The 288,358-nt window shown below is 36.4% G+C and overlaps 1 protein-coding gene and 1 pseudogene across 1 annotated transcript; one reads left to right on the plus strand and one right to left on the minus strand.

Moving 5' to 3' along the window:
- Positions 1-93,820: 93,820 nt before the first annotated feature.
- Positions 93,821-219,703, minus strand: SEMA3D (semaphorin 3D). Its single transcript, XM_047097073.1, has 17 exons — positions 219,532-219,703; positions 199,422-199,582; positions 180,334-180,396; positions 170,642-170,761; positions 165,450-165,543; positions 162,549-162,677; positions 150,036-150,178; positions 137,089-137,203; positions 135,829-135,898; positions 132,783-132,927; positions 120,595-120,817; positions 117,718-117,806; positions 115,843-115,884; positions 112,539-112,696; positions 110,254-110,318; positions 103,247-103,386; positions 93,821-95,483 (listed from the first exon to the last, which is right to left on the minus strand). Exons 1-17 carry the CDS (start codon positions 219,680-219,682, stop codon positions 95,058-95,060), a joined length of 2,334 nt encoding a protein of 777 aa, XP_046953029.1. The 5' UTR covers positions 219,683-219,703; the 3' UTR covers positions 93,821-95,057.
- LOC124525221 (uncharacterized) lies at positions 187,102-187,200 on the plus strand (annotated as a pseudogene).
- Positions 219,704-288,358: the final 68,655 nt, after the last annotated feature.

Consider the following 288,358-nt stretch of genomic DNA (forward strand, 5'->3'; position numbering starts at 1 on the left):
TGCTGTGGGTAGGACTCCAATACTATGTTGAATAAAAATGGTGAGAGTGGACAACCTTGTCTTCTTCTTGACCTTAGGAGGTAAGTTCTCAATTTTTCATCATTAAGTATGATGCTAGCTGTGGGCTTTTCATATATGGCCTTTATTATGTTAAGGTATGTATGTTCCCTCTAAACCTACTTTGTTGAGGGTTTTTATCATGAATGGATGTTGTACTTTGTCAAATGCTTTTTCTGCATCTATTGAAATTATCATATGCTTTTATCCTTTTCCTTATTGATGTGATATATCGCAATAATTGATTTGCAAACACTGTACCATCCCTGCACCCAAGGAATAAATCCTAACTGATAATAGTGAATGACTTTTTAATGTACTGTTAGATTTGCTAGCTAATACTTTGCTGAGAATTTTTGCATTTATGTTCCTTAGAGATACTGGCCTATAGCTCCCTTTTTTATAGTGTCTTTGTCTGGTTTGGTATCAGAGTGATACTGGCCCCATAGAATGAATTTGGAAGTTTTCCTTCCTCTTCATTCTATTCTGACATAGTTTGAGAAGAATCAGTATCAACTCTTCTTTAAATATTTGGAAGAAATCACCTGTGAAGCCATCTGGTCCCAGATTTTTATTTGTTGAGAGTTGTTTTGATTACTGCTTCAATCTCATTGCTGGTAATCTGTTCAAATTTTCTATTTTTTTCTGATTCAGTTTTGGGAGATTATGTTTCTAGGAATTTGTCCATTTATTCTACGTTATCCAATTAGTTGACATATTATTTTTCATATTCTTTTATAATCCTTTCCATTTCTGTGATGTTAGTGGTTATTTCATTCCTGATTTAAAAAAATTTTTTTAATGTTTATTTCTGAGAGAGAGAGAGAGAGAGACAGAGCATGAGTGGGGGAGGTGTAGACAGAGAGTGAGACACAGAATCTGAAGCAGGCTCCAGGCTCTGAGCTATCAGCACTGACGGGGCTCGAACTCACAGACTGTAAGATCATGACCTGAACCGAAGTCAGACACTCAACCAACTGAGCCACCCAGGTGCCCCTAATTTCTGATTTTATTCGAGTCTCGCTCTTTCTCTCTCTTTTTGGTGAATCTAGCTAAAGGTTTATCGATTTTGATGATCTTTTCAAAGAACCAGCTCCTGGTTTCACTGACCTGTTCTATTGTTTTTTAAGGTTCTATTTTGTTTATTTCAGCTCTAATATTTATTATTTCTTTGCTTCTACTAGTTTGGGGCTTTGTTCTTTCTCTAGCTCCTTCAGGAGTAAGGTTAGGTCATTTGAGACTTTTCTTGCTTCCTGAAGTAGGCCTGTATTGTATAAATTTCCCTCTTAGAACAGCTTTTGCTGCATCTCAATGATTTTGGACACTTGTGTTTTCATTTTCATTTATCTCCATGTATTTTTTTTTTTAATTTTCTCTTTGGTTTCTTGGTTGACTCATTCATTGAACCATGTTATTACACAACCATGTTTTGTGTTTTTTCCACATTTGTTTCCAGGGGTTGATTTCTAGTCTCATAGTGTTTAGTCCATTGACATTCAAAGTAAATATCAATAGGTATGTATTTATTGCCATTTTATTACTTGTTTTATGTGTTTTTGTTTGTTTCTTTTTTTTTAGTTCTTCTCTATTCCTTTCTTGCTCTCTTCTGTCACAGTGATATACTTCTTTCTTTAGTGATATACTTGGATTCCTTTCTCTTTATTTTTTGCATATATGTTATGTATTTATTTTGTGGTTACCATTAAGTTTATATATAACAACTAATGTATATAGCAGTCTATATTAAGTTGATGGTTGCTTAAGTTTGAACCTATTTTATAAGCACTAAACTTTAGTCCTCTCCCCACCACATTTTAGAAATATGGTATCATACTTTACATCTTTTTATTTTGTGAATCCTTTGACTGTTTTTTTATAGATCTACTTAATTTCACTCCTTTTGTGCTTTTCTTTCTCCTCTTTATGGTCTTTCTTTTCCACTCAGAGTCCCCTTTAACAAACAAATACATTTTTAAAATGTTAAAATTGAGAACTAGATCCGTTGCCAGAGTACAGATTCTGATATAGCTTAAAGTACATATAATGATGTTTTGAAATTAAGGCAAAACTAAAGTAGTAAAAAATTCGTCATGGTTTGAGATATTAAGACATGATGTTCACATGTATATTTGGTGGTTTATATGATGCCAAAATGGATATTCACGTCTGGAGATTCTTCAAGTAATATATAAACTTTGGCTTACATTGTTGCTCTGTGAAAATTATAACTGTCCCAGATGGAAAAATGTGTTAAAGTATATATTTCCACATCTCTAAATCTGTATTTTTTTCTTCAAATGCCAAATATTTTAAGAACTTACATGTCTCACAAAGATAGAAGGTGACTTAGGGTGCTAAAGAAATAGCTAATTTATTCCATATATTCTGAATCTTCTAACAGATGAAATATTTTCAGCAGATAACACTGAAATTATTATCTCCCAGATGATCAACACCTGATAATAGGTGGCTAGACACATTTCTATTTAAAACATGTAGTTCTACATTTAGATAAGGTAATATTTTTAAACTTTCATGAAATTTCCTTTTCATAGTGTATATTTATAATAAGGAATTTATGTAAACATATTAAATATCCCTATGACTGGGACTATCTTCATTTGTATATTATAATGAAATTAATATCTAAACAAAATATTTTCCATTAGTCTTTTTAAATGCCTATTTTGCTTTACTTAAATAGTAAACATGATACAGATTAAGTTTATTTAAATTACTTAATAGTTAAACTGTTTAAGTTAAATTAAACTTATTGAATATTTATATTTAATCTCTAATTGATGGACACTGAACATTGTTGTATTTTGGATTTCTTCCCAAGTGTGTTATATAACAAGGTTTTTATTTTCTGACACAGTGATCTATATCTTAAACTTGTTATAATGTAAAATGAATATTTAAAATAAGTTATGTTCTACAAAAATGCATAATATAACCAAAGACTTATAGTATGTAGAATATCATGTTACCTAATATCAAAATTAAACCTGACATTGGAATTACAGAACTATCTAGTTCATCTCACTGCCAGTAAGAAGGATTAGGTCCAAATCAATATAAGCAATTAAGAAATTAATTTTAAAGCAAAGGTATTAGATAAGATACCTTGGCAATAGTAGCAATCTTTATATTTACTCTTTTTACTTCTTTCGCACTGAACTTGTTTGTGATATTTAAAGATGTACATTTTTGGAATGTGTGCATGTAGTTTTTTATTATAGCTAAAATTAGAGCTTTGCATTTGAAACTAAAAGAAACATTTTAGGTTATTTTTTTAAAAGGCAAATGAGATTAGATAACTAACATTAATTTGAAAAGTGATTATTATTTTCTGAAATGTGTTTATTAACCATAATGGATAAGTTCATTGTATGTCTCTGTACTGATAATCTACTTACGTAACTCCCTCAATTTCTCTGTAGCTACCAATCCATCAATCTATAGTAATTAAAGTGGTAGAGCTAGTTTACCATCCTCTGTCTCTCTTTTTTATTTTTTTCCACTTGTTTTTTTTAACGTTTTATTTATTTTTGAGAGAGAGAGACATGGGGTGTGAGCAGGGGAGGAGCAGAGAGAGAGACACATACAGAATCTGAAGCACACTCCAGGCTCTGAGCTGTCAGCTCCGAGCTGTCAGCACAGGGCCCTAAGAGGGGCTCGAACACACACTGCGAGATCATGATCTAGGCCAAAGTCTGACACTCAACCAACCGAGCTTCCCACCCGCCTCTGTACCTCTCTGATTTAAACCTTTGTCAAATGTGTATACTCAAGTAGAGCATAATGTCAGTAAATATCAAAACCAGTTATTTTCTAACATTAAAAGTTATGCAATATAAAACTCTGACCAAAGTCCTTGACATTTTTGTCTTTAATAAAGTACTATTCATGGTAGGTTAAATTAGAGTAATCCAATAGTCCTCTAATAACATATACTCAGTTTGGTTTTAGATTTTATTTCATTTTATTTCACTTTATTTTATTTATTTATTTTTTAGAGATGACAACCAACACCTCAGGAATACAAACAATAATAAGAGAATATTATGAGCAATTATATGCCAACAAATTGAGCAATGTGGAAGATATGGACAAATTCCTAGAGACATATAAACTACCAAAACTGCTTTAGATTTTAAAAGCAAGCATGTCTTAGCTTTGAGAGCCTATATATATACATATATATATGCATATATATACATATGTACATATACATATGTATATATATGCATATATATACATACATATATACATATATACATACATATATACATATACATATATATGTACATATATATACATACACACATATATACATATACACACACATATACATATACATATATATGTATACATATACATACATATATACATATACATATATATACATGTATACATGTATATATGTACGTGTATATATACATATATGTATATATACATGTGTATATGCATATATACACATGTGTATATGTATATATGTGTGTATATATGTATATATGTATGTATATATGTATATATATGTATATATACATGTATATGTATATGTATATATATATAAAGTTGATATTTGCTTATATTTTATGTTTGGAATATAAAGAGAGAAATTTTGCTTAAATTTGTTATCGATGACATTCTCAGTATTCCTTTGTTTTATATACAGGGAAACATTATACAAGCTTAACCTAACAGAAATAGTAGAGTTGATAGCTTAGTTGTAAGCCTATTTGTCACTGGCACTATATTTTTTGGATTATACATCCAATATTGAATACTTTGAGACAATGTTGAAAACTAATACTCAAAATTGATGAATGTCTCATTTAATATTTCTATTCATTTGTTTATTGTTTTGTTCATCTTTATAAACTTTAAAGCAGACTTTATAAATAGTTTGTGTTGGATTATTTCATCTACTCATTTATTTTTTCAAAAAATATAGTTCTTTGCAATATGAACTATTTAGACTGAAAGGATAGAGTGATGACCTAGTATTTTTATTCAAATAGAAGTCATCTCATGGAAGAAATTAATGTTTAACAACTTATAACACAGTGTGAAAAATGCTGTAACACAAATGACAAATACCTAAATTTAATAAAATGGGTCTTAAACTTATTGAAACCCATAAAAGTATGTACGACAAGAAATGTGGAGAAACTTCTGAAATACAGAACTTCTGAATACATTATATAAAATAATGTATGTAATTTATACAAAGCAATTATTTGTATAGTCGATACATTTTTAGTTAGTGTACACATTGTTACTTAGAAGACTCTCCAGAAATATTTCTTTGTCATCCATATTATTTCTAAAGGCAATTTCCAAATTTAAGATGAGTCTTGTTAGGTCGTTTTTTGCAATCCCCCACGCAAGGACCTTACAATCTTTCAGGCAGAATGTACATATATAATTTTTTAAATTTAAATTTCTGTTTTTTTAAGAACTTAAAAAGTTTTGCTTCGGGGCGCCTGAGTGGCTCAGTCGATTAAGCATCTGACTTCGGCTCAGGTCATGATCTCACAGTTTGTGAGTTCAAGCCCCACATCTGGCTCTGTGCTGACAGCTTGGAACCTGAAGCCTGCTTCAGATTCTGTGTCTCCCTCTCTCTCTGTCACTTCCCTGCTTATCCCCCCCCCAAGAATAAATAAATCTTAAAAAAATATTTTTTAAAGTTTTGCTCTGAAGAAGTCATCTGTTTCTGTTGTTTGTCATAGAATTCCAATCTTTGATATTGTAAGGATTGTTTGCATTTGTCATACTTAGGATCTACCAAATGCAGAGTTGGAAGATGGGAAAACCTGACAGTGTTCTGACTGCCACAAAATGCCTCAAGTTATTTCCAAATACTTTGCATACAGGTATATTTGAATACAACTTGCCAACAATTTTTCTCTAAACTGTGTCCACTATGATAGGTAGAGAGAAAGAGGTCTAGTAAATATGAACATGAAATAGGAAATATAAACCAAAAAATCTGGATTGGAAATATAGTGCCAGTAACAAGGTCTGCAATTCCATAGCTGTCTATGAACTCACTACATAGATTATCATGCAGGTTATGTTTGCATACCTGGTTATTCAACTCTCTGTGGCTACTAAGCACCTTTTTTTTTTTAACGATTATTTATTTTTGAGACAGAGAGAGACAGAGCATGAACAGGGGAGGGACAGAGAGAGAGGGAGACACAGAATCCGAACAGGCTCCAGGCTCTGAGCTGTCAGCACAGAGCCCGACGCGGGGCTCGAACTCACAGACCGTGAGATCATGACCTGAGCCAAAGTCAGACGTTTAACCGACTGACTAGGTGCCCCCTGAGCACCTTAATAAGAATTTCACAGGCTGAAAACACTTAGTTTAGGCAGCATTTTCTACTACCTATATTTTACCTACCCTTAATTAAACACAAGCTCAATTTTAGTTTCCCAAGTTCCAATCTACTGTCTACTTATATTCTACTTTTAAGATAAAGTATTTCAAAACATTAGTCTATAAAAGGTGGTTAAAGGTGAAAGAGGAGGTTACAAAGAAAGAAGAAACTTCCAAAATATGAGGCCTTCACCATATAAAAAAAAAAAGTGGTCATATTTTCCTCTTGTACAGCTTTTAAGAGACTGAGTTATATGTAGTTTATAAAAGGAAAATAAATGAAAAATAATTCATGAAAGTCAAAAAACTTAATCTGTATCGTGTTTTTTACTTACAAGTATCCAGAAATACTATGAAAGCTATCTCTTTGAAGTAGGAATCATATTTCTACAGCAATACATCAAAATTAAATGTAAGTATTAGGTTCACTTAAATACTTACACCTTACAGACCTAAGTTTCCATATTATAAATAAAATTTGAATTGCATAATATTAAGTAGAAACATTTAATTTCAAATGCTATATTTATGAACATAAATTAGGGAACGTAAAGCCCATAAACATTATTTAGGTGTCTCTTAACTAGCCAGCAGATATTAATAGGTAGTATAACATAGATAGGGCAAAAGTAAATATTCAAGTTAATTCTTTAAAAAAAAAATTAGCATTTCATGGAACAACTGTGTCACCCCAGAGTTTGGAATTGCCTGACATAAATACAGTAATAGCCAATCAGTTACTAAGTAATGCTGTAGGAGGAAAAGTATAATATAAAAGTATAAATTAATTCATCCAAATATTACTTATTATTAGTTCTTTCTCATTCTTTCAATGCCATTGACTTAATTCTCTTTGTATGAGTTTCTTTCTACCAACTTATCTGATCCAATTTCATAGTTAATGCAAAATTTTTAACACATCTTCCTCAGTCCAATTCAACCAGCATTTACAGAACATTATTTATGTCATTAAGATTTCTGAGGATTTGAAAGCATAAGAATGTCACCTCCTTTACTGAATCAATTGTAGTATAGCTGTGGAAAGAGGCAATCTAGAAGTTCAAATTTTTTGCAGTCATTACTATAATAAAGATGTACTGAAAATGATGAGAAAATAGTTCTGATGAAGTTAATGAGTTGAATATTGAAGCATAAGTAAAAACTATCAGGATAAGAGAGGACTGTAGATGAGTTTTTTGACCAGAGGGAACATTTGTGAAGGCACAGAGCTATGAAACACCTCTGATAAAACAAATACATGACATTTAAGGCAGAGTCTCAGAGGATAAGCTTAGGGAGATAGGCATTTCTTGTTGATTTGGGTTATATCTATATGAGGGGAGAACACAATGGCTATTTTAAGTAGGCCAGTGACAGGACATAGTTTGCATTTTAAACGAATCCTGCCCCAGTATATGTGATAGGTTTGATTTAAGTAAGACTTCAGGCAAGGTGACAAGTTAGGGAGTTACTGAAAGGGATAGAGAGGTATGAAACGATGAGAGCTTAAATTTGGTCCCTAGATAAACACATGGAGGCAAAGAGGCTTCCTGGAGATACATCAAGAATCTAGGATTGTTAGAGGTGCATGTTAGAAAACGAAATTCTGAAATAAGAGCTCAAGTTTTGAGATTATGTTAGTGAAAATGAGATCAACTGAGATAAGAAATATTGATAGGGAAGACTGTAAAGCAAGATGGGTATTTTGAGTTTCTGCAGCTTATGGGATATCCAATTAGAGGTACTCAATACAATACAATATACAACAATACAGTATATGATTCAGAAACTTTGTGGTCATGTTTATGTGGAATCATGCATATATATGAGATAGAGGACTGGAAGAATAACAGAAATATTACCTACATAAAAGAAGAGAGTGCAAAGAGCCATGGGTAGTTCCACCTTTGTATGTCTGAAAAAGAGAACAGGACAGAATTGTTCCCCTGGTTCTAGAGTAGCAAGTTTCAAAAAGGAGGAAGAGGGGCACCTGGGTGGCTCAGTCAGTTGAGCACCCGAATCTTGATTTCGGCTCAAGTCAAGATCCCAGGGTTATCAGGATCCTTCCTGAACGTGGAGTCTGCTTAAGATCCTCTTTCCCTCCCCCTCTCCCTCTCCCTCTTTCTCTCTGCCTCTCTCTCTCTCTCTCTCTTTCTCAAAATTTAAAAAAAAAAAAAAAGGAGGAAGATGTCAACAGTGTACAATGCAGCTGTGATATCTAGTAAGGTAAGAACTGAAAAATGTCAGTACGTTATGAGTGATGAACTCAGGTAGTTTCTGACTTTGAGAGCATTTCAGAGAAAAGGAGAAGCCAGGCAAAAGTGAGCTGAGGTATGGGTACAAGATAGTGAGGGAAAGATAGTAAGTATGTACTAAAATAGAGCTTGGCTGGAAAGGAAGAGTAACAAGAAGAAGTAGTTCAAAACTGAGAAAGAAATTCCCCTGTTGTGTTTTTGTTGTTTATTTTGTTTTGGTCTGCCTGTTTCTCCTTCTTCCTATCTTGTGACAAATGTTCTGAGACTCTGCTCTGTTGATCATAACCAATTAGTGTTGAACATGAAACATTTTTTTCTAATGTTTATTTTTGAGGGGGAGAGAGAGAGAGAGAGAGAGAGAGAGAGAGAGAGAGAGAGCAGGGGTAGGGCAGAGAGAGAGAAAAACACAGAATCCAAAGTAGGCTCCAGGCTCTGAGCTGTCAGCACAGAGCCGGACGCAGGACTTGAACCCACAAACTGCAAGATCATGACCTGAACTTAACCAAATGAGCCAGCCAGGTGCCCCTGAACATGAAACATTCTCAAAATTATTCTGTCTTGAAGTCTTCTAGGAAAAAGTTATCCATTTGGAATTTAAGGGAACTTTCAGCCAGTGAACAAACAAAAAGAAAGAACCACTTTTCCTAACACTGAAGTTTTGTTATCTAGAAGACTTCAAAATATTTAAGAAGTGGTTTCAAATATTCCACTTTCAAAAGCCTCCCTCATACTTCCATTATTTTCAAGTTAAAGCCTTTTTGAGAGTTATTGCACACACACACACACACACACACACACACACACACAAACACACAAACAATAACACCAGAGAATATGCAAATATAGAAAGAACAATACAAAATTGAATGCAAAATGGAAAGGGAATATTTGGGAAGCATTTTAATACATTCGAGACAATGGTATTTGGAATTCCATGGAAGTATAAATACAAGAAAATATTTATGGTATAATAACTTATCCAGTTGCATCATTTCCAGACATGTACTCTCTGCCACCTGTATACATATAATTTTGTAGTTTGAGCCCTTTTTTATTTAGACCAACTTTTCAAGAGGAATTCTACTTTGTTTGATTCATTCTACATCTATGATTTCAAATATGAGCACATTTAATCCTTAAAGGAATCATACGATGAGGACAATAGTTTAAGAAACTATATTGTACTTTCATATTTACTATATTTTATAAAAACCAGTAAAAGTATGCCAAAACAAAACCACTATGGAAAGAATTCGGTTACAAACAGGAAAAAAAATGTATATGTATCTGAGCTTTGATCTGAGCTTTTGACTTCCTATTTTCATATTTTCTGCTGGAATAATTATGGACTGATCCATGACAAGTTTATTCATTTCAGCATTAATTGTGAAAGTTTATTTAAAAACAAGAGAGAAAAAAGAAACCTGAAGGTAGCTGCTAATATAAACTATGAAACATTCATACTACAGAGTATATTAAGCTGTAAGCAGAATGAAAAAAATCTCTATATACTGCCAAGGAGTGATCTCCAGAATATATTGAGTGAAGATAACACTGTAGTGAAACGCGTTTGTTTTCACTGCTTATCAAAGAAAAGGGGTGGAGGGCTGATTTGAATATACATATATATGTAGATATACACACATATATATATATACATGCACAGGCACACACATACACACTAATGCACACACACATACTATGAATATATGTATAAATATATTTTCTTATATTTAAGCATGGAAGGAAAAACTACACATTTTAAAATATTTACCAATGGGTGTGGGAGGGAGAGGGAGGAAACCAGGTGTAGCATATTGGGATGACACCCAGATTTCGCTGCATATATTTTGTTTTGTAACTGACTTTAGAACCATATAAATACTTTTGCATAATTATAAAATAAGATAAAATTTTAGAAAAGGAAATTCTTTAAAAAAGGCAATTCTTGAAATTTTAACGTCCTCTCTCAACCAGATACCATAGATGGAAAAGACTTTGAAAGGAAGTCTCACCCTTTGCTGTTTTCCGCCAGTTTCCCAGGACCCTGTGCGCAGGCTCTGGAGTGCTGCGGTGTCCCAGCAGGCCTCTTCCGGGTCACCAGAAACTGTGGAAAAGGTAAAATAATTTTTCCTCTGTAATGGATGCTTGGCTGACACCCCTTTTAAGGCGTCTTGTAAATGGAAAATTGTATCTAGGTTCAAAGTTCACCACTGTGGCCACTATAATTCAAGATTGTCTTTCCTAAGTTTGACCTATTTTTTCAGACGAAAAACAAATTTTACTTACGTGAGGCCTCACACTGGACCCAGTCCAGATTAGTCAGACCCAGTCGCTTCCCCAACTCAGTCCAGGCTCCAACTTGGACCCATTCAATCCCCAGAGGCAGTCTGGGTTTTAAGCCAGACCCAGTCCCTTCTCTGAACCGGTTAAGTTCCAAGTTGGACCCAGTCCGTCCCCGGATCCACTCCGGGCTCTAAGGAGGACCCAGTCCGTTCCCGGACGCAGTCCGGAATCTAAGCGGGAACCACTTGGTCCTCGGACCCAGTCCGTCCCTGGAACCAGTCCGGGTTCTAATTGGGAACCAGTCCATTCCCGGACGTAGTCCGGGATCTAAGCAGAAAGCGCTCTGTCCTCAGAACCAGTCTGGCGTCCGAGTCAGACCCAGTCGGACCCCAGACCCAGTCCGACTTCGGACGCAGTCCTGGACCCAGACCAGGCTCCGAGTCGTAACCAGTCTGTTCCCTGAGCCAGTCTGGATTCTCATTTGGAACCACTACAACTCCAGCAGGTTTCCAGAACCGGTCTGGAAAAAGAAAGTCTGTAAGTTCATAGCAAAAGCTGTGGAGCCAGGATCTGAAAAGGACTTTTCCACCACGTTCAGAGGCCGCGAGAAAGTGGTGAGGCCCAGATCGACAGGTACCTACACCTGGTTGCTCATCGCTCCTGGGAGCTATCAGAGGTCTCCTTCCGTTCCCTTTTCTGACACCAGGACTGTGGAAAGGCAAATTGAGGCATAGTAAAGGGCTTATCAGTTTATCTGTGCAAAAATCTATTTGACTCAGGAGGCAGCCAATCCAGCAGATAGAAGAGAGTTCCAAGGAGCAGTACAAAATAAAAGAATTTAATAGGCGGGACGGAGCGGGAACAAGAAAGTTAAGCAAGGCAAAAAAAGCAGGTTGATTATTGCAAGGCTACTTTTGTTTAGAGGATGGCAGTCATCAGGCAGATCACCTATTTAATGCTGATCAGTTTATGACTGGATTAAGATTCCATTCTGGGTATTAAACTTTGGTCTTCGGCTCAGGTCATGACCTCAGGGTTGGTGAGCCCCTCATAGGACTCTGCTGTCAGCATCGAACCTGCTTCAGATCCTCTGTCCTCTTCTCTTTCTGCCCCTCCCCCGCTTGCTCTCTCGCTCTTGCTCGCTCACTCTCTCTCTCTCAAAAAAAAAAAAAAAAAGATTCCATTTCTGGGAGAAATCTTCCAAGTCTTCATTGGGTAATGTGGGACTTAACATGTGACTCCATTTAGGGCCTGTTGTCTTGTTTTTAAGAGGCGATATTAATTGTATTCTGACTCATGCAAACTATAAAAAGTAATTAGAAATTCAGGAAAAGTTGGTGGATATTTAGTGATATTTATGGAATACTGATACTCTTATTTTGGGTATGATAACAGTATTATGATTTTATTTTGGAAAAATAAGAGTATCTTTTCAGATACTTCTTGAAATGAAGTAAAATGATATAATGTCTGGAATTTATCAAAATCAAGAACAAGGAGGAGTAGGGAAGGATATATTTGAAATGACATTGGTCATGAGTTGCTATTGTGATAACGTGTGAATGAGGTAATTAAGGGTTCGTTACACTGTATTTTTTATTTTAACCTGCTTTTGAATTTTTTCAAAATAAAAAGGTTAAATTTTTTAAATTAAGAACAACTTTTGAATTCTCAAATGCAATTTCAACTTTGAATGAACTTCAATTAAATGGAACTTATCCAAATTAGAATCAATTAATCTATGAGTAAACTCTATAGAAATATGTTGGAAGAAGCACTTAACTTTTTTGACAGCATTTGAGAAAAAATACAAAGAAAATCTCACTGTTTTATAAATAGCCTGAATTAATTTATCTCTCAATTTTACTTCTAAATAAATTTAAGTGATTTAATTCAAATAATGGGTTATTGATTGCATTTTTCTGAACTTGCATCAACTTAGCAGAAGCAATTCCTATTTAGGTATAATTTGAATGGTGAATCTTAATTAACAACAGGGTAGAATGTGTTTTATTCTTTTAATTAATAAAGAAGTAATATCCTTCTGACTAGTTTCAATTATTTTAAAATTGTTTTAAATAGATATTAAATAGAAAATTTTTACAAATTCAGAAAAATAGTACATCTTCTCTGTACCAAAACTTATGATGTGTTTTGTGTATATGCATGTGCGTTATTTTGAAGATTATAACTTAACTATAAATACATTTATATTATTTGGAGATTTTATATCTCAGTCTCCAAAAGGTAAAAACGTTAATTTTTGCCAAATACAATATATGTAATTAAAAACATATTTAGGCATTTTATCATATAAGTTTTCAAATAGTTACAGAAGACAGATGATGCTTTAGGCTAACATGAAAGTATAATATTGTCATGATTACAAATAATGTGTTGTATATCTGTAGCTAAACATAGAATTTTTTGTTTTAGTTATTATTTTAAAAGTTCTGGTTTTCTTTCCTTGATAAGGGGTGAACTAGTTCACTGCTTTTGATTAATAGGTAAAAAGCTGGTAAGAAAAAAAAAATTACTGATATTTGCCTTTCTGCAAAATGACCTTATTTATATTGCAGTTGAAGGGTAGAAAGTAAACTGATGCCCAAAGAAAATGCAAAGTTGTCCTGGGGGGGTGGGAATTGTTATGTTCCTTGGAAAGTGCATTACTCAAGATGTGATTTCCAAGTACGGGGTCCCAATAATTTCTCTTGAATTGAGACATAGAACCCCCAGTTTTTTAAAGATGTGGAAGGCATCTGAATAAATAAAGATAAAACGTGGATACATTATTTAGTACTGCTTTGAAATAAATATGGTCCTGTAAAATATCAGTTTACTAATATGGCTCATTATAAACTTACCATCTACACATATTCTATATCTTTATACCTCTGTATGAAGATTTTCTAATCATTTCACATTAATTCACAGGTTTTTTTTTAAATAAACAAGCATTTCATATTAGGCACTAATTTTCTAAAGATTAATATCTAACTGGTTATTATGTAATTTAATGTTATCTATGAGGTTAAAAAAATCATCTTGAGAAATTTGTTTGCCTCTACCAGAAAAGTGAACTTTTACTGCCTTAATTACTGTATTTTAATTTAAATCACTGGTGTTTTTTATTTGCATTTTGAAGTCTACCAAATATTTCTCTAAATACAAACATCCATCACTCACTTGTATCCAACCTACTTTATATAAACTTATTAAAAACAGGAACTAAGAAATACAGTCCTCCCTCCTTGAGTTACCATTTCAAAAATAAAAGCTTAGATCTCATACATAAGAAGTATTTATTGACTGTTCATTATGTGCCAGACATAGTTAAGGCCTTGTTATAAAAAAACAAATGAACCAGAATGTGTTCTCAAGGAGCATACTCTCTGGTTAGCAAGTTAACAGACAAGGAACTACAACATTAAAATAGACTATAATCTGTGCTGAGAAAGCATGAATCAGAGAAAGTCATGGGAATGAAATTTAGGTGAAGTTTCCTGAAAGAAATAAATACCTTGCCTGAGACTTGGATTAGCGGGTAATGAATCCTTCAAAAGTGTTGTGCTGGGTGGAGGTCTAGGAAACTAGGCTTATTTGGAATATAGAAGTGGAGGGAAAGGGAAAGAAAAGGCCATGATAAGCGCATATGCAAGAGGGGTTCTGTTAAGGAAACACAAATTGTACATGAGGGCTGAAAAATGAAGTTCAAGAGGGAAAGCATAGCATGTAAACTTGGAGGGGAAGAAAGCTTCTACACCAAGCTCACGATTATACCAAGCTCACCAAGTTCTCTTAAAGACCATGAAGAATCACTGGGTTGTTTCAAGTAAGGGAATTATGTGTGAAGACTGCACTGTTTATTTGTTGAAACCACATCCAACTCAGTAAGGTTTTTTTAAAGAATGTATTTTGATCCATAGAGTGAAAACTTGGCCACAGTATAGAAGTTTAAGGATTTCAAGTCCTAGTGACCCACATTCGGTTGGTTTAAGAATCCTGCAACGTTTTTAGCACTTCAGCTCTGCACACGACAGTGGGACATGGGAAGCACAGGGCAAATCATCTATAGGCCAGGAACTCGTGAACAGGATACCTGGGAAAAGAATTACAAGAACAATCGTTTAACTTACAATCAGTGTAGGTTTCTGAAGGGATCCTTTCTCCTTTTCATTCCATGGCTCTGAACTAAAAGTTTTTAACCTCATTTCCCAGGATGAGCTTCCCACCCGTGGTCCCACAGTTGGTCTCATCTTCTTCCCTAATTTAACCTTTTTGCAATGTAGCATTTTCATGCCCTCTTCTTCTTTATTTAATTTTTTTAAAATTTTTTAAGATTATTTTCAGAGCGAGAGAGAGAGTGAGCAAATGCAGGGGAGGGGCAGACAGAGAGAATCCCAAGCAGACTCCGTGCTATCAGCACGGAAACTGTGAAATCACAGCCTGAGCTGAAAGCAAGAGTCAGACGCTTAATCAACTGAGCCACCCAGGCACCCCCATACCCTCTGATTCTTATACTATCCCATTAACAAATAAACCCCTTATGTCATGAATAACAAAATGATTGTGTCTGCATGTGCACGTGCACACACACGTATGCAAATAAATAAAATCCAAAAATATTTCTTTCCACTTAGTGCCAAATTTCCCATAGTCATGCTTTACAGTTTTAATCTCTTACAATCTGACTTTTACCACCATTATTCATTACAGAGGAAAGAGTGAAAACCTGTAGCTAAAAAAGGAGTAATCCTTCTTTACCTTTCTGTCATATATGACACTCATATTTGCACATGTGAAATCACCTGTGACTTTTTCATTTGCCTTTCTTGCATTTGATTACATAGGGAATATACCTTCCGAGCTAGTCTCTTATGATAGACTCTGATTGCTGTTGTAAGGAATTTATCAAAGTCACCCCTATAATTTCTCAGGGTGTCAGAGAGGGACCTTGGTGAGAATAGGATGTTCCAGAAGAAATGGGTTACCTAAGTGATTACCTAAGGAAAACTTGAGTGAGTACTCCGTCTCCTGTGCATTTTGGCTAAAGAAAAGGAATAGGAGCAGAATTTTCAGAGATAAAATTACTTGCTAGATAGATGATCATTGAAATTGATTTGTTAGAAATAATTGAATGTGATCATATGCCTTTCTCTGGAATACAGAAGGGGGTGTGTGTGTGTGTATGCGTGTATAGTCTCTATTCACATTAAACATCTTTTCTCCTTCTCTTCTGCTCCCACTCATTCATATATTATAGTTTCTGAATTTTCTGAAGGTCCTTTCTTTGTCCTTGAAGTCAATCAATTTCCTTAGTCCATTATGTTTTCTTATTGTTTCATTAAGATTTTCTTAGAGATTACAGGAAAGGTTTTGGAGCTATAATAATAAGATTTTATCCAGTTCCCCAAACTTCCTAAATCTTGCCCTTCAAATCATCTAAACTTCCCAAGGGAATTAAGGAATACAAATACAGAGAAAACTTGGAATCAAGGTACTTCTTTATTAAAATGAAAGCCAGCGGGGTGTCTGGGTGGCTCATCCGGTTAAGCTACAGACTCTTGATTTCAGCTTAGGTCATATCTCTGGGTTCGTGGGATCGAGCCCCATGTTGGGCTCTGCGCTGACAGTCCAGAGCCTGCTTGGGATTCTCTCTCCCTCTCTCTTTGCCTCTCCTCCATTCTGTCTCTCTTTCTTTCTCCCTCTCTCAAAATAAATAAACTTTAAAAATAAAAATCATAAAATAATAAAATAATAAAATGAAAGCTAGCATGTGATTATTTGCAACGCAATGTTCTTTGATAACACATGAATTGCTGGTTCATTTGTTTTGGCTTACAGCTTAAATAGAGTCCTAAACTGCCTCCCTTCCCTATCCAACCATCACAGTCCAAATTTCATATCAAAAGATTAAATTTGCCTTTGCTAATTTTTCCAAAAACTCAAGATGTTCTTACCCCCATGCTACTGCTAATGTTAACCTGTCCTATGTTTCTGTCTTAAAGATTCAATGAGAATACATGACCTCTGCCATATAAATTCCTTCCTAAATCTTGCTGGGTTTTGTTTTTACTTTTTGTTTTTTAATTCACTAAACCTTGGTTAACCACCAGTATGGTTGTTTTATCAGGAATTAAATTCAAGTATCTGGGTCAAAACCAGTAACAGACATGTGTGAAGAGAGAAGATTTTATCCTAAATTATCCTTCCCAGTAGATGGTTTAAAGAAATAGGCTAATATGGGCAGAGGCCTGGTTACCAGGTCCAACTAGCAGTGCACATCCTCTTGTGCTTGCTTACTGCAAAGAGCCAGCAGCACACAGCTGTTATTTTTGAGCTATGGCAAGATTGCTGGTTACAGAAGAGTCTAACCACTCTATGGTTACCACTATAATCAATCAGTTCACCAAGTCCTATTTGACTGAAGAAGGGTAGGGACGAGTATAGATGCATGGGGAGATGAGGAATGAAGCCTGCTCCCTCTAGATGCTTCAGGTGCTGTGTGTTATATAAGAAGGTATATATAATCAGGTTGATGAAATTGCCATTTTGGTAAATCAAGTAATATTGAATATTGGCATTTTCATGTGATGCAGTCTCAAGTGATCGCAAGTTGGTTCTGTTTGTAAGAACGATTAATGAAATGTAAAAACAGGAAGTGGGGAAACTCCCCAGAAAGACTCCATCTGGTTGAAAGATGTAACCTAGTGTGCTTAGAAGCTAGGGATTCGTCCTGTTTTCTTGATAGGGACTAGAGAGTGATCTACTGGCTATGTGTTTTATAACATTTAAAAATTGTTCTCATGGAAATACACAATGCAGTGACATTCAGATAGATGAAAGGCAGAAGTCTCTGTTACTTACAGCTCTGAAAGAAGGCTGCAGCATGGAGTCACGATGGGGGTTGCTCCTGGGGACTGGATAACAGCAAGCTGGAGCCACGGGGACCAGTATATGTATGGCAAGAAGGGTGGGGTTAACTGTGTTTCCTGGGCTTTCTGTGGAGTGGCTAATTTGAATTATCTTACATATTCAAGGAGGGGAGGGGGGAGAGACAGGGGATTGCCTCTAGTTTTCTGGTACTAGCCCTGAATCAATGAGGGCCTGTGCATAGTGGCCTGGAGTGTGAAAGCCACATTAGAGAAGGGTTCAGTGCTCATTTAGCTGCTCAAGAAGGCCCAAAACTGAATCAAAACAGCATTAAAACACACTATATGTTCCACATAATGGAAGTAGACAAACACTCCACTCTACCCTCCAGACTTCACTCCATGAAGGCCTAACTGGTTAAATCTCTGTAACTTTAGAAGACAGGAAGTCTGAGAGGGCTTGCTTTGGCATTTTTTAGTAGGCTACAGGTACTTATTGAGTTCACGTAGGCTATAACACAGGAGAAGATTCCATAAAGGTGGGAAATATCAGGAAAATATCTTTCTTGACAGATTTTTAAGACCTACAAACCATGTTTGGTTAAGGATTAGCAGTTGGTCAACCATCATTTTTTCACCCTATTGATAGTTCTATTTTCTCATGCATCTCAATTGTTCAAGCAAAAATAACAGTAAAAGAATTTACACCAAGCCCTAGGCTGGTTTATACTCATTTTAATGTTTTATAATACTATATAAGGATACTCTTGTGTCCTTATATAGCATTACCACCTTCCCACATCCAGGTTGGCATTCTCTTCAAATATACCACTTAGAATTGGCATAACTAATACTAGATATGTTACATGCATGTTCCTTAAGTGATAGGACAATGAGACTGGATTCTACGTTCTCTTGCATTTTAGCACTAAAAGGTTTCTCCCCCAAAATTTTCTGAGTCATTTATTTTTAGATTGCATCGCAATCTGAGATCTTCGATATGTAGAATAATGTAGTCATGGCCAAACTTAAAGGTCTTCATAAAAAGCTCAAGTGTAGGTGGTCTTAGAGTCTTACTCTTGTAATTACCTCTATCTGAGACACACTGCTGTCAGTTTTTCAGGAGGACAGAGGATACCTCTCTTACTTCATTTATGTTCTGCCTCAATGCCAGGCTGCCCTCATAATTATATCTAAAATAGCATCTTATCTCTCTCATCAACCACCTTTTACTTTTTACTGTTTTACCTTGCTTGATTTGTATTCAGAAATGTGCTTCAAAATTATTAAACTGCTTATCAATTCATTCAAATACAAGGTAATCCAATACAATTTATTTTTTAATTCACATAAAATCTTCACTTTAAAATTTTCTTTAATCTTTCATTAAAGATTAAAAAGTTATTTTTAATCAACCCCATAACTGCCACATACAGAATCAGCTTATAAATGTCACTGAGTACTTTTGTTATGTAGGCAGTAGCAGTTTGAATGTTATGCAACCCTCAGATAATATACAGATTTTCCACATCTCCATATAAATGTCGTTATTTAAAACAGATACTGGGGATATTTTTGAAATGCTATGTCATTAATCATCATTGTTCTATAAACGATGGTAGTAAAAATAGTTTACAATAGTGGGAATGTGCAAAATGACTTTAATAAGAAGAAAATATTATGTGTGTTTCTGTAAATCTAATTTTATGCTTTCAGTGGGTATTTTAGCCAGTGTGTGGAAGGGCAAGAAACGGCCCACCAAGAAATAGGAAATAAGAAAACAAGATTTCAACTCTAAATTCGACACACTATAGTAAGGCCAGAGATATTATTATATGAACATAGAATCACTTGCAAGCAAGAAGAATCTGATGGCAAAGAGATTAAAAAATTAACATGGCTGAAGAAAAAATGTGCCCCATGAAATGGATTTTGTCAGAAATGTAAAAAAAAAAAAAAAAAAAAAAAGATGAGTTTTGGCAGCAGCCATTCATCATTATACAAGGAAGAGATTGCCCTGAATCAAAAGTTTAGCCCCTCTTTGGAATGAGCACGTGAATCTATTGAGAAAATGGATACATCTGTCTATTTTAGCCTGTGGGCATAGAATATTCAAATCATATAACTACCCCTCTGTTCTATTCCCACCTCTCAGACACCAGTTCCGTTTCTATTGTCAACCAGCAATCTTCTGATAATGGTCTCCTCATGTAGTTTGCCTAAAGGAAATGTGCTATGACAGTTATATTTCTATCATAAGAAAATATATTGGCGTTGTAGCTTATATATGTCGCTTTTGATTTTAATCAACATGAAGTAGCCTTCTCAAGTTTGATCAACTTGGTATTATTGAACTGTGCCAAGAATTTGTCCTAATGATGCAGAAGACCAGGTCATCATATCCTACACCAGGACTGAATAAGCATTGTAAATTGCCCCTTTGCAAACAATGTCTGTCTTTGACAAATTAGGAACTTGTTTACAACATCTTCAAGATCACATCTATAAACCACATGGTACTATACTATAAATAATTGTAAACTTCCAAGAAAGTATGTTTTCTAATTTTGCAAAATCTTGATAAATTTCATAGGTCTCATTGCATTATAGACTGTTATAGACTCAAAATATTCTATAATATATCTTTTGCCTTTCTAGAGAGTCAACTTTTTATTTTATGACTAAAGGAGGATTTTTAAAGTACGTACAGATGTAAAGAAATTTACACATTTTCTAATTCCTTCTTAATAGAATTCTGTCTTTTATGATTCTGAGGTATCTTATGAGAATTGTATTTCTATTATTTCTTTCAAGATTTTGCTTCAAGCACCTGCATCCCAGGAGGACATACACATGAGAAATCTCCAGGTCTTACATAATTATCTCTGAATAACCCTTGAATTAGTTCTTAATCAAAAGCAGGAATTTTTCCATGTAAAGGGTCAACCCTATTAAATAAAGACTGAATTTTATAGTATCTTGACTCTAGTCCTAGTTCACATGGTAATGACTATTTCTGCTCTTCCCTGGTAATTTTAAATCCTTCAATCAAGAAATAGTAGGACAAATGTTTAAATAAGCCTTTAATGCATTTAGGCTTGTATCCCTGGATTCTTGTTTCCTACTCCACCTCCAGCTAATCTAATAATTAAACATGGAAAGAGAAAAAATAATTGAGTAATAAAATTAACACTCTATACAATGGAAGTGATGTGAGTCATTTGCTTTTATATTTATTCTATAGGGACTATGTCTAACTACTGGATACTGATAAATCAGATTACAAACTGGAAGAGGTAGAATATTTACATATCGAACAAGGCACATAGAAATAGGAGTTTGCCTTAAGAGAATCATTTGATTTAAATTCACTTGAAATGATATTTAATTGAATATTTCTTTCATGCTAAAACATGCTAGATTAAAAACTGTCTAGGGGCACCTGGGTGGCTCAGTTGGTTAAGCGTCCGACTTCAGCTCAGGTCACAATCTTGCGGTCCATGAGTTCGAGCCCCGCATCGGGGTCTGTGCTGACAGCTCAAAGCCGGAAGCCTGTTTCAGATTCTGTGTCTCCCTCTCTCTCTCTGCCCCTTCCCCACTCACTCTCTGTCTCTCTGTCTCTGAGAAATGAATAAACCTTAAAAAAAAAAAAAACTATGTAAAGTACTAGGATAAAAGATTGAAGATTACACACCTCAATAGAGAACTGATATATGCTATTATAAAAACATAAATGTGTCCTGATCACAATTCCAATGTTTTAGGGAACATTTTTCCCCCACACAACCAAGCAATGCTGTGACAGCAGTTGGGTGTCTTAGTATTCAACTCAATTCTGACACTATCCACCTGGCATCAGATTCCACAGGTTAAGGGTTCAGTCCTACAAGATGCCCCCACCCTAACTTCAGGTGCCAGTCGTAGTCAAGTTGTCACCTGTACTTCTAACCAGCTGGCTATAAATCATAGGCTTGCACAGTCTCCTCTTCAGGCCCCATTAATTTGCTAAAGACGCTCACAGAACTCAGGGAAACACTTTACTTACTAGTTATTGCCTCACTGGTTTATTATGAAAGGATTTAACTCAAGAACAGCCAGATAGAGATGCTTAGGGCAAGATATGGGGAAAGGGCATGGAGCTTCCCTGCTCTCTCCAAGTACACCATCATCCCTGCATCTTCACCTGTTCACCAACCCAGAAGCTCCCTGAACCCTGGCATTTGGAGCTTTTATGGAGGCTTTATTAAATGAGCATACTTGATTAACTCATTGGTCATTGGTAATTGTTTCCAACCTGTAGCCTCTCTCCCCTCCCTGGAAATCGGGTGAGACAAAATTTCTAACCATCTATTCGTGGTTGGTTTCCCTGGAAACCAGCCCCCACCTTCTGTGCTTTCAAAAAGTCACCTTATTAACATAAACCTAGTTGTGGTGGCTTGAGGCTTGTTAGGAATAACAGGACATCCATTTTACCTTAATGGCTCCAAAGCTGTTTTAGGAACTGAAGACAAGAGACCAAATATTATAACAAAAGATGCTCCCATTGCTCTCATCACTCAGGAAATTCCAAAAGTTTGGCAACCCATGGATGAAGGCTAAATATATATGAGAGATGTATTTTGGTATTTTGAATGGCCAAATATATATTTCTTATTTTTAAATCACAATATTGCAAAACATATCCCAACTTTAATGATGGAATGAATTGAAAAGAATCTTTTATTTCCCTAGCAAGGGGTGGTGGTGAAAGGAAATGGAGTTTTTGGGGGGACTCCCCAGAAATAATTTTGATTTTCTGAATCTGTTTAAATTTCTGGCATGGAAATGCAAGGTATCCATAGGTAACACCTTACATGCAAAGAAGACACAAAGTTGAAAAAAGTTGATTTTTTTTTTAATTCTTTTTGAAGTGTATTCGTTTGTCAGAGAGAGACAGAGTGTGAGTGGGGGAGGGTCAGAGAGCAAGGAAGACACAGAATCTGAAGCAGGCTCCAGGCTCTGAGGTGTCAGCAAAGAGCTCGATGCAAGGCTCAAACCCACGAACTGAGAGATCATGACCTGAGCTGCAGTCGAACGCTTAACTGAGCTGCCCAGCTGCCCCAAGAAAGGGCGGTTTTAAAAAGTGTTAGGATGAGTTAGAGCAAAAAAGGAGAGGCTGGAGTCCCATAAACCATGGAAGACCAGAGTTTCAAGAAGTTTGGCCACCCTTATCAAATACTCAAAAAGGTAGCAGAGTAAATGGACGTTAAAAGGTCAGCAAGGTTTTGGTTTTCAAAGATGAAAACTGTTTCTGAAGATAGGTTAGGGCTCTCTTTGTCTTATGGTCCCATCTTCTGTTAACTACATTATCAGGCAAGTAGAAAGGAAGCAAAGATAGTACTAGGAGTCCCAACGACATAACAACATCCAGAGAAAAGGCCGTTTTCTCTTTTTGAACTAAATAACACTTTGCCCAGAAGTACTCTTCCCAGGAAATTATTCCTACCAACTCTGGCCTATGGATAAACAAATCACTTGCAAAGAGAATCAGGCCACCACTAGGTTAGATAAATATAGCTTCTCCCCTGATGCTGAAGATGCTACTAGCTTTCTCTGAATCAAATGGCCATGAGGCAGAGAAGACTACCTGATTACAACTAGGGTTATTTTAGGAAGGAGGATGTAGAAAGAATGAACACTCAATAGACAAGTCTTCTGGATCACTGCATCTCACACTTTAGTGTGCACGTGCACCACAAAGAGATCTTGAGAAGCGTGCGTTTGGAATCAGTAGTCTGTAGGGGACCTCAAATCCTGCAGTTGTAACAAGTTCCCAGGTGATGCCAATAATGCTGGCCTTGACAACAATAGGAGTAAGAAGGTCTGAGAACAGTCATCGTGCACTCCCTCTGAATTTGGCCTTCATTGGTACTTGAAATACAAAATGATCATAGTCTCCTCAAGGGGATCTAGACTAATGAGGGATTTATAGTCGAATGATAGTCTAGATTTCTAGTATGAAAATAAAAACATGTCTTCACATTAAAACCCTGATTTAGAATTAGAAGTACATATAAAGCCTCATTAATAAAGTAAGCTAATATTTAACCCTTATGGATTACATGCAGATTCCAATCACTCTGCAAGAATATCTTTTAAAGCATTAATTCATTTATTGCTATTGTTAATTTATGTGATATGAAAGTAAGCCCTGTATTTTTTTTTTGCTATATCTTTAGATATGGAAGTGTAGAAAGCACTTCTTTTGGCTTATAATTTGTAGCTTGTCTACTCACCACATTATTTGAATTTGCTTGTGAAATTATTTCTGATTTCCTTGGATATTTTGTAGCAAGCTTGCACTCAATTATAATAGCAAATTAATAGATCTACATGTTCATGGAGAGAATTCTTTGAGACTTCACAGTGTAAGATTGGTTTTCGTGTTGACCCAGGTCCTCTGAAGAGCAGACACCAAATCAGGATGACATGAGAAAGAAATCTCCAACGGCAAAAGCCTGTGAGAGAAAATAGAGAAGGCAGTAGGGGAAACGTGCAGAGTCACTAGGCCATGATAAAAGTCGGGCTGCTGGAAAGAGTTTGGAAAATTTGGAAGGAAGGAAGGTTTGAGTAAGTGAGGGAGGGAGGGAGTTACTGTGGTGGCATCTCAGACTGCTGTGCAGTTCTCAGAAAAGTTAGGCAAGGCAGCCTGTGAATCCTTAAGCCAAAATTACTCATCAGAGGAGTCCTGCATCTCCCAGGAACATGCTCACTTCAGGACCCCTGCCTTGCTCAGTCATGGCCAGAGAGCAGCAGAAGGGAAGCCCATTGGCATAAGCAGCAATATGAATTTCAGAGTGCAACTTCCAGGCCCTTGGACACTTAAGCTCCCTTAAGTGTCTTAAGCAGCTGGAGATTGGAGAGGCACATTCTCATGGCCACCGTAGTTACATCAACCAGCCAGTGTCCTTTGCAAAGCTAGTAGAGCGAAGCCAAATTCCATACATTTAAATTTGTTCCATTCAACCATAAGCATGAAATGACAATTGATCTACAGATGCTGGTTGCATATGCTTCCTGACATCTTGAATACAGTCCCAATTCATCTTATTACAGGCATAAGCCAAAATATTAGAATTAAAATCCCAGTGTGCATGACCCTTCTGGAGGCTTTGCAGAATTCCCAGTGTTTTGAATTGTAACACTGGACATACTGAGGAACACATTTCAGTACATTCCAGGAAAGCCCTGCCATGCAAATTTATCACTACAGCTACTTACTACTGAACTTTGTTACTTACATAGCACATGAAGAAGAGCTAGAGAAAAGCCAACATGATGAACATCACATCTAGAAGACTCTCAAAGTGTTGCGTGGCACACAGCCCAGATCAAGTACTGGGGACTATAAAAATTATAGATGAACTCTTACAATTTAAACATAACCGAGACATATTGTATGGCTTCGATATCAGTTTCTTTACAACTTTCCTTTTTTAAGAATTTTTATATTAAAATGTGAATTCAGGATCACCAAAAGTTTTACAGCCTTTTGAACTTTCAGTCACTATCGCAATTTCACTGGCGTGCTCCTGCAAGAAAAGAGTGAGCTAGATGCTCAATTGTTTTAAAACAGCAGTGACTATACATGGGAGAAGGGGAAAACTAATTTAGCGAAGCATCAAGACTTGGCTTTAAACTACAGCAACTGTCAGGTTCTGAGAAAAAACAACAGCTGCCTGGTGCCCCACGTTCAGGAATGGGGTTGTTCTGCAATCAAGACTTCTGGCCAACCACAAGTCAGAAACAATTTCTCAAATAGTGACTAGTTTTGGAAATGCATTCTGCAGTAGCAAATCAAAGAATAAATTTTATTTGTGCATTAATGCGGAACAAACTTATGGTTTGTCATCATGCAAGTATTACAAAACTAATCAGTTCCACAAAAATGGGGTACACACTGGTATGGTCAATTTCTTTGCATGGTATTTCAGCTGCATAGTATTTCCAGAAATGTATGGTATGATGAATCTGAATAAGTAGACAAAATGTCATTATTCTTACTTGAAATAAAGACTTGTAATTCTATAAGAAAAGACCTTAAGATTATTTTTATCTGCTTGTAAAATGTCTACACAATGCTTTCTGATGATTAATAGATTTAATAAAGAACTTATCGTATCAAATCACAGTTGAATAAAGTCAACTAAAAAAGTGAATGGAAATGATACCAAATCTTGGAGAGATTTAAAGAAAACCTAGTTTAAAAATTGAGTTTAATTTGTTAAAATTTCACAAACAAGACATATAACCAAGCTTTGAGAAAAATAATATCTCAGGATTTAGTAGAATAAGTTTATGCTTCAGAAATTGCTAAATGCTATAGAAATATAAGCTAATAACTGGTGTATTTCCAAAATTATTAACACAAATATAATATACCAGAACATTGGGGTAAATTCAAATATTGCTCTTAGGAACTTGAAAATCCCTCACAATGAAAAGGAAAATTGATGTGCTATAGAATATAATATTTTAGAAAAATGCTTATAAATATTAAAGAAGCATGTGCAGTCGCTTTCTTTGTCATAAATTAAAAGAGGCAATCTCATATGCTTTTCAGTTTACCTTATTGTTCCTACTTAAATTCAGAGCAATTTTTAGAAAAAAAATTTAAAAGGGATGCTTAGTGATTGATAACTCTCTATGACAAAGGCAATTGAATTTTAAAACTTCTTCAGATAAAAGTGACATAAGAGATTACTCTTTTTAAAAACCTTTTGTTGAAGGTCTCTAAGACAAGGACCAATTTGAACTTTTGTGTACAAATTCTTGAAAAAGACGCTGAGCAGAGGCAGTGCTCAGGCAGAAGCCTGACTGAGAGCTCATCCTTTCCCCCCTCACTTCTAAGGAAAATAAGAAACAGGTTTGCAGAAGAAAATAGCAGACAGCTCCCTTGAAGGCCAATTTTCATTCCAATTTTACTAGATCTTAGCTACAGTCTGCAAAATCTACTTCTGATATTTTATGCTAAGCACATCTGTTGTTAGTAGCTGGAAGACAAGCATGCTCATTTTTTAGAAATCTGTATAAATGGAGAAGAGTGACATTATGCAAAGGCTTTTATAAGTATCACTTAGAATCAAATCAGTGCTGTTAGTCCACGTAAGCATATTCAAGAGGAGTTTTTCTCTGATCCTCAAAACAGATTTCTACAAATTATTTCACTTTAAGAGATGTGAATCCCTCTTGTGGATTAAAAACAGAACACTCCACAGAAGGTCACTTTCCAATAATCAGGTACTTATACACTGCAATAAATAGGTAAATAATTAGATCCACCAAAATAATTAAGGAAGCTGGTTTCAATTCTTAGATTTCATTATTTGTGACTGTGTTTAACAGAGATACTGAAATATACCTCAAAAAAAGGGACATTACATGCTATACATATTATATAGAACCAGCTCAGAAAAGTACCAACTTTAATAGTAAATTCAAATAAATTTGTGTGTGTGTGTGTGTGTGTGTGTGTGTGTGTGTGTGACAGAGGGGGAGGGGGAGAGAGAGACAGAGACAGAGATGGGGGCAGAGAAAGGTGGAGAGGTGGGGTAGTGGAGAAAGCTAGAGACAGAGTTACCATTCATATTAGTTTGCCCCAGATCATTAGAGGAAGGCCAGGCAGGCTCTCCATATCCAACAGATGCCACTGCTATAAGCCTCTTTATAAAGCGCCACCTAGGTTTAGAACCAAAGAATGACAAGAAGCCAGATACATAAAAGGAATAAGGTATTGTGAAGATAATTATACTAGGCACAGGAAGTAGCACTTGCAAAGGCCATGAGGCAGGAAAGTGGTTGCACTTTCAGGTTTGAGGAAATGAATGAATGGCAATGTGGCTAGGAAGTGGCTTTCAAAATACTTGACTCTGACCCATAGTGAAACTAATTTTATATGGCCATCTAGTACACAGCCAGACAGGGACAAACATGCATACATATGTAACTTAAGAGTTTTGTGCAACATTTTCACTTACTGATCTCTGTTTCAGTCACAGTAGTCTCCCCCCCCCCCGACACACACACACTTATCCTGGGGGGATATATTCCAAGGCCCGCAGTGGATGTCTGAAGAGCGAGACAGTACCGAACCTTAACGTATACTATGTTTTGTGTGTGTGTGTGTGTGTATATATATATGTGTATACATATATATATATATACATATATATACATATATAATTATATATATATACACATATAATTATGTGTGTATATATTAATCTTATTTATAAATTAGGCACAGTAGGAAACTAACAATAACTAATAATAAAATAGGACAATTATAACAATATACTGAAACAAAACTTATGTGAAAGTGGTCTTTCTCAAAATATCTTTCTTTCTCAAAATATTTTACTGGACTGTACTCACCCTTCTTGGGATGACATCAGATGATAGACACCTATGCAGTGAGATAACGTGAGGTAAATGACATAGTCATGGTGATGCAGACTTTGGCTATTGCTGACCTTCTGACCATATGACAGAGAGATTATCTGCTTCTGGATGGTGACCAACCACTGGTAACCGAAACCTCAGGTAACTAAAACTGCAAAAATCAAAACTGCCAATAACGGGAAGACTACTGTACTTTCTTTTTTTCTGTCTTTAATGCAGGTAGAGACCATAAGTTGGTATTTCACAATCTTCCAATGGGTCACCCTGCAGTTTGTGAAACAAGGGGTAGAGAAGAGTGTGGTAGTGACTGATAATAGGATGATGACGACAACCAAGGTAGGCAGGGCCCAGAGTGACCAAGGTTTGTAGTTCAGTCAAAAAGGATTTGCTTTATGAGTTAAACTAAGGTGACAGAGGTAGCAAATCTGTCAGATACAGATATATTACAAGTACATATGCAGATTGGAATTTCAGGTAAGCAACAAATAACTTTTATTGTAAAATATCTCACCAAGTACAAGTACTACGATAATAAAATACCTCTACTTACCATGTAGCACTTATCCTATATTTTATCTGGCAACCCCAAATTGAGGATGATGGGAAACCATTAAAAGGTTTTAAACCAGAATGATAAATGGACAGATAAATGACCTGACTTCCTTCAAATGTTGGGTTGACATGGGAAGAATTTGTTAGAGGCTAAAAGAACAGCTCAGGTGGGAGGCTCCTGTGGGAGAGGCTATTGTGAGCTGTATAGAGGGGAAGCAGGGAGAGGATATTGGTTTCATGTCATTTAGGACAGTGAATATCAGCAATATGACAGGTCTTAGAGCAAAAGATGATTAATTGAACTAAGCCCATCTATCATATACTAATATATTTATTATACATACATTATGTTGCAATTTTATTTCTCAAAATAACATCAGTCAAAATGTTATCCAGATAATAAACACAAATTGTTGCAACTCTTCTATGTGAAGAACATCTTTTTTTTCTTTATTTTTGTACTATTTTTAATTTCTCCTGGCCCCACTGAGTGGGGAGCCTCAGTGTATATCCAAGTCCCTGGGTCCAAGAGTTTGGAGGTTTGGATGTGGTTTCAATACCGGAGAGGAAAATGGATTCAGCTGCTCGTCACCACAGACCTTCATAGCATACACTGTGCTGTTGCTTCAGTGGATAACTCTCAAGGCTTAGGAGGAAATTTTAGAGTGGAATTTCTCATGTGGTTACGTGTTTTCACAGGGAAATCATGTAATGGTATCTTGATTTAAGTGCCTTTGTTTAAATATTTTTTAAAAATATTCACAAAAGCTTATTTGATGGCTTCTTAGAGGATAGTAAGTCTAATTATAGTTTTGTAATTACTCCAGTAAGTCCAATGGCCATATAAAATTTTATTTTACCTTTGCATTTTTTAATAACCATATTTAAAACTTTTCTCAGAATCATGTTCCTAGAGCAGTGACAGCCTTATATCTTTAATGACTAACCATATTAGTTTAAAAATGTAATGTTGTTTCAATATCCCTTCAACTAAATTTTGGAAAACTAACTCATTCTAATTTAGTAAGACTTAGTCACACGGCATAATTGTCCATGAAATTACTAGGATTCTCGGTATCCCTTAAAAGGATGTAGGTAAATCACTTAAGCCCTGTGAGATAAGTTAAAGAAAATCTATTGTTCTTTAAAAGTTGACTAACATCAGCTGAAATAGCATAAGATAATCCCTGTGGCCAACAAAAAGGTAGGTGGAGGATAGCTTATTTGGATATCAAAATTATTTCTAATATAAGCCACTCTGAATAAATTGTAATCCTAAATGATAATGCCTACATACATTGAGCATAACAAAAGAGTCCCCAAGTTATGTAGTAGATGACTGCTTTTGGTCTTGGCATTTTACAGGAACACCATAAATGTATTATATATAGAAGTTCAGTTGAATCACAAGCTATTTCCATATGTCTATTATGCATTAATAGACATAGTTATAATAGGATTTTTCCATATTAAATTGAAGCCACCTTTCATTTTACTAAGCATTTGGAAGAATTTAGATTTCTTTAGAATTAGAGCAATTACAATCTACGTACCTCCCAGCTCCTTGCAATTTTCTTTTTAAAGTGAATCCAATTATACCTTTTTCTTTCCCTAATGTTAACAAACCCTCATGCTAATCAATAACAAGAGCGTTCCTCATTATCCAAAGCTGTAGGAAGTTGTTGTAACTTGTGGTTAAGATTGTATTTCCAATTGTTTAAACCAATTCCTCATTATAAGTCAATTCAAAGAACTCCAAAATCATGTCAGATAAACTAATCTAAAAATGCAAATGTCTCATTCATCAAAGAACTGCCCACAGTGTGACAGAATTCAGTTTATTCCAGTATAAATGATCTTATTTTCATAATCTGAAGATACCAGAATTCTTTTTTTTGTTCAACTATTGTTGTATTATAAATTTGTTTTTAGATCTGAATCTTTTAAACCAATTCACAATCAGCATATGATTTTAGTTTCTGATGTATAGCTATAACAATAATGAGACTAATGAGAATGCTTTAGTACTTCACAAAAGTTAAAAAAATATACTAAAAGATTAAATTTCAGAGGATCATAGATTAACACAACAACTGCTTACCCATTCATTCACTGTGTTTTAATTCCTACAGCACATTTGGGAAGGAGCTTTATTGTTAACCTACTACTTTAAAAACCCAGCAACCTCGGTTAAGATTGTAGAAAACTGACCTGTTGCTTTGACTATTTCTTTTCCATTCACTTTTCTACAATATGAGAAAGAATATTTAAATATCAGTAAAAATTTTCCTTAATTTTTCTTCAGACATCTGCATGTGAAAAATATGGTAAGCCATCTTAGTTATTTGAGTAAAATGAACCTCATGTGTCACCTTCAGAATAGTTTTTTTTGTGTGAAATAGTGTATATGATGCTTCCCTGACATATATGCCATTATGCCTTATATGATATAATTCAATATATGATGCCTTTCATTAATATGTTATCCTTACTAAGTTAATATATTAATAGATTAATGGAGGAAAGCCTCCCAGTTAAGCATCCCAGGGATTCTCAAATACTGACACTTTAGACTCTAGCGTTTCACCTCTTGAAATCTACTAATAATAGCAATACTATAAAGCCTATAGAGATATATTAGCAACCTTGACAACTATAACTATAGCACAGTTGATAAAGATTTAGCTACAGGGTGTTCTTGTCAATATTTATTTATTTGTTATACTTATTTATTTGGGGAAGAACACAAGTTAGGGAGGGGCAGAGAGAGGGGGACAGAGGATTGGAAGCTGGCTTTGCGCTGACAGGCTGACAGCAGTGAGCCCGATGTGGGGCTCGAACTCATGAACTGTGAGATCACGACCTGAGCAGAAGTCCAGTGCTCAACCAGCTGAGCCACTCAGGTGCCCCTGTTCATGTCAATATTTATAATGTGAGACAATTGAAAGAATAATCTAAATGGTCTACAAATAGAAACTACAGCACAGATGAAATAATACATGAAAAGAAGTTTAAAACACAGCTACAAAGCAGTATTTATGAAATGAACCTATTTAGGGGACAAAAAGCATGTATGTCTTTGTCTAAAAAGATGAACACAATAATGTTAAAAACTGATGATCCCTGAGTAAATTATGAGCTTTTTTTAAATTTTATATTTCTTAGTTATATTCTATGATGGTTATATATTAGTAAAGTTTTTTTTTTTAAGTCAATATAAGGGATTTTTGCAAAAAGTGATTTTGTAGATATGAAATACTGCCTGGGCCAATAAAATATTGCCAAAGTATATTAAATACCATGCCTTCACAAACCTTGCACCTGAACATATATGCTCCTTTCTCTCCTCTAGGAAAATAGAAATTAATGTTTCTATACGTTAATCCCACCTTCTGCCTAGAATATCATACTCACTAATACGAGTTCTAAACATTCGGTGTTGTCATTTGCCTACCTTATTCACCACAATGTGATAAATGTATAAGGCAGCCTTTCCTCAAATCTCAATTTTACTGAAAAAGTGAAAACAATACTATATTAATCATGTTTGGCTAAAATAAAGAAATTAAGCTGATTTTAGAAAGACTAAATATAAATTTTCCCATCAAAAAACTATTATACAATTTGTTATTTGTGCATAAGTTTTCTCATGACACTATTAACTATTAGCACTATTAATAGGCAGTACATTCAAATCAGAAAGTATGTTTTAGGAAAAAATATTTTAAACTAATATTGAGATTTGAGTTACAATCCTACTCTGAAATAAGAAGATGGATTTTCTATATATACATACATATATATTATCAGTCGCTTTAGAATACCTTAGGTTCTCTAGGACTCAGAAATATTATATCATATACATTGTTACAGAGAACTAGGAAATGTAGATATTCATGAATTACTTTAACAATTAAGATTTAAGCACTGCCTCTGTCTACGATTTGCCTCCAGAACAATATTTGTTTTCTCAGAACTAAAAGGAATCAATACTGAAAACATACAAGTTAATTTCACGATTTGTACTATTTGTTTTCCAAAAAAAAAAAAAAAAACATGTAATAGAATTTAATTTTACTTATATCCCATATTTTTACTTTATAATACATTTGCTGATTTTTAGTAATAGAACCAAATTCTCTAATAAAAACAGACAAAATAGGTGAGCATAATTTATTTTCCACTGCACATTTCCTAACTTTTAAAAGTATTATTTGTAGGCTGAAAAATATGTAGACATTTTTGTTTGAGGACAAAATCAATTTATATGTTTTTTAAGATACTAAATTTTCGGGGCGCCTGGGTGGCGCAGTCGGTTAGGCGTCCGACTTCAGCCAGGTCACGATCTCGCGGTCCGTGAGTTCGAGCCCCGTGTCAGGCTCTGGGCTGATGGCTCAGAGCCTGGAGCCTGTTTCCGATTCTGTGTCTCCCTCTCTCTCTGCCCCTCCCCCGTTCATGCTCTGTCTCTCTCTGCCCCAAAAATAAATAAACATTGAAAAAAAAATTAAAAAAAAAAAAAAAAGATACTAAATTTTCAAGTTAACCTGTTGAGTATGTATCTTAAGAACACCAAAATGGAGTTTATATGACTTAAAACATGGCTTAGCCTCATTTTAAAATAAAGCTGTCTTTAAAAAAATTAATAAAAAATAAAGATGTCTTTCAAAAAAGAAGAAGAAACACAGAGGGGAGTTAACATAGGTAATGATGGAAGGTCTTGCTTCAAACATACAATAAATTAAAAGCAAATGGCAATGATATGTTAGGACAAAGCAAGCATGAAAAAGAAAGAAGACAGCAGGAAATGAAGAAATTAAGACATTTTATAAAGGTATGCTAGCCCATTGGAAAGAGGAGGAAGTATTAATGTCAGGTTATATATATGTACACGCTTTCCAAATTACAGGTTTGGGAGTAATAAAACATAAAAAAGACATTAGTCCTTTTGAAAGGAATGATTCTTACATGAAGAAAACTCTAACACACTCTTGAAGGGCACAAAAGTAGACTTGAATATAAAGATTTGTCATACTGTTTGATAGAAGAAAACAAAATCTTATCGATTATCTTTAATAACATGAATTCAAAATGAATTACAAAATACAAACAGGTATTTTATGGAAGTAGACAAATAGATTCTGATGTTCATTTAGAAAAAACACACATAAATAAGAGTAGCAGAAAGTCTGAAAAATAAGAGTTAGGACTAACCTTACCAGATAACATACTATTATCATAAAGTCTCAAAAATTAATAGTATTGACATATGAAAGGACAGGAAATGAAACAAAAAAGCCAGAAATATAACCACGCACATTTGAAACTTTAATATACATTAAAGGCAGCCTTTCAAATCACTAAGCTAAAAAGAGACTTTTTAGTAAATTGTTTTGGGCCAAATGGGTACAACTTAAAAAAAGATCAGGTTAGACTTCTGTCTGACCTGCATAAATACAAAAGGAACAAAGATCTAAATACTCTAAAAGTGTTTTAAACTATAAAGTTATTATTAATGTTGTAGTAGAGGTGGCCTCTGTAAACAATTGAAATCCAAAAACTGTAAGAAAGATGGGTAAGTTTGATTGTATCAAAACCAAAAAGGTCTAGATTGGAAAATAGTATCAGCAAGGTCAAAAGACCAAAGGCAATGCTAAAACCATTAGGTAGACAGTAGATGAGGAATTGAACATTTATGTAGTACCCAAGTATAATCGCATATGTTACTTTCAAGTTATACAAGAAAGCACCAAACAGTGCTAGGGGGCATCAATCACCACTATAATTTAGTGGTCAGACTCAGCATCCATTATGGTGTTTCAGGTATATATTCTGAGCCTCCTGGTGATGAAATATGAAGTCCACAATATCGTCTAGAATGGAGGAAAAAACCTTGAATCCATCTATCTAGCTTTCAGATTCACATTCGCATTTGCAGAATATATAGGGGATAGAGAAATAAGTCATAAGGTACTTCGAGGAAACAAACAGACAAATCATAAAGACAGATCATTCATCAGGAAAACCAGGCTTTGAACTGATAACCAACCCAAAACAACAACAACAACAATAAACTTCTAGGTAAGAGACATAACAAATAAATTCAACAAATGAGCCTGGATTTAATCCCCGCCTGGCCAAACCACTATTAAAGATAGTTTGGGTAATATTGGAGAAATCTAAATCTCCTCAGAAGGTGAATACCTATGAACATGCATAAGTAGTGACTGTTAACAAAAAGTAACAGTTGCAAAGTCTGATCTCATTTTATGCATATACATTTATGCCTATACATATGTAAATTAAATATAGATAAAATTCATTGAGTATATACATAAGGTTTTGCAAGTGAAAATATCTGTGTGGTCATCATACAGAGTTTACTTTTCTACTTTTGCTTATTTTCTATCTTTCTGCAATAAATATGCACAAATGTTATAGTAATAAAAGGCTCTTTTTAATCTTTGAAAAATGATTGGTTCTGAAGCATGAAAATCACCTCTTTTAAACATACTGCTATCTCTCTTGGTCAGCTACCTCAAGATATAGATGAGCATCTTTCACATGTGATTGTCCAAATTCTGTTTCACATACTGTACTTGAATGTGTTATTATAAGTTTTCGAAATCTTAAGCGGTGATAAAAGTAGATTCAAGGGGCACCTGGGTGGCTCAGTCGGTTGGGAGTCTGACTTTGGCTCAGGTCATGATCTCACAGCCTGTGGGTTCGAGCCCTGCATTGGGCTCCGTGCTGACAGCTCAGAGCCTGGAGCCTGTTTCGGATTCTGTGTCTCCCTCTCTGTCTCTACCCCTCCCCAACTCGTGCTCTGTCTCTCTCTCAAAAATAAATAAAAATTTTAAAAAAAAGTAGACTCAAAACATTATGCACATTTTATGGAATCTGCATAATGACATCAATTTCAACAGAGCTGCTCAACCTTTTTTTTTATTCTATTCTTCAGATTGATTATTCTCCTAGGTTTTCTCTTAGACTTTAATATTTTGCAGTAAGGAAATAAATTGTAACACCTTTGAGATACTTTTGTTCTGCCCAGGGCCTCCCGATTTTGTCAGCAGTTTTATCTTCCTCCAGGACTTGGGTCATATAGTTTGCTCTCATAAATATTTAAATAGGTATTATCAGTATTATTCACATATATTTAATAACAACCCTTCATAAAAGCGGAGCTGCTGCCACCTATAAAACCTAATTGACACCTTTTGATGGATATTGTTTTGAGAGGAGCTGTAAAGAACAAAGTAGCTGGCTGACAGCTGCAGTGGAGCGAACATAACTCCATCCCCGGGAAGGCCAGTGATTGCCACTGGAGCGACAGGCTCCAGGTGGTTTCATTTATCTCCCTGATACCTTTCAAATACCTTCCTAGCAAAAAGCCTTGAGCAAAACACGCAGATTTCCAGGTGTGGTCTTATGAGAAGAATACTGTAGAGGTGTGTAGAACTTTTGCAGGAAATAGTTCCAAAAATTCATATTTGTAGGAGCATAGTTTAATCATTTCCCTTCTAAAAGTTTACTTCCGACAACTCCAGCTAATCTTGTGTGGTCCTGACCAGTCACTATCTGTCAAACATCAAGGATCAAAAGGAAATTCTCTTTAATCATGCCTTCTGCTCTAAGAATAGAGAGATTACAGGATGTGATTTTAAGCTTCAATCCTAATGAAATAAAACTTACAGAACAGAATTATTAGGATTATTTTCATTTGTTAAATGTAACCTCGGTCTAAATAGAACTTTCCCTGAGAAAACATTTATGGGTGATTTCCCATACCTCCCAGAAATGTGCCCCGTTGGTAACCAAGAATAAAAAATTAACTGACCAATAAAAAGATGGAAGGAAGGGAGGGAGGGAGGGAGGGAAGGAAGGAAGGAAGGAAGGAAGGAAGGAAGGAAGGAAGGAAGAAAGGAAGGCAGGAAGGGTTTTGCCCATATTAAAATAAAAGGATTCACAGTCAAACACATGATAATTGTCCGCTTCTCTCTCTTTCTCCCTATGGATATGCCCTATTCAGTGTGTTTTGCAGCTGTAGCTGCAACAATCTGGAGAAACCTGGAAGAAGATATTAAAGAACCCAAAGAAGAAAAGGAGAAGGTGGATGGAGAAGGATTGTTTCTGTTTTGAATTACAGAAACACTAGCTGAGGACCATTTCCCCCACCTGTATCTATATCAGTGCCATTTATTCCAATATGGAAATAATTTGAACTGATGTACACAGAGGGAAAAAAGGAAAGGAAAACAAACCATGACCAGGCTATTAAAATACTCTATCCTAGTTTACTCACTTAAAAATGTGAAAAACAAACCCATGTAACTGGAGCATCACTGCCACCCTCTTTCCCCTTATCTCATACTTCATTTGCCATCTGTGCTTTGTGTTTTGCCTCCTTTTTTCCCCTCTTAATTCATTATCTTATCTTCTTTTTTCCGGTTCCCTGACCCTATGAACGGGTGGTCTGTTTCATGTTCCTAGACACAATATTCGTGCTCAGATTTGATGGGTGACATAAGGTTTGTGTATTCAAATACCATTTTATGCACTGTTCCACACTTCTTATCCTTGGGATCATTAGTCACAGTATGTGTTCCATGCTGTGCCCAGAATGTCTCAGCTGATAATGACATACTCAAAGAGCATTTTGAGTCTCTATTTTACTAACAGAGTATCAGTATCCCACACAATTTGTCCCTTGTGATTCCACTCTTTCCAAAGCGTAAGTCTTAGCATACAGAAAACATTTATCTCTTTAGAATTCCCATTGGTCAATGACAGTTTTTCAGAGTCAACAAAGAGAAAAGTCAATTTTTTTTAAAGCTTGAGGTTAACAATAAAAAAAAATTAAATAGGCTAGAATATTCAAATACATTTCAAACCAATTCAGTTTTAATCATATATGTCATCCATGGAATAACATGGTATAAAAAATTGTGGGAAGGAAGAAGTTATCATAATTAAGTCTTGGGATTGAATGAAAATTCTTTTCATGTTACAAATCATTATTTTTTTTGGAACAAAAATAAGAAAAAAATTGTAAGACAGCCTCGGTGGGAAAAAAATCTAACATTTCTTAACTTGATATCTACAAAATATATATAAAATTGCCATAGATCTTTACCAAACCTTCGCAAAAATCCAAATAGAATGAATATTGGTATGTTGTCATCTGGAGGAGAGAATATGAACGTTACACAATGGTGGAAATAAATTAAGATTTATAGATTCTACTCTAATTTGAAATTGCAACTTACAAGAAATGCTCTTATAATTTCTGTGGTCTGCTTGGCCTATGGCCACTTATTTTACTTGGGAAATAGGCATAGGATAATTAAGTTTCTACATAGCCCCCTAATGAACCATGCCTCCTCATATTTGCATCCTTGTATCGTGTCCTCCAACAATGAATCTGCTCTGACCCTATGGAACCAAAAGATTATGGCAACAATGACGCATGAATTCTAGGCTAGCTTTTAAGCCCCAAAACTTTTATACTAGACTCTTGAAATGCTCACTTATCACAATAGCCATGTAAAAAAATCTAACAAACTGAGACCACCATGCTATGAGAATACTCAGGCTGACCAGGTAAGGAGGCCATTTGGAAAATAGCCATCCCAGCCCAGCTGCCAGACATGTGAGTAGAGGAATCATCTTGGATAGTCCAACCCCAACAGATCTCAAAGCGGGGCGGGTGGGGGGAGCTGTAAACTTACCACCCTATTTATACTGTCCTAGCCATCTCCAGCCATTGACCTACTCTAGTTAAGGCCCCACAGATGAGCCATCCCTGCTGTGGCCTGCCTGAACTCCTAACCCACAGAATTTTTATCAAAATTTAATGGTTGTCATTGTATGCTATTAAATGTTGGAGCAATTTATGATACAGCAGTAAATACTGGAACAGAATTTGGTTTCTAGATGTGGAGTAGTTGCATGAAAAAAATAAAATATGTGACATTAGCTTTCATATCAGGCCATGGGCAAAATCTGGAAGGACATTGAAGGAATGGTTATTATAAACTGAAAGGGACTCAAGGAGATGGTTGATGAGGATTTGAGGGACCGTGAAGAAAAGACACCTATTATATCCTGACAGAAGTGTTGCAGAAACTTATCTGTGGGAATGTGAAAAACAGAAAGGGGTTTTAATGATCTTGTGGATAATTAAGGAGACTGCAGCACTTAGTATTGAAAGTTCTACCTTGTTTCTTCTAGGCATTCATAATACGAAAGAGAAAGATGCATTCAAGAAAAGGTAGTCCCATTTTAAACATCAATTAGAGCATACACACACACACACACACACACACACACACCAAGGGTTGCTAGGTTCAGAAAAAATCTTTCTTATCCCCGGTAAAATATTCTCAAAGCAAGAGATCAGCAAGGATAAAAAATCCTAAATGAGGCGCTTAAGTCCTTCGCTAAGATTAAAGGTGTGGGGGTTCCTCGGTGGCTCAGTTGGTTTAAGCGTCTGGCTCCAGCTCAGGTCATGACCTCACAGTCATGAGTTTGTGCCCCACATTGGGCTCTCTGCTGTCAGCACAGAGCCTGCTTCGGATCCTCTGTCCCCTTTTCTCTCTCTCCACCCCTTCCCCACTCATGTGCTTTCTCTCTTCCTCTCAAAAACAAGAATAATATTTTTTTTAGAAAAAGATCAAAGGTGTGGCCTCATAGAAATATTCTGCTGTTCATAAGACCTTGAAGGTCTTAAGGACATATCTTACTGAATTTTTTTGTTGTTGTTAAATAATAGGGATTCTAATGATTTTAAGGGAAATACTCCACCAGAGCCTAACATAAGGCCCAAGATAGAGTAACCTTTCTGAAGACACTGTTTGGTTGTGACTTTTGTTTCATGTAGTAAACTCCAATACTATTTATAGGAAGCTCAAAGATTTAATGGAATGATATTGGAAAAGACATTGCCTGTTTGATTAAAAGTCACAGAGCCAGGGGCGGCTGGGTGGCTCCGTCAGTTAAGCAGCCAACTTCAGCTCAGGTCATGATCTCACGATCTTTGAGTTCGTGTCCTGCATCAGGCTCTGTGCTGACAGCTCAGAGCCTGGAGCCTGCTTCAGATTCTGTGTCCCCCTCTCTCTCTACGCGCCTGCCCCCCAACTCACACTTGGTGTCTCTCAAAAATAAACATTAAAAATTAAAAAAAAAAAAAAGTCACAGAGCCAGCACAAAATACATGTTACTTCCTCTAGAGAGAGACCCCAGGAGTTGCAGCCATGCCAGCTCAGGTTCCACAGAGGTGAGATCACTAGCCTCAGTCTCCATCTAACTACTACTTAATGGTATGACAGATCCAAAGTGGGAATCACCCAGCCGAGCCTGTCATCCTCAGAAACCAAACTTCAATACATAGTGTCTGCCTGACGCCTATCTCTTGAAGGCATTAAATAGGCTTTTCCAGGTTGACTGATATGGTGCAGTAATGTTTAACTTGACTGTGTTTTCCCTGTTTTTGATTCTCTACAAAGTAACTTTTCATACCTTTAAGTAATTTACATAATTCCAAAAATCATAGCTACTCATATCAACCGAGCTAATCCAAAAGAGTATCAGCCATATGATCTCTAAAGTTGGAACATCAAAAAAAATTTTTTTGAAATGTTTTGAAATTTATTTTTCAGAGAGAAAGGGCGATCGGGGTTATGGGGTGGAAGAGAGAGAGAGGAGGACAGAGGATACAAAGTGGGCTCTGTGCTGACAGTAGCCAGCCCTATGCAGGGCTCGAACTCACGAATAGTGAGATCATGACCTGAGCCGAAGTTGGACGCTTAATTGACTGAGCCACGCAGGTGCCCCAGAACACCAAAATTTCTAATTTTGCCACATACATTTCAACTCCCTTTTCTCTATATACAATCTACTTTAATTTCATCTTAAGTTGAAAAGTCTTCGGAATTTGAGTTGAGAATTTTAGCCTGTTTATGTTCTTCATCTAGTTCTAAAATTCACCTTAAAACCCAGAGAAAAAAATAAAGGCAAAACTGCCAGTACATATATTAGAAAACTAAAAAAAGTCTGTATAGAACTTAAGTGTTAACAGAATAAAAGTCATGTTAGCTGGCTACATGTGAAATTTTAAGTGCAAAATATATAGAATGTTTTATAAATTTTTATACAGTAAATTTATTTCTCAAATGAAACCAATCTCAGAGCCCAATATATCCTAACACAGATTAAAAATTTCTCTGGAGTACATTATAAGATTTTATTTTCCTAGTCTTAAAGGTTCTTTCCAGACTCTTTCAAAGATACTTTCTTTTTTTTTTTTTCAGTCATGCTTATTTTGCAGATACTCATAAACAATTTGATAGATTGTAAATACCTAAAATACATTTGATAGTTCAGTTTGGAAGCCAAACTGCTAGTTTTATAACCAGAAGAACTTTATTATTTAGCATTAGCTAGTTCTCTTTAAATATTTATTGAGCATTTGGGGTTATGAACTTCATGATGAAAACCTCTGAACTGTTTCTTGAAGTGGAAAAAGACAGTAAATTATATAAAATGCAAAACAAAAATTAAGTTTATCTTTAATAATTATCTAAATCAAACTTAGTAACTTCTGATATCCCTTTCCTCTGACCCGAGATTGAATTAGGAAGAGTGGCAACATCTTGAATATAGTTATATTTGTTATAAAATGCTGTATTCAGTGCATATTTATTTTGAATCCAAGTAAATGTTTTCTGTTTATTTTTATTTGTTTTCTGCCCATTCCAAACCAAATAGCTCATTTAGAAATTCCCAAATTGTCACAAAATCTTAAGAGTTGGAAGAGGCTTTGAGGCACTGTTAGGTAAACTTGTACTCTGTGATGTCTTACCAATTGCATTGTACCTGAATCCCATCATTTGGGGGGCTCCTGCTAGGCTCTAGACCTTGTCCCCACCATACCTCCCCTGCTCTACTCAAAACAATTTGAGTTAAACAGCTTCATATATGAAAGTAATAACCTACTCTATATAAATTACCCTCACAAAGATCAGGGATCCCTGATTAAGAATATTTACCCTTCCTGGGGCACCTGGGTGGCTTAGTCAGTTAAGCATCCAACTCAGGTCGACTCAGGTGAAAATTGTGAACTCATGGTTCATGAGTTCAAGCCCCGTGTCGGGCTCTGTGCTAACTGCTTAGAGCCTGGAGCCTGCTTCGGAGTCTGTGTGTGTGTCTCTCTGTGCCCCTCCCCTGCTCACACTCTGTCTCTCTTTCTCTCAAAAGTGAGTAAACATGAAAAAATTAAAAAAAAAATATTTACCCTTCCCATTTTAAAACCAGGAAGTTTGGGAGCTTTGATAAAATTCATATTGTATTTTTGTAGTGCCTGAAGTTGAAAAGATGGATTAGAAGTTGCTTTAAAGGTATAAAAATGTTATAATGCTAAAATTATAGGCCACAAGATCAAGCTACCATATGAATAATATGGAGAGGGGCACCTGGGTTGCTCAGTTCATTAAGCATCCAACTTCAGCTCAGGTGATGAGTTCATGGTTTGTGAGTTTGAGCCCCGCATGGGGCTGTCTACTGTCATCACAGAGACTGCTTTGTCAGATCCTTTGTCCCCTTCTCTCTCTGCCCCTCCCCTGCTCATGTGTACACATGTGCTCTCTCTCTCTCTCTCTCTAAAAAATAAATACACTTTAAAAAATGGATGGGGAAAAAAATAGCTGCATTATACCTCTTCCCTTCACTTTTGCTCACTCTGTTTTACCTGTACTCGTATCTTTATTCATTTCTCATTTTTTACGTTATCTCCTCCAACTACTACCTAAGTCAATCTATTCTCATTCCACATCTCCCATGCATATCAGACACATGACTTTATATCATTCACATGAGAAAGCAACTCATCAAGTGCAAGTCAATAAACTGTCAGTAAAGTTCTTAATCACAAAAGTGTTGAAAAGTGTCTAGATTGTAATTGTATTTCGCACCCTCTCATTTACTTTGTGACAGAACTTAAAGAACAAAGGAAAGAAGAATGTTCAAATATCACTTTGTTTTCTTAAGTAACTCTTTTTAATGACTATAACATTGTAATGCCTTGAAGACAATTATTTTTTATTACTCTACAGTAATTATTTGTTATAAGATAGAGAAAAGCAAGGGTGTCCAAAATATAGTTTCACAAAATCAGGTACCACAAAGTGACAATGATTGTGAATATTAAGTTTACACATTACCTTGCCCTTAAGAAAACTCCCAGTTGAAATAAACATTAATTATAGGAAATTAAATTGTATGAATCCAGATTAGTATTCTAATAAGGTTATGTCCACAAGAAAAGGTATTATATTAAGAACAACATTTACATATTTGAGAGACTGAGTAAAATAACCCATGCACATGAACTATATTTTAAACCAACCAAATTGCTTCTTTCTAATTGATTATGGCTCATTTTTGAAGCTCCAGAAACATTAAGTGTCCAGAAATATTAGTGTGATTCTCAAAATCTTCGACTAAGGGTTTAGCATGACCAAATATTTGTCATTTCCAACTCTATCACATGTCAGTAGACATAGCAAATGTGTTAATTTCAGTTTAACACGTTATATAAAAGTGCTTCATTAGATCATGTTTAGTTTACCATTTCTAAGAATTTACTCTTGAGCTGGCCAAATAATTTCACTTCTTTACCAGTACCGTGTTCTTAATATTCATATCGGCAGTTAATGTTGTTTACTCAATCTCTCCATATTCTCTTGTGATATTGTCATGAATTGAATGGTCAGCCTCTCAGTCATTCCCATGGCTCTTGGACACATTCCTCACAATTTGTTGACACTAATAAGAATAGGCATCAGCATTTTACACATGGCCCTATCCAGCTTTCATCAGTAGATTTTCATCCACCTTCAATGATCTCATCAACCAAAGAGTAAACGTGACATCAAACAGGCCGAACTGCTTTTTCTCTTCATATATAAACTATTTGCTACCATTGTATTTTCAAAATCAGACTTTGATCATTACCACTCGTTTTAGCATACAGGAATCAAACTATGTGTATTTTAGAAGCTAATTATATTCTTTTTTCTGTTACTCCATATTAGCCAATTTGCTTCTCCTGATAATATAAAAAGAAAAACATTGCAGAAAAGTAGAAATTTAATATTAAATAAAATTGTGAAAGACTTCTAATAAAGGTCAAATATACTAGGAAAAAAAGCTAATTTTGAGCATTCAAGCTTCTCCAATATCTTTTTATAAAACAAAGAATGACACCAGGCTGTTCAATAATAGATAATATGTGAAATTAATTTTAAACCAAAACTATCTTAATTATCATACTAGAGTATTACTTTATTAAGTGACAAACTATCAAATTTTAGTTTTTAATCCATAAAGATAAATTATGGTATATATCACTCAAAAAATATAACAAAGTGTTGCCACAATTTCAAATTCATGCAGATAGCTGGCTCATTCTGCTGTATCTCATGGATTTTTCTTGTACTTTTTCTTCTTCTCAGAATGTTTTCCCCCATTTGCCACCCACCGCCATCTATCAAATACTATTGATTCTCCAAGGTCAGCTCAAATGTCACTTTCTCTGTGAAGTTCTCTGCAATCCTAATTAAAATAAATTACTCCTGACTCTATGGTTTGATAGAACTTTGTTATATTTACTCAGAACACAACCTTCTCCTCTATTAAAATGGAAATTCTGTCAATACCAAGATTCTATCCACTTGTTTTATAGTCCCATAACAGCCAGTACAAATATTTAGTCACCCCATTCTCTGTATATTGCTAGCACAACAGATTCTGGCAGAACACTATGAATTTAAATATCCAGTTTAAGAATAAAGAAGTACAAGTCCATTCAGAGCACTAGTGGGTTTGTTGACCAAGCGCCCTCAAATTTCTCCTATAGCAATAGCTACTCTAGAATAAGAATTTGAGATACTAATATGCAGTAATTTCTGGGGTTTATGTTTGTCCCTAACAACCATAGCCCCTTAAAACATGAGTTTTAACCGCATTTTCCCTTATAATAAGACTAATGGTTAAATAATTTGATGATGCTGGGAAAATGCCATTTTGTGGCCAAAATGGAGGAAAGACACTATTGACTTCCTGCCTCCAGAGTATTGCCCACAGGTACAACTTGATCTTTCAAAGACTATGTGTAGTTGTCCTTTTAGGCAGAAATAATATTCTCATGTAACAACACTGTATCTTTTAAATTTAACATACAGTGGGTTTTAAGCAAACTTTTTTTTTTTTTTAAATAAGAATCACTCGGGGTGCCTGGGTGGCTCTGTCAGTTAGGCATCCAACTCCAGCTCAGGTCATGATCTCACAGTTTGTGGGTTGGAGCCCCACATTGGGCTCTGTACTGACATCTCAGAGCCTGGAGCCTGCTTCGGATTCTGTCTCCCTCTCTCTCTGCCCCTCCCTGGCTCGCTCTCTCTCTCTCTCTCTCTCTCTCTCTCTCTCAAAACTAAACATTAAAAAAACATGTTTTAATAAAAAAATAAAGATAAGAATCACAGCGATAATTCGAGTGCTTCAGATAAATGAAAGCTTTATATTTCATCATTTAGTCTCACCATTCATTCGACAGAACGGCCACAAATGTCTTTTTGAGCTGTGATGTCTTTGACAAAGAGATTACTGAACTGAATATAGTTACAATAATTTCTAATAGTTATTTTTTATACTACCCCAAGAGTGAACAGATTATTACTAGAAGAAAAAATAGACACACTTCAATTACAGGGCATTGACCCCACAATTAGAGATATTACCTCAAAGACTTGCCCTTAGCCCATTTTATCAAGTCACTACATAGTCATCCAGTGACAGTCATACAGTCATATTTAAAAGGATACTCCCGAGTCTACCTCAATGATCTCTTCTCTTTCCTAGAAACAGAGCACACATATCCTCTTTAGTTTCTATGGGAAATATGTTTAAACTATCTATAATGACGGTCACCTGGGTGGCTCAGTTGGTTAAGCGTCCAACTTTGGCTCAGGTCATGATCTCACCGTTCGTGAGTTCGAGCCCCGTGTCGGGCTCTGTGCTGAGAGCTCAGAGCCTGGAGCCTGTTTCAGATTCTGTGTCTCCCTCTCTCTGACCCTCCCCCATTTATGCTCTGTCCCTCTCTGTCTCAAAAATAAATAAACGTTAAAAATAAAATAAACTATCTATAATGAATTTTTTAGCCATTATGAACTCAAAATATCCAATAAGATGTATAAATATGTAAATCACACTTTGACTTACATTATCTTTCTAATGGATCATCACAAATGTGTGAGGAAAAGAGAATGTAACATAAGTAATTTTTTGGCTTGCTGAATTGTAGTCAAATAACATTACCCCCCAAATTATTTTACTCTAATTGTTTCATTTTAAAGTGGTTACTGGTACTAGCAAAAAAAAAAAAAAAAAGATACCAATAATGTATTTTCTTAACTGTGACCCCTACTGTTTTGGTAAAAAATGGTTGATTAAAATGTTCACAATGTGCATAGACATTATTTTTTCAGTAATAGTCCAATGGTATGCTTTAATAATAAAGTCAAGGGCTGTGCAGCAGACCTCATATCTAAATCTTGGAGGCCAATAATATATGTACTGCTTTGTATATAAAATGTGTTTATTCTATTTTAATAAGATGTTCAATCAAATTAAGACGAAGTTCTACATCTGAATTTCAAACCTACCCATAATACTGTACTTTAGCTCTTAAATGTGTGGTAACCTGAGCATGTGACTTTTTTCATACATGGGAAATTATCAGAATATCAAAGGATTTATTACACAGATATTTTTCTTCTTACTTTTCATCTTTTCCTCTAAATATCAACAATATGAACATATTGGACCCAAGAAGAACTGCCATTATATTTCTCAAAAGCATGCAAATGATAGCTAGGGAGCAATAAGTGTGTTTAGAAATGTTTGGAGAGGGCATTCAGGGATGGACTGGAAGTGATTTAATGATTTATAAGATTAAAGTGATCTGAAGAGTTTAATAATATGAATTAAGGGTGGAATTCAATAATAATATGCCTGATCTTGCTCAGATGTTCTGTCTTGCAGTTCTTGACATTAAACAATCTGTAGCTTCTCCATTTAAAATCGTAAATGTTTGGTTACCAAAATGATTTTTCCAAATTCCCCAGGCTCTCCGCTCGCCAACTATATTATAACACAGGGTCTTGAATATCTTAATGGCATAACTGGCACAGAATCTTTTCTATATTAACACTAGATCTTCAAACACCTTCAACACTACGACAAGCCTAGTGAGACATCTAAAGTAAATATTTTTTAAAGATGTTTGAAGTAAAATAACTTTGCGTTATTCTTTATATAAACTGATCTATTTATGGCTTCCTAATGAATAGTAGGAATGTGCACTGAATAGAGCAAAGCGAGCTACTGTCAGGAACAAAAATGTGCTTATACAAGTGTCCTATTTTTAGCAAACCTTCAAATAAAAATGATGTATTCCTCCTTATTGAAACACATGAGCATCTCTACCCCCTATGCACAAGTGTGCGTACACACACACACACACACACACACACATCACTAATAAAAAGCAAACATTATCTGTCACTGTAGAACACTCCAATGGTGATTGCTCATTTTGACTACCCAACCCTGGTGTCTTGGGTTGTCACTCACATGGACGTTCCTCTATTTTCTTGGCTAGAAACCATATTTTTGACTTCCACAAAAGTTCTGGTTATCTTCCTCTTGTCAACCAGTGTATACTGGGAAGAATGCTCAGCACCTCTGATGAAGCTGGAGGCAGAGTCAGGCAAAGCTGTGATTCCTGTAACAGATTTCAGGTTCAAAACTGCTTTACTGTGGCAAATCATATTCAAGAACAGGCTTTCTATGTGTTCCACGAAAGTGAGTGACTAGACACCATACTCTCCTTATTCATAAAAACCTAGTCTTTTTACAATTGACAGTTAAAGATTAGTCTTATCCCTTTTTAAAATGCCTATGCTTCGAAACTGAGAAACATACTTCTGGCCTTAAGTTTCTATAGAAGACTGATGCTTCTGGTATAAAAACAACGAATCATTTACAAGTCCCTGTTTCCTTGTCCTAGTTTTTTTTCTTCTTCACTTCTATGGGTCACAAATTCAAAAGGCTATGTTTGTTTCTGTTTTTGTTTGTTTTATGTGTCTTCTATGGCATAAATGGTCATCTTCCTTAGAGACTCATAAAATGATGTATCTAAGATCTTACATTAACTTTTTTAGATGTACCCTTTATTCAAATTTTCAAAAATATATCTCTCTTACAGCTAAAATAGAATCCATATTTGATAAATTATAATTGACAAATTCAATTAAATATAAATCAAATACTTGATAATTCAACTAACCACATGTAAGTCAAAAACATACCTAAGCAAATGCACATGATAAACTAAGGAAAAATTTACTTGCGACACATCATAAAGAGGCAATTTCTTCCTTATATAAAGAATCTAAATACATACATTCATACATATATACCAAAAGAAAAAGTGGAAGGTGGCTGTGAATTTCTATAGTTACTATCACATGGCTGAGCACAAAGTAAGATCTCAAACATTTTATGAAGAAATGGGTGAATAAACAACTATTTAGGCAAGTGTTCAAGGATTTCAATTAAAATCTTTGCTTTATCTGAAAGTGACCAGTAAATGATTGCATAAAGATTATGCATATATAATATATATTTTATTTACATACTAAAATATATATTACATATTATATAAATTTATTTTATTTCTATATTACATATTATATATGAAATATATGTATATGTTTATATAAAATATATGTATGTGTATACATATTATCTTTTCCCTTTATATTGTCATGTAAATAGAAAGGTAGAGGTTACTTTCAGATATTACAAAAAAAATTTATTTATGTGGAACTCTATTTTTTTACTTATTTATTTACTTATTTATATATAAGTATATACATATATATATATATACTTATATACATATATATACTTATATACATATATACTTTATATACATATATATATATGTGTGTGTGTGTTTTTTTTTTGAGAGAGAGAAAGAGTGGGAGAAAGGGGCATAGGGAGAGGGAGAGTGGAAATCCCAAGCAGTCTCCATGCCCAGGGTGAGGCCCTCAGGTCCTGATCTTACTAGATCTGACTAGCGTAAGGTCATGACCTGAACTGAAATCAAGAGTCAGATGCTTAACCGACTGAGTCACTCAGGCAACCCTGGAACTCTCTATGTTTAACATCATCTCCCATATAACTATAACTTTCAGTCCAATCTAAGCATAAAAAGAAAAAAATGTTATTTACTAAGTGGATAAGTGGAAAGTCTAAGTAAACCCTTATTACTAAGGGAGATAAAAGAATTCAATATCTAATGATTTTCTGGTAACTAAAGATATTATATTGTAGAGAGATTCTGACACTGTCATAAATGCACAAGAATATTACATATACTACTTTAAGAATTAACTTGGGTTTGCTGGCAAGATGGACTGTCTCAAATATTTATATGTGACTTCAGAATAAAAAGTTAATAGATTTCATTTATAATTCTTTCTAAAAAGCTGTTGGTTAATTTATTAATTATTATAGAGACTTAAAATGTATTCAACAGAATGAATTGAATGTCCTTCTTTTGATGTTTTCTTACAAACTAATTTGTATCTCAATAGCTTTTTTCTTCTAGAATTTCTATAGTTGTTTTTGTTACACTAAATAGATTCAAATGATATTGTTTTTGCACCTACTTATCTCAAAAATAGTCTCACAATAGATATAAAAGTCAAAGAATTTTGCATAATAGACCATAAGAGAAAGGGTGTTTTTATTTTAGCCCGGAGAAAATTGATTTGAATGAAGTCCAGTCTTTCTCAAACTGTATTCAACTAAATTGATTCTCTATACCTTAAATTAAATCTTATCTCTCCTTTCTCAGTGACCAAGACATTTACATAGACTGTTTTATAATTTTGATTAAATTCAAAGCTTGCTAAATACTGTGGGAATTAAAGTCCATGAAATCTTGTTTTAACTCTCATTTGTTTTTACTTTTTTTTGGGGGGGGTGGTATCTAAATGTCCTATTCTCAGCTTCTGGGGTGGGTAGCCTGGGTTGACTGAGGAGGCCCAATGCTTGGCACCTCCAGAAAAGAAAGGGAGGATGGAAATTTTTAAAAATATAAACAAACAAACAAATATTCTATTCTGTGTCCTCCCCCTCCCCCCACCCCAGGCCAAGCACAACTCATATGAGTGGATGGTTGCTATTTTTTAAAAAAAAGAAAGGAAAAAAAAAGAAAAGGCACTTATTTGGATAACTTAAAGATTCTTTCCTCGAATGCTTTCATCAGGCAAAGTGGATGTGAATTTCTACACTGGTAATAGAGTGCTAAGTACAAGGTACTTTTTGCTCCAAAGAAGGACACTACATTTGGGTCTGATTTCACTAAGTAGAGCACACATGTCAGTAATGGAAAAAAAAAAAGAAGGAGAGAGAGAGAGAGAATATTTTCTATTACTGAGAAGCTATTTATATATTACTTTCTTGTTCTCCCCTGGGATATATTGAAATCTCAGGTAAGTAAGCTATCATAAAGGTCACTGAAATTTTGTGCTAAAAACCCATGTTACGGTAAGAAGACTTGGAAATCTGTAACTAGAGAAGAAATATATCAACAAAAGACAAAATGTTTATAGTATTATAGTTTCTTATTATTTAATGTATTTTTTATTTTCTGAAAAGTCATATGCTTTGAGATATTCTAAAATAGTTCACTGAAATATATTGAGAGATAAATCTGTTATCTGTAACATGTCATCAAATCCATATATTTTTTTTTTCTCATTGGAATATGTCTAGAGATGTATATCCCCTGTTAAACTGTTCTATTGGTCCTGGAATTTAAAACACACCATGTGCAAGATTTTCCTTAAAAATGATTGGAAGGATATTTTATTCTCAGTTTGCAAGTGTTCGTGCTTACCCAGCTATTGATGTCATTTTTATCCAGTGGTATTCAATACAGCCTTCACCAAATTGACACTGTGTACATGGCAATGAAACAACCAATGACGACTGTGATAACCCTTGAAACAAACTATCTTCTCTAGCTGTGTGGTCTCACATTTGTCAGTTGGATTTGCTAACAATGTTTATAGTCTATAATTACAAATCTTCCACTGGTTTGAGTTTTAAAATAGAAAATAGGTGGGAAAATACCCTCTCTCCTTTTAAGGAAGTTATTTTTATTTTCTTCCTGATTTGAATATAATTCCCATCCTCTCCCTGTATGTCTATGTAGAAAGAGAAATAATATATCATTAAGAATTTAAAATATCACTTAAACTTCTATACTGAATTTGTCTATAAATTTAGAATTAAGCACACTGAGTTATGAAATCTACTTTTCAAGTTGTTGAGGGTGTGAAAGCAGATTGAATGGCCCGAAATATTTTATTTCTGTATGGCAATAATACGTACTACTAATAGTTAATATGCTTACATTTAAAAATCTGTACTCAGGTAAAGTATTCTAATTTAGTTTATAGTTATTTCATTAGGCTATAAAATGGTGATTGTACTGCTAAAAGGCAAAAATATAGCTGCCCTTCTATAACACTAGAGAGAAGTGAGAATATTCCTTCAATGTTACATTTGGGATTGAGGAGGAATGCTAGCATCCAAGACAGGTACTGGAAAGTCATAAATCATCTTCCTATAGTATAAGGCTGACATATTTTGAAGATTAATAGGTAAATATTCCATTAGATATTTTTTATGCATGAAAATCTGCTCATAGAGGGAGGTTTGTGTTGGCTCAAGCTACCCTAACAAAGTAACATAGACTGGGTGGCTTAAACAACAGAAATTTATTTCTCACAATTTTGGAGGCTGGGAAGTCCAAGATCAAGGTGTTTGCCAATTCACATAGACTTATTCTCAATAGGCTCAAAATATGCTAGTTCTATTCCCGCTATTACAGGAACCAATCATTTTTTTTTAATGTTTATTTTTGAGAGAGAGAGAGAGTGCGCACATGCACCGGAGAGGGAGAGGGGCAGAGAGAGAGGGGAGAGAGGATCCGAAGCAGGCTTCATGCTGACAGCAGCCTCTGATGCGGGGCTAGAACTCACAACCATGAGATCATGACCTAAGCTGAAGTCTGACACATAACCGACTGAGCCACCCAGGTGCCCCGGGAAACAATCTTATAAAACTTTGCCTTTGCATATGATGAATCTCCAGCTTTCCAATCTAGGACACTTTTTAGTTTTGTGTGCCCTGTGTCACTGGACCACTAAGACTTTGCACCAGACATTAGATTTTTTTATGGTTACACCTTCTTCAAGGTACCAATTTCCATAACATTAGGGTAGGACTACATGCCTAAAAAGATTCCTGGAACTTGTGACAAATGAATTTTAACTTAAGAACCAGGAACTTTCATCTCGGTCCTCAGTTCAAAGGATAAATCTACTGCTTTTTCTACATAGCATATATTATTATGCACTAGCATAGAACTATTCTAAATTTAGATATGATAACATGAACTTAAAATATCAGAAAACTGAAAAGCATGTGAAAAAAATGCCTCACTAATCATTAGGAAAACACAAATCAAAACCACAATGGTATACCACTTCATACTATAACTATAATTAAAAATCAGAAAGTACCAAGTATTGATGAGGATGTGGAGAAACTAGAAGCCTTGTCCATAGCTGGCAGGAAGGTAACATGGTACAACCACTCTAGAAAACACTATGCTATTTCCTCAAAGAGTTAAATGTAACATTACAACCTGATCCAGCACCTTCATGTCTGGGTAGCTACCCAGAAGAATTGAAAGCAGGGACTTAAACAGATATTTGTATACCAGTGTTCAGAACAGCATTATTCACAAAGTAGCCAAGTGGTGGAAACAACCCAAATGTCCACTGACAGATGAATGGATCAACCAAATGTGGTTATACATACAAGGAAATATGATACAGCATTAAAGAGGGATGAAATTCTGATATATGTAACAATATGGATGAACTTCGAAGACATTATGCTTAGTGAAATAGCCAGATCCAACAAGATAAACATAGCATGAATCTATTTATATGAGGTATCTAAAATGGTCAAATTCATAGAGACAGAAAGTAGGAGGGTGCTTTTCAGGGGTTGAGGGGCAGAAGGAACATGGAGTTATTGTTTAATGGGGACAGAGTATCAGCTTGGAATGTTGAAAAGTTTCAGAAATGGATGGTGGTAATGTTTGTGCAACACTATGAATGTATTTAATGTCACTGAACTGCACACCTAAACATGGTTGAAATGGTAGATTTTATGATATATTTAACACAATTAAAAATTTCAAAATAGGGCACCTGGGTTGCTGAGTCGGTTAAGCGTCTGACTTGGGCTCAGGTCATGATCTCACGGTTTGTGGGTGCGAGCCCCACATTAGGCTCTGTGCTGACAGCTCAGAGCCTGGAACCTACTTCAGATTCTGTGTCTCCCTCTCTCTCTCTCTCTCTTTGCCCCTCCCCCACTCTCTCTCTTTCTCTCTCTCTCTCAAAAAAAAATTTAAAAAATTAAAAACAATTTTTTTCCCAATGTAGGAAACATGGGCTTGTATCTAGTTTCAGCAGGGGAGAAACACACTTAAAGTGCAACTATATCTCTTACGAAATCCCAAGGAGTTATTCTCAGGAGTATTCTGAAACCCCTTCCTAACAGGAAATGTTTAAAATAGCTGGGAGGGATCTGAAGGAACCTGTAATTCTCACAGTTCTACACTTGGAGTTGAACTTTTTTTTTTTTTTCATTATTATTGTGACACTATTGAATCCTCCGCTTAGTGTGGTCTGAGGAAATGCTAGTTACACAAGCTGTTCACATTCCAGCTTGTATAATAGTTGTCATCAGTAGCCCAGTAGCTTCAAATTTCAAATGTAGGGGTAAACAAGAATGGAAATGAACCTTCCTGAGAATGCTGATAACTGCAAAATTACCTGCTCCATTTGCTCCTGACACCAGTAATTTCAACCAGGAGCCCGTAAGTTGGTTCCTCTCTCCATCCATAAATTTGGCAGAAAGTTATAATTGTGATATTTTAACGACAACAACATGAAATGTTCCTCTCTGAACTACAAGTGCTCTTAAACCAATTGCTGGAGGCAAACGCACTCCTTGCCTCAACAAGTCAGTGAAAGTTGTTTGAAAGAGGAGAAAAGCTAGAGATTCTCTCAGTGATTGATAACCACAAACACCTGTATTAAACGACTGGCCACCAAGAATTATGGAAGTAATGAAGCAGTAACAAATCTCATGTTCACTGCTGATTCCTTGACAACATAATTGTCTTCCTTGCTGATATTTTAATCATAGTGCTAGAGAACACCCAGGTAAGCCGAAAAGAATCATGAAGAAATCTGTGTCCATATGTGTCCATATGTCTTTTACCTATAATGGAATATAGGTTAGATATATATTTATATATATATATTTATATATAATTATATATTCATATATTATATATATTTATATATAATTATATATTTATATATTATATATATTTATATATATTTATATATTTATATATTATATTTATATATAATTATATATTTCTATATTATATATATTTATATATATTTATATATTTATATATTATATTTATATATAATTATATATTTATATATTATATTTATATATTATAATATATATTATATAATATATATTAATGTATATATTATACATATCATGTTTTTTAGAGAAAGATGTAAGAGCCAAAAAGGATGTACAGCAGCTTATATATTTTTTGCTTCCATCTTATTTTAAAACCATTTACTAAGTTACTGCTCTCTTTAGTATCATCTTAAAAATAATGAAATAAAATTTAATCTGCCAAAGACATATGACATTCAATGTAAGAGAAATCGTATATTCTTTAGATACCTTTGGGCAATAAGTAGGTTATCTTTAGCTACAAATCTGATGTTAATTTTACTGTAAATATACACAATGTGATGAGTGTTAAATTGCTCATGGCCAGTTTTCATAAGTATCAAATAGGTCCTGTGAAACAACTTCTTGATTTCTCTTGAATCATGGAAAAAATAGAACACAAAAAAGCCCTGTAAATTAAAAATACGAAAAATGGTTTGTAGTGTGCTCATTGAACAAATAATTTCCTGGTTACTGCAGCCATACTCAAAATCTACCCAGATTCTTCAGACACTTGAAAACTAAGCATATATCAGATATCATTGAAAACTAATAACAAATCTACTTTAATAGAATTTCCATTGGCATTCTTTCTCCAAGTGAAAAAAAATTTAAAAAAGGAAGAAATGGAAAGAGGTATTTCTCTATCAATCACAAAGTGCATTTTCAAATTAAATTTCTATCACTGATTATTAACATAGCATAAAACTAGAGGCAATGGCATGTCATGAAATTTGTATTTTTTTCTGATTGCTAAACTTCATAGTCTACAAAGAATACTGCCTGAAGAATGATCTATTAAGACCTGAATAAAAGAACATTTATAGTAACAATGGGCAGTGCCACTTCTATTTCTATTTCCCTTGCCCCTATTCAAAATGATTCCCTAATGTCTTTTTTTTTGTCCCCCTTATAAGGTTGCCAAAAGATTAACAGAGGCTATTCAGACTACATCTTTCCCAACTACAATACAATCCCAAGCTTACCTTCTAGCTCTCGGTTCCTATTTTCTGTAAGTATAGCTCAATTCAGTTTCCTGGTGTGATTTAAATACTGTTTGTCTCCATTTTATAATAATGTGACTCATCAATTATATGATGAGTTTATATTCTTGCTTATAACTGTTTCTAAATCTAGTAGCTTGCCTTAGTGAAAAAAAAATGACTCTAAGCTATAGCTTTATTTCTTATTTCGATGAACTATTTGATAGACATTCCGATTCTTTCTAGTTAAGGGTGAATTTCTGTTACCTCTGTTGTCTTCAATTCATCCCAGATTATTGAGTGAATTGCTTATTGTTAACATAACTTAAATTGTTGAGGTACAGTCTTTAAGAAAAAAATAGAAAATTTTAATGAAAAAATACTTAAATGATAACATGTCCAGCTTCTACTAATAAACTCCTTTTACACAAGACTTTGAAATAAATGGAACAAATTAAAGGTATTTTTAAATACTTTAAGTTGCTTTTAGGGGCACCTTGGTGGCATACAACATCGACTCAGGTCACGATATCTAGGTTCATCAGTTCAAGCACCCCCCGACGGGCTCTGTGCTGACAGCTCGGAGCCTGGAGCCTACTTCAGATTCTGTGTGTTCTTCTCTCTCTGCCCCTGCCCCATTCATACTCTGTCTCCCTCTGTCTCTCAAAAATTAATAAAAAGGTAAAAAAATAATTAAAATAAATAAGTCGCTTTTAACAATTAAAAAACATTTTTTAATTGTTAGTTGTTTTTGAGACACAGAGTGTAAGTGTAGTGTAAGTGAGGAGGGCCAGAGAGAGAAGGAGACACGGAATCCGAAGAAGGCTCCAGGCTCTGAGCTGTCAACACGTAGCCGGACGTGGGGCTCGAACCAATGAACCATGAGATCATGCCCTGAGCTGAAGTCAGATGCCCAACCTACCGAGCCACGAAGGCACCCCTGCTTTTAACAATTTTGATATTCTTCTATTCTAATATCATCTTGATCCAGAAAAGTTAATCCAAATTAAATTTCCACGTGGGCACAAGTGTATTTTTACATGTTCGGTTATATTCCCAAGGTTAATTTGCACCCTCCTCCTATTAAAGAATGCAACATACTTTGAGCTCGAGATGTTATGCCTCACCCAAATCTAGAACCAACTAGCCACAGGTGTCTACCGGGTGAGTTGCTGAAAACAGGGTCATGAGAATTGTGGTGCATAGAAAATATGTTCATCTCAACGGGAAGCCAGTCACTGTTTATACACTCCCGGTATTTTTATTGGTAGCCTTTGAAATAGTTAGACAGGTGGCTAGGTATGATTTTGGTCTGTTCAACAGATGTTTATCTATGCCTAACAGATCATAAAAACCTAAAGGTTAATAAAGGGATAAGAGGTGCAACCATGAGTAGAGCTTGGTTTGAGTCCACAGTATAATTTAACTATGAGGTTGACACAGTATATAGAGAAGTACATTAAAGATAGCATTTCTTTCCTGCCAAAGAGACACTTAAATGTTTCCATTTTAAGGTGTGACCTTGTGCTGGATTATTTTCAGGTGGTGGGGTTTTAGTACATTGAGAAGCATCAGAGTGGAATTTGCAAGCTATTTGTTCTTTTGCTAGAAAAAATTAAAAACAAATCTAGTAAGAGAATTTGTTAAATATGTTATATCATCATTCCACAAAATATAGTGTTTCAAATGAAGTTCAGTGCCAAAGGCATTTGATATTACTCCTGAAAATTATAGTTTCCTTTTAAAATAAAAATATTTACAGGAAATTAAAACCCAGTATTAGAATGCTATAGTTGACATGTGAAATGCATAATCCTGAATTTGAATCGCTCTAGATTTATACTGATAAGTCACTAAAAACAATTTATGCAATTCAATTTATTGAGTTAAAAATGCAAAAGAAGGCACTTACAGCAGTACACAGCACTTATTTGGTGAGTCCTGGCTCTGAAATTCTTTAAAGTAGGATAAACACTGTTATTGAAGCAAATGAATGATCTGAATATGCAAAAAGAGTCATGTCAAGAAGTCTCATATTTTTACTAAAATAATTAGTAATTAGCCTAGAGTAAGGAGATCTATTCTGAAATTATAGGTTGAGGATCAGGAAATTAAAATGATAAAAATAACACTCTTATATGTGGGAGCTTCTTTTCAGGGCTGTGTGGAATAATTGAGGAAAATTTACTAAATATGAAGCACTCAGAGTCATAAATACATGACCTATGTGAAGATAGTATACATTTTGATATTTTAGAAGTTATTTACAACTTTTGAAGAGCAGTTATTTGTTGCTCTTCTTTCAAATACTCAACAAAATATAAAGCAGGATTCTAGAAATATAACAGTAGTTAGAGTCTGGTTTGATCTCACATAGTTTGTTGGTTTGCTTCTCTTACCAACATAAAATGTTAGAATTGTGTGTACAATTTATGGGCATCTCTGTGTGCAAAGTGTGATGGTGGACAATCTATTAATGACATAAAGATTTTTGAAAAGGTGAACTTAAGCTCACACTCAATCTGATAGGCAGTGAGGAAAATGCTTTCCACATGGCATTCAACAAACCACAATCCAATCCTCTGCTTTCAAGATTATTTGCAGTGGCAGACAGAAAAAACACCGTGGGTGGAGTGATTCTAGGTTTACAGCTGTGGGTAGCTTTATTAGCCAAAATTGAAGGCTAACAAAAAAATAGATATTGAAAATTCTTCATTCTTACTGTATTCCTAACCAATTGGTTCCCTGCCAAGAGATTATTCATGATCAATTCCTGTGTAGCCTTCCAGAAATATTTTGCATGTATGCAAACAAATTATTAAATATTATTCACTTTTATACATGGTGCCACATAGTATGCTTAACACATTTCTATACTTGGTTACTATTAGACTGTTGTTACTGGTTAAGTTCTCTCTAAATTTGATGTCCTTGGAACTGACCACTGGTTTACATAATAGTCAGTGCTTACTTGCTGTCTCTGAGTCAAATGAAGCATCTATCTTACCCTCCCTTTTGACATCCAACGATGGGAATTTTTTTTTGTAATTTAAATTTTAGTCAGCTAATATACAGCGCAATATTGGTTTCAGAAGTAGAATTCAGTGATTCATCACTTACGTCAACACCCAGTGATCATCACAAGTGCCCTTCTTACTACCCAGAACCCATCTAGCCCATATCCCACCTACCCCCTCCCTCCATCAAACCTAAGTTTTTCCCTATTGTTAAAGAGTCTCTTGTGTTTTGTTTCCCTTTCTTCTCTTCCCTCCCCTTCTCATATGTTCATCTGTTTTGCTTCTCAAATTCCACATATGAGTGAAATCATATATTTGTCTTTCTCTGACTGACTTATTTCACTTAGCATAATACATACTAGTTCTATCCACATCATTGCACATGTCAAGATTTTATTCTTTTGATGGCTGAGTAATATTCCATTATATTATCCACTTCTTTATCCATTCATCAGTCAATAGACATTTGGGCTTTCTCTACAGTTTGGCTGTTGTTGATAATGCTGCTGTAAACATTGGGGTGCATGTACCCCTTTGATTCTGTATTTTTGTATCCTTTGCATACATACCTAATAGTATGCTAGATTATAGGGTAGTTCTATTTTTCAGTTTTTGAGGAAACTTCATATGGTTCTCCAGAGGGGCTGCACCAGTTTGCACTTCCACCAGGAGTGCAAGAGTGTTCCCTTTTCTCTGCATCCTTGCTAACACCTATTGTTTCTTGTGTTGCTAATTTTAGCCATTCTGACAGGTGTGAGGTGGTATCTCATTGTGGTTCTGACTAGTATTTCCCTGATGATGAGCGAGGTTGAGCATCTTTTCATGTGTCTGTTAGCCATCTGGATATCTTCTTTGGAAAAATGTCTATTCATGTCTTCTGCCCACTTCTTAACTGGGTTGTTTGTTTTTTGGGTGTTGAGGTTGACAAGTACACTATAGATTCTGGATACTAACCCTTTACTGCATATGTCATTTGCAAATATCTTCTCCCATCCATAGGCTGTCTTTTAGTTTTGTTGATTTTTTTCCTTCACTGTTCAGAAGCTTTTTATCTTGATGAGGTCCCAAGAGATGATGCTTGCTTTCATTTCAACAATGGGAATTTTTATTCCTGTCTTAAAATTTCCCACGCTCTTCCCTTCTCTGGAATAAAAACCTAATCTAAGGACAAATTTAGAAATTAAACCATTCTATCATTTTTTATACTTAACAGTGAATATTCATTCACAACAAAATGAGCTTGTTCTAGTTTTATTTCTCTCTTCCCTGATACGTAATGATTTTGCAGGTTTTCAGAAAAAGAAAAGTAAATAAACATTTCAATCTGAGAATTAGGACTTCATAAAATATTTGGGAAACATGTTGATAGGGCCCTGGAACATAGTGACTGTGAATCTTGATTCTTCTAAATGTCTGCCACCTAAGCCAGTCATCTTCCTCCTCTATGTGTCCACAACATTATCTCTAAAGTAACGCAGATGAGTTAAATAGTTTCTATGTTCCTCAGCACTAATATGATGTACCTATTTTATGTCTACACCGGACTTTTCGCTATCATTCCACAATGCAAATGTCAACAGAAACATGGAGAAATGATGAGAATTTGCATAAGTCTAGGGAACTTTAAAACCAACAGCTATCCGTTCCTCCCACATTTTCTAAGGAGTGAGGCTTCTGTTTGCAGTTGAAAGGTTGGCGTCCCCAATTTTTACTAAAGGAATTGTTAGAAAGATGCTCTTAAACCATTACTGTGTTAACTTTTTAAGAGCAAAATCAAAGGAGAATTGTTTCTTTTATTTGAATTTCTTAAAATTATTGTAAAATAACAAATCACATGGAAATGTAACTCAAACATGGAAAGGGACAATATGAAAATTTAAAGGGAATCAAATGACAATGAAATTTAAGTAAAAATTTAAAATGTCAAAGTCCATTCCCCTCCCCAGCCTCACAGCGATATCGGCAGGAGTGGATGCTCTTGATATCTCTCCCAGGTCCCACTTACTGACCAGTACACCCATCCCTCATCCGTTGTGTTTTTTGTTTGCTGAAATATCACAACATCCACCTATCCCATGGATCAAGGTACCCATGTGAGGATCCTGCCAGTTGCTATGCTAAGAATTGCAGATCTGGATTTGAAAAAAATAGGGTGAATTTATGGACCCACTTGACCCACTCTGACATGGACTGGAGCCAAACCTCCATTGATCACCTAACTTCCATAAGCCCATACTCAATATACAGGCCAGAGTAGTGTTTGGTGTGTTTAGGAATTAGAGCTAGTACCCAGTAATCCATGAAAAGTTTCTTTATTCCCCTTCCCAAATTCATAGTCACTCTGAAAAATGGCCACAAGTTCTTTGAGGAAGGAAGATTTATAGTGTGTTTTTGGCAGAGTAGCAGAGTCCTTCCTCAAAGGGCCCTGGCCTCCCATACACTCCAGGAGTTCTGAGTCTGTGAACTGAATCAAGTATGGGAATTGGTGAAGGGATTATAATTCTCTATTTTGGTAATTCAAGTCAGACTTCTATTAACATTAACCAGATTTGGAACTCTTTTAAATACATAAATCAAATAAGATTTTTGTATACTGCCATCAATTTTAGATCAAGGGGGATCCTGATCAATTAGCCAATGGCAAAAATCTCTGTGGGTCAAACAATTTTAATTATGGCATTGACTGTGATGCCCAGTGCAGTAACCACACTCACTTTTCTCTGGTGATTAAGTGCAACTAGTTGGTTCCTGCCATCTCAGGTGCACATCATCTTCAATGCATTCAGAGTCCAATTCAATGGCACTCTGATTGTATTTTTAGCCTGTGGAGTATAGCCTCCAGATATCTTCAAGGACTCCAGGACTCTCCTCAACAAGGCATTTCTGAAAGGCTTTGTAATGATAGTATCCTCTAGAATCTATCTCCCAGGGACAGGTTATGGGGATGGTTGAATAGGTCTTAAACGAGAAATCTATTCTAGGATTCCAATCTTCATGAGCTTTTGCATACTTTCCTTTATAGTACACTAAGGAAGTTCTGCAATTTCAATTTAATCTGGTATAGACCAACCAAGCAAACTGTTAAAGCTATTCCCATGGTTGAATTAACACAGTGAATTCAGAATCTCTGCTTAATGCGCTGAAATCAATACACTTAGGTTCCTCCAACATTATATTCCTTCCACCCTAACCTATACATGTCCCTTTAGTTTCTGACCATATATATTGACAAAAGGTTACAATGTTTTAAAACGTTTATAGCACCTCCTACTGAGTCATATTTTTACCTTACTTCTGTAACCTACTGGACCTGGGGCTCTTCATACCTCCTATGTAGTTAGTAATGTGACTGTCCAAATCTCTGTCTTGAAAAGCAGCATTCTGCCAAATGCCAAGCCTAAACCCTCAGCCTCCTCAGCCACTAGACATTGTCTGAATTCAGAAAGTATCTCAAGAAGAAAAGTGATTACACACACACAATGTCAATACACCACTCCCTCGAAGGCTTTTCAGTTTTTACTTCTCTTATTTTGAGACCCTCTCCAGGAGGTTGCTTTCTGAATACAGTGAGACTAAAGGAGATTTCACTCTGCCTATCACACCGTGCCTTTTGGTCTCTTTGGCCACATTAGACTTTTGCAAATTCTTCACAAACTCAGCCTTCTGTTGCGGCCCTTCAAATAGCCAGTTTTGTTACTTTCTCTCTGTGCAGCTGATCAAATCTTTGCTGGGTTTCTCCTTCCCCTTGTAGAGGCCCTTTGCTTGGGTCAAACCTGGGTCTTAGGTCCATCCTCAGAATCACAAAACTCCCAAAGGAAGTGAGCTGCCTGTTGTTAGCTCATGTCTAAATGATGACCCTATTTGTGGAATTTTAGTCAGGTAGGACTTCTATCCCTCCATAGCTCTCTGATGCCATACAAATAAAAACTTTGTGATTTAACCACCTTTTGCTATTTGTGGTAATGGAAACTCTGGTCTTACCTAAAACTATTACATCTTACTAAGAAGCAGAATTCCCCATTTGGCTATAACAGTTAGAAACTGTGTTTAGATGGAGCTCCTTGACTGGTGACATTTTACAGTAGGAGGGCAGAGAGCTGGTTATGTGTTACTGAAAATCTGGAAACCCAAAATAAAGGCATCTCTAGGATCTCTATTTGGAGGGCATTAGATCCTATATTTCTTTTAGCAAAATTCATTTAATTTCTGTAGGGAAACAAAAGTATCTGATTCTAAAACTCCTCACTAAACCTCTTTGTGATTCTTCAGAGGAAATAGGCTTCTTTTGTGCTATATACCAGGCTGTGGCCTCTTCCACATTGAACATCAGGTGACTTGCCTGTCTTTTAGAAATATATTGAGATATCCTCTTCACTAATACTCAGTTGCCATTCTCTTCACTGATAGAGGTTTGTTTGAATGAGTGTCCTTGAAAATAGATAATGCATGCAATCAGTATACAACTACACTTAGATGTCTTTTCTTTTTTTTTTTTTTTTTTTTTTTTTTTTTTTTTTAAATTTTTTTTTAACGTTTATTTATTTTTGAGACAGAGAGAGACAGAGCATGAACAGGGGAGGGGCAGAGAGAGAGGGAGACACAGAATCTGAAACAGGCTCCAGGCTCTGAGCTGTCAGCACAGAGCCGGACGCGGGGCTCGAACTCACGGACCGTGAGATCATGACCTGAGCCGAAGTCGGACGCTTAACCGACCAAGCCACCCAGGCGCCCCTTAGATGTCTTTTCAAAGATCATGGAATATTTTACATATTTTAAAAATTAGAATGAACTGTTCTGCTATGAAGTTTTAAACTGAATACTTAATGTACCTTGCTATAGAAAAATATGTTGTGGAATAAGTCAAGACCACCAAATAAGACCACCAAATGAGAACAAACAGAGGCTATTTATTCAGAGCTTGCTATAACAAGGGAGTTGGCCGCCACCTCTTGGGTTTGGCAGACTCAAAGGCAGTCGTGAGAGCAGGAAGCTTTACTGTGGGAAAAGAAAAAAAGAGGGAAGGATTCATATAAACTTTAATTGAAGGTTGTTGGCATGGGGAAGCTAGAGGGAGGTTAACTAGAAGTGGAGCATCCTGTGTGATTGGTTTGAGGAGCACATTTGACATTCACTAGTTGGTGTCTGTTTAGTAACAATTTGGCCAAAATATTACTTTCCTCCATATCTTATAACAGGAGGCAAGTGAATTGTACAATACAAGATTGCATGAATTCCCACTTTCCACCTTTCCCTAATGCAATCTTATTAGAAAGTTGCTTTCTAAACTAAAGTAAGTGAAGCTAATAAAAATTCCAATATTGACAGTTAAGGCTAAGTTCCCAGTAAGTTACTTCATTAAATTAAAAATCTTTAGCATTTGGGATTGGTCATTGATAGACGGCTTGAGTTTGGAAATGTTTGATTGACAGAAAATCTCCCCAATTCCTTAAGCAGATAAAGAAGGTCAAATCATTGGCTTTCATATTTCACACACTTCTTTTCACTATTCCTTGTTAATCCACCTTGCCAAAACCTGCATGATGCCCCCTCATTTGCTATATATTACATCAATAATGTATTTATCATCCTGGCACAGACCCATTCAGGTTTGTTACATTGTCACTGAATATTTTTTAAAAATACTGATTTACTTAATAGAATAACTGTCAATTAACGTCAAATCTAGCAATATGCCAAAATACGTAAAAAATAAAAATAAAGTATTACCAATTTATGAGAATCATCTCCTAAGTATGCCAAATGTATTAAATATAAATTAGTTTAAAAGTTTGGCTTTGAGGCACCTGTGTGGCTCATTTGGTTAAGTGTTCAACTTCAGCTTCAGTCATGATCACGCGTTCATGAGTTCAAGCCCTGCCTCAGGCTCTGTGCTGACAGCTCAGAGCCTGGAGCCTGCCTCAGATTCTGTGTGTCTCTTTCTCTCTACCCTCCCCCACTCATGTCTGTCTCCCTGTTTCTCAAAAACAAATAGACATTTAAAAAAAATTTTAGCCTTAATCTAACTTGAAGAATCTTATATGTTCTTTCAATAATAAAATATACAGAAATAAATAAAAAATACTTTAAAAAGAATGGCTTTCTGATGGCTTATTGATTCTATTTTTGAAGTTGTTTTCTTTTGTGATTTGATATAAGCATTTAATGAATGCTAATGACATTTTGCATTTATCTTTTATTAAGTGAACAACTGCCTTTAGTTGGAGGAGGAACTATTAAATAAATCAAGTTAAAATACCAACAAAGTAGGTATATTAGAAGTAACAATTGTGCTCTGATCACATATGATTTGGACATGCCATATCCTTGATCACTGGATCTTTAACCACAGTTTTACTCAATGGGCAATTATCTATCTGCATGGACTTACTTAACCTGTCTCCTCCCCTGAGTTGTACTTAGCTGGACCCACATTCACACCTGACACTGGACCGATTGGATTATCCCCCATGAGAATTATGGGTCAGAAGCTAGAATTTATAGTCAGTATCTGATATAGAATAAAGAAAAATAATATGTTCATTCAATAGATGTAGGAAAAAAACTGGTCAAAATTCAATCTCTATTCCTGAAAAAAGCTTTCAGTAAACCAGGGCTGTAAGTAAACTTTCCCATTCTGCTTAAAGACATAGAAAAAGACATAGAAAAGACAACAAAAAACTTAGAATAAACGTATTTAATGGTGAAATACTGAAAACAATAAGATAAGAACAAGGCAGGGATAAATACTCTCTTATATTCTTCCTTGTTCTGGCGTCCTAGGAAGGAAATATGGGTGGAGTTTGGATGAAGGAGAAGAAGAAAATGCATTGAAAGGAAAGAGTAAAATTTATATCAAAGGTACAGAAGGGGCTTACATTATATCTGAGTGTTCTATTTCTTAAACTAGTTGGTGGGTACATGAGGTTGTTTTGATTATAGTTTAACATGTGAATGTAACATTACAAACTCTTTCAAAGTAATGTGTATTTTTGAGATAATGTATAATCCAAGGGGAATAATTTAACAGAGTACTTAATTTGGGAAAAGATAAGGGAATAACCTTAGGTCATTTAGGACAATGACTTTTTTAGTCAGGTGATAAGTGTGTCTCATTAAAATGACCACATGTTGGGGCGCCTGGGTGGCGCAGTCGGTTAAGCGTCCGACTTCAGCCAGGTCACGATCTCGCGGTCCGTGAGTTCGAGCCCCGCGTCGGGCTCTGGGCTGATGGCTCAGAGCCTGGAGCCTGTTTCCGATTCTGTGTCTCCCTCTCTCTCTGCCCCTCCCCTGTTCATGCTCTGTCTCTCTCTGTCCCAAAAATAAATAAACGTTGACAAAAAAAAATTTTTTTAAATAAAATGACCACATGTGGAATGGTAGCTCCATACGGAAGGTGAGGGTCCCTTTCTCCTATATCATTCTTAGACTTCAAAATAGTTGGAAGAGCCCCCAGCCTTTATGTTCAGTGAAATCCCATAAGATTTAATTTCAAATTTCTACATTTACATCTTTCTTCTACTCCATGATTTCAGAAGAGGCAGTTGGGAGAAGGCTTGAAGAGTTGGAAATATCAAGAGAGTATTATTAGTTAATGGACTAGCACCCCCATCGGTGTGTCATTAAATAGTATACCAATGAGATAACAGTAATACCTCCAGGCCTCAGACCTCACAATTTCCATTCTCACGTCTGAAAATAGATCATAGCTGTGCTAACAGTTCATGCTATTTTTCAAATTAGGCCAGCAGAGCCTTTAATAGCCAGCATTTTAGAGAGCATTACCACCAATGCTATTCTCACAAGCACTCAGGTAAAAGTGGGTGTGATTTAAGGGGCACAGAGGAAATCCCCCAAAACACAATATTCACTTATAAATAAACTTGGAGTGCCCCCTGGTCCTACGAAAGTGATTCAGCCTTCATCATCCTATCAAATTGCAAGGAAGATAAATCTAGAGTAATGCAATTTTAAAGAGAGACGGAGAGGAAGAAACAGAGACCGAGAGAAAACTAGAGAGAGAGAGAGAGAGAAAGAGAGAGAGAGATTGCTGAAGAACGAGTGAGTGTGAGGGGTAACAAGCTTGAGAGACAGAAAAAGAGAAAGGCGGAGAGGATGAGAAACAGATGGAGGGAGGGAGAGAACAAGAAAATACAGAAGAGCGCTGGGAAAAGAACTTGCTCTGTGGCAGGAAGAGAATGGAAACTTTGTGAGTATCTTGTAAAACCCACACACAAGATGAAAGTCAGGCCTCAGAAGAATAGAAAAGTAATTAAGAGCTCATTCTACTTCCTATATTCACAAAAGAAACTCATCTTTAACTTCTTCAACCAACTTGCTTTATTTTCTTTTGCTTTTTACAGACTGACTTCCCTTTATTCATTCACTCGCAAAAGGACATCAAGAAATGTTGCCTTTAATACATGATTCCACTTGGCTTTTTTTTGTTGTTTCTTCAGTGTTGCTTCACAAGCTAATTAATTCCCTCTTTGATTCTCAAGTTTTAATTCCCTAAAGAGTTAATTTGATCTGCCACAGGTTAGGTGTCCATCAAGCAAAGCAAAGGGAGGGGCGGGGGAAGGAGCTTATCATATGCAAAGTCACAGATGAAGCTGGTTTTCTTAGAGGTAGGGGTGAGGCAGACAGCCACCTTGTTACTCACCTATCACTACTTTTAGTTCAAATAATTAAAAGACAGTATTAAAATGTGAATGTAACCTAGAAAACCGCCCCCTCACACACAAAGATTCAAATGGTTGTTAAACTTTTTAGTCAACTTCCAACTCATTCAAATAATCACTGACACATGAGTGATGAGGCAGAGCTGACTTTTGTGCTACGATCCATGGCTGCTTTGGGTGGTTGGACAGGAGGCAGGATCCACCTGGTGGGACTTTGAGGGTTTAGGTAGGAAGGAGAATTGGTTGATTGGAGAAGGCAGCAGGAATGGAGGCCGCCGAAATGTGAAATTTATGTTGGAGTGCATAGGCGGAGTTTTCCTAATTTTTCCAGGAGTGAGTGTCAATTCAAACAAATGTTTATCGACTACAAGCCCCTTTGGTAGTACAGAGGGGCAAAAAAGGCAAGAGATTTCAAGCAGTCGGCTCACCGAATCTGTCTCTTAGCCTCCACCTTCTATAAAACTTCCTTTGAGCATCTGCTGACCCTTCCTGGACATCTCATTTACCACCACCTTCCTCCACGTTAAAATACATCCGGGACTCCAGCTCTGTTTATGATTCTGATATGAAATTGAGCCCCTGAATTAACATGATTAACATGCAGCACAGTAGAAATTACTGGAGCCACATTCTAAAGTCACGCCAAACACGCGCTCTGTAGACATGATAACCTTCAATAAAGATCCTAAATGAATGTTTTCATTTTCAAGGGAGAACATTAACTCCAGGATTACCGCCCAGAGAGCTACATTCATGATGCTGGGGCATGATTAATTTTGAGTTATGAAAATGGAACTCCTTTCACTCGTGTCTGAAATTCCATTCAACCTGGTATGAAAGCAACTATAACACACAAAAATACTAAGAAGGGTGCAATTTAAACCCACACAAAGAGGGATGCAGGCCAGATTTCTGGAAGGATATTCGAGCTTAGCTCATGTCACTGTTGTGCAAACATAAATTAAAGGAGGGAGAGTGCCAGTATCCTGACCGAGTAACAGCATGAATCCAGCCTGAGGCCTAAAGTCTAAATTATCCATTAATAATATTTTCAGTCTTATTCAAACCGGGCATGATCCTTAGAGCAATTCAGAAGAGTTTGATGCGTGGTGAGCATTACTAGCCCACATATGTGAAGTAATATCAATCTCTTGTGGTAGGAAGGAACAGAGGTAATTTACCAAATGTTACCCTACTGACCTGAAAGAACTGATTTACCTCATATGGAGGTTTCATTTTAGAGGGGATTTTATTTACTAGGCCTTATTGTAAGACTGACATATTGTATGCTGATTAAGAGTGCCTTGGCATATTTTTCTTCCCTATGGTCCTCTTCTGAAGTAAGAAGATTTGTGTATAGTTGCACATTACGAGGTACTGAGATAGTATTCCACAACTAGAAATCAAAGTATGCTAAAGCTGACTCAGAATGAGATCTATTATGGAACTGTTAAAATGCAGACTGTTTGCAAACGCTGATTCACAAAGGAAATTCTTTTCTCCTTGAAGCAGTCAGCATATGTGATTATTTCTCATTCAGAATTTCTCCGTATTGTATATCCTATAGAAAAATTATATTTAAATGTGATATATTGAGGACTTCCCAGTCTGTAGTTTAGGATTGGATTACTAAAAATGAGACTGTTTCTGTCACTAAAGGAAGAACAAAACTCTTTGATGAGATTCAAAGTTACAGTGAAGCATTCACATTCAGAATATGCAGGAAAAAAAAAAGGTTATCACTTTGTAGTGTATCGTGTCACTGTAATTTCTGTTTCGAGAAATCACTTTGGGGATAATGTTGAGACCACTCAAAAATTCTACCACCATAAAAAACAAATTGCTTGTCAAGCCCACAAAGTGGAAAACCCAGTTGACTTGGGGGAGCAAGAAGGAGAAATAATTATTGAAACACAATTCCAAATGCTTGAGAACTGCATATCATATTTTGTCCTGTGGGTCTCTGAAGGACTCAGCTGACAATAGCACTGTTGCTCGCCCCTGTGATACTCCCACAGCGTCGCTTAGTGTTCTCTCATCATTAAATAACAGACATTTTGTGGAATTGATAAATATAGTCTTCAACATTAACTAAATAATCCTCCCAATAGCCTGGTAAAACAGATGGAGAAAATAAAACAGAGAAGTTGTTAAGGGGCTTAACTCAGTCCACAGAGACAACCCTGTGACTTAGTTAGTATTAGACCTCCCTAGTTTCAGTTTATGACACCTTCTCTTCCATTTTCTACTTATAAATAGCAACCAAGTCTCCAAACCACAAACCACCCCACCCCCCACTCCCTCATGCTTGTGTTTAATTCTTTTCATGTGATCAAGAGCAGGACCCAGTGCTGCTGCAAAGGGAACTGTAGCTTTGTCACGTGTATATTTTTTAAATGTACATATTCATGAACATTAAAATGGCCTTTCACAAGACATTTGTAATGGATAATGTCTTCATTTTTAACTTTTTTTTTAAAAGATCAAATTGGTTTGAAACGCATTGTTTCTATCAGCCCTCTAAATTACTTCTACTTCTTGCTCTTTGATACAACCAACTTTTCCATAATTAAGCAGACTAAGCTCACATATTTAATGTTTTCTTGGTGCCAAACACTTTGCGAGCTACTAGAGGAACATGAATGGGTATGAGCTGCTGCCATATTGAAGGAAACCAGGATGGGGAAGGAACACAATGGCTAAGCAAGTAATAATGGTCATAGGAATGGTAGTAATTCCTGGGAGTTGATTATGTTCCAGACCCTGTGTTAAGCATGCCTTACTTCATTTGATCCTTTGATACAGGAGCTATTTCTAGTCTCATTTTTTATAGACCGTGGAACTGAAGCTTGCCAGGTTAATGCCTTTATATCTGAACCCATGTAAATAACGAATACTCTATCCTCCCATTCAAGGCTCATCAAGCAATCTTTTATCACTTAAATTTTTCATACAATTTTTTCCACATTCAACCTGTCTGATAGTTTTAGCTCCCATAATAATTAATACTTTTCATCCTGGTTTATATTTTTATGATTTTTCTTGGCTTGAGTTCCATCCCCAAGTCTAATCAATTCTGGGTCAGTGACAAACAGCATGTCAGAACCTGCAAAGTTGAGAACTATTTTGACAATTATTTTTAGGTCATGCTACCATGTCAGGTTTTGTGGTTTAGTGGGTTTTCTCTCAAATACCAGCTGATCTTTGGAAACTTTCCTGAGTTTTAGATGGATGTGAATGCTATTGCCTTTTAAAAATATCCTACATTGCTGTGTTTATTTTTATACCTTATTCATATGATATCCTTCATTTTCAAATGACAAATATCTTAAGACAGAAATTCAATCTTGCTAAATTTCAATCTCGCTAAATTTGGATTCTTCAGGGTACAAGTTCAGTGTCTGGTATATAATAAGTTTCAATGTTTGTTGCATTGAATTGAACTGTACTTTCTTGAGAAGGGGACTTTATCTATGAGGTCTTTAACTTTCCTTTGCATTACCTAGTCAATATTTCTATCTCCTTACCTCTCCTTTATTTATTTCTTCTTATTTCAGAAGAGTAAAGGTCTCTCCTAATTTCTGAATGTGGCCTTACCAATTTTGCACTGTGGTTGCTATTGTTCTGTTTTTGTCCTTGACCAGTAGTCACCAGTATCTATGCTCCCTCTCAGGAGTTTTCATGGCTATTTCTTCCCTCCAATTGATTATAAGTTGTTGTCATTTTTTTTTATAAATGTTTTATCTATTTTTGAGAGAGAGAATGCTAATGGGGGAGGAGCAGAGAGCGAGGAAAACAGAGGATCCAAAGTAGGCTCTGCACTGACATCAGGGAGCCCGATGCAGGGCTCAAACTCACAAACCGTAAGATCATGACCTGAGCCGAAACAGGACTCTCAACTGACTGAGACACCCAGGCACCCCAGTTGATTATCAGTTTTAAACAGCCTTGTCAAAATTCCTCCCAAAGGTTACAATATGGAGAAGGAGGTTGGGGGGAAAGAGTATCTTCATAGAGGAGAAACATTTTCTGACCTAGAGGTTCAAGGTCAAAACCAATAGTGATATCAACAAATCATGTTGACAGCATGTACATTTGATGCAATATGAGAAAATGGCACTTCATCTCTGCAATCTTCCTTCCAAGAATGCTAACTATGAGAAAAACACCAGATGAATTTTATAAGGGGCATGGGAGAAAATACCTGACCATTACTATCACAACTGTCAAAGTCATTGTTTTCCAAATGTTTTGGGAGGGCTGTGCTCCCTTCAGAGGTTCTGGGAGAAATTCTGTCCCTTGACTCTTCCAGCTTCTGGTAGTTGTTGGCATTCCTGTGCTTGTGGATGCATCACTCCCACCTCTGTGATCACATTGCTTCTTCCTCTTCTGTTTATCTCTACTTTATTCGTCTCTTGTAAGAACACTCATCATTGGATTGAGAGTCCACCCCCATAACCCAGGACAATCTCATCTGAAGGATCCTCAACTTACTTTTATATTAATTACATATAAAAACAAAAACAACCTATTTCCAAATAAAGTCATATTCTCAGGCATTAGGGATTGGGACATGGGAATATATCCCAAGGGCCATTAATCAATCCACCTGAGTCATCAAAAACAAAGAATGTTTGAGAAACTGTGACAGCCAAGAAGAGTCTAAGAAGACAAAATGACTAAATGTAATATCGTATCCTGGATAAGATCCTAGAATAGATGAAGGCCATTATATGACAACTAAGGAAATCTGAATAAAGAATGGAACTTAGTTAATGATAATATCAGTATTAATCTATTCATTGTAATAAATGAGCCAGACTAATATAAAATGTTCATAGTAGAAACTGGGTGCAGGGTATATGGGATCTAAAACTCTTCTCAAAAGCAAAGTCTATTCTAAAACCAATTCTAGGTTTAACTCTTTATAACTATTCTGTCAAATAGAAATACAATGCCAAACACTTGTGTAATTTTAATTTTTCTAGAAGACAAATTTCACACAGTACAAAGAAATAGGTGAGATTAATATTAATAATACATTTTATTTCATGTAGCCCAACATAAACAAAATATTATCGTTTCAATAAGTAATTGATATACAATTGATAACATATATTATAATTTTTTTGGGTAGTATGCTACCACACTGAACAGAACACCCACCTTTTCCTTATTGCCTCTTTCTGCTATCTATATATAAGAAACTTTCTTCTCCCAAATCAGTGCCTCAACATAACAACAGTTTACTTTATCTCATAATTCTTTGAGTTGCCCTTGTAGTCATTTCCTGGTCTTTCTTTATGTCTCTCATGCTGACAGTGTTAGAGAACCACTGAGGCTGGAACGTAAAACACGGCCCCATCACAGGTCTGGCTCCCAGGCTGGGAGAGCTGAAAGGCAGGGCGGAGCTGGGATGGCCAGCCAGGCCTCTCTCTCCTTTTGTATGGCCTCAGGGCTCTCCCTCCACATTTCCTCTCTATGTGGTCTCTCCAGATGGTCTCTCCAGCACAGTGGTCACATTTAGTGCATGATAGTTCAGGGCCCCCAAAGACTCAAAGGTAGAAACTTCCAGGCCTTTGCAAGGCTTAGATCTGAGACTTGTACAGTGTTATGTCTCCTGCATGCTGTTGTTTAAAGTGAGTCTCAGAGCCAGCACAGATTCAATGTGCAAGGGAAATACACAAGGGCATAAATACCAGGAGGCATGGAGACCAGTGTGCTTGAGTGTCGGTTAAGTTTTCAGCAAGTATTTATTTTACAAAGATTGCCACTTGTCAATTCTCATAATTGTGTATTGTTATTTCAAAGTAACAGAGATACAGGGACGCCTAGGTGGCTCAGTCGGTTAAGCGTCTGACTTAGGCTCAGTTCATGATCTCACGGTTCGTGGGTTCGAGCCCTGCATCAGGCTCTGTGCTGACAGCTCAGAGCCTGGAGCTTGTTTCGGACTCTGTGTCTCCCTCTCTCTGCCCCTCCCCGGTTTACGCTCTGTCTCTGTCTCTCTCAAAAATAAATAAACATCAAAAAAAATTTTTTTCAAAGTAACAGAGATACAAAGAGGTTAAGAAACATGCTTAAAAAGATTGGCGCATTAAGTGGGGAACATGGGATTCACATGCAGACAGTTGTTCTGATTCCTGAGCTTCTGACCTTTCTAATTGTTTAAGTATTAAATTTGTTAACTTAAATGACTTCTAAGAACAAAAAGAGAAGGAGAGAGAAGGATAAGGAAATGGGCCTAGTAAGCAATGTTTTAAACTCCTGATTTTAGGTTTGTTATGTTTAATGATGTCTTCACTAACTGAAACTTCTTAGAACAGTCAGCATTGTGTTGTAAAAAGATCCTTTCTCTCTTTCTCTCTCTTTCTCTCTCTTTCTCTCTCTTGCTCTCAATCTCCTTCTTGCTCTCATTCTCTTTCTTTCTATGAATAAACTGTGTGAAAAATTCTGCCAGTTGTACACAACCTTTGCACTTACATGTCTCAGTAAAACACGTTTTTATCTAATCACCCAGTCATTCTGGGCTCTTTCTGCTGACCTTAAATTCTTTCTTCTTTATAATCACTGAAGATGCATCAGTGACATTAGTAGTTTCATGTAATATAATAGTTTTGCGTTCCATACTTTGAGGCAAAGAGATCAACTCTGACAAAGTAATGACCCTAGGTAACTGTCATTCACAGAAAGGTTACAGTGTTCTCACCAGAATAACAGAGCTGGAATCACTCTACATCATGCTTTGTTCTGCACTCTTTAAACATAACAAATAATCATGCTTTATTAAGCACCTGCTCAATGAAGTTGGGAAATCAGACTATGGTGACATCAAATCCTGACCTTTGACCTTCCTCTGTCAGATGCCGGAATGATTATTTCTACTGGATCCTGGTTTGACATTAGGGAGCAATTGGCTAATCCTCATTTTTCAAACTTGCTCACTGGTCTCTTGCTAATGCTCATCTTGTTCTGTGTCTTAGATTTATTATGATTTATTCACCACGTGGGGTAACAGTATCTCCTTTTATCTTAAAGGGAACAGCATCTACATAATTTTGAGCCTTAGTTCTCAAGGGCACACAGGGGGAAGGTTTGAAAACTTGGAAAGAGGCCTTTACCTCTGCTCCCTGTCTCCCTTCCTAATATAGAATTTGGACAAGTGGTAAGTAAAGAGATGTGTGAGAGGAAAAGACCCAGGTCCAATTAATTGCGGCTTCTCACTTCAGGAGTAAATATTAGAACAGAACCACACTCAGAAAGAAGTATTATGGATTTGATAGTTTTTCCAAAAAAAATTGGCCTAATATATTTGTTTTGAGTGACAGTCACTAGGCCTTTAGTATATTGAAAGTACAATTGAAGTTGACATAGTCTTTAATTTGCAAATATGATGAAGCCTAGAATTGTGAAAAATGTCAGCTCAGTTTATATACAGAATGATGTGTGGAGAAAAAAAAATTTGGTAGACTATATAGGAGTGAGAAAACTTAAGAAAAGATGAACTCAAATAGAAACTGTGAGAAAAGTGAGAATTACATTAATTCAACATCCATGATGTGTCAAGCACTGTGCTGGGTATATTACGATAAACAGGAAAACTGAATAGCAGTCCACAAAAAGGAGCAGAACAAAGACAGCAGACTAGTAGGGAAAGAACAGTAATGAAATAATGAGTTTATATTCAGGATTTGCTAAAAACATCTGAACATAACTTCTATTTTAAAAAATCCCAAAGTAGGGCTAAGTGGAGCTCTACATTCACCTATGAAAATTTAAGTGGGGGGCGGTGCTTGGGTGGTTCAGTCGGTTAAGCGGCCAACTTCAGCTCAGGTCGTGATCTCATGGTTCAAGAGTTCGAGCCCCACGCCAGGCTCTGTGCTGACAGCTCAGAGCCTGGAGCCTGCTTCGGCCTCTGTGTCTCCCTCTGCCTCTGCTCCTCCTCTACTGGTTTCTGTCTGGAAACTTTCTAGAGATACTCAACACTCAAGTTGTACTGACCTGAGCTACACTTTTGAGATGCATTATTTTTTTTAGTATTAATCCTTATCTTACCCCAACACACATATTCATAATGTATATTCACTCACACACATGCACTCACACTGCACAGTTAACGAATTAATTATCATTCCTCAGGTTAATGATGATGACATCTGGAACTTTGTGATCCTATGGATTAAGATGCTAGGGGTTATGAAGAAGAGCTACATGTTAGTAGGATGGAGAATAACATTAGGAACATGTTGCAAAAGATATTGTCATGTAGGGGAATAAAGAATGCATGGAGGGCTCTTAGCTCTTTTGTCCAGCTATTCTCCAGAACAAAGCACACCATGGGAAAATGATAATTAGAAGTTGATTGAATATGTGAATTGTTCATGGCCAGTGCTTTCACACCTTTTTCATGGCACAGCAGGCTTAGGAAATGTATGGCAAGCAGGGATAAACAGATATGGTTTCTTGAGCTGGAAAGGATTGACCCCTAGGGTTCCAGCCTACCCTAGGTCTTAAGGGATGCTGAAAGGATATGCAGTTGAGTTTTTGAGCATCTGTGTGTGCTGTGGCCCACTGCATGGGAAGCACCATTATTGTCTATGAAAACTTCACTTGAAATATGCTTTTCTTGAGATCTGATATTAGCCTACCCTGACTTTTGTATCTTCTGGACAGATGACAGTTTTGTGAGGTAAAAATGTTACCCTTCCTCTAGGTAGATGCAGCACCCACTTGGTAAGACCTACATCTTGGCACTAAGTATGTGGGCTGGATTCACCTCCTGCTCCCTCATCTACCAGGCACCCTTATAAAATATAGTTGACACTTAAACAAAACAGGGGTTAGGGATACCAATCTCTTGTACAGTTGAAAATCCACGTATAACTTCTGACTCCTCCCAAACTTAACAACTAATGGCCTACCACTGACTAGAAGCCTTACAAATAATAGTCAATTAATTATATATTTTGTATTATATAATATATTCTTACAATAAAGTAGACAAAAGAAAATGTTATTAAGAAAATCATAAGGAAGACAAAATATATTTACAGTACTCTACTGTAAAAAAAAACACATATAAGGGGACCCACAGAATTCAAACCCATGTTGTTCATGGGGCAATTGTATATCTACTCTGTGTTTTATTGCCCTTTTATTCAACTAATTTTATTTACCCTCCAATCTAATGGTCACTGACTACTGTATACACCGTGCAGATTTGCTCCTATGAAGCTCTCCTGTAGCATAAATGCGTGTTGTAGGGATCTGCACTCTGCCTGGTTTGGCCACACAATTCACAGGATAGTCCCCAAGTATCTCCTTTTTGGACTGATGATCCCATGAACTTTAACTTCCTCTTCACGGTTTCCATTTTGTCTCAGTGATATTACTGCCCTTTTGTGCCATTTATCTCCAAATACAATAATATAAGGGATAATCCCAAGCGTTTTTTCCACGCTATCCTTTAAACTTATCCCATCCGTCTAGATATAACAAAGACTCGTTTTCTAGTGGTCTTCAGAGATAGATTTTATTAGTTTTCTGCACTGATGTAGCTTTTTCCTATCTGTATATCTTGTTCATAATTTCCATGGGAACAGCAGGGAGGGAAGGCCAGTTGGTTTAGAGAGTAGTCATTTCACTATCTTAGATGGAGAAACGTATGTGATTTCTAAAGACTCAAAGAGAAAAGGTACATTTTCCATAATGTGTATTTAATTTTTTTTACATGTAAATGGTTGTAATTTCTGCAAACTTTTATCAAGCCCAAACTCTCAGACATTTTCTTTCCAAATGAGAGGGAAACAGACTGTGTAGTAAATAGACTTAAAGATATTGTCGCTACCCTTTGGTAAGGGAAAGCCTCAGGTGTCCTCCTGAAACAGAGCCCAGCATTTCAAACAGGCATAGCTAAGATATGACCATTTAGCCAACTTACAAGCCTGCTGACCTGTTCCTAAGGAAAGATTTCATCAGTAGATATTAATCTAATGTTATACTTCAAATTGCCTTCCTCCTCTCACCCAGAAAATCCTTATCACTGACCTTTGATCTCAGTGAATGTGGAGTAAAGGAATGAAGGCATTGTAATGCTGTGCTCAGAAAAATACATTTTACCAGTGAAATAGAGAGTCCATACTTTCTGTATCCGTGAATTTCTGGTAAAGACAAAATGCATCAAAATCTTTATTTCTGCCATTGCTCACTAGCTTAGACGAGATTGATAAAGACTTATTTCTTTTTATCTGGCGTGTTACTTCAATGATTTCTGAGATATAATTATGGTTTTTAAAAAATGGAAAGACTTTAGAAGGTATCTAGCTTCTAAATGTGTATAAAGGTAACATAAAAATGTGATCCAAATTCAATTAACCTTGTTAAACAATTGTTCCCTCCAAAAAAGTAAATCACAGCCATAATTTATTTAGAGTCTTTCATTTTCAAATATGCACTGTGAATTTTCAAGACAGGATATAAAAAACACTATTTCCCAAACATATGTGATCAATCAACCCCTTTTCAATGACCTATCTGTTAAAATTTCTAGAGGAATATTTCAAAAAGCACTATTTGGGCAACACATCTATACCAACATTATCATGTTCATGAAAGAAATTTGGCAGAGATAATAGAAGTGATGTGTCCATGATCTGTTAGTGTCAATTCCCAGAATAGTATCAAGACTCTGCTTTCCATGGGTCTCCTGGGTGGCTCAGTCAGTTGGGCGTCCGACTTCAGCTCAGGTCATGATCTCACAGTCTGTGAGTTTGAGCCCCACGTCGGGCTCTGTGCTGACAGCTCAGAGCCTGGAGCCTGCTTCGGATTCTGTGTCTCCCTCTCTCTCTGCCCCTCCCCTGCTCATGCTCTGTCTCTCTCTGTCTCAAAAATAAATACAAACATTAAAAAAAAAACACAAAAAACCTCCTTTATGAATTAAAAAAAAAAAAAGAAAGAAAGAAAAAAGACTCTGCTTTCCAGGGTCATTTTCCTGCTACATAACATACTTCAAATATGTGTACATATCACCACTATATGATCATCATTAAACATACTTCTCTATATTAAATTGTATTATCTCCTTATTATTTTAGAATATATTAAAGAGCTATTTTGTCTAACGAATTTATAATCAAGTATATTATCCTAAACTATCAAAGCTGCTGTGTTTTATTCTTTGTTTATATTTATCTCGCCAAATACACATGTATACTTTCAGTATAAATCAAATGATACAAGACTGATAGGAATTGATATAAGTTGGATGATTTTGTTTAAATCTTTGATTATTGCCACCAAATATAATCAAGCAGCTCAAGTTGACCCATCATGTTTCCCTTCATTGCCATGACTGCAAATTCAATCTGAGTCTGGTGTTTTTGTATCTACTGCATACTCCGAACAAAGAATTGATAGAAGCCCCTTTTACAAATATGGAGTTTTGTTATTAATCAAGTTAAATATTTCAATAATTGACAAAATTATTGTTTTACTAGAGGAAGGTATCAGTGATAAAGCCTATTATGGGAGCACTTAGCTCAGTAAATAAAACTAGAGTGGAATTGTAACTTTTATGGATTGAGAGGGAGATAATAATGTTCTTATGTAAAGGACTTTTGGAACTTTCCTCTGGACGTCTTATAAACTATGTGGTAAACTGAATAGTAAGAATACTTTTACCAAACTGAAGATAACTGAGAAAGCAAAATCTGATTATTGCCATTAGTGAGAACTGTTATTTTTAAACCAAGATAAAATTTGGACTAATTTACCAATCTTGTACAATAATTATGTTGTTATCATACTTTCACAGGGAATGAATTTATGACTGTTTATTATAAAAAAGAAGTTTTGATGATAGTATCACAGACACTTATTCTAGAAAAAAAAATAGATCAAATTCCAGTGGAGCTTTAGCTGTACATGAAAGGAACCTATTTATTTTACTTTCTTGTGATTCAATAGTATGGGTTTCTGGGCCCTCAAAAAACCTAATAGTATGCAATATAAGGGAGCAGAAGCTTTTTTCTTCCATCTGTCTCCAGGGATGTTACTCCTCAGCGTGTTTTCCTCTCTACATTGTCAAGATCTGTCTTCAAATTCTTTTAACTGTCCCATATAACTTAAAAATAGTGCTAGCCTTTACATATTCCCTTTCTCTGGGATCATACTTTAGTTTTTCAGCCCCATAAAGAATCCAACAGTAGGATACTACTACATACCTATTAGAATGGTCAAAATCTGGAACACAGACACCACCAAATACTGATGAAGAAATGGAATAACAGGAACTCTCACTCATTCCTGCTGGGAATGCAAAATGGTACAGCCACACTGGAAAACAGTTTGATGGTTTCTTACAAAATTCAGTGTATTTTATCATATGATCCAGTAATTGTATCCTTTGGTTACAACTTACCCAAAAGAGTTGAAAATTCACATCCACCCCAAAATCTGCACACCGATGTTTATAGGAGCTTTGTACATGATTGCCAAAATGTGGGACAAGCAAGATGTCCTTCAGTAGGTGAAGAGACAAATAAACCATGGTACATCCAGACAACAGAATATCATTCAGCTACTAAAAAGACAATAGCTATCAAGCCATGACATACATGGAAAAAACTGAAGTGCATGTTATGAAGTGAAAAAAGCCAATCTGAGAAGATTACATATTGTATAATTGCAACTAGATGACATTCTGGAAAAGGCAAAATACGGAGATGGTAATAAAATCATTGGTTGTCAGGGGTAGGGGGTGATGGGGAGAGAAGAATATGTAGAACACAGAAGATTTTAAGGCAGTGAAAAAGCTCTGTATAATGTGCTGATGTATATGTCATTATATATTTGTCCAAAACCATAGAATGCACATCACCATGAGTGAACCCTAAAGTAAACTATGAACTTTGGGTAATTATGATGGAGGTTCATCCTTGGTGAAAAGTGCACCATTCTGACCAGTGATGCTGATAATGGGGGAGGCTATGCATACATATGGGAAGGGAGTACATGGGTGATCTTTATACCTTCCTCTCAATTTTATAATAAACCTGTAGCTGCTCTAAAAAAATAAGGTCTTTAGTAAAAAAGAATCTACACCGGGAAGGTATATTGATGATAACAGTTGATATCAGATGTGGGATCAAAATGGGGAGAGGGAAAATTTTGGATGTTGCCATCCACCAAAATAAAAAATATGAGGTCATGTGTTTAGATTTACTTATGTTACTTTGAGATGAATGGTAAATCCAGAAAGTGGTAGCTAACAGAAATTTTAGCATAACATTCTGGAACTGAGGAGAAGAGTCCTCATACAAGATGCCTATTTGCGAATCTTTGGCATAGAAATGGCAGGCAGAGCCGAAGGCATAAAATAAATTGCCTGTGAGGAATAATAATCATAGCTAATACTTATATTGAACATATTATAACACTGGTGTTACCCTCAATACACAGGTGGACCACATAAAGGATAAGTAACTTTCCTAAACTCAAATAGCTCTCCTATAGTAGAGCGTGGATTTGAACCAAAGGGATATGGCTTCAGATAATTGAGTCTTCCCTGGGGTATGTCAGAATTTAAGAACTAGACAAGCAGAAGCTGAAAAAAAACTAAAGACTTTACAGAGAATGGCATGATAGTAGGAAGACCCAAAAGACACTCATGTAATAGAATCAAAGATGAAAGTAATTTGATGTCAATATCACACTGTTCTTGTATATAAATGAGTATGATGCACAACTAAGCATGTACTTGATACCCATTCTTCACTGTGTGTGTTCACATCTACCCAGGAAGGGTATGTATTGAGTCAAATGAGTAGATGGTTGAACATTTGTGACTGTCTAAACTGTGGAGACATAGCCAGGAATCATATTGTACAAGTTTTCCTAGGATGTAAGAAATTATGGAAATCATATGGGAGATGATGCCAGGAAGAGTAAGAGATAAATCTCTGGCAAATTCCTAGCATACTTAGATCCTTGTAAAAACAACAACAACAACAATAACAACAACAACAACAACAACATACTTTTTCATGCACTTTTTGCATCTTTTTCTCTAGCCAGATTAATTTTTCATGTCACATATCTTCAAAGCAGAAAAAGAACAATGAGTAAATGTCTACACACACACGTGCGCGCACGCGCACACACACACACACACACACACACACACACACACAGAATTTAGATCCTGCTTCTAAGGAGATTATTGTTCTAATGGAATATGTCTGATCCTATTCTGTTAGGGATCTCTGCACTTCAACAATGACATGGAAACTTCTACAAAGAGGTCTGAGGGGGAAGAAAAGATACCGTTTAATAAACCTATGTTGCTTCACTCTTATAATATCGGATGGTTATATACTCTATATTCATCCACTATGTGTTCATATAATAAATATTACTTAAATCAAATAAAATGGAATAGGACACAATTTGAAATAAAGAATAGAATATTCACGGAAAATTGCCAGGCTTCTACTCACCAGAAACTTATAAATTAGACTATTACTGATCACTACTCCCTTTACTTCAAAAAATATATATATATATTTTTTATTTTTGCCCCTAGTCAACGTCTTAGGACAAGCTGTTCTCTCTAGCTCATTATTTTTGTAAATTCACATGATAGCAACTGCCTACAACTTTCTTTTGGAATCCACTCTTCTGTGTGTAATCAGTCCTGCACCTTGGTCAGCAAAGAATATATCAATGCTGTTCTGGAGTGAAGCATAGCCTCCTCCACTTGATAGTGTTACCTGACTTATGTCCTCATTACAGACTTGGCTCCCTGGAGAGAAAGCAGTCTGCGCCAAAAGAAAAAATGGAATTGAGTCCTCTCAGCCTCCAGCAGAGGCTTCTTGTCTAATATACCTTCCAAAATGGAGCCATCATTCACCTAAACTCTACAGACACTATCGCTCTTACTTCTAAGCAGAAGAGCAGTAACTTCCAACCACCAGACACTCTCAGACTTAGCAAAGAGCCTTAATTTGATATTTATATGATGCTCACTCTGAAAACCACAACTGTTTTAGTTGAAAGGCTCATGCTAAAACACAAAAGCAACTAAATATCTATGGAAGGGATGGCTTCAATTTTACAAATGTGAATGAATGACTAGAATGTTATTAACTGAAAATATGAACACAAATATACATTTTTTATTTTTTTATTTTTTTAATATATGAAATTTATTGTCAAATTGGTTTCCATACAACACCCAGTGCTCATCCCCAAAGATGCCCTCTTCAATACCCATCACCTCCCCTGCCCTTATATTTTTTAAATCTTAAGTTATTTTTGAGAGAGAGTGGGGGGGGGGAGGAGCAGAGAGAGGGGGAGACACAGAATCCGAAGCAGGCTCCAGGCTCTGAGCTGTCAGCACAGAGCCCCATGGGGGCCCCGAACTCATGAACTGCGAGTTCATGACCTGAACTGAAGTCGGACATTTAACCAAATGAGCCACCCAGGCGCGCCTGAACGTAAATATTTTAACGTGGTGCCACAGCTACCACCCAGTCCCAGGCCATTCCACACCATCTCTGTGCCTGCATTTTCTAAATCCATGGGAATATATTAATTCAGAAAACCTTAAGAATGAGACATCATCTTGAAAGAAAGAGAACAAGTCCAGTTAAAAATTTACTAATTATTTTTTTAAGTTTATTTATTTTTGAGAGAGAGAGAGGGGGGAGGAGGGGCAGAGAGAAAGGAAGAGAGAGAGGATCCTAAGCAGGCTGTGAGCAGAGAGCCTGATGTGAGGCTCAATATCACGAATCATGAGATCATGACCTGAGCCAAAATCAAGAGTCAGACACATAACCAACTGAGCCATGCAGGTGCTCCAATCCAGTTAATAATTCTTATGCAGCAACATAGAAACTTATACCATGACTGTTCTATTTTTGTCCTTTAATAGTCATCCTAAGTATAATTTCTTGACTGTAATAATGTTGTATAGCTGTTCCTACAGCAGAGTTTAAGGGTTGGCCTTGAAAGTCAATGCTTGCTTTCATCAGTTTGCAGCATGAGACAGCACAGACTGATTCAGAGCCAACTAACTTGGGTTCAAATACAGTCTCTGCCCCCATGTGGCCGAAGCAAGTTATTTACTCTTGTGGTGCCTCAGTTTCCTCATTTGTAAAATCTGGATGAAAACAGTACTGGTTTCGCAGGAGGCTGTGGAATTAAATGAGTTTATATTTCTAAAGCATTTAGAACTGGCACAAAGCATGTCTATGTTAGTATGGCTAAAATAAAATGCCATTGGTAAATTCATTTAATCTCTGGAATTCTGAGTTTCTTCATGGGGAAATGTAAATTAAAGTAGTATTTACTTTACTAGGCTTTTAAAGGATTTAATAAAGATTATATTCCATGAAGTTTAACTGCCATAATGATTGGTAATTAATAAATGAAAACAAACCTAAGTCTCAATACAGCAGTAATGAGAATACTTATTATAGACATGTCCAATTTGCAAATGGGCCAAGAGTCAGTATTGTTATTGTGCACAACTTGGAATTTTGAATCAAACAGCCAGGATGCGAATCTCGGTTCTGCCACTTACCAGCTCTACGGTATCTGTAATGACTTTAAGTCACACATTTATTCCCTGCCCAGTCTTAGCTTCTTCTGAAAAACGTGGATAATAATTCCTATGTCTAAGTGTTGATGTGAGCGTAAACTGAGATCATGCCTGCAAAGCAGCTAACACATTGTATGCGTGCAGTAATTGGTAGGTTTTAGTAACTTTCATGTTTATTTTGTTCCAGAATTTGAAACTCCAATCACATTTTCCCCCAAGAAGCTCTATTTCAGATTGTGGCCAATATCTTGGGCAAGTCCACATAAGGATATTTCACTCAAAAATTAACTAAAATAAAAGCAATATTACAGTGCAAATAAAGCAATCTAAAAGTACTCATTTAGGAAATCTGGGCTATGGCTACCTTCCAAGAAGGGAGCCCTTTTCCTGCAGTAACATCCATGGTGAGATGTTTGTCCACGAAGGGGCAGATTTTCCCACGGACGAGCAGTTCAGTAGCTACTGTGTCCTATTGGTGTGCTCAAACGCAATACTCTTTCTCTTTCCTCCTAATCTCAGCTACGGAGGCTTGAGCTGATTATAGTTCACTGTTCAAAACACATTGTTTTCATTGGTTCATGCAAGTCCACTCTCTTTGTGTATCTTATCCCCAAATCTAGGGTAGTCCATTATATTTGCAGAGCTGGAACAAGAGTGTAAATGGATGCGTCAGGCATCAGGCCCATGAGTCACTCTATTTGCTTCCTGACCTTCAAGGGGCCCCTAGCATAAACACGTGAAAACCCGAGGCTGCACATCTGTATTCCATCCTCTACCACTACCCCCCTTCTTGGGCCTTGGGATGTCAAACTGACAAAGAGTCTCTCCTTCACCCAACTTTAGTTAGGCCCCTCTAAACCCTCTTCTCAACTAGACTTTGATCTTGGGCTTCAGAGTCCATCCTGTAGGACCTGCATCGCCCAGTTTTAAAAGAATCTTGTCAAGTCAGTTTATCCAGGATCCCCCACCCTCAATGTCTGATTACCCTTGATATCCGATCATTTCCTCATCCTTCACCATCCCTAGATGTTATCTCATTACCCAGGGCTGACTTCCTCAAGAATCCTGTTAAGTTGGTTTAACCAGAATCCCCTCTTATCCATGATGTTTCCTCTTAGTAATTTTCTTTTGACTGGCCCTCACTCTATTTCTTAACTATAATCCCCTCTTGCCCATGTTAAATTTGGAATTGAGCCTAGTTTTTTTGTTTTGTTTTGTTTTAATTTCTATAGAGGTTTTCTTTAACTTAAGACATATAATCCTGCCAATTCACTGTTACTGATTCCTTACGCTTATCTTTATCTCCCCACCAGAAAGAGACGAGTAGAGCACACTCTTATTTCCCTTTGGTCCCCATCTCCCCTCACACCATTATATTGACATGAAGAAGGATAAACTGGAACCTTATCCAATTCACCATCTTGGCAAGAGGTACCACAAACCACTTACCCATGTTAGTAGCTCTCTCAGTAAGATACAGTGGAAAACAATGGACAGTTGTCTAAATGTGTGTGGTGTGGAGTTCGTGTTTAGATTCCTCAGATATACATCTATATCATATAAATCTCAGACAACAGAGTCTCTACATACTGAAAAATAATTACTTTTATATTTTTGTTACTTAGATCATTTGTACGCTTGATTCATAAAATAAATACATTTACAAATAGCTTTAATTTGTATTATGTCCAAAAGAGAGGGCTGTAGTTCGTTGTTTTTGTTTTTATATAATCACAGAGAAAGGAAATAGTTCTTGCTAAAGCTAGGAATCCTTTCTTTTTTTGGGGGGGGGTGGTTTCCAGGCATGGGAAATTTAAGAGCTGTTTTTTGCAAATTACATACATCTTCCTGGATTCAAATTAAAATCAAAACTCTCAGGGCATCTGGGTGGCTCAGTTGATTAAGCGTCTGAGTTCTGCTCCAGTCATGATCTCACAGTTCGTGAGTTCCAGCCTCACACTGGGCTCTGCACTGACAGCTCAGAGCCTGGAGCCTGCTTCAGATTCTGTGTCTTCCTCTCTCTCTGACCCTCCCTCCTGGTTCTCTCTCTCTCTCTCTCTCAAAAATAAATAAAACATTAAAAAATTAAATCAAAACTTTCATATGTCAGTATTTCACTTTTAAAAATTCATAATGCATCTTAAGTAATGCATCTTAACAGTTCTAAGTGACAGAAACTTACTTTGCTCTTTAAGAGCTAAAGTGTAGGGGCGCCTGGGTGGCGCAGTCGGTTAAGCGTCCGACTTCAGCCAGGTCACGATCTCGCGGTCTGTGAGTTCGAGCCCTGCGTCAGGCTCTGGGCTGATGGCTCAGAGCCTGGAGCCTGTTTCCGATTCTGTGTCTCCCTCTCTCTCTGCCCCTCCCCCGTTCATGCTCTGTCTCTCTCTGTCCCAAAAATAAATAAAAACGTTGAAAAAAAAATTTTAAAAAATAAAAAAAAAAAGAGCTAAAGTGTAAATGTAGCCAGTATGCCTAACTCAGTCACATTTTTAGACGATATAAACAAGGGCCAAAATGGATAAAGAAACAATGTTAAAAATTTGGTTTGCTTTCATTCAGCACTTGATATTAAAGGTCTAGTAGAATGTTTTCCCAAGATTTCATTTAATGCTTAGATGCCCTTTCATGTAAATCAAACAGGAAAATACTATGGCAAAAATAAAATGGCATTTACCAAAGAATTTCTGTCAGAGAAATCTATATTCTTGACTACGCTATGAATTTAAACCTTTCAAGTTTTCTTTAAAGACCTCTTTAAAGTCCTTGCGCTTAAACAAACCATCCATCACAAATTATATGGACCTTCTTTCTATCAGTTTAAATCTCATAGTTTGTGGCATTGAGTCCACCTGAATCAAAGAAAAAAACCCAACACCAGTTTGTAATTGCTGTTTAAAACAGAAGAACATTCAAAATGAAAATGGGCCTTCATCAATTTACCAATTTGATTTAAAAAGAAGCACATGGGGTAGGAATTTTTAAAAATGCTTCCATTTGGTGGAATTTTTTTCTTACCAGTTCCTTAAATAAAGAATCATAATAATTTTGAGGAAAACTCTTTTGTTGTTTCACAACACTTGTTTAACTCTTTTTCAGTTGCTAAAGGCTGCTAGATACTAAGAATACAGACTTTGTCCTCAAGGAGTTTAGTTTCTGGGGGGAGAAACAAGGAAAATCCATAATTCTGTAAGCTTTTTGATACCTGAGAGATATCTCATTAAGATAACAGACAAATTAATGACAAGTTCACATCAGGAGACACACTAATGTAGGCTCCAAGTTGACCACCCAGGTCTGCTTATGTTCACTGCATTCCCCGTTGCCTTGCTTCCGTCCTCTACGACCATGACCACCAAATAATCCCAGCTTTCACTTCTCCTGAGCACCAAGCCCATGTTTCAAACTGCCTACCCGACACTCAAATCATCCCAAACGTGGTGTTTAATGTTGAAACCATGACCTCCACCCTAACCTTTTCAGTGACCACCCCCCTTCTCCGTGAGGGATAGGTTCCAAGACCGCCGGTGGATGCCTGAACACACAGAACGTCACGTACACTGTTCTTATTTTCTCTACATGCATCCCTATGATAAAGTTTAGTTTATAAATTGGGCGCAGTAAGAGATGAACAGCACAAATTAATAATAAAATAGAGCAACTGTAACGATCTACTGTAACAAAAGTTACGTGAATGTGGTCTCTCTAAATATCTTACTGGACTGTACTTACCCTTCTTGTGACGATGGGAGACGGCAACACGCCCGCGGGAACAGGTGAAGTGAGGTGAAGGAGACATGCGTTGTGACGCAGCGTTTGGCTACAAGAGACCTGCGGGTGGGTCAGAAGGAGGATCCTCTACTTCTGAATAGCTGTTGAGCAGGGTAATTAAAACCAGGGAAAGTGGAGGTGCGGACTACTATCTCTCTCTCTCTCTCTTTTTTTAAACTGTCATCCACCCAGTTGCAACACATGGAAATCAAGAGGTCATTTTTCACTTTACGTTGATTTCTCGTATGCAAATTTTTTTTCTTTAATTTTTTTTTCAACGTTTATTTATTTTTGGGACAGAGAGAGACAGAGCATGAACGGGGGAGGGGCAGAGAGAGGGAGACACAGAATCGGAAGCAGGCTCCAGGCTCTGAGCCCTCAGCCCAGAGCCTGACGCGGGGCTCGAACTCACGGACCGCGAGATCGTGACCTGGCTGAAGTCAGACGCTTAACCGACTGCGCCACCCAGGCGCCCCCTCGTATGCAAATTTAATGGAGATACCATTCTGTCATTTCTCTGCTTAAAAATACCAAAGTGTCTCCCCCTGGCCACAGGATGAAATCTCTATCTCGTGTGAATCGTAAAGTTCCTAATAATCAGCCCTTTGCCTTCTTGTCCAGCTTTCTATGGTTTTCACACAGGAGTAAGTTACGGTAATTCTCACTCTTAACTTTGCCTGTGGCCCCTGAAGCCTAAGACCGCTTCCAAATATCAATTAAGACTAGAGCAACAACACAAATTACAACAGGTGACTCTAATTTTTTATTTGTTTCCCGTAGTCAAAATGATCTGTATGAAAGGGCTACATTTATAACACAATTCAATAATTGAAGATAATTACACAATCGTACTTGTTTCAATATATTAAAAGCTTAGAGGGATAGGGCCCATGAAGCAGTCCTTTTCGTGATTCTAAATGATAACTTCCCATCTGGTAAATTGGTTTCATTCTCTTCTTATTCAGGCTGACGTACTTTAAGTTAATACTCTCTGAATATACCCCCAAATACTCCTGCGATTACATATTTAAATACACAAATCCCTCACTAACAGGACCCAATAAAATTGAGAATAGGTAAAGGGCAAAAATGTTGGGCTAAATTTTGGCTGATCTCTACACATAAACAAAACATCCATAGTAAATTAAAAAGGCAAGTTATATCAATATAAAATCTTTCTACAGAAAATAATGATTTGTGGGACCATTTAAAGACATTTTGCAAGATATAAATATTTCTCTTTCTTCTTCAGTTACCTAAAGGGTGTAAGCTGGTTTATAATTTTGATATGCAAGCCAGAAAGAAGGAACTCTATATTTTAAATATCAACCTTGAACAGTGTCCAATCCAAGAAAGGCCAACTCAGCTGTTTGGAGTCTTTTTGGCATATTAAGCATATAGTTCCATATCCTAGATGCCTTAGGCATTTCCATAACAATAAGGTGTTGCTTTCAAAACTAGACATTATCCGAGGGTCCCTGAGGCCAACCAAGGTCCTAGCTGTCACGTTTTTTAAAAATAATCAGGGTGTCCAAGAAAGTCCGTAATGTGAGAGTAACTGGAGCTGGAAAGCTGCATCTATTATGATGGCTGAATATCTGATATTTCTATATCTGATTCTTTTCTCTCTTTCCCTCCCTCTTTAGAATCTACTATTGAATAATTTGTTCTGTGAGATTTAGATCCTTAATTTACTCTTTATTGTGAAATATTTCAAGCACACAGAATTGTATTGAGAGTAATATATTTAAACCGCAATCCAATGCCCAACTTTGTCAATTATTAACATTTAAATATACTAGTTCCTACAAATATATGTAATGTAAATATAACACTGGGCTTAGACATGTTTTTTAAGAAAGCAAAACTTTATTGAAACAGTTGTAGCTCCCTATATCCTCTTTCTCTTGTTTCTTGGAGGAAAATCTATTTAAATTTGGGGTTTAACTTTTCCAGAAGTGTTTTTTCATATGTTTACTACTTATATATGAATGTATGTATCCATAAGCAGTATCATTTGCTTCTTTAAACTTGATATCCAGTGTAATTCTGCTTGCATTCCTACACTCCTTGACTTTGCTCATTTAACAGTGTTTCTGAGATTTTTCTATGTTGATGCACACAGACATTTTTTAAAATTTCTGTATCCATTTAGTGACTATACTTCAATTTATCCATTCTCTTTTTGTAGAAAATAGATTGTTCTCCTTTTTTCTATTATAATTAATTCTAGAATAACTATTTTTAAAAATGTCTATTATTGCACATGTGGAAAAGGCTCTCAAGGGTACGTATGTAATTGTGAAAAGCTGGTTCTTGGAACATGTGCTTTTTAAACCTAATTGGTTATACCCAAACATTCTCCAAGATGTGTCTTTGTACCAATATATACACCAAGGAAAAGTGTATCAACTTCTGAAAGAAACAATAAAGTTATATGCAGCTCCATCTTCCTGGGCAAGACTTTTCCCTGGACCAGAAAAACTGTTAATGCAGGTAACAAGTTACATGGTTATATATGCTTTTACTTCTCAACTTAAATGTTCAACTCTTGTTTCTCTTGTCTTGAGAATTACTCAAGCACTTTTCTTTTTTTTTTAATTTTTTTAATGTTTTATTTATTTTTAAGACAGAGAGAGACAGAGCATGAGTGGAGATGGGGCAGAGAGAGAGGGAGACACAGAATCTGAAGCAGGTTCCAGGCTCTGAGCTGTCAGCACAGAGCCCGACGCAGGGCTCGAACTCATGAACTGTGAGATCATGACCTGAGCCGAAGTCAGACGCTCAACCCACAGAGCCACCCGGGCGCCCCACTCAAGCACTTTTCTATATTCAAACAAATACAACTGGAATGGTCTCAGTGACTGAGCTTGTATTATATTCTATTTATATTAATGACTTGGACATGATCCTACTAAGGTTCTACTAAGAATGCCAATATATATATATTTTTTCATTCAAGGATTATACATTACTGTAAACACTCAGGTTTGAAGATTGTCAGAGCACGCAGAAAACCTGACATTTTTCTGTACAGTATCTCTACAAGTTATTTCATAACTGGGTTGGGGGGGTATTATGTATTATCTGCTTGAAAATATAAACTATCCTTCACAAATGTACCAAATTGACCAGAAATAGAATATTCTCTAAAAGAAATTCAAGATGTTTCTTTATAAGACAAAAACCAAAAACCTCGGCTTACTCCTTTAATAAATTATAGTCATAGGGCTAAATATATAGGTGAGTATTTTCAAATTTTATGTATAAGGTGATCACTGGAAGTCTTAAAAGTAGTTACTTCGGGTAGTAATGTTTATGTCAGTCTGCCAAAGTCTAAATTTAGATCACAGTAAAGGGTAGCTACATAATTGTATTAATTGGGGAGAGACACTTATTCTTAATGCAATTCCCTGCATAAATTTTGGTTACCATGTTTAGGGTTTGAAAACAAAACTTGCACACAAACCAACATTCTGTTTATAACCATAGAACACTAATGCTTGTGTTTTATTATATAATACAACCAAAATATACATTTGACAATTTTCAATTATTTTAGATTACAAGACTACATTTCTTTTAAAATAGCAAAACTGTAATTGAAAATTGATTGGTAACCACTTACAATACCAGAATTAAATTACATGACTAGCTGATAGATTTTTGCCCTTTCCCAAAAAATCCTCTATCTCAAACTTACCATAAATAATTTACACTACAAAATATTTAAACGAGAGGTATAATTCATGTGCGTATTCCTATCTTTGCACTGTCAATATTGGAATTTTAAATCTTGTTTTTTAACCTCACTTGTAAGCTAAATTATTAAAATGCTGTGGTCATTTACTGAGAAAAATACATCTTTCTATAAAAACATTTCAAATATCACTTTTTTCTAAACTATCCATTCCCAGTAAGGCTAATCACTTTTCCAGCATGTTGTCTGCGACAAATGTAACATTCTAAAGAGAAGCCATTTCAGTTTTGATTTTCATTGGTATTTATTATATATATGAAATATAGCTTATATTTAAGTTTAAAATACCAGTGTCTAATTAATGTTCTTATTCAACTTAATATTCTGTGGACATGTGGTTAACATAAAACTTTGAAAGTTTAGTTTTGATAATGTTGAAAAACAGTCACTGGCCACTGTAAACTCAGTTTTTAATTGAGTCTATACAATTCAGCAGGAACAAAACTTAACAGCATAAAAGAACTGAAATATTGACCAAAGGCAGAATTCAAGAGTAAGACAATTTTGCAGGTAGCATATTGAAAATGAGCATCAGTTAGCCAAACATTGGTGAGATTTGGTCTAGATTATGATTCCTCTACTGTTGTAGCTTTTGCAAATTTCTGAATTTCTCTGACTACTTTTCCATCTCTTAAGTAATTTGGTTGGTTTTCCAAAATGTTTATTCAGTAATATGAATGTAGTGTTTTGAGCTCTTTGGAGGAAAAAAAGCTTCTACATAAATTAATTACTATTCATTTCTAAGCAAACTCTCAAAATTCCCAATGAATTGAATATAAATGTATGCAGAAAGGCAGAATTCCATTTAGCAGCATAAATAGATGGAATGAAATGCAGGCAAGAATATGCAAGTTAAAGACATATGTATTCAAAACAGGGGAGAAAAATATGAAACCAAGAATAAGCAGACATTTTAAGACCTCTCCATAGATAGCTGATTTCTTAGCAAACATTTTTGAAACTATGACTATAATTTTAGTTTTCATTATTTCAAGGAAATTTTGGTAAAACCTTCAGTGGTGAGGAAGTATATATTGTATCTCAGCCCTAGACTTAATACATTCACACTGTCTTAAGTGTTCCAGGCAACTAAAAGGTTAAAAATTCAATGTAGCTTAGATGTCCTCTATCTTTACAAATACACATAAATCTTTGTCCATATTTTTTTATTCTATGACTTTTTGTTTCATTCAATATTTACTCAATATTTCAAATATATTTTAAGCAATTACCATAAGTTAATGTTTTAGATCTAAAGCAGCCCAAATATTAGCTGTAGGGTAAAAGAAGTTGCCCAAACTTTATCTAAATAATTAAGATTAAAAAGGAGCAATTAAAAAATGGCCTGAACATTCGTATTTTGATGAAAACCAAATTTATTACAGAAGTCAATCCTAACATTTGAGCTTCATGTAATTCTCCCAAAGCCATCTCTGCTTTGATTGTGACTGTCTGATATACAGGAAATCTTAAAAATAAAACAGCCTCCCATTTATTTGCTTTGAGCTTGCTATGAGTTCCTGGAACATTTAGACCCAGCGAATCCAAAGTTACAGACACTCTCATTACAATATTCAATTAGCCTGATCTCCCTACAGCTTTCTTATGCATTACTTTTAAAGAGTGTTTGTGTCTGGTTCACCTTAAAAACAAACAAACAAACAAACAAACAAAAACTTATTTAAGCTTTCTGTATAGTGAAACACCTACAAATATTTACGGTATCATTTCAAAAGAGGTACTTAACCTCACATAGCAGTGTGACTACTTTGACATAGGTAAGCAAGACAAATAGAATGAACGTAAGATTGAATGTTCTGAACATCGAGTCAGTCACAGACATGACACTGAACTCTAATAAGGTGCCCTTTAACCACACAGGTTCTCAGAGGCTCTTCTTTCAAGATATGCAGCATGCATGATAAACGAGCAATGTCTGCTATTCAGTTTTCTGAAAGGCTGCCTTCCATGTGAGGAAGTGACTAATTTTTCATTTCACACTAAAAAGGGCGTGAAGAGGCAAAACAGAAGAAGGCTAAGGGTTTTGTGTTCCAAGAAGGAAAGGTGAGTCCTGCTTCCACAGGCAGGAAACATACCATACGTATGCAGAGAGGGAAAGTCAAATTGGAAACATTCGAAAGTGCTAACAAAATATGAAAAAATGTTTAGGTTAATGCTGCGAGTTCGGTTTCTTTACATGCATTAGGCTTATTTATTATTAAATTACGAAAGCAATGTTACTTGAATTACAGCATATAATCTCAGAAATGCAAAAAGATTGTGTGAAGAAAAGATGTCAAAGAGTTAATTTAACCCTTTCCGTTGTCAAAATTTTTGCATTTGTTCTGTTATTCAACAAATATATATCCCCACTCCCCACCACTCTAGTCTACCTAATTCTATCTCTCTCTATATGCATATATTCTTATTTTCCTATTCACTCAAATAAAATACAATAATCCAATATTCAGGCGAGAATAAAGGCAGTAAATGGAAATAATTTCCAGAGTACAATGAAATTTTAGAAAAAAAGAGAGGAAGTACTACTGAAATCCCATTGGTTGTAAATAAATCTGTGTTCATTCTTCCCATGATCTTTTAGAAAATTTACTTTTCCTCAGACTTTCGCTAGCAGTTTGTTATAATGTAGAATTTTTTTAACAGATGGATTACAAATTGGCAGCTACTTATACTCTGGTGACCAAAGCTACATTACATTTCGCCCACTTTATTTGTGATTGTTCTTCCTTTTTATGGGGATATGAGTTTTCCCCAAAGCCAGAATTTATGGCTGTCTTTCTTTCTGTCTCTTAACAAATCCCATCTGTATGCCTTCCCATTAGGATGCAGTATACATCATGGTGTTTCCCTTATTAAAATGTTTTCCCATGTCTTATTAAAATATTTATGAAGCATTCCGTCCCTGTAAAGCTCGGCATATATTCTAAAAACACATAACCGAGCACTAACTTCTCTCCACGAACCTGTTTCTCCTGACAAGTCATAAGGAATGCTGGGAGGAGCATTTATACCTTCAGTAAATCACACTGCAGTACAACGAACGTAACCTCTGTAGTTTGAAATAATGCACCTCTCCAAACTCCTAAACCATGAACCAAGAGTGAACCGGGAAAGATCCTGTTGATAGTGTGGGCTGTGTGCATTTGTGTCTTCCAATTCCTACCGTGTGGTAGCCAGTTCTAGAGCAGAATTGATATATCTGTTCATAAGAACATATATATAGCACAACTGCATGGTCAACTCCATCCTTAAGGTCCATGCAAGGGAAATAAAGCACCTTATGACAATATAAAATTTGATGCTTGCTGACCTCAGGTATTTACATGACATAACAAATTCAAAAACTCAGGACATTAAACATTTACAAATGGGAAGCCCCTATTTCGAGGCTAATTCTACTACTTTGCAAGTACATGTTTAGTTCTCAGAAAACCGGTTCAGATGAATTATTTGCCCTCGCTATGCCATATTCACCACATATAGTCTTATTCAGATTATCGTTCTTGGGTCCTTTGCCTTAGCATAACTCCGTGGAAAGCTCTTATGAGTTCGTATATGGGGTGTACAAAACAGAAGATGCTATTTTTACAGGTAAAGCATTCTTTTCTTTAAATTAAAGAAAAAACTACGTGTCCATGGCTCTCGGAAGCTCATCCAGGTCTCTGTGATGCCTTCGATTTCGTTTCTTCTTCATCTCCTGCATGTGTTTCCACTTGGGGCCGCCCTTGGTTCGCTGTCTCCGCTTCTCCCTGTGCCACATCTGTTCGCAGTACTGGTCGAGGCTGAAGTTTGGGCTGCTAAGGATCTGGATGTAGTCTTTGTATCTCAACCGTGACTCGGCCAACAGATCCTTGACCTGCCCCTCCTCGTGCTCTGCCCTCTGGGTATTTTCCATCTGTTCACTCTCAATGACATTCAAAGTCAGCTTCACTATGGTGTGGATAAAAGTGTGCTCCTGGGCTTTGCAGTAATACATCCCAGAGTCCTTCTTCTGCAAACTTCGAATCAGTAGCCCGTATTCTGTTTTGATGATCCTTTCATCAGGTTTCAACTGCAGAATTGGAAAAATGGAGGTAATAAATGAAAAGCAGAGAGGGCTATGAGCAAATGAACAGAGGCTCCCTAGGTTTAGTCAGATGAACCTAAGAGATCTATTCCCATCTCCCTGTCATCAAGCATAATATTACCAGCCACAGTGGAAGACAGTGACAAATTCCACAAAAGTAACAGCCCCCGAAGATGCAGGTTTGCATCTCATTCTTATCTAACTAAACCTTTGGAACATAGTTCGTTTTTCTCCCAGTCTACAGGTAGGAATGAAAGCTATAAAAAACAATGAAGTAAAACTGGAAACTCTCAACCGACCATCTTTACAGAAATTTCATGTACCAAGTGGAATATTAAAAACACCAATTGGTATCTGAATTTCTGAGCCAGAACGGGACACTGACAGTCATCGTGCAGAAAGAGGGATTTTAGCACATGCTACTACCTGTGAAGTAGAAATAGAACAAGGATTCCAAAAGGAATTCACTCTGTCTTCTGGATATCACCCAGTAAGTGAGCTGAGCAGCATATGGAGACCGTAAGTGGCGACTTGTTAAAAGTCTAGGGGAAAAGCATGGATACAGCTTTTGGGATGTTAGAGCTGTAACTGAGTAGGACCATCGTCAGAAGGTTAGCAACATTTAAAGCTGAATTTCCCTTTTTACTATGGATTGAACTTTGATACTGTGTGTATATGTGATACTTTAGATTATGTCATTTGTGGAAATATTTGCCATACCTCGGTATACCATGACCTAGTAATGTGATTTCAAGTGTGAGAAAACTCAATGAACAAAAAAGAACCCCTCCTGAAACATGATGCCCTTTACCCTTTGAAGCAACAGCACTGGAAGACAATTCAAGCATTTAGGCTTGCCTGGCCCCCAACCTGGTGTGAATAGCAAATCTACCTTCAATATAACTGGAGGCACGTTTACCGACACAAGAGCCCTGTTTCATGTGGAATATTGTTGAGTGGCTCGGCACTAAGTAGAATAACAACAACAACAAAGAAGTCTGGAAGATTTCCCAGTTTACACATCTGTCCCTGAATTGTAGACTTTTAGTGGATGGAAATCAAGGAGGCATAAAGACGGCTAAATTAAATTTATTCACAGTGGGTGGATTATACACTGCATCTTTATGTGAAAAATATGTAGGAAAAAGTCCCTCCAATTGTGGAAATATGAGCAAAGGAAAAGAAACATCTCTGGCTACCAGCCCAGTTAACTAACAAGTATATAGCCAACCACCCTCTGTGCCAGAGAAGTGCAGCTGGTGGGGTACCACGCGAGGCCAAAGGCAGGTCACAGCCCAGATCCCTGGTTAATGAAGCTGAATGGTCTCCAGGCTGCCTTCGGTCTACACTGAATCCACACCGTCAGGGTTTTGTTTGTTTGTTTCCCTTAACTTTCCCCATTTGGTGATTCTTGCGTGTGCTATTTTTTTTTTTTTCTTAATGGACTTACTCTAAAGGCCCAGGCACTTAAAAACGCTGTTGTCATTCACTTACATTCACAGAAACGGGGGAGTCTCATGCCTAAAATAACAAATGTGAACTTGAATTGGTAGGATTCGAAAGGGTCCATCTTAAGCAGAAATACTAATCTCAAATTTAACACATTACGTACACGTTTTCCTTTAAATAATTTTCCTGTAGGAATTATTCTTCAAATTTTAAATATATCTTAGATCACAAAATTCTGCCTCCAAAGCCTAGGATCTGGTACTTATCTGCCGACTCTGCTTCCTATGATTACTCATTTATCTTCTCCGATGGGGCTTCCATTTATCAAGTTGGTGACAGAGCATATGGTGTATTTGGGGGGTTAAGAGTAAAGCTCTTGGAAGGTTAAAGTGTGAGGTATTATTAGCAACATTATAGACTACTGCACTGTCACTGGAAAGCTGGAGAGGTGATGTTCTGAGGCTTTTATTTTTTGTAATTTCCTCTTAATAGAAAATGGCCTGTGGTTATTAGCATGACAGTCAAGGTGGGTGACTTCAGTTTCAGTTCATCTCTAGATTTCATAACTGGAACTCTCGCTGATGTTTAAGCTGCGCTTAATGTGGCTTTTAGAGAGCTGTCACAGCTCTGACTCACTACTTTTTATTGTTCTCTTTAATCTCCTGACAGGAAGAAATTATGACTTTGATTTCGCACATATGATGTAACACTTCATTATCTCTGCTGTTCTCTTTTTGTATCCTGTTTATTTGTTTAACTCTGAAGTCCAGCTCCCTTCCCTCCTTCTGCATCTATGTCTGTCCCTACTGGACTCAGAGTTTCATAAACACCTGGCATTTCCTTAGTCCAGTGTGATCCTTCCCTTTTCTTTCTTCCATGGAATGCTTAATTTTTCTTTTTTTTTTTTTTCTTTTTTGACCTATAGATATAAAATGCACTTTAATAAATTTCTTTCTGGATTTATCTAATGTTTATTAGATCATTTAAGTGTTTTTTCTTTGCCAATTTTCAAAAACATGCCTTGATTGAAATAGTATTTCTAATAAAATACAGTTGGAATTGCTATATTTTCATAGGGTTTTTTTGCTATCTAGAGACAGGAAGCTGCGACCCAGAAATTAAGCGGCTGACTCACATTTGTCTACTTCACGTTCTCCTTCTCTGTACTGCTTGCCTTCCATCCTGGAACAGGATGCATTACGCAGGCTGTATCTCCACAGTGAGATGTCAGCACAGTCCATTTAGAAAATTCAGCTCCTTTACAAAGAGATAATGTAATCTCTGGCCTCTGATTTAAACTCATGGAATTTTCTCCACTCTAAGAGTGATAAGTAAAAACTGCTCCGCTAAATCAAAACCACGCTCGAACTGGGGTCGGCTATCCATTTGCCTAATGTGAACGAGGATAATATATTTGGCATTATTAAATGTAGATCTTCAGTGAAGGGCAATTCATTTAACACGAGAAGAGTAGCGTGGAGAGGGACAAAGGACATTTAGGTATGAAGCAGCAGGTAAAGGTCAGGGACTCTGCTCTCCAATAATAGCGGCCTAATGGTAATTCCCTTGCAGATAATTTGCCTGTCAAATCTCTCATAGCTAAAGCATGGCATGTGTCTTCGAAGTGACTGGGCCTTCAAGAATATCTCTTTTCTGCAACAAACATAGAAGGAAGACTTATTTAAAAATAGTTCTGAGGCAACTGATTCGTTCTTTAAAAGAAAAAAAAATGGAATTTATACATCACTAGCCCCTAGATTAATCTGGTGTCTTAGAGTAAATGTAAATATAAAATGCAAACTGCAATGGTAAGAATAAAATGGTAATAACTAGGAAAATATATATTTGCTGTTTCATTAGGGAAGGAGTTTCTAAGCATCATAAGTGAGACATCATCGAGATATAAATCTGTAGATTTGTCTATGTAAAATATAAAACTCTTTTATGTAAGGAACACACATTTTAGAGACATAAAACATAATAAGTTACTTACGCATAGCATTAAAATGTTCACATCAATAATAGAGTTTAAAAGAGTTGGTGAAAATAATTTAAAATTTTTTTAATGTTTATTTTTGAGAGAGAGAGAAAGACAGAATGCAAGCAGCGGAGGGGCAGAGAGAGAGGGAGACACAGAATGTGAAGCAGGCTCCAGGCCCGAGCTGTCAGCACAGAGCCCGATGTAGGGCTCGCACTTATGAACTGAAAGATCATGACCTGAGCAAAAGTTGGATGCTTAACCGACTGAGCCAACCAGGTGCCCCTGTGAAAATCATTTTTAATGAATACTTCAATGTAAACTAAGCAAATGGTGGAGCCTGGGTGGCTCAGTCCGTTGAACATCCAACTTCGGCTCAGGTGATGATCTCACAGTTTGTGAGTTCGAGCCCCACGTTGGGCTCTCTGATGTCAGCCAGAGTTGGCTTGAATCCTCTGTCCCTCTCTCTTTCTCTGCCCCTCCCCCCACTCATGCTCGCCCACTCTCTCTCTCCCTCAAAAGTAAATAAAAACATTAGAAATAAATAAAAATAAATAAATAAACTAAGCAAATGATGGGTACAGCACTTCAAATACAATGGAAACTGACAACTATGAAGTATGAGAAGGCAAATTCATATACGGTGATTTTGACAAGAAATTAGCAATATACAGCTGCTCATCAAAAGCCATAAAGATAACTTTTCACTCAGTTATTTTACCTCAAAAGATATGTCCTAAGAAAACAGAAGAGCAGAGGAAGATTTAGATATCAGGAAGTTGACTACTATTTTTTTCAAAGAGGAAACACGTGCTATTTAAATAACTTGGAATAATCATGGAAGACTGTGGTGTCAGGGTGGCGGGCGTAGGGCTAGGAAAAAACATGGTATTCAAATTGAATGATAATGAAAGCTGCTCAAAGTGTAATGGTTAGTGGAAAAAAAATTGGAATAGACATCATTAGAGGCCTCATAATTCTCTATGTGTCACTATATTTTCCAAACCATTTATATTGCTTTTATAATAGAAAGAACGACAATAAAACAAAGACCTACCCAGGGAAAAATACAAATACTTGAAGATGTGTTTAAAATATTTTTTAAACACACACACACACACACACACACACACACACACACACACACAAGAAAATACTCCCACAAATGGCATAAGGTATTACCTCTTCTAGTCATTCAGACCCCAAAAGTTCAACAGAAGCTCAGGGACTGCCGATTAACTTGCTACTTACAGCATAAACATCATCAATTTCAAGAACAGCTTTATAAGGAAGTCAGCAGATAACTGACTCATGACCTCCCCAACAGCACCCAACTGTGAAACAGCTCAGTAAGGAAATGTTCTCCTCCTGGCAGAGAATAAGCTGGTGACAGGCTCTGTGCCACAGGAGATTCTAGTCCCTCCTGCAGGCTTTTTTTCAGTGGGGAAAGATTCCAAACTGTGACCTTCTTGGTAAGGAGCAGAAGACAGCCTGCTGGGAAAAATGCCTCAAGTCTAGTCTGGATTTTGCCCCTTTCCTCAGCTCAGGAAGCAGGACTGCATATCCTGGACAATGTGTAACTACCTACTTACAAAGGTAGATGAAAATAGCAGTTGAAATATTACAGCTAGCATACTTTTAAGTAAAATACACTATTTCTGCCCCATTAAAATTCATGGAGCATGGTACCACCATGACCATATGATATACTGTTAAAAGGTACATTAAAGGAATGCGTTGCCTCTTCAGGAATATGAAAGATGCGAATGGAAACGTGAATAGGCAAATGTATATATCTAGAACTAGAAGACTACCCCTCCCCCAAGCAGAGTACCATAGTCTTTTAAAAGTCAGATTAAATTTGCCATGGAAGAAGCATCATATTTAAAGAATTACTTTTAACTGGTGAGAAATTATCAAACTTTATTAGCTATAAAATTAAAACTGCTGGTTTGGGACATTTAAGAGTAAAATATTACAATGTAACTAAAATGTGCATGTTAAAATTCAGATTCAATAGTTCTTCGATAAAAAGTTAATGCTTTATGTTTCAAAGTTTTATAATCACTTCCATGTCAGATAATACTTTAATATATATTGGAGAAAATGGGGCCCTTAAAATAAACATGTATTATAAATACGGATATGCTGTAATCTTAGAATATATGTATGTCAGTAATGATGAAGAATCCAAGTTTTATTGGAGAAATCAGACATGACAATCACTGGAGTATTCCCTTGGTATTAAGCATGTAGAGTCAACATTTTAATAAAAACATTTGTTCTTGAAGATTTCAGATGAAAAGAAAGATATTAACACCTTAATGTAATGGTAGAACATATCTTTCCATCAATTTCTTATGATCAACTTGGTCCTTCTACTGCAAGGCTTCTCAGCCTCAGCACTACTGAGATTTGGGGCCAGAAAACTCATTCTTGTGAGGGATTCTGAACTGAACAATGTTTAACATCATCCCGGACCTCTACCCACAAGAGATACCAATAGCACCCTCGACCCACCGTCCATCCAGCTGTGACAACTAAGAACGTCTCTGGATATCGCCAGATGTGAACACTAGCAGCAAATTCGCCTGCAGTTGAGAACCACTATTCTCTACTAATGTCTGACCGATTACATGTATTATTTTAAATGTTTATAGACTTATCAAGGAGGCTGGTATTTTAGAGCATTTGCTCTGCCTATTTATATGACAGAGAAATTGAGTGTTAGGAAAACTTCTCAACCTGCTCATAAATCCTCAGCAGTCAAGCTGAAACCATGACCAGTGCTATTTCCTATTTCACACATCTTCCTGATAGAGAGTATCTGCAATTTTTTTTAAGTTATGTAAACTTGAGAGAAAGAAAGAGGGGGGGGAGGGCAGAGGGAGAGGGAGAGAAAGAATCATAAGCAGAAGGCTCTGCACCACCAGTGCAGAGCCCAGTGTGGGGCTGGAACTCACAAAGTGTGAGATCATTATCTGAGCCTAAACCAAGAGTCTGACACTTAACTGACTGGGCCACCCAGGTGCCCCGCATATCTGTAATTTTATAAGTGTATTTTACACTTGTGAGTAATCCTCTGCTTTGAAATTCACATTCTCATCTGTATTTTCTCATTTTACTTTCATAGTAACTTTTAAATTTATTTTGTTCACTTTAGAAAATCCTGGCGCATACAGGCTCAATGATATTACCAAACACAGGACTGCGATTCAATCAAATATCGAATTCTGAATCCTGAGTTCATTCCATTACTCGTTACAATATCCTTGGTTTACTATTGGGAATATTAGAACTCTATACTGAGTGTCACTGGTTTCTCTTAGGCACTGAAAGAGAAAAATAAAAACTTTGCCATTTACCCTTTGTTTCATGGCACTACATAATAATACAGGATTTCTCAGACTACCCAAAGTCATCTCATTAAGTTCAGCAACATATATAATTTATCTACCTCACAAAATTTCTGTTATATGTTTCAATCATATGTATGTCTTAGACTCAAACAGAAAAAGTCAAAAGATAAAGAGAACACCCATACTGCTTTTCCTTTTGCTAATTTAATTTTAATACATCCAGAGTGAAGGGGTGCATGTCCAGATAGTTATCCAACTTGTTCACCTGATATGACAAAGATAGGTATTTCTTTCTGTATCCATATTCAACCTATTTCACTTTATGATCTAAGTTAAACACAAAATGATCTAAGTTAAACACAATAGTTAAACCACTATTATGACCTAAGTGTAAACACAGTCAAAATTTACTCCTTATCCTACCATAGGGGGAAAATATGTGTTCTTGTTTTTGACCAGGGAATTGCTCTAAAATACAGACAATCTATGAGAATGAAAATTTGGAAAAAATTATGTAAATTTCTTATAAAAATTCAATCTAATTTTAAATATATTTTATTAATGTGTCTGTATTAAGTTGTCCTATTATTTTTTTTAAGTTTATTAATGCAAGCAGGGGAGGGGCTGAAAGAGAATCCCAAGCAGGCTCTGCACTGTCAGCCCAGAGCCCAACACGGGGCTCGAACTAATGAACCATGAGATCATGACCTGAGCCGAAATCAAGAGTTGGATGCTTAACCAACTGAGTCACCCAGGTGCTCGCTCCTAAGTTGTCCTATTCATATCAAAAGCATTGTTATCTTCCATGTTAGTGAGTATAAATTAGTATTTTCCTCTTTACCCCAAATAGTGAGGAGAGCGCCATACGGCACTAAACATTGAACATCTCTCACCACCAAAACTTGATTTAACTTTTACGCTATTTCCCTCGAGATGAGCATTCTTTGAAGACTATAACTTACCTCCTCTCGATGCTCATCTCCTGACCGCTGGATATACCACTTAATAGATGCTTGTTGGGATTTAGGTATACATTCCAGAAAGGTTGAATTAAATTCAATGCCAAAAATCACCTTTTCATCAGCAGTTTCATGACTAATGCCTGGAAAGCAAACATGGAATAGGAGATTAACCTTGACCTGATTTTAAAAGCAATGGGAAAATAGACTGATTTAGAACAGATGCTATGAGGAAAAGATTCATACACATTATTAAAGAGAGAGGAAATTCATGTTATAATATTGTTACCGAAGAGTCAAATATTATCTAATAGATTGATTTTTAAAACTCTATCCTTGCATTACAATTTTTATCCTTTCATCAATATATCAACTATTTGCAACCAATTTTTTAAAGTAAGAACTCATAAGATCTAACTCTAACCACTGAGTCTTTTTATTCGAGCTGAACTGAATACAACTTCAGTGTCTTTTAATGATTCACCCCTTCCAACTTGTATAAAATATAACCCATTTTGTAAATAGTTCCAGAGGAGCAATTTACTTCATCTTTAAAGAGCATTTCTATCATGATTTGATCCACAGAGCTGACCACATAACATTAAGAAATTTTAATGTCAAAAAAGTAAGTACAGTGGTCTGTACTTGATAAAATTCTATACTGATGATATTGAGCTAGATGCTCTAATACTCAGAATCTGGACTTATACATATTATCTACCAAAAAATGTTCTCTTTTATTCAAAGAGGGATTCTTAAGCCCAACATGCATTTGCTATAAGATAGTTAATGGGCTGCTAAGGGAGCATTGTCTCAGACACCCTATTCTCGTAAATCAACTGCACCATCTGAAATACATTCCATCCAGAGTAGCCAAAGGCTGTGTCCCATGTGTGATCTAAGATCTGTAGCTCAAATTTGATCAAATAAAAAATGACAGCTGCTCAGCCTGGCCCAAACATGCACTTTTTCATCATATATTCAGATGTCTCAATTCTGCAGATGGGCCTACTTAGCATTTTAGGCATAAACCAAGAGTAAGGCTTAAGGGACCTCTGTGAATCCTACATGTAAGCACACAAAATTATCAGCAAATGGCATGAATGCACATATATCCAATAGTTGGGCTTGCCTTTGAAGAAACTTCTTTTGAACTTGTTTGTGTTTTACCAGCAATGATTAAGTCAGGCGTGCTGACACCATCATGAATTAACCTCATCTAACCTTCAAAATGTGTGGATTCCATTTGAAACTTGTAATATATCCACCATCCCTGCCAATTCAACAGATTATATCTGTGATTTTCACAGTTAATAAATTCCTAATGCACAGAAAGATCCCCAGTGCCAATCATGGAAGAGAAAGTCATGTATCATTTCAAAGTAACAGATGCCATTTTCCTGAGCAAAAGGAGTTCAGGAACAGAGCAGGGAGATTTCAGGCTGATTGTTAGGTGATGAGGCAAGAGTGGGGGAGAAACTCAATTAGACTGATTCGGCCAAAGAATCGGTCAAGTTAGTAAAAGATACATTAATGAAAATGAAATAGTTGATCGTATGAAATACTTTTTCAAGTCAGGAAAAACAGTGACTCTTTGACACGAAGTCATCACTATGTCCGTTTGACAGGAAATGAATTTACTGTTAGCAATAATCTTTGTTTCATTTTTGAGTTTTAAATTTCCTACTTTTAGCAATCTTATTTACAACTGCATCAAAAAGAATGAGTACCTAGGAATAAATTTAACTACGGACATGAAACACCCACACATTGCAAACTATAAGGCATTAATGACAGAAATTGAATAAGGCACAAGTAAATGGAAAGATACTTCATGCTCATGGATTAAAAGAATTAATATTGACAAAAACATCCATACTACTAAAAGCAATTTTTGGATTCAATGCAATCCCTATTAAAATACCAATCACATTTTTCACGGAGAAAGAAATAATTCTAAAAATTTGCACAGAACCATAAAAGACTCCGAAGAGCCAAAGCCAGCTTTAAGAAAAAAAGAACAAAGCTGGAGGCTTTGTGGGTGCTGCTCTGATGGGATCCCTTAAGCTCCCTGGTTTTAAACCATAATAACAAAACTATAGTAATTAAAACAGTATGGTACTGGCATAAAAACAGACACAGATCAGTGGAACAGAACAGAGAGCCCAGAAATAAACCCACACATAGATAGTCAATTATTTTTGCAATAAAAGAGCCCAGAATATACAACAGGAAAAGGACAGTCTTTTAAACAAATGGTGTTAGGAAAACTGGACAGTCACATGCAAAAAAAAAAAAAAAAAAAGGAAAAAGAAAAAAGAAAAAGGACCACCATACATAAAAATTACACCATACATAAAAATTAACCCTGAATGGATGGAAGTGTTAAATGTAAGACTTGAAACCATAAAACCCCTAGAAGAAAACTCAGGCAGTAAGCTCCTTGATGTATTTTATTGATGATTCTTTTAATTTGATGCCAGAACACAAACAACACAAGCAAAAATAAATAAGAAGGACAACATCAAACTAAAAGCTTCTGCACAGCAAAGACCATCGTCAACAAAATGAAATGTCTTCCTACCAAATGGGAGAAACTGTTTGCAAATAATATATCTGATAAGGCCTTAATATCAAAAATGTATAAACAACTCATACAACTCAATAGCAAAAGCCCCCAAATAATCCAATTGCAAATGAGCAGAGAAACTGAACATTTTTTTTTTTTCAAAGAGAACATAACAGATGGCCAGCAGGTACATGAAAAGATGCTCAGCATCACTGATCATCAGGGAAATGCAAATCAAAACCACAATGAGCTATCGTCTCATATCTGTCAGAATGGCTACGGTCTGAAAGATAAGAAATAACAAGTGTTGGCAAGGATGTGGAGAAAGGGAAACACTTGTGCACTGTTGATGGGAATGTAAATTAGCGCCAGGGAAGACAGTACAGAGGTTCCTCAAATAATTATAAATGTAACTAATATAGGATCTAGAGAGTCCACTTCTGGGTATCTACCTGAAAAACAAAACAAAACAAAACAAAACAAAACAAAACAAAACAAAACCCTAACTTGGAAAGATATATTCCACCCCCCCCTGCCCCGCCCACATTTACTGCAGCATATTTTGTAACTGTGGTGACGGATGCTAACTTAGACCTATTGTGATTGTTTCACAATGTATGCAAGTATTGAATCGTTGTTGTGTACTTGAAACTAGTATAAATGCTACCTGTCAATTATAACTTAATAAATTCCTTAAGATTGCAAATACATTAGTTTTTAAATACCCTTATTATCTCTACTTTAATGCCCACAGTTGATTTTCCGTCTCTGGCTTTCCAAATAGGTATCAACTACTCATATATATATATATATATATATATATTTTTTTTTTAAATGACTGTTCCCGGAAACATGAGATAACTTCTTATAGTCTACAGGGTAAACATAAACTCCATAGAATTCCATAGGAGCTGTCACAAACCTAGCCCAACCTCTGTGAGGTCTTTCTGATTGTAATTATTGTGCCTTCATCTACGGTAAAATTTGCCTTTGCTCTTTTAGCGAAGCTCAGATGCTATCCAGCTAAGTATCCTCTCCTTTACCCATGCATTACGCAAACATTCTTTTGTGCCTAGGATACAATTTACATCCCAGTGACACGGACAAGGTCATCAAGTGAATAAATTAAAGAACATAGTATTTGGCAGTGTTATGTGCTACAAATAAAAAAGCAGATCAGGGAATCAGAGGTAGAACACGGAGAAAGTATCTCAGGATGGTCAGAAAAGGTGTCTCTGAGACAAAAACATTTAATTAATTTTTTTACACTTATTTATTTTTAAGACAGAGACAGAAAGAGAGAGAGAGAGAGAGAGAGAGACAGGGCAAGCACAAGAGTGGCAGAGAGAGGCATAGAATCTGAATCAAGCTCCAGACTCCTAGCTGGCAGCACAGAGCCCGATGTGGGGCTCGAACCCACAAACCTCGAGATCACGACCTGAGCTGAAGTCAGACGCTTGACTGACTGAGCCACCCAGGTGCCCCTGAGACAATATTTTAAGCATAAAATTAAATGGTGTGGGGGCGCCTGGGTAGCTCAGTCGGTTAAAAGTCTGACTTCGGCTCAGGTCATGATCTCACGGTTTGTGGGTTCGAGCCCCGCATTGGGCTCTGTGCTGACAGTTCAGAGCCTGGAGCCTGCTTCAGATTCTGTGTCTCCCTCTCTCTCTGCCCCTCCTCTGCTCACACTCCATTTCTCTCTCAAAAATAAATAATCATTAAAAAAATAAAAAAAAATTAAATGGTGTGACACCTGAATATAAGAGTTCTTTAGGTAGGTACGGGGGAAATAAATACAAACCTAGTTGAGGCAGGAACAAGACTGGGGCTTTTGAAAAAGAGAAACCAGTGAGCGAGCCATGCAACAGTGAAACGAGAGGATCCAAGCAAGTATCAGGAACTAGATCAAGCAGACTCTAGAGGCCATGGTAAACGCTATGGGTTTTTCACTAATTGTTCTAAGAAGCTAGTGAAAGATTTTGAGTAAGAGAATGCTGTTATCTGACTGTAGTTTCTGAAAGGTTACTCTGGCTACTAAGTGGGATGGAGACTGACCAGGGGAAAAAACGGAAGCAGGAGGACCAGATAAACGGCTCTGGGACAGGTGTGGTGGCTTTGGGTAAGCGGGCACATCGGGAGGTGATGAAGAGTAGGAGCAGTGGTGGCCACAGAGCCAAAAGGACTTATTGTGAGGTTGGTACTAGGCTGTGGAAGAAAGAGAAGAAGAAAAAGATGATGCCTAGCTGCTTTTTTTTTGCTAAGCAGTTGGGTGAATGGAGGTGCTATTTATTAATATGGGTAAGTCTTCACTGCAGAACAACGAAGTTTAGGAAAAGACAGCACTAATTCTTTCTCATAGATCATTTGGGACACTTATTAGGCATCTAAGATGAGCTCTTGGGTAGGCATACAAGTCGTCTGGCATACAAGACAGAGTTTAGAACCGGACTAAGAATCTGGGAGCAAATTGCCTCTGAGAGTATTGAAATTGATGGTGTTAGGCAGTGAACAGGCAAAGATTTTACATTTAGATGGTGGGATGCAAAGGAGAGTTAAGAACACTCAGAAGGAGCAGCCTGTAAAGTGAGAGGAAAATCATAAGGATGTTGGGGGGGAGCATGAAGCCCAAGAATGCTGAGACACCATGTCTTTGGAAAAACCAAACCAAGCCAAAACAAAACAAAAAACCCTGATTTGTAGTGCTTGTTCTTTTTTGTGTAAAAACTCCCACTCTGGCTCAACCAAGCTACTAAGAGTTTAGTATCCAGCTTATGCAATTCCTAAATAATAAGCCATCAGCTCTCATGAGACCATTAAGAACTGGCCCTAGCACATCACTGCACGGAAGTCAAATGAAGAATGTGTTTCAAGGAGGAGGGAGTTAGACATTAAGTAGAAATGACAACTGAAAATTGGCCATTGGATTTGGCAAGGAAGGAACTGCTGGAGACCTTGACAAAAAAAATGGATTGGGGCAGTCATGGTGATGATTGGCAGAGACTGTGTGTGGTTGGTCACAGCAGGAACAGGATATGGTGAGTCACTATCTCCCCCATCAGCAGGAACTGTGTTTTGAATCACTCTCTTTACAACACTTATCACTATCTGACATTACATCTATTTTACTTCTTTTTAAGTTTACCGTCTGTTCCCTCCCCTGACACAACTTGAACAGAAGTTCCATGGATGCACAGACTGTTTTCTTTTTCATTCACGGGTATATCCTCAATACTTGTAACTGTTCTGGAAACATCTCGCGGGTGCGTATAAAACACCATGTAGGTTGCACATGGTAACGCCTGCTAAATAAAACACTGGACACGACAGGCAGTCACCCATGCAGTAGAACAAGGTCAAACATACTCTTCTGGACCAGAGCTTATTTTTCAGAAGAATGAAATTATAAATTACAAATAATTGTTTTGTGTTTAAGTTGCAAAGCTGCTGGGTCACTGGTTATAGACTACACAATTTGGGTTGTTTATGGAACGTGGGGGTGGTTACTAACAATGTGATGAAGGGAAGGCAGTTTCCTTTCTCCAGTTGAGTGCGTGTATGCGTGTGCCTGAGCGTGTGCGTGAGCATATATCCTCTGAAGGTAGAGCTTGAGAGTGGAAAGTAACCAAAGCTATGGAATATATTCTTATACATTTTTTTTTTGGAATATACTCATGGATTTTGAGGGGAATTTTTCGTATAGATATTTTGCAATATACTCTTATAGATTTTTTTTCCCTCTGTTATCAGACTCACTCCTTTTTATTCTCCACTTTGTCCCAGTCATACTCAGGCTCTCAAGATCTTCCATGAAATTTTCTCTGAACAAGACAGCTTCTGGTGATGTCTTTCTTTGCTAAACTCCCATATCACTAATTGTGCCTTATGACATCTCCCCAAAGAATTATAAGCTCTCGAAGGAGTTTCTTTGTCTCAACATGTACCCAGGACAATTATATGCACCTGGAAGTCACTTAATAAACATTTACTGATTGAATGAAAACATGAATTAATACACAAATTCACATAATGCATACTCTACCTAAAACTTTCTAACAAGTGCTACACTCTCATCAGACCTTTCTGGAAGGGTCTCTGAGTTTACTCTGAATGTCCATATGTTTTGGACTATATCCTCTTTTATCTTTATTAGCAGTTTTCAAACTTTATGAGGATGGGTAAGGCAGTAAAAAATACAAAACAAAAGGGATAGGAATTTTAAAAGACATATGATACAAATAATGATATAACAAAGGATTATTCACTTAGGCATGTAGACAGGGGGTTGATTGATAAAATCTCCTGTTGCTTTTCCAGAACATAAGCATTATATAAAATGAGAGCTTCCCATATAATAGATATTTTAAGTCATATAATAAAAAGACACACAAAAACTAGGCTTAACATTTTAAATGGGAGAAAAGCATATTAAACTTATACTTACTGTCTTCTATGTCCCAGCACTGGGTGATCGGGTCTCCATACTTTACATCTTGGCGTCTGGCTCGCCTATGGAAAAGGGATTAAACTGTTTAGAACATTGAGCATGATATCTGGAACAGATAAAGTCGGCATTTAACACTAATAACAGTGGCAAGAGCAGAACTATACTTGTCTTACTGCTCAACTCAAACGCAGGGCACTATTCCCATCTAACTTTAATCCAAATACTACTAGCAACAGAGTCCTAACAGAATGCATCCTGTTTTGGAAATAAGATGATATGAATTTTATTGAACTCCTCTGACTTTTGACAAATTGTTCAAAAGAACTGGTTGACTATAAGTATAGCCCAGGTTTCAGATACATCCAATGGGGGAGGCAAACCATCCTTACCCTCTTTTTTCAATCAGTCCATGGGAAAGTAACAAGATGTACAAGAGCTTTATTTCGTGGGTAGGAAAGTAACCACAAATCTAGAACTTGTTACCCTATGGAGATTCGCTATTCCATAGATTTGATTAAGCAACAAGTTAAACACTGTCCTCTCAAATAGAAGTACCAGTTTGGTAGAGCATGAGTGGCTAATCCTATCTGCTGATATGCTGTTCACATGGTTTTTCTGATAGTAGAGACAAGGATAATAATAAATAATGGTGTTGTGCATTATTGTCGCATATTTTCCTTAAGAGAAAACAGTAGCTATTGCGTAAGAAAAGAGAAAGCTGCTACCCTGAATTAAAGAAGTCTTAAACTCTTACAGTCTATTTTCATTTGCGTTGGCTATTTTATGTTGCCACTTCAGCACTCGTAAAAGTCACAGTGAAATCTGCAATATCTAGGGTGTTGCTTAAGGGCAGTACTGACCAGGTGACGAGACTGTATGAGATTCATCTAGCAAGTACATTTTTTTGGCTCCCGTGGACATTTATGTTAAGGTAAGGGAAACTATCGCAGGGGTATGTGTGCAAGATCAGAGATAGAGTCTTGGGAAATATAAGAAGAAAAATTATGATTGCGTAAGGTACATAAGGTCAAGAATGTTTTTAAATCGTGGCTTCTTAAGAAACAGGGTCAATTCATCAAACTGAAGGTCCATTACGAGCTAATGAGCACTCTTTGATTTTTAGTTTCTAGAAAAGAAAAATATTCCCCAAGGGCTCACTATGAGAAGTATATTCTTAGCCAAAAACTATAACAGAATATTGGCGTTTTTTACTTTGAACTGGTAATAGCGGTATCTCCCCACCCACAGCGAATCCAGAAATTTCAGGGAATCTAAACTGTCTCCTAATTATAAGCTGTATCTGCTGTTGTACTATGCATTCAATCTGTGAATCCTCGAATTTGAAATTTGACATGTGAGTCAAATTTCAAGAAGAAACAAGTGTGTACGTACTAGTGGGACTAACATACACTCACTTGTCATCATAGTTAATACAGACCTAAAGATTAAAAAAAAAATACCATATACAAATTGCTGACATTTTACCTAGAGGAAAAATATACCTTGAACAATAGTGCAGAAAAAGGGTGTTACCAAAATGCACATTTAACAATTTATGATCATAACATATTTAGCTAGCATCAGTCATCCTGATGACAATTCAGGTTGTTTCCAATAATTTTGCTACTGAAAACAGTGCTGAAATGGACATCCTTGGATGATTTTGTGGTGCTTTTGCCCATGTGTATAGAGGATACATTTCTAACTGGGTTTTGTTGGCTCAGAATAGCTTCATTTTTAAGAGCACATAAAGCAACGAACAGTAAACAGCAGGACAGCATTTTGATGTTTATGTACATCTGAGTGACAGAAGTTGACCAAGTTAGACTTATTACAGTAAAAATAAAATTGTACCAAGTCACTGAGACGTGCTGTGGGTTGTTTATAACCTACGCTTTATGAACACATATATGTATACATTATTTGCAAAACAGTAAGGGTAAACATAGACCATGTAAAAATAAGGGAAGAAGGGAGGAATGGAGGAAGGGCAAAGTAGTCGAGAAAAACCAACATTTAATGGTATTTAACAAAGAGGAAGGAAAAGCATGTAAACAATTTTTCAGAATTTTTTCAAGTTCCACATTTCGGCACTTCAGAACACTCTTTTTCATGCTCCTTCAACATTTAGTTTTATGCAAAATTTAATTTTAATATTCTCACCAGAGACCATGTTTTCTACAATTAAATCGTCTTTAATTTAAACTAGAAGACAAGGTATTCCGGTGAGATAGTCGCTGGGTAGAAAAGAAGGCTTCAGCTTCACTCCATGTGCCTCTTACCGTTTTGAAGTGGGCGCATATCGAGAGCATGCATTTCCATCCCAGGCACAGTAGGGGTCTCTGGCCAGGCAACAGTCTGCACAAGCTTTCCCATAAGTGTCGCATCTGTTCAAGGAGAGCTGAACCAATCCATCCCGGGAACCGACGTACAATTGTTGCTACAAATCAGGCAAAACAAATGAATTAGAAGCATCTTTCAGACCAGTCTTAAGAACTTCCCTTTCCTGAATACCACATCACAGATCTAAATCTGTCTCCTTGGGTGCCCTTGTACAGAAAATAAGCAGTTGTACAGAAACATAACAAAGAGTAAGATGAGTCGATCCCTTCTACTCCTGGCAGCATGGCGGTTTGAAGATGTTGATACCGAAATGGACAGCATTCTAGAGAGCTAGGATAACCTTGGCAGTAATTTAAGAAGGTCAAAACCCAGCTGCTAGACTGAGGAATTAAGACGTCAAATTCTTTCTGAATGGTTGAAAATGCGCTTTGGTAGATTATATCAAGCACAGATGTGATGGGCAACACTGATGGTCTTCCGCTGCTGTGGCTTCTTGCGTGAGAGATGGCTGAAAAGAGATTTATGAAACTTTCTTGTGGTTTGAACCATTTCATTTGCTAATGAAATACCTCTTGATCCCTGAAGGAAAATGGGTTATAAGCTGGAGAGAAAATGCTTGGTATCACTGTGAAGAAAGTATTAAGGAGGCTCGAAAGATGCCATATCACCAATGAAAGGCTGCAGGATACTAAACAACTCAGCATATAAAGGTGCATTTTGGAAATATGTTCTGAAAACAATGCACTGCTCTTTATGAGCATTCGCTGAGCGTACGTGGTGGAAGACGTAGGGAGAGGGAGGATACGAATAACTAAGCCAGAGTCTGTGCCTTCAGTGAACTCATGGTCACGACAGCGGGCCATATCAGACTTTACACAAAGGGTAAAAACCTGAGAAATAAATGCTGACATAAATAAATACACGTACTCAACCTACAGACATCTATCTTCTACCTGCCCTGCCTATTTAAATGTCAGTTAAGACCTCCTAGCTGCTAAATGCAATGCACCCAGTTCAGTATTTGCTTTACTTCAATTCTCCAAAGTGTTTAACACCAAGAATCATGCCTCCCTTGACCTTCAACTTTTCTTGTTCTCTGTCTTTATTTCTGCCTAAGATTTCTGTCTCCTTTGAGGATTCCTTTCTTTGCATTAAATGTGAGGTGATTGTATAAAGCGTCAGGTGCATCTTGAAAACAACGTCAAGGTTGACATACTGGATTGCCCTAAATCTAGCCCTGCTACCCCAGCTTTGTCACCCAGGACACAAAACTGGGAGTTGTCTCTGAATCCCCTTTATCTCTTAGTCAGCCACCGTATCTTTTCCATTCTCTTACACAGAACTCTCTATCTCCTCCTCTCCCTCTCCACTGCCAACACTTTTGTCTGTCTTTATTGTTTCTTCCCTGGATTACTTATAAGTGTTCTAATATTTCCACTGGCTTCAGCCTCGTGTTCCGACAACCCCCACCTCTACCCCAGGACTCGATCCATCTTCCGCTCTGCCACACCAGACTGACCTTCCTAAAAGGAAAAGCTTATCACAACACATTCCTGCTGAAGATCTTTAAAGGTTTTCGTTGTCCTCAGATAAAACTGTTAAACTTCTTAGGAAGACAATAAGGATGTACCTAATCTTGCTCTGTTTTATGTCCCAGAATCATTTCTAGCCTCCTTGCCCCTTGCACACACATATGCCCTTTGCTCTAATTGTTCACAAACTTATTAGAATAAGCTATGATTTCTCACTGCTCACACCTTTCCAAATGTTGTCCTTTTTTCCTTGGCATAGGCTTCCTCTTCCCATCCCCTTTTTAATTTAACCGGTTAACTGCAACATCCTTCATAGTTCAGGTTACATGTCTCTTCTTCTTTGTTAATGTATATTTACTTATTTTGAGGGGGGGAGGGGCAAAGAGAAAAGGAGAGAGAGAGAATTCCAAGCAGGCTCCATGCTGTGAGTGCAGAACCTGATGCAGGGCTTGATCTCATGAACCTGTGAGAGCATGACCTGAGCCGAAACCAAGAGTCAGATACTTAATCGACTGAGCCACCCACGCCCCACATGTCTGTTCTTTTCACTTCCTTCCTCTGCTCTACCTGGCTTCCTCTTAGACCAGTGCCTCCCCTGTGTTTTCCCTGTACAGGCTTCCATTATTGTTTTGCATTGGTAGCGTGTTCTTTCTATGTCTCCCAGCTCCACTGTGAGCTTCTAAGTGAAGGACTATGCCATTCATTCATTTCTATACCCTCCAAGGGTAGTAGTAGGCCTTTAAGAACTAAACATTCAGTGAAAAAAATTAATGGAAAAGATCAAATAAGAAATCTATTTAGATCTTTTCCCTAATAGTTTCTGTGTCATTACTAGCCACATAGATGAAGACAATGTTAGGGGGGAAAGGGGAAAATGGGTGATGGGCATTGAGGAGGACACTTGTTGGGATGAACAGTGGGTGTAGTATGTAAGCTATGAATCATGGGAATCTACCCCCAAAACCAAGAGCACACTGTATACACTTTATGTTAGCCAACTTGACAATAAATTATATTAAAAAAATTAAGCATATTATCCCATAATTTTTTTATCCTGGGGGTACATATACAAATGCTAATACAAGCCTGAACCTCTTGAATTAATTGGGATTTGGAGTATCATATTGAGAACTTATGATCTATTAAATATTATTATTGTCATTGTCATCAGATACCATTTACGTCACACTTACGAAGTGCCAACTCTTTGTCTCAAATTTTGTGTGCAGCATCCTATTTATTAGGGGGTGGATTTTATTTCCCTAATTTCTCTGTTAAGGAAATTGATTCCCAGAGTCAGATACTAAGTGGAAGGCCGGCAGTTGACTCTTGGGCTCTTTGCCACCATCGTCCATAGTGTAATTTCTAGACTCCCTGATTAAAAACCATTTTTTGTGATTATGGTTAGTATTCTACATGAACTTCTTATGGCCTTGACAGAGACACATCTTCATGAAACAAAGAAAGTGAGCTCAGTTTTCAAGAGCCAAGGGAAGGGGAATATCTATCATTCAAGTAATGATATTTGGTTCTACTTCTCCTAAGGCAAGCCTACAACACTGGCCTCTAATTGGTTATAAAAGAAACACACAATTTAAAGCTTTTTACATTATTTATAATTTAACTTCCAATATCAATAGAGTTTCCCTAAAATGAATTCAAGCAGCCTGTTGCTTTTGTGGCTAATTTTTACAGAAAAATTAGAAAGTACCTGCTTCAGAGACAACTCCATGTTCAAGATGATTGATGAGTGCTGAAAATAAAAATCAAATGTTAATAAAGATAATCATTAAGAGTCTTTTATAGCAGCCAATATGTTCTCTTGTCATGTACCAAAGATCACTGAAAAAAACTTCAAGGGTCTGTTATATAGAGGGGGAAAGGATCTTAACGTTTGTTCTTTCCTTCTAATTCTACCTTAATAGAAAGGATCAAAATAGTTCCTTTAAAGTATCTTGTTACAGAAAAACTATCTAAATGTATGAGGAAACACTGTGCATTGGAAATCGCTCCCAGTTACCCACAAGGTTTCTCCTTCTAAATCTGCTTATCTTAACTGCTTCCATATAATTCAAACTAGTGTTGACAAGAACATCTCCATAATTATTTATTACCTAGTTCTGCTCTTACTTAGATCGGTAGTTGAAAAACTTGTTCAAGTAGCAGAGTTCTGAAAAGCTATAGTGTTCTTTGTGGATGAGCATATTCTTTATGGAACATGGCAAGCTACTGATGCACAAGATTCCGTGATATGAACTAGGACTTGCTTTACGTGTTGAAACTATGGCTTTATGCATGCAATATAAAATTAGAAACATGAACACAGAAGCTACCAAACTAAAAAGGATGGAATCTTTAAGAATTTTTCATCTACTTATCATCTATTTACTGTCCATTCGTTTCTCACCAGCCAGTATTTACAAACCGATGAACAGTAGCAGATACCAAAAATTTAAGAAAATACATGAAAAAAAAATGAAAGAAAAATGTTAAAATGAGAACGTGCTATCCCAAAACTTTTTTTTTTTTTTAAAGAAGGACACAGGTTCATTATTTAATCTTCACAATGGAATCCAAATAATTCCTCTTGACCACTAACCACCATTAAGTAAAACTTATTTTAACACACCTTATGTATTGTGGGAGCTTCATATTTGGCTTCTGGGTTCACACTTAGATTTGACATCAGTTTTTCCCTCAGGAACCACCCAAGACTTTGTTTTTGGTAGATGCCAGATAGCAGATCTTGTTCTTGTTAACTCCTTGACCACTATTATCATCACAATGTAAACAGGATCCTGTGGAACTCAGCATGTTAATTACCTTGAGTTCCTCACAGTGGGAGTCTCTACTTGATTTTTTTTTTTTAAGGCAATAGATGTTCACAGGGAAACAGCCCATTTTAATGAACTATCTCAACAAAAATGTTATAAAAGACACAACATATTTTTCAAAGCTCCTGTCAGAAATATACTTTTATTTCTAATGTTACTTTCAGAAAATAATTTTGAACTAAATGTCACTGAGCATCTACAGAGAATATCACAGCTCAAATGTATTGTTAAAAGTCAAAGACATTCCCCAAATCTAGAAAATTATTATTTTAGATCTAGCTCTCTAGGGGGACGTAGCATACATCAAGGCTTTACTATCATGCAACCTTGTTTAAAAAAGATTCCTTACGGAAAAGCAGGGACATGTGATTTACACACCCTTCCAGTTTTCTCAAATTCAATGGAGGAAAAATTGAAAAGTCAACCATTTAAAGTAGAAAAGCATCTGGGTAGTCAGAGACCCCAGACCCCAGGCTTTCATCCTCTGTGGCGATTTGTCTGACCATATGCTTAGAGAATAAAGTAATGAGCGGCCATCCCAGGAGCCCTGATTTTAGTGGTATTCTACGGGGAGAGAGGAGTCCTGTTCTCAGTTGCTTGAAAAACTTTTTTCCGTTGCTTAAGGAAAAGGAAAATAAAGGAGCTAATTGCACAGACTTCTCTAGGAAAAGTGACAATGTATTAAAACACACTGTCCTGTATCAAGGACTACTAAGTGTCCCCATCTCTTCTGGAACTCTGGACTGTCTTACCTTGAATATCTGCAACTCTTCCAGCACTACTTCTTCCATATTCCACTTCTCCTTTGAAATGCTGACAACTTTTAGGACTGTTCCAATGTCTGAAAAAATACATGACCTATAATCCTGCTGTTTCTCCTTTAAGTATATGCCTAGCAACCTTCACAACTGTTCCCTCCTTTTTCTTTCAAAGCCTTTAGAAAAGTCAGATTAAACAAGGCACACAAGAAGTGAAGCTTAATGGATATGAATCCCTCCTTCTGAAACATGATAGTTTTTAAGTCATAAAACACATATTTATAAGGAAGACATTAAAAGACATGCACTCAAAGATCTTTCGAGCAAAAGGAGTATGTACGTCTCATTCAAATAATGGCTGAAATTATAACTAAAGTGGAATGATATTTTTGTAACTGAATTTAAAAGGTTAAGATATATTAAAATATTTTTTCTCTCTCTCTCTCTCTCTCAATGTAAGAAATATTTATTCAGTGCTTATCACATCTAAGTTACGGTGAAAGGTAATATATATACATTGTTAAATAATGTTAACAAAGGGAAGAGAAACCACTGAAGCCATCTACATGGGGGGAATTTTAGCTCACTTACCAACATATTTTATTTACAGAAACTTTACTAATAGTCTGGAAACTGAAGTTTTGTTTAAAATTATTTTGGTTTAATTTAAAAGAGTAACCAAAATTTAAAAGACTATAAACCAAAAATTGACATTTAGTAAAGATGCCTTAAATACAGGGTCTTCTATTGCAGTTTACAAGGTGACATGCTATTTATTACAGAAAGACAATCAAAAGAACATTTTAGAAGGAGAAAAAAATCTCATTTGGAAATTAATTTATACAATATAGATGCTTTTAAGCTTCTAGCACTGTGGTTGAAGAATTTTAATATGGATAGTAATGATCCTATTTGCCCAAAATAGTCTGAAATATTTAATTCGGTTTTTAAAGGACTCTAGGATCTTTGAAAAAATATAAAATATACATTTTCCAAATGTCATAATTGAAAATCGATCCATCTATCTTAGTTACCTTATAATTTTCTCAGTAAAAGTTAGGTAGTACCACCTAGTGGCCGAATGGCATTTATGACAGCGAAGTGTTGACCTAGGAACGCTTTGGGCGGACAGCGCAAATTCAGTAGCAAACTCCTTAGAATTAGTGACAGACTAATTAAAGTAAAACCTTGGTTTGTGAGCATAAGTCATTCCAGAAACAGGCTTGTAATCCAAAGCACTCATATATCCAAGCAAATTTTAAGAACCATTGGCTCAGTTGTGATCACGCGGCATTTGGTATCAGGTACTAACTCGTATTGTGAGAAATCAGTTGTTTATCCAGTTAAAACTTATTAGAAATGTTTGCTCGTCTTGCAGAACACTCGCAGAACAAGTTACTCTCAATCCAAGGTTTTACTGTACTTACTCGGTCCGCTTCCCTAGTAATCTCTATAGTCTTGAGAACATCACTTACTTTCCTATGTCTTGTTATTGCCATCTGCAGCATAATCAGGCTTGACAACAGGTATTCTGAAAACCCTCTAAGTCTGTCACATGCACGTTCCCTAATAAACTCTACTTTTTTTCAATGTATTTATTAAAAATTTTTTTTTAATGTTTATTTGTTTTTGAGAGAGAGACAGAACGTGAGCAGGGGTGGGGCAGAAAGAGGAGACACAGAATCTGAAGAAGTCTCCAGGCTCTTAGCCTTCTTCTTCTTTTTTTTTTTTTTTTTGCAAAAACAGTATGTTTTTTAAAAATAAAACTGTTCTGTAGTTCTGAAAACCTATTTCAATAAAAAAATGCCCATTTCTTGAAAACACATTAATTTTGATTTCTTTACTCAATGCCTGATTCATTAAATCACATAACATTATCCAGGATGAAGTGCTTTTATCTCAATGATGCATGTTACCTTTACTGTCATTAGAATGCATGTATCATTAGATGATATTTTCTATTTCCTTTTTCTTTCTTTTTTTGAGGCATACTAAATAAGCAATATTTCTTTTTCTGGAAAATATTTTTTAATCATTTTATAATGACTGAGTTGACAGAAAAATAAATAAAATAGTCTCTAATAATGAAAGTGATACTTAATCCACAAAATTCAAGGATAGGAAAAATAATCTCCAGGAAGTTTCTACTTAAAGATCTTTACAAAGTATTGCTTAAGTTTTTGAAAAGCCATTTTAAGTCAACTCAGTCAATGGTTCTCAAAATTGAGTGAAGGGATCTTTTACGGGGCTGGGGTGGGGGGCAGGGAATCAAATATCTCCCCAGAGAGAAAAAAATGTGAAGTCTGAAAATAAACATTGCTTAGCTGTACTTGTTTAATTTTAGTCCATAGTCATTCAACAAATATGTATTGAGCACCTAATCTAAGCAGGCATGTTATAGTCATAACATACAAATATATTTTGAAATCTCAAATACCACTAAAGGAGGCTGGGAGATATTTATAACTGTCAATTAAAAGCATGTGTTATGATGGGACGCCTGGGTGGCTCAGTCGGTTAAGCGTCCGACTTCAGCCAGGTCACAATCTCACGGTCCGTGAGTTCGAGCCCCGCGTCGGGCTCTGGGCTGATGGCTCAGAGCCTGGAGCCTGCTTCTGATTCTGTGTCTCCCTCTCTCTCTGCCCCTCCCCCGTTCATGCTCTGTCTCTCTCTGTCTCAAAAATAAATAAAAAACATTAAAAAAAATAAAAAAAAAAAGCATGTGTTATGCAATGTTAAGAAATAGTGACTAGATATCAGCTAATAATTACTCATTTTGATTTCAACCAATAATCTTTTTGAAGCCTTTGCTTCCTTTGTCTAATAGTGAAAAATTCCTTTGAAAGAAAGCATCATCTGGGTCTAGCATACCTGTTCCAAGGAACATTACATCGTATTGTCCATCTTCTGCAACAACGTGATCCACCACGATCTGGGTCAATCTGTAATCCACATTGATTCGCTTGAATGTTGGTCCTCCCGCAACTGGGTACACTGATTTAAACATCACAGGGTGCCGCTTTATGAAACTGATGACATCATCCGGAAAATCTCGGGTGGATTTAATCAGTGGATCATAGGTTTTGCTTGGACACTGAAAAGAAATGAGTAGAGAAGTAAAGACATTGTTCATACAGCTGAGGAACTTATATTTACTTATAATAAAGTTTTTAAGGCTTATTATTGACAATATGAAAGGAATGGTGAACAGGATCAATATGGAATCACATATGCTTGTCAATAAACATAGTTTATGAGAGGCTAAGAGAAAAATTACCAGGTATACTCACAACTGCAAAGAAAAGATCTTTCCCCTCCCCTCCCCACCCCCCGTTCCCGAATCCAGCCAGGGCACGCCAGGTTGTAGTCTGACATAAAGGTGGGAACCAATCAAGTTCTGCTGAATGGTTTGAAATAAAGGCAGGAACCAATCGAGTTCTGCTGAGTGTTCAAACTTAAATGTCAACCAATAACAGCTCTGTAACCTCAAAAAATCCCTAACTTGTTTGTGCTTGTCTATAAAAGAAGCTGTAAGATCCTTGCTCGGGGCCTCTTAGCGTCACCGGCAACGAGTGCGCGGAGGACCGGGTTCCAACCTGCAATAAACGACCCTTGCCGCTTGGCTTTGACTCTGGACTCTGGTGGTTTGTTTTCGGGGGGACTCTTGAATCGGGGCATATCAGTTTACCTTGAATATATTTAAATCCAGTTTTCTCTCTCAAAGTTATTTTAATGATTACAGGGGAATATTATTCACCCCCAAAAAATGGAATTTTGTCATTTGAGACAACAGGGATGCACCATGAACACATTATGCTTAAAATAAGTCAGACAGAGAAAGGCAAATACCGTATGACCTCACTTATATGTGGAATCTTAAAAACAAAAACACCAAACTCACAGATACAAAGAACGGATCAGTGGTTGGTTGCCAGAGACAAGGAGTGGGAGGGTTGTCACAATGGGTGAAGGGGGTCAAAGGGTACAGATTTCCAGTTATAAAAAAAATTAAGTCATGGGAAATAGTGGGTAGCATGATGAGTATTGTTAATAACACTGTACTGTGTATTTGAAAGTTGCTAAGAGAATACATCTTTAAAGTTCTCATTACAAGGAAAATGATTTTGTAACTATGTATGGTGACTAGACTTACTGTAAGTAAGTAGTAAGTAACTAGACTTACTGTATATTTTTCAAGATATTCAAACATCAAATCATCACTTTGCATACCTGAAACTAATATGTCAACTATACCTCAAAAATTTGTCTATATTTTAAGTCCTTTATCTCTGCCCAGTTGGGCTTCTGCTTTTGAAATACTCTTTTCAGCTGCACTGGCACAAGTGAAAATTTGTAATTTCAATCCCAAGACATTGTCCTTTCTTCCAAAAATTCTGGCCTCAGAAAGCTGAATATAAAACCCCTATGCTAGATATTTCTGTTGCCTTTTGAACTGTTATCCTCCTGAATTAACTTCAGATCTCAGAAAGCAACTGTCTTTACTTGTTGGCAGGAGAAATGGCTAATGGTCACCAAAGGGAACCTAGCGAAACAGATTATCCTTGCCTATTCAACCTTCTCAAAGTTTCTCAAAAAAAAATGTAAATTATATCTAATTTTCTGTGTTTTCAAAAGCTTCCACAGTGAATTTGTTTCCTATGAAGCTACATGAAATTTGAGTTGAAATAATTATGAAGAAAGTGATTTATAAACATGGGAACATATGAGAAACCATTATTTTCAATTTCTTTTAATTCATTTAAGATTGCAGTTTTGTTTTTTTTTTTTTTTTAACGTTTATTTATTTTGGGGACAGAGAGAGACAGAGCATGAACGGGGGAGGGGCAGAGAGAGAGGGAGACACAGAATCGGAAACAGGCTCCAGGCTCTGAGCCATCAGTCCAGAGCCCGACGCGGGGCTCGAACTCACGGACCGCGAGATCGTGACCTGGCTGAAGTCGGACGCTTAACCGACTGCGCCACCCAGGCGCCCCAAGATTGCAGTTTTAAATTAAACCCATGATTATTAAAAATTAAATGGAAGAAATCACCACGTCATAAAAATTACTTGTAAAAGAGCTTTAATAGTTTTACATCATAATTAGTTTTTTTTTTGTTTTTTTTTTATAACTGGTGTGAAAATTACACTGTGAACAATTCAACAGCTCTTTCCCTAAAGGATCTGTGAAGAAACCATTCAGGGAATTTTTCACTTCTGTCTAAAATTGTCTCTCCTTTGCCTTTTAGTGTTCACTAATTCAATAGTTAGCATACCCTGCCCCCTGGTGGTAAGACACAAATGTTCACACTAGTACAAATTGAATGAACGTGATGTGCCTTATCCAAAGAATATAAAGAATTGCTTTATAATTAGATTTTTTTCAGGCAAATATTTAACTTTCCACATATCAAATTTATTTTATGATTTCTGTATACTGTAATTCAAAAAGCTAACTCAGAACAATGCTGCTATTACATTTGAATTCTTCATGGGCTAACATTCCTTTGGAATGGCAAACTTTGGCTCTATGTTGCAGACATACAGAAGAAAGTCTTAAAGAAAGTGCTACTTTTCCCTGTTTTAATTTTTACACAAGGTGGAAACACAATCTCTACAAAACTGAGCCATTTACACCAGGCGCTAATTAGAATCTTGTCAAGGCTTCAAACTGTGCTTCTCAAATCCTGAACCTCCAGAGGGTCGTTCTCAGGGAATTAAAGATACCGAAGTTAGCCACAACATATGACCCTTACCTCCAATTTTATAGGAATAAAATCATAATGGGTCATTAAATTGGAAGAAATATCAAAGAAGTTGTACTAAAAGATTTTGTTAATGATTTTCCATTAGTAATGTAAGAATATTTCTATCTTTTACAGAATTCTTGCATGTCTGATCTTTAACGTCTTATTTATTTTTGAGACAGGGAGAGACAGAGCATGAACAGGGGAGGGTCAGAGAGAGGGAGACACAGAATCTGAAACAGGCTCCAGGCTCTGAGCCATCAGCACAGAGCCCGACGCGGGGCTCGAACTCACGGACCGAGAGATCATGACCTGAGCCGAAGTCGGACACTTAACCGACTGAGCCACCCAGGCGCCCCTTGCATGTCTGATCTTAAAAAAATTAATCTTTCCCTTAAATCTCTTTATTTTTCCCAGGTCTGCACCAAAGAGGTGCAGAATATTAGCTATTTGGCAATTACTTAGCTTATTGTTAACTGGATGTTGGTCTAAAGAGCTGAATGTCTTCAGTCATTGTTTCTAGCACTTAGCCTTCAGACAAGTGGAATCTCTCAAGTCGATAATGGAAGGAACCCTATATTAAATAGATTAAGCTGCAAGTCAAAATGGATGTGGAGCTCAAACGATACAAAGCTCTTGCCCAATTACAGGCTGCATGTTGGAGGCCCCGCCAAAGGAGACTATAGTGGGCTTATAGCTTATACTGCCTGCGGTAAAATCTGGTTGGCCTATCATTAAAATCAGAGCAAAAGCATGATTTTGCTTGCATCACATTTTTGAAACAGCCCTCCAGCTTAAGGTCTTCTTTTCCTTTGCCTTTGCAACTATAGTTATGCAAGTAGCCAAATTTGCAAAAGAAATATCATGACATTCAAGCCAGTTTCTGATATCAAATTTTCAAATAATTAGAAATTTTAATATGAGAAAAGTATGGATGAATGAAATGGGAACAATTTAGCCAAGAAGCAAACGTGAGGCTTTTCCTCTTTGCTCACCTCTGACAGAAAGGTTTAAGTGTAATAAAATCAAAGAAAAAAGATGAGAAGGAAAACCTGGTTTCTGTTGACTATTATAAAATGACCTTTGGAAATGTATTTTTCCCCCCTATGGCAGCTTTTCCTTCTGGCATGCTGCCAGTGTTTGGATAAGATCTTTATCCGTTATGTTGCTGTGTGTGATCTCCGAGGTCTGCGTCTCCACATTGCTTTCACAAATGAAAGTGATTTGGTAGAGTTACTCCCTGAGGTTGAAGAGAGTACCATTTGAACCAAATATTGTTATTTTAGCACATTAAAAACAGTGAGATTTCCCCTTTGATATCATATAGCTGTGAGGCACACAGATCTAAAAACAACTAGAGATGCCAAGCGACCGGAGCAGGTAGGAGAGTAAAGTAGGAACGAAAAATCCTATAAAGGAAAAAGAGAAAGTGTGGGGAAATGGTGCATCTGAAGTAAATGATCATATCAAGCCGTTTCCTCCCCAAAAGCTAGAGAATGTTCCTCTTGAAGCTAGGTATCTAGCTACATCTCAGGTATTAAAAATCTAGCGAATTTTTCTCCGTATGTATGTCCTTTTAAGTTCTACATATTAACACAGCCCCTCTGACTATACGGTAGAGGACCATTTATTTCTGCCTCTAGCTTTCTAACATTTCCCTGATTTCCACTACCCCAGGGCCTATAGGAAATAAGTTAGGGAACTTATCTGTTTCTCTACCTGTCATGTTGAAAAAGTCTTAAGATAGTTTAAAATTTCGGAAAGAAAAAGAAAAGAGAGAGAGAGCTGTTACCAAAATTTTAAAATGTGAGTATCTTGCTGGAAACAATACCAGCACAAGGGTATTTCAGAAGAGACCTGCCCAGGCGTGCCGTGAAAGGAAAGGGTGGGTGACCCAACAGCAGCAATCTCAGGGCCGGCTGCACAGCTGGCTAGGTGTGACCGTGTTGTGCTTGGCACATCTATGTGTCTGTACAGGGCCTTTAGTAGTGTAGTGGGAAGCGACGGACGAGAGGAGAAAAATGGTTTTTATTCAACGCGAGAGCTTTGCCCCTTGGCGAGGCACCAGACAGCTGTTCAAAGTTTTCTCCTCCTGCTGCTTCAGGCTGTTTTCTACAGGTTGCACTTTCCTTTTAAACAAATCATAGGACTGACTAATGTGAGGGAAGACAGGGCACAAGGAAAGACTGAACCAGGCTTCCATTTTTAGCAAACTGGGAAAAATAACCTAAATACAAAAAGGAAGGTTTTTTTTTATTTATAAAGTAAAAAAATACATGCAATTTCTTTTAGTAACTATTCGTTTTTAATTTATTTGTTTATTTTGAGAGCGGGAGCGGGCAGGGGAGGGACAGACAGAGAGGGAAAGAGAATCCCAAGTAGGCTCTGCACCATCTGAGCAGAGCCTGATGCAGGGCTCGAACTCATGATCAGTGAGATCATAACCTGAGCCAAAACCAAGAGTCGGAGGCTTAACTGACTGAGCCACCCAGGGGCCCCGAAAAATAATTGTAATTTCACAAGTGCCATTCTATCCCCCTGCCTATTCAGCTGGGAGTCAGTTTCTAAATGTGGATGAGGAAAGACTCTGTCTTCAGTATCAGAACTAGAAAGGCCAGGGGTACAAATATTGGGGTACATTTGTCCCTTTCTTCTTTTTCTTTTTTTGCAACTAAAACCCAGCTTTATTCTTGTTATATTTGAATCTTGAATATTCTGCTATGCTTAAAAGGTAAAGCAACAACAACTCAAGTTTCCTCTTTATTGTTCAGTGTCTAATACAGCGATATGTCTTCTAGCATTTGAAGAAATGCATGTACCTGTTGCAAATATCCATTCAAAATTTTATTTACAATTGGCAAATGAACTTTAACCTCTGAACTTAAAAAATGTCATAGTATGCTCCCCTGCTTGTACAAAGGTTGGATTCTATCTACTATAACTGGGTAGTACTTTAAAGACAACAATTAAACCAACAATTTTTGATCATTTACTTTCAAAATTAAATAGTTTAAGCTAAACTTAATTGTGCTGGACATTTAACAAAACATATAGCTGTAGCTCTGTCTTTTTTAAGGTTTCCTTTTTTTAAATGTTTATTTATTTAAAAAAAATTTTTAATGTTTATTTATTTTTGAGACAATGAGAGACAGATCATGAATGGGGGAGGGGCAGAGAGAGAGGGAGACACAGAATTGGAAGCAGTCTCCAGGCTCTGAGCCATCAGCCCAGAGCCTGACGCGGGGCTCGAACTCATGAACCGTGAGATTGTGACCTGAGCTGAAGTCAGACGCTCAACCGACTGAGCCACCCAGGCACCCCTAATGTTTATTTATTTTTGAGAGACAGAGAGACAGAGCATGAGCAGGGGACAGGCAGATGGCGGGGAGGGAGGGACACAGAATTTGAAGCAGGCTCCAGGCTCTGAGATGTCAGCACAGAGCCCGACGCAGGGCTCAAACCCATGAACCACTAGATCATGACCTGAGCAGAAGTCAGACGCTCAACCAACTGAGCCACCCAGGCGCCCCAAGGTTTCCTTTCCTTTAGAGGAATTCTATATGAGAAAAAGGAAAAGCTCATTGAACATAATAAGTAGCTTGGCATAAAGAGAATATTGGCCCCATGGAAAAGAAAGCCCTTACCTTTGATTTACTCTAGAGAAAAAGCTGTATGAGTTGTACACGGTGGGGCTTCTTGTTAGGCAAAGATTTGAAATGTTATAGAAAGAGAGATTTAATTATTTTACATTTGGTGGTGGTAGCTGAAAAATCACTGAACATTAAAACAATGTTAATGTTTTGTAGCAGGTCCGTTAAATTAAATGGCTGATTGATATATGGATAAAAAGAAAAAGATATTTTAAATTGTTCTGAAGATCTAAATTCCTAAAATAGAATTGGTAAGGAGAGATGTTTATTCAGGGATTCTTTGAGATTTAAGAATTTTAGTCAAGTTTTTACAGGATATGAGGGGCAATAAATGGGTACAAGGAGGTTAGTTTAGTAGATGTGATATTGCATGTGACTTCAGTGCACCTGTAGTAATGGAATTAGAAGAGGGCCTATAACTACTTTCTTTTGCTCCTCACCATAAAATGGAAACTTAGTTGGGAAATTCATGTGTAGGTTTCAACATTTGAAAGTAAAGCTAAAACATTTAACAGCAAAAGCAGTATTTCGGGGAAAATGGAATCTAAAAATGAATTTTTTTCATCATTAGAGGTTTAGAAATAGTCAAAAACTGCACCAAAATGATTTGAGAATAGTGAAACAGACATTTCTTAAATATTTGAACTTCAAAAACAAGTCCTTTCCACATTTTGGCTATGGTGATAGGGCTGCAATGAACATGGGAGTGCTAATCTCTTTTCAAGATCCTGATTGCAATTCTTTTGGATAAATACCCAGAAGTGAGATTGTTGGATCATATGCTAGTCCTATTATTTATATTGTAGGTGGAAACAGTCTAGATGTCCATCACCTGATGAATGGGTAAAAAAAAAAAAAAGAAAAAGAAAAAAGTGATATATACCCACAATGGAATACTAGTCAGTCTTAAAAAAAAAAAAAAAAAAAAAAGGAAATCCTTCAACAGGTGCCCATGTAGATGAACAAAGAAGACATTACGCTAAGTGAAGTAAGTTAGTCACAGAAGGTCAAAACTACATGGGGACCCTGAGTGGCTCAGTCGGTTAGGCATCCATCTTCAGCTCAGATCATGATCTCTCAGTCCGTGAGTTTGAGCCCCGCACTGGGCTCTGTGCTGACAGCTCAGAGCCTGGAGCCTCTTCAGATTCTGTGTCTCCCTCTCTCTCTGTCCCTGCCCCACTTGTGCTCTGTCTCTGTCTCTCAAAAATGAATAAACTTTGAAAAAAATTTTAAAACAACTACATACTTCCATTTATATACATATTCAAACTCATGAAAGCCAAAGATAAAACTGTGGTTACCAGGGGCTAAGGGGAGTGGAATGTAAGAAGTCACTAATTAACGGTATACAATTTCAGTTATTCAACGTGAAGAAGTTCTAGAAATCTTTTGCACAACATTATCTACAGGCACTATTGTATTCATAAACTTAGAAATATGTTAAAAGCATAGATCTCACCTTAAGTGTTCTTACCACAAGAAGCAATTTTTAAAGCACCTTCTCACCTTTTTGATAAGAGAATGGTTTAAATACTGAAACTCCCTTTCAAGTAAACATTTATCAACATTTGACACTTAGGCATACATTATAAAGTTCCTTATCAACACAGAATAAAACTACCAAGTAAATCTTTTAATAATAAGTCAAATATCAAAAATGAAATCTGCCTTTAAAAATCTTCCTCCGATTCTGAGGTTTCGAGCAGCCTGCTACCGTTGGCCTGACCTCAGTTTGGTTTCCATTTTTGACCCCTACTACCTGCTATATTGTGGATTCTGCCATATTTTATTTCATTTGCAACTTCTTATTCTCAAGGCCTAAAGTTCAATAACGGTTGAAAAAGTCCATCTGAACAAAATACAGTTTGTTCAGAGATTCAGTTTGGACACCAGAGGGCAGGAGAATCCCTTGAAGTGAAGGGATTCTGTGACTGTGTCCTTGTCATTTACGAGTTTCCAGGCTTATTGACATTGTAGAGAGTAATGATATCGTAGTAAGGCCAGGAGTTTAGGTTTGACTTTTTGTCACTAGAAAATTAAAGTCGCTGTGGCACCCTGAGAGTCTTCGTGTTTATTTCTCTCACTGACAATGTCAGCAGAAGGCCCTGCTGGGAGCACAACTTTAGAAGCAATCTGGTTAACAACATGAGGAAACGTAAACGCAATGGAGGTTTTTCAAATAATCTATTTTAAAAGGTTTAAACGTAAAGTGGCTTTTAGGAAAGATTCTGACGTTTCGTAGCCAGCAAATTATTCAGCAGTGCTTTTATTAAAGTCAAAGATGTGTCCCCAGAATTACAAGAAAAGAAATGACAAGCGCAGTAAGGTTGCAAAACGACATTATTATTTGTGCAAGGAGCAGATCAGTCCCAGGGGAAACAGTGTGGGGTTCAGTTTGGTTATTTGCTTTGATCTCATTGAAGGTAGAGTGCTGTGGAGGTTAACAGCATTTGATTTGGAGTCAAGTAGAGCTAAGTTTGATCCCAGTCTTACCCACTTCAGACCAAGGAGAAAGAAACCCACTTGTAACCAAAAGTGTAATGCAAAATAAACAGCTTCTCCCAATAATTATGAGAGTCGCTTTTTTTTTTGTTTAATGTTTATTTATTTTTGAGAGAGAGACAGAGCACAAGTGGGGGAAGGGGAGAGAGAGAGGGAGACACAGAATCTGCAGCAGGCTACAGGCTCCGAGCTGTCAGCACAGAGCCCCATGTGGGCTCGAACTCACTGCCTGTGAGATCATGACCTGAACTGAAGTTGGAAGCTTAACCAACTAAGCCACCCAGGCACCCCAACGATAGTCGTTTTTGCATCTCTAAATTCTATAACAAGGAGATAAACTTCCTGATCAATGAGAATGTTGTTCTGCTGGAGTCTTTCTGGAGCCTCTTTCCATCCCCTTTACCAATACTGGCCCAATTTCGGGCTGTGAGTGAGTTTATAGATCTTCCTTGACTTACAATGGGATTATGCCCCCATAAACCCATTGTAAGTTGAAAATATCATAAGGCAAAAGTGCATTTATTATACCTAACCTACTCAACATCATAGCTTAGGCTAGCTGAACTTCAATGTGCTAAGAACACTTGAATTCGTCTACGGTTGGGCAAACTCCTCTAACATAACACAAAGCCTATTTTATAAAGAAGCATTGAGTATCTCATGTACTTTATTCAAAACTGTACTAAAGTGAAAAACAGAATGATTTCAAGTGTATTTTTGTCTACCCTTGCGATGATGTGGCCTACCAGAAGCTGCGACTTTTTGCCAGGCTCAGCTTCACGAGCCCCTCGTACTGCATCTGGCAAGCCCAGGAAAAGATCAAAATTCAAAATTCTAAGTATAGTTTCTACTGAATGTGGATCCTTTTCTCACCATCATAAAGTCAAAAAAATCAGAAGTCAAAACTACTTAAGTTGGGGACTGTCTGTAGTTACAAGATGTAATTCTCAAAGCTTTGCTACAGATGTGAATATGTTCACACATTTTAAAAAGCATAGGAATTTCCTGAGGAACACTGACATTGAGTAAGCATAAAGGAATAACTCAGTTAAATGGCACTTTCTTATGCCTGCTACTATTTTTCCTTTTCTATTGTTAAAAAGAGGGACACCCGCATGGCTCAGCTGGTTAAGAGTCCAACTCTTGATCTCAGTTCAGATAATGACCTCACGTTTTATGAGACTGAGCTCCACATCAGGCTCTGAGTTGGCCATGGAACCTGCTTAAGATTCTCTCTCTCCTTCTCCCTCTGCCCCTCCCTCGAGTGCATGTCTGCTCTCTCTCTCTCTCTCTCTCAATAAACAAACAAACTCATGTAGAAACGGCTGAGAATGTGATAGTCCATGATACTTAACCCCATCATCCTAGGATGGTGGAATTTCCCCAGCTAGAAATCCCCTCTGAATTTTAACTGTCCTCCTCACAAAAGGCCCCAAATATATATAACAGCAGTTGAAATTCTACATAGATTCATTACATATATATCCACTACATATATACTTAATAAATGTAGTCTATCATAAACATATTATTATATGTTCAGTATATACATATATACTATATATATGCAGTAAAAGATATTCTACAGAAGAAGAAAATAAATATAATTTGAGACAAAAAAAATTTTTAATATAGTATCATAGTACAAATTCTAAGAGCCTGGACTCTGCTGCCAGAGTGTCTGAATTTAAAACTCAGGTGCACTACTCAGTCGCTTTTGTGACCTTGGGCAAGTTACTGCACCTCTCTGTGCCTGATGCTGAGTAGCATAAAATGAGTGGCTGTAAAATGGCATTAATAACAACAGCACTTGCTTCTTAGAATCCTTATGAAGTTAAGATTTGTAAAACCTAGGGGCGCGTGGGTGGCGCAGTCAGTTAAGCGTCCGACTTCAGCCAGGTCACGATCTCGCGGTCCGTGAGTTCGAGCCCCGCGTCGGGCTCTGGGCTGATGGCTCAGAGCCTGGAGCCTGTTTCCGATTCTGTGTCTCCCTCTCTCTCTGCCCCTCCCCCGTTCATGCTCTGTCTCTCTCTGTCCCAAAAAATAAATAAACGTTGAAAAAAAAAATTTTTTAAAGATTTGTAAAACCTTCAGAATATTATCCGCACACTGCAACTTACACCTTACGTTACTGTGAAATTAATAAGACACGTATAATTTTGATGTTCAAAGAAAATTAAAAATCTGAATCCTGGAAATCACATTATTTGCAAAATAATTTTTCCATCGAAGTGTGATAACCTTATAATCAGTCCAGAAAACATATTTGAAACATATTTCTATTGAGGAATTACGAAAGGGAAAATAGTCACAGTTCTAAAGTGTGTTTCCTAAATTTAATTAGGTTATGTAACAGGAAGATGAAAAGAGAAAGCCTGAAAAAGCCTGGTTACCAACTGTTTCCTGTTTAAGGACAAACATATGAAAAGACAAAATTCAGTAGAATTGGTTGGATTAAGTCAATACTTTTTCTCAGAGATTTTGAGGAATACTTTAGAGCTCCTGGTAGAAATATTCATATGGAATCTTAAGTGGAAAAAAGAGCATGTATTTCTTTATATTTTATCAATTAACCAACCTTAAAATATTTAAATAACTTAAACTGTATTAATCACATCAACAAAACAAAACAAAACAAAAACCTGCCATTTATAATGCAAACACAGATTTCACACTGCAAAGTCTTTTTTTTTTAATAGATGCAACATAATAAAGAAATACATGAACTATTGGAATTGATGTTGTCTTTTAAAGTAGAAACAAGGACCCAAAGACTCTACCTATATACAGAGCTGTAAGTGGGAAATAAATATTTATTTGGCATTTTCATTTAACTTGGAATATTTGTCATTCTACATATTGAATCATTTTGATGATTCTGTAGACTTATTGAGGATAGGCACTATATTTTCAGCATAGCCTGATCCTTATGATATAATCATTGTTTCCTGTAGTATCTAAAGCTCTTACTCAAAAGGGAAAAAAAAAAAGTTAAGTTCCAATGAAGGATGGAAATGCTAATGTATGACTGTAAATAAATAATAGGTATTTTCAAAAGCACAGCACATGTTGCTGTGGTGAATGAGCATAGTTTATTATAATAGAATTGGAAAGAGGATATGGGCTTATAAAAATAATTTGATTTTTAAGTTGGATACATACAGTGCCAGGTCGGGGATAAGGAATTCTTCCATCGTACTGCACCCAACGATGGTCTGCGCTTTCCTTATGAGCATATGGACCATTAAAAACTGCTCTGATGTCAGCCATGCTGTACACACAAACAGCAGAGCCTTTGAAGATGGAGCTGAAAAAAAGCAGAATGGTCCAATCATTCATTGTACATCACTCAATGCACATTTATTGAGCACATATTATAACCAGGTGTGTGGACAAAGTAATGCGGCACATTCCATTTGATAGGTGCTACAGACAAAATGTGTGTATATGCCCTTAAGGAGCTTATAAGCAAGCAAGCCTGAAAGAAGTGTGACAGCAGTTACCTTACAGATGATTGTAGTGAGCTAAGCAAGCATGCAATGGAACTCCAACACAAGGCTGTCTGGTGAGTTTTCAGAGTAGATGGCGCCTACACTGACACTTGACAGATACAGAGGAGTTCCCTAGGAAAACTGGAGGATAGAAGGAAATATGCAGAAAAGAGTATCATATTTATAGACATGCTTTTGAATTTCATTTGAAGTTTTTATGGCCTAATGCCTCCCAAAGAACTTCCAAAATAAAAAGTTACATCACCTACTTTTTTAAAGAGGAGCATTTTAGATACATAAAGAATAAATATCTCATTTGTGTTTTCTTTTTTTTTTTTCAATGCTTATTTTATTTTGAGAGAGACAGAGCGTGAGCAGGGAGAGGCAGAGAGAGAGGGAGACACAGAATCCGAACCCCAACACAGCTCTTGAACCCATGAACATGTGAGATCATGACAAAGTGATACGCCCAACCAACTGAGTCACCCAGGTGCCCTTCTATTTAAGTGTTCTTACAGTGAGCAAATGGCTGTAAATATTGACTATTAAGAATTTCCTCATACAATTTTTATTAATTTAAAAAATGTTGAAACTCTCTTTTGCTTCTTCCCTAATCTCTGTATTTTTTCCTGAATTTATGTATGTACCTTATCTGACCCTTAAAATTTATCTTAATTACGCAGGACTGGATCACACATAATTAAGAAGCAGAAAAGCTCCATGAGGATTCCACAATTTTTTGCAAATTAATGGTGAAAATTGTTAACACTGTCATCAGATGTTTCATTTTTGTTTTATTTCTGGAAAATAAAAGACATTTTCTCTGCATCTAAAACTTTCGGTGATTCTTATTCATAAAAACGAGATCACCCTTTAGGACCTAAGAGACATATCATCTCAGCACGATGCAAATGAGCCAAAGATTCTCTAGCTCGACCATTAATATTCTTGGAATGACATTAATGGGAAACATCCGGAGCTGATGGCAAACAGGCAGCTGGAAGAAAACTAGCTGCTAGGAAAGAAGGTGACGCCCCCATAAAATCACATCATCCGCCTAGGATATCCTAAAGGAATGATGGTGCATCATGCTTCGTGGTATTGCTATTGTTGCAGATTCACTACATCTTCTGATTGGATAAAAGATGTGCCATGCATCCCAACGTTACCTCAGTCCTCAGGGCGCCATTCAAAATAGAATAATAAAGTACACCAAGAACAAAGAGTGGACTTGTAACTTCGCACTCTGGGTGGGCAGAAACTTGGTAGGAGAAAAAAGATAACTATCTCGGAGCTGTATTTCCCTGGCACATATCGATGCCTTGTGTGTGGAAAACACAGTGACTTCAAAGACAGTTCTGTGAATGGAAAGATGCCAAGAGAACCAGGGCTGAGATACTTAACTTGAGTGACTCCAGACACTTACTTGCTCTTCCTGCATCTTTTTACTTCAGATATAAATGAGCAGAAAAATGGGAGTCCGAATGGCAGCTTGTTAGGGTATCTTCTTTATTTTCATTTGAAATATTCACATTCTATATCGTATAATTAGCCAAAGAGCATTTTGTGTTCTGACATATGATGAACACTATTGGTATAAGGCAAACTAAGTGAAGGCAATTTTCACAGAAAAGAAATGATAATGTGCCTACAAACTATTTTAATAATTTTTTCAAAAGGAGGCAGTAGGCCCATTTCTCTATTACCAACACCACCAATACTTCCAATACTAATATCTATAGATATACTAATATCTATAGAAATATTCATAGCAGAGCTGCGGAAAAAGTAAAAAAATAGTTCAAAGAATGTATTGCAGTCAGCAATACGTAACAGGAATATTGTAAAAGGCGTACCAGGGTCAAAGGTAAGTTACTGAATTAAACAAAATTAAATTCAAATGAAATTATGTAAGGTCCCTATATTTTTTGAGAAAGATTCATAGGTGCTAGGGCAACTTTTAAGGAAGGAAGTCACAGAGTCTCAGAGACAGGTGCAGGACAGTATTATATAGAAAGAAGACAAAAACACAGGGGTGGAAATTAAGAAAACACCTTCAGTTCTAGTGCCATCTTTACTACTAACTGGCTCGTCTTCTTTGGGCAAGTCATACGAACTTCCTTTGTTTAAGCTAGTAGTGCAATAATGATATGGTGATAACAGCCAAACTCCCAGCTTTGTAGGGTGATAGGGAAGCGCACGTAAGATAGTATGGGAGGACATTTCAGAAGTCCCGTCTCGTGATTTCAGCCAAACCAATGACTAAGACATGTATTTCTTTAATACTACTTCTATGTCATGCAGCTTGACCTATTTACTATGGTTAGTATATGCACACTCCTTTGCACCCAGTAACTTTCGTCTGGGAATTTAGCTCACAGATATACTTGCTCATACAGAGAACAACATGTATACAAGCTTAGTCAGTGAAGCATTATGCGTACCACCAAAGCACTAGAAATAATGGAAACGTCTATGTATAAGAAACAGGCTAAATAAATTGTGGTGGTTGATATAGGAATACTCTGCTGGAAGAAAAAGAACCAAGAGACATTTTATGTATTGATATTAAGAGATTTCTAAGAAACACTAAGTGAAAAAATAAAATGAAAAACGGGGTATTTTTTCTCACACAAAAGGGACAAAAAAACCATACAACTGTCTTTTCTTACATATACATAACAATTCTATAGAATTACAAACATTTTTGAACTTACCTGGTTGTGGTGAAGACTCCATATACTACAGGATTTCTTTCATCTCTTGTGGGGAGTAAGTAAATATCCTCTATTAATGGGAAGAAATAACGATTCATTATAGTTTTATATTTCAGTATTACATGTTTGCTTTTTCTTTCAGCATACAGTATTCCTGAGACTCTGCAGTATATAAAATACTGTAAAATAACAGTGAAAGTCATTACATTATGACAAGAAATTAAAGGTTAAAGACTGGTTTTCTCACTAGCTATGTGACACTGAACTGGATATCTAACCTCTTAGATGTTTACTTCAATCACCCATAGATGGGATGATTTGCTTGATAATCTCCATGACTATTTCCAATCAGAAGTATGTGATTTCATACAGAATAAAAATTAAAAACCTAGGTTATTTTTACCCTCCAATGTAAAAAAAAAAATCTTGTCCTGTAACTGTGTCAGCTTACTAGTAATTATCTATTTGCTAACAATACAAAAATGGCTACACAAGTTAATTACTTGTGCAACATTACTTATGTAACAACTTGCTCATCATTTTCTAATCACTTGCACAGTATTGATACCAAAATATATGTAAATAATATCCTTCAGAAGATTTTTTAGGATGTGAGCATACTTATATACACCATGAAAGATCAGCCATGAATATTCAAACAACACCTTTATATGTTGTATGATAAAATCATTCAATGATAAAATCATTTTTACACTGCATGGCAAAAACAAGTTTAAAAGATAAGATTTGATGATGCTAACTTTATATATAACTGAAAACATCCCTTCTAGAATTAGCTTTGAGGCGAGTAAAGAAGGGAAATGAAAGAGAATAATCCGTCTAACACTTTTCTCAGTATTCTTTTTCTTAACAAGTGAGAGGGAGCGAGTTCTCCCCATCTCCTGTGCTCTCCAGCAGAGGGCACCCGCAGAATAAAGAACCCAAGTTCTTGCTACCTATAGACTGCTGCTCCTTCCAAAGTAAAACGCCACATGGAGAATGGATGGATTCTATAGAACCATTGCTAGTAGCTTTGTGTCTCTTGCTGAGGCTTTGTTTCCTTCATAACTTTGAGAACGCTTACGAAAAGAGGAATTGCTTCATTATAATATGCTCTGAGACCTAGAACACCTCCATGTTCTTTGTGTGTATGAATTTAGTAATAACACTCCTGCCAGCTGTCCTGGGCTGAAGTAAAATAAATGCTGAATTTATTAGGCAGTAAGACATTTTCAAGAAAAAAAGGAGGATGTGACTTACGTAGCTCATCAAAATGAGTATCGGCCCCATCATTTCCAGGAATTGAGCAAATCAATCTGGCTTTAAGAAAAGTTGTCCATTTGTTTATCAGGCTGCGCTGTCCGCCAACATCATTCTGGAAAAAAAAGAAAAGGAAAATAATAGAGATACAGATTTAGTTAATGTCTTTGTTCACAAAGACAAGGAGCCTACATATTTAGGGCCTTGAACTTTGAAACAAGGGAAAAGGCAGTTTTGTCTCTTAGTATTACATGTTCTTCTCATGGTTAAATGAATATAATTCAGCTCTCCTGGATGGGTAGAGGCTGGCAAGGCAATCTAGTAAATAAGTGAGACCTGGAATCAAATCTCACCTCTGTCAAAGGTTGCCTCATGGCTTACAAAAGGCTATGTAATTCTCCAAGTCTCCACTGAACAAATACGATTAATGCCTTGAAATTGGTTATTCTGATGATTAAATGGAAAAATTTGTGTACAATGCTTAGTAAAGGGCCAGACAACTTGTGTTCAATAAAAACTAGAACTGACTTGTATATTACACATATGAGTAAGATCATTATGATCTTTAGAAATATGCTTTGGTGTAGACTTTCAAAAGTCTTTTGGTGCCCTACTAATTAAACAGTAAGGCAACGCAAACATACATATAAAACCAATCTTGTTTTAAATGCTAACTGATGTATTTCCATACTTTTTTTTTAATCTGAAGTATTTCATTAAAAATGTTCTTTAGACACTTACTAAACATAAGCATTTAAATCAATTCAATAAAATAAATAGGGCAATGCAATTCAACAATTCACCATTAAAACATCTATTTCTTATTTTTAATTTAATATGTCCCTAAATATGAATACAAAATTAATACAATTGTTATTTGACTACATCTGCTAAGTTTACAATAAGTAAGATGAGAGTGTTTCATGAAATAAATATATTAAGTACTTAAACTCAACTTTCAAAAATTACTTTCACAGCCATGATTTCCATTAATGCACTTACATTTAAATGTAAATTATATAAACATTCTTATCCTGCATGCAATCTATGTCTTACAAATTTAATACAAAGTTCACTGTCAAATACTAACTCTGAATATTTAGGAACTGTATTCCCTCTGCTCCGTTATCTCTGAAAATTAAATGCAATTTATAAAAAAAGTATCTTAATGACTACTCCAAACAGGAGAATTCAAAGTCACAGAAATAGTTGCTATTCTTGAAGAAAGGGGGAAGAAGAAAGGAAAGGGGAAGGAAGACAGAGATCCCTTTGAGTGCTAACTTGGGTGATGGGGAAATCCAAATTCCATGTGATATAACCTTAGTAACAGACCAAATCTCAGAAATCTACAGAACTGTGGGAGAGCTAAGAAGGCAATGAGGTCCCTGAGACCACAGACCGTAACTATCCTTATAGCCTCAGCACCTAACACCAGAGGCACACCGGGACACCCAGAGTGAATGAATCCCACTTTATAACCCTCTCTGCTACACAACTGAATACTTTTCAGAAATAGCTCTGTATAAATGAGTAATAATTTTTACTTCCTTGATTTGTTCTTTAGGCTTACAACGATGTAAAAAAAATTGAAATTTAAAGACACTGAAATTCAAGAAAATATTTCATATACGAACTAAAATTTGCACTTGAACAAAAATTGCACCTCGCAGTTTGCACTATGTCTTGCTGTTTTAAATTTTAAATGATCCAAATCAATGTGCACTTAGTCTTGGAACGCATGTGTAACTGAGTTCACGTGTGTGCTGACAGATACATTATATAAACTCAGTGATAACTACGGTGATTGTTTGGAAACTGGACCAACAAAAGACCTTCCTGGCAGTTGTATTTTGACACTGATACTGTTTAGAATTGCTGACACATGGTGATAATACAAAGCAAAAGAACATTAAGTTGATTTTCTCATAATTTTTCATTCTTTCCAGAAAACGCACTCCCTATTCCTTTCATCCTACATCACTGCACATATGTCACTAATATCCTGCTTATCAGGTGTTTAATAAGAGCATGTTCAATTATTAGTGAGAAACAAAAAATACTAGATAAAATTGATGCCCTTAGAAAGTGCCCTTAGAAAGTATAGATAAATGCCATAGAATTTAAGTCTCCTCTGAAAGGTCTCTGTAGTAAAAAAAAAAAAAAAAAAAAAAAATGAGTACAGGCCTCACTGAAGAGTTAAATTCAATATTGTTCTTAAAATGATAAGTGGGATCAGAGATTGGTTCAGGAAATATTCTTGGTGCTAGAAAAGAGGGGGAAAGGACAACAGGTGGGAGACTTCAGAACATGCATGGATCAGAGCGACTGGGTGGCTCAGTCAGTTGAGCGTCCAACTTCGGCTCAGGTCATGAATTCATGGCTCCTGAGTTCAAGCCCCGCGTCGGGCTCTGGGCTCTGTGCTGACAGCTCAGAGCCTGGCGCCTGCTTCGGATTCTGTGTCTCCCTCTCCTTCTGACCCTCCCCCCCCCCTCCCCCCGGTTACACTCTGTCTCTTTCTCTCTCTGTCTCTCAAGAATAAGTAAACATTAAAAAAAAAAAAAGGCACACATAGGGAGAACCAGGACAAATTTGGTTTAGGCAAATACTGGGATAAATTCAAATAGTGGAAGAGAATGTTATAAAAGGATATTGGAGTACATTCAAGGAAAGCTTTAATACCAGGCCAAAGTATTTATGTCATTTAGTAATATGTTATTTAGTATCGAGAGTTACTACAAGGAAGTGAAAGAAAATTAATACCTAATACATTTTATATAATAACCATCTAGATACAAACATGTCTATAATTGCTTTTGAATTTATGTTTTGTATATGGTGCTTCTATTGTTGAAGTATCATTGTGCAAGAACAAACATAACCAATATTTCAGCTGGCTATTGGATGATTAACGATGGCTACAGATGTGAAGGCAGATTTATCTAGACACGGCCTTTATTTTTACCGCTAACATCCTCAGATCATTTCATAAATATAAATCCAGATGTTAATATGAATAGGAAAAACCCCTGGTGCTTCCTTTTAGTAAGGATGAATTTTGTGTTAATGTTTCATAGGATCTCAGTGAGAAATGCTACCTGGAATTATTTGGGGAAAAAAAGATTTTATAAAAAATTTAAAAATAGGGGTGCCTGGGTGGCTCAGTTCGGCGAGCGTCCGACTTTGACTCAGGTCATGATCTCACAGTTCCTGAGTTCCGGCCCCAGATCTCACAATAGGCTTTGCACCCACAGCGCGGAGGCTGCTTCCGACTCCCTATCTTCCCCTCTCTGTGCCCCTCCCCTATCAGTACAAACACACACACTCTCTCTCTCAAAAATAAATATTAGAATACATTTTTAAAAATTAAAAATAAAAAGTAAGATATCCCATCTTTCTCATCAACCTTGATTTATATATTTTTACATTCACATATGTTCTGTCTTCATATAGTCTTATTGTAGCAGACTCCTCCTTGTACTAAGCTCTAAGTGAAAATCTTTCCATTTTAATGTATTCTTTTTACATATTTATAATTTGTAAAATTTTTCATTGCCTATATTTGCAATTTTGAGTCAGCTATAAATACTAAAAACAGTGCTGATTCAAAATATTAGCTATCATGAATTTAATGCTAAGGACTCTGGTTTACTGCTTTCCCCTGGCATAGCATAGTTGCTCAAATTATTTTGTTAAATGAATAAACAGATATATCAAATATTTGCTCCACAACATTCCTTTAACAGGTGTATACATCACTACTTCATCATAAAAATCAGCAATCACATTCCCTTTTAAGCATTTTATTAGATAAAAATAGCAATAAATGCCTATTTGCAAAGTGTCCCCCTCTCTCTCCTTGCAATTATCACCCATGTTTAAGACAAACTATGAAAAAATTCTAATTATTCTACTAGGCTCAAATTTGTTGGACAGGAAAGGAACTTACACTGTGGCCTGCATATATATTTTTTTAACCTGACAAATGGAAATTGCAATCCTTTGAACAAAAGAATCTTTAAATGTGCTTGCCTATCCGTCTAGCAGCCTTTCCATGGTCCCTCAAGGAATAAAAAGATAAAAAACAAACAAACAAAAAAAATCCAGGTCAAAGATGAAAGCCACCTGCTGTCAGCAGGGAAACAAGTATAATTTCTGGGATAATAGTTCTCAGGAATGGATCATAAGCATTTAATGACTGAATAGTAACTCTTACAGACATCCAGAAGCATGACCTGGGATGGCAAAGTTTAATTCACGAGGGGTTGTATTTCTCCTGTAGGGAAGTGTCAATTGACTGACTGTTGACCAGCTCTCAGTGCCTGGATTTGTTTGCAAATCCACCAAATCCCCCCCTGAGAACCTTAAGCACAGAAGAGGGCTGAAAGGGAGGTAACCACTTTTGTACTAAATTGTCACCTCCTTGCTTATTTCTGTGAAGTTCTAAAGAACGCAGCCATCTCACTAACACAATAGATTTATTATTGAGATGTCAGAATCAGCAGCTTTTAGTCACCAGTCACTTCTGTGTCTCCACTCTATCACAGCTTCTTTGTAGTCAGATTGCCAAAAGCCTTGACATTCTCTACACAAAGATGCAGATGAAAGTAACAAAGAAATTAAATGTAAACAAGCCAGACCACATGGTGGTGAATGCAGAGGGTGCCTATTTTCTTATTCTCTGTGGCTTCTTATATGTTTGCGATATTTTCTTAAGTGTAAAGGGATTAATGAAAACAGAAAAGACAGAAGATGAAACAAAACACAATTTACAATCTTTCAGTGGCTATAAAATAAACTATCTCTGAGTCAGGTGATGGCTGCATATTATGAAATACTATGATCTTCTAATCATAGGCTGCTAATGGGTAGATCACTCAGAAGGCAGGTTAATGGTGACTCCATTCTGCTTCTACTGTCCCAGCAGACTCCAGTCCTTATAAATCTTGCATAGACATGTGGAGTAGCTACAAACTGTCACACATGAACTTTTATTGAGTGTGTCTTTTGACCTTTGGGTCACTATGCTGGGTTCATCTGCTAAACACGATTTTATCTGTATACATCATCCTCTTTGAGGATCTCTTCACACTTTATAAATACGGTCATTCCCACCTATATCTTGGGAAACAGAAGCTCTTGGACCAAGTAAGAATCGGTTTTCGGTTCCTATGCTCTTGAATCCTAAAGATTTTAGTAATCAATGAAATCTCCAAGATATTTGGGAACATGTTGTATTCTATTAAAATATGGATTAGCATTCAGAAATTTGTAACCATGTTAATGAATTCAAGTTGAAAGTCACTAGCCTTTTCAAATCAACAAACACTGAAGAATAACAACTCTTAATCACTTAAAGAAGAAAAAGAAAAAATCAAGGGTTTGATGCTGGAGTCGGAGTTCATAAATTCTTCTTTGCTTAAAATTAGTTCTTTTGCTTAATGCTCTTCTGCACCTTTGTGCCAGCAGGAGGATGGGAATTCCTGAAACACTTGCAAAGCTATCATCCATGCATCTTTTGTGCACACTTCTCCCCAGTTCTAGCCATTAATGACATTTAATCTCAGAGATTTAAGCTTCAGTTAATACTACCTCCTTTCTTTTGAAGTGTAATCTAAATACCACAATATTGTGAATCCATAAACATGTTTTTCCATAACTGAAACTGCCACACTGAGGTCAACACACAGGCTTGCAATTGACCCTTTTTACACATTCAAGAAGATAAGGGCAAGTTAATACTTTCATGTTTTCAGTGTAATGCCTGTTGTATTTCAATACATCATTCATATTCTTTATCTGATATGTCATTTATGATAACAGCTGTCCCTTGCAGGTCTCAAACAGCCTTGTGTTGAGATATGCCTCCGAATCGCCTAAAGACCCATCACCCCCGGAAGTCCTGGAGATAGGACCACAGCAACTGACATTGCAGAGCAATTGTCCAATGTACTTTGCCCTGTGCTGCCTCAGTCTTCACACAGCTATTTCTAGGGACGAGTTTTATTTGTAAACTTAACACAGATGGTCTGTATGGGGCTGTGTAAGTAAATAATAATGATAAGGATATTCCAAACACAGAATGGCCCAGTTAGAAGCTGGAAACTATGATCGTGATGTGATAGAAACAAAACGTGAAACCTGGAATAAGAGTCCAGGAGCCTCTCAAGGAAAGCATGTCATATATACTGAAATACAATATTATACTGAGAGCAAGAGTTTAAATGAGGACATTATACAATAAGTAAACTAACGGAAGATGGTGAAGTTATGCAGACCAAATCAAATGAGAGAACTGTGCTGTTTTGCCTTCCTTTTCAGCCCTCATCTTCTTTTGCAATGTCTTATAACTACGTTTCATGTAACTGTTTTGTTGAGATGCAAAAATATAATAGTAATACATTTATGACCACGAAGAAAAAAAGGCAAAATAAGAAAATAAGGGAACTTTGGGGCACCTGGGTGGCTCAGCCAGTTGAACATCTGACTTTGGCTCAGGGCACGATCTCACGGTTCATGAGTTCGAGCCCTGTGTTGGGCTCTCTGCTGTCAGCACTGAGCCTGTTTCAGATCCTGTCTTCCTCCACTCTCTGCCCCTCCCCTGCTCTCTCTCAAAAATAAATAGACATAAAAAAAAGAAGGAATATTTTAGTTCATCTACAAATAATCTTGAAATCCCTTAGTAGTAAAAGAAACAAAGCTGTAGAAACTCAAACATCTCAGACAAAGGGGAGAGGAGAAGAAAAAAGAAACAAAAAAACTTGTATGGCAGGTATTAAGCACAGTGATTTTTAAGAGATCCATTCTGAAGAGGCTTTCAAGGCACCAATACATTCTTTTTTTCTAAAAAGGATTCTAGTGTTTAAAGATGACTGTTTTTGATTTGCCATTGGAGAATCAAAATGGAGAACATGTTTTTCTAACTACTTCAAAAATTTGTAAACATTATTAGAAATGCAAGACTTGGGTAAGACACTATGCTAAAAAATTCAGTTTCTAAGATTTAACAGGTTAAAATTAGGTAAATCAACGCATGGTAAGCAGTTCCCTCCCTCCCCCCAGGTAAGATCAGAGCTCATTAAATTAAAAAAAAAAAAAAAAGCTACAAGGCAACAGTATAAATCCTTGCCTAGGAATTCCTGACAGGAAAACAGATGGAAGTGAAGCAAAAGCACATCTGTAACTCGTGGCTCTAAATCTCTCATTCAGGTTGTAAGTGACACGTTGAAAGTAAGCAAAAAAAACCCACAACTCGGTGGAGATCAATAAATACGGAAAGTGTCATCGGCCTCAAAACACAAATCTTCAAAGGCAGTAATTGTCCAAATAGGACCATATATCAAGGTAGACAATGCAAGTGGAATCGAAGCAAAGGGCTATTAATTAGACCCCCAGGCAAGTTATGTGAAAGGACCATCCAAACTGAATTCCTGGCAAGGACAAAAGGAAATACTGCAGAACAAAAAATGAGAACGGGCCTAACCTAGAGCTGGAATCCAGAGTGGGCTAGCTAATGGACAATGCTTCCAAAAAATGAACAGAATTCAAAAATAATGTGAAACAGGCTTGAGGCGAAAAGCTGCAAGCCAGACTCACTGAAGTGACGGGTATTTCCACACTGTAGCTTATAGGGTGGGTCTTGAAGGGACACACACACACATGTGCGTGGTAATAAACATACAGACATAAATAATAGTTTCTGAAAGGACTATTCAGAGGGTTTATTGCATGATGTTTCACCTGTTCTTTCGGTCAGCGTTTATAACCTTCCCGTGAAGATCTGTGTAATTTACCATTTATGAGAGCAGCCTGGGGTGTAAGGTGCACCATTTGGTGCTTGAACATATTGACTATACAACAAAATCAAAGAACTATAGAGTCTGGTGAGGCTTTAGAAATCATCTAGGCTAAGCACCGTATTTTAAATATGAGAAAGTGCAGTAGGTAGGGATATCCCACTGAAAAATAATTCATTACTAAATGTGTTCTGCCATGTAAACTGATAACATACACAACAGACTGAGTTGGAAAGATATTCTTTAGAGGAAGGTACTTATTCTCCTGAGGCTCTCATTGATCCACACTGTCCTACGAAATGATACTTTAATTCAGCTTCTTCACTATTTAGCGTCTCTCCCTTTTCGCACCTCTTGTCTAAAATTTGCATTGGTCATGCTGCTCACACACAAAAAAACTGTTCACAAAATTATCACCAGGCATGTCTCCAAATTCTTTTGACTATATCTGGAAATAAGATCCACCTTCCAAGTACAAATATTGCTAAAAAAGAAGGCAAAATAATAGCGGGGATTTCAAACATCAAAACTAATAAAATATCATCTCTTCCCATTATAATCTTCAGTAACCTGCCTCTAACCACCACCTGGCCCTACTACACACACACTGCCACTACCACTCTTCCACTCCCAATGACAGTTAGTTGATCTGGCTCCAAACGTGAGACTGTGTATGCATGATGTGTGCATGTGTGTATATGTGATTTTTGACGCTTAACCCACTGTAGTATGACAAGGAACTTACTTTATTCATATGTCAATCTTTTATGTTGTTGACGGCTCGAAAATAGAGATGTATCCAAGTCCCTCTTGTTTTCCAGTTCCTTCCTCAGTATCTGCCTCATCCAAATTCATATGATTTCATCTAAGTCTTTCACTTGCTTGGTAACATAGTCACGGAAGAGATGGGGGCCCTGATTTTCTCCGTTAAGAAGCTGAGCTCGGAAGAAGTAGAGCGGAAATGGAAGCCTAGATCTGCTTTCGTAGCGAATATCCATATCATTCGAGCAAAAGTTATTGATGATATCCTGATGCCAAACATAATACCTGATTTTCAACTGCAATGTTACCTGACCTCCTTTTGGTGTGTGACATCACTGACAACTGCTTTCTTCTCGAGACAGCTTTTGTGTCTGATTTGTGACACCACTACCATCCAGTTCTCCCCCCAACTATCAAGCTATTTCTTCTCAATTGTCTTTGTGGTCATTTTCCTCTGTTTTTTCTTAAATATCATTGTTGCTTGGGATTCTATCCTTGCTCTTTGATCTTTTACTACATATTTTCTTGGGCAATTTTACATACTTCCATGACTTCAAGAACCACCAATACATTGGTGATTTCCAAATTCATGATTCCAGACACTACTGAGCCTCAGGTTCATGTTTTCAACTGGCTGCTGTGGCAGCATATCCCAGAGCCAGGTCAAGTTCAACATGTCCAACTGTAAAACCTATGCCCTTAACACCATTTTTGGTGGGGTTTTTTTTTTTTTTTGTATCAAAAATCAGAAGACACTCTTTATGAATTTTCCTAATCTCTGCCTTACCTTCTGGAAATCACTATTACTAAGAATATAGGAGTCCCTGTCTATGGGCAAGTATCAAAGTCTCTGGGACAGGAGTAAGGAAGAATTAAAGCGTATCCAGTGACGGACTCTTGATTTTCCCTCAGGTCAAAACCTAGTAGTTTGTGCGTTCTTTGAGCCCCATATCGGCTCTGCAGTAACAGTGCAGAGCCTGTTTGGGATTGTCTCTCTCTCCCTCTCTCTCTCTGTGTCTCTCAGTCAAAATAAATAAATCGACTTAAAAAACAAAAACAAAAACAAAAAAACAAAGGCATCGAGGATCCAATAGGACGGGAGCTTGTCGCGACCTTTCATGTACATCATGGGGTCAGTATTTGTAGTCTCAGTCAGTCCTAACCACAAACAGGGAAGATAAGACTTCTCCAGACTATGCAAATTTCAAGTATGTTCTAAAGGAAAAAGAATCACTAGTCTGTTAATTTGCCATTTACTCGTTATGCTCCCATCACAGCAGAGCTCTCTCAATTGCTTAAATGCTATTTTCCCACCTCTGAGATTTCACAAGTGTTTTCCTTCTGCCTGGCGCATTCTTCCCTAGCCCTGTCATCTCTGCCCTGGAGCGTCCTCATCATTTTCAATACCCTGGATCAAAAGTTACTTTCTCAGAGGAACCTTCCATAGCCAATCGAAAACCCACCCTTGTTTCCTAACCACACCCTGTGATTTTTCCCCCCCCTTTGGCAGCTACCACATTTGCCAATTCTATATATTAATCTGTGTGTTTTCTTATTTAATGCATATATCATTACTATTACCATTACCCGGTTGCAAGCTCAGCAATACAAATACCAATCTCTTTTCTTTTTATTCTCTATAAAACTACTGTTTATTTAGCACAATGTTGTGTAAAATGTGTTAAGTAAATGAATACTTTGATGGTCCCACATCACTAAAAAGTTTTATAAACTCAGTAAAGTGTACACAGTTCACTCTTAATTCTATCTAACATGATCTCTGCCTTCTTGGATCTTTGCTTATATCTATTGAAGTCAATTTTGTTCCGCAGCATAGACATACATTTGTGACCATTTCTTGAAAATTGAATGACAATATCACAATAACCCCATGGGGGTAAAAAAAAAAAATGAACTAACAGAGAGGAATAATATGTTCTGAAAAATGTCAGAGGAACATTTTTATGTGAAAATTATACGTAACAGTAACAGTGATGATGCTGAACAGTTTTTTAAATTAAACTTATCATAGTTTTTGCTACTGTTTTGACATAACACATTTTAAAAAAAAGATTTCAGGTCATTTTTAATCTTGTCAGTGAAATCTCCACTTAGAAGTGCTCACTGTTTGATACACGTTAATCCTAAATTATTAAGTAAAGTTAAAAACATAGCAGGGCGTGCTGAACTTAGAAATTTTAAAGGTGCATGTAGAACCAAATATTGTGAACATTTGACTAATAGATCATACGTGTAGTGGGAAATTCTGAAGATGAAACTAACTAGAAATAATGATTGAGTAAACAGACTAATGTAAGAAGGACTTTCATTACATCTTTTTTTTTTCTTTAAAGTAAATTCATCCATCACATGTCCTTATTTGATCTCACAATTTGTTAGCTTTTTATCCAAACACAATGGCATGACAAAATCTTGCTGTGTGGCCTTAGAGTTTTTTCTGGTGGGAAGATTCCTGCGCTACCATTCTCTCTGCCTTTTCACTTCTTTAGGAGTTTGTTCATAATTAAAACTAAATATCCCTGGGCCAATACTTCACGTTTACATCACATTTTTAATATAAAAATTTATAAGTGGGGCAACTAAATTTTTCCCCCTCTAATGTAACGTTCAACAATACTAGGGTGGAAAGAGTACTTTGTAAAGAATTAATTGCTATCGAATGGATTAGACCTATTAAGAAATAAGTATTGAACTCGCCCACAAAACATTCACTTGTTATATACGTTCATCAGAAACTAACTTGTAAATCTTTTATGACATATTTAATGTAGCCATTTATATAAATGATGTCAATCCACAGTACAGCTTTTCAGAGTTGGGAGACTGTTGTTTTAAAGCATGCTTCAGTACATTAACACACTACGACTACTCCAAGCAATGGCTATTCATCTCTAGGCAAGAGGCTTCAAGAGAAATTACTGTGAATTCTTGGACTCGGAAAGAATGAGGATGCTTTTTAGAGAACTCTGTCCCCTGGGGGTGAAGGGATCAGTGGGAGACAGCATCCCTGGCCAGGACACTAGGTAAAGAATGATGTGTGCTCATGAGCTGGCCTCATTCAAAAGCCATGTTTTCATTAGCACTTTAAGTGCAGTGATGGTTTGTATTTCTGTCCCTGGACGTGCTCAAAAGCCCGAGGGTACAGATTGGGACAAAAAAGGGATAGGCTCACATGGAAGAAAATGAAAAGTTTGGACAAGACCAAAAAAAGCTTCCTACTGAGAGTATTTATTAACTTAACAGCTCTTCTTCTTAATAACAGAGTTTACACTAAAGGTGTCTCACTATGAAAGAAAAGTTATTTCAGTGAAGACAAATCCAACAAAATAACATATTGAAGTCAAAAGTATGATTCCAGTAGCATTATTATTCTATAAAGATTGTATTCACTCAAAAGAGAACCTTAAAGGAACAAAATGTAAGCATGTCATAGAATTCTGTTTTCCTATAAATTACATAAAATGGCAATCTTAAAAACTAACCGCAGTATTCTTCAAAACAAATGTTTTGCATTTCGGTTTATTTGTCCCCGTCACCCCACCCCCCTTATCCCATGTATTCTCAAAACCTAATCTAGATGAATGCTCCAGAAAATATTTACTATATATTACTAACCATAGTTTCAACTTATTTGATCCTTAGAAAGATGCATAATTTTACATGTGTGATGTGTTTTCATAAAAAATACCAGATCTGATTCTGTTAGTGTTCCAGTTACTCCAGTGATTATGTTACTTTCAATTTCAAAATCAAATTTAATGTATAAAAGCATCTTAATTTCCCTGGGTCAGGACAATGCATGATCTTGCTGGGAACAGTGAAAACTGGTGAGGGGGTAACCTGTCAATATAAGGACCAAACTGCCAAGTATCTAACTCAAACCTGGATAACAGTTCACACTGGACGAAAACAAAACCAACAATGAAACAGAGCTCTAATATTGGAAAAAATTTAATCTCTTTTTTTTTCCTTTTTCCTTTTGGATGTTAAAAATTATATACGTAAGGGGAGCCTGCGTGGCTCAGACAGTTAAGTGTCTAACTTGTGATTTCAGCTCAGGTAACGATCACGGTTGGTCATGGGTTGAAGCCCTGTGTCGGGCTCCCCCTGGGCGTGGTACCTGCTTAAGATTCTCTCTCTCTCTCTCTCTCTCTCTCTCTCTCTGCCCCTACCGTGCTCGTGTTCTCTCTCTCTCTCTCACTTACTCTCTCTTTCTGTCTCTCTCTCAAAAAAATATTATACCAGTGTGATAGTCTGAATTTATCCTACTACTTACGAATGATGGACATTAAAATACTCTTACTTCAACATTACATGATTAATTGTTCATACATATACATACATGCCTTAAGTAAGATAAATATATCTTGCCTTACAAACTCTTCCAACTCGAGAAAGGATGGTTTTATCAGAAGTAGTGCCTTCTTGCGATGATTCACGAAAGAAGAAATATATTTTATCATCATCTGGATTATAGGTGTCTGGGATAGGGAAAGTTCCAATAAATTTTGCTCCTGTTTGAAAGAAAAGAAACTACAAATTAAAATACTGAGATAATTCAGCCAAGATAATATTGGTGTCTTTGAATGTGAAACAATTAGCAGAATAAAAAAAAATGAACCGTGACTGGCATGTGGGAAACAAGACATCCACACAAATAAACATGACACAATATAGAAACACGTATTAGCATGCAGAGGTCTCGAGCAAGTTCTCTAGGAACTCCAGAGACCTGGTGAGAACACGACTGGCTGATATTCACCATCGTTGCAACTCAACTAAATTACTTAGAAAGTCCTTTCAAACTTTACACTTTCCTTTTATTTGATGAAGTCACTGCTTTTAAAATCACAATGTACATGGGGAGCCTGGGTGGTTTGGTCAGTTGAGCATCCAACTTTGGCTCAGGTCATGATGTCACAGTTTGTGGGTTCGAGCCCAACACTGGGCTCTGTGTTGACAGCTCAGAGTCTGGAGCCTGCTTCAGATTCTGTGTCTCCCTCTCTCTCTGTCCCTCCCCTGGTCACACTCTGTCTTTCAACAATAAATAAATGTAAAAAAAAATTTTTTTTAATCACAATGTACATAATGAAGAGCTCAGGGAAACTATAAACACACCCCAAATTTGCTAAATTATGATGTTATTTGCTGCATTTTGTGTAATTGCTAAAGGGAAAAAAAGAAATTAAAACAACTAATTAATAGTGCTTGCGTTAACTCCAGTGTAGGCTCTGGAGACAGTCTTTCCAGGTTTATATTCTGTTTCTCCCACTTACTGGAAGGGTGACCTTAAGCAAATTTTTGTCTTCTCTATGTGTCAGTTTTCTCATGCCTAATGTGAGGCTACCAATCATCTACGTAGTAGGATAACCACTATGATAACCAAGTGAATTAATATATAGGTAAAATACTTGCTATCTGGTCATGCCTGACAATAAGGGTTCAATAAATGTTATTTATTAAGATGATGTTCAGGATAATAATCGTTATTATGACCACAAAGAAGAGAATGATAGAAAATGTAGCACATCCCAATATTTGTTACAGTAATATCTAGCTGATCAAAACAAAGTACACAGTTCTAAATGCACCAGCATGGAAATATGTCCATAAAACAAGTCGAGTGAAAAAACATAATAGCAACTCAACCATTTCTGTGCTGCACCAGTGATAAGTCAATTGGGGTTACTAACTGCTTTATTACAAAGTGTTGGGTTTTGGTTTTGTAGAACTGTGAATTAACCAGATAACAGATCTGTAATGAGGTGATACTAATTCAGAAATGGTTCTTTTGATGAAGGCAAAGTAGAGAAAGAGAATACTTATTGAGTAAGGAAGGAAGGACTTCAATTAAGTAGAAAACATGAGATGGCTGAAAGGAAGCAAAGAGCACTCGTTAGGAAGGAGAAGCAGGAAACAAGACACGACAAATCGTTTCCAACCACAACCACCACACCACCACAAAAACAAAACAAAGAATACGTGGTAGGTAAAAAAGATCAACACTGCCGTATTGTCAAGTACCCCAGGAGTACTGACAATCATCCCCCTGCTAATGTAGAGCAATAGGTCAACAGCCCCACAAACAAGACTTCATAATAGCCTTCTCCAATAAACAAAAGTTAATGTTTGATTCCAAACAATGGGTAGTTCAGTCTTTATTGTCCCAGTCCAGCTGGGTCAACTGGGGTCTCCTATCCAGTGTCTTCTCTGCTTAAATGGGAAACCTTAAGAGGAAAAGTGAGAGGGAATTTTGTGTATTAACTTTCTCCCCTTTGTTCTTTATTATTTCCCTGTTCTTTCCCTGAAGTTTAGAACCCCAGTGGATTCTTATGCTCTTGATAATCTCATCTGGATACAGCCCTAGGTTAAGTAAAAAAATAAATTTTAGAAAACCATGTAGGGTTTTAAATTTTTAGTTTTCTAATTAACCTTAAAAGAGCAAGTTTCATTAACAATCTCACTCACGATGTTTTAATTTTTCTCTCTCCAGCCCCTCTTTTAAATTGTTGATAAATTACAAACATTTGGTTTTGAACCCCTAAGCAAAGTAAAAATTCTTTTGTAGTCACAAATTAACATTTCTAGGCGAGTGTGATGGCTCAGTGTGGATGGCTCAGCACCTGACTCTTGATTTCGGCTCAGGTCATGATCCGAGGTTTCTGGGATCAAGAACTGCTTTGGGCTCCATGCTAAGCCTGGAGCCTGCTTAAGATTCTCTCTCTCTCTCTCTCTCTCTCTCTGTCTCTGTCTCTGTCTCTGTCTCTCTCTCTCTCTCTCTTTCTTCTTCTCCTTCTTCTTCTTCTTCTTCTTCTTCTTCTTCTTCTTCTTCTCTTTCCCCCCTCATCCTGCTCTCTCTCTCCCTCAAAAAAAAAGTCTAATTTTTATTTAAATATATTATGTTTCCTAAAAAAAAAAAAAAATGTGGACACAGATTTTCTTACCAATGCAGTATTAGGAGTTCAGCACATTGGTGAAAATGAGGAACATACTTAATTACTACTATACAATATTCAAGGTATTTAGAACAAGAAAAACCACTACAATCACAGAATAAAAAATGAATAAAAACCGACTCTTCAAACCAATTACAAATCAGATTAGGGAAGTATTAACATATGGCTAAGATATGACCAAGGAGAAGGCCCAAGTCTTGATGTTTTCAATGATTTCCAAGGAGAATGTGACAATGAGCATAGAACTATGGGCTCCCACAGACATAGACAAAGGCATTAATAATAATCTATGGAAATCTGTTGGATTTACAGATGCCTAAATGTTACCTGCCTGGATGGAAAATCTCCAAGTGTCTTGCCATGTGTATTTTCAAAACAAAGAAATATAAAAATAGGAGCACTTGGGTGGCTCAGTGGGTTAAGAGTCTGACTCTGGACTTCGGCTCAGGTCATGACCTCATGGTTTGTGAGCTCAAGCTCCATGTAGGGCTCTATGCTGTCAGCATGGAGCCTGCTTGGAATTCTCTCTCTCCATCTCTCTCTGCATCTCCCCCACTTGTGCTTGCTCTCTCTCTCTCAAAATGAATAAATAAACTTAAAAAAAAAGAAATACATTGGGGTGTCTGGGTGGCTCAGTCGGGTAAGCATCCTGCTCATGATATCAGCTCAGGTCCTGCTCTCGTGGGCCGTGAGATCAAGCCCCACATGCAGGCTCTTTCGCTCCCAGTGTGGGGCCTGCTTGGGATTCTCTCTCTATATATATATCTCTGTCCCTCCCTAGCTCTCTGTCCCTTTCAAAAATAAATAAACATTAAATAAAAAAAGAAATACAAAAATAAATAAAACATAATAGGTGATTCTTATAAGCATCTAAATTTAAGAGTCACTGAACTTAGACTACTATTTTGCATGTGGGAAAAAGGATATAGATAGCACTCATTAACCAAAGGTCAATAATGCAGACACATGGATGGACAAGGGGAGAGAAGACCAGTGATAAATACAAATTCTTTAGTGATTAGGGCACAAAAGGGATAAAACTGAAAATATACATAAATTATAGGATACGATTAGCTTGTATTATCATAACAAATATTTGAACTTAAAATGGGAATTCACACTATGAATGGGGATTCGTAGTCCTATAACAATTTCTAGGAATATGATTAACTTGTTTTATCTTGAAATAGTTGAATGAACTTCAAAATGGGGATAAAGCAGAATTTATCATCGCCCTTAAGTACAATCTAAGTAAAAGTTCTACATGAAGTATGTCACCCTTGTAACATTAATTAATATCCTCTCCCTATTTCATGATTGAGTTGAACTTATAATTTAAAAAATACCATGGTAGTACAAAATTTACATAATCTTCTCTCTCTAGAGAGGAAATGAGAATTCAGTGACGTGAAACAGAAAATCCTTACAGGTAAAAGGAATTCCAGTGTGAGAGAGAGAGCTGCTCAGATACTCAGAAGGGACAAGAAGTTACAGGAGCAAACTGTCAGCTCTTCACTTGTTTATGGAGTTCAGCAAAAAAAAAAAAAAAAAAAAAAAAATCAATCCTACAACAAAGCATAATGTAGTGCGTCTAAAAGGAGCACAAACAAACATGGCAAGCAATTCATATTCTCCTACTGCAGAAATACACAGAAAAGCCTACTTTAGATACTGAAAAGCTTATTCAAGTGTTGCCAGGTGGTAGCGTTTGAAATGGTCAAAGGCAGAATGTGACATTAGTCTACATTCCAGGAATTTTATTTATGACATCAGTGTGGGCAAGCAGAGTAGCTATTTTTCCAGTTTATGTTACTTTCATCTTTCAACTAATATAGAACATAAATGATCAGTAGATCCTAGGTGGTCATAGATGAACAGTTACTTTATTCAGTGACAGCTGATTTTATTGGATTCTCTTTTAAATGCAGACTCTAAGTACTCTAAGACTATCATTTAGAGTACTGTAAGAAAATTGAATGATGGAGGTTTTTATTACATGAAGAAATCTAATTATGAAAGAAGAGTTTGTATCAAATAGGATTCTATTGTGTGATATAAATAATAAGCATACTCATGAGTTGAAAATATACGTTTCAAGGGGCGCCTGGGGGGCGCACTCAGTTGAGCATCTGACTTTGGCTAAGGTCATGATCTTACAGTTCACGGGCTCGAGCCCCGCATTGGGCTCTGTGCTGACAGCATGGAGCCTGGAGCCTGCTTCAGATTCTGTGTCGCCCTTTCACTGACCCTCCTCTGCTCTGTCTCTCAAAAATGAATAAATGGTAAAAAAAAAATTGTTAAATATATATGTATATGTTTCAAGAGTACAGAATTTCTTTCTTGCAGATTCAGTTGAGGTCCTGTCTTAGAACTCAGATGCTAGTACTTTGAGGAAGAAACTCCTTCCTGAGTTGAGGCCAAGTTTGAGTAAAAATAGCTATCATTTAATCAGTGTGTGACATGCACAGTTGTTGAATGAAATAATTTAAAATCATACCAACAGACACCTGGGCTTTATTATAATAGCACATTTTTCCCCTCTGGCATTTAAAAGACATGCTCTAATAGGGATAGAGTTTGAAATCATGCATTTTCACAAACGGACTATTAGCATGACACTGAGAGACACTGCCAAATGAAAATGGCATCAACCCAGCTTGCAATACACATCTCTTTCATTTCTCCCTAGGAAGCTCTTTGCACACAGATGAGCACACACCATGATTTAACAAGTAGTGAGTTCCTTGTTTTCCTTTCCTTCTTCTTGTAATATCTTCTTCCTACCACTTTTTAAAAATGTTATCCTTTTCAGTGGAAAGAGAATTTGTAGACAACAGAACTCTCCAAGAGAAACTTCAAATGAAAACTGCCTCCACATGTTAAAAATAAAAAAATAAAACAAAAGTTCTCCTCTACTCCAGGAAAGAAAACAAAAACATATGTATCTGAGGCATCATTGTTTGTTTTCATTTTCCCAATGGTCACACTTCTAAGTTTTATCCTAAGATTCTCACAAAAACTCAACTGTGTTTGAGGAACCACTCTGGTTTGTATCTATATTCCTATTTCCTGATAGGTTCTAATAAGCTGATAAAGAAAAGTGAAAAAAAAGAAGTGTGAAACCATCTAAGACTTCATCTAGAATTGCCCGTAATATTTCACCTTTGTAATTTTTCCTCCTCCTGGAGAGGTATTTATTCAATGGATGGATTAGTCTCTCAAAGAAGCAATCAGGATACATACTTCTTAAAGCTATTGAAACTGGATTAGGCAAAGTCCTAGAGAAATTCTGACAAGGATCCTGGGACTGGTAAGTGAAGAGGTTAGCTGATCTTGCTCTGGTTAATCCCACGCAGGACAAAGAACAAAATATGGCATTCACACAAGCATCAAGGATTTTATGGACTGCTAAAAGATTCACATCTAAAAGATTCATGTTTTTTAATGGTTAATTATCTAAACAGACACTCAACTGCAAATTTCATTTAACCTTCGTGTTTCCCCTAATCCAAATGTAATATCAACGTACACTTACAAGAGCGTAATCACAAACCTGTAAAGAGTAGGATTTTAAACTAAAAGTGAAACTATAGAGAGCAAAATTGAATGGGAAAAAAACCCTCAAACCGTCTAACCAGAAATAAATAACACAATGATGTAATAATCCATAGAAGAAACTGATTGGGCATTGACACTGACTCCATCATTTGAAATATCAAATATCTGTCAGTTCTTTCAACCTGGCAACCAATTTATGAAACCAAGCAGTGAGTTCCACATCTACATGCTATGTGAATAGTACAGAAAATTTACACTGGTGTTGCATTATTTGATTGTGGGCTAGTGCACGTAATAAATAAGTATAATTTAGACCAGCACTGTCTAATAGAAAATTCTGTGATGATGGAAATGTTTTAAATCTGTGCTGTCCAAAATGATAGCCCCTAGCCCATGTGGCTAGTGAGCGTGTGAAATGTGCCCGGTATGACTAAGGAACCAAATTTTTTTTTCTTTTTTTTTTTTATATATATATGAAATTTATTGACAAATTGGTTTCCATACAACACCCAGTGCTCATCCCAAAAGGTGCCCTCCTCAATACCCATCACCCACCCTCCCCTCCCTCCCACCCCCCATCAACCCTCAGTTTGTTCTCAGTTTTTAACAGTCTCTTATGCTTTGGCTCTCTCCCACTCTAACCTCTTTTTTTTTTTTTTTTTTTCCCTTCCCCTCCCCCATGGGTTCCTGTTAAGTTTCTCAGGATCCACATAAGAGTGAAACCATATGGTATCTGTCTTTCTCTGTATGGCTTATTTCACTTAGCATTACACTCTCCAGTTCCATCCACGTTGCTACAAAAGGCCATATTTCATTTTTTCTCATTGCCACATAGTATTCCATTGTGTATATATACCACAATTTCTTTATCCATTCATCAGTTGATGGACATTTAGGCTCTTTCCATAATTTGGCTATTGTTGAGAGTGCTGCTATGAACATTGGGGTACAAGTGCACCTATGCATCAGTACTCCTGTATCCCTTGGATAAATTCCTAGCAGTGCTATTGCTGGGTCATAGGGTAGGTCTATTTTTAATTTTCTGAGGAACCTCCACACTGCTTTCCAGAGCGGCTGCACCATTTTGCATTCCCACCAACAGTGCAAGAGGGTTCCCGTGTCTCCACATCCTCTCCAGCATCTATAGTCTCCTGATTTGTTCATTTTGGCCACTCTGACTGGCGTGAGGTGATACCTGAGTGTGGTTTTGATTTGTATTTCCCTGATAAGGAGCGACGCTGAACATCTTTTCATGTGCCTGTTGGCCATCTGGATGTCTTCTTTAGAGAAGTGTCTATTCATGTTTTCTGCCCATTTCTTCACTGGGTTATTTGTTTTTCGGGTGTGGAGTTTGGTGAGCTCTTTATAGATTTTAGATACTAGTCCTTTGTCTGATATGTCATTTGCAAATATCTTTTCCCATTCCGTTGGTTGCCTTTTAGTTTTGTTGGTTGTTTTAAGGAACCAAATTTTCAATGTGGTTAATTAATTTAAGTTTACATGTGGCTAGTGTCTACTATATTAGATAGTGCAGCTTTATGTCAAGGAGTCTATATCAGTAACTGATAGGTCAGATCCAGTGTTAAGGCAGAAACAACCTTTATTCCCACAACTGCCACCAAAATGGCAGACTTGCGGTTCAGGAGATATGATACACTATTCCTTTCAGAAGTTTGGTATTGGGATGGAAGGATGGTCTGGGGGACTAAGAGACCTGGATTCACATTCTTCAAGCTGTCTTAACTTATGGGATGTGAGGTTGAATAAGATCATGTCAATGACAACATTATTCCTAATAATCTTCAGAGTTCCTCTATCACTGTTTTTTGTTCCCCACACTCCGGATGATTCACTGACCTCTGTCTTTGGACCCCATGTTGACAACAACCCAGAAAATGCATGCTTCTCAGAAGGGAGAAATGCTCCTTACACAACCCAATCTTTTGCCTTAGTCTGTAAAGTACTTCCCCATTACAAGAATCTCACATAGTTTCTGTAATTTCTCCCCTACTGCGTCCTAGTTTCCATGGACCGAGAAGCTCCTTGGCTGAAGGGGTTTCCTGAAGCGTCGTGCTCTTCTAATTGTGACCTGACATCTGATCTGATGCTTGCACTCACCCTGACTTCACAGATTCTGCTGAGGTCTCCCACATCACTTACCTGACCACATTTTCTCTATCTTCTCTAGTGCCTACAACCAAACCCACATTCTCAGTTTGCTATTGCATAACATGACATGCAAACATGAACCCTGTCTGTAAATGAGGCTCCAAGAGCACAGGACGTACAGTCAAAAGAGCAGAATTTGGTTGGATCACATAATGCATTATAAAATATATATTTAAAAAATGTGTCTAGAGCAAGAGAGACATCCCTGAGTTTTAATCTCATATCTACTAGGTATCTATGAACAATATATCTGACTTCTAATCTATCCTCAAATATAAAATGGGAATAGTAATTCTCTCAAGATTATACCACTAGATAAAATAATACTTCAAAAGTGCCTAAAATAGTGACCAGCATGGATACTGTATAAAATAAATTTGAAACAGAAGAGAAGGAAATGAATTAACAAACAATAAAATAGTGTCAAGAACCCAGGGATAAGGTGATAAAGACCTATAGAAAGATGGTGGTCATGAAAAGAACAAGGTCGATAGATATTTTAAAGGAAGTAAAGGCCTCTAGTGATAGATAAGATAAAGGGGACCGGGAAGAGGAAGAAATCAAAGATAACTTCAAGGTAATAGGGTAGACAATGTTTAGAAAGTTAAGACAGAAATCAGGAAACTGGTATTGAAGGGCAGATTAGAAAGGGAAAACAAGATAATTTTAAATTAGATTCACAGGATTTTGGTTTTTAGATCCAATTAGTCTTTTATATATCTGTATCTGTATCTACATATTTTTAAAGAAACTCAAGCAAAGGATCACAACTTGTAACAACTTGTTAAAAAAAATCAAAGTACATTAGTGGCACTAATATACTTTATTAGGTTTAAATATCTTTATTCCCATATAAAACAATCAGTTTCTTTCTTTTAAACTGGGATGAAGATGTAAGGTACCCCCCCAAAAAGTTCTTAAGGGCTCTGAGTTGCAGAAAAAGGTTTGGAAATACAGTTTTAGGAAGAAATGGAACACAGGAAGCAGTTGAAGTTCTGAGAATGGATGAGCTCACAGAATTACCATGTAGACAGAGAGAAAGAAAGGTGGTCAATAGAAATGCTAAACAGATGTCAGTGAATCACAGAGGATTCAGCGTTTTAGTCCAACCTCCTGCCTTTCTCACCTTTAAGGACAATAATAATGATGGTGATGACAATATTGACACTGAACTGCTCTTAAAATTGTCTTCCATCAGATTTCCCAATATGATCTTCCCTTTATGATCTAATTTAATCCTTAGAACACACTGTGAATAACTATTATTATGCCAAATTTTTGACTAAGAATTTAGATGCACAGAAAGGTTTGACCAAGGTCACAAAGTGATATTTAGGCTTTAAGCCGAGGTAAGTATATTCTACAGAAACACAGCTGTGACTCTCATCTAGAGTAGGACACTTTTGAGAGTTACAGAACATTAGAGGCAGACTGGAAATGTCCGGGGCAAACCAGGTTATATGGTCCCCTGGGACATTAACCACTAAGCGATCTGCCTTGAATGTCCTAGAACCATAAATGTTAGTTCTCCTAACTCTTAGTCATTTTCCTGCATTCAATCCATTGAGAATTCTCTACTGTGTATCCTTTCTCCTTTCTTCCTTTCTGCTGACTTCTCTCACTGCAAAGTTTTCTCAGTATCCAAAATCTCTTGAATTCGACCTCATATTCTTGGCTTCTATTCCCAAACAAACATCTTCTGTTTCAAATATTTGTTGCTGTATATTCTCACATCCGTGTCCACAGTCAATACTTATGTTCCTGTCCCACCTTTTTCCTGTTTCCTTACAATGGCTTCTTTCTCTACCCCCGTTCTCCTTTAATTTTCCCTTCATGCTACTGTCAGTCACCTTTATAAAAAACAAACAAACAAACAAACAAACAAAGATCCATTTCCCTGATTAAGTTCAGGGTATGGGTGAAGGGGGTCAAAAGGCACAAACTTCCAGTTAGAAAATAAGTAAGTCATGGGGATGTAATGTACAGCATGGTGATTATAGTTAATACACATACTGCATATTTGAAAGTTGCTAAGAGAGTAGATCTTAGAAGTTCTCTCACACACAAAAAATATTTTCAACTCTGTATGGTGATGGATGTTAACTAGACTTACTGTGGTGATCATTTTGCAATATATACAAATATCAAATCGTTATGTTGTACACTTGAAACTAATATAGTGTTATATATCAATTATATCTAGAAAGAAAGAAAGAAAGAAAGAAGAAAGGAAAAGAAGAGAAAAGAAAAGAAAAGAAAAGAAAAGAAAAGAAAAGAAAAAAGAAAAGAAAAGAAAAGAAAAAGAGCAAAAAGAGCTTAACCACAGCTAACTTCCCCATGATTTCAGGATATTTACAGTTTTCTAGCCCCATCTCCCACTCTCTTCTGATGCTTCGGGCAGTCATCATCAATTAGGTCAGTAACCCTCCCATGTAATCTTTGCATGCCCAGGAGCAGAACAGCATTCAGTATGCCAAGGGTCCTCAAGTGTTGTTTATTAAATGCTAAACCAACTCAAGGCTTCCTAATTTGTAATAGTCTTCACACAGCACTCAGCACAGCACGCTAGTCAAATAAGAGTTGAATAGAGATTCTCTACATTTATTAATTCAGCAGTGCTGCAGACCTCTTTATGGACATGCCATTGTTAAGGAATACATAGAATAATCTCTGAAAAGAGTGGCAATATGGTTTTTGCCATCCCGAGACTGAGAAAGAAAATCTATACTTCATTTTAGGCCGTAAGTATATCTTGTTACCTAAACAGATAGGTACGTTTTTCTATTGGGTAAAATCTATGAAGTCCATCTCAAACCAACTATTTTCACAAAAACCTCACAAAGCTCAAGAAGATAGTCTTGCCTTGTACAAGTGTAAAGAAATTAATGAGTAATCGCATAGCTGGAGATATTCTATATTTGTTTTCCCCACTAATAGGGTTCTCTTTTGGCCAAGGGAGATCCTATTGTTGGGTAAACAAATGGTTCAGGACGTTTTGACTAAAGAAATGTTTTAAAGTGTTTTCCCTTTTGTTTATGTTGTCACTGCTCAAATGATACTGAGAGATAGAGAGATAGCCCCTAGGAAATGTCTACCCAGGCCTCCCGCACTAAAACCCAATATTTATGGTGGGAATGAGAAATGGTATCTGCCTGCTTAGACAGTAATGTTATGTTATTCTGCCCCACTGTGCAAGAAAGTTCTATGATAATTAGAAAACATTGGACTATCATGCCAAAAATTGACCTCCTGTACAGCAGGAGAGAATAAACAAAGAAGTAACAAACATAAATTAATTAATTAATCAATTAATTCATTAGTGGATTTTTTTTTATCTCAGAGTTCTGTGTGACCTATAAACAAAAAAGTAATCAGAAAAACCAATGTCAATATTAATATGCTTTAAATTCTGGAGGGACACGTCAACCCAAATAAATTATCTTTAAACAAAAGAAGTCAACATTATAACCTAACCTGTTTTCATTAGGCTCATAGACAGTATTTGGCTTAGTCATTAAAAACCAGGCTGCAGGAGGGGCATCTGGGTGGCTCTGTTGGTTAAGTCTCCCACTTTGGCTCAGATCAGGTTCTCACAGTTTGTGAGTTCGAGCCCCACATTGGGCTCTGTACTAACAGCTCAGAGCCTGGAGCCTACTTCAATTCTGTCTCTCCCTCTCTCTCTGCCCCTCCCCCGCTCACACTCTGTCTCTGTCTCTCAAAAAAAGAAAGAAAGAAACATTTAAAAAAAAATTTAAAAAACAAAAACAAAACAAAACAACAACAAAAAAACAGGCTGCAGGGGAAAGACTGCCAACTCGAACCCCGGGCTCTATAACTGACAAGTTATAAGAACTCGACCAAATCACTCTACCTCAGTTTGTTCATCTTTAAAAAGCACATAATAATAATGTATACCTCATATGTCATTGTGGACATTTAAAAAATCAATTAGAGCATGGAACAGCGTCAAGGACAATAGCACACTCTCAGTACATGTCAGCTATTATTATATACACAACAGGGTCTGGAGAGCTGTCTAACTTAGTGGGGAATTATATCAAATGCATTTTATTGTGTTAAGCTAAACCACTTATCCCAAAACACATTTGAGTGAATAATAATGAGCTTCTTATCCACCCAAAAGCAAAGGCAAAAAAAAAAAAAAAAAAAAAAAGAAAAGAAAAGTCAGAAAATCACTAACCATTGAGCCAGTAGTGCTCTGAAATGTCAGTTCTGATGTAATGGTGGTCGTGAGTAGGCCCAAGGGACCGCGTGAATGCGGTATCTTTGCCAAGGAAATCAGAAGCTGTTCCAGAGTAGAGGTACTCATCTGAGAGGGAGAAGAGAATACATAGGACTATTAAGCGTACAGCAGCAGATACTGTTTGCAATATACTACATTCAGTGCATGAACAGGAGACATTTACTGCTTAACAGGAGAAGATACACTGTGTCATAAGTATCATGTTCAAATTCTGAAAAATTTGCATGGTCATAGAAAATATAACTCCATGAACTTTGCAAGCTGACGCTAGACTCCTGAATATAAAAATGGCCAAAGACTTCCGAATTAATCATTGCAAGTGCATGAGCTTCACTTATGAATAAGCTCTTCCTTCTTTTCCCTCTCCCCCCAAATAGTTCAAGGATACGTCATAATTAGGAGTTTGTCTTTGTAGCAACACATGCAAAAAATATTAAAAAGCAAATGCCATAATGAGGAATGGATTGTGTAATTAGTATTTACTTAACCGGCACAACCCCAATGACCACAACTTTTCTGTGCCTAACCTCTGCTGAAAGGGAGCTTTCAGCACTGAAGTCATTCTTTGTAATTATAACATGTTGCATTCCTTGGAGCTAATCACATCTCTAATGGCTCTGATAAACAGTAATCCCTGAAAAGGCAAAGATGTGGCTATTACGGCATACCAAACTTCTTTGTCCTGTTATTTATGTAAAATGCATATCCATGTTTTACCGGAGACTGAGAAGTGGGGGGTGGGGAGGCAGAGGAGAAAGCAGAGGAGAGAAGAAAGAGGTCTGGGGAGGAAGAAGGGAAGAAGAAAGATGGGAAGGAGGGGAGGGAGAAAGAACAGAAAGCAGAGATGGGGGAAAAGGGGGAACAGCAAGGATTGGGGCAGAGAAGCGGAGGGGGTAGGGGTTAGTGTTCCCTAATGCCAGTCAGCATTTGGAGGGGGAGAGAGAAGAATGCTGTCCCTACAGCACAAAATCCTGCCCCTTTGACAGCTAAGCCTCTATTCGAGAAACCTTTGTAGTCAACAATGTTCAGTATACCTAACAGACCAAAATTAAAAAAAAAAAAAAAGCTAATCTCTACAGAGGATTTAGATTTTTAAACGATTAAATATAAGAAGAACTAAAGACGTTTTATCACTAAAATCCAATTTTCCACAGAAACATTATCTTTAAAATTCTGGCTTCCTATAAGTGGTTGACAGAGTTCCTAAATCCTCTGACTATATCCATCTAAATTATCTTCTAATGAGCTATTTGAGTCAACCAATCTAATAATGACAAGCGTCAATTTTGAAAGGGAAAAATGTAAAACAAAACAAAACACAAAAGAGAGAAATCCAGTTAGGTAAAGTAAATGTAGATACGATACTACTTTCATCTCTTAAAGCATTCCCCTAAAATACACGGTAAATAACAATATTTCATTGCGGGACACGTTTTTAAAAATGGAAGAGCAGAAATACCAACATCAACAAAGACATTACCTGGTAAGAGTAAAGGAAACAAACCATTCATTTCAAACATATAAAACTGTGGATATCTGAACATTTTGTCAGGAAAAAAAATGGTATGTTTCAACCTAAAAATTTTATCTGTCTATCCAGGCTTTAAAACTGTCTTCTTTGTATTTAAATCACTTAGGGATTTGTAAGGGGGGGGGGGTCACCAATGCCTACAATCCATTGTTTTTATTAAGGATCTGTCAGCCCCACTTGACAGATCAGAATCCCAAATCATCTATCTCACTTTCTGAGGATAATGACTGAACATTAGTCATACAATTTTCAAAACACACAAAAACACACACGCTTTCACTTCAAAGGAAGATCACTAGTTCTCACTAGGTGAAAATTAAAATGCCATGGTGCTTCACTCTTATCGTCTATTCAAACATTTGATAGACAAGTTAAATAAAAAGAGAGCAAAGTCATGAACAAAACCAAGACAAAAGGAGTCCTTATAATGGTTAAAATTCAGAGGTCGTGCCGACATTCCTCTGAACAGACTTCAGACCACACGGTACTGCCTTCTTTAAACAGGATAGTCACCTCTCAAGTTGAATTTATGATGTAGACAAAGCAAGAGAAGATTGAATATGTTCACAAACATTTTGCATTTCCACGAATACAATCAAGTTAGTGTGAAATTGGAAGAAAAAGTCTTACAACATTCTATCATCTGTATTCTATATTATCTGTATTCTACCGTTTGTTTTATTAATTTATCCACTATATCTTATTATTAATTCTTCCACTCAATTCTTCAACATATTTTGTATTTTATCATGTTTAAAGAATTGCTAAATTTAACTTCCAAAGTAAGCCAAACAGGACATAGTGTAGTATAAGAAAATCTGCCATCTAAATACAGAATTATAGAACAAGTAAGTACGTGTCATTTGCATTAAAAAGAATTCAACCAGAAGTTCATTTAAAAACTGTGCAGAGGGGTGTCTGGGAGGCTCAACTGGTTAAGCGTCTAACTCTTGACTTTGGCTCAGGTCATGATCTCACAGTTCATCTCATGGTTTGTGGGTTCCCAAGCACAGCCCTACTTGGGATTCTCTCACATGCTCTCTTTCTCTCTCTCTCAAAATAAATAAATACACATTTAAAAAAATAATAAAAGTAAATAAAAACTGTGTAGAAATGAAAGATTGCTGGGGCCTCACCTAGGATAAGGATGCTAAATATAGAGACTTGGCACTAAAATACTGTAACCAAATAGCCAGTGAAAGAGTAATCCAAAATAATCTTTAATGCAGCAAGAAACTGTGGTTTAACCTATACATACCTTTTCAGAAAATCACCTAAAAGCAAGAACAGCCTGCCGTTGCTCTTACCTGTCATTACCGAAGCAAAAGGCTGCTGAGGATCAAAAGGACATTTCAGTCTGCCAGACTCCAAATTATGTGTGTCTAGTTTGAATATAACTTCCTGTTATGAGAAATATTAACACAAGTGAGATTTTTTAAAACAGCAGAATCAGCAAGAAGATAGGAGATAAGAACTAAACTCTAACTCATTAATTCAACAAAAACTGATTGAATATAGCATGTGCATCAGGCTGTGCTCCTTAACTCTTTAGCAAATATTATTTCTGGCATGGCTCAATTCCCATGGCTAGGTCTGTGTTTGCCCAAAGTAGTAATGATAATACTGAATTAATTTTTCAATCGGAAGTGGTAATGTAATCAATTCACTAAGTCTGGACCGCTCTCATTATCAAAATCACCATCAAGCATACATATTTCTTAAGCCTCAAAACAAATTCACTGAGGCTAATAAGCTAATTTCCTCATTTAAGAAATGAATTTATGGGGAGCCCGCCTGGCTCAGTCAGTGAAGCATGCAACTCTTGATCTCGGGATCATGAGTTCAAGCCCCACGTTGGGTGTATAGAGATTACTTTAAAAAAGAAAAAAAAAGGAAGAAATTAATTTACTATAATAATTATACTTTCATTACTATTGCCGTTTGTTTACTCAAGCATCTGCAACTATACCAAAATAAGCTTGTGACATTTTGTGATTTTAGAGACATAAAAGCATTCTAAGACAGGGAGTACATTTACAGAGCTGTTGATACATGTGGGCCAAAAAAACAAAAAAACCCTGTTGTAGTATTTTCACTATTATGAAAACACTGTACACATTAAAACCACATAGTTATTTTGGCTGAAATATCTATTTTTATAATAGTGGCCACAGACAGAATGACATTGGCAGACTTTTAATATTCAGGAAAAAACAACATCTTAAGTTGAACTTTCCAAGAAAAATATGAATGTATAATGAATATGGCCCCATGAGTTTGAGTGTTTCATAACAATGACAACACTACCATCCAGCAGAAAGGCTGACTCACCCCACATATGCACTAGTTAGAGAATCTCAGCATTTCAGACATTTTCTCTAGATGGTGTATCTACCAAGTTATATCAGAACACACATGTAATAAGAAAGGAATATTTAGGGGCGCCTGGGTGGCTCTGTCGGTTAAGCGTCCGACTTCAGCTCAGGTCATGATCTCACGGTCCGTGGGTTCGAGCCCCGTGTCGGGCTCTGTGCTGACAGCTCAGAGCCTGGAGCCTGTTTCAGATTCTGTGTCTCCCTCTCTCTGTGACCTTCCCCCGTTCATGCTCTGTCTCTCTCTGTCTCAAAAATAAATAAACGTTAAAAAAAATTAAAAAAAAAAAAGAAAGGAATATTTAAAACTACTTATCTAGAAAGTAAGCAAGGAAGCAAAAAGGATGGAGGAAATTGGATTATTTGTTGTGTGATGCCGTCATTTCAGATTTGTGTATTTCTTCTGAACGAAACCAATAGTAATTACCACCTAATTAAAAAATAGTGGTAGCAATTTAAATAGCATGATTGTCAAATGCTATTTCAACGTTTTAAGTAAATGCACTTTAATGCAAACAGGAAAAGTCCCTGCTGTTAATAGGTATTAACCATGGGCCAGGAAATTTATGTACATTATCTCACTGAATCCTCACCATAAGCCGAAGACATAGCTACTTTAAGAGTTCCAGCTTTACCAATGGAATACTGAGGCTAGAAGGGGTTAAGTATCTTGTTCTGTATCATATAGCTAGTAAGAGGCAAAGAACTCTCAAGGTTGTCCCCAAAATTCATGCTGTTAACTAATTTCATCTAAGAATTTCAAACCCGTGGATTTAAAAACGTGTTGAAATCAACTTGTAGACCCACCATGACAGTGTAATATGATCAAATCCAAGTATGTTTGGTTAGAACAGGCCAGCTAATGACAACCTGTGATAGTGTAGCCTAAGCACGAAAAAAGTCCAGTGAGAACACATTTAGGGCATGCTTCCAACTGGGAATGGGGCTAGAGATATGTCAGGGGGGAAAAAAAACAAAAACAAAAACCAAAAAAAAAAAAAAAACACCTGCAGATAGTGGCTCTTATGTATGTTTAAATATCATTATGAGCACATTATTTTCCATAGGTCAAACAGAACTGTAGACCCTAAAGCCTATAATGGGATATTGTAATGGGACAGGAAGTAAACTGAATCCTGGTGTGCCAGAAGATGATAGTAAAAAGGTAAGAAAGAAAAACCAAGAAAACCAGAGAGTGGCACAGTTAATCAAAAGTACTGGATAAACTGTCATAATTGTACAGACTTCTGTTTTTAAGATGTTTCACTTTATTAAATTCTCAAGATAAGTCCATAAAATTGGTATCCGTGAAGGCTTAGTTCAAGGTCTCTCTTATAATCGCCTGAGGAAAGAAAATATCAGGAAAGCAAGTTTCCTTAAGCCAGAGTCAAGGACACCAATAAGAATATCATGTAAAAAAATAATGGTTGATTAAACGGCCTTTCCAAGATAAATGGACTAAATTACATGACGCTAACTTTTGAGACAGCTTCAGTTTTATAAGACTTGTCCTATTAAATTCCCTAAGCCTAATTAATTAAGCAAAATGTACCTATCTAAGCTGTGCACAGACATATGTTGTTGAAGTAGAGAGATAAGCATGATAGGAAACATTTAATCAACATAGCAACGAGGCAAAGTTATTATTAATACCACCCGCAATTAAAGAGATAAGCAGCAGCATAGGGGAGATCCCAGAGCAAAGAACACACTTACAATGTAATTACTCAACAACTATCAGGTATTCTCAGTGTCACGGAATATATATATATATATACACACATATACACACACATACACACACACACACAGAATAATATATATATTGAATGTGTGTGTATACACACACTATACGTACACATACATGCATAAATATATTGCAGACATTATTTTCACATGAAGTTTAAACATACACTTTTAAAATCCTTGCCTTTTTGCCTTTCTGTGTTCCTACTGCCTAATATGACTGAGTACTAAGTTACTGGAAGGAAGCAAGTACTTGGCCAAAAGCATTTTCTCATTTTCTCCTCAAAATAACTCTGTGAGATAGTTTCTATTATTATCATTATCTTTTTCCTAAATAAACAGAAGCTTGGAAATTTTATGCAGGGTGGATAAGACTATGGAGCTGGTAAATGGCTGAAGCCATAATTCAAACCCTGGCTCCCCATGCGCTAACTATTAGCTGTTAACAACTGCCCTGACTTCTGTCCTGAAATCTGGATCCAAACGCCCAGTTGGTATGACCTGCATTTGTCAGATGCAGAATGTACAAAACCAGCTTACCATTTCCCTCCCAAACTTATTACTATTCTCACCTCAATAAGTAATACCACTCTCCGATTCACTGCCAAAGACAGAAATCTGGCATTCATTTGAGGCTTTTTTTTTTTTCCTCTTTCTTCTCATTGCTGGTTCCTCTTTCCAGCCACTTTAGGAGCAACTTTACCTAATAATCTAAGAGCCTTCTAAATTCGTTCTGGAAGGACAAGGAATTCCTGGGACTCACAATTCATTTAAAAAGTTAACCATCTTCAAGCAGCATCGCCGTGCAATTACCTGTACTCCTGACCAATGGAAAACACACAAGATTCCATATCCCTGCTCACTCATAATTCTCGCGTTCACAGAACTTATAAATCTGACTGCCCCGGGGCTGCTTGACAGTCCCAAGCTAAGTAATTAGCTCCATCTAAATTCCCTTTCAGCACTTGTGACTTTTAGGAGTTAAAGAACACTATTTGCACCCCTCAGCAAGTTGTGAGTTTGGCCTTTAGCCTCAGGCCTCAAAACACATCCAAGCTGTGGGGCTATCTCATATAATTACACCCTATGCTATGAGCTACTGTTATATATTACCCTTCATCAAAGCTAGGCAAGAGAACATTACACCAGCAACAAAGAATGATGGATTCAAGTTGCCAAGTCTCCTAGTGGTTCAGAGATTTAACTATGAAAGTTGCTTTATTTTCAAACGGTTGAGAATGGGCTGGTTAGACAAGTTGGTTAGAGAGGAAAATTAATCCAGCCACAGCTGTGGGTTTGATCTCTGCATGAATCAGTTAAATCAATGTAAAGAAACTTGTTCCATACGCCTAGACTTTGCTTTCAAACACACAGCCAATTATCCTGCAAATGTGTGCGGTTATTCACAAGTAGTATATACATAAACATAAGGATGACAGTACAACCCATCAAACCCATACAAAGAAGCAATTTAGAGTATGTATTCTGAATCTCAGGTGGGCATGCTTGCTCTGGAGACAGACTGCTTTGGTCCAATTCCTTGCAGGACCACTTATTAGCTGGGAGATTTCAGGCGTGTTATTTAATTCCACTGAGACTCCATTTTTACTAACTTGTAAGTTGGGAGTTACAAAGGTATTAACTTCAATTAAGAGTGTCGTGCAATTTCAAAGAAACCATCCATGTACAGTGCCTGGCACAGTCCATGACCCAAAGAAGGTGCTTTAATGTATTAGTTATTAATTAAGTTACTGAAATCTGCATGCTTCTCATTTATTAAAATGCTCACTGATAGCTGGAATATATTATTCCTAATTTAGTACAACCTTTATTTCTACTGTCAATTTGATCCGGCAGAAATCATGAGTTCAGTGTGCTAATGACTACCTATACAATTTTAAGACAATAATTAAAATCCTCTGTGCTTAGTGTGCACCATTGTAACCATACGTAACAGGTCCAAATTTGCCAAATGGGGAAAATGAAATTATTTATAAGATACAATTCCACTGCAAGGCCTTATGGGACGTGGATTTTTACTAACAGCAACATACTATATAGATCTAATTATAATGGAAACTCAAGAGAAAATAACGACATACATAGAGCCCACAGAAAACAAGCACTTTCAACATTATGTCCTTTTAATTTTAATCTTCTCATAAAAAACTTCTAATAAAAATGTTATTAGAGGAGATAAAGTGTATAATTAGAGGTAGATAAAGTGTATAATCAAAATGGCAATCCATCAGATGGTTGGGAACGTGAGTTCTTATAAACTGTATGATTCAAATTTTATATTCAAATCTGACTGCTTCATGTCAAAGACATTAAGTAACATTATGACAACTAACCGTTTTCATTCTATTTCATTATATTACCTCCTTGTAGACTCCAAGATCAATATAACCACATATTGGATGAAATGCTCCAGTTCCACACACATAAATGTGAGTTTTGTTGTAGGGCTGAAGTACACGGATGAAATTTGCACATTCTGTCTATTGGACACACAAAAAAATAAAAGCATTAGCACACAAAGATTGATTCATACCACCTGTTTTCCAAGTAGATAAATTATCAAGAATAGCAGCAAAAATGAAAAAAAAAAAGATTTATGAGAAGTCTTTAAACATCTGATTTAGCAAAGGAGGCAAAACATATTAGAAACTGCCTTAAACGAGCGACTGAAGCTGTCTGAAGTTTTACAGGTTTTGAACTAATCAGGGTCTTAGAACATACATCTCTATAGGTATTCAAGGGGCCCAGAGAATGTATATAAACAGAATGAGATATCCATACGTTGCTTCATGAATCACCTAGAGAACAAAACCTGTCACATTCTGATGTTCCCACATTGTCTACTGCTTACAACATCAACTGTCTCAGCTCCACTGAGCAAAACACTGAACACAGACGTGTATTCTCATATATGTATTCCATTCTTATTGGGTGGAATGCCCTATTACTTTATTTCCACTTATTTTCAATGTTACAGAGCCTTTAAGACTCAAATTAACTCCTGCTTTTTCTAAGAATCTTTTGTTTTTCCCATACGTATTTTTACACGGGCTCAAAGTTTTGAAGAGATTTATAGATTCCTGCTTGTTTTGCATATGCTTAGTCTTAGAAATATTTCTTTGCATTATTATTGTTATAACTTAATTATTATCTTAGTTACTTATAAATAGTGACTCAATTTTTCAGAGTAGTCATTTCTGTTATCATACATTACTTTTCTATTTACCTCTGATAAATAATTCCTTATCTTTACATAATTATTGGGAATGATCTTAACCACGGCTTCATGGTTCCCAGACCCCAAAACCCTCGAGAAAACATGGGCTGGAGTACACTTTTATTCTAGATTGATTCTATCTAGGAGATGAGTGAGTGTTCACTAAGGAAGGAAGAAACCTAATGAAGCCACTGGGATTCATAGGAAAAGTCTAGTTCTTTCCTACCTGAATGTCCATGATTTCCTCACCAGTCAGACATTGACCTAGTGGTCACTCTTATTGGGTTGTTAAGAAGGAATGTATTACCAAAAACCCCAACACCAAAAAAAGTCACCTAACTGGCAGGGCAGTGTGGCTTTTAAAATTACAGAAAATTTTCAAAAGCGGACAACAACTTAACTGACAGGATTCTTAGGTGAATTAAGTTAAATGATGTAACATTAATAATTATTATTTACCCTGATTTTTTTAAATTATGTTTTTATTTTATTTTTGAGAGAGACAGAGCATGAGTGGGAGAGGGGCAGAGAGAGAGGGAGACACAGAATCCGAAGCAGGCTCCAGCCTCCGAGCTGTCAGCACAGAGCCTGACGCGGGGCTCCAACTCATGAGTCGTGAGATCATGACCTGGGCCGAAGTCGGATGCTTAACCGACTCAGCCACCCAGGCACCCAACCCTGATTTTGATCTAAATAAAATATCACTATCCCAGTGGCTACCCAGATTTGAGAGTGAAAAGCTACGTCTGCATCTCTGTGGTACAGAGTTCCTCGTCCTTAGTACTTCCTTCGGCCAGCTCGCCTTGCAGTTTGATGTCTTGAGATTTCATAGATGCCAGTTAATAAAAGATGTACATTCTAGCCTAGAAGAATGTCACAATGAACTCATGGGGCCTCTGTTCTCTGCTTCGCTATAACCAAAGCAGTTGCTTAAGACTATATGAAAAGACAGTATCACTATCAGTCCCTCGGGCACCTACACAAGAAAAGGATGTTTTTTTATCAAGCGGGCAGACTTTGCACTCTCTAATGGGGCCACTGCATATGGTTACTTAGGTTGTATGCTGAAAAACAGAAACAAACAAAAAGGCACATCTAAATGTGTAAATCACACTATCGACATCTTTATCATTTTGAATATTTTCATATGTTTTGTATATGTTCTCATATATTTACTATATGCAAACTCTTAAGAAAGGAAATTATTTACTTATCTATCTATCATTTAATTTATTTTATTTTATTAATTTTTTTTTTACATTTATTTATTTTTGAGAGACAGAGAGAGACAACATGAGCAGGGGAGGGGCAGAGAGAGAGACGGAATCAGAAGCAGGGTCCAGGCTCCAAGCTGTCAGCACAGAGCCTGATGTGGGGCTCAAACCCATGAACCGTGAGATCGTGACCTGAGCCGAAGTCGGACACTTAACCGGCTGAGCCACCCAGGCGCCCCTCTATTATTTATTTTAGAGAGAGAGAGCGTGTGAGTGCGAAGAGGGACAGAGGGAGAAAGAATCTTAAGCAGGCTCCATCTCAGTGCAGAGCCTGATGTGGGGCTCGGGCCCACGACTCTGGGATCACGACCTGAGCTGAAATCAAGAGGGTAATGCTCAACCCATGGAGCCACCCAGGCACCCCTAAGAAAGGAAAAACTTAAATTCACTAAGACAGTTTTCTAGCAAATAGCCTTGCTTAACAAAATCCTATTGTGTCAGTTTTCCACCTTTCTATCAATGTGTCTGATGGAGAGAACTTATTTTCTATGTGCACAAAGGCACCATAGGGGACTCGCTTCATGTTCTTTAATATCATGTTAGGCAATCTCAAATGCAAATCTAATTCCGACAGTACATATGCCACACTAATGATTTTGAACAAATAACAGAGATGAGAACAGCCAAGACAAAAAGTGGAAAAAATGTCTCTGATCACCAGATAAGGTGTAACGATGGCTTCCTCACTAGGATGACAGGTTTTAGTATTCTCCGGCCTTTATTTGGCTCACTCATGCTCACCAAAGGGACTTTTATTTCTTGATCTTTCCCCCACAAAGAGATTTATGCAAGGTAAGATCTATACAAGGAACAGTCCACAGGAAAGGGAAGAGCAGAATTGCACTGCTGGAGTGAGGAGAGATGGATTCACTGCCCATTATTTCATCATTTTTTAAAAAGCTCAGTTTTAAGAACAGTCATAGAATTCAGAGGGTAATTGTTGTGAACTGAGTATTTGTGTCCTCCAAAACTCATTGGTTGAAACCCTAAGCCCCTCAATGAGATGGTAATAGGAGGTGGGGTCTTTGGAGGTAATTAGCTTTTGGAGAGTAGGATCATCATGGTGGGATTAGTGAGTGCCCTTATGGGGAGGAACAGGAAGAACTCTCTTCTCTCTCTCTCCCTCCCCCCCCCTCCCCTCTCTCTCTTTGCCATGTGAAGATATGACAGGATCATGGCCATCTGCAAGCCAGGAAGAGAATTTTCATCAGGGACCAAGTCTGCCTGCACTTTGATCTTGAACTTAACAGCGTCCAGAACTGTGAGAAATAAATGTCTATTGTTTAAACCACCTAGTTTACGATATTTTGTTATAGTAGCCCACGCTGACCAAGACAGTAATTTTACAAGATTCTGACATACATATTTGTATAAAAAAATAAAACAACTCCCTTTCCAGATTATAAATTATAGAGTCAGAAAGATTGGGGACTATGAGAGACATAGCAATTGTTTCAAAAAGGGTAATAAGCCAGGGTGAAGTTTAATACAGAGGAGACAGAATCACACCTGAAATATTTCACATCCTTGAACTTGTGTAGGAGTACTTTATTAAAATGCAGCCAGTCCTAGAAAGTAACTTACTATGTTAGTATCTGACCTGGTGAGATATTAGCAGTGATTTACTTATGCAATCCCTCCCGCATCCCAGATTGGGCTGACATAGAATAGAACAATTTACAGGTGAGTCCTGAATTGTCTGACACTTTATGAAAAAGTCAGTTCTGCTCAAAGTGTTCAGTAGTGAAGTTGATGGAAGGTAGTTCCTGAAGGCAATGAAAAGGGTTGGGTTGCTTGAGGGAAAAGAAACCTGGGAACAAAGATCCTACAAGATCAAGTTTTGCTTAAATAGCAGGAGCAATGATTAACTTGATTTAATTCACTTAGCAACCTGCACAGCTATTAACGGTAGCGTAATTCTGTGAGGCATGAAGAAAGATAACTTTGAGAAGCAGCTTTTTTAACTTCCCCTGAAATCTGGCTAATTTGTCAGCTATTCCCCACAACTGCAAGGGTGGTCACATGGGAACAAACAATTCAATTAAGTGAGTAATATACTCAACTTTGGAAAAATATTGAATTTCTCCTTCCTTCCTTATTCTTCCCACCTACTCTCCTTCCCTCCAACCAACACTCCCATTGGAAGAAAAAGAGAAACAGAAAATTTAAAACTAGTATCAACTTTCTAATTGTCTCAAATAACATTTCAATATTTTACCTCACATATACATTTATTCGTATATATGTAATTAAATAAGTAAGACAAATATAATATTGAATTAATACTCAGAAGAAAAAGCTAATATCTATTTGTATTACGTGTCAGCACTTGGAATTTGAGTTTCTCCCTAGACACCTGAAAAAAAAAAAAGAAAACAAATCCAGTAACTATAATTCTCTAGACTTATATATAGTCCAATTAAATCTAATATAGCTTTATATATGTTTCTGATAACTAACTTACAATTGCCAATTTTAACTTATTTAGGTTATATATGGAAAGACACTCGTGACTTAGGAATCTGGTTTGTTTTTACTTTTAGTATATTTTGCAGAATAATAGTGATCATCAAATGTTTTGGTCATCAGTATAGTCTTTTCACATGCTACAGGTCAGGTTTGTCTAAAAGACCTCAGGATAGAATCCAGGCTACACAGGGAACTGTTTAGGTCTTACAGGGCTGAAAATATTTTCATTAGTTGTTGACACCTCAAAATAAATACATGAAAATACAAATATCACATTTCTCTCTTAAAAATGGAAGATCCAAAGTAGAAATTTCTACAGAGCAAAAACTAGCTGTAGTGCCAGGACAAAATAAAATACTTTAAAGAAAAAGAGAGAGAGAGAGAGAGAGAGAGAGAGAGGTGCCTATTTAAACATTTAAAATTTAGTAGCTATAGCTCAATGGTAAATATTTAAAATTCAAAAGTCTACAGACCAAATAGGATAACTGGGAAAGAATATTTTCTATATAAGGGGATCACAAAGTAATGATAAACTGTATATATATATATTTTCTGGAAAATATGTATAATAATATGATACAACTATATATATATATATATATATATATATATATATATATATATATATATCTTAAAAATCTGTAAATAACCAGTAAGGAAAAGGCAAACACTAAAACTTAAAAATGAACAAATTATAGGGATATGATATCCTACCAAATATAAAATATTTAGTACTTCTAGTAATGGAAGAATTTCAGGCAAAAATAACAAAAATAACTGTCTTTTTGTTGGCCAAGATGAAATACATTTATTTTATTCATTTACGTATTAGCATTAAATATTAACCACACGTTGTACCCACTATTAGCAAGAGTAGGGTAAAATAATATCCTCTCACCAGCACACATTGCTGGTTAAGGCACAAAGGCATCAACTTTCTGGAGGGTAATTTTGTGATGGGCATAAAAACTTTTATATCCTAAAAAAAAATTATATCCTCTGACCAGTAATTCTACTCAGTAATCAAAGATGTTCACAATATTTATGTATAAGATTTTTCACGTGAAGCATCACTTACAAAAGTTAAAAACTGGATATATACCAAACTTCTAACAATAGAGGATTGATGAAATAATATATAAAGGAATGCAGTGTAGCTATTAAAAGTAGTGTTATAAAAAGGAATTTAATGACATGGGAAAATGCTCATGGCAGTTTGCAAAGCAAAAAAAAAAAATGTTGTAAGGGACTATGTATACAATGATTTCATTCTGAAAAATAGTAAATAGATAAGATAGAAGAATAAACATCAAAACGTCACCAGCTATCTCTGGGTAATGTTCATGGGGGAGGAGATATTTACAGATGACGTCCATGTAATTTGCAAACTTTCTACAATGAGCACTTTGTTTCACTTTTAGATGTTCTTTCACAAAAAGAAGAAAGAATGTAATCATAGGACGTTACCCATGGAAGATCCTTGAATTCTACGTAATGTCTCTGTTGACGAGGTTGTGTGCCTCTAGGGTTAAGATGACAAACAGAACCCAGGCTGCCCACATCCTGTGTGTTCTTTTGCCTGGACTGAGCTGTTTGCTCCACTCTTTATAGTCAGGACCAAAGACACTTTTTTAGTGACTTTCTTTTGAAAAATATTCTAAGCAGAAACAAAATGCTATCAAATAGCCTCCTGCCACTATTTCCTTTCTTTGGACTAAACTGGAGACTGGTCAAGAAAGGGGAATAGTTCTCTTTTGTATCCACATCTTCTATTCCATCCCCACCCCAATTAGCTAACTTTCATTATGGTAAATAATTCACTATTTTTCAGTTATATAGTACCTTTGTGTAAAGGGACAGTCTTTCCAAACACTTGTTAATCCTAAAAGCACTCTTGGGAAGTAGGTAAAAATTACTAGAGAGAAGGGAGGAGAGAGGGTAATGCCAAAGGCAGTAAAAGAGGTCAATAAAACCACACACTTGCCTCAGTTTTCTGTTGGCTGAAATCTATGCAATGCTGTAAATCGAGGCTCTATTACGGGATATTGAAGGGGAAGTGATTTGAGGGGTACAGTTTGAGGGGTAAGGTTTTCAGACCTTATATGTAGAATTCAGATGTGTAGATCACAGTGTTGTATAAGTAAGAACATGGACTATGGGGCAAGACTTCTAGATTCAATTCACGGTTTCACTATTTATTAGATGTGATATTGGGCAACCCATTTAATTTTTCTGGGTTCAGTCTTTTCATCTAGAAAACATTAAAACCTTGCATTTAGTATGATTAAAAGGATGAAGGGGGCTTATAAAGCATTGAAAGCAGTTCCCAGAGCATGGTAAGTGCTATAAAAGTGTTAGCTATTCTTAGTAATTCTAAAATATATTATTTTACAGTGACAGATTAAAAAGAAGGAGGCGAAGAGTTGTATTATCCCCATATGATTCAACATCAAACTTTACAGATTTCAGTACAGAGGGAAAAGCTTCCCATATCTCTAATCTTGGGGTAGCAGTAGGTGTGCTTCAAGGTTAGAGGTGATTACTAGCTCCCAAATACAACTCAACTTGCAAGTATAGGTTCCATATATTGGGTCGTACATGCTCTAGGATCCCACCTCCTGAAAAGTTTATCACCCTTTGCTTTAACTTAATAATAAGGGCAACTTAGGGGCGCCTGGGTGGCGCAGTCGGTTAAGCGTCCGACTTCAGCTCAGGTCACGATCTCGCGGTCCGTGAGTTCGAGCCCCGCGTCAGGCTCTGGGCTGATGGCTCAGAGCCTGGAGCCTGTTTCCGATTCTGTGTCTCCCTCTCTCTCTGGCCCTCCCCCGTTCATGCTCTGTCTCTCTCTGTCCCAAAAATAAATAAACTTTGAAAAAAAAATTTAAAAAAAAAATAATAAGGGCAACTGAGTTACTATATAACTGGGAGTAGTGAACATACTGAAACAAGAACACTGTCACAATTGAAACCTTCACTGATTGTTGGACCTTGAGTATTTACCCCTCATCTGCTCCATGGGAATATTGACATTAGTTTATTGGAGGAAATTTAAACCACCCTTTTCCTATTGTCCCCTTTTCACGCAGTCAATACTGGGAAAATACAAAATATTCTAGTGTTCATACTGTGTATGGCATGCTCTTATTGTTATTAAATTAATTTTGAAGCCTCTCATAAATACTGCATCTTTTTTTTCCCCACAAATACAAAAAAAGTATTGAGGACTTGCAGAGCTGAGCACCCGCTCAGTAGGGTAGTGAACAGGGTGAAGAGATTAGAGACATGGGAGGAAGAATATATTTTGGAATAGTTTGATCTTTTTCATTTCAAGTAAAATAAATGTGACAGCTGTTTCCTGTTGCATTTGCTGCTGACACCCCCTGATATATTTCTATTAACATAAATGTGCCTGCAAAGACCACATTTAACATTAAAGGAATACAAAGTCAGGCATAATCAAAAGTTTTCCTTCGTGTTGTTTTGATTATTTTGTTTTGCAGTGTTGTTACTGAGTATTAAAAACTCCATGATAGCAGATACTGTATCCTTTCATATATATAGTTATGGACATATTTACACTCTAATAAGTATTTGCTGAATAAACAAAATGGGTGAACAAACCAGTTGTCTCAAATTCTTAGTCTTCTAAGCTTTCTCGTAATTATATTAGGCATCATATGTCATGTTGTTTTATCACATTGATCAAGTGAGAATTTTTATATCTCATTATGCTTTCCTATATATAACTCACACTATTAATTGTTATTAAATATAAAGCATTGGTCAGCAAAACACCCCTGCATTACTGTGTTTACAGCAACATTAGAGAATACTGTAAAGGAAGCCTCAGGATATCCATGTTTCTGCTCAAGGTTTAGAACCCCCTGGGGCGCCTGGGTGGCGCAGTCGGTTAAGCGTCTGACTTCAGCCAGGTCACGATCTTGCGGTCCGTGAGTTCGAGCCCCGCGTCGGGCTCTGGGCTGATGGCTCAGAGCCTGGAGCCTGTTTCCGATTCTGTGTCTCCCTCTCTCTCTGCCCCTCCCCCGTTCATGCTCTGTCTCTCTCTGTCCCAAAAATAAATAAACGTTGAAAAAAAAAATTAGAACCTCTTTTCACCTTGAGTTACATTCAGGAAGCGATTTGTCAAAAACAAAAAAGAGAGAGAGAGAGAGAGAGAGAGAAAGAAAGAGGAAGAGAAAGAAAGAGAAAGCAAGCAAGTGAGCAATTCTCCCTGTCACCACAGTACAAGAAGTCAGGGCAGAACACAGAGCATCTGTCCTGAATCAGAACCCTTTGCTGAGAAGAGGCAGAAAGAGCCCCAGCCCTCTTCTGTTACTGGTGGAGATAGAACAGGCAATGCAGTGCGGAGGAGAACGCAGAACACTGTGGACAGTGCAAAAGCAATTCGGACAGGACCTCCTGGCCACACACACAAAGCAACTAGGTTAGTCACATGTATCTAAGGGTTTTCTCTGGTCCATAAGTCAGCTTACACCAGAAGTTTGTATTAGAACTCCATTATTTATCCTTTATAGGTTACATCATATGATTATGCTTAAGTAAATTTTAGAGTACATTACTTCTGGTTCTTATCCCAGAATTTATGCCATTCATTTCACCCAATCTTTCTTAATATGCCAACTTTTGAAATTCTTCTTCTAGAGGCCATAAGTTTAATTAACCCAAATTAAATTAAGTATCAATTGTGTGTTTATGGTGCTGCAGAACCTCATGATTTTGTGTGCATTTCCAAAATCCATGCATATAAATAACAAATGTAAAATCCTAGAAATATAATATTTTCTGACGATCTATTTTTAATGTTTTAGGTGCATTTCTGAGATTCATGTGAAGAAAATAATAATATTTACAATTAACACTTTAGAAAGTCCTGTATTTCTAAATTTCTGAGAATAGTGTTATTCCTTTTGGCAAGGTAGAAATATTTTATATCTTCTTAATCTTTATAGAGAATATTAATGCAGTCTTAAAAATAATACACTGATGCCAATAATTCAATAAAATCCAATAAAAATTTTACTATCATATCAGTACCAGTTCAACAAAGATAGTTTTAAAGTCTTGTACTTACATTGGCATCTTTCCCGGCTAATTTACATAATTCCACTCGTTCCTTCGCAGCGGGCCAATAAATCTGTAAGACATTTCAAAGTGTGTCAGAATCTGAATATCTAAAACACCTTACAATTCTAATTAGGAAAATGAGTGTGTGAAGCTGAAGAGTGGATATCAAACTATGGGCATGTTATTAGATATGATGTAAGAATTTTGAGATTTAAATATTTTCCAAAGCCACCATAAAAAAATAAAATGAACTACAGAACTATCTATTTGCATATTATAATCTTCTAATTTCTTTTCAAGTGTATTTAATAATAGATAAGTTATGTTGAGAAGGCCATAAAATCTTATTGTGGTGTCAGCAGTTCAGGTTCGCATCTGTTTAAGTAAGAGATTTTATTTATGCTGTTTTTCTGTGCTCACTCAGAGTGGTGGTGCATTATAAACATGTGCAGCGAATGTTGGAAAACGGCACTTGGTTACAGGCAAAAGTTATCACTCCAAGTCAAAGACCAGTGTGGATTTCCTGGCAATATTTAACGCGTGCGGAGCTCATACGCATCTTTCACTTAGTTAAATATTATACATGCTTCATCTTACTGAAATCTCACAATGACCCTATGAGATGGCTGGACTTACTTTCCTCATTTTCACATCAGAAAACTTATTCACACAGCCACTAAATAACATGTCACGGGCCATGAACATAGTCACCAGCAAAGCCAAAATATGACCCAAAGTCCGTCTCCTGAAGTAGAGGGGTCTCCACCACTATATAATAATTATTATCTGGGCAAATGATTAAGGACAAGGGCAGCAAATCCCTTGGTCAGTAGCTCTTAATCATGCTTTAACTGTCTTGAATTTATTACAAAGGTTTTGTTTTGTTTTTAACAAAGTTTAGGAATTCTGTCAAGAAGGTTTTGCAAATGAAGTTTCAAACAGTTATTTTACTCCATTAGCTTAAAGAAAGAAATGCTCCCTGTTAAGCTACAGGCAAGAAGAAACAAGAAAAGCAAATTCTGAGTTACTTATAATATATATATGTTCCAAGAGCTCTGATAAACTTTTATTATGTTTCTCACCAATGTTAGCCGAAAATGTTTTAATAGGTAAGGAAAAAAAGAAAATATCCTGAGGGAATGCACTGAAAAAGCCTTGTTAAGCCTGGAACTCACAAATGACTCAGGAGTCACAAATGTTTATATGGTATTATCTTCATAGTGAGATTTCAGGGTTTTATGTCTCTGAGTAAAGAAGAACAGAGAATACCACTCAAACTCGTACTAGACGAATTCAATAAAATAACTAAGATTTTTAAATGAAGTAAATGCTGCAAATTACATGCTGCAAATTGCAAGCCTAAGGTGTACCTAGACAGGGTGGCTGACCAGGAGTAGGATCAAATGATGAGTTAAACTCGATGTGGTTCACAATAAGGACCTAAAGATGCTATTTATTCCAAACTGGTTTAATTCTCGGCAATTATACTTTCACACAATTCTGAAGAGTAGCCGTCCATAAAATATAAATAGACTACAGTAATAAAAAATAATATGGACAGATCTTAGCAATTTGCTATTAGGTAAAAAAAAGTGCAGTCCCCCAAATTACAAACAGAATGATCCACTTAGAATAATGTCAAAAACAACTAAAAGAAAATAGACACTTTTATCGTATATGTAGATGCAATAAATATGTAAAAATGAAAACTAGGGGGTGATGAATACAGGATTCAGAAAAAAATGGTTGTCCCAGACTGGAAGGAAAAAGACAAATTGGTGGTAAGAAACAGATTATTTATGAGATCTTAGCTTTTGTTCTGGATGGTGCCTTTTCGGGTATTTAATGCATAGTTTAAAATAACTAAGCAATTCAAGCTAGTAAATAAATGAATCAAAACGGGCCATGCATAGGCCAAAAGACAACAGTCAATCATCCACCCAGAATCATGAGGTCTTAAATAAATAAATGAAAGAGGAGTAAAAGTAGAACACCACAGCTGGCAGGAAAAGTTGAAAGTTTCTTCCAGTTTTGTTTGCTTGTGTGTTTTAAGTTTATTTATTTATGTTGAGAGGGAGGGAGGTAGAGAGAGAGAGGGAGAAAGAGAGAGTGACAGAGAGGGAGAGAGAATGGGGGAGGGGCTGTGAGAGGGAGAGAGAGAATCCCAAGCAGGCTCCACACTGTCAGCATGGAGATCCTACGAGCCCTCCATGGGTCTCCACGCTGGGCTTGAACCCAGGAACAATGAGATTATGACCTGAGCCGAAAACTCAGCCGACTGAGCCACCCAGTCTCCCTTCTTCCAGTTGTTTTTTAATTGTTTGTTTATTTGTAATCATTAGTAGCAGAAACACTGAAGCCACTGTTCTTCTCCTCCTTTAAAGGTGTCATCTTGAATTTATAGTAACTTTGCTTTGTATTTGGACCTATGAGCTCAATGTATCCTCTCTCAAGGTATTTTTTTCTTCGATGATTCATTTTTATTATTATCTTTAATTGTGATAAAATATCCGTAACATAAAATTTACCATCTTAGAGGTATCTGGGTGGCTCAGTCAGTTGAGCATCTGACTCTTGATTTCAGCTCAGGTCATGATCTCATGGTTCGTGGGTTTGAGCCCCATGTCAGGTTCTGTGCTGACAGTGTGGAGCCTGCTTGGGATTCTATCTCCCTCTCTCTCTGCCTCTCCCTTGCTCTCTATCCTTCTCTCAAAATAAATAAATAAACGTTTTTAAAAAATTTACCATCAGAGCTATTTTTACAGTTCATTCAGTATTGTCAGGTATATTCACTTTCTGCAAACAATCTCTCGCAAAACTGCAACTCTAAACATGCTGATCTAGAATATTATGGTGATTTTACAGAGTATCACTGTGTATCATTGGACTGAAAATAGAAGGTACACAGAATGCATATCCACCATCTGTCAATTGGTTTAATCTTTAGCTCATTTTATTTGGTCTCTAGTCTAGATGAGTATTTCTTTGAGTCCTTTCAATATGTCAAATCCTATTCTTTTCTGTTTTTTTTTTATGATGGTAAAATTCACTCACATTTCAGAAATAAACTTAGAACAGATAGTTATGGATATTTGTTCTAATCTAAATATCTTATTGAGGGGGCACCTGGGTGGCTCAGTCGGTTAAGTGTCTGATTCTTGATTTCAGCTCAGCTCATGATTTCTTTCATGGATGTTTGTGAGATCAACCCTTGCATTGGGCTCTGCACTGACAGTTGTAGAGCCTACTTGGGACTGTCTCTCCCTCTCTCTCTGCCCCTCCCTCTCTCTCAAAACAAACAAATAAACTTTAAATATCTTATTGTTATAAAGTCTATTAAAAATAAACTTTAAATATCTTATTGTTATAAAGTCTATTAAAAAAGGGAAAATATAAAAATCTTCTATATTAAGTAAATAAGATGTAAAGAAGAAAAAGATTATCACAGGGTTTTTGTTTGTTTGTTTGTTTGTTTGTTTGTTTTGGTTTGTTTTGTTTTTTACCTTGAACCAGTAGAGTGAGTGACTGAGTTAAAAAGTAGGTCATGACATAAATGTTTCTAAAATTGATTTTGCATATATTTGTAGGGGCTTCAAAAGTGAGTTATTTAAAGAGTAACAAAATGTGGAAACAATCTTTATAACTTCTTTGCAATCTACATGAAAGCTCCAAAGTCAGCACAGAGTAAGTACTATTCATAAATTATTTGTTCATTACACATATAATTACAAAGGCCCTCTGTATGCTGGGCAAGGTGTGGCATTGAGTCAGGAAGATAGTTCTGTAAACAGATAGGGTAACCACATTTTCTTGGGAGATACAAAGTGAGCAGAGAACTCGGAAGATGGAAACTGTGCTCAGGGAGCATCCAAGGGGCCCCAAGGGCAGACCAAGATACAGGACTCTATTTGTGAACCACTGTTTTCAATTACTTGCGCTTAATAGCTTAGTGTGGTTTAATAGTTTTGACTCTGATTTTTTTCTTAAGGATTTGACACTAGTAACTGCAGATTTCTTTTCCTTCTTTGCAAAGGAATACAAATCTCTAAAAGATGTTTTCATGGTTTTTGTACATTTTCAGTTATTAACTGTAAGTCATATAATTGTAAATTGAATTGATTGTAAGTCATGTAATTGTAAATTGAAATGTGTCATCCTAGCTAATGAAGCAATAAAACTGAAATTTCAAGCAGCAGAGAATCAAGTGTTTGATTAGTGGGTAAATGTTACACAAAGATACTCAAGCACTGAGAATTCGTTGGGCTCCAGAAACCAATTTTAATAAATCTTTTAATCTTTGTTTATAGAGGATATTTTTCCCCGAATGTTATCTCACTTTTCATCATTCGCCTTCAATCCCATAAAGTCTAGACCCTGTTAAAAATAGAAATTATCCTTTAATCATTATTATTGAAGAGTAATTCTAAGATAGTATCACAAAGATAATTTTACTTTTTAAGATAACATAAGCCTTTAAAATAAAGATTCATTAAGATTATATACTGCCTTATTTTGATACAATGCTCTCAAGAATTCAGAAATCACAAAAAGAGTTATCTTAATATCAACAACCTAGGAGATATCTGATTGTCTTCCAGACTGGAAACATTTACTTAAAAGGGGGGAAAAAAAGAATCATTGTAGTCGTGCCAATATTTAAAAGCTATCATTTTAATTATGATTTATGGTGGGATTTTCTTTTACTTGCCACCTAGTCATTAGAATAAAGCATTTTTTTAAAATTCCTTTTAATTCCTTGTTTGTAAAGAATTTAAAGCAGCAAAATTTCACTTAATGCAAATCTAAAAATATAATAAAGCAAAACAAAAAATAAAAACTACCAACAAGCCACATAGTTACATGGGGTTGGCAGAAATATGTTCAAGTAACATTTTTGTTTCTCAAAATCTTTTGAAGTGGCATAATACTGTGACATATCCATCTCTATCTGTGTCTATTTATAGAAAAACCTTCCGCCAATTCTGTATTTTTAGGGACAAACTGTGTATGCGCATGTGCATATCTGGGTGTGTGTGTGGTGTGCATGTCTATGTGCATACATGTGCATATGGTATATTGTGCATGTGTTTGTAGGTGGACAGAGAGGGGTAACAGAGAGAAGAGAGAGATTCACACAGATACATCTAGCGAGAGATATTAACTCTGACTATAGAACAACATATTTCATAAATATTTCCAAGTTTCAGCATGGTTTTCAAAAAAAATTAACATTTATTCATTTTTGAGAGAGAGAGAGAGAGAGAGAGAAAGAGGGAGACACGGAAAGAGAAAGAGCATGAGTGGAGGTGGGCAGAGAGAGAGGGGAGAGAGAGGGAGACACAGAATCCGAGCTGTCAGCACAGAGCCCAACACAGGGCTCAAACTCATGGACCGCGAGATCATGACCTGAGCTGAAGTCAGAAACTTAACCAACTGAGCCCCCCAGATGCCCCTAAGTTTAAGCACAGTTTCCACAAAAGCCCAAGAAATACCTGAGGTCCTGAAATTATTTCAGCAGCCCAGTCAGTACCCTTAAAATACAATGTCCACAAAATCTATAAAAGCCCTCTTGATCATTAAGTAGGTAATGTGAACAGCTTTGAAGCAGTGGTTATTAACAATTTCATGACTTCTGAATTTATCAGCAATAAAATGACACATACATCTCCTTGAACTTGAGAACATGGTCCATGCGGTGTCATGCCATACTAAAAGCGGCACAAGCAGGACAAACAAAACACGTACCCCTATCCCTTAAAGCTGATGCAACTGTACTACTCCCTCAGAAAGTTACCCAAGGATATTTTTCTTTCATTTATCAGACAGAGATGTACCAAAGCAGAGATGATACTTGCGTAACTGCCATATTAATTGTTCTGAAATATTCCCACAGAGCACTCGTTCACAACTAATGGGGTATGATGTACCACAGTCAGGTTGTAAGGCTGTCACTTTGGTGGGAGTAGTCTTTGGAAGCCTGGCGCTTGATATCAAGGATTTCAAATATGTAGAAAGCTTACCACTGGTCTCTCTACCCACATGGAGGACAGACATCAGAAAGCAAACATCTTTTCTGCGGATCCGGATAAGCCCAAGAATTTCTCTCAACATAATTATTGAGGATATAACTACTAACTGAACTACTAAATAATTGGGGGTTGCAAATTAATTTTATTTTGAGTGCTAATCTTATAGATCAACTTAATAACAGAAAACCACTCTGGGATACAGAAGTAAATAAATTTATGAAATTTATAAAATCTCTCCACAATTTCTTGGTTAACGTTTCAAAACAAGTATGTCTGGTAAGTCAATCTCCATGTTCTATAATCTACTGATTTAACCATGCTAGTATATTTACGTTGTTTTCATAACATTTCACAATTGAAATCAAACATTTCCGAAGGATTCACTTTTGTAGGTTACACTTGGAAAGATCAAATATTAATGTCTAATATATATATATATATATATATATATATATATTAGTGTCTAACATATATTAGTATCTAATATATATATATAGGACTCACTTTGGCAACACATTTACTAAATGGAATGATACAGATGGGGCGCCTGTGTGGTTTAGTTGGTTAAGTGTTCGACTTCGGCTCAGGTCAGGATCTCGCGGTTTGTGAGTTTGAGCCCCGCATTGGGCTCTGAGCAGTCAGCACGGCTGTCTGGAGCCTGCTTTGGATTCTGTGTGTGTCTCTCTCTCTCTTTGCCCCTCCCCCACTCATGTTCTGTCTGTCTCTCTCTATCTCAAAAATAAACATTAAAATAATTTAAAAAAATAAATGGAATGATACAGAGAAGATTAGCATGGTAACTTTGCAAAGAGGACACACAAATTCATGAACTGTTCCATGTTGTTTTTTAAAAAAAGAGTAAGAGTAAGAATATATACATGTATATATATATATTTTTTTCTTTGAGAGTTAGAGAATGTAGATTACCAGTATACTAAGGGACCATTCTAATGAAATAAAAATTCTCTTCAGTGTCACTTTGCATATGCTCATCTGCTACAAAGTTACATTTTAAACACATTTTTAAAAGATTCAGTATTAATTTTCTTATGAAAATATAATGGGAGCTGCATGCATTTAAAAATACACCTATGATCTAATTATCCTATATTGATTTTATTTGCTTATCTCTATCCAAAATCCAAAATGTTTTTTGTTTGTTCATTTTTTGAAGGAGTTTTACTTCACTTTGGATACAAACAGGTTGGAGAAACTCACAAGTAAATACTGCAATGTCTCTAACCATAATGGTTTCATTCATAATTCATATCATTCATTAACAGTTATCACTTAGTAAGGTGAAAATGTCAGGCAATTTATTTTTAATTATTTAATCTTAGGCAAGTTACAAAAACATTCAAGTAATGATAAGGCCTAGAACATCCTAAGGAAATTCTAATTATATCTGCTCTTTGTTACATCTTTGGAGAAGCAATTTAATTGACTCAAGTTAGCAAGTGCAAGGTCAGTCAAGTGGCCGTTGGCCTAATTCAGAGATGCCCAAACTGAAAGGAATACACAGAAGGGGAAGTTACGACTTGTTCAAAAAAACTAATTAAGGACAAAAATTCAGAGCCGTAAAAATGCAGACAGGCATCTCTATCAAAGAACAGGATTCAAGTTTTTGAATGGTTGTAAAAAAGTTGGAAATATGTTGCTCTAAATGCCGTCTGGTAAAGGATTTGATCAACCAAAGGAGCAAAGACAGCTCTGGGTTCCAGGAACAGAAAGAGGTAAGAGATCTGGCTCATAGAGTGAAGTACTGAAAAACAAGGACAACAGCACCAAAAGTAGAGCTTCCATTATTGAAACTGACTGGGGTAGAAACTGTTATGGATGGGGAGTTTTAACTCTCAAGTTTGGGCACGATCTGCCCATGGAGCTTCCTCCATGAAGAGTTGGGCAAGACTTGCCTCCCTGCATTTTCAGGACTCAGCGTAAAGCCTCTTTCACATTTAGCCTTCTTCCACCCGACGTCTCTGAATTTTAATACACTTGTGTTTATCATATCCATCTGCCACTTTCTTTTCACAAGTAAATTTAGTTTGGGACCCTTTCCTGGGTGGGCATAAAGATTGATGAAATGCAATGGAATTGAAAATGTAAATTTGAGTCCCCACTTCATGCCCATGAGCAGCTAATGTTGTGCTTTCAAATATTATCTCAATACTAACCGCAGAATGAATTTGCTGTACTTGGAATACATCTGACCTCCTGTGGATGGTTCTTTCTTATAATGTCAGCTTTACTATCACCTCCCCATTTCACCTTCTCTGAAGACCAACTAAAGTAGTTTTCTCCATCTTGCCGTTTGCAGCAACACGGATGGAGCTAGAGAGCATTAAGCCAAGCACATTAAGTCAGTCAGAGAAAGACGAATAACATATGATTCACTCATATGTGGAATTTACGAAACAATACAAACAAGCATAGGGAAAAGGAGAGAGAGAGACAGAGAGACAGAGACAGAGAAGCAAACCAAGAAATAGACTCTTAACTATAGAGAACAAATGGATGGTTACCAGAGGGGGAGGTGGATGGGGGTTGATTTACATAGGTGATGGGGATTAAGGAGTGCATTTGTCATGATGAGCACCAGGAGATGTATGGAATTGTGGAATCGGCATATTGTTCACCTGAAACTAATATTACACTGTGTGTTAAGTAACTGGAATTTAAACAAAAACTTGAAAGAGAGAAAGAGAGGAAGGGAGGAAGGAAGGAAGGAAGGAAGCAAGGGAGCAAGGGAGGGAGGGAGGGAGAGAGGAAGAAAGTTCATCAGGTTTTTTTTTTTTTTTCCAGGATTCTCACCACAGTATTTAAACAACACTTAATACTAATTTTATTTGCTTCCTTTTTTTTCTTCTCCATCAAACTCTCCCTTTAGAAACCAGAGGCACCATGAGAACAGAGACCTCACCAGTTTTATTCTCTACTAGATTCCCAGCGTCTAGAAGAGTGCTAGCAACATAGTAGGAGCTCAATAATCATGCATTATGAAAGAGAGAGGGGTGCTATCGTATCATACTACCTAAAAGAAATTTTAAGAAATCCACAAATGGATTGGTAATTTTGAATTTGTGGTGCAGCTACATGTGAATTCGAGCGCAGTTATGCTTGTGGATAGATTTTATAATTCTGTGAGGAAAACGGATCGCAGCCTTCATTATCTTCTTAAGTAATATATGACTCAATGAAGTTTAGGGACTACTGATCTTGAGTGACAAGAAACACTCTTCTACTTTGTACCTTTTTTAGTACCTGGCACCGTATCACATACGTAGTAAGCTCGATACTTATTGAAAAGTGATCTGCAGAGTTTGCCTTAAAATTACAGACAGAGAACGAGTTCCTGTCAGAGTTCTGGCAGGAGTCTGAGCAGTCTGACAACATCCTGACAGTCCATTACAGTGACCAGATGGGACCTGCCCATCAGCACCCAGGCTGGGGAGCCAGCACATCCATGAACGGGGTGATTGTTTTACTTCTGTGGTTACTACACAGCATGTGCTCCACAGGCACTAGGAACAGATTAATCACCATGAAACTAAGCAGGGGGCTGTCTACCAAAAGTTAATTTATTGGGATGTCCACATGGTTTTCAAGTGTTTATAATTTCTTAATTTCAAGCATTAACTAAGAATAAAAAAGGTGACAACTTCCTTTTATCAATAACTTGTTTTTAAATGAGAAGTTATTTATTCTGAGATTTTCTCCACAAAGAATCAATATACAAGGTAAAGCATTCAATGGGAATGTCTTATTCAGCCATGATGTGAGTTAATAGAATTGGAGTCAGAAGGTCATGGTGACTTATAAAAGCATTTCTGCTTATACTCAACGTAAAGCAAGCAAGTACAGGATCTTCATGTATGAAAACCCTCTTGTTTTAGACTTCCTTGAGGAAAGGGAAATAACAAAGTGCTTTTCATGCTATGCAGAGAAGGGTGTTTAAATGATCCACTAAAACTTATTATATTTAAAATTACAAACTCACTTAGCTTGGTTATTTTCCTAATATAAGTGCTTAAAAATAGAGGCACAGTTTGACCAATTTCAAGTAACCTAATATTCATAATCACATACTGAGTTTTCATGCTAAATAAGGAGAAAAATAATATAAAAAAACTGCATTATGACTGTTAGGTGAAAGAAATAACGGTCACATTTATAAACAGGAAATTACTTTATTAACAGTCTGCTAAAAAGAAAAAAAAAATGATCCTCCTAAAGTGTCCAGCTTCTAGCTTAAGTGTTTTTACCTTTATGTTTATCCAGTGTTTCCTTTAAAATAATTCTGATTATTTTGTGGTTAAGTAACCAAAAGAGTAGAGTTCCGAAGCAAATGTGGGGACCTAAAATTTAGCAAGGCAAGATTAAGTTGTGTTAAGTTATTCCGCAAAAATATGGAGCTACCTTATGTAGGTTATATAATGTATATATTGCTTTTGCACATTGCTTTTTCAGGTTTTTTTTAAAAATTTATTTATTTACTTTTTTGAGAGAGATAGAGAGCAAGGGGAGGGGGCGGGCAGAGAGAGAGGGAGACAGAATCCCATGCAGGCTCCATGTTGTCAACACAGAGCCCAATGTGGGGCTTGAACTCATGAATGGTGAGATAATGACCTGAGCCAAAATCAAGAGTCGGATGCTTAACCAACTTAGCCACTCAGGTGCTCCCCTTCACTTTAAAATCCATAGGAAAACTCTCTTTTTTTCCCCAGAAACATAGTATTTTTTTTGCATTAAAAACAAACATAAATTACTTTAAACAGAAAAATTTTAAGTATTATACTGCTTTTTCCTTGAACACTGTAAGGTTAGCTAATAGATTTTTGTTGGGCTCATTAAAAGATCTTAGCTAACATAGCAATTCTTTGAACATTTTATATACAATATTTAATTTTGACACATATGAGTTTCAAGAGGAATGATTTTTTTAATTAACTAAAAAGGAAAAAGATGGTTATTATCTCAAAATGAAAGTAAACTTTTTGAAGATTACTTTCAAAGATCATTGAAAAATGAATCCATTCATATCCTATACTCTCTTTAAAATTTTTTTGTAATGTTTATTTATTTTTGAGAGAGAGACAGAAAAAGAGAGAGAGAGAGAGGGAGAGAACGAGCAGGGGAAGGGCAGAGATAGAGGGAGACACAGAATCTGAAGCAGGCTCCAGGCTCCCAGCTGTCAGCACAGAGCCTGATGTGGGGCTCAAACTCTCCAGCCGTGAAACGATGACCTAAGCCGAGGTTGGGCACTCAACTGACTGAGCCATCCAGGGGCCCCTCCTACGTTCTCTTTTATCTAGGTTGTCAGGTATAGCTTAGCTTTGTTGGAATCAGATTCCAACAGAAATCTATGGCAAACAAGATGTCAAACAGCAAATGTTTTGTATGAGGATATCAACAGTCCAAAGGTAAATAATATTAATAGGAACATTAACATTCTCCATTTGGTTGTCTCTATGGTTCTAGTTTGTATACTTCAGGAATTAAATAGAATGAGGATATATAATGAGGTTGTAGGTAAAACAACATCCTTCTCGGGGCTCATTTTATGGCTTTGGTAGTAAGGCAAGATGTTAAAAGAGAAGTTTTAGCGGCATAAAAATTCAAAAATGAGATGCTAGGTCAAGAAGCAAAAAGTTTCAAAGTAGGTGGCCAAGAATCCTACAGATAATTTCACCCATGTGCAGTTATAAATACTTGGAAACTAGATATTAAAAGTTTTTTTCTTCCTTTCTGTAGAAAAGTATATTTCGTCTGAGACAATCCTATCACGTGTCCTACAAACCCCAAGGTGAGGGGTAGGTGCCAGGAAAGGAGCTTTCCTGGAACCTCAAGAAGCACTTGCTGTTGAAATGCCGTTGGTGGAACATTCTAGATTAATGTCTAAAGGTGAGCGAGAGAATGACAAGCTCCAGTGGAAACATAGGCCAGATTCAGCGGCTATTGTGGCATCAGCCTGAACTTCCAGAGTGCGTCCAGGAATGGACACATGATGGCTTTCCATAGAAAAGATGGGAGCCGTACTTGCTCAAAAATGGGATGACATGAGGTCACCTTATGTCCTGTTCAAGAGTGTTGAGTGAAAAGGCTTCAGAAGTTAACACCAGTGAAAGTGCAATCTGTCTCAGGATAAAACACGAGAACATACCAGTCAGAGAAGAAATGTCATCAAGCTCATCCCAGAGAACTGCAAGGGAAAGATCTCCAAAAAGAGGGAATCCCCCAGAACTCACTAAGTCACTTTGGAAAGAAAAATCATCTTTAAACATCTGACAAGGACAGAAAGTCGAGAAGTGAGATCCCTCTGACAAGGACAGTAGAGCACACATTTCTCTGAAGCCCTCTCTTCCCCTCTTCTCCAGATTTGACTGAAGGGGTCATACACTGTGTTCAACAAGCTTAAGGGAGAGGAGGACTGCTAGGAAGAGACACAAAGAAGCCTCTGAACATCTCCCTGTCTGGGAGCCTTCACTCACATGGCATGTGCAAACGGGGACAGGTAGATGGAACAGAGGCTCAATTTTACATGAGGTTGAAAGTTTTATTACATTAGATGGGACATTTGAGTTGCTGGATAACAACTGTGTTACTACCAAAGAGTGACCTTGAAAACCATTGCTGCCTGCTAGAGTTACCCAACAGGTCCAGAAAAAGAAGGGGTTCCACAGAGCAGATTGAAAGGAACCGTGGGAGGTAACATAAAGTTGTTTATTATTACACTCTGCAAGTTGACCTACCAGTTGCTGTTAGATTAGTAGGTAAAATAAATAACAACTGTAGTCTCAGACTAAGTTTATTTCTCATTGGTCTACTTGTCTGCCTCTATAGCCCACTTGAAAAGAAAAAAAAAAAAAAAGAGAGGAAAAAAAAAGGGAAACCAAGAAAGAAATCCTTGAATAATATGAATACAAAAGCAGTACTTAGTTTAATAAATCATCACTTTTGTGATCTGTTTGCTTACATCCTGGTCTGGACACTCACTCCACCCATGCATGGTCTGAACTGCTTCCAAAGTGAGTAACATTTTCAGATGGAAGGATCCCAACAATTCATTAACTCAGAAGTCCAAGTAACGAACATAACCAAATGGAGTACTGGATTTTTTTTTTCTGTTAACTATGACTCCACTTAAAAAAAAAATGAGGGGTGCCTGGGTGGCTCAGTCGGTTGAGCGTCCGACTTCGGCTCAGGTCATGATCTTGCAGTTCGTGAGTTCAACCCCTGCATCAGGCTCTGTGCTGACAGCTCAGAGCCTGGAGCCTGCTTCCGATTCTGTGTCTCCCTCTCTCTCTGCCCTTTCCCCATTCATGCTCTGTCTCTCTCTGTCTCTCAAAAACGAATACAGTTAAAATTTTTTTTTTAAATTAAGAGAAAGAGAGAAAACAAGAGAGAAAGAGAGACTTTCAGCTTGTATATATAACTCCTGGAGTTTATATAGAGAGGGCTCTGGATTTTATATGAATTACTGCCAGGACTACTTAAGTCTGGCTGAAGTGGAGAATGTTCATTTGTAGTCAAAGTAACAGATGCCACAGAGTTTAAAATTATTTGTTTAGAAACCACAGGTCCTTAAACCATAAGGCACAGATGTCAAAATGCATTATTATGATGCTGATGCTGATGATGAACATCATGAACAGGTTTCTAATGCTTAACTTAAAACTTAATGATAAACAGATGTAAATGTCCACAGCTGACCACCTTTCTCAAGGACTATTAAAATTACGTTTTTCATATACTTCCTCTGACTCTAGAGATGGAGTAGGATGTTAAGGGCTAGGCCAGGGAAATCTAGTCTCTCTAACTCGAACTATAAGAAATATACAGACAGACAAGAGAACAACTCTGACCACTCAAGTCCTCCAACATGTTTTTCCTCCATCCTAACTGAGCCAGGATACAATAAACTGCAAGTTCCAAATACAAATGTAAACTACTTTTAATTAGCCATTTAACAACCCCCCAGATTTTGCCCATCCATCTTGAACTAGTTCAGATACCATGCACATATGACAACAGTAGACACTCAACTGATTTTTTAATGAAAACATGAAAAAGAAACACATACTGAAGTAGAACAAAAGAAAAAAAAATAATCAAAAGTCAGTCACTAAAAAGTATCCCAAGTTATACTTCTGTAAATCCATATAATTGGTTTCAACCTCAGAGACTGACAAAACCAAATCACAGGAGCATTATTTGGGGTATAATTCTGCTAGGATATATATTCAGTGATACTTAAGTGATATTTAGTTATTTGATTTAAAAATCTATATGTTCTCTGTACATTAAATATTTAGGGGTGCCTGGGTGGCTCAGTCAGTTAGGCCATCCAACTCTTAGGTTCAGCTCAGGTCACGATCTCATGATTCATGAGATCGAGTCCCACATTGGGCTCCAAGCTGATAATGCTGGGCCTGCTTGGGATTCTCTCTCCCCCTCTGCCTCTCCTCAGCTTGTGCTCTCTCTCTCTCAAAATAAATAAGTAAACTTATTTAAAAATATTTAGTGGATAATGCTAAATACTACAACAGAGTAATTATGTAGTCTTCAATTCTTTGAGTTCAATTGTAATCTAGTCTCTCCTGACAATGTCACCCCAATAATGTTTACAATATTGAAGGGAGAAAACTTACGGAGAATCAGGAACTATGAAGAGATCTGCAGCAGAATTCATAAAGCCTACATCAAGTAGAGAGTCACAGAGAACTTTTATACAATGAGTCAAAGGAGAATGAGAAGTGCATGGTAAATAGCCCAGTCCCCATTCAAAGAGGGTATGATTTGGATGGGGGATATATTTACTTATACCAATACATAATGATAATTCTATAAAAGAGGACAACTGACATTGATATTAATACATATAATTGCTCTACTAAACACAAAGAATTGTTATGTCCTCTAAGGGTGAGGAAGCCTTGGGGAGTAAAAGGCAACAAAAGGGTAAAATTAGATAAGTGCCTTCAAAATTCAGAGGAGTGAGGTGAACAAGAAAGTGAATGGCAATTTCAGGAAGCTTTAGCAAAGGCAGAAAACTTGAAAGTAATTTATTTTGAAAAGAACTAACAGCGCAGGTTGAGTAAATGAATGAGAGAGAGGAAGGCAGGGAAGCAGAAAATAAAATGCAAGTGAGGGAATAATGAACAGTGGATAAAAATAAGACCGGAAATCAGGTGAGCCTTAGAAATCAACAGAAATCTGGAGTTCATTCAAGTTCCCTGAAAATCAAGAACTCCAGAGTATGTAAGCAGAGAAGAAATATGGTCAGATTTTTATTTTTTTAAGAGATAATACTGACGGTCATGGTGAATGGATTAGATAGGGAGAAAATGGAGAATCCCTTTTATAAGATAAACTCACTTGAATAATGGTATTATCACTTACACTAGAGGACGATATTGAAATGGTCGCCACCTTATCAGTTTGGCTTGTCAGTTGAGGCTTTTTGCTGGGTCTGCATCACAGCACAGTTCTTTCTTTATCTAATAGTACTTCCCCACGGCCCCTCTCACATGTGTTGATCCCCAGAACACTCCCTTACAAATATCCTATAAAATAATTTCGCTCTCCCACTTGGCTTCTGGCGGAATTCAACCCACAGCCCAACAGTAAAAATGGTTCCAGATCCACATTCTTCCCTTGGAATGGGATCTTGTTAGGCTGGTTCTGATTTTTCTATTTTGGTCTAGTGTTGGGAAAAGGAAACGTTGAACCAATGCGCATATCTATCCTGAACCTGTCCCACAGAGATCCACAGACTTTTCCCTAGCTGAAGAGAGGCCTTAGGGACCAACTGAGGAAAAGCCTACTTGAAGTGAGAGACTTCACGTCCCCACGTGTGCTGACACTTGTCATTAAGTCTATTAAATCCCTATAGAAATAGTCCTTTCCCTCAAGAAAAGATCAGAATCTTATCCCTTTCACCTAAATGTCACATCGTTTAAAAACAAAAACAAAAAACAAACAATAAGACAAAGAAACAAACAAAAAACCTTGGCGTACTTAATTTTTACTTTCCAGAGGAGTAGAAATACTCTGAAATATTTAATTTTTACTTTCTTCCTCTACAGTCGTACCCATCAAACCCTATTGAACATATACCTGTATCATTCATTGTAGAAGACTCAAAATCTAGTTGGAATAGAGTAAACATAATACAAAGGATATTTTAAAATATTTATTACTGAATTTTTTTTGTAAAGGATGTTACCACAGGCCAGGGGCAAATACGAAATGAAGGCGATTTTTCAATAGACATGTCCCTGTTTGTACAAGAACTTTTAAGTAAACATATATCCTAAATTTTGACACTTCAATGGAATACTTTCTACAGATTTTTTTTTAATTTGCCAGAGGAAAATATCCCTAACCAGTCATTCCTAACTCAATTACGTGTTGTAGATTGCTTTAGGTCTTGAGAGTACAAAGGACATCCTTCAGCCCCATGGAGTCCCAACATGTGTGGTTTCTTCTGCAGAGAAGTTTGGATTTTTGCCGAAGGGCATGGAGCCAACGCAAACCACGTAGGTCTAAACACTGCTAAAGTACTACATCTTGACACTTTAAGTTGCTACTGTAGAGTACCTTTTAGCACTGGAGTGATTTATATAAGTTTTAAATGTAGATACCTACAAAAACATAAATTCTTTCCTTTTCCTTTGTATGCATAACCTCTTTATGAATTACACATTTGATATGATAAAGGAATATCAGGCAGAAAATCTCCAGTACAGACCCTAATTTTACAATGTGTTCAAATAACCATTTATTTCAATAATAGCATGAGGGAAATCAAAGTTTCATAAATATTTATTTTATTAAATATTAGCACATTTCATGGATGGAATGCAGCCAAAGAGAGATCTGCTTAAAATAGTCACAGAAGGAAGTTATGTTATCAGAATTTATTTTAAGCAATGATGTAATGCACTCATTTCAGATAAATGAACTTTTTCTTCTAATCCCTGAAGGCAGAGAATAGCACAAGAACAAATTCCCTTGAAACTATGAATTGCCTTTTGCTATTACACTAAAGCTGAGACATATTTGGAAAAATGCTTTGTTAGCTATATAGCAGCTCTTCAAGCAAAACTGTGAAACGGACTAAGATTTTCCTTGGTGGCTTTCCTTAAAGGAGTCATCTTCTGCTAAGATATTTATTGATTATTGAGATATTAGTTGATACCACCAATAGGCTCTCCTATACAAATATATATTTTTTAAATCCTAAAGAAAATATATATCCTTAAGCATAAACGGAACAGGACGACAATGGCAGAATGAAGGTAAGCTTTTCAAATTCTAGCCCATATTCACTGCTTATTTTACCTTACTGTAAACAATATTCAAACTATAGAATAATTATATTTTTTAAATAAGATAATCTTATGAGTTTATATTATGAGTATGTCGATTATCACATCACCTACTGCTAATATTTTACCCTCATTGTTTCTTCTAGAAACATCCAACACATGCATATACATTTGCATTCAAACACTACTTCTTTATCAAGTCTGAGCATTCATAAGAAACATCTCCTTTCAGGGTTTGGGGGTGGCTCAGACAATTAAACGCCCAACTCTTGATTTTGGCTCAGGTCATGATCTCATGGTTTATGAAATGGAGCCTCATGTCAGGCCCTGTGCTGACAGCAGGGAGCCTGCTTGGGATTCTCTCTCTCTCCCTCTGTCCCTCTTCTCTGTCTGTCTCTGTCCCTCCCCAGCTCATGCTTGCGTGCTCTCTCTCTCAAAATAAATAAATACATTTTTAAAAAGATCTCCTTTTCTTTTGGTGGACCTCAAAAATGTACAGAAGAGCTACTTAAAAATTAAATTATTAAAAGGCAAAAAACACTGTTTCTGATGCAGGCATTAATTAAACAATATTAACACATATGGAGACAACTATTTCACCTATGTAGACTAAGCCTTTAGTGTTGATAATATTCAAATAACTGAGCAACTAATATTTAGTTTTTAAAGCATTTAAAAATCAGAGGTTTAAGTTCAAGTGGTCATTGTAGGTGACAACTATTTGAAGCTTCAAAGTCCTACAGTGACTTGTGAACGACTCTTTTAGAATGGAAAGAATTCTCTATTAATTCAGTACTGGGGACTATTGACCTGAAATCTTGTAATGGCTCCTAGTATTTTGTTTTTCAATGCTTCTGAAAAAGAAGAAAAAGAAAAACCAATCTAACATGTCTCATAGATGTAGAATGAATTATATATTATGTCTTCTCATCAGTCATTCAATCCTTCCAGTCTTGGCATCCATCTGGGCTTGCATACATATTGATATTTGCTAACGTACTTGCTGATCCTAATTTATAAGGCCTAAAGGATGGCACTCTTTCCTTTGAGCATTGTGTTGCTAACTGAAAAGGTAAAGCACAGCAGCAGCTGCCTTTTTTTTTTCAATAACTAGCATATATTTTCTTTCAGTGGTAGATTATTCTTAATGAGGCCATAGTTGAGGTATTAATAATCCTCACCCTCTGAGGGTGCTTGGGCCATAGGAGAAACCTATTCAGTTAAGAAATAAGAATGTGGAAAAAAAAAAAACAGTGTGGTGTTAAAATGCCACCTTAGTCACACTGTCAATTTGAAATATGGTTATTTGCTAATTGAAAGTTAACAAAAACTTAATTTTACAATTACTATGAATATAAATGTTAACCCTTGATGAATAATTCATTTGGCAGCTTTTCAGTCTAAAACATTACATTTCTCTTGTATAATCCCTTTCATTTATATTTTCAAACGTTCTATTATTACACTTATTCACTGTTAACAGAGAACATGCATATGTACTTAAATCCACAAAACTCCAAAATGTACATCAAAAGCCAAGTGTTCTTCTAACATGTTCTTTTTGGATATATAAATGACCTAGTGCATTTGAAACTGAGTCACTTAAAATAAAAGAGGAGAATGGCATAGATGGAAATAAATGCATTCAGCCAATATATATATATATATATATATACACACACACACACACACACACGTAAATATTTATATATATCTTTATATATAAATAAACTGACCTTCTTAAAGTTTTTGTTTAAGTCAACCAGACTGAGCAGGAAGATGTGGTCCTTCGCTCCTACAAGCAGCCTGCCCCTCTCCTCATCCAACAGAATGGTTTGGAAATCTAGTCCTTCTGATGAACCCAAAAACGGAATGCAGCTATTTGAAAGCAGCAAGTCTATGGGAAAGTAAAAGAGGAATTGAAAGAAAGAAAACATTAATTAGTAAAATATTTACTTGCCTCAATACATACATTTCTGCACCTTGTAAATGCATACATACAGTATGCATGTTCAAATTTAGATAGAAGCAAACAAGATACGGTTTTTTAGCACATAATCATTTAGAAATCACTGTGATTTATTACATTTCATTTTACTGATACAACATTAATCTTACATATGAAAAATGCAAGATATTAAAATGAGTATTTTCAAAGCAATTGAATGCAAAATATTTCACTACTCTGTCCACCTTCTTAAGTTACAAATGAAAGCATCAGTTTGCAAACTGATTAAATAAATCAATATATGCAAAGTAAGCATGAAACTAAGTGTATGATAAAACTTACAGCATTTCTTCGCCCCCTACTTTTGATAAACACATCACTATGTTTGGAGGATAATAGGGTTCCTATTTCATGCATTCAGGGAGTAAACAAAGAAGCCAAATCCAAGAAAATGGATTCTGAGAGATATATGATCCTGAACCAGTAAAGAGATCAAAATAGTAAAGCAGGAAGGGACCTTGAAAATCAATTAATACGGATTCATGATTTTATAAATGAAGGTATTTAACTCCAGCAAGGTGAAGCCACATGCCTCAAGTCTCAAAATCAGGTGATGGTAAGGTTGATAATACAGCCTCAGTCCCAGTCTCCATTCTCTTTGACGCTTGTCTGTATGTCCTAATTCTTCTTTTTTTTTTTTTCACTTACAACTGTGATATGGATAGACCTATTAAATTTAGGTCTGGGTTTACAGAAATACAAATCTTTCAACAGATTTTGCCTCAAATACTTATCATACCCTCTCATTTTCTATAGCCTTATAATATTAAATACCAATATAATAATAATACCACTCATCACTCATTAAAGTCCATTATATGTTGATGGACTTTGAAACTAAATCATTATTTTCAAGTAAGTCATTATTAATTGATGAGAAAAATACAAAGAGGCAATGTCTCAGAAACAGGTAACAGGATACTTTCAAAATGTATCATGGCAATTTTCAACCTCTGTAAATGGATATATGAGTCTTTTAAATTTAAAGCCTATATATTCCACACATCAACTGTGGGCTCTATTGTTACTCCATATTTTTGAGTATTCCCTTCACTTTTTTCTCTAATTTACAATGGTTACATGTTATTTCCCTTATTCATCACGATAGATTTTGGTCTTAGTTTTGACAAACCCAAAGGCTGTATGCCGAAGAAGAAGATATGAAATTATCTGAATTCTCAGGTGAGTGTGGTCTTACTAATGCTTATCAATCTTGCTTTATGTATACTGGATAGAAGTCTGGATATAGTAACCCAATACTAATTATTTCCTCTCAAGCTAAATATGACTTGAGTAGTTTTTCAGACCAGAGACCCATGGAATAATATTTTTTAGCATCTCCAAATACAGTAACCCTATTTTTGTAGGCTAATATCTGATAAACATTCCATACTAACTATAAAGTAGAACTGAGGAAAGAATAATGGAACCGAGTGGATAGATAAGACAGATATGATCTAAAGCCTTAACAAAAGAAAACATTTCACACAAACCCTTATTCACTGAGGTGATTTGGTATGTTCCATGACATTCCCACTTGTTTAACAAAGAATAAAATGGGCAAAATGGAAAAAGTATGCAAGGGTCTCCAAGAGCATATCTTGACCCAATTAATAGAGAAAAGTAGGTTATATGATATACATCTTATTATTTCAAGTGCCCATGGATAATAATCAACTATTTTGAACCATGCATTTGCAACGTTCATTAACAAAAAGAAACATGGGTTAGCCTAATGAGTGTGAGATTTGTGTCTAGACCACTTGGGACATATCCCAGCCTCACAAATCTAGCTGTGATCAAGGAAAAAAAAAAAAAAACAACTTAAGTTCCCCGTGCCTCAGTTTCCTCCTCTATAAAATGGAGATAATAATATAAACGATTAATAAATCATGTAGGTGTGAGGACTCAAGGACTTAATGATGAGCATTAGAATGGTGCCTGTCACATAGTAAGTGCTATGTACTATCAGTTATTACAATGATGACGATGTATTTTTTAAACTCTATACAAAATGTACAAAAAGGAAGACATAATATTTCCCAACTCATATAATTCTTAGGATGAGCAAAGGAGATAACTTCTTTAAGGTTCTTAAAACAGTACCTTGAAGATAGGAAAAGTTCAGTAAATATTAACTTACTTTGAATATGATTATTAAATTCCAGTTTGAGCCAAATAACTTCTAATAAAGAAGAGTATCTCATCTTCCCTTAAACCTGACTTGTGAAGATGAGAAATTCTCTGTATTCTTTTTACAGTATTGGACTAACATTAAAAAGCTATTCTGTCCAAAAAACTTATAAGAATCTATTATATTAGGTATTGAGCATGTAGTTAAGGGTGTGGTCATGCTAAGCCCTGCATTCAAGGGGCTCACAGATGAATATATAAGTAGAAAGGTATACAGAATGCAGTATAGGCAAAGTACAGTCTAATACAAGTATACACAAAGGAAATCTTTCAAATAATTAATTGTGTGTCACTTTACAAAAGAAGATAACAATTGACAACAGTGTTGAGGGATGAATGGAATCTTTTCAGGAAAGATATAAAGAAAAGTTTTTTTTGAGGCAGAAGAACACGAGAATGTACAAGTGCATATATCATCATACGTCACACTCACCCAATACATTTTTAATATGTCTCCTACTCTTCAGTGTGAACTCCTTCAGCACAAAGACTATGTCTAACTTATCTTTGAATCCCCAGCACTCGCTCAGTGTCTGAGACAAATTAAGTACTTATTAAATATTTGAGGAATTGAAATAGTTTGATAGGCTAGAACATACAGAATATATGAGGCTGGACGTAAAGGCAGCCTTGAGATAACCAGAGCCTAAAATGGCAGGCTGGGAAGTTTGATTATCATGGAGGTAACTGGAAGCCACTAAAATACGTTATGCAGAAAAGTGACAAAGACTTTAACTGAGTGTTGAAAAATAAGTCTGGCTGCAGTGTTCAGGATGGATGAGAATTGGAAATGTAGGAGAAGGGAGACTACCCAGAAGTTCCTGAAAGATGGCAAGTCCCTGAATTATGGCAGTGCCACTGAGAGGAGCAAGATGTTTAAGAATCTTGCATCTCATTTGTTGTTTCTCCTGGTACAGCAAGGAAAACAAAGTTGAGGTAGTCATTTATTTTCTTTAACCACAACCAATTCTATTGGGTTTAGTTTCAAATTTGACAAGGAAAAACAGCTGCAAAAATAGTGACTAATGTAAAGTATTATCATTTCAAAATGATTTCATGTTGCCTTGCGACAATGTTAGCATCAAAATGATTAAAGCATGCCCCGCCAATCCTTTGTAGCCAAACAAAATAATTAGACTTAGGCATTACATATGAAAATTTCTCAGGCTGACGCATACATTTTGAACAGACCTTGGGACAGGGATTGGAACAGGTTCCCTCTTCCCCAAACAGCTTATCTTTCCTGCATTTCTGCCAAACCAAGCAAAGTCATTTTTGTTTCCACAGGATCATCAAGTAAAGCCTGGGGGGGATGGGAGGGGGCGGGGGGACAGGGGTTGGAGGTGGTTAATTCCAAAGCCTGCATCTTCACACCTAAAACTGATACACTCCCGGGAGAATTTTAGAGGAATCAGAGGTGGATGCCGGCTCTGCAGGCTGGAAACTCATGAAAGTTAAAGACCAATAATTTGGCAATAGATTTCCGAGCTTTATTTTTTTTCTTCTCCTGAACTGACAATTTTCAGCCATGTGAATTTTTTTTATTTTTTTTAAATGTCTATTTATTTTTGAGACAGAGAGAGACAGAGCATGAACAGGGGAGGGGCAGAGAGAGAGGGAGACACAGAATCTGAAACAGGCTCCGGGCTCTGAGCTGTCAGCACAGAGCCCGACGCGGGGCTCGAACTCACGGCCCATGAGATCATGACCTGAGCCAAAGTTGGACGCTTAACTGACCAAGCCACCCAGGTGCCCCAAGCCATGTGATTTTTTAAGACTGTCCACAGTTACAATCCTTTGGAACAGAAACTCTGTTCTGTCCCCATTGGGGAGGGGGGTGAGCATGTTGCGTCACACAGCCATTCAGAGGAGGCCTGCCCAATACGTACTTAGCCAGCCTCGCTTCTCCTCAGATGACAGTAGCGTTTACCTCTAGGTCCTCAATGCATTCTTTGTTCTTTCTACCTAAACTTATGGAATTCCCTATAATCACTCGTTCGAACTGTTCTTTTAACAACTTGTTGGTCTATCACCTTCTTCTCAGTTTGTAGTGTCATTCAATGTCCCACGCCCTCAATTTCCCACTCCTATTCTAGCAATACACTTTTGGAAAAGTTACAGGATGATTGTTTCTGAAATGAAATGAAGATAAGATTATTAATTTTTTCCACTAGTTTGAATATGGAAATCATTCCTGTGATAGATTTTTATTTGAATGATGACACAGACAAGATGTTCATGATCCGTGATCAATAAAATGCTGCAGAGCAACAGCACGGCTCTGAGTATCAAAAACCCTATAAGTAACATGATTTTTCATGTTTGTATGTACATGTGCCTTTTTCTGAAGGGTATGTCCAGAATCTTCATCAGCATCTCCTGGTATCTCTCCAAAAGCCACAGAGAAAATGTGTATTTCCAACATGTAGTTAATAACCATTTAGAATAACTTCCCATTTCTTCACTATTTAGAATAACTGCTTGGCACAAGGAAGCAAGTCACTACCTTTATAAAATCTGATGATGAAGGCAAACAATGGACTCACCTAAGACCACCAGGGGCTCTGCACATGATACAAAGACTCTGATAACAAGTTCCACTCTCAGGATCTTACAGCCTAGTGCAGAGGAAATGCTAATACACATCAAAAAGGAAAACATGCTTGTGACAAAAGACAGCAGTAGCGAAAGTCACAGACTGTCAAATACCTTTAATAGTAAAATGGGAAGAAATCCCATCTGCATTTCTTTTACCAAGCCAAATAATGCCACTTCAATGCTCTCACCATTATGTTGGGTAGAGATACTGTATGGTCTCTATGCTCCTTCTAAAATGCCTTCGAGTTCTACAGCATTAGAACCTTATGCCTAACTTTGTTAAAATTAAAGAGCTGTCAGGTAAACTATCATTCACCTCTCTATTCCTGGGCATCACTCTGTTCCTTGGAACAGATCGCCTCTAATCTTTGGGAAGAGCAGGAATATAGTGTAAAGCAATTCCAACTAAAGGGAAATTCTATCAATAACCTTTGTTGGACTCACATGTGCCAATTCAGTGAGGTCCAGAATGGTTAAGGAGGTTTCACAAAACCAATTTGCTCTTAATGGTGCTGTTTGTTCAGCAACAATGAAACTCCTCACTCACGACCAGATGCCCTTCCATGTGAGGGGAAGGCTAAAGATCCCATAATCCCTGTTCTGATTTGAAATAAACATTTGTTCTTAAAAGAATTCTTTGTATCTCCCGTTTAGTGTCACTTAATACAATTGTTCATTCAGCCTGAAGAAACATTTGACCTGACGGTCTACATTCTTCCTCTTCACCTCAGAAAGGAAGGGAGTGGTTAGTCACATTGAATCTAATAAATTTAGGTTTAAGCAACACAGACTTCCTCAATGTTTGACTGTTAAATGAACAAGATCCCATATCCCTGAAATAGCATTTATTGCCAGAAATCTTGAACTGGGTGGAGTTGACCATTTCTCTCACAAGAAGACTACATAGCTAAAAAAAATGGTATCCCACATCCTTTAAAGAACACTTAACAGAAAGATTTTTTGAGAAGATAATCCAAGTTATTAAAGCTAGAATTTCATGAGGTAAAAAGAAAATCACCTTTGAGGAAAGTTACTTCCCAATCTACTCCAGTCACAGGAGTAGAATGCCTCAACAGAGAAAGTTTACAACCAAAAATGGCCCCAGTTCAAAACCGAATTGGCTTTCCCTATGGTCTCAAGATATTCAGCACAAATGCTTACTGCAACTACTCCTATTTTTCCTCAGAGGAAATAACCATTATATCAGTAAGGCTGTTCTGAGGCTTCTTGAAATATGGTTGCATCTCCAGTGTGTTCTTTGCAAAGCTGTTGTAAGTAAGGAAGTAAAGGAGTTTTTATTCCTGTCTTCCCCATAAATTCAGCTTTCCTCCCTTGATCTCTGAACCCCCAGGGCTTTCATGCTGTTAGTATCTAAAGACTTCTTCTATGGAATTCCTTCTTCCCATAGTTTCCAGAAATGTTTTGGCTACCAAACCATTACCTCACCCCCCACCCCCCCCCCAAAAAAAGCCTGTTCTCAGTTTGGGTCAGGAATTGAGTAAAGGCAACAAGTTATTCAGTCCAAAAAGAAAACTAGTCCCTAATACCATGGCTCACTGAGTTCCTTGGGCTCTCTGTGAACTTGTATTTCCTTCTCTAGGTTCTGGTCCAAGGAAAGGCATGGATTCTGTTTTGGAATCAAGCTTTGGAAATTTAACTCATCTTAAACTGGCCCCACCTGACTTTCAATTGGTTTTCTGAAGCTTGAGATCATATGAAAAAATTTTGGTTACCAAAATAGCTGACTTCCACCTATCAAAAATACAAATTAGTCTCTATTTATGTACACTCAGTCTCCATAGCTAACTGCTGAAACAATATCCAATATATAAAGAATAATATTCAAACTTAAAATCCTTACAAAAGACTACTTCAAAACTATAGGTGTGTATTATATTATCTTTATACATTCCTAGGTGAGAAGTCCAACCCTGTTCTCTTCCCACAAATGCAAGTCCAAATCAGGAAAAAAAAAATCAAATTTTCATTTGCTCTTCTGCAATGGAATGTTGAAGATGATTCTGCTCATTAGGTCTTAGAACATTGCCTATGTCAGTAATAAATCAGATGATACCATGTAGGGAAACATAAATTAGAAACAAATAAAGCCTATTATATCATCAGAGCTTTGTTCTTGCCAGGACAGGATGTGGAGAGGAGTGTGGCAATTTTACACTGTCACATTTCCATCTACATCCATGCTTTTAAATTACAGGTTTATTTTTATTTGGCTAGCTTTCAATAGCAGATGCTTTATATAATCCATCACATGTGAGATTCATAATTTATGATTATGAATCCTTTTAAACTCTTACTTTGAAGGAGTCCTTTTAAATGCTCGAAAGCTTTGCTATGATCATTTTTCCCACTGACCTATAAAAAAAGCCTAACGTTATAAGTACCTAGTACATTTCCAGAAAACCAGTGTCATAATAGAATAAACTTCCTCAGAAGGAAGGATTCTGATTTGACAATTATTTTCTTAATGGCCTTCAAGGTCTTGAGAGTATCTCCCCTTCCAAATTTCAAGGAATGTTTAAAATCAAGACACCATGTCACAAATTAATACGGATCTATTTTCAATCAAGTATATAAATTTAATTTTTACAAAACTCAGAAAGCCATACCTTAGTATACCATCAGCTATAGATTCTAAACAGCAAGACAAATAGGATAGGAACAAATAATTCTTCAAGTTAAGATCATGATGAATATACAGAACAAAGAGTAATAACATTTTTGGAAAAGAACAACATTTTATAACGATATTTTTAAAAATTAATTACATCCACCAAAATTAAGTATATGCACACCAAAAAGTAAAGTTAAAAGGCATATGTAAGCATCTGTCTCCTCTCCCATCGTCTACCTCCAAACCAATTTAGTAGTTTATTTTCTATTCATTTTTCTATTTCTAAATAATATGTATACACTACTATCTTTTAGAACATTATTTTCAGACATTTCTACTGAATTCCCTTTGACAGAAATTGAGAATTTTAGCTTTCTGATGCCAACTCTTTCCCTTTAACCAAAGTCCTGACATGATTATATGTCCATTTTTATGAAAAGCTGTATTCAATGATTTCATTATTAAACAACGTAAATAGTCTTCCCTACTTAGAAAACTAGTTCTCTGATCATACTTTCTTTCTTGGGAAAAAAAATCTGTTGCTTCAATTAATAATTTCCAAGTTGTGACATTTACTTAGTTTTGTTTAAGATCACGATTAAATCTGGGGCATAGGTGGTTCAGTCGGTTAAGCATCCCACTTCGGCTCAGGTCATGATCCAGTGGTTTGTGAGTTCGAGCCCCGGGTCGGGCTCTGTGCTGACAGCTTGGATCCTGGAGCCTGTTTTGGATTCTGTGTCTCCCTCTCTCTCTGTCCCTCCTCTACTCACACTCTGTCTCTCTCCCTCTCAATAAATAAATAAATATTTAAAAAAATTAAATCATGATCAAACCTTTCCACAATTCCCGAAAAGGGCCTGCATAAAATTTTCATATGAAATTCTGTCGGATTGTTTTTTATCTCCTGGAGATGTCTCCTGGGCCCTTTCTTCTTCTCCCTACAAACTAGACTGGCTGTTCTCTCACCAGAGGGACAGCTTTCTCAAACTTCCTTCCACCTCTCTCCTACTACGAATCCCAACTTTCCTAGATCCCATGTCTTCTTCCTTGACTTATTTTCTTATTCTGATGAGCACATCTCCAGAAACTTCTTAAGAAATGGTGGCTGAGACTTAAATTTTTGAAATTTTACATGTGTAAAAAGGCCTCTAATTTATTTTTATTAATAGGTGGGCTAACTATAGAATTCTGGGTTGACCAGCATTCACCCTTAGTGATCTGAGGCATGTGAACACTATCTTCCAGTTTTCAAAGTCATGATTGAGAAGTCTCATGTTACCATATCCCCAGCCTTGGAACGTGTCTTTTATTGTTTCTGGAAGTTATATGAATCACTTCTTCACTGTTACTATTATGAAGTTTAAAATAATTGGACTGAACATGTCTTGAACTTTGTTTTTGTTGGTTTGATTTTGTTGTTTTTCACTTGTCATGCCGGGCACTCAGTGTGATATTGATCTAAATTTTAATTTCTATTGGCTCAAGAAACTTTGAGTTTGGCTTTCATTCCAAACAAACAGATGACTATTATCTGTAGAACTTTTCTCGAGGTTTTCTCCAGAAAGGGTCCTCTCCCCACATGCCCAAGGTAGGTAATCCAGGTAGAGGTGTGAAGAGAATCCGTGTCAGAGTATGCACACAGACTTCCAAAAGGAAGATTAAAAATACAGTCATGGAATAATGTTCTCCTGAATTTCAGGCAGTGTTTATAGAGCATAGGCAATGAAATAATGTTTTCCATTTATAGTTTCCTATAAATGTTTTTGTCTCACAAATTATTAGATCTCTGCTCATGACTTTGAGATAGACACCTAAAACCACACTCCTCTCTTATTTTTTTGTATTTTTTTAATGTTTATTTTTGAGAGAGAGACAGAGTGCGAGTGAGGGAGGGGCGGATAGAGAGGGAGACAGAATCTGAAGCAGGCTCCAGGCTCTAAGCTGTAAGCACAAAGCCCGATGTGGGGCTCGAACCCACGAACTGCAATATCATGACCTGAGCCCAAGTTGGACACTTAACCGACTGAACCACACAGGCACCCCGCACTGCCTCTCTTAAATCACAGTTCATAATTTTCAGTAGCCTGCTTGCTACTGTCATTTTCCCCCAATCAACCGATCTTACTGACTTCAATGACTTAATGACATGACCTAGTTCCCAGGCTCAAAAAATCAGAGTTGTTTTTAGTTTACCTTCCTTGGTCCCTTACTCTTTTTTCCTGTATTTAAATAATTGGTACCTCTAAGTCTATTTCACTTCCTCACACCAACATCAAGCTAAATTTAAGTCTTATAAATTTGATCATATAAATTTTCTATTCTTCCCCCTCAAATATTTATTCCTATTGTAACCCAGGCCAAGATGCATATTATTCCTTCTCTAAATTACTATACCTGATTCATAAATAACTTTGTTCTATTCCCTTCTCCTTCACCTATGTCTACCACATGATGCTATCTATTCTTTTTTTTTCCCCTAAATCACAATTAAGTTAGGTCAATTTCATGATCAAAATCTTCCAATGCCAACATACACTTCATTCAATAAAGTATAAATGTTTTCCATTGTTCAAAGTTCCATTTCATACCCAAACTTCTTCAACATTCTTGAATGGCATTCATTAAAAAAAATCCTAATCCTATTGAATTAATATTTTTGCAATTATTTTGTCCCTTAAAAAAACTAGAAGCTCTTGCAGATAAGAATAATGTCTAAATCAATGCTGTAATCCATCACTATTTCTTGCACATAAGAAGTCTAACAAATACTTAACTAATGGTTTTCAAACTAGTGATTCTTATGTATGTTGGTTTACCTGCCTCCCATCTAAATCAGAATTTATTAGAACCATATGAATAATTTAGAGAGGTTAATGTGCCATTAAGAGACCCAACTGTGGCTCTAATGGTTTGCAGTCATTAAAGGTTCTGGTTGTTATCTCCAAATGCTTGGAAGGGGAGCAGATGGGGAAAAGAGGAAGAGGTCTGAATAAGAACACTCTAGAACAGCACTTCTCAGGATTTAACAAGCTTTCAAATCAGCTGGGATTCTTGTTTCTCATTTAGAAAGGGGTCAGGGAAATGAGATTGTACATTTCTAACAAACTCTCAGATTATTCTGGTGCTACAGATCATTGAACCAAAGTTGCAGTAAGAAAGGCTAAAGTACAACATGGCCCCACTGCACTGAAGAGAAGAGCTGAACTCTTCCTTCTTCTCCACACTAGAGTTTCCCTCAAACATTTAAAACATGGTGCGTGTTAATTTATGCAGGATGGCCAGATTATTTTTTTTCCATTACAATTGTACATTGGTTAATTGTGCATATCCCTTACTTATTCTAACAATCTAATTAACTTAAATTATAACTTAGTTGCTATAAGTGATAAATGACCTGCTTAATTTAAACCAATGATATATGAACTTTCCCCCCTCAGTTCTCTCATACAAGGAAGGGAAGTGCATTCATTTAACATGCATTAACCTGGAAGGAGATGCGAAGATGACAAATTATAATTTATTATTGACTTTCAGGTAAATGTCCTGTTACCTGCAGCAGTAGAAATTCTACCAGAAATGCCTAAATATAATTGTATTTGTAAAGACCTTCAGTTTTTACTTCAATTAATTCAATTACGAACTGTTTGGACTCCCTTTGAAGCCTGTCATGATATTCAATTTGTGTTTTGTGACATTCAAGGAACTTTCCCTATTTTATCCAATTTGATCTTTGAGGAGAACTAGAGGATTATCACTAATTTCTAGATGAGAAAACCTAGACTCAGAAAGAGCAAATCCTCATCCTAATGGTGGCTGAACTGTACATGCCATAGAAAGAGCTAAAATCGAGGTCTTCTGACCTGAAGCCCTGTTGCCTATTACAGCTATATTTTATATTTGAAGAGTTAGCACTATTTAGAAAAACAAGATTCTTTTACAAAACAATTTTAGTCACATTTTTACACAATATACCTATTGCTGGAATATTTACCTTATTTTCCAGACTGTGCCTGGCTCACTGTGGCTTTAGTCAAATAAACTTCTTTATGAGTGTCATTCTTTACAAGTAAAAAGTACTTAGTTCTGATACACGCCTCTTTTGAATTAATAGGATTAAATCAGCCAATTTAAAGGACTTTCACAAAAATGCAAAATATATATTACTAGTTTTAAGAAGCACAGAGGCATTTGTCAAATTTTCTGTGAAAAAAAGACCCAATGGCATTCAGTTTTAAAATGTCCTTAAATTGGGTGCCTGGGTGGCTCAGTGAGTGAAGAGGCTGACTCTTAATTTTGGCTCAGGTCATGATCTCATGGCTTGTGAGTTTGAGCCCTGCGTCAGGCTCTGTGCTGACACGCAGCCTGCTTGGGATTCTCTCTCTCTGCCCTCTCCCTGCTCACGCTCTCTCTCTCTCTCTCTCTCTCTCTCTCTCAAATAAATAAATATATAAATAAATAAACAAATTTTTTTTTAAAAATAAATAAAATGTTTTTAAATTTATATTTTTACACATGTATTGAAAGAATCTCATTGTAAAAATTCCCTTAATAAGACCTAAGGAAGTTGAGCCACATTGTAAGTAAGTAAAGTCCTAAAACAAGCAGTTGTATATACAAAATTTTATCTCAGTAATTTATACAATAGTAATCCCACCACATACAAGATCTGTCCAAAAAGAACTTTTTTAATGGGGTGCCTGGGTGGCTCAGTTAGGTTAAGCCTCCGACTTCGGCTCGGGTCATGATCTTACAGTTAGTGAGTTCGATCCCTGTATTGGGCTCTGTGCTGGCAGCATGGAGCCTGGAGCGTGCTTCGGATTTTGTGTCTCCCTCTCTCTCTGCCCCTCCCCTTGTCATGCTCTGTCTCTATCTCTCAAAAATGAATAAACTTGAAAAAAAATTAAAAACAAAGAACTTTTTTAACTAAAAAAGACTTGACAGGGTTTAATCCCAGAAAAAAATTGCCTTTACTTAAGTAATGATACTCTTAAACTTCCTTCCATGTTTATAGGCATAACCAAAGACACAACCAAAGTATCCCTTGATCTAGCCCTCTTTTACCCAGCCAGGAGGACATTGCTGACCTTTGTAGATCTCAGCGAGTTTTATATCCCTTCTTAATTCCAAGAACACTTTTTGCATGATACTTCTGTGGTAACATTAAATTATGTATTATTTTACATTACTGTGTAACTTCTATCACTTTGTGAACCTCCACAGATCAATAATATTTAGAACACTGCTCAAACACAGTGTTAAATAGATTTTAATTATTATTAATAGGCTTGGATGCAGGCAAGTTGTAGTATAAATACTATTGAATTGAAAAGCAGGAGACTTGGATGTTTGTTGTTGTTGTTGTTATTGTTGTTGCTGTTGTTTTAATTATCTCTTATGTGATTCTGAGGTTATCTCTTCTTTCTGAGTTTTCTTTCCAAATGTTTATGCCTCAATTTTCTAAATGTTGATAGTACTTACAACCTGTATCACTATATCAAACAGTAAACACATTCCTCCTTGAACATAGTTTTAGAACTGCTTGACCTATCTTTCCATCTAGACAATAGCTGACACTGACAATTATGCAGAAAATATTTTATTATGCAAAATGGGCCACTTTCATTAACATGTTTTTAAGGTATTTTTTTAATTTGTTTTTTATTTTTTAAATTTATATCCAAATTAGTTAGCCTATCGCGCAACAATGATTTCAGGAGTAGATTCCTTAATGCCCCTTACCCATTTAGCCCATCCCCCCTCCCACAACCCCTCCAGTAACCCTCTGTATGTTCTCCATATTTAAGAGTCTCTTATGTTTTGTCCCCCTTCCTGTTTTTATATTATTTTTGCTTCCCTTCCCTTATGTTCATCTGTTCTGTCTCTTAAAGTCCTCATATGAGTGAAGTCATAGGATATTTGTCTCTCTCTGACTAATTTCACTTAGCATAATATCCTCCAGCTCCATCATTAACATATGTTTTAAATGTAGCCTATTTTAGAGAATAGAATGGAATTTCATCAATATTTTCTTCAGTAAGGTATGCCTTGTCTCGCATCTCTCCTGAATCATCAATTATTTCTCTACTAGATTATTTCACAATTGGCATATAAATATGGTGTTATTTAGTTCGTGAAAAAAAAATCTCTTGATTTTATTTTCTTTCCAGCTACTACTGTCCATGTCTCCATTATAGAAAAAATCCTTGGAAGAATTATCTATAATTCTCTCTAGTCCCTGAGCCCATGTTCTCAGGAATCCATCCTAATTGTGCCATGGCTCCCACACTCAAAGACACTACTTTTATCAAGGTCAACAATGAACTTCTGTTGTTGAATTTAATGTGAATTTTTGCTTGTCATCTTTGAAGAAACATTAGCTGAATATGACATTGCTGATAATACGTTTTCCTTTACTTTCTTCATTGACTTCCTGTATACTACAAACTACTGATTTTTCTCCTACATGGTTTCTCTGGGCACTTCTTTTCAGTTCACTTTGAAGCTCATTTCCCCTTTCTTTACTTTCTTGGCTTAAGAGAATCCCAGAACTCAATCCTCCAAATTCTTCTACATCCCTTTGTTATCTCATAGAGTTTCACGGATTTAAAAATTCTATATGCTAACTGCCAAATTCATATCTCCAATGACATCTCCCATAAACTCCAGAAATTATGTACTCAAATGCCTTCCTGGCATTTCATTTAGACATCATAATAGTCTTGTCTTCTCCAACAAATATGTCCACTTGATTTCCCCTCAAAACCTACTTCTTTCACAATCTTCACCATCTCAACTAATGGTATCTCCATCCTTAAATTAAAAAAAAAAAAAAAAAAAAGATGGAGTCAGATTTGACTCCTCTATCTTCATGTCTGATCCATCAAAAAATCCCGTTGACTCTACATATCATCCTCTTCTCCTACCTCACTGCAACCAGTCCGGCCCACAGACCATCATTTCTTACCAGCATTATTACAATATGTCTACTTCCCTGACCTCCCCCTTTCAGTGTATTTACAATACAGAAACCACAATGATCCTATAATAATAAGAGTCAGATTATGTCACCTCTGTGCCAAAATTCTCCAGTGAATTCCCAACACACAGACTAAAAGCCAATGTTTTGACAATGACAACAGTGGAAGAATCTAATCTTTTTCCTTCTACCAACTCTCTGATTAAATTAATCTTCTTTCCTGTATCTCAGTGTTTTTCAGCCATGTTGTCTTCCTTAGGATTCTTAAACATGGCAGACACATTTTTGCCTCATGACATTTGCACTGGCTGTTTCTTTTGCCAAAAAATATTTCTTTCCTAAGTATCTGCATGATTTGCGACAGTAATTTCTTTAAGTATTTGTGAAAAACATCACTTTCTCAGTGAGCTCTTCCCTTACCACATACTTGACTACTACACTCCCACCATTCTCTAGCTAACTTTCCTGATTCATTTCTCTCCATAGCACTTATCATCTTCTATTTTGCTAGGCAATGTACTTATATATGGCCTGCCTTTCCTATCAGAATATAAACCACATGATGACAAGGATTTTGGCCTCTTCCATTTGCTGACATATCCCCTTGTTGCCAGAACAAGGCCAGAAACGTAATGGGCATTCAGAAAATATTGTTATTAACTGTTGACAGTTAAACATCACACACACACAGTAAGATTATCCCTAAATTCTTGAAACTACAGATGCCCAGATGAACAGCCTCTGTTTAGAGAAAATACATCTGGGAAAACAAGTGTGTTCATTCAAACATGGCACATCTACCAAAATTAAACCATCAGTGACTTGCTTCATAGAAAAAAACATATATTACATGTAAATTCTTATTATAAGATTGATAAGGCTTCTTCACTATGTACTTAAGGGGAGGTATTCAGAGCAAGCCGGCTTCTTTTCCCATTAATTTGACAACAAAAATGTCCACTCTAGATTGCATTTTGTGGTTGGAACTCCTTAGTGATTTTAATGATTCACTTTAACCCATTCTGAAGGTTACCAACCATCAAAGACACTACTCTTATCAAGGTCAACAATGATCTTTTTAACTGGAAGGGCTTATTAACTACTAGAAGACCACAACAGTAAAAATACTGGAAAGCACCTTTAATAAATTCACAATCTCTGGGTGGTACTTAACTGAAGGAAACTAACTCCAGTAGAAAATGCTTTGGGAGTAAGTGGAAGTAATCTTAATATGTGTTGTAAACAAGAGGGAGCTACATAATGTTTTTCACAGTTGTTCCCATAGGGAAACCTTTGGTCTGTAGACAATCATTCACATCTAGCAAGATAATAATGTTTCACAAAAAGCATAATTGACGGTATTATGCTTACTATGCGACACACTGACTTAGGGGGGTATTCAAATGGAACTGATAGCTGAATTCCCCTTATGCCAGGTTCAAAGGATGTAGTAAGAAAAAAGATGATACATGTGAAACATATGCATATCATGCATACACGTATATGTAATAGATATAAACCATTCACATATAAGTTAGTACTAAAATCTAAAATTAGGAAAGGAAAAGAAAAGCTAGAAAGACTATACAAAAAAGAAAAAAAAGATGAAAAAAACACTACAATTCATAACAAGAAATGAGTCTTTGTATATTCAATTAACTTTCATTTTTCTCTTCCTATTCCAAAGCTTTTGTCCAGTTTTTCTTTATTTTACCTACCTCATTTTCTGGTTCTCCAAACAAATAATATTGCAGATGCTAATGATTCCTAGGCAAAAATATCCTGAACCTATGAGTTCCTTCACAACGATTGTGAAATATGGAATGTTTATACTATTTATTACAGGATTGAAATCGGTCATCTCTCACAAGTTATTTTTTTACTACATCTGCAGTATAAACTGTACACGCCACTGAGAGAAGTCCAACCTATAGGGCAAAATGTATATCATAACCTTATAACATGAATTCCAGATACATACAACATCCTGATCTCCAAGTTTCCTTACCTGCTACTCAAGAAACAGGTTTAGGATGCATACATGTGCAAGAATTCAAAATATGCAACTGAAGGGAAATCTCTTTACAAAACAATAGAACCAAACAAGCTCCTGTGGATTCAGAAGTTCAAAGTTAAGTCTTTATCAAAGAGCATTCTTCGGATAAAATGGTTATTATATTTTCTGTTGGCCTTTAAGAAATCCCTCAAAATAACCTTGCAGCTGCTCAAAGTAGCTAATGCTACTGATACTGTCTGCATCCCTGGTCAGCATCTAAGGAAGCATGAACCATGGAAAGCAAAGAAAACAAAGTGGAGTTTGTGACCAGAAAAATTAAATATTTTTGAAAACAAAATTATTTTTTCACTTCAGCTGATGTTTCCAACCTCACATTCTGGCAGTGTTTTAATGCCCAAAGCACAAACTTTTAGATGCTCCCCAAACTATCTAAGCAATGGGTGGTATTAGCTGATCTCAATTAGTTAGAATCAAAAGAGAAGGAAAATGCCAAGAGAGAGCTATGATTGTTATCTCAGAGGTAGGAATGTTGTGTACAGGCAATCTGCCTCACCATAACCCCAAATTAGCAGTTCCTTCTCAACTCTCAGATACGGTGGAGAAAAGGTGGACACGGAAGTGGTTCACATTCTTGGAAGTGGATGTGCACATTCATAGTGCTGAATAGATGATTTCCAAAGAGATAAGATATTCTTTTATTTTTTTATTTTTTAGTGTTTATTTTTGAGGGCGGGGGCAGAAACAGAGTGTGAGCAGAGGAGATGCAAGGAGAGGGAGACACAGAATCCAAAGCAGGCCCCAGGCTCTGAGCTGTCAGCACAGAGCCTGACGCGGGGCTCAAGCTCATGGACCGTGAGATCATGACCTGAGTCAAAATCGGATGCTTAACTGCCTGAGCCACCCAGGCACCCCAACCTATTCTTTAAAGTGTGAAGAGGAGTGCTCTGTTAGGGTTGTGAATAATTCTCCTAGTAAAGATGACCACTCAATTATTAGCATACAGTCTGGAAACAAAAGGCTAATAGTAGCTATGGGGAGCTAGCAGAGGTGTGTGTGTGTGTGTGTGTGTGTGTGTGTGTGTGTGTGTGTATCTTTGGAGGGTGGGTTGGGAGGAGGTTTCCATAATTCTCACCCTGCATTCAATCTTTGTTGCTGCTTACCAGGCTGCGACATGTCAATTACCCAAATGTAAACAAAAATCTAAAAAACATAACACTTGGAAAGTATACTTAATAGAAGAACCATCAAAAGAGTAATTCTTACTGCATTTAATCCAACACTTACACCAGTTCTGCTTTTATATAAATAAGCACTAGGCACTGAGAGGAGTGACAGTCTATACAGAGATAAGTAAACAAGACTTTGAACTCACAGGATTGATTCCAAGTCCAAAAACATGTGTATACAAAAACAAACAAAACAAAACAAAACCCTCAAACTAGGGATAAACTAATTAGTAGCAGCTATATGGAATTAATTAATAATATTTTTCTATTTTTAGGCGCTAATTTGCTAGTTTCAAATAATCAACTTATCACATTTGAGTTCATATTTTATAACCATTTGTATGGAACTATGATTATGAACCCAAATGATCACGATGACGATATATATTTTTTTCCATATATTTATCAAAAGGCATAACATCTCACAAGTGTGTAGGTCTCTTTGGGCCACGCTGTCATCTTAAATAGAGCATGTGGCCTTCTTCAACTCTATTTAATTTTGACAACTGAAAATCATATAGCCAGTCAAACATCAGCATGGTGCTTCTGTAAATGTTAAAGCTCACTCTGATGGGTGAGTGCCTCAGGGAAGAACCACTAATGACCAGGAACTAAGAAATAGGATCAGGCAGTTAGTGTCTATGCAGCATGAGACTGACTCAGGAGCTGAGCCACGACCCAATCTGAAACCTTGGCAAGTTTCTCAGTTTCTCGGTACCTCAGCATACCCATATATGTAAGAAGGGGATGATAACAACCCTCACCATAACAGCCAGTGCTAAGGATGAAATGACAACACACCGCGTTTATACCAATGCTTTGCTCTCTGTTTCTTTGAAAGTCTGATTTATTTTGTGTTGTTCACACATATCAATGCAATCTTCTAGTGTTATTCACTCTATCATAGGAACCAGAGTTTCCTTTTCCTTTTTCCCCTTCAACCTCTTTATTTTCAAACTTTCTGTATCTTTTTTTTTAATTGTTTGGACTTTCATATTTGTTTTCTGTTCTTTTCTTAAGATTAATTCTGAATACAGGCAAATGAACGACTCTGACTTGTGCATACGATGGGTTGTGAAAATCCATATACTTGGGGAATCACATCCCTTATCAGGATAGAGAACTCTTCCATAATTCCAAAACATTTCTTTCCATATCTCTTCCCAGTTAATCCTCCCCTCAACCACACAGAGGCGATTTTCTGGGTTTGTTTTTTGTTTTCTTGTGTGCTTTTTTTAAACTGCTTAAAAAATTCTAGAAAAATATTAGAACTCAAAAATAATATGTTGCCTTAACTCTTTAACTCAGGAGATATAAATTCCAGACAGATACCCACGTATGAAATGTGTAATGGGTATAATGCCAATTCCACTTCCACTTATATTTGACATGAAGTTAGGTTTTATTATTGATATTTAATTTGAACTCAGTAAGTTGTTTTAAACAGCTATTAAAACTGCAGGCATAAGTTTTACCTACCAAGTTTGGTATAAAGGAGTATAAGTCCCTACATCTTTCTCATTACTTAAAGTATTAAAGAAGCACGAAGAGAAAACAAAAGATATACATTTTTAAGAATAAAACTTGGCATAGTCCCTGTCTATCTATCTATACACATAAACATACACACATGTAAGATGACTAAATATAACTCATATAAACTTTGCTTTTATGTTAATTTAAACATTTAAAAACAATTAGCAGATTTCATTTCTTAAAGAGATTTTCATTTCTGTATTTCAAGCCTTCCACGTGGTCTTTTTAAAAGAATAAACATGTATATGTTTGAGATCTTAATGGTAGGTTAGTGTATTCATTTTTTGAAGATATCTTACTGTGTTTAAAAATAAATCCCCTCTAACCAGGGATGAACTAATCCATATGAGCTATATGAAATTATGTTTTTCTATTTTTAGGGACTGATTTGTTTTAATACAAATCTGATTATAACCTATAAACCAAATCACCAAATCATGTTAATCAGTAGCTGATCATTGTAAATAATGAGCTGAAAAGGGTACACGAATAACCCAGGCACCATTTCCCTCACAAAAATGATAATTGGGCATTGTATTCTATAATATTTTTATTAACTGATGCCAATACTATAAACATTTCACTGAAGTCAGTACGCATTTCTAAAGAAAAGAAATACAGTCATCAAAAAGACAATCTGAAAAACATTTACAGACTTACCTTTGTAAGTCAGCTTGAGTCGTGGAATATTTTGCTTAGCAGTTCCAATGACAGGAAGAAAGAGCATGATCATGCTTAGCATCATCAAGGCATGAAAAAGGTGAAAATTGTGGCTTCTGGACTTTGGTCTCTCATTTTTAGTAGCATTCATGATGAAAACAATGTCCTCTTTCAAACAGTGAAAATTCAATCTAAAAAATAAGAAAATAATCATTAATAGAGCAGTTTGCTGATTTTCCTAGACTTACTAAATTATAATTTTCTGAATGTGTATAGATTTTAAAATAATAATTGCACCTTCTCCCCTGTTTTGATTTTGCAAATTGTTACAAGGGAAATGAATCAGAACTGATTGATAAAATTCAGGTCTGCCTTTACTCAGATGCAGAGGAGAATGCATACTAAAATTTCAACTATTTATGATAATTAGCCTCCCTTCTGTAACAAAGCTTTGTTTTGTTTTTAACACAAATGCAGGAGGAACCAACTCTTTCTAACTTCATGAGTTCTTTACTCAAATAAGAATACTGGTAGAAGCCTATTCTTTCCCTATATCATCCCCAAGGAGAAAGATCCCCAAGCAAAAACAAATAAAAGCTGTCATGTTCAGGGAGTTCTTCTCTTGTTTCTGACATAAAGATTTTTTTTTAAGTTTATTTATTTATTTTGAAAGAGAGAGACCACGAGGAGGGATAGAAGGGAAGACAGAGAGAGAGAAAGAGAATCTCAAGCAGGCCCTGTGCTAACAGTGCAGACCTGGGGCTCGATCTCGGGAACCATGAGATCGTGACCTGAGCCAAAATCAAGAGTTGCAGGTTTAACTGACTGAGTCAATTAGGTGCCCTGTGACATAAAGATAGTTTAAAAGTCTGCCTAAAATTGGAAAAATTGGCAATGATTAGGTCAGAGCCACCGCCACCAATTTTAGGCCTGGGGTAATGTGATTTAACCTGCACTCTATATACTATTCCACACACGGCAGTAATGAAAAGAAAAACAAACTGTAATATAAAAGGCTTTATAAAAGAGAGGAAGTTGTGATCAACTAGGTTGCCATAAATAAGCTGCCTTGCTTGTCTTTCTTAAGATCTGAAATAAATTAAAACACACATTTCAAACTAAGCCTGATAATGATAATGACAAATAATATTGATTGAATATTTATAGGTACCAGATACTTCCTTTAAAGTGCTTTCCATAACTGAAATAACTTAATCCTGTTAAATGAACTAAACAAGGAGGCCATGAGACTGGGGTGACTCTAATGCAGTGGCGGCCTCCTAAGCAAGCTGAGATGTAAGTCTACCAAATCAAAGTTACAAAATCGAAAGTTACAAAATCAAAGTTACAAAATCAAAACACGAGGACAACCAATCACAAAGAACCAACTAGGCCGCAGGCTGTAGCCAATTTTTTCTCTGCTTTGGCACTTTCTCTGCCCAAGTCTTTACTCTGGCTGCCAGAGGCAAAGCGCTCCCAACCTCTTCCGGTTGGGCACTAGAGGGCTGGAATCAATTTTTGCTCAAATGAACTTAAAATTTTAGTATGTCTCAGTCTACATTTTACTAATGCCACTGACAGCCTCAAAGGATACATAATTATTTACCTCATTTCACAGATGAGGAAACTGAGGTATACAGTTAAATGGGTCTCCCAAGATCACATGGTCACATAAGAAGTGAATTAAAATATTTGGCCAGGACCTTGGCTAGAGTTGGACTCCTAACCCCTAAGTCTCTGGGTGTTTTGCAAAGTGGTGGAATCAAGGGATCAACTCTTGCAGTCTTCAACTTCTCTTCTTTCTCCACAAAGTTACTGCTGTCTTTCTGAGAAACAGCCCACAGAGAGAATCTCGCTATGCCTACTTCCAGGGAAGATTCCAGATGTGGTACCTGCTTTACCTTTTGTCCAAAAAATTTCTATACTTCATTAGTAATTGCTGTAGTATAGAGTATCCTTTATTAAAAAAAGTATACTTTAAGTAGTTTTCTAATTATTGAATATCAAAATGTTCTATGTATATGCTTTAGTTTTAAGACAAGGTCTAATATGAGTGAACTTTCTTATGAAAGAACAACTCTTAAGTAAATGCCTCTGAATATCAAGGATCTAGTTACCTTGAATCTCACAAGTTAAGATCAATCTGGGAAAGTGAAGTAAAATAAAATTTAGGGATGTATTGATTCATTGTTATACATGACAAATATTTTAAGGAAACAGACTACAAGTTTTATGTTGTTTCTTCATGAAATGTCGAACATAAATGCTTAATACATTATACTTTTTAAAGTATTTTAATTACTTTCAAAGATACCTGTAAGAAATACCTAACTGTTCTGTCTTATGTGTAATCCGCACATATTTAATTCTTTTATTTAGAAGATTACCACATATGTGAATAACCAAGGTAATTGAGATACTCATTTAAGAATATTGTACTAAGGGGCTCCTGGGTGGCTCAGTCATTGAGCGTCTGACTTCAGATCAGGTCAGGATCTCACTGCCCGTTGAGTTCAAGCCCCACGTCAAGCTCTGTGTGACAGCCCAGTGCCTAGAGCCTGCTTTAGATTCTGTGTCTTCCCCTCTCTGCATCTCCCCTGCTCACACTCTGTCTCCCTCTCTCTCTCAAAAATAAACATTAAAAAATTAAAGAAAAAGAATATTGTACTAAACATGCCACATATTACATATTTTATTCACAGTTACTTGGCATTTCTTGATGGTTTCACTTAATTTGAGAGAAAACAGGAATGTCCTTCTGACCAAAAAGATCTATACCAACAGTAGCCCTTCATGAAAATTTTAGTTTTTAAAACTTTATTAATGCATATTAATTTATTTTAATAATTTAATTTAAATTAATAAAATTAATAAATTAATTACATTAATTAAAATAAATAAATTGAAATAAAATGATTTAATTTAAATAAAAATTTAATAATTTTAATAATAAATTAATGCATAATTAATTTATTACTGCATATTAATGCAGTAAAGTCCTTCTTTACATAATGTATTTAAATTTTTTTAATGTTTATTTATTTTTGACAGATAGAGAGAGACAGAGTGTGAGTTGAGTAGGGTAGAGAGAGAGAGAGGGAGACACAGAATCCGAAGCAGGCTCCAGGCTCTGAGCTGTCTGCACAAAGCCTGACACGGGGCTCGAACCCACAAACCATGAGATCATGACCTGAGCCGAAGTTGGACACCCAACCGACTGAGCTACCCAGGTGCCCCAAAATAATGTATTTAAAATAAATTCTTCAAAAATAAAGAACTGTATTATTATTTAAAGTAAATTCTTCAAGAATATAGAAATTACTGCCACAAAACAGTCACTTTAGCTGGTCTACAGAAAAGTTTATCACAATTAGTTTTAAATCATGTGAGTTTTAAGTTACTCAGTCTCTTAAGAAATGAATCTTGCAACCTTTCAATTTGTCACTTATCCCAGTAAAAAACAGATACACCCACTGACTTACAGGATCTCCTTAAAAACTTACTACGTTTTTGCAAATAAGAACATATGTACAAGAATATACACGTAACAGTGATTAACATCATAGCTGGTCCCCAACCATTTGTTAACCATTTATAGATGAGGAAAAAAAATAAGATTATTTTCTGAAAGGAGTGATTGATTATATACAAATAATTAAAGCACCATGAAATAATTTCTAAAATTAAGATAGTTATGGGATGCTATGGGAGATAGCTCAAAGGTGTATCATGCAGATTTAAGCAAGACAAGGATAGTTTCATGGCAGACAGTGAAAGGAGAATGGAAAGCAAAAAGAGCTAGTTTCAGAAGACAGTGATATTTCCTTCAGGGCTCTTGAAAAACCTGAAGCATTATAGTCTTGATTAGATTGCTATGAGGAGAAAGGAGGGACAGAGTAGCATAATCCAGAGAGGTGGAAGACAAAGGACACCAAATATGAACTTGACCTAACTGCGAAATGTGCCTCATGCCTGTTCTGGTACCTAATATATTATGACTCAAACAGTGCCATTACTCCACACTGCTTTTGAGGTTAGATTTTATGTGCTGATTCCATCCATACTCATCAGCAACTCTAATCCCATTTACCTGTTGCTTTCATTTTTCCCTAGATCTACATGTCAGCAAAATATGGGTCTCTGATCGAAGAAGATCCACAGTCTTGATCTACAAACACGTATTATTCCACCTACCCTTGCCCCTCACCAAAATGAAAGGCAAATTGAATGCAGAGTTTAAGTACATTAAATTTTTCATTAGGCTTAGTTTTTCTGAACTTCTGGACATGTAAAATACTACTTTTTTTTTTCACGACATGCAACAATGCATGTAATGTGAACGTATGTTTATGTACACAGGCAAAAGAGAGGGAACTTTCCATGTGTGCATTTTATTAGCAATAATGACCTCAGTACAGGACCTTTCTTGGGAATTAACGACCAGTTGGGGTTAATGGCCCTTGGGTATGTATTGAGATATCTCCTCCTCCAACTGATCATTAATCGCTAAGACATGCCCTGTGCCTCTACCACTATAAGTTAAGAAGATTGATGTTTTGGCTTTCAATGAACAGTAGTCATACTGTTCCTTGTAACCCAACTCATTAATACTGTTAAATAAGTTAAAAATCAAAGTTCTGTTTTCCTTGCTACTATGACAGTCTGATAAGTGCACACACGTGCTGAAACATATGCTAAGGGTGAGGGACAAAATAAAACAAAAATCCTGAAACTGCTGGAACTTCTTGACTTTAAATATTTTCCTACTATAAAACAGTCACTCTCTATAATCTGCTGTTCCTGATTCACTGTTTTCCTTCCCAACAATCCTCTGAATTCAATAGTTAATCTTTTAATTGAGGTAATTTATGGGTTAAATACATAGCCAAAACCTCTCCACTAATATGATATTTTGCCATCTTCTTTCCAATGGATGTGGATGTGTGTGTGTGTGTGTGTGTGTGTGTGTGTGTTATGTACGACACGTGTGTGTGTCCTGCATCTGGGAGGAATTATAGAGAGAAGTAGGTGTGATTTAACCTAAAGTGGGTGGATTTAGTGAATTGCATAGGTTATACTGCATGCTACTGTCTGTAACAAGCTCGACCTGGAGCCAATTAACTGCATGTAATCTATTCCAGATGTTCCCTGGAACAAACAGCACTCTTGGGGATCTTCAGATGTGGAGCCAATAGAGAGTGTTCTGATTATGAAAGAGTTTTACACACTGTTCCGCTAAATCAGAGATCCAAATGCATAATCTAACAGTCAGGAAGGCCTTGTGCCATTTCCCAAAGGAATACAGAGTCCAGGACTTACTGGATGGGTAGTAACTCATCAAAATATTATTTGAGAAGCAAAGGATATGCAATTTTATATGTGAACTTCATTGATTTGACTTATTTATCTATACTTATTTATTCCAAATATCATTAAGATAATGAAATTACGGTGAAAAATATATCCTATGCATAGGACAAGAATTAAAATTCACAAGTCTTAACACATAAAAACCTTGAACACTTACATTTAGGATTTTTTCCTCAGGGGCGTGTGTGTGTGTGTGTGCGCGAGTGCGCGCACGTGCTCATGCGCACACATTGGGGAAAGGAGGAAAAGAATCTTTGATGCTGAATTTATAAAGAGCTGTTTGTTGCTCATACCTTTGTGGTACACGTAAGGTTGCTTGGGAATATTTTTACTCATTCAGGAGACACTAGGAACTATGACTACACCCAAATTAATAGTATTATCTGTATAAACTCACTCTGGCTTAGTTTTAGCTCATAGTTTTGACTTATTGTCTGATTAGATGGATTTTCTGTAGGGTACACAAAACTGATAAATTATTAGTAACATAACTTCATGATACATATATGGACAAGAAACCAAACGGAAGTTATAGAAGAAACTTGGGAATCAAAGAAACAACACAGGCAAGGAAAGAGAAGAATTCTGTTTGCAGAGGGCTATCTTATGTTCCGTGGATCAAGTGGAACAAAGCAGATGGTGACAACAAGGCAGAATGCAACAGGATGTAGGAAGATCCACCAGAATGGAGCTTGGAATGCGTTCATGTACATGTATTTTATGTCATCCTTTCTACATTTTTCTTTGTATTTTCTAATATATCTAATATCCTGCTGCTCAGCGCAGGCAGGGGTATGCAGTCACTTCTCAAGTGTACAGAACTATCTCCAGTGAGGAGAATTTATAGGGCAACAATTTTTGGTTGAAAAATTTTAACTCTCCATTAATGGACTTCATTGTTTTACGATGTCATGAATTCCTCAACAATTAATATAATCCCATGGAGTCTGAAAGACCATTTGATTTTTCAGAGATCATGAAGAGCAGATTGAACATTTAGTTAAATGTTAATTTACTTCCTAACATCCTTATGATAATAGCCAGTGATATTTCACTATATGCCTAAGTATGAATATCATCAGTAATCAGCGGTGAAGTTCAGCTGAATTCTTTGCCAGTAAAAATACATTACATCAGTGACTTTTATTTTGCAGTGGTTTAACCACAATGTTTACATTGCTAAAATACGCTGAAAATATACTGTATAAAAACCTGCTCAACAAAGCACCATTGTTAAATGTTACTTGGGTTTCCATGCCTTATAGCCTTGTATGTATGGCCAGGTCAAATTATTCAGGATATCACCCCTAATGAATGCAGTTCAATAGAAAATAATAGTAAGACTTCAGAAGGCACACGTGTAACCTGTTAGAATATAGTGGGTTGCACTTTTTCCTGAACACAACAGAAACAACAAAACAATGCTCTTAAGAGGTCCTAAAGAAATCAAGTGTCCCCCAGGTACAAACTGCTCAAATAATTAACACATTTGCAAAAAAAATTAATAATAATGAAACACTACTGTACATGACTTTATGCTAATCATTTTCATTATCCTAAATCCATTTTGCTACTCAAAGCAGCACACTGTTAGTTATCATTTCACAGGGTCAGAGAAAGCACCAGCAGCATAATCTTAAATTTGATTAACCCGCAATTCAAAGACTTACGATTTTCACTTTCCAACTCTTACAATCTGGAGAGTATTTTAATCGATGCACCTTCTCGTGACCAAGATCATCTTATTTCTAACCTTTTTGAATTCTGATATGCATTTTGAGGATTATAAAATATTTATATATATTCTACAGAAATATTTATAGAAATTACAGATTACTTGGCAAATTTCAATGTCTGTCATTTGTACTCAAAATAAAAATGTATAATTAAGCTGATTGTTTTTTAATAACCCCCACCTCAAATATTCTGATATGTGCCTTCCATGTTTTAAAAAAAGTTGTTTTTTTTATAAATAGACTGTTAAATAAAGAAGAGTAGGAATTACTGAAGTTGAGATGGCAAAACAATTGTATTCTCTTGAAACAATAAAATAAGAATTAGCCATGTGTTTATTATTGAGAGGTTATTCTAATTTCTTTTATTGCTTTTACCTTTAAGGAATGTCATTATTATTAAAACTGAGTGCTACTTTGGTAAACATCTAAAAATTTTAACTTCCTTTCTTGAAATATACATCTAGGTATTAATGTGGACATTGAGCTATACACCCAATAAAGATTTTTCCCAAACTGTATAATGTTTACCTAATATTTATGCTAATGTGGGCAGCAAATGGATTGGAATCTTAAACTGACTCTTTAATGATAAAATGTACAAAACATTCTGTATACAAACTAATTTAGTGTCCCGATCTCTCTAAATAACCGTGCACTAAGAAACTGGTCTTTCAAAGCAACGTATGTATTTTATTGTATTAAAAACTATTACAGTGCTTGCTTCAGCAGCACTTATACTAAGGCTGAAGCACTGCAAAGAGGAATAAAGAGAAGAGCGTGGTACCAGCATAAGAATGATGGACAAATGCGCAGTTAAGAATTTTTTATTTCCTGACCTGTACGGTGCTCCTGTTCTTTACAATTTCCGTATGCATAAGTTCTGATCAAAAAATATTTATTGAAATAATTACTTATGTTAAAGGAAGAAAACGTAAAGAGATTTTTTTATTATTCAATGCATACTTTCCAAGACTATGAAGCAGGAAATTCACCATATCCTTAAAAACAATACATAGAGGTTATTAGTTGCCGACTGATAAAATTTATATCAACCTTATACAAAACCATTTATGTACAACAAATAGTATTTAAGTGATTTCCTGCAGTAAGTCTGAGTTAAAACATGGATTCACATGACAGTTAATTAGAATCTCAAGGATGTAACTACTGGAAACTAGTAAATATTTCCAAATGAATTAAATGATGTTTAAAGACATATAATATTGAATAAATATAAGGATTCTCTGTAAAACTCCTAACACTTAAATAAACAGACCAAGAAATCCAATCAAATCTACCATTAATTCCAATATTTAACAGCAAACTTTTTAAGTAGGAAAAAAAAAGCATATACCAGGAAAAATGTGACCTTGAACTTCATATTCACATTAATTCTCCAGGAATGCATGTACTTTTAAGATCAAGACATGTAAAATAAGTTAAATGACTCCTTTATAGCCTTTTTTTTTAAGGAAAAAGATGTACTAAACACATTAACACTATTTGTTTCATCACTATTTAATGAAACACCTTAGGGAAATAAACATTTCTAGCACCATGAGGCATTCATTCCATCTGCATAAGGAGGAGAGTTTAAATAATTCACTTCATAAACAGCACTACCTGAGAATAAAAATAGGCAGTGTGTGAAAGGAAACTTGGTGTCATATGCAGAATTTAGTAACCCAGCCTTCATATTAGATTTACATTTCATCATATTTGGAATTTCATGAGGCAACTGGGCTAAGTGGGTGATGGGAACTAAGGAGGGCACTTGTGATGAGCACTTGGTGTTACAAGTAATGAATCACTGAATTCTATTCTTGAAACCAATATTATATTATATATTTTTTTTTGCATTGTATAACTTTCTTTTTTTATATATATATATATGAAATTTATTGACAAATTGGTTTCCATACAACACCCAGTGCTCATCCCAAAAGGTGCCTTCCTCAATACCCATCACCCACCCTCCCCTCCCTCCCACCCCCCATCAACCCTCAGTTTGTTCTCAGTTTTTAACAGTCTCTTATGCTTTGGCTCTCTCCCACTCTAACCTCTTTTTTTTTTTTTTCCTTCCCCTCTCCCATGGGTTCCTGTTAAGTTTCTCAGGATCCACATAAGAGTGAAACCATATGGTATCTGTCTTTCTCTGTATGGCTTATTTCACTTAGCATTACACTCTCCAGTTCCATCCACGTTGCTACAAAAGGCCATATTTCATTTTTTCTCATTGCCACGTAGTATTCCATTCTAGCATCAGCAATCAGACAACAAAAGGAAATCAAAGGCATCAAAACTGGCAAAGATGAAGTCAAGCTTTCGCTTTTTGCAGATGACATGATATTATACATGGAAAATCCGATAGACTCCACCAAAAGTCTGCTAGAACTGATACATGAATTCAGCAAAGTTGCAGGATACAAAATCAATGTACAGAAAGCAGTTGCATTCTTATACACTAACAACGAAGCAACAGAAAGACAAAGAAACTGATCCCATTCACAATTGCACCAAGAAGCATAAAATACCTAGGAATAAATCTAACCAAAGATGTAAAGGATCTGTATGCTGAAAACTATAGAAAGCTTATGAAGGTAATTGAAGAAGATTTAAAGAAATGGAAAGACATTCCCTGCTCATGGATTGGAAAAATAAATATTGTCAAAATGTCAATACCACCCAAAGCTATCTACACATTCAATGCAATCCCAATCAAAATTGCACCAGCATTCTTCTCGAAACTAGAACAAGCAATCCTAAAATTCATATGGAACCACAAAAGGCCCCGAATAGCCAAAGGAATTCTGAAGAAGAAGACCAAAGCAGGAGGCATCACAATCCCAGACTTCAGCCTCTACTACAAAGCTGTCATCATCAAGACAGCATGGTATTGGCACAAAAACAGACACACAGACCAATGGAATAGAATAGAAACCCCAGAACTAGACCCACAAACGTATGGCCAACTCATCTTTGACAAAGCAGGAAAGAACATCCAATGGAAAAAAGACAGCCTCTTTAACAAATGGTGCTGGGAGAACTGGACAGCAACATGCAGAAGGTTGAAACTAGACCACTTTCTCACACCATTTACAAAAATAAACTCAAAATGGATAAAGGACCTAAATGTGAGACAGGAAACCATCAAAACCTTAGAGGAGAAAGCAGGAAAAGACCTCTCTGACCTCAGCCGTAGCAATCTCTTACTCGACACATCCCCAAAGGCAAGGGAATTATATTATATATTAACTAATTAGAATTTAAATAAAAACGTGAAACAAAAAAAATTACAATTTTAATATAATTAATGTTATTTTACTTATTTTTTGCATATTGAATTCAGCACCACTGATGACCATGCAAACAATGAGGCAGTCTTTTCAACAAATAATAAAAAAAAAAAAAAACTGTCAAGCACTTTTGGTAATAGTTCTTTAATGATTATTGTTTATATTGTTTAATGATGATATGTTCATGGATTTCATCTTGCTTTAAAATGCTTCATATGTGGGGCGCCTGGGTGGCGCAGTCGGTTAAGCGTCCGACTTCAGCCAGGTCACGATCTCGCGGTCCGTGAGTTCGAGCCACGCGTCAGGCTCTGGGCTGATGGCTCAGAGCCTGGAGCCTGTTTCCGATTCTGTGTTTCCCTCTCTCTCTGCCCCTCCCCCGTTCATGCTCTGTCTCTCTCTGTCCCAAAAATAAAAATAAAACGTTGAAAAAAAAATTTAAAATGCTTCATATGCGATTATTCTGATCCATATAGATATAGATATAGATGATATAGATATTTTCGCTCAACAGTTTCACTCTTGGCAGATGAGGAAACTGAGGCAAAAAGACAGTACATCACTGGCCAAGGCCCTTCAGCAAAGATCAGATGCAGGGTCAAGTTACTATACACATAGAGCTCCTTCAACAATGCCAGCAAGGTGGGTGGGGCGTGGGAAGGAGAGCCTGCCCTGGGGTCCACATTGTCTAGGCAATACGTATCTGGAGATGGAGAAGTGCCCTTAACCTAGTGGCCATTCTTGTTGGCATGTACCCCAGGCTCTGTTTGGCAGTATCTAATAGAATATTTCTGATGAAGGCAACGCTCTGTATCTTGTTGTCCATGATGGTGCTCTGTCTCTCTCTCTCAAAAATAAATAAAACATTAAAAATAAATAATAATAAATAAATAAAATGGCTATAACGACCTTTCATGAACTTAATTGTTTTTCATATTCTTTAAGCAATTTATTCTGCCTAATTATGATGCCACTTAAGAAGTTTAGATCCTTTATACTTGGTAAGTTATGACATTCTTTGACATATAGAATTATTTTAAATAGTTAATTTAAATTATTTTCTGCATCAAAAAATAACCACAATTAAACACAGCTGTATTCAAATATTTTTACAAGTATTTTTTTCTTACATTAAAATTGTTACTTTATTAGAAAGTGAATTTTGAAATTCATACCAGCTTATAAAACATGCTGAATCCAACTTCATTATTAACACTCTATGATTATATACAATAACATAGCAAAATTTTGTCTGATATGTAACAGGAGTTCAAAAATAATTTTTAGTTTACAATAACCCAGAAAACAGGAAAGCAATATCTCCTAACTGAAAGCACAACAAAATTAGTTATTACGTTAATACTCAATTAGGTTTAGGTAAATTAAAAAGACAAAACTTTGAGTTACATTTTAAATCATTCCAGATCTGTAATCATGCCAAGCATTATTTATAACACTTTTCAAAATTGCTGTATTTATAGCATACCAAAGATTTGAAGTTGTTTCTCCCATAGATTCAGAGTTACTGAACCTCTTAGAACATTTTAATATATCTGCTAACTCTAAGATGGAATATTAAAAGCACATATTGGGGCACCTGGGTGGCTCAGCTGGTTAAGCGTCGGACTGAGTTTGAGCCCCACGTCAGGTTCCGGGCTGACACCTCAGAACCTGGACCCTGCTTTCGGATTCTGTGTCTCCCTCTCCCTCAGCACCCCCACATCACTCGTGCTCTCTCTCTGTCTCTCTCTCTCTCCCCCTCTCTTAAAAATAAACACGAAAAAAAGCACATATTAAAAAGTCTTCCATATTCAATAATTGTCCCCATATATATTTGTATAAGTATTCAATATTTCTATATCATGAGCTTTACTGTCCTCAAAATGCATATATCAACTCATGTTAATTAGAAACTAATAAAGCTAAAGAGAAATGATGATGTATTATATAATACCAAATACCATTACTGCAAAATGATTAATATTGTTTTATAATTAATACAAATTTTAACTTTATATATATCTTCATATGAAGATATTATCCTTTTTTTCTTTCTTTCTTTTTTTTTTTTACTTTTTATTTGTTTATTTAGACACAGAGACAGTGTGAATTCAGAAGGGGCAGAGAGGGCTACAGAGAATCCCAAGCAGTCTCCGTACTATCAGCATGGAGCCCGATGTGGGTCTGGAACTCACAAAACTGTGAGATCATAATATGAGCCGAAACCAAGAGTGGGATGCTTAACTGACTAAATCACCCAGGTGTCCCAAAGATATTATATTTTTAAGTTATGACTCTGTAATTTCTTCAGAAACAATGTTAGATATACTAGATATGCAGTACAGAAACACAGTGTGAACTTTGTTAAAGAGCCCTGGGTAAAGCTAAATTAATCTCTTGTTACCTGTATTCTCTTAATACATAGAAGACAGTAGTTCCTGGACTCACACACATTTGTATTTAAAAAGTAACATACAACTATCCGGTACATGAGCAGTAGGTCTGAGAAAAGAATGAACAGAGAGCTGCCATATTGAGACTGATAAATTTCAACTTCTTTATCAGGCGGCCCCAAATTTCTAAACACCCTCTGGTCTTTCTTGTGTAAACATATTTTGGGTTTTTTTTTTTGTTGTTTTGTTTTGTTTGTTTTGTTTTTTGCCTAATTACATTTTTGAAGGCTGTTCTATATATTTGGCTCTCCAGTTTTCCCTTCCAACCTCAGCATCATCCCATCTAGTTTCCTATTTACTAATACCACTGTCTATTTTCTGTCCTTTTTTTTTTAATTTACATGTAACATTGTAGAAACTTAAAACCAGTTTCTGAGCCGTGTTTAATTTCAACTTTACACCCTCAGCTGTATCTGAAGAACTGATTTAAATGGCCATCCCAAACCTTTCTGCCCATTTAGGGTAAGCAAGGAATTCCTCAGTTTAAGCCTACAGATGTAGATGGACATTTCTTCACTTTCATTTTTTACATATTTCTCTCCTAGAGAGAATGTCATACCTACATGACCACTGAAGTTTCACTAAAAAATGACACTAGCACTGTAATATGGATACTTAAATGCACAATTCACTTTAGGTAATCTCTCAAAATGCTTAATAATTAAACTCATTTACTTTTATCATGTGTTACAGCAAATGAGAGGAAATTCTTGAGTATACCAGAGGTGACACAGAGAAAGAAATCAGGTATTGGTGTGCAATGGTTTAGGTTGTAATCCCTGCTTTGCTATTTATCATCTTTATGCCCGAAGAGAATTCACTCAATTTCTCTAAATCCAGTTTCCTCATCTATATAACTGGATTATCAGTACCTGTCAAATACGACTGTTGCAAAAATAAAATGAGATAATGTAAGAAAAGCACTAGTACCTTGTCGGGCATATAGCTAGCTCTCAAAAAAATGTTAGCATAAAGCTCTTCCATTTTTTCTTAAATTAAAAAAAATTTAATGTTTATTTATTTTGAGAGAGAGACATAGAGTGAACAGGGGAGGGTCAGAGAGAGAGGGAGACACAGAATCCGAAGCAAGCTCCAGGCTCCGAGCTGTTAGCACAGAGCTTGACATGGGGCTCGAACTCACAAACCGCGAGATCATGACCTGAGCCGAAATTGGACGCTCAACCAACCTGGCCATCCAGGATCCCCAAGCTTCCAATTTGTAGGGTCATATGCACTGCCAAAACAAAATCCTATCTGAAAGAACTCACTTACTTGCTTTATTGGATATGGACATTGTTAGAAAATAAAAATAAAGCAAAGTAAAAAAGAAATATTTTTATTTGAGAACATTCAAGTTGGAGTTACCAAATGTGTTTGCAGAAAAAGTCTATAGAGGAAGTATTAGAAGTGAGATTAATATTTACAAACAGTTTTGACAGTAAGCCAATCTAAAGTTATCTCTAAAAGCTTATTTGGATATTGTAAGAGCCAAAAGAATTTATATACAGAAAGAACATAGCCTTAATTATAACTGCTGCACTTTTTCAGAGTATTCAAAACACTGAAATGTTATAGTACAGTAAAATCACAGTTTAAAAACCTTTTCAAACAATATTTTGGTCATTCTCTACATCTCTCACAAGATTTGTATTTGTACCTTCCAGAGCAAGTGTAATTTCCATCTATGGACACTTGTACTTTTCTAAGTCACATGAAGGCAAAGACATCAATCACATTCACCACTGTATCCCCAAAGCCTAGCACAGTGCCTCACAGAGAGTAGGAGATACGTACATATTTGTTAAACAATTGAAAGAAGCAGTCAATCTCCTCTTTCCTTTATCAATCCACTTCTAAGACATATGGTGATAAGCAGCTAAAATCTCTATATATCATCCCTGTGTGTGATATCATGAAAACTCAAAGAACTTGGGTAGTGTCAGGAATCCCAGAATCATATGGGAACTTTTGGACTAAACTAGAATGACCCATGGCTGCTACAGAGATTCATATACAAAAAAAAAAAAAAAAAAAGGAGGAATGACTGAGTGAGTCAGAAACATTATTGGATTCTTAGTTGCTGGATGTGTTTTTTTGAGAGTTTTCAGAATCACATTTTTTCTCTAACCTTCCCTGAAAATGTTACAGAAAACCCCTTTATGCAGAGAAAGGCCATGGAATGTGAAGAGTTTGAAGTTTTGAGTCAGGTAAGCTTAGGTATGAATTCCAGTTTTACCACTTTCTGGTCAAGATTTTCTTTGAAATGTAGGAAATGATGTCACCTTGTTATGTTATTCAATTTGAAATAATATATATTAAAATCTCTATCCACACACTATGTGTAAACATTAGCCATGAGAATTATTCTTTATAACAGATTAAGATAGTCCCAGTCCCTCACTTGAGTCTGGTCTGTCAATGAACCCTGTTGGTACCTATGAATTGGAAGTAAGCAAATGCTTGTTAACCATTCGGAAAATTCTAACTTTCATCTCCCTCCCCCATCCATGGTCTCAGTGGAGAAATTTTTATAATAAGAAAATAATATTTTATCTTTAAAAATTTTTTTAAGTTTATTTATTTTGAGAGAGTGATCAAGTGCATAAGCAAGGTAGGGGCAAAGAGAGAATCCCAAGTAGATTCCGCACTGTGAGTGTGGAGTCCAATGCAGAGCTTGAGCTCACAAACCGTGAGATCACAACCTAAGCCAAAATCAAGAAATGGACACAACAAACTGAGCCACCCAGGTGCCCCAAGAAAATGGTATTTTAATGTGATTCTTTCTTTACTATCACCTTTATACTTCTTATGTCTATCTTTCTGTCCATTATTGAGCTTTATCCAGAAGACAAATCATAAAATTGAACATAGGTAGAAATTAAGCACATATTAAGAATGATCTATTAAGCATTCATCCTGTCTTGACAATTTCCGCATTCCTAGAACATTCACAGCATAACCTTTTCCAACTAAATGTACATCCAGATTAAAAGAAGATGGGAGAGAAGTGTCTAAGTGGTAAAATATGCAAACCACTTAGAAAAAAAAGGAGAGAGGTAAAGATTATTGCTTAGGCAAGAAAGAATGTGAAGTTCAATTACAATATCACATGCATGTGTCTTTTGGAATGTCAAAGAATAGCAAAGAATTCTTGATTCTAAAACAAAGAGAAAAGATACCTTCGTATACTTGGCATTTCAAAAAATCAGTTTTTCAGACATCTCTTCAATAAAATTATTATATTACATCAATAAAATTAAGAGTTCTTTTTCTAAGTTACCTTGTGTACAATTTTACTTATTCACTCAGAAAGGGTTGGCTGACAGGGACTATTAAACATCAGTATTAAGTAGTCATACAAGTTTGATTTTTCAAATATTATATTTGATTCATTTAAAGAAGCATATATATCACCTACGTAATGCAAATTTGTAAATTCATATACTTCAGGAAATATTATTACCATCTATAAATGGTATTTCAAGACTAAGTCTATAGATATTACATTTTGAATTTGTCTATAATATCCTTTTACTTCAAATACTATTTTAAGGGTAAAGTCATTACCATCAGAAGGTAAATTATGCCTTAATGCTGCTAAAAATAAATTTAAATCAACGAGAAGACATTTTCAGTATTTTGCTATTTACAGATTTCTGTCACATAACTTCAACTACTAAAATTTGACTTTTAAAATATATGTCAGCTTCTCTGGTTATTATTTTATAAAGGATACAGAGAACATGAACAAGGATGAATCATGTTACAGCAGAAAGAGCACTGAGTTAAGGGCCAAAAGACTTGACAAAAGTCCTGGCTTTATCTCATTCGGGACATCTTGTCTTTAGGAATTTAATTAATCACTCAAGAATTCTCCTATGTAAAGTTACTATGTTGACATGTCACTGACCTAACATGGATATCATGTAGTTCTTATAAAGTGCGTATAAATATTTGGAAAGTAGTTAGCAGACCACATACATAGACCTAACCATTTCTTTAAAGGGATTAAATTTTTCAACTTAATTTCAGAAAGCCTGCTTAAGATCTATTCTAACTTTTTTCTTTACCAAATAGACAACACACACACACACACACACACACACACACACACACACACCCCAGAGGGAAAGGTGAGGAAATATCTATCTGTCCTTTAATTACCAAACAAGGTTGTCATCTGCGTCAGTGATGCCATTTAATCATATGCATGTTATCTTATCTCTAGGATTAATTTTTCCACTCCATTTTTAAGGCCACTAATGGAGCCTGAGTTGCTACGACTGTATTCCTGAGTTACTACAATTGGTATTCTGGACTCTGACTGTAGACTTCAACCCAGGCAGTGCCTGATGTTTCCAGATTTGTTTTCTTAAAGTGTTTGCTTTCAAAATGCCATTTCCAATTTAAAATATAAACTCCCTAGTTTGGCATGCCTGTTTCTTCTTTACATAAATCTCTGTTCCTCAATGTGCACTCCCTGTTCCGGGCAAGATGGTCCACGAACACATGCCATCCAAGTCATGTTCATTTCCTTCTCCTGTGCATGATGTCCTGCCCTCCCAAATCCAATCTCATCCAAAAAGCATTTCTGGATAAATTCCAGGTCAAAACATTCACTCCCTATCAGGATCACTATGGTATAGTTTTCTCTACCACATTAATTTACAGGCAAGTTATCTTGTATATGGTTTGAATTGTGCACACCTCTTATCTCTCCAAAAATGCTGAAAGATGCTTAAACATAGAAAATGTATGTATTTTTTAATCTACCTCAAACAGCTCCTAGGACCTGATGAGGCTCAAAGTAGAAGCCCCATAAATGTTATTAGAGAGATAAGACATCAATCAATTATAAAGGGAAAACATAATAAAAATATCTTCTCTTCTGGCCTATTAAACACTAAATGAATTTTGGGGATAGAAGCCTCTGTAAATTTTCTAACAGAAAAGATATGCTTTAAGAACCTGAAATCACATGGAAACTTGTGACTGGGACAAAATAGAGGAATTACTATCAGGAATGGGAGAGATAGGTAACGCTTTATTATTTTTTTTAATGTTTATTATTTTTGAGACACACACACACACAAACACACAAACACACACACAAACACACACACACACACACACACACACACACACGGAGAGAGCGTGAGTGGGGGAGGGGCAGAGAAAGAGGAGAACACAGAATCCAAAGCAGGCTCCAGGCTCTGAGCTGTCAGCACAGAGCCTGATGTGGAACTCGAACTCAACGAACTGTGAGCTGAGGTTGGAAGCTTAACCAACTGAGCCACCCAGGCGCCCCAAGGCTATGTTATATTAAGAAAATAAAACACTGAGGTGTGAGTGAAGAAACACCACACTGTTTCTCAGGTGTCTGGGTATGGTTACACCATTATTCACTCTAGGTGTGACAGTATCCATTTTTTTTTTGAGTTGTTTACCCACCCACTGGATGATTTTATTTTAAAACAAATTCTCATGTAAAGTGGTTTATCCAAAAATCTTCCAATGGGTTTATAATTCAGGCTAAAATAATCACATTTTAGGTAATATATCCAAAGTCATGGTAATGATGTACAAGTATATCCACATAACTTCTGTGATGTTTAGTAAGGTGTGGTTTGATTGAAAATCTATAATGAAATCATACCAAAAGATGCAAGTTAGCTTGTCAATTTGCAAATGGTGTTTTCCTGGACAAACAGTATCTGTTTGCTTTTTTTTTTTTTAAACACAATCTCTCACTTATGACAGGAATGGGCATATGGGTATGGCAGGAACTACTAACTGTTCTCAGTATACACACCCCTATTTCAAATTAGGAATGCAAATGTACCAGCCCTGAATTTGAGCAGGGCACATGGTAGAAGTTGCATTTCACATCCTTTCTCACAGCTGGTGAGAGATGGTCAATAAACTTTCACTAATTCAAAGTGATGTATATAATGCCCTTGACATTGCTTTTAAATAAATTGCTTGCTTCCATTCCCTTTCATGCTCTATTGTAACAGGCGAGAATGTGGACAAGGTGCTTGTAAGCCAACTGTGGTCACACTGCAGCTGAGGGCAACACTCTGAGGAACTCAGGGCAAGAAGACAGAATCTGAGAGCAGAACAGAGCCACTTACCCTATATCTGTCCTTCTGCACAACAGAGAAACACACTACCATCTCCTTTGAACACTGTATTGGGTTTTGTTTTCGTTTTTGTTTTTTGTAGCAGGAAAACAATGCGTGTTCATTTTATTAATAGTTTTTAAAAGCCAGTTTTAAGGATAGTTTTAAAACCCATAGATACAAAATCTTTGCTGGGTTTTGTACCCTCCATTACTTAAAATACATTTCGTAATAAAATTATTTTAAAACAACATAAATGTAGAATGACACCTGCCCTAAAATGATCAGCAAATAACGCTTTAATATTTCTGTCATGTGATCAGAAAGTAAGAATTAGCCAATTAGATTCTCTTTCATCTTTGTAAAATATCATCTCTCTCAGACAAACAGTTCAGCAGTACTTATTCCATAGTCTTCTATGTTTGTGTCTTTCTTTCAGCATGGAAATGCAATTGCTACTTTATTCGTTTTTGCTATGGAATGTCACAGGCATGTTCTCTAACAGCAACTACAAAAAGAACACTACTGCTGAAATACTAGTTAATAAATGTGGATCAAAAGTCTGAAATGATAATAAACTTGGAATTGATTACAAGTTAAAAAAGAAAGAAAGGGAAAATATAAAACATGACCTCATTTTATGGCTGACAGACAGTGTATGTGTCACTGTAAGCATGATAAGTGCAACCTAACCCTACTCAGTAAAAAAGAACATTGCGGAAATATTTTATAAGCTAACCTTGGAAAACACTACTCATGTTCATAAAAATATAGGAGGCACAATAACTAAGCATGTCCTGTACCTAAATATCACAATAGCTATAATACCTTTCATTTATTTAAACACATAAAATTATGTTAGAATTCCTATATAATATATAATGAATATATAGTAAATATATAGACTCATAAGCATTTAACACTGAATTATATGGGAAACTAGTATTGGACCAGATAATAACACTAACACTCTGTTTTCTTGGCTTGTTTGGTTTTTAAAATGTTTATTTATTTACTTAGAGAGAGAGAGAGAGAGAGAGAATGAGCAGAAGACAGGTAGAGAGAGGGAGAAAGAGAATCCCAAGCAGGTTCCACACTGTTGATGCAGAGCCCAATGTGCAGCTCGATCCCGTGAAGTGTGAGATCATGACCTGAGCCAAAATCAAGAGTCGTACGCTTATCCGACTGAGCCACCCAGATGCCCCAACACTCACTCTTTGAATATCCCATTACTTCAAAACATATTTAGTGTAACCAGCATAGTCCTCACACAAAGGGAAAACCTAAGAAATTTCATTTTCAGCCTCTTAGAATTTTTCATTCTTTTCAATATCAACTATAACTGACAAATATCTTTTTGTAACAATAGAATGGTCTTTAATTGAAAACATCATATTATCAACAAACGTTTGACTACCAATCTGAAGAAAGCAGTATCATCATGGACTCCTGACATTAATTCGAGGCCAGATGCTGCCACCAGCAAGCTTTTTCTCCTTAGATAATTAATGTGATCTTGCTATGGTCTGAATATTTGTCCCCCCCTCTCCAAATTCATATGTTGAAATCTGAAATCCCCAAAGGCCATGGGATCAGTGGGTGGGGTTTGGGAAGGTACTTAAGTCATAAGGATGGAACCCTCATAAATAGAATGAGTGTCTTTAAAAAAGGGGCTCCGGAGGGATCCCGAGCCCCTTCCATCACATGAGGACACAAACAGAAGGTGCCAACTATAAATCAGAAAAACAGCCATCACTGACAGGTGACCATGCTGGAGCCTTGCTATTGGACTTCCAGCCTCCAGAATTGTGAGCAATTAGTTTTTCTTTATAAATGACCCAGTTAGTGGTATTCTGTTACAGCAGTCTAAACAGACAAAGACTGACCTCTCTAGGTTTTACTGTCCTTTTCTTTAAACTAAGGAAGCTAGAACCATAGAAACACTAGGGTCTCTTCTAAGTCTAAAATCCTAGTGTGGCAGATCTTGTCCTGTTGCAGGGTCTCCCATTTCCCCAAATTAAAAAGCTGTACAGACTGCCTGAAAGAAAAGTTTACTGGTAACAAGAGTGCTAACCTTTATGTATAGATTCTGCCCCATATCATGACACTTACTAAGTGTCGTGTTGAATATCATTTTGTCAAAATGTCTGAGTGATTTAAAAATTCCAGGTTTACTCAAGAAAAACAAAGTATATCACAGACACAGCAAATGAAGACCTCCAAAACAGGTAGGAACAAAAGCCAGGGATAAGTTTCAATAAGCATGCATAAAATAAAAAAAACTGCTTTTCAAATAAACCAAATTTCCGTTAAGCTTTAAAAAATGGAAACATTTTACATTGCCAATGTTTTAAACTTAGAGCTACAACAATATGATATTGAAGTAACAAAATACCTATCCTGTTTGTGTTTTGACATTATTTTTGTTTTTCTTGCAAAAAAAGCCTACAGGATGAAGAGTTAAAATACAGTAATACATTTTTATAATAATTATTATTTTTTTGAGAGAGACACAGAGTGTGAGAAGGGGAGGGGCAGAGAGAGAGGAAGACACAGAATCTGAAGCAGGCTCTAGGCTCTGAGCTGTCAGCACAGAGCCCAACATGGGGCTTGAACCCACGAACTGCAGGATCGTGACCTGAACTGAAGTCAGACACTTAACCAAATGAGCCATCCAGGTGCCCCAATTTTTAAAATTATTATTGTCAGAATAATCTCTAATTACATTTGAAATGTTTTGACATTTGTAGCGAAGAAAATGAAGGGACATCTCTAAATAGCGAGATAGGCTTTGGTTGAAAGGAACATATTATTATAAAAAATGTTAAAAATATTGTAATAAATGTATTTGTGGCAATGACAATACACCTACCTACATGTTTTAACCCAAATTTGTAAGTGAAATGTACAACAGAACTTAGTAATATACCCTGGTCAATTATTAGAAACACTGGAAAATCATATGCTTAAATATGGTGTATCTCTCTGTTAGAAGATATGAAAGAATTCTAGAAAGAGAAACACAAAATGATTAATCTAAGTAATTAAAGTTTTATTCTTTAAATAGTTAGCCATGATATTTAACATCAGATTTATCATTTTTGTCAATCTGAGAAACTATTAGTGATCAGAACTAGATTTTAAAAGGGATTTTATTTGGGGCGCCTGGGTGGCTCAGTCAGTTAAGCATCTGACTCTTGATTTTGGCTCAGGTCATGACCTCACGGTTTGCGGGACTGAGATCTGCATGGAGTTCTGCTCTGTCAGCGTGGGGTCTGCTTGGATTCCCTCTCTCCATCTGTCTCTCTCTGTCTCTCTCTCTCCTCCTCCCTCACTGTCCCCCCCCCTTTCTCAAAATAAGCAAATAAACTTTAAAAAATAAAAATAGGGACACCTGGGTAGCTTAGTTGGTTAGCTGTCTGACTTCCGCTCAGGTCATGATCTTGCAGTTTGTGAGTTTGAGCCCCCTGTTGGACTCTGCTGACAGCTCAGAGCCTGGAGCCTGCTTCAGATTCTGTGTCTCCCTCTCTCTCTGCCTCTCCCCCGCTTGCACTCTGTCTCTCTCAAAAAACATTAATAAAGATTAAAAAAAAAGTTGAAAAAATAAATAAAAATAAAATGGATTGTATTTATCACTTATACTATTGGGATAAGTACCTTATTCCCATATTATCATAAATAGCAATGCAGTAGTAACATTATCACACTGAACACATTAATGCCTTCATGATAACTTATTTGGCTACACGTAAGGAAAGAGAAGTCAAGAAGGGCTTAGACAATGCAAAATACATCTAAGAATTTCGACATTAATTTACATTCAGATAAACAATTCTTTGGGATTTCACATTAATAAAGAAGTTACTTTGTAGCCATTATTATTTAACTGACTTTCAGAAATAACATATTACATTCTTTAATAAAGTATTCAACAGAACATACAATAGTTTGCTATATTATAATTCATCCTTGGGGAAAACCTATTGAACAATAATATGAGTAAAGCTAATCCCAAAACCTGCATTTAATGAAGAGCTGTCATAAGCTTTGTATGCACAGCTAACTAAAGTATGTGTTCGATGGTCCATAAGTTTGAAACGTAGGTTAAGTAATATGTTTTGTTGGAAAGAAGGAAAAAGGAGAATTAAGGAATGTTTTTGATGATGGTAATGATGATAGTTTTAAATTCACTCAATTATGATTTATAAAGCATTTACAATGTGATAGAGATTCTTCTAGGTGTTGGGGATAAAACACAGAAACAAACAGGTAAGTTCCCACTCCCAGTGGAGCTTACTCTGTATTAAGCAGGGGTACAGGGAGGCACATAGTAGTCAAAAGACGTATCGCAGAGATCATGACAAGTGCTATAGACAAAAGAATTGTGAAAAAGAAAAGCATAGGGAATGCCACTGGGGTTGGGGTTTGCAATTATAAAGAAAGGTCTCAGTGAAAAGTTAAATTGGAGCAAAGATCTGGGGAAGGTCAAAATTCAGTGAATGAAACATCCAGAGTTTTAGCTGTGGAGGTGGTAAAAAGCGATGGTCAGACGCTGCACGTGTTGTGAAGATGGAGTCAATACCATCATCAAGTCATTCATCAAGAGACTAGCTGTGGGATGTGGGAGAAAAATGCTCAAGGGGAGGTTTGCAGGAAGATCAAAATTGGGATATTGGAGATATTAAATTTGAGTACTGGACATGCACGTGGCAACCCCTAGAAGGCAGCTGAATTCAAGTCCACACGGTAAGGGTAGCAGTCAGGGATAGACGCTCCGTGCACAGCCCAGGGCAGAGTTCGATCTCACAACTGTGGGATTGTGACCTGAGCTGAAATCAGACGCTTAACTGACTGAGCCACAAAGGTGCCCCAAAACAAGTTTTTACAGAACACAGCAAAGAGCTGTGTTTCCTTTTGAAATCCAAATTAGAGTGAAAATATAATCAGTGTACTCATATTCAATCAGTCTGGAGATGAGTGACCACTACTTGTCATTCTTCAAGAGTTACATGTTGTCTGAACGTGAGAACTAATTAAGGTAAGTGGCATTACAGGATGCCATATATCATACAAAGGGCTAAAGTAAACTCATAGCATCAATGGAAATGACGGGATGTGTCTTACTGTTCCAATGTGTGCGAGATCACTTATGGTGAGAAAAAGAACTTGAGACATTCTTCATCATGACATCACTTTCTTTTTTTTTTATTTTTTTTATTTTTTTTTCAACGTTTATTTATTTTTGGGACAGAGAGAGACAGAGCATGAACGGGGGAGGGGCAGAGAGAGAGGGAGACACAGAATCGGAAACAGGCTCCAGGCTCTGAGCCATCAGCCCAGAGCCTGACACGGGGCTCGAACTCACGGACCGCGAGATCGTGACCTGGCTGAAGTCGGATGCTTAACCGACTGCGCCACCCAGGCGCCCAACATCACTTTCAATTATCAGCACAGAGTTTGGTTCAACTCTCCTATTACAACTAAGTTGTTACTTTATTTCCTCACTCTGTCATATATCACTTATTTTTGTAGAACCAACGGTCTAAAACTTACAAGACACGAACATATTACTAACAGTTTCTGATTACCACAGAGTCCTTATTAGCAGCCAGATCTACAGAATCCAAGTTTCAAGAAGTTTTCCTGGATTAATAGCCTGATGCTGAATGAATGAGCGCAAAATATGAGCAGGGATGGGACGGAGGCGAGTTTGAAAAACACTCTCATTTAGAGCAATGTTTTGGTTTTGTTACATAAAAATAGCAAAATTCAAAGTACATTTAGAATTCTCAAAAGAAGAAAGCAATCTGCTTTAATCTATTTCTTGTTGTACAGAAAGAAACTTGATATTTCTTCACAAAGTCTGAGCGCTGTTCTTGCACCAACTAGCTTTGCTGCCAAGAAAAACCAATTTTATATCATTAAAACAACCTAGGGGATTCTACACCACAAAACAAAGACATAACCCCCAGCATCGATTAAAGTTGTAGGGTTCTTTATACATTCTCTCACAATGTACCATATCTTAGTGTAAATTCAAGGTCAATTTTACTGCTGCTCATTTTATTAATAATAGGTTGTGGTGATTACAAAAGTAGTGTTTTTGCTTTCTACACCATGAAACCACAGATAAGCAAAAAGAAGAAAATAAAAACATCATACCCTTAGTCACACTCCACTTAGGGAATGTCACCATTAAAATCTTGCTTATCTTCCCATATTTTTTCTGTTCATATACTTAACTATACTTTATCACAATGAGATTGCATCAAATGTTTTATTTTATAACTTACTTACATGTGAATTATCTTCATTTTGTCTGCCAGTAACTTTTTATTCTACCCACTCCATATTAAAATGTTCAGGATTGTCTTCGAACTATTCTTTAGATCCAGTTTGTCCAACTTAAGATCCAATTCAGTGGGACACTGTAACTAGTCGTTGTATGTGTGTCATTTTTCAGTCTAGCACAGAAGTCACCTCCCTTTTCTCTTTTCATGCCATTAACTTATTGGTGAGAGTTAGGTTCAAGTTATCTTTTGAAAAATGCTTTAACCTGTTCATGAATTTTCATGTTATCGAGAGTCAGTAAGTTATTTGAAAGCCATGTGTGAACCAACGGCACAGGATGCCTATTTATCAAAGCTTTTGATGGAATCCCGAGAAAATTAATCACCGTGCTATCAGGGATACTGTGCTAATTTTTAAAAGATTGAATGTCCTCTTGATCTTTCTCCACTGGGAGAAGGACCTGGCACATGCCTCCCTGACAGAGCTGTACCGCTCTTAATGAATGAGTATGAAAGTTTCTGAGGACAGAGTCTTAACTGTTACTTAAATGCACCTTCCTTGTGGTCTGTACAAAGCCATTTCCCCCATGTACTCTTTCACCCATCGGAGGGAAATCTAAATAAGAGCGTATTCCTGTTGGGCTGAGTAGTACCAGTTTACCTAAATTAATGTTTATTTAGTATTAATAATGTTTTCTATAGAGAGAAGCTGGGCTCTGTTTTCTCAAGGTTTTTGCCAAGTCTCATAAATCTGGGAAAAAGCAGTCAGTGTAACCTCTCCTAATAACCAAAGTGGCCACACACAGAATAAACAAGGGCCTAGTTTATAAAGTCGTCACTGAGAGACCCTACTGGAGTAAATTTGGATTTCTCAGTATTAATTTATGATGTGTGCAATGCACTTTGCACTCAAAAAAAAAAAAAGAGAATAGGAAAAGAGTTTAAAAAAAGGCATTTAAACGGAGCTTTAATACATTAATGCACTATTTAAATTTAACAACCACCCTACCCTCCAAAAAAAGAAAAGAGAAAGAATGTGTTTCTGTCAATTACAGGAGGTTGGCCATGCATCTGAGTTGATCTGATTGGGTAAGAATTTCTGAACTTGACACACAACATCACTTTAAAAAGACAATTTGCTAAGTATTTCTCCCCCAAGTTTCTTTAAAAATTTTTTTTTAACGTTTATTCATTTTTGAGAGAAACAGAGTGTGAGCAGGGGAGGGGCAGAGAGAGAGAGAGAGATGCAGAATCCGAAGCAGGCTTCATGAAGCCTCTGCGCTGTCAGCACAGAGCCTAATGTGGGGCTCTAACTCACCAACTGTGAGATCATGACCTGAGCCAAAGTGGGGCTCTTAACAGACTGAGCCACCCAGGCGCCCCTCCCCCAAGTTTTAAATAATTCAATTGCATACTTAAAATTTAAGATGTCATTTCTTTACCAATATTGATTTTTGAACCAAAAATGCCTAGTGAGGGGCGCCTAGTGGCTCAGTCGGTTAAGAGTCTGACTCTTGATAGCAGCTCAGGTCATATTCTCAGGGTTCCTGAGACTGAGCCCCCACATCCAGCTCTGGGCTGGGCTCTGTGCTGACAGCGCATTCTCTCTCTCCCCTTCTCTCTGCCCCTTCCCCATTGCTCGTGTTCACTCGTATTGCTGTATCTCAAAATAAATAATATAAACATTAAGAAAAAATTTTAAATGCCTAGTGAAATGTTGAGAAAGTGCTTAGTTGTATCTACAATTTCAGTATCAGCTACAGTTAATTCCATATGAATTTTATTGCCTTAAAAGTCCCAGTTTATTTCTCTAGGCACGAAATTACAACCTTATTTAAAACTCCATAATAAAAACTTTCTGAAGATGTCATAATTTATCTATAAAAGACATAGACCACATCAGGGAAATAAGGAATCTAACTATCTCATGGTGGTCCTATTTTTTTGTAATAGTTCTCCATGGTAATACAGCATTTTCCTCAGTTTGCATTCATCATGGATGTCAGAGAGCAGGATGTAGACAAGGTTTAGAAAGAAGAATAAAGGCTTTTGGTATTTGTTTGGTTTCAGAGATCCCAGGAAGAAGTTCTTCATAAGAAAGGAAAGAGGGATGGCATTCTTAGTGTCTGAAAATCCTGTCAATGTTTTCTTTAATTTTATGGCTCCTTTTGTTCTCACTAGAAAGATTCCCAGACAAGCAATATGATGTGAATGTAATAACCTTTTCTCTTTTTTGGCTGAGTGATGGCTTCTCAAAATAAATATAACCCATCTTATACATATTTTTTTCCTGAATATTTCTCTCTTGAACCATACCCGGGAATTGAAAGGACTTTCTCTATGAAATGCCAAATGCCAAGACATCACCCACTTAATTCGGAAACGTAAAGTCAAGAGCAAGTCTACTTCAAGACAATTTGCTAAATTTTTCAAAAAGACACCTTGCTGGCAACACAGAGTACTGAAAATACAATTCATGGAAAAGAACTTCCGTAAAAGGGACAGGAAATTACCAGGAGTCAATCTTCTCACTGAACAAGATAATAGAGTGTGTTTAATAACTACCACCACAAAAAATCTGTTAGGGAGAAGGCCCTAAATTGGGGGGGGGATTGTAATATATTTGCAAATATACATTATTTTTTTAATGTTTATTTATTTTTGAAAGAGACAGAGCTTGTATGAGCAGAAAGGAGAGAGAGAGAGAGAGAGAGAGAGAGAGAATCCCAAGCAGACTCTGAGCTGTCAGCATGGAGCCTGATGGGGGGCTTGAATTCATGAAGGTGAGATCATGACCTGAGCCAAAATCAAGAGTCATCCTTAACCAACTGAGCCATCCAGGTGCCCCAAGAAGTTACTTTTAATGACTAGAATACAAAACTTTGAGAGATTGAAAACACATCAAGAAGAAGCACTTGGTAAACTTAGAAGTGCCTGGGTGGCTTAGTCGGTTAAGTATCTGACTCTTAATTTTGGCTCAGGTCATGATCTCAGGGTCATGAGATCGAGCCCTGTGCCAGGCTCCATGCCGAGAGTGGAGCCTGCTTGAGATTCTCTCTCTCCCTTTCCCTCTTCCCATCCCCTGCTCACTTTCATGCCCCCCCCCACCCTCTCTCTCAAAACAAAACAACAACAACAAAAGAATGGTGCACCTGAGTGGCTCTGTTGGTTAAGCCTCTAACTTTTGATTTCAGCTCAGGTCATGATCTCATGGTGCATGAGATCGAGTCCCGTTTCAGGCTCTGCACTGCTGGTATGTAGCCTGTTTGGGATTTTCTCTCCCCCTAGCTCTCTGCCCCTCCCCCACTTCTCTCTAAATAAATAAATAAATAAATAAATAAATAAATAAATGAATGAATGAATAAATAAATAAACTTTAAAAAAAGGATAATTTAATCTACCTATTTTTATATAGTATTTTATAGTCTTGTTATATACACATACAACATCATATTTCACATGTTATACTATTTTAAAATCCCTTACTTAATTCTGCATTTAAGATAGTATGTCATGATACTGACACACACAAAAAAAGTAGTTTTATTTTCAAAATAAAAGCCCAGCATAGTTGCAGATACTATAGATAAAAGAAATAGATAAAAGAACCAGTCTTCTCATATATTGACAAATTTATATACGTGGAGAAATATACAGCAAAATCTCCAGATGCTTTTCGTAACACAGTGGCACACTTTTAAAGCAGGCTACCAAAGGATGTTGTGAATCTGTGTGGGTGCTCAGAGGAGTAGCAAATTTAACACGGACAATTCAAGGGAAGGGCCTGAGGAATAGAAAGGCCAAAAGAAGACATTTCGATACAGCAATTAAGACGAAGTCAGTGAGCCAGGAAAATATTCAGTCCTCCGGGGAAGGGCTCATTGTCAATGTTAAGAGGACTTGCTCACAGGCATAGGGTTCTGTCCGTCTTTTTAATCATCCTTATTTCTAACTATCTGTAAACATGTTTCTAAGTATAGATCTACTACTAGTTACCCAGCTAAAAAGCAATTCAATACCAATCACAAAATATATATATATATATACGTAACACCATAATCAATACAGAGGTTAAAGAAAAAAAAAGGAAAACACTCACACATACATACACACAGAGAAACATGCATTTATATTTCTGACATTGAGGTGACAGGATCTCATGAAATAGAAAAATCAAATTATTTTTTTCTTCTTGTACCTTATTTTTACATATTATTTCTTTCTCCTAATGTTTTACTTATCTAGATATTGCACATGACCGTATCAGCTAATTTACTACTTTCTGCTCATGTACTTGGATCTGAAATAATCAGAGTCAGGGGTGCCTGGGTGGCTCAGGCCGTTGGGCGATCAACTTCAGCTCAGGTGATGATCCCACTATCTGTAAGTTTGAGCCCCACTGACAGCTCAAAGCGTGGAGTCTGCTTCGGTTTCTGTGTCTCTTTCTCTTTCTACCCCTCCCCTGCTTTCTGTCTCTGTCTCTGTCTCTGTCTCTGTCTCTCTCTCTCTCTCTCTCAAAAGTAAATAAAAACATTTAAAAATTCTTTTGAAATGATCAGAAGCAGTCCTGGACATATAACATAGGTGAAGTGTCCCTCCCATTACCTTCAAAAAGGTTTCCTCCATATGACCAACTCCCTGCTATGTCTCCCTCTAGATTTTAGGACTGTTTCAGCTGAGAGAATTCACAAGGTCCCAGACAAACCAGCCTGCTGGGGACTAGTTGTGGCTTTCATTTCCTCAAACACCTATTATCTAGTAGATGGTAAATGATTTCAACCAGTGAATACAAATTAAACAAATTATCCCTGCTACTAAAGCCCGCTCCTCATTTGTTACCACAGCAAAAGATTATGATGATTTATTCTTTCAAGTTACGGAAACTTTATCGACAAAGTATCTGGTAGGAAATTAGGTTGAAAATGCAAAGGTGGGGAAAAAATTAACTCAAACTTTGATTTCAAAATCATAAGAACTTCAGTGACAGGAACTAGTATCAACATGAGCCTCAGCCCTGTCTGAGATAAGAGCTCTATGCTATAACATTTCCTGTTTTTCTTTTCACTTAAAAAATTGATTTACATTCTTCATGATTCACTTTATTATACCTTGCTGTAGTTTTCTGTTCTGAGCCTTCATTTGGGGACACTGATAGCTTTCATGGTTGACTGAGAAGGGAACAAGGATGTAGTTCAAAAATTCTCATATGTGATTTCTTCTAATAATCCAGATAAGATCCACTGAGTTCCTTAGCTGAGGGTAAATACACATTTCTATAAGATGTTTGTTTTTAAAGGGAAACAATGTTTATATAGTTAACTGTGTTACTCAAATAAAAAAATGAGATAAAGTGGAAAATTAGTTCAAATCCTCTGACTCAGAGCACACTAGGGTTTATGTGCAGTTAAGATATACACATGAGAACACAAAAACACTCCTCTCAGTAAAATACATCTCACATGCATTGTTAAAAAAAAGAAAAAAAAGTAGTGCCTCTGAGTGAAAAATGTAATTGGAAGCTTTGAAAAACTTTTAGTCCAACTCTTAAAATGCCACATCAAAATGTTAAATGTCCTAACAGACACTGATGATATTATTTTCTACAAATATGCAAGTAACTCTCGCCTTGAGCCACGATGACGGTACCATGCATAACCACTGTGTATTCTAACTTCAAATTTCCAAAGCCACAGACAATTATACTGTGAATGCTAAGCAATATTCACAATAACTAGGCTGAGAGAACGGGAAAACACCGAGATGAAAGAATAAGATGTGGGAGTTTATAGTTGCTTCCCAGGGCTTTCCATTGGTTTTCACTGTGGCAGAGGCTGTTTGACTTTTCGATTTTAAGATTCAGGGGCTATGATTCATATTAGCATCAACTGGTTTAAATTTATGATTCCAAAACTATGTGCCAAGGCACCCCGGAGCACTACAGTGAACTCCCCCGGGTGCCGTCGGGTATTTGGAAATTTCAAGGTAAACACAACATCTGACATCTGTCAGACACTACGCAAACTACTGCATGAGGTATTTCGCTGTTTTGACATTAGAGAGTGCAACATTCCTTTCAAGGATGTCATAGCTGGGTGAAGCTGGGTTTCCAGAAGGTCATGTGATCAAAAAGCAAGTGCCTCCTCAAAATCCATGTGGAACAGGGAATGAAGTTGGCAGCATTGTTTCCAAGGTTTAAGAAGTTGTGTACATACGCACCCAATATGCGCACACACACACACACACACACACTAACAGTTATTTATGAATGAAATAAAAATATTAATTTTAATTTTTGTTTCAATTTAGGTTATCAGGACATAAATAACTTCCTAAGTTGTTTGGCCATAACTAATATGTTATTTGGCTGCAACTATTTACTAAACAGAATTCTTGGTTTTTGTGTGTTGGCCTAGTGGTGCCTTAAAAATATTACTGAGCTGCTAAAGATACCACAAACTGAAAAATTCTGGAAACTTCTAAATGCTTTTCTAGAAAATTAAGAAAATGCAGTGCTTCAAGTAAGATCACCCACCAAATCATTCCTGAAGAAAAATTTATGTATGCCATATACTAATCAATTTACCACTTGAATCTTGAAGCTTCATTCTGATACCTCCTTTACTCGTCCACATTTTCCAGCTTTTGTTAGACTTACAGCCAAAAGATTATGGTCATTGAAGCTTTTCTATATTGCTGTTTTCTGAGTTTATGTCTGAGTTCACTAGTAGGTAGAAGCCTGGTCTAACAATGTCCTCATTGTAGCACCACAATTAAGCCCTGCTGGAAAGAGTCCAAAGCTGACTTTCTTCACACCGACTTTCCTCAGTGGTAATCGTGTTATTTTGTGTTTCCTGAGAATTCCTTTCATTGTAAAGGTGGGATAAACAAAGTAACATTTCAAAATATGTTTAAGAACATATTTGTTCCTAAAGTTTTAAAAACAATTTAACCCAGTTATAATAAAAAAAAAAGTTAAATATCACCTTGAACTTTCTTCAAATGATAAACAATATAAATGAAATAGCAATGTTACCTGCAACAAAGAAATACACACACACACACACACACACACACATACACACATACACACACACACACACACACACCCATGGAATTAGAGAGATGATCTGATATTACTGAGAATAAAAAACAAATAAGCTACATAAAAAAGGAAATTGCCACAGAAATCCTGTATAAACATTGAATAGAGGAAATAAATTATCTGTGAAGTTTGTTGATTGTCTCATTCCTTCTTTTCGTTCTGCATAGTCTGTCTTCTTTCCTTACTTTGGAAATCTTCAATAAAACCAGGTAAACTTCCCCACATTTATGCATATTGCACTACTAGGCATTTATCCAAGGGATACAGATATGCTGTTTTGAAGGGATACATGCACCCCGATATTTATAGCAGCACTATCAACAATAGCCGAAGTATGGAAAGAGCCCAAATGTCCATTGATGGATGAATGGATAAAGAAAATGTGGTATGTATACACAATGGAGTATTACTCAGCAATCAAAAATAATGAAATCTTGCCATTTGCAACTACGTGGATGGAACTGGAGGGTATTATGCTAAGTGAAATGAGTCAGTCAGAAAAAGACAAAAATCATATGACTTCACTCCTATGAGGACTTTAAGAGACAAAACAGATGAACATAAGGGAAGGGAAACAAAAATAATATAAAAACAGGGAGGGGGACAAAACAGAAGAGACTCATAAATATGGAGAACAAACTGAGGGTTGCTGGAGGGGTTGTGGGAGGCGGCATAGGCTAAATTGGTAAGGGGCATTAAGGAATCTACTCCTGAAATCATTGCTTCACTATATGCTAACTAATTTGGATGTAAATTTAAAAAAAAATAAAAAATAAAGTTATAAAAAAACAGGTAAACTTCCCCACATTTTTGCATATATAAAAAATTCCTATAAATCCTTTCTAATTCCAAGTTAAAACAAAACAAAGCAAAAACACAGGTAAATAACAACAGTGTGACATTCTTACCAGAAATAGATTATGTTCAAAATCAGTTCCAAAAACTATATAGTTCCTCATCAGAAGGCTTAATAATTAGACAAGAATATATTTCAATACTAGTTAAAATTGAACTTCACAATGGATTTGTGTGTACATGTGATGACCACACAGGTATGCAGTTTTTAATTTAATTATTATAGTTTGTCTGAATACAATTCTCCTACATCCTCAAAGCATCTCACATAATGCTTTTTGCATTAATAATCTATATTCAGTTTATTATATTGAATTCAAGGTTCTAGGACATCTTGAGCTTTTATACTAGACTTTTCCTAAAAGATATTAAATAAATTTTAATTCATATTGTAAGGTCATAAATCTTAGATCCTCTCTAAAAAGAATGAAAAGTTTTCTGAACTTCCATAAAAATAATGAAAAAGCTCACGAAACTAATTTGAAAAAAACAAACAAACAAACTCTTACAAATATGGTATATGCCCTGAGTGCTTTTCTTTACTTCTAATTATATCAAATGTTCATTATCGTATGTATACTGTGGCCTGATAATAAAATATAGGAAAATGTCATCATTGCACAATTTTTTTGCTTCCCTCTGATTTATTAACCATTTATCATCATTGTGATCTCTTTGTTTTGTTTTCATGTTTTGTTTTACACCTATACCTAGTTGTAGGAAAGCATTTGTTTATCCAAAGAAAGTGCTTTTTGATATTAGGTTTTGATTATTTCAACTACTTGTTGGACAATTTTTATTGAAATGTGCAAATAAGTAATGACTGAATTGACCTCCTACTCATTATTTGGTTGAGCCAAAGTGGTATATGAAAGGATCATTGTTAACCATATACAAGTCAAAGAGATTTCAATATATGCAACTAAATTTGATCTCGGGTAAAAAAAAAAATAAAATAAAGGATTTGGCAGGTGAAAGACATCCCTGCTCTTGCCCCAAAAGGAATTAGTTTATAGCATGAGGACAACATAAACCTATGTCGGGGTTGTGGAGCAGACAAGTTGGCAAAGATGAAAATGATCTCAGGCAGACTGAGTGTAAAAGGTTAATTATATCTTATAGTCAAAGAAAACTAAGAGCTGTTGATGATGCTTGGAAAACAGTGAAACAACAGAATATTAACAGTGTATGATGGCTAGTAATAATTTAATAACAGGAGTATTGCTTCTATGATGTAAGCAGTGTAACAATGTATTGATAATCTCATTATCAAAATAATTTCTATAAAAAAGCATGGTTTAGAAAACAAACACAAATATGGATCCACATGAGAAAATGATCAATGGCTTGTAGTTGATATGGCAAATTTTATTCTGTGAAACTCATGAGATAGTAGAAAGTGCTTGGAAGGGTTGTCAGTCTTTTGCTCTCCTTCCTACGAAAATCAAAGTCAAGCAGTCTCAGAAATCGGGACAACTTGCAATTGTTCATATTGAGCAAATGTCAGAAAGCCATGGCTGCTAATTCTGAGGGAGCTAAGTAACTATTTACAGGTCATTTCTAATCTAGTGACAACATTAGGCATCATGACAAGTTCACACTGTATATGTTTCAGTGAAACACAGCAGTAAAGTTATATAGCAGAGACCCAAACATCATTTGTAATCCAATATGGTTTTGAACTGATCATGTCTATAAAAAATATTGCAAGAGGTATGGACACAGATTATCCAAAGACTGCTGGCCTTGATAAACTATCACGTAAGACTGCTCTCCTTCTGTCACCTCAGTCCAAAGAGATGGCTGCCTGGCTCCTGTTAGCACACAGTGCCTCCCGCTTGCTTCTGACTACCTGGCCCCCAGTCTGGGATCTCCCTTGCGCCTGCTGAACTGAGATATTCTCGGACGTTATCGACATGAGAGAATTTCTAAATTCCAAACTCTCTCCATGCCCCATTTCCTTAAGACTGTCTAGGATATACATTAATTAAAGCTCAGATAGTAATAACTCGTAGGGGTTGATAATACTTACCTTTTAACCAGACACTTTATTTATTTTTGAAAAGGTGGAACAAAACCTGAAAGAAGAGAGGGGAATAGGTAGGGAGCTACACCCTTGGTATCCCATCAAACCTCACACAAATACCACCGTGCGGGGGGTCTGCCACTTGCTCTGTGCCAAGGCTGACCAGACTTTTACTTATTAACACTTCAGAAATGAGCTTGTATGAAATGCACTTGCCTAGTTTATCCGTGCTTTTTATTGCAAATGAAGTAATGGTCAATGTGACAATGATTTGAAATACAGTAGGACCGACTGTTTCCTTGTTAATAGGGAACTAGAAAGGCAGTATAAAGTGTACTTTGTAAATGTACCAGAGAGAACCATAAAACTGAATAAGCCCATTGACGAGAATACAATACAAGGTGATAACTTTAGGTTAGCCCTAAATAATAGACAACCATAAAAAATAATTAGGTTTAAACACATAATCTAGAGAAAAGACTAAAAATCTTTTTCCGAAAAAAAAAAGCATTAATCTAAAGGGAATTCGGCTAAGGTTTAGATTTGCTTAAAAAATATACTTCTCATTTTAAAATATGGCATAGCTTGTCTTTCTACTTATAAGGAATTATGTCATGTTATTATTGGCATTTCCCTTCACGTTTTATCACGCTGATTACTTTAAAATGATGTAATAGTCTTTCTTATTTTGCAAGTGTTTTTCCAAAATTTTATAATAAAAACTGTCAAATATACATAACAGAAAAGTATACAACAAACATCCATATCATGATACCTCGATTCCATAAGTAAAGTTTTCTATATTCACCTTAATGCATATCTATCCATCCTGCCAAGCCATCTGTTTTTTTTTTAATGTTTTTCAAAGTGAGGTGAAGATAACAGTACATTTCACCCATAAACACTTTAGCATGACATACTTTTATTTTCCCTTGTAATTTAAAAATATGTTGCTAAGAGATAATGATAATGATGGCTTGCTGTGTGCCGTATCACTAGGAGGCTAGTTAACTTGTCCATTAGAGCTTAGTGCTTATGAGGCTATGGTCTTAGTTTTAATCTCCCTAATGGGTCAATTAGTTATTTTCCATGGGTACATATTAAATCTCTAATCACACTTAGTCAAAGTGAAATTTAATGTATTTTCAACAAGGAAGTAACATGGAAGAGTACACAGATCTTTAGTTACAGGCAAATCTGTGAGCAGCCCCTAGTGATGATGTTAATTAACATATTTTGCGAATGATTCATTTGTATATTCAGTGACTGTGAAACATTTATTATTTGAAAAAGTATAATAAAATAATTATGGCTTATTTACCTTCAAGGTACATCATAGTTACAGATATGAATGCTTTATTTTAGATATTTATTTCTAATACAGGCTAGCTCTTCAAAAGAATGCAAATTATTGGAGTCTAATATTCCCATAGTGATTTTTGCATCTATCATAGAACAACGAGTAAACAGTCCTTGATTTATCATTAAAAAACAGAGGCACCCTAATCAACAATTTGATGCTGAGCTGTTGAATATATGAATGAGCAGTGTAACTCATCACACGTATACAATTCCCTTTATTTTACCTGATGTGCCTTTAAATCCAAATTTATCTAGATTTATATATACATATATACATATATATATATACACATACATATATATGTATGTATATATATATGTATGTATATATATGTATGTATACGTATATGTGTGTGTGCGTGTGTGTATATATATATATATATGCTTAGAAATGCTACATGTGTACAGAATAAGGCATTAAGATATTTACATTTCATATTATGCCATAAGGTAAGTAATTCTTAAGATAATAAGCAGCCTCCAACTTCTACGTATTTCATGGAATGCTGGGGCTAGTTCAACAAATAAGTGAATTTTCAAGAGTACATTTCATAATGGTCTCTGGAGAAAAACAAGTCTCTCTTCAAAACTTAGGATCTTGATGAATTCTAATTCGATGTGGAAAAATTTTCAGATGCTTACCCATTTAGGAGCAAACTCCATCCCCTGATGTGTCATTTACATGTCCCTCCAAAGTTACTGCCTACCTGTCATCCATATTCATTCAGTATAAAGAATACATATAAAAAGATAGCAAGCAAAGGTTAAGAAATTGACATTTCTTTATGAAAAGGACCAACCCGTCTACCAAGAAAAATCATTAGCATAAGACATTGTAAAAAGAAAATAGTTGTGCCATGTGAATGTCTCACAGACTACAAAACTTTCATGGAAATTCCCACAGGAAACCTACCACATAAAGCAATGGTTCTAACACATTTTGTTTGGAATAATGATGCCATTAACACTTAGCACTACAGTTCCCAAATGGAAGTCAGTTTGTGTAATGGTTTACTCTTTATAAAGATAAACACAGTAAGTCACTGTGCAGAGAGGTTGACATGCTTCAGGAATAAACACCACTTTAAACATACACAAAATCTCACAATCCCTGACACAAACCTACTGTTTTAGTCAGTTAAAAAAAAAAATCTGAGTTTTAATTCTGTTTTTTCATTTTATAAAAATAAAGATTATTCATTTAAAAAAATGTTTATTTATTTATTTTGAGGGAAAGCGAGCAAGCGAGCAAGCAGGGGAGGGACAGAGAGAGAGAGGGAGAGAGAGCCCTGATGCAGGGCTCAAACCCACGAACCATGAGATCATGACCTGAGCTGAAATCAAGAATTGGACCCTCAACCAACTTAGCCACCCAGATGCCCCTAAAGATTGTTTCTTAGAGGCCTGGAGGTATAGAGAAAGTCAATACTAAACATATGACCGTAAATAAATAATAATATCAAACAAGGTAACGATTTTTATGTTAATGTTAATATACTGATGCAGGTTAAATGAAAATAACTTGAATGGAAGATTAATACCTTCAGAGTATTAACAGAAAGATTTTTAGTTTATTTCCCCAAGTGAGACGAAGTTCCTAAAAATAGGTTATACAAATATATAAATAAGTTAACAATTTGTATCCCTAAACAGATCTCCACTATATAGTTCATGGATCTTTCCACCACCATTTGACCCTTGCCCCAAACCTTACATATATTATCTAAAGTGCTCACTCTGATATTCTGATATCTGGGTCTTTTGCACTGTGATTCAAGATGATCTGCCATTTATTTTTTTTTTTAATTTTTCTTTCGCGAGTCTTATAAGTCAATGAAAAGCATCAATTTACAGCTCTATGTGGACCACCATGACTTGGGAAATCAAACCAAACCAACAAACAACAATATCTCTCCTGGCCAGGGGAGTCGTTCCTTCCCCAGCAATATGCTGCCCTCAACTTTTCACTTCAGTTGCAAAACACACCGGTTTGCCACATCGCCTCAGAAGTTTTTCTTTTCTCTTAAAAGCAAAAGCTCAGACTTCCTCAGTCTCTCACAGATTACTTTCACTTACTTCTTTCATCCATTCCCATCAACTGTGCCCATTTTGTCCACCTGCTTTGTTAATTACAGCACTCCTTCACTGCAGCCATTGGATTTTCCCTGGTTGACCTTAGTCTCCATTAATCCCCTTTGGCCACACTTTTTGGCTACCCTTTTTTTCCTACTCACACTAGACCCTGAAGTTAACTTATTTTGACAACAACTGCTCTCTCAACTCAAAATTTTGTAACCAGTTATAAGACAATGAATCAACTGAGGGGATTGTAACCATTAGTTTTCCATACCACCATCTCCAAATATTCTTTCCATTCCAACAGGCCACAGAAGGGTTTTCAGGAGTCTAGATTAACCATGAAAACATTCCAAGTGGTAAAACTCAATACAACCAATTTCAACCAGCCACTGATTTTAAAGCTAGCTCCCAAAGTCACAGTACCACACTCAAATTTTCTCCATACTTTAATCCTTATTGTCCTTATTATCTATCTAATTCCTGGACTATCACAACATTTCCCAAGCTCATTTTCCAGCCTCCCTCACTTCATTTCTCCATCTGTATACAAACCATATTCATGCTCTGAAGGTGTTTTGATAAAATTCATTGGGTGGGCAATGAGAAGACTTTCACTGTTTAACTACTAACTTTTCAAGTGTTCAGTGTCCTTCCACAATGATCCAAAATTTGATTTGGGATTTATCTCTCACTATTCCTATAGGCTGTGAGTAAAATGCTATCTTGGTCTCACTTAATCATATTTTTGAACCATGGTCTTGCTATGTATGAAGACACAAGTGACAGAATGTATGTGATTGGATGTAGCTGCACAGTAATCTCTGTGAGAGCAGGTCAAGAATACAGGTGCTGCATTCTCTCCCTCACACTAATCTGCAGATGATAGGACTTCAGTAACCATCACATGACTGGAGGAAAGAAGGGGAAAAGGCAGGAAAGAATGAAGTGAAGGGAAGAAGGAAGGAAGGAAGGAAGGAAGGAAGGAAGGAAGGAAGGAAGGAAGGAAAGAAAGAAAGAAAGAAAGAAAGAAAGAAAGAAAGAAAGAAAGAAAGAAAGAAAATTCGAATTTTAAAAACACAAGCCATCATTTACATTATAACTGTTCCAGAGATACCATACCTATCAAGTATTTCTCCAAAATATATAATTTATGGATAAAAAAACTGAACTGAATGCTATTTTATTAAGTTGCAAAGACTAGTGTTAGAAAATAACTCATAGCTCTATTCTCTGATCAACTGTGATAAAATTAAATTTTCAAGACTAACAGATTAATGCCAAACCACTTATCAATTTGCTTTCAAAAAAAAACAAAAAAAGTAAGACATTAGATAAACAGAAGGGAATAAGTGTATCCTTTCTCAAGGATGTGTGAAAGAAACTGATGTGTTTTTTTAATTTTTTTTAATTTAATGTTTATCTATTTTGAGAGACAGAGCAGAGCAGCAGAGGGGCAGGGAGAGAGGGAGACACACAATCTGAAGCAGGCTCCAGGCTCTGAGCTGTCAGCACAGGGACTGATGCGGGGCTCAAACTCACGAGCCATGAGATCATGACCTGAGCCGAGGTCGGACGCTTAACCGACTGAACCACCCAGGCGCCCCAAGAAGTTGATGTATTTAAGAGATGGATGCATATGCGGTCAGAGTGGCAGAGGTGGCTATTAAGCATGAGCATGAAATTGTGGGACCGGAAAGATGCTGGGTTAGAATCAAGAAAAAGAGAGAAAGAGGGAAATAAACAGATGAATTAGATCATAAGTCAGGCGGGAGGAGTACAATAAAAACTGTAAGAACCAACAGAGACAGAGTTATAGTGAGAGCTCCAGAGCAAGAAAATGCGTGAGAGAGATTGAGATTTCACTCTGGAAAAGGGCTTAGCGACGAGGGAGTTACAGGACAAGAGGGGAGATGCAGCTTGCTGACTTTGCCTGTAGAGACAGGCATGGTCTTTGTAATGAGTACCTCAGGGAATAAAAAGGCATCATAGCAGCGCTGGAGGCCACAGCACCCTCTTAGACAGGACTGGTGGGATTGCACCTGGTGTTCAGACTCAGGGACCTCATTATCCAAAAGGTGAAGAGAAGCTGGAAGGAGTTCAGAGACATGATGGAAGAATGATTAAGATGCGGAGAGAAATGATTTACGATGCAAGATTAAAGCACTAAACAAGCAGTAAGTTTGGCTGAGCCACAAGTTGATGGGCAAAGGAGCTATCTATAAACAGACAAAAGACATAAATAACCTAGAGGAAAAACATTATTACGGAACCTGGTACCAGGAGGAGCGGTTTATGGAGAACAATTGTAATAAGGCAGAAAAGAAGACAACCCTAAGTTACGAAGGGAAGCATAAACATACAAGAGATAAATCTGCTTGCCTGATAATGGAACAGGGCACTATCCTGGGAAATAGCTGATATCGGTCTGTATGTACAAGATACAACCAACTGGACCACACAGATGTTACCACGATTCTAGAAGACACAATCAACAGAATAAAGAAATATCAGAACCATACTAACAATTTGAGCTCGGTTCTCAAAAGACTCAAAAATTTAGCTTCATCCTCTATAATTTGTTCCTACGATGGCCTTATTAATTAATGACTTGAAATGTAAAGTAATTGAGCAGCTTCTAGAAGGGAATAAAATGGGGTAAGTCCTTTACTGCTGCTTCCAGTTAGTCTATGTGTTGGTTTGCAATATGGTCTTTTTAAAGATTAAAACATAAATGAATCACTTATATAATTAGACACGTGGGCAGATATAAAACCTTGAAATCATCATCCCTGTGGGAGTGAGACAGCTCCTCACAGAAGGAAACAGAGGATTCCCAGGTTGAACTTCATCCATAATACCACACACTGCTACATGCCCGGGGAGACCATCTGTGTCTTCCCTATGAATCACACCGGGATACCCATCCTATCACAAGTTTCTTTTATTAAATAAAATCAATGGTGGGCACCTGGGTGGCTCAGTCGGTTAAGCATCCGACTTCACCTTAGGTCATGATCTCATGGTCCATGAGTTTGAGCCCCGCGTCGGGCTCTGTGGTGACAGCTGAAAGCCTTGAGCCTGCTTCGGATTCTGTGTCTCCCTCTCTCTCTCTGCCCCTCCCCTGCTCGCTCTCTGTCTCTCTGTCTCAAAAGAAATAAGCATTAAAAAAAAATTAAATAAAACCCATGGCACAGATTTCAAGATTTGAGGAAAACTCCTGATGCTCAATAGAAAATGGAATCAAATACAATTCTGATACCGATGGGAGTCATATTTCCCATGTTTTCATCAAAATTTTTTACGTGCTTGACAACTTGAATCTCTGCGCTTTAAGAATCATCTGTACCTGTTGGATAGCAATTTCCAATTTGTAAAACACGTGTATGCTTCTTAGCCCACTTGAACCTCACCCCTGAAGTTAGGTATTATTAATTCCCCACTTTATAAATAACAAAGCTGAGAAGAGAAGTTACTCAGAAGCCAAAGTCAGGCTGACAAGAACCACCAGTAGCAAAGACCGGCATCTTCTGACTGCATGGCCTGTGATCTATCCACTACACTGTATTTCTTATATGATTCCTGTCCTCAATCACAGCCCATGTCGGGCTCCGTGTGGACCGTTTGGAACCTGGTTGGGATTTTCGGTCTCCCTCTCTTTCTCTGCCCCTCCCCACTTGTGTTGTCTCTGTCTCTCTCAAAATAAATAAACTTAAAAAAAATTTTTTTAATAAATAAACAAACAAACAAACAAACAAATAAATAAATAAATAAAACAAAACTTAGTTGCTTAAGTTTCCAGAATGTGTAGCCATTTGTTTTTACAGAAGGGCATATCATAGTTGATTAAAATACAGCTCTTGCCACAGTGGAACAAGATGGTGGAAGGCTCAGGTATATTTCAGCATTTGGAACAAGAGGACATTCTGATGTGAAGTGGGGTGGAGAGAAAACAACGCGGCAGAGGTATACGAGGAGGGTGAGGCGCAACTTGAGGAAGAAGAATGTGGAAAAATAGTGGAAGCTCTGTCAAGTTTCCAGGAACTGAAAAACAAGCACATGCACAAAAAGAGACTTGGCAACTTCTTCCCAAATGCACCAAGGAGCAATCTGCAGAACAGAAGGTTCCAGTAGCCGAGAGGAAATACACTTAGCAGAGGCAAACATCATCTTGGAACCGGCTGAAAGGAAAATAACATTCAAAAAGCTCAGATTCCTTGGAAGACAGAAGTAAAGGAACTGGGTCAACTATGGAATGTCACAGGACAGAGGTTTAGAGGCTGAGGATATCCCAAGCAGTGAGCTAATGACCTGGAAAGGTCTGAGAGGCCAGGGACAGGAGAGGGAATAGCAGTATATTCTAAAATGGTAATTTACATTTTGAAGGGAACGGGAAAATTTCTAAAAGAAACATGCAGAAATTAAAATAGAGAAAGAACAAAGACAAAATTAAAAGACAGCCTTTGAAAGTGCCTAAGAAAGTAAGTTAATATTTGTGCATTTGAGAGCCTGAGCTCTGGAATCAAACCGCCTGGGTCTACATCCCATCTTTACCTCTTAGGAGGGAACTTGGGCGAGTTATTTAATCTCTTTGTGCCTCACGTTACTCACCTGCGAAAAGCAGAAAATAGTATCAGTCACTACACAGTAGAGTAATAATTCAGTTAGAAAATTCTTGCAAAGAACACAGTGCTTATGAGAGTAAACAGTAAAATAAAGCTAAACTTCAAAAATCATAAGTATTTAGAATAGTTGAAAATAAGAAATGAAATCTGAAAATTAAAAAAAAAAACAAAAACAAAAACAAAGGCTATCTATAAAAATGGTAAGCCTCACTGGAAAATAAATAAGAAAGAATCAAGTGTCCAACAGAAAGGAAATATAAAGAGAACGAGAAAGATGAAGATTAAGGCTACTCTTTTTGAATGTAATGAAAAAATGAGAGATGTTCCTTAAAATTTATCTGATCCAAGGCAATTTACTATGAAAAATGTAAATTCATGGAAAATGGGCAATGCAGCCCCTTATTTCTGAAAGAACCAATTCAGAAATCCAGCTTCAATCATCCAGAGGCACCCTTCTTCTCATTCCCAAAATTGCCTTCAACTAGCCAAGTGTTTCAATCCTGATTCAAGTAAATAATCAAGCATTTCATGTTGGAACGCCCTTTCAAAAATACTAAAGAAAAGTAATTGTGCCTATCTTCCAAATATAAATTGAATTAAGTCATAGATGCTTGTTCTAACAAAGAAGTCTTAAGCTTTCACTATATTTACTTTTTAAATGGAACAATCAATAGAAACAATAACCAAATTTTTTGACTGCCCACTGTGTGTTAAAGCCAACATATTTCATTTCAAGCTCCTATAGGTAGATACTATTTTTAACCCAAATTAGCGTGAGAAAAAGTTGATATTCAGAGCAGCTAAACTAGCATTCCAGGTAATATAGTCCATCAGTAGTAGAGTGGATTTCAGTTAAGGTCTATCTAAAGTAAAATACTGCTCTTTTAACAATGTTTCTATATGAAAGTCATTCTTGAATAAATAACTTGAACTGAGCCAACACACCACATGATGCCAATCATCCCAGATTTAAAGTAGTTATTTAAACCAGTATTTTTTAAATGATTTTTAATTTTGGCCAAAAAAAAAAAAAAACCATGAAATTTACCATCATAGCCATTTTTAAGTGTATAATTCAGTAGCACTATGCATATCCACCTTGTTGCCCAAGAAATCTCCAGAACCTTTTCATCCTATAAAACTGAAACTCTTTACTGATTGAACAAGTCCCCATTTCTCCCTTCCCCTAATCCTTGAAACCACTATTTTTCTACTTTGTATTTCTATGAGTCTGACTACCTTAGATACCTCATATAAAAGGAATCATATAGAATTTCTCTTTTTGTGACTAGATTATTTCACTTAGCATAATGCCTTCAGGGTTTATCCATGTTGTAGCATGTAACAGGATTTCCTTTTTTTTTTTTTTTTTTTTTTTAAGGCTGAAGAGTTTTTCACTGCATATACATACCACATTTTGTTTGGCCATCTATTATGAACAATGCTGCAGTGAACATGGATATGAAAATATCTCTTTGAGATCTTGTTTTCAAGTCTTTTGGACATATATCCAGAAGTGGAATTGCAGCATCATGTTGTAATTATATTTTCCATTTTTTTTTTATGGAAACTCCATACTGTTATCTTAAGCTGCTGACCATTTTACATTTCCATCAACAGTGCACAGGTTCCAATTTCTCCATACCCGCACCAACACTTGTTATTTTTTGTTGTTTGGATTGCAGCCATCTTAATGGGTGTGAAGGGATAGCTCATTATGGTTTTGATTTGAATTTCTCTATTGATCAGTGATGTTGAGCATCTTCTCATATGCTTGTTAACCATTTTTCTATCTTCTTTGGAGAAATGTCTATTCCAGTCCTTTGCTCATTTTTTTCAATCAATTTATGACTTCTACTGTTGTTACTGAGGTATAGCAGTCCTTTATGTATTCTGAATGTTAACCCTTTTTCAGATATATGATTTGTAATTAGTCTCTCCCATTTCACAGGCAGCGTTTTCATCTGTTGTCTCCTTTGACGGACAGAAGTGTTTACGTTTGATATAAGCAAAACCAGTATATTTTTACCCCAACCTGTGTCTATCTATCTAACTCTTGTGAATATGGGCAACCAAATTTCATGAAAACCAAGTAGACAGAATTTTTGAACCATTTAGCTTTTAAAAAGTAATTGCAAGGGGAAAAAACGCCCTTAATCATTTTTAGTTCTCATAGTCTGAGCATGTCACCAAGCTGTATTTGATTTTCATGTTTAAAGATGCCTGGACTTTTTTCATACAACACAGCCTCTAAATATAAGCCAATTACTTCATCTGTTCTGAAGTGAAGAAACAATGACTTGATCCAAAGTAGAAGGAAATTTCAGTGTTACATGTTGAGAGACTAAATGTCAGCGCTCAATCAATGTGGCATATAAACTCTGTAGAGTACATTTAATATATTACTTTTGGAAATTTTCAGGATAATATTGATAGTATAAAATTTTAACCTTAAATGCTGATTTTAGAATGCAGAACCTATGTAAGATTCAACTCCACTGTATTTTGTTTACATCTGGCCAATAAAATGTGGTCCTTTACTCAGGGAGATAACAATGTAATTTTAAAAAATGTATACAAACAGCTGTATTTTGAGCAGAATGTAAATGCTATAAAAGATATAAATATAAATGAAATCGTTACAAAACCTTGTCTTGATTGAGATGGGAAGGAAATGGAGTGGAATCAATGACAATTCATAGTAGGGATGTCATTTAAGCTGGAATTTGAAAGTAAAATTTCAAGAGACACTTAAGATATGACAAAAGAAAAGAAGTGATGTCATAGTTTTATGTGGCTAAAATCACATGATCTAAGCTGCAAAGTCAGATTACAGCCAAAGGCATTTAGACTGGATTCTGTTATCACTTAGGGCATGGATTAAATGACAACAGTGGCATCTGAGAATGGTTGATAATGAGGGGATCACATTATCAGGAGAAAACCACGCCTTGCCCAGAATGGTTTCATTTCTTGTGGTTTTTCAGTAACTTGATACATATATACATCAATACCTAAAAATTCACTTATTAAGTCCACTTCAGGTCACTCTCTTTAAACAAAACAAGAGCCTCGACCATTCCTGATCCCTCTCATATAAAATAGGAAGAAATGTGTGATGTAGGAATTGCAAATTATGAAGAGAATACATGCTTGAAAAGAAATATATAGAGATACATAGAGATATATGGATATATGTCAAAGGAAAATCCTAACTGGTTCACAATTTAAAAAAATGTATTATCTCCATAACACAAAATTATATAAATACACATTCAAGCATATTACATGCTTCAGTAGTTTTTTTTTTTTTAATTTAATGTTTATTTATTTTTGAGAGACAAAGAGCGTTAACAGGGGAGGGGCAGAGAGACAGAGAGGCACAGAATCCAAAGCAGGCTCCAGGTTCTGAGCTGTCAGCACAGAGCCCAATGTGGAGCTCAAACTCACGAACCATAAGATCAAGACCTGAGCCAAAGCCGGACACCTAACCGACTAAGCCATCCTGGTTCCCCCACTTCGGTTGTTTTTAATCAACAGAAAAAGGTGCCAAGAAAATGATTAACAACACAAGCGAATTTAATAACTATGAATATCTAATTTGGTTCAAATGGGTTTGCTTTCACTTTTATCCAATGCAAGATTTCATATACATAGTTATACACATACACACCTATATATACACACCTAATGCTTAATGTTTTAGTTTTGCTTAAATTATATATTTTTCTGAAAGACCTTGATCTTGCAAAATACAGTGTTCTTACCCAAGATAAAGGTTTTAGAATGCAACATCCTAAATTTGTTAGGGTTTAGGATTAAATGAGAACAGAAATATGAGTTAGGAGACTATTAAAAAAATTCAGGCAAAAGATCATGAAGGTTTGAATCATGATGTTGGCAGTGAGAATGGAAAGGAGGGAAATTTTAAAAAAATCTTGATGAACTAAGTGGAAATAGAGAGCAGGGGAAAGTGATCATAATAGCAGCTAGCACTTATGCAGGGGTAACTAAAGAACAGACATTATCCTAAACTGTGAATCCACTGATTTATTTAATCCCCACAGTAAACCTATTAAATACTCTCATTACCCTATTTTACAGATGTGGAAACTAAGAGGGCTAAAATAAGGTGTCCTAAGCTATAAGCCAATAAATGACAGTCAGGATGGGAACACAGGCTGACTAAACCCAAAACACATGTTCTACATTACCTCAGAGATGCCTATTGTATGAAATTCAGATTATTTACTGTGGTAAATAAATGGGATTTATTTATTTGTGGTACAGAAACAAAGAAAAGAGGTTAAGAAGTTTGGTAAAGAAAACAAAATATTAAAAATTCATGTTTTATTTTACACATTTGTGTTTGAAGGCCAGAAAGATATGTAGATTAGAAAAAAAAAAGACAAGGAGGTTTTGTACAAGAGGATATAACAGATTATGACCAAAGCAACTGATCGTACCACTGTCTGATGAATGGTGTACAGGTGCTGTGAACTTGAGGATAAATTATCAAATTTTCAAAAGTTGGATGAAAAATGTCCTGAAATCAACACAAATGAATTGGCTCTAGGGAAATATCTACCAACCGTGGCTGGTGAAGCAGAAGTATTTCATTAGATACAGGTAAATAGAAACCACCATGGCGATGGTAGAGCACAAACAAGATTATGCATCATTACGTAGGAAACGACATCAACCACATCAAGGCACGAGATGTTACAATAGGCTTTTTTTTTTTTTTTTTTTTTTTTTTGTAGCTTAAAATGCCTGATCTAGAGATCTAGGCTGGATACATGGACAAGTGAGACCAAGAGTGCCTGGAAATATGGAGGGCAGTCAAGGGTGGAGATGTTCTAAAGGAGACACAAATAATTTCAGTCAGGGTGAAGAAAAGAAATAAAAGAGCTAGAATAGGAGTTTCAATTATTAAAAGTTTTCACCTTTAGAAGATAGCAAACTTTTCCATGAAGGTGACACTATTGTTGGAGATCCATTTGTTTATATTTTAGTGAGAATATGATTATTTCCGCCTAAAATTCCCTAGATTTGTTTTTATGCTACCATAGAAATATCCTCAGGAAGAGTTATTAGTATTTGAGCTCTACCTGTATAGAGATACAATCAAAAGACCAATACATATAAGAAGGAAGAATGTATTTTCACATCTATTCACCAGTTAAAAAAAACAAAGCAAAGCAAAACAAAACAAAAAAACCCAAACATATAAAACCGGGAATTATCATTCCAGGAAGGTTGGAATTTCCCTCTACAGGAAAATATCCACAACTGAAAGATGAAATGCAATAAATAAATACATGATTAAGAGAAAAATAAGACTGCACATCTGCTTCCTGGTAGAATTATGATGAATACATTGGGAAATGTTGCTTTTGGTTTCTATTATTAAAGGTGACCACATCAAGAAAGCATGAGATTGTGTAAAAACGTTATCTTTCTTTGTTCACACCCTGATGATAAATGGCAAGTAGCAACACTTTAGGTAAGTCTACACCTCCTACAAAGAGCTATAAACAACAAACCAATAGCCGCACTGCGTCATGTTAACATGAGTATATTGGATGAGGACATTTATTTTGGATTAAAGTCTATACTACAGTTGAACAGTCTAACACCATTTTGTACCAGAGCTTCTTACTTAAAAAAAAATGTGAAAGGGATGCATGTCTGCCCACATAATCTACCCATTACTAATCTATCCATTAGCATTTTGGGGTGGGGGATGAGTACAGTTAGACATCAGACCCACACCAGACCCAGAGGGAGCTTCATCCTTTCTACAAGCTACTCAGAACCAATTGTACAGGAAATGACCAACAGCAAATATTATACAACAACTTCTAACAATGTTTAAGTATGATCTTTTTTTTTTTTTTAAAATAGCGGAGCAACTACTAAAAGCCTCTCATATGATTTATAGAATGTGCATGGTGTGAAATGCCTTCAAATTAAATCTAACTCTCATTTAGGTTTCTTGAATGATGAAGTTACCCTAAAACTGATAGGTAACAACAACTTAAGTCGAGGGTAAGCTCAGAAAGAAAAAGAAAGCAAATCAAAAATTTTGTACTTTTTCAGGTTGTCTGGGAGAATCTTCCTGAATGTCCTAAACCAATAAGGGCATTGCAAGGGACACTTCAGACATTCATCCTGTAGAAGAATCATTCATTCACTTAATACTTACTGAACATCTGCTATATATTGATTAGCCATAGTGATAACATGGTGATTCAGGCCTATTCCAGCCCTCATCAAGCTTATATTATAATAGAGGACACAGACTAGAAAACAGGCAATTGCACGCGATGTTTTAAATGGGAGAAGAGAGTTTGATTCTGCACGTGCCTTCATGTTATTTAGCCTTGTCGTAAAGATGATATGAAACACTAAGATTGCCCTTGCTTGCCCCAGTGCCCTGATTCTTTTGTAATATTTTGAAAATTTATTTAATAAGTTCCCAAAACTTTATTAACACTTGGTGCCTATCATCTGCCATGTTAGTCTTATATATACACAAACATATATAAAAGGCATTGTATGCATAATATAAAGTATATGTAATCACACAGAGTATAGGTAATACATAAGTAATCTCTTATATGCTAAAGGATTAACATGTTGTATAATATATATATATATATGCACATTTATAGAGATTTTAGGGGAGGAAAAATAATTTTCCCTCTATCCTTCTTGGTTCTTGGCTAAGATTACCCTGTATATAAAATAATAAAAAGATTAACAGAAAAACCAACATAAATTTAATAACTTGTATACCTCCTGTATACATGGGATATAGCCAGGAAAACTGTGTAACTCCCTAAATGGCCCAAGCCATCACCTTAAAAACTATCTCCATGTAAAGGTAAAAGAAACTGCTGCAGGAGGCAGTTAAGGGAGGTTACCAGGAAAAGCACAGGAAACAAAGGTATGGTCGTTATGCAGCTTTAAGTGCAAGCCTTCTCCACTGATAAGAGCTTCCAAGAGATTTAGTCATCCTCCTCTTCAAGAGGAGACAGGGAGGCACCTGTACAAATGCAGATGTACCTTATAAAAATAAACTTCTCTTACAAAAGGATAACCTCTAGGTTTTCAGAGTTTCTCCTGAATCTGCCATCTCTTAAAAATAACCAGGTCAAGGGGCGCCTGGGTGGCGCAGTCGGTTAAGCGTCCGACTTCAGCCAGGTCACGATCTCGGGGTCCGTGAGTTCGAGCCCCCGTCAGGCTCTGGGCTGATAGCTCGGAGCCTGGAGCCTGTTTCCGATTCTGTGTCTCCCTGTCTCTCTGCCCCACCCCCGTTCATGCTCTGTAGAAAAAATAAATAAAAACGTTGAAAAAAAAAATTAAAAAAAAAAACAAACCAGGTCAAGATAATCCTTACACCAAAGAGGCATATTTTGGGGTGAAATATTTTGCTTCCCTTCAAATATACGCATACATATGTATATCCAAGAGTGTGTATATACAAACATATAGATAGAAAATTCTATAATGTTAATAACAGGTACACATTTATAAGTATACTCCCCCCCCCCTTTTTTTTTTCTTTTTAAGTAATGAAAAGTAGCTAGGGAGAGACCAGATCAAGGGCAGCTCTAAACCTTTGGAGGTCATAAGCAGGATAAGAGTCTTTGGTTATCGGATAAGAAAATATTTTGTTCTTTTGGAAACAGTCACCTTTATGGACTACTCATCATCACCTTGCTTAGGTCTAAATGTCAACAATTCTGGTAGAACACACTACATTTCTTTTCTAAATTATTTGTCGACATCTGGGGCACGTGGGTGGCTCAGTCAGTTAAGCGCCCAGCTCTTGACTTCGGCTCAGGTCATGATCCTCAAGGTTCTTCCTGAGTTTGAGCTCCGAATCGGGCTCTGAGCTGATGGAGCAGAGCCTGCTTGGGATTCTCTCTCTTTCTGTCTCTCTGCCCCTCTCCTGCTCACATGATCTCTCTCAAAATAAATAAATAAAACTTTAAATTATTTGTCACTATCTGTAAGAAGTAGGATGCTTTCCCTGCTAGGAGTAGAGACTTCAGTTACACTCTCAGCTTGGTAGCTACTCAGTTGTACGTTTCCGAACGCGCTACAATTTTTCTTGCACACGTGGGCGGGGCTATTCCTCCGCAAACATTCAACACTGATCTTAGAATACAGAAGTTGTTCTTTCATGTTTAAGGAAGGAAGAACAGAAAGTAAAGAGGAAGGGGAGAATTCGCATTTCTTCATCCTCAATCTTCTCTGTAAAATGAAGAAATTGGACTAGGCATTCTCTCAGGTTTTTTTTTTTTCCTGAAATATCATGAGTGTATGAGACAAATGAGACAAAAATTATTTTACTATTTTATTATTGTGATTATTATTTTTTTTTAAATAGAGAGATTTCCAATTAAACATTCTGAGACTACCAGTTTATCAGGCTTACACTCTGATTATTTCCAAGGCTGGAATTAAAACAAACTAAATCGCACAAAAAACAAAATACAAACAAAATCCCTCAGGTACTAGTCCTGTTAAATAAGTTTTAACAAAATACACATGTTGAAAAAATAGCAAAATTCTGTACCGGATATGCACAAATACAATATATTTAGACTGTAATACAGAACTTTAGGAACGCTATTCTCTGAACACTAACAGGTTGTCTGTTACTCTCACAAAGCATTTTCTGTTGTTAACATTATTCTGAATGTAGGTAATCTAAAGTCAAAATAAACTGATAGTCAGGATAGTATGCTTGGCACATTTTCCTAGCTTATTAACTTAATGGTACATAAAGCTATAAAAACCTCATCCTAGTACCTAACATTTTTTAAATAAATAACTGCTGCTATCTGGTGAGAATTATTTTAGATTCCTTGATTGAAAGAGAGAGAATCAATCTAAGACTCCTTGATACTTTCCCACTAAAACAGAGAAAGAACAGCTGAAGTATAGAATTCCATTATTTAAACAAAATACTATTTTGCTGATGCTACGTGTGACTTGGGATCTTATTTTTGGCTCTTATGATTCAACTTTGATTTTTGTTTTCAATTGCAATTACAAATCAACAAAGATTGATTTCTAAGCTAGATGTCAAGGAGAACGAATATAAGATATGAACAAAGTCTCTACCCTAAGGAGCTGCTAGTTTGTAAGGTATATAAAATGCATCCAGGGGTACCTGGGTGGCTCAGTTGGTTGGGGGTCCAACTTCAGCTCAGGTCATCATCTCACGGTTCCTGAGTTCAAGCCCCACGTAGGACTCTGTGCTGACAGCTCAGAGCCTGGAGCCTGCTTCAGATTCTGTGTCTCCCTCTCTCTCTGTCCCATCCCCACTTCCGCTCACTCTCTGTCCCTCAAAAATGAATAAACGTTAAAAAAAATTTTTAACGTATCCAGATAAATTAATTTTAAATTTAAGTAATTTGTTATAAAATGTGAATCTATGTGACAGAGAAAATAAGTTACTGAACTTATTTATGTTTTGTGAATTGTTACACTGATGAAGAAACTGAGATCTGAATTAGTTTTTGAAAATGGACAGGATGGGGCATCTGGGTAGCTCAGTCGGTTAAGCGTCTGACTTCGGCTCAGGTCATGATCTCTTGGTTTGTGAGTTCGAGGCCCGTGTCGAGAGCCTGGAGCCTGCTTTGGATTCTGTGTCTCCCTCTCTCTCTGCCCCTCCCCTGCTCATGCTCTGTCTCTCTCTGTTTCAAAAATAAAAATAAATAAAAATAAAAAATAAGAAAAAGAAAGAAAATGGACAGGTTACTAAGAGATTAAAAAAAAAGACAAAAGGAAGGAACTTCACTCAGGATGAACAGCATGAGCAACACTGGACATGAAATTTTAAACATATATAACAACAAACTAAGGATTTACTATTTTATTTCACCAACTATTTAGTTAATTTTGTCATAGGCTTCTATTTCCCATTCTGTGATATCTCCCTTAAAGTTTCTATCTATGCAAGGTCTCCATCCTCTCTATCTAAAGATTATTTCAGTAACCTAAAAAATTCAACTTCCTTTAGCAGGAAAAAATTCATTAGGTATTCTATATCCTGCAGGAATTAAGTCTGACCTCAGACCTTCCATGTGGGAAGATACTACTTGTTTTTTTGTGAATTCCGGGAACAATATACATTCATTTCAAAAAGTGTAACATCAATGAGAAAGTTTGAAGGTTAATAAATCTAGGTCCTGAGAGGAATATAAAACAGTTCCAAGTCAGGATGAGTGAAAGTTCTCATTATAATAAAATGCTTCGAGTATATAATAGGACAAAACCATGAAATCCACAAGTAATGAACAAAGTACACAAATTACAAAAAGTCTGATATAATAGTCTTGTGTTCCCCGGTACCCTTATTTTCTATTCTCATCACCATTGTGTGAATTCAGCCCTTATTACATCCATGAAAAGTCTCTTAACTGGTCTCCTTGAAAACTATTCCTAGGTCTATCTTCCTAAAATACTAAGACTTGCATTATTTCATGGTTCAAACACGTTTAGTGGCTCCCAGTTGCCTACAGAATAAGATCCAAACTCTGTACCCTGGCACCTCAAGGATTTTGCAACTAATAGAACAGCTTACTGTATATATTGTACACTGTATATGTTTGAGAAAAAATCAAACTCTTAGTGTTGGTTTCTTTAAATAACAATGGTGTCAGGAACTGGGCGAGGTTCTTTATCTACATTTTCTCATCCAATACTCACATGTGTTTTGGATGTAAGGCTGTCATTTACTCCACTTCAAATACAAGTATACCAAAGTTGATCAGGTTAAAAAACTTCCCAAGTTTTCCCAGATACTAAATTGTGACTTCAGAGTGTACTCCTTTTCCACAATATAGTGTAAACACTGATGTGTACAAAATCACACCCACAATGGGAGAAAGCATATGGTGAGATCATTCTAAGAATCTAAACTCCTTGCTAAGTGGATGATTGACAGCCTTAGACTAGCGTCTACTGGAAAAAGCACTGGCTAAGTGACCAAAACCAGAGGAGGGTTCAGGGTTAATAATTTATGTGTCTTCCCCATTTACATAATAACTGGAATGAGTACAGTGAATGGATCCGTGAGAAGAGCCTGTAGAAAGAAAAGGCAGCTGTAGGCAAAGAGGCAAAATTCAGTTAGTGGGAGGAAGAGAAAGGGGAACCATGAAGGGGGTAAAGAAGGAGCAGTCAGATACAATCAAGGAATTATAGAGGCCCCCAAATAACAACCTGCATAGCAGCCCAAAGGTTTTCTCACCTTCCCTACCTGTCTTCAAACCGGGGCTACAGACCTGGAAAAAGAATCATCGCCTTGTCCCAGATCACTGCTTTTCTAGTGACCCTGGAACTAACTGGAAAGCCCACTATTAGCCTGGCTGGTCCCTATGAATGACATCTAAAAGTAATCATCTGGAAAAGAAACCCCCCTTGCCCTAGCAAAATATTTATAAATTATCGCCTTCACTTGAAATTCCATCAACAGATAAACCAGCAGATTTATAAGCATTTATTCATGAAAGTAATTAAAAAACAATAAGGGGGTGCCGGGGTGGCTCAGTCGGTTAAGCACCTGACTCTTAATTTTGGCTCAGGTCATGATCTTGAGGTTTGTGAGATGGAGTCCCATATCAGACCCTGCACTGATAGCGTGGAGCCTGCTTGGGAGTCTCTCTCTCTCTCTCTCTCTCTCTCTCTCTCTCTCTCTCTCTCTCCCTCTAGCCCTCTCTCTCTCCCCCCCCAAAATAAACATTAAAAAAAAGCAACAGGAATAAGAGAAATTTTTAAAAATAACACAAGCTAAATTGACTCTTTATTCTTTAAAATTATTCCTTCTCTTGATTTCCTCTAACAAAATTATCCTTAAGAAGTCATAGAATAGAAAATGCCACATTCTAGGGGCGCCTGGGTGGCTCAGTCAGTTAAGCGTCTGACTTCAGCTCAGGTCATGATCTCACAGTTCATGGGTTCAAGCCCCGTGTCAGACTCTGTGCTGTCAGCTCAGAGCCTGGAGCCTGCTTCAGATTGTGTGTCTCCCTCTCTCTCTCCCCCTCCCCCGCTTGCGCTCTGTCTCTCTCTGTCTCTCAAAAATAAATAAAAACTTCAAAAAAATTAAAAAAAAGAAAATGCCACATTCTAAAGGTGTATATAGAAAGAATGATATATATAGAGAGATCAGCTTTATGATTGTTTAGAAAATATTTAGAAATTATTTCAAATAAATCCTATTTATCCTATCTCCAAGACATTTTATTTCCTGTGAAATAGAATATGGTTTTATAAATTATTATTAATGTAAGATGTGTAATTAATATAAGAAATATAAATAACTTATAAATTATTATGAATATAAGCCTATCGATGAAGATTCACATACAGAAGTGACAACTAAAGGAATAGACTAATCTGAAACAATATCAACAAAGGCATCGGAAAAGTATTTTCCCGTAAAACATTATTCAGTTTCACTTCCACTTGCGCAGAAGCTGAAGTGACCTTTAAGTTCAATTTCTGGAAACTATCATTGATTAACATACTTGCTGTTTCTATTAGTTTATTCCAGAGAACAGCCAAGTGGATGAGGCAGCATGAGACTGAGACGCTCTCTGCATGTTAGATTGCTTGCATTGAGATGCAGGCATCACTCCTTTATCCCTGGGCTCTTCCTAAACTTCCTCCTTGAGAGATAGGGCTTAGCTCCCCTTAGTGAACTTCATCCTTAAGTGCTGTATTACAGGTTTCTGCAAGGTCCCCTGAAGTGCAACATTTAGGGAATAGGGATCCAGGGCTCTCTTAGTAGTTAAATAGCTCAAATAGAGCAAGTTCACCACTGGTATGTGGTCTGGAAAAGGTCTAGTCTCTGGACATGAGGCTGAAATACAAGAAAATGTTGCTGGGCCAATTTCCAGCTCCTCTAGTGGAGGACAGTGAATTAGATCACTTCGCCTTCCTTCACTCTTTGCAAAGGAGACTAAACTAGAATACTCTGAAGCTGCAGAATAGTGAGCACATTAGATGGAAAGTTCTAAGAGCAATACCTCATGAGGAGAGAGAGAGGGATAAGGTCGTGGCAGTAAGCTGCCGAGCGAGAGGATCAAATTGGCAACAGGCCCATATTGAAGCGCTAAAGAATCATCTATGCACTGGCTAAAAGAAAGGAGAAAGGGGAAGGAAAGCTGTTGAGCAAATATTTCCGGCTTATTTTGGGAATGGAGCACATTAGCAAGGAAATATGACATGCTACAGATCCAACAGGAGATAGCTAAATGACAATGGTGAGACCTCCAAAAATAAGTCTAGAAATTTAGATGGGGTGCCTAAGGATTTTATTTCTCACGTTTCAGCCTCTATAACTAGCTGTTTCTTCTGTGACAGAACTCGTAGTGACGGGTTCCTTTCAGGCACTGATAATGAAGTGGCTATACGACTGCTTATGATAGCCTAGTGTCATCAATAGAATCGCTTTATGGCAGCCTAGCCTACACACTCATGAATGAATGGTTATAAAGTTTTTATGGCATATAGTATTACAGTCATTCATAGTACAGTATTAGAAACACCGTTACCTGCGATGGCTGGTGAATACACAGTTTCTCCAACTATGAGAGAGAGAGGCGTACTGTATGGTAATATAATTCTTTGAACAGCAAAGATATAAAACAGTAAGAAAACTACCACATTAATTTTCCGTTAAATGCCACTCACCTCATGCACGCGGTGTTCTACAGGATTAATACGTAGACAAGGACGATGACACAGAAATGTCTTATACAGTTCTTGCTGTAGAGTGATTAGATTTTCAGCAAAGACACACATATGCAACAGATAGGGTTATTAACTGTATGGCATGATGATGATTTGCTGTTCATTAAGGGGAAGTGGATCATGGTAAGGTTTTCATCTTTGTGATCCTTATGTTGCATAGGAGGGAGAGGGGCAGTTGGTCTTTCTGGCTGAGGGAAGACGGGGGTGGAAGAGGTAGAGGAGGCGGAAGGGGGAGGCAAGAAAGACAGGCAGACTTGGTGAAACTACGGAAATACATCGTCATTTCTGTCCGATTTTTTTTTCTTTTTCATTTCTATAAAAGTGTGTCTAAAGAGTATCAATCCTTCTTCCACTGTTTGCTTTAGTTTCAGTGTCCCTATCAATAGAAGACTCCATGCTATAAAAAAAAAAAGTCAAAAGCAGCCTTGAGTAATTGGACCTCTTGGGCCAGATTATTTTCTGCACTGCTTCTTCTATGTCTTTTTCCTCATCATCGGGCATTGGTACAAAGTACTCATCTTCATCAAGTTTTCTCCTGTTAATTCTTCTAGTGCGGTGTCTATTAGCTTTTCAATTTCTCCAAGAGCCACACATAACTTGAAGCCCTTCACCCCCTCCTTTTCAATTTTTTTTCCACCTCCACAATCTCTCTGATGATTTCCTTGATTGGCTCTGTCATAAATCCTGTGAAGTCACGCACAACATCTGGACACAGTTTTCTCCAGCACGGATTTCTTGTTTCAGGCTTGATGGCTTTCATAGTTTTTTCTATAAGGATGACATCTTCAATGGTGTAATCCTTCCAGACTTTCATGGTGCTCTCTATCAGGGTTCTCTTTCATAACGTTGACAATCCTACCATGTGTAATGAACCTAAAGGTCCTTAAGAACCCCCTGATCTAGAGGCTAAATTAGAGACATTATGTTTAGGGATAAGTAGGTCATTCTGATGCCTTCGGTGTTGAGCTCATGGGGTGCTGGGTGGCTCGGGGCATTGTCCAATACCAAAAGAACGTTAAAAGGCAGTCTCTTTCTAACAAGGTACTTCCTGACTTAAGGTACAAAGCATGTATAGAACCAACCAGAGACAGGGTTCTCATTGTCCAGGCCTTGCTGTTATACAATTAAAAGACTGGCAGCTGATGTTTATCTTTTCCCTTTGAAGGCTCAGGGTGTTAGCAGCTTTTTTTTTTCTTTCTTTCTTTTTTTTTTAACTTTTTTAGTGTTTATTTATTTATTTATTTGAAAGAGTGACAGAGTGAGAGCAGGGGAGGGGCAGAGAGAGAGGGAGACACAGAATCCGAAGCAGGCTCCAGGCTCTGAGCTGTCAGCACAGAGCCTAACTTGGGCCTCGAACCACGACCTGTGAGATCATGAGCTGAGCCAAAGTCGGACACTTAACCGAATGAGCCACCCAGGTGCCCCAGAAGGGCAGTCCTGATCATACTCCCAACTGCATTTGCACAAAACAGTACAGTTAGTTTATTCCTTCCAGCTTTAAATCCTGGTGCTCACTTCTCTTCCTAACAAATATCCTTTGTGGCACTTTTTCCCAGAATAAGGCACTTTCATCTGCATTTAAAAACCTGTTCAAGCAGATATCCTTTCTCCTCAATTTTTGTAACGGCATCTGGGAACTCATCTGCTGCCTCTTGGTTGGCAGAAACTGCTTCTCCTCTTATCTTGACATTTTTAAGCCAAACCTCTTTCTAAAATTGTGAAATCCTCCTCTGTTGACATTACATTCCCCAGCTTTAGATCCTTCGCTTTCTCTTTGCCTTAAGTTGTCATATAATGACTTCGTTTTTTCTTAAATCATATTAGAGTCTATAGGTATGCTTTTCTTCTAGCAATTCTGTACCCACATAAAAGCTACATTTTTTTTTGCTATATTTTACATAAGAGATAAAGAAGATATTCTGCAAAAAGTAGAAGGTTTTTGTGCTTGCTGATACAGCTGCAATGATGGCTTCATTTACTTCTTTTCTTTTATCTACAATGGTCCTTACACCGGATTCATTTATCTCGATATGGCAGGCATCGCAGCTGCAGACCTCAATCTATGGTCCTTATCAAGCGTTTCAACTTTTTCTATTAATGTCATAACTTTTCTCTGCTTCCTGGGGGCACTTCCAGCATCACTAATCTTCGTGGGGTTCCCATGGTTTTATTTAAGGTTTATGGTATTGCACTAAACACAGTGAAAAATACACGAGAACCACAGAAGATCACTTTTTACTATGATTTGACATTTACTAGGGAGAGACGAACTGTTCACATGGAGATGATTAGTGTCACACCGTGTTTTTAGTGGGTCCTCTCACAACACTTGAGCTCACCGCAACAGCAACAGGGTGTGACTGCAAAATTGTTTCCGTAGTACGGTATATACTACAGTTAATTTTATGCAGCTATAATTTAATACTGCATTTTTACGTTGGTTTACATTTCTCTCGAGTGTGAATGGCGCCATGATAAATTGATAAATTTTAACTTTTTATAAAAGATTTATATATATTTTATGGTGGTAAATGACTAAATAAAGTAGTATAAACATACACTTTATGCATTCATGACCTGAATTAGTTTGTCACTTTTCTATGCTATATGAGTTTTTTCAAGTTGTCATAATCTTCAAAAAGTTTTCTGATATATTTTTTGAAAAAAAAAAGTGCATATAAGTAGACCTGTGCAGTCCAAACCCATGTTGTTCAAGGGTCAACTGTATGGCTCTTTAAACACACGTCTGTGAAAAATAAGGAGGTGGTAATCGTCAATCCTAAAACGTCATTCTCTTATCCAGGAACACAACAGGGAGGTCACCAAAGGGCTGTTCTTCAAATGAAAGGAAGGGAATTCAGCAGATAAAGGACAAGAAGTCACTAGGAACAGTGTGTAGATGGTGTGAGAATCTGACCTTAAATGCCATATGCTTGATCCGAATAAGGACAAAGAAAAGATAATACCCACAGATATTGTAATGTGCCACACAGCATCTGATTCTCCTGTATTAACCCATTTAATCCTCACAATGCCCCTACGAGGTCAGCACCTTCACAAACCCCTAGGTGAAAGACAGGAAAGAGGTACAGAAAGGTCAAGCAACTTGTCTGAATCACACAGCTAAGATGGGACAGAACTAAGATCTGAACCCAGGCTGTCTGCTTTCACAGGGCATCGTCTCAACTGTTGCACCACATCCCCTCCCACACTTCAAAGCCCCAGTCTCAAGTTACACTAATCAAAGACTCTGAAATTTTCAGTTACCAGTGAAACCTCTTTATAAGTGGAGTATTGAGCAATGAAGACCAACCCACAAGCGTCGAAGTAGTATGGAGCAATAGATGAGATCCAAGAGAGAAGTCAGGGTTGGAGAGGACACATGAGGCATAAGCTACACATAGATAAAAGCAGAAGTTAAGGAAGAAGATGACATAATTTTTTAAAAGGCCCTAGAGAAAAAAGACCAGCAGTATGAATAGGACCTTTTGTTTATTGTATTTAAGATCCCAAAGGGATGTGATTTGACCCATAATGATCATGAATTCTTTTATAATTGTCCACTGCAGGGTAGTCATGTTTCTTCATGTGTATTTCATCAGAGACCCTCATAGTGCCCAGTGAAGGCACCCAATAAATACTTCTCAAATAAAAGATGACAAGGGAATTAGAGGTGGGAAGGCTCAAAAATAATACGAATACATGCGAAGTAAGCTTTGTGATGAAGGAATATAGACATGAAATGAACTTTATGATGAATTATATATCTAAAGTAGTTGCACGAGGAAGAAACAGAGGCAATGGATTCTGAATGGATTAATTTCCCTTCAAGTATTGGATGGTGTACTTATTGTATACAAGACTCGATGATATGCGATGGGAACATGAAAGATGCCAAGGTAACAACCATTTAAACTTCATCCTTGAGAAACTTAGTCTTGTGATCCTAGAAGTTAGAGAGAGGGTAATAGTTAATAGTTACTGGGGACTGGAAAAGATCTTAAGGACCGGTGGGTAGCATTTGAGTGAAAAGCACTTTTTCAGGCAAGACTTAGAGAACATACGTAAAGGTGGCAAGGAGAATGGGCATCAGCTAGAGGCCACAAGAGGTGGCGGCAGTAAAAGGCATAATTATTCCAAAGGAAAGGAGAAATCAGAGCAGTCAAAGACCCACAAAGGAAAGAGTATGGAGAATGTAGGCCCATGAGGTTGACGCTGGTTTGCCCTGCTTATTGAGTTGGGGTATTTACAAGACTTTTCGGTTTTGCTTGTCCTAATACGTTAACTACTTACAGCACAGACACTTTCAACACGGCTTGAATGCAATAAAGTAAAAGAAAAAGGGGAAACTACATCTTCATTTCGGATTATCAGAAATAACCAAGGGTCACGAACACATAGAAAGGATGATTGGCTATCATGGAGATGATGGTTGTGTGACGACTGATAAATATGAGGGAAAAGCAGATCTCAATGCAATTGTTATTTTTAATAAATCTCAAGTGAAAGTGCACAGGATATGAAATAACCACTCACGGTACTCTAATAACTTTTGAAATAGGAGTCAAAAGTACCATTTCTTGTGAAATGAAAAGGTCTATATGATAGTGACACAACAAAAGGGTTCTAAACAGTCAACATACAGAGATAGGGGTGTAGGGTGGAGTGAGGAATCCACAATTTCTTAGCCCAAGCTCTCTGAAGGGTTTATTGAGTGCACATGTGTAAGCATAGCATTTCTTTTCTGTGCAAGTTATTCCTGCCAAAAACTTGCCCTTTTTAAAACCTGAACAATGAATACTCTCTGCCAAACCTCATCACAGTGCAGTCTAAGACAACAATCCCCACGGCTCTGTGAAATGTGAATCAAGCCAAAGAAAGGGAAATGTTGGGCTCTCATCTGTATAGCCAGCATAAATGCTTTTGAACAGCTTCTTTACAGGTGATAAAAGTCTTAACTTCAAAAGTTGATTGGTATTAACTTCCCATTTGAATGTCATAAATAACATCTTACGCTATTTCATCATGCAAATACTTCTGCAGACAGAATGGTGTGGCTTCTTTAACCTTCTACCATCCGGCTTGGAGAGCAACTTATAACACACTAATTCAATTATGATAAGGAAATACATGAAGCTATAAGACAGACCCTAGTGTGGCCAACAGGGTGAACTTTGAATCAGAATACATGTCAACGATAAAATTACTAAGTGTACATTCGCACTATCTAAAGATGTTGTCATCTAATACAGGGTCAAATCTCAAAGGTGAGAAAACTTGAGATGATTACTTTTATTTACAAAGATCTTTTTTAAAAAAAATGTACTCTAGTTATAATTATGTATTCACAAGTCAATAAGCACTTGAAAGTACACTGATAGGAAGTGAAAAAGGAGACAACATGACAGTCTCTGGTATGCATTTTAAAAGGTTTTGGTCAGACTATTAGATTTCTTCATTCCTCTTGTTTGGGTTAAATTACCATAGGCAGGATCTCTCTTTTTTTTAGAAATGTATTCAATTATTTTGTGTAACAAAAATGAAAACCCTGAATCTAAGACTCCAGTGAGAACCCAGAGCATATTAGTCATATTGATCTGGGTCTTTTTCAGACGCTTTCATTATTTCAGGAAATTCAGTGGGGTCATACCAAAAAAGAGGCCCTTTAGTCACATATTCTGGAATTGGTTTCCATGACTTATCCTGAACAAGTTCTTCAAATGTGTTTTTTATGCTATGACTCATACAAACTAAAAACAGAAAGAAAAAAAAAAAGCAAAGCTAAACTTTTCAACAATCGCCACACTAGAACACAAATTCAGAAACTATAGTGAACTATAAAGCACAGAGTCAGATAACTGTTAAATAATTGTAAATATAAGGTAACAATAAAAAATAAGACACCAGTATGAAAGCTTAGATAAGTAAAACACAAGGACTTTAGTCCAACTGTAAAAGAGACTAGTCCAAGAGAGTACAACTTAGATTTTTTAAAAATGTGAAACAATTTGCCACACAAGGAAGAGAAGGAATAATGTGTGATTTATAGAGAGAGGGAAAAAGCATCTATAAAAAATGAGAAGACACACAGTGAAAATACAGACACACACGCAGACACACACACGTAAAGGGAAAGGGCAGCCTGTATTTCCTCCCCACTCTACATTAGTTGGAACACGCGTTAAGTCTCAGCTTCTAGGGGGTTTTTTAAAGGACATAATGGCCTCCTAGGTATATTTACAATTTTCAAAATAGGAATGATATGTGTATTAAATATAATATTTGGTAGGGAATAATATTTAACATACTTAATGCAGTAGGTGTCCTTGATATTCAAAGAGGGGTAAAAAGAATAAATAATCATTGAGCCATTTTGGCAAGAATTCTGGAAGCATAATCATCATCTAGAACGGGCACAGGAGACGGACCTTGTCAATATCCATAAAAGTAGCAAGGACAGTAGAAAAAAAGTTTGTCTTCTCTTTTAATATTTAAGATTGATTTACAGGACATGATAATACACAGCTTTGTTTTCATGAGAACCTATAATAATAGTGATGGGGACATTTTTTAGTAATCCAGATACCACATATTCTTTCAAAAAAGTGATTATGAGAAGAGCTAATTCAAAATATCTATTTAGTATAATAATATCTATAATATTTACCACTCTTCCCCCTCAAAAGGCAGAATAGTGGTACCTTGAACTAGGGGAATAAAGTAACCATTTAACTGAATGACATTAACCTTGCTGACGAGAGAACAGTTCACCTCCTACAGAGTTTCTCACCATGATTAATCTATATGCTTTCAAATAGAATTTTTAAAAATAGACTTCAGTTTTAGAATAGTTTTAGATTTACAAAAACATTGAGAAGATAGTACTGAGGTCCCCTAAACACACACCCTATAATAGGTTCCCCTATTTTTTTTTTTAATTTACATCTTACATTAGTATGGACATTCGTTACAATTAATGAACCAATACTAATATATTAACTAAAGCCCATAGTTTATTCTAATTTCCTTCATGTTTGCCTAATCTTCTTTTTCTTTTCACGGATCCCATCCAGGATATCACATTACATTGAGTCCCTATCTCTTTGGCTTCCTTCCTCCTGCCTGTGACAGATTCTCAGATTTTCTCTGGTTTTGATGATCTTGACAGTTTGAGGAGTATCAGCCAAGTGTATTGTAGACTGTCCCTCTACTGGAATTTGTCTGATTTTTTTTTCATGGTTCTACTGGGGTTAGGGTTTTGGGGAGAGAGATTGCAGAGGTAAAGTGTCCTTTTCATCCCATCATATCAAGAGCATGTACTAACAACTGGCTTCATGACTGATGTTGACCTTGATCACCTGGCCAAGATACTGTTTGTCAAGCTTTTGTGAACCTCTGTATAATACCATTTTCCCCCTTTTCATACTGTACTGTTTGGAGGAAAAGACCATTCTCAGCTTACACCTCGGAAGTAGGGAGTTAGGCTCCCCTCCTTGAGAACAGAGTATCTACATACATTATTTGAAATTCTGCACGGGAGCTTTGTCTCTTCTCCATTTGTTAATGTATTCAATCATTTATATTAGCACGCTCTCATGCATAGTTATTTTACATTTGGGGTTATACTCAGTACAACTTTATTTTTTTGCTCAAATTATTCCAGCTTTGGCCACTGCGAGCTCCTTCAATTGGCTTCTGTGTCTTTCTGACATATCCAATCATTGTGTGTATGTGGCAGTGGCAATGGCAGTGGCAGTGGGGTGTATGTTGAGCACTTCATTTTTTGGCACTACAAGAAGCTCCAGGTTCGTGGTATAGATTTCCTGCCCCAGCCTTTGAATCAGCCATTTCTCCAAGGATCCCTGGTTCCTTTTATTGGAGGATGGTATTAGAACACAAGATCTAGGCACTGTCACATATAACATTTATTTTTTAAATAAATTTCATGTTTAAGCTAAGAATTCACATATATGTTTGTAGGTTTATGAATACATTTTTACTAACACATCTCTATGCATACTATATTTTCTAGTTTTTCAGTAATGATCAGGAACTGCATCTGTGATGAAAATCATTATTGTAATTTTTTTGTAATGTGTATTTATTTTTGACAGAGAGAGAGACAGAGCATGAGCGGGGGAGGCGCAGAGAGAGAGGGAGTCACAGAATCCGAAGTAGGCTCCAGGCTCTGAGCTGTCAGCACAGAGCCCGACGCGGGGCTCGAACTCACAGACCGCGAGATCATGACCTGAGCCAAAGTCAGATGCTCAACCGACTGAGCCACCCAGGCACCCCGAAAATCATTATTATAAATATAAAAGATCTACAAAAAAACATGCACCCCCTTTCAACAAGAAAACTCAAATTAGTGGGGCACCTGGGTGGCTCAGTTGGTTAAGTGTCCAACATTTGGTTTCAGCTCAGGTCATGATCTCACAGTCTGTGAGATAGAACCCCACGTCCAGCTCTGCTCTGACAGTGTGGAGCCTGCTTAGGATTCTCCCTCTCCCTCTCTCTCTGTCCCTACCCTGTGTATGCTCTCTTTCTCCCTCTCTAAATAAATAAGTAAACAAACAAACAAACATGAAAAAAAAAACTCCAATTAGTATCAGTTTCTATTGACCCAGTATTTAGCATGCAAAGTAAACTGAGAATTCCGAGTTCTAAATATCTTTGAAATGAAGTTATATTTCAAAATTGAAAGCATGTCTCCAAATAAGAATAGTATTCACTTCTTTCTTTCATAGAACAATCAATTCAGATATGAAGAGGAAACATTTATCCAAAAGCAACAGCAGTAACAAACACCAAAACCCAAGTAAAAAACAAAGAGTGGGAGTAAAAGTCTCACTGATCTTATACATTCTATCATGAAAACCAGACTACTTAAATGTAATCTGAGATTATGGCATCTTCAGGCATGAGTTCAGCTGTCAACATAATGTGTAAAAAAAGGCTTCTACAGAACTACTTAAGCAACTTAAGATGGTACTTTGGACACTTTTAAGCAACTCATACAAGCTGATAATAAATGTATGGATTACACTACTTCTCTGCCTCTTCACTAAGGCAACTCCAGACAATATCTACTAAGCAATCCTATTAGTCTAATTTCTGCTAATGTAGTATGTCTGAAACTACTGATGTTTAACTCATTAATTAGGTATCGGTTATGTAGGTTCATGTTTGGACCAAATATGACACCAACATCCTTAAAAGCTATTTAAGATATGCAAAATATTAATTAAAGAGGAGACCTAGTAAAATGCACAATTAGTAAAAAAAAAAATAAAATAAATTGGACATTTATCTGATGGTAGGTTAATAATGACACCTTCATATACCTACACCCTTTTATTTCTTTGCCATGAAAGCAAGAGTATTATATTTCTTTTTAAGATGATCAGTAATTTGGACATTTTTGATTGTTTTATTGACTTTGTTCTTAGTAGTAATAGCACCATTTAATGATGTTTAATTCTATTTAATTAGGAAAACATAGCAAATGTTTCCATTTTTCCTATGGTTTGCTAGTAAAACTCACTAATAGAAAACACTATTAACCACCAGTTTTAAAAATACTGGTGTCAGGGCACCTGGGTGGCTCAGTCAGTTAGGTGTCCTACTTCAGCTCAGGTCATGATCTCAGGGTTCATGGGTTTGAGGCTCGCATCAGGTTCTGTGCTGACAGCTCGGAGCCTGCTTTGGATTCTGTGTCTCTGCCTCTCTCTGCCCCTCCCCCACTCATGCCCTGTCTCTCTCTCTTTCTCTCTCTCTCTCAAAAATAAATACACATAAAAAAAAAAATACTGGTGTCTTATTTTTGTTACATCAGATTTACAAATATTTAACAATTACCTGACTCTCTGCTTTGTAGATATAAAATGTTTAAGTTATCATGTTAAATTACCTATAGAAGAAACAAGGGACACGTTATTCCTAATTTCTGAAGAAGACATTGCATCTTTAAAAAGAAGATAGATTCAGATAAATGCAGACTCTTCTAGTCACCTAATTCTTGGTTTATTTTATACATTTCTATGGGAGGGTAATACTTGTAGCTTGTTGAGCTTTGTAAAACAATGAGCAAACTCATTGTTAAAGATAGCCTGCCTCACAACTCATGACATTAGAAATTATTAAATATTATTAACATGTATATGAATGATCAAATATTAAAGAAGAAAGAGTAAAATCTAAGTATGAACAGTATGTTTCACTGTATATTCGAGCTTCTTGAAGCACTTAACTATCTGTTTTTAATAATTTTACATTTTTTTTTCAATGTTTATTTCTTTTTGAAAGACAGAGACAGAGTGTAAGTGGGGAGGGTCAGAGAGAGAAGGAGACACAGAATCTGAAGCAGGATCCAGGCTCTGAGCTGTCAGCACAGAGCCCGATGTGGGGCTTGAACTCACAAACCATGAGATCACGACCTGAGCCGAGGTCGGACACTTAACCGACGGGGCCACCCAGGTGCTCCTGTTTTTAATAATTTATATTTGTAATTGTCTAATTATTTTAATTTTATTTTAGAGATAGAGAGCACGAGCAGAGGGAGAAGGACAGAGGGAAAGAGAGAGAGAATCTTAAGCAGGCTCCATGCTTAGCACGGAGCCCAGTGCAGGACTCCATCCATGACCCCGGGATCATGACCTGAGCTGAAATCAAGCGTAACACGCCCAACTGACTGAGCCGCCCAGGCGCCCGTATAATTGTGTAATTATTTGAGTATATCTCATTATTATTAAATTTCAAAATCATTTCAAAACTGTTATAGTTGCTTATCAGTGTATTTCCTATTCATAGTGAATTTTGCTTTAGCTACGTCCTTCGTTTTAATTATTATTTAGGTACAAAGTTAAGGTGAACTGATATGGACACAGATGATGTAGATTCTCATGTGTTAACTGGGTCCTTCTAAAAAACACAAAAAATTTAAAATGAAATAATAACTTTTCATAGCGTGCAACAGTTTATTAAGTATTCTCATATACCTGTTTCACACAATCATTACACCACTTCTGTACATTATGTACTAGGATAACACACTCAGCATCTCACCACCTTTTTCGGTGATGGGGTAAAACTCAGCTGTAAGATGAAAGTCTCCTTCCTAAAAATCTCAGAAAAAGTAAAGTATAACAGCAAAGCCCTTTAATCTGATCTTTTGTAGGCAGTAAAGCGATTCAAAATCACTGCATTGACTGTTTAGATACAGAATCAGACTTCAGTAAGTGCTAAGCATCTGAATATGTTTAGCATTGTACTAACCTGAAGGTATAAAAAGTTAGTCACCTCCTTCCTCCAAAGTTCTTATGATCTAGTCAACAATCATAAACAACAAAAGAGGTAAACACATTACTAAAAACTCAGAATATTAGCTTTAAAAGTATGAAGATATACAAATAAAAAAGGATTTGGGCCAAGGTTTCCTCTATTAGTGGAGTATTTTTTAACCAAATTTTGAGGTAGGAAGAAACTGATTAACAATTTTGTCTATGGTCAATCATTATTACTATTATTCCTATTTATTTTACAAATGTGGACATTTCTTTTTTTTCTTTCAAGGAATTTGTTATTGAGTGCTGAAATGCTGTTTTATTGAAGTAATTTGTTTAGCACCAGGTATTTATGGAAAGAATAATAATTTTTCAAAATGGAGCTATGGTTACTCTTATTCATGAAATAAATCATGTATTAATTGACAAGAATGCTTCCCAAAGAACATATGTCAGCAC

The sequence above is a fragment of the Lynx rufus genome, unplaced genomic scaffold (assembly GCF_022079265.1).
Source record: "Lynx rufus isolate CCGP_SWC_20201006 ecotype Redwood Valley unplaced genomic scaffold, mLynRuf1.p SCAF_4, whole genome shotgun sequence".
NCBI lineage: Eukaryota > Metazoa > Chordata > Mammalia > Carnivora > Felidae > Lynx > Lynx rufus.

Excerpts from the sequence above, each read along its gene's own strand:
- SEMA3D (XM_047097073.1), bottom strand. The coding sequence starts at position 219,682 with ATGAATGCTACTAAAAATGAGAGACCAAAGTCCAGAAGCCACAATTTT. Across the intron at positions 135,899-137,088 it reads TACTCATTTTGATGAGCTAC|AGGATATTTACTTACTCCCC; the intron begins GTAAGTCACATC and ends TCCCATTAATAG. Across the intron at positions 120,818-132,782 it reads CTTATCCCCGACCTGGCACT|TGTCCAAGCAAAACCTATGA; the intron begins GTATGTATCCAA and ends ATTTCTTTTCAG.